Here is a 250,750-nt window from a genome sequence, read left to right as displayed (position 1 = left end):
GACTGGTCTCGAACTCCTGACCTCAGGTGATCCACCCGCCTGGGTCTCCCAAAGCGCTGGGATTACAGGCATGAGCTGTGGCGCTCAGCCCTCTACTATGTTTTCTTCTAGAACTTTTCTGGTTTTAAGTTTTACATTTAGGACTATGATAATTTTGAATTAATTTTGTATAAGGTGAGAGGTATGGATCAAAGTCCATATTTTTGCACATAGATGATTGTTTTTGCATATGGATATCTATAGTAACCAGATATCTATACACAAACAGACTATCCTTTCTCTACTGAATTGCTTTTGAAACTTTCTTCAAAGTCAGCCATCCATATACATGTACTATATATCTATTTCTGGACTCCATTCTGTTTCATGTCTCTATTTATCTCCCAAGTAGCTGGGTATTGATGCCAATACCACACTGTGTTGATTACTACAGCTTTATAGTCTTAAAATAAGTAATGTTTGTCCTCCAACTTTATTTCTATTTTTCACAGTTGTTTCAACTATTCTACGTCCTTTCCATTTCAATATGAATTTTAGAATCAGATTTTTTATTGGAATTATGTCAAACATATAGTTCAAATTCAGGAGAACTGGCATCTTAACAATATTGGATATTTCCATTTATTTAGCTTCCTTCCTCCCTCTCTCTTTCTCTCTTTCTTTCTTCTCCTCCCTCCCTCCCTCCCTTCCTTCCTTCCTTCCTTTCCTTCCTTCCTTCTTTTCTGTCTTGCCCTTGCAGTGGCACACTCTCAGCTCACTGAAACCTCTTCCTCCCAGGTTCAAGCAGTTCTCATGTTTCAGCCTCCCAAGTAGCTGGGATTACAGGCACACACCACCAAACCCGGCTAAATTTTTGTATTTTTAGTAAAGACAGTGTTTCACCATGTTGACCAGGCTGGTCCTGAACTCCTGACCTCAAGTGATGTGACTGCCTCGGCCTCCCAAAGTGCTGGGATTACAGGTGCGAGCCACTGCATCTGGCCAACCAAGCCTTTCCATTTTTATACAATGTCTAGGAACTGCATATATTTTAATTTTGACTAAGTCCAATATATAACATTTTTATATATTTATATAACATTTATATATAAATTATATATTTATAATTTATTTTATTTTAGGTCATATCTAAGACATCTTTGCCTAACCCAAGTTCACAAAAGTTTTCTCCATTATTTTGTTCTATTAGGTTTGCAGCTTTTGCTTTAAATTTAGGCCCATGATCAATTTTTAGTTATTTTTGTGTATAGCATAAGTAAGGATTGAGGTTCATTTTTTTTTCTTTGTGGGTATCTGGTTATTCAAACACTGTTTTTGAAAAGACTGCCTTATCCCCATTGAATTACCGAGACACCCTTATTGAAAACAAATTGAACATATCTATGTGCCTATTTATGGACTCTATTCATATTCAGTCTTTTCATATTGTCAGGTTACCAGAGCTTTACAACAAGCAGTATAAGACCTCCTTTGAAAATTGTTTAGCTACACAAGTCCCTTTGCTTTTCATATGTTTATATATGTATTCATATCCTTTAAAAGTATATTTTAGATGTAGCTTATCAATTTCTACAAAAATAAGCCTGCACAAATTTTGCTTGACATTGTGTTGAACTTTTAGATCACATTTGGGATATCTAAATTGGGACTTATTAGTCCTAGTATTTTTTATTTTTGGTGATTTTTTAAGATGTTATACATACACAATCATGTCTACAAATAAAGGCAGTTTTAGTTTTTTAGTTCCAATATTTATTCATTTTATTACTCTTTCTTGCCTTATTGCACTAGCTAGGACTTTGATACAAAAAAAAATTTTTTTTCTTTGAAACTGGTTGTTGCTCTATCTGTCACCTGGTCTGGAATACAGAGACACCATCATAGCTCACTGCAACCTTGAACTTCTGGGCTCAAATGATCCCCCCACCTCAGCCTCCTGAGTAGACTGGATTACAGGCATGTGCCACCATGCTGTTTTTTTGTTTTTTTTTTTTTAAGAGATGGGGTCTGGCTATGCTTTCCAGGCTGGTCTCGAATCTGGCTTCAAGTGATCCTCTTGCCTCAGGCTCCCAATGTGTGAGGATCATAGGTGTGAGCCACCATGCCCTACCTAAAAGTTATTAATCAGGCTAATATACTATTAAATAAATATATTTGTCCTTGACAAATATACTTGCATAAAGGCTAGGAAGGTGAATTTTGAATTTACAATTGAACTTCTTGGAGTTCCACACCCAAGTGCGGTAGCATGGAGACAGTGACCTTTCTTGCCATCTTTAGCTCTACAAGATCTTATAGACATTTTTGGAGACATCCCAGCCTCAGCGGCCAAACTCTATCTATAGCCCTCACAGACAGGCTCTGAAAATGGGCTTGATGAGGCTTGAGCAGATAATCCTGGGTCTGGGGTCTCCAGAGGGCAAATTAGAAGAGGGGGATTTTTCTGTGGGTTCATACCACTGATTCTCTGAGAAAGGGACATGGCTGGGCCCTCTAAAACATAGGTCGCAAGGGAGGGGCCTCTCTTGTGCAAGCAGTACTGCAGGGCAAACTGAGTCACTCTTACCCTGTTGTACTTCCATCTGCAGGCCGCTCTCATAATGATTTACCATTGCTGTTTCTTTCCTTGGGGTTATTGACCTTCATAAGGCTTCTCTATTGGCCATGAGCTGATTCTCCTGGTGGACTCTTCTCTGAGTCTTCTACATATGCCCAGGCATGGCTTAATTTTCAAAGTAAACACTGTTTAGGCTCTCAATAAGAACACTCACCACATTAAAATAGATATTAATTAGACCAGGTGCAGTGGCTCACGCCTGTAATCCCAACACTTTGGGAGACCGAGGCAGGTGGATCACCTGAGGTCAGGAGTTCGAGATTAGCCTGACCAACATGGTGAAACCCTGTCTCTACTAAAATACAAAAATTAGCTGGGTGTGGTGGCACACACCTGTAATCCCAGCTACTCGGGAGGCTGAGGCAGGAGAATTGCTTGAATTGGGAGGTGGAGATTGCAGTGAGCTGAGGAGCTGAGATCGTGCCACTGCACTCCAGCCTGGGTGAAAGAGTGAGACTCCGTCTCAAAAATAAAAAATGAAATAAAAAGATGATTTGCATGAGACTATACAAATGTTCTTTTGTGGTCAGAATGTTAAAACATTTTTCATATGAAAATGTTGTCTTACATTCTTTCTGTTTTCATGGTTTTATTTTATTTTATTTAAACTTTTTATTATGAAATACTTCAGGCACATACAAGAGTAGAAAGACTAGTATAATGAACCTCTTCCATGTACCCACTATAAAAAATCATTAGTTCGGGGCCAATCTTCTTTCATCTGTATTCTCACGCATTCCTGTACCTCCTACCATATTATTTTTAAGCCAATCCCAGAAATCATTTTACCTCATTTGTAAGTATTTCTGTATGGAGTCTCTGAAATATGAAGACTCCCTTTTTAACATAAGCACAATATTATTATTATATCTTTACAAATTAACAATCTTTTAATCTCAACGTTGCCCTCTTCCACCACTGCAATTTATTTGTGCAAGAAAGTGAGCCATTTGTCTTACAGAGTTTCCCACAGTCTAGATTTTACTCATTGCATCTCCAGAGTATTTGACCCAGTTTTTATGACTTTAATATTTCCTGAAATTCACTGTTGAACCCAGGCCTTGGATTCTGGGGCTTTGACAGATTCATGTCCACTGTTTTTGGGATGACTACTTCATGATTGGTGGTGTGTTCTTTCATCAGGAGGCATGCAATAATCTGGTCATCTCTCTTTTAATGATATTAGTGACTATTAATGATTGATATGTAGGCTGGGTGCAGTGGCTTATGCCAGTAATCCCAGCACTGTGGGAGGCTGAGGCAGGAGGATTGCTTGAGCCCAGGAGTTCTAGACTAGCCTGGGCAACATGGTGAAATCCTGTCTCTACCAAAAATACAAAAATTAACTGGGTGTGGTAGCACATGTCTGTGTCCCAGCTACTAGGCTGAGGCAGGATGATTGCTTGAGCCCAGGAGACAGAGGTTGCAGTAAGCTGGGATGGAGCCACTGCACACTAGCTTGGGCAATAGAGCCAGAAGCTGTCTCAAAAAAAAAAAAAAAAGATTGATATCTGAATCCAAATTCATTAAGAGTTACAAAATGGTGACATTATAATGACATCAGGTTTTTGTATGCATTAGCTAGAATATTTCTGTAAAGAAAAAGTTCCCTTATTACTATTTGGTTGCCCAGTGGTATTTTCATTCTTTACATATTTCAATTCAGTATAAGAACTGGAATCTTAACTAAATACTTAAAATAGCACATTGGAGCTTCAAAGGATTTTCAGTGGAATCTAATTCAACACTGTGTTTTGTGGATGAAGAAGCAGGTCCAGAAAGGTTAAATTAGTTTTCTCATTTCTAAACGCTCATTAGTAGTTATCAGAGTCTCAACAGGAAACAGGTAGGATAATTTGAAGTTGGTTTATTTACAAAAAGACTAATTACAAAGGTGTGGAAGGGTATAAGGAGGCTTCAAGGAATTGTGCATGAGCTTGGGGCTAGCAACTTTATCATTTCTAGGTGCCAATAAACAACAAAGCAAGGGACAGTTATGAGACCCTGTAAGAAAGGGAGTCCCATAGGAGCTGTCACCTTGGGAAGAGCAATAACCTTCTGTTGAAGAACACAGCCAGCCTGTAGTGACTCATACAGAGTGAGTCCAGGAGAGAAATACCCAACTCCCAATGTCCTTCCTCCTGCAGATCCCTGCCTGGACTCCCCACTGACCAAATCCAACTGATAAACAGAAAGGAAGGGAGCCCATTGACTTAATTCATAGCCTCCCAAGACAGAGACTCTGGGGGATATAAATGGAGAGTGGATCTAGAGGGGAAAAGTCAGAAACAGATGGCAAAATTTTCAGCTCACATTCTTGTTCCGATTCCACCATTCTAGCGTGCATTCAAATATTTGCTTACATTTACAGATCTTATATTTGTAGAAATGATTCATGGCCCAAGATGATGTCATCTTCCTCTGGAGTAAATTTTGTTTCTCAAATGCAGGGAACTACCTTAATACAATTTTAGGGTTTGAGACTTCTTTCTGGGTTACTCAGATGTCTGGAAGCAGGATTGCTGTCCACGTATGGGCCATCTAACCTATAGTTCACTCTTACTTGTAGGGTATATCATCTTTAATTTTGTCCTCAAAATGTTATCAAGAATTCAGTTCAGATAAACACAGGCACAAAAATCCTCAACAAAATACCAGCAAACTGAATCTAGCCTCACGTCGAAAAGTTAATTCACCCTGATCAAATAGGCTTCATTCCTAAGATCCAAGGTTGGTTCAACATATGCAAATCAATAAATGTGACTCACCACATAGACAGATTTAAAAACAAAAACTAGATGAATATCTCAGTAGGTATGGGAAAAGCTGTTGATAAAATCCAACATCCCTTCATGATAAAAAAACCCTCAACAAACTAGGCATCAAAGGAACATACCTCAAAATAATAAGAGCCATTTATGACAAACCCACAGCTAACACATACTGAACAGGCAAAAGCTAAAGACATTCCCCTTAAGAACAGGAACAAGACAAGGATGCCCATCCTCAATATTCCACATAGTACTGGAGGTCCTAGCCACAGCAATCAGGCAAGAGAAAGAAATAAAAAGCATCCAAATAAGAAAAGGAGTCAGATTATCTCTCTTCCCTGAAGATAAGAATCTTTTTTTTTTTTTTTTGAGATAGAATCTCACTCTGTTAGCCAGGCTGGAGTGCAGTGGCACGATCTTGGCTCTCTGCAACCTCCATCTCAAGTAGCTGGGACTACAGACTACATGCTCAGCTAATTTGTTTTTCAGTATTTTTAGTAGAGATGGGGCTTCACTGTGTTGGCCAGGCTGGTCTCGAACTTCTGGCCTCAAGTGATCTACCCGCCTTGGCCTTCCAAGTCCTGGGATTACAGGCATGAGCCACTGCGCCTCATCCCCTGAAGATAAGATTCTATACCTAGACTCCACCAAATGGCTCCTAGAATTGATAAACAATGTCAGTATAGTTTCAGGATACAAAATCAATGTACAAAAATCAGTAGCATTTTCATATACCAATAATGTTCAAGCTGAGAGACAAGTCAAGAACACAGTTCCATTTATAATAGCCACACACACACACACAAAATCTAAGAATACATCTAATCAAGGAAGTGAAAGATCTCTACAAGGAGAATTACAAAACACTGTTGAAGGAAATCATAGATGACACAAACAAACGGAAAAACATTCCATGCTGATGGATTGGAAGAATCAATACTGTTTAAATGGCCACACTGCCCAAAGCAATCTACAGATTCAATGGTATTCCTAAGAAACTACCAAGATCATTTTCCACAGAATTAGAAAAACTATTCTACAATTCATATGGAACCAAAAAGGAGCCTGCAGAACAGCAGGAAAAAATAAAATAAAACCCCAAAAGAGCCTGAATAGCTAAAGCCAAAGCCAGAGGCATCATATTACCCAACTTCAAACTGTACTATAAGGAAACAGTAACCCAAACAGCATGGTACTGGTACAAAAACAGACACTCAGACCGATGGAATGGAACAGACAACCCAGAAATAAAGCTGTACACCTACAGCCATCTGATCTTCAACAAAGTCAACAAAAATAAGCAATGGGGAAGGACTCCCTATTCAATAAGTGGTGCTGGCTAGCCTTATGCAGAATAAAATTGGAGGACCCCTACCCATCACCATATATAAAAATTCACTCAAAATGGGTTAAAGATTTAAATGTAAGACCTCAAACCCTAGGAATCATAGAAGAAAACCTAGGAAATACCATTCTAGACATCGGCCTTGGGAAAGAATTTTGACTAAGTCCTGAAAAGCAACTTGCAGCAAAACGAAAAACTGACAAGTGGGACCTAATCTAAACAGCTTCTGCACAACCAAAGAAACTATGAACAGAGTGTGGTGTTATGATATATATTGGTTTTCATCTGTGGTTTCTGGCTTGTAACTCCCATAACCCTTGTTATAGTCTTTTGTTACGTTGAGTGTGTTAGGCCTCAGAGGCAGGCCTCTAATTTTTTCCTGCTCTCCTTTTACCTGCTAACAACCCCCTACCTTTCTGATTGTGAGTCTTAAGACCTTCCCAGGAGAGGGTCCCATTGGATACACATGGACATAAAGATGGGAACAGACACTGCGGACGGGAGGGAAGGAGGGAGCAAGGGTTGAAAAAACAACTGTTGGGTGCTATGTCTACTACCTGAGTAACAAGAACAATCGTGCCCTAAACTTGAGCATCATGCAATACATCCATGTAACCTGCACATGTACTCCCGAGTCCAAAATAAAACTTGAAATTACTTTAAAAAAAGCACTATTTTGCATAGCTCAGTGATTTTTAGGAACTCATGTGTGCCTTCACAGTGGAAGTGACTGTGCTCCTCCCAGAGTATTTTCTTCATATACTTCTTCAAATACCTCCTACACTTCAGAAACTTCTCCAGATTTTCTTCATACCCTTCAACCAAAACAACCTGCTGCAACAGCATGAATGTAGAAGCAGAAATGAGAATCCACTGTCATCTATTAAGCCAGACATTAAAAAGATTTGCGAAAATGCACAACGGTGTCACCATTCTTTTTGTTTTGTTTTGCAAAATACTGTTATTTTTCATTAAAAAAATTCACTTCAGCCTTTCAGCTGCCTAATTCAGATCCACGAAAATCCCACAGCCAAAGGGAACCCTGACTGTAGACTCACCCTCTGGATTCCCGTCCTTTCTTCCAGAATCTTGCCAGCTAGTTCCTCATTATCTCATAACCCTATGCTATGGAACATAAATTACCTAAACCGTGCCTTTTAGGTAGATGGAGAATCTCTGGACCAGCCAGAAGCAGCATTTCAGCATTGTATTGAGGTTTGGATGCCTAACATAAAAAACATATTTAAAGTTAATAAATCAAAAAAGCCAGCAAAGTAAAACAAAAAATAAAAATTATGTATGAAAATGGCTCTGAAAGGATCTGGAAGGAAAGCACAAAGTGAGAGGGTATAAAAAGTTACGGCTTTGGAAAATAGCTTGATATATAATCTCAGATTTTGTATTTCTACAGTAAAATGCCACTTGAGCATTTAGGCATTTTAGTTTTCCACACATGACCCTCATCAGTTTCCAGAGTTTATGGTTCTTGGTGAGGATAGCAGGGAGGATTATCTTACTCCTACAAGGTTTTGGAGGTTTGACAAGTTGTTGAAAATATTAAAAGGCACGTAACTATTAGTAGCTCACCAAAATTTTGTTTCAGTATAATCACTGATTCACTACCTATTTTTACTATTGATATTAATTCCAAAAGCTAGTGTGGGTCACATAGATTCCATTTTACATGAAGAACATAAAGTTTCCTACTAGAAATTTTATTCTATTATTTTATACATCTTTAGAAAAATCTAATGTCACATTGATTCATTGAGGATACAGTTGTGTAGCGGCTAGGTGTTTTTCCTCATGACTATTTCCTTCCTTCCTTTAATTATTATTTTTTTTTAAGATGGGGGTCTCACTATGTTGTCCAGGCTGATCTTGAACTCTTGGGCTCAAGCGATCCTCCCACCTTGGAGAAAATTAAAGAACTCTTTCCTTTAATTCTTTTTCTTTTCTTTTTTTTGAGATGAAGTCTCGCTCTGTCGCCCAGTCTAGAGTGCAGTGTCGCCATCTCGGCTCACTGCAACCTCCACCTCCCGGGTGCAAACAATTCTCCTGCCTCAGCCTCCCGAGTAGCTGGGATTACAGGCGGCCGCCACCACGTCCGGCTAATTTTTGCATTTTTAGTAGAGACAGGGGTTTCACATGTTGGCCAGGCTGGTCTCGAACTCCTGACCTCAAGTGATCTGCCCGCCTCGGCCTCCCAAAGTGTTGGGATTACAGGAGTGAGCCACTGCGCCCAGCCTTTCCTTTAATTCTTTACTATTCAACTATTTTATCCTTCCTTCTTACCCAGTTTGAAATGTAATTCATGGCTGGGCTCGGTGGTTCACGCCTGTAATCCCAGCACTTTGGGAGGCCGACGCGGGCTTATCACCTGAGGTCAGGAGTTCGAGACCAGCCTGACCAACATGGTGAACCCCCCCACCCCGTCTCCGCTAGAAATACAAAATTAGCCGGGCGTGGTGGCGCATGCCCGTAATCCCAGCTATTCGAAAGGCTGAGGCAGGGGAATCGCTTGAACCCGGGAGGCGGAGGTTGCAGGGAGTCGAAATCGCGCCATTGCACTCCAGCCCGGGCAAGAAGAGTGAAACTCCGTCTCAAAAAAAAAAAAAGTAATTTACATTTTCTTCTCCCTTTTTCATAGGACTCACTAGTCTCAGTTCCTGGAGATGGGAAGTACACAACCTGTTTCTTTACTCAGTTGTAACTTGCACTGGCTTTCCTAACAATTACAGCATTCTGGGGTTCTCTGGGAACGGACACGTCTGTTCTTTGCTCCCCAAATAAGCAGGTACTTTTTTTGATTGCTCTTAAACAATCTGGGTATTTCCCTCCCGGCCTCGCGTGATGCAGTTTAAAAAATAGAATAGGTCACGTTATTCCCCTGTTTCATCTTGTTGATAATTTGTGGAGTCGGGTATAGGCTCCATCTTCTATCTTAAGTAAGTATCTGGCGCTTGTGGGGGAATTAAGATCCTAAATGAGAATGCTAAGTCCTTCGGCAGTTGGCATCAATCAATTACTCATTACTGATAACGGAATGAGCCACCGGAAATTTTAAAGCACTGGAAAAGTACATGGGAGAACCTGATGAATTTAGCCAGCCACTTCTGGAGTGCCACAGTCGCCAATGAAGCACCCTCCAGTGTAGGCCCTGGCTCCAGGGCGCTATGCGCAACCTCCTGCCCCGCGCAACGTGGGTCTCCCGGAGCCTGTCCTGCCAGCGCCGCGCACGGTCCCAGTCCACCAGGCCGCCAAGGCCCGGAGGGGGGCGCTTTCGTCGCGGGGAACACTGGAAATGCTTCAGGGGCGGACTCCGAAGACCCAGTATTGGCTGGAGGGACTTTTTGCGCCACCCCGTAATGGCTTGCGCTCCAGGTCTTCTTAGGTGGGGGCCGGGTGGGTGAGGACTGGGACCCTATGCCACGCGCGGCACTCAGAGGAGGGCTGGGGTCCGAGGGCCGCAGCGCGGTCAGTTCCGTCCGGGCTCGAGCTTCCTAGCAGCTTCCTCCCTGGGGGCGGGCCCTGACCCTCGGTGCCGCGACTAGTGGGTGGCCAGAAGCTGGTGGTGGAGAGGGAGAGCGGCTGCAAGGAACGACGAGGCTGGCGCGGGGACCACGCGGCGGAGGCGATCGAAAGAGAAACGAGGCCAGGCAAGGAGGAGGAAATCCAGCCGATGAAGGCGAGCTGCCGCCGAGGAGGGAGGAGGGTCCTTTCGGCTGCCGCTGCTGCTGTTCCGGGACGCCGCCCGGGGAGCCAGCCAGCTCGTAAGGTGCGCGCCAGGTAGCTCCGCACCCAGGGGGCGCCCTTCCTGGCCCCTCCCAGAGCGGCCGGGACGGAAGGAGCTGCGCGGCGCGGCGCGGCGGGTGGCGAGGGCGGGCTGCACCCCGAGCGCGGCGCCCTTGAGCTGCACCGCGGCGCAGGTTTGCGAACCGACTTGTCAGCCGGCCAAGAAAAGGAAGCTCCGTCCCTTCCCGCTCACCCGGCTTCCCCACCCCTTGAACTCTAAACCCTGCAGAGGGCGAGCGGCGCGGCCACGGAGGCGCCGAGGAGGAGCGAGCCGCCGCCGGGCAGCGGCGTGCCCTCGGGGGAGAGGGCGCCGGAGAGGAGGCGGCGGCGCGGCGGCGAGGGTGCGGCGCGCGATGGCAGCTGCTTAGCCCGGCGGGCGCGGAGCAGCCCCGAGCTGTGGCTGGCCAGGCGGTGCGGCTGGGCGGGGGACGCCGCCGCCGTTGCTGCCCGGCCCGGAGAGATGAGCACGGAGGCGGGCGAGGGCATCACTTTCTCCGTGCCACCCTTCGCCCCCTCGGGCTTCTGCACCATCCCCGAGGGCGGCATCTGCAGGAGGGGAGGAGCGGCGGCGGTGGGCGAGGGCGAGGAGCACCAGCTGCCACCGCCGCCGCCGGGCAGCTTCTGGAACGTGGAGAGCGCCGCTGCCCCTGGCATCGGTTGTCCGGCGGCCACCTCCGCGAGCAGTGCCACCCGAGGCCGGGGCAGCTCTGTTGGCGGGGGCAGCCGACGGACCACGGTGGCATATGTGATCAACGAAGCGAGCCAGGGGCAACTGGTGGTGGCCGAGAGCGAGGCCCTGCAGAGCTTGCGGGAGGCGTGCGAGACAGTGGGCGCCACCCTGGAAACCCTGCATTTTGGGAAACTCGACTTTGGAGAAACCACCGTGCTGGACCGCTTTTACAATGCAGGTGCGTGTGTGACCCCTTTCCCATCCCGCGCGGTCGGGACCCGCGTTTAATCTGGCCGTCTTCGGGGCATTTCATTTTTCTGGGCGGGAAGCATTTACTTCTTGCCCCACTTTGGGGGCAGCGAGCGCCGCTGCGTGACTGCTCCTGTCGCTCGCCGCTCCGGAGAGAGCGTGTGTGCTTGTGCAAGAGTCTGTGTGTATTTGTGCGAGAGACCGATGGATCCACCCACCGCCCAGCGCTGGAGCCCTGGGTCCATGGGATCGACTTGAACTGTTCTCCAGCAGTGTGAGATATTTGCCCCAGTCAGTCCTTCTCCTTTCGGTGTCTCGGTTTCGTTTCTGTGAGGTTTGGTCCCTGTTTTCTTTCTGCATATACCTGTGACTGTTTTAGATGAGGTTCTCCTTTTCTCTGTGTAGTTTTGAGAGTACGGGAACGATGACGTACCTTGCACGCAGAGTGTAACTATATTAATTTGCATGCCATGTGATGATCTTCCCAACTCACCTTACCTTCAATAAGTTTTAGTAGCTTGAATTTCCTCTCACCAACCCAGACTTTGAAGTAATTACAGTGCTTCCAAAGGCAATAACATCACAACTTACACTGAACTTGTGTGGTATCTTTGTAAGGATTTTGGTGAAAGAACCAGGGCCTGTTTTTTATTACCCCATAAACCATGGTGGGCTAGAAAGTTTATAATTTAATATTGTCTAAAATATATGCTATCCTAATAATAAGATTAGTTTGGCCATTAAAGTGATTACTAGCATAATCCGTGAAAGAAATGTATCTTTTCAACCTATCTCAAATTTCAGAAAATGTTAAGGCAGTTCTAGTAACGGAAGCAATTAGCTGTTAGCAAATGTTAGGAATAATACCATGTTATGGAAATCGACCTTTAGTCCCCTGTACGTCCAGTGTTGAGAATATATACATATTTATGTTTACATTTGTGGGCAAAACTTGGTTTAATAGTGTCAAAACAATACACTTCTTGCATTTGTGATCACATAAAAGGCTTTATTTTCCAATCTTATTTTCAATTCTGATTCTCTTCAGTGTCTTCCAAACACCTGAAGTAGGCTTATGTCAGTTTTGGAATTCAGCCAAAGCTGAATATTTTAAGAACAACAAGAACTTCATGTTAAGGAAGCCAGACCAAATAAACTAGGACTTTCTGGTTCTGGTATTTTTAAAATAGTTTTGGTCTTCATAACTGAGCATGGCTGTAATATAACTTGATTCTTTGGGTAGCTTGCTATAAAAGTTACATCAACATAACTTTTCTAAAAATTGTAGCACTCTTATTTTTGGATTATAATTTGGAAGAAGCTTCAAAGAACTAAAAGATATGAGAGGAAAATACCCAACTGAACACTTGAGCCTATTTTTATTGCACTGATTGGGCGTTTTTTTCTAGGGCTCTGGAAAAAAAAATTTTTAACTCTAAGCTAATTTGAAAGAAACTTTCCTAACAACACTTGGTTTCTGTTATTCTCCAAATACTGTCTCTGGGAAAGGGAGAGAGAATGATTAGAAGGGAGCTGAAGTTTGAGTGTATTTCATTGAATCCTCCAAACAAGCCTGTGAAGGAAGTACTTACTTACCTTCTTAGGTGAGAAAACCCTGGGATCCCTAACTGACCCTAGGATTCATAGGGAGTAAGTGGCCAGTGCAGGATTCCACTTCAGGTGGCTGACCCTAAAAGGTTGTGCTTGGGCCAGGCATGGTGGCTCACGCCTGTAATCCCAGCACTTTGGGAGGCCAACGTGGGTGGATCACCTGAGGTCAGGAGTTCCAGGCCAGCCTCCTGGCCAACATGGTGAAACCCCGTCTCTACTAAAATGACAAAAATTAGCCAGTCATGGTGGTGCACACCTGTAGTCCTAGCTACTCAGGAGGCTGAGGCAGGATAATCACTTGAACCTGGGAGAACTGGCAGAGGTTGCAGTGAGCTGAGATTGTACCACTGCACTCCAGACTGGGTGACAGAATCAGACTCTGTCTCAAAAAAAAAAAAAAAGGTCGTGCTTGGCCCTTGCTTCCTCCATTTAGGTGGGCTGAGTTACTCTCAGAATCAAGGGAAGCTCCCTATCTTGGAATCATGTGAGTGAGCTGGCAAAGATCTTACCAGGCATTTAGGTGCATATGGAATAGTGGGGAGGGCATGCTCTCGGAAGCCTCTTGTTCCTGGGCCCGCTCTGTCCCTTCCTACTGCTTCTTTCAACCTAGACAGGTCTCAGTTTAACCCCTGTCTATCGGGGTGGCATGAACTCCCAGGATGAGTGCCCTTCTCATTCAGCATGAAAGCATGAAAATGTGACAGAATGAAGGTAGTGCATCAGTTTTATCCAAACCCTTTGTTTTTATTTTATTTTATTTTATTTTATTTGTTTTAGAGACAGGGTCTCACTCTGTTGCCCAGCCTGGAGTGCAGTGGCATGATCATGGTTCACTGCTGGCTCGAACTCCTGGGCTCTAGTGATCCTCCTGCCTCAGCCTCCCGAGTAGCTGGGACGACAGGCATGAGCCACCATGCCGGGCTAATTTTATTTTATTTTACTATGTTTTTTTGGTAGAGATGGGGTCTTGCTATGTTGCCCAGACTGGTCTCAAACCTGGCTTCAAGCAGTCCTCCCGCCTTGGCCTCCCAAAGTGTTGGGATTACAGGCGTGAGCCCTGTACCCAGCCTCCCTTTGTTTTTTCTAAACTAAGGGCCGTGGAGTTTTATGGTAGTAGAACTTATTTTCTTCTGACTTCTAAGAGAGCTTGTTCTTCCCCATTAGGGGTTGACAAACTTCTGTAGAGGTCCAGATACTAAATATTTTAGACTTTGCAGTTTTTAAAAAACTTTTATTTCAGAATCAGAGGGTATTTGTGCAGGTTTGTTTAAGAGTTATATTGTGTGATGCTAAGGTTTGGGGTATGAATGAAAAAAAATTTCATTGTACCCAATAGGTAGTTTTTCAGCCCCCTCTCTTTTCTCCTTCTAGTAGTCCCCACTGTCTGTTGTTCCCATCTTTAAGCATTTTTTTTTTCTTTTTTTTGAGACGGAGTCTCGCTCTGTTGCCCAGGCTGGAATGCAGTGGCGTGACCCTGGCTCCCCATAACCTCTGCCTCCCAGGTTCAAGCGATTCTCCTGCTTCAACCTCTCGAGTAGCTGGGACTACAGCCGCACGTCACCATGCCTGGCTAATTTTTGTATTTTTAGTAGAGACAGGGTTTCACCATGTTGGCCAGGCTGGCCTCGAACTCCTGACCTCACGATCTGCCTGCCTTGGCCTCACAAAGTGCTGAGATTACAGGCGTGAGCCACCACGCCCAGCCTCCCATCTTTAAGTTTACTTGTACCCAGTGTTTAGCTCCCACTTACAAGTGAGAACATGCAATATCTGGTTTTGGTGTCTTTTTGGTAGAATAATTTATTTTCCTTTGGGTATATACCCAGTAATGGGATTGCTGGGTTGAACAGTAGTTCAGCTCTTAGTTCTTTGAGAACTCTCCAAATTACTTTCCACAGTGGCAGGACTAATTTACATTCTCACCAACAGTGTGTACGTGTTCCCTTTTCTCTGCAGCCTCGCCAACATCTGTTATTTTTTGACTTTTTAACAAAAGCCATTCTGACTGGTGTGAGATGTTATCTCATTGTGGTTTTGATTTGCATTTCTCTGATGATTAGTGATGATGAACATTTTTTTGTATGTTTGTTGGCTGCTTGTATATCTTCTGAGAAGTGTCTGTTCATATCTTTCACCTACTTTTTAATGGGGTTATTTGTTTTTTTGCTTGTTGATTTGTAGCCCTTTCTTAAATGCGTAGTTTGTGAATATTTTCTCCCATTCTGAGGTTGTCTGTTTACTCTCTTAATAGTGTCTCTTGTTGTGCAGAAGCTCTTTAGTTTAATTAGGTCCCATTTGTCATTTTTGGTTTTGTTGCAATTGCTTTTGAGGACTTAGTCATAAATTCTTTCCCAAGGCTGATGCAGAATGGTATTTCCTGGGCTTTCTTCTAGGATTCTTATGGTTTGAGGTCTTACATTTAAATCTTAATCCATCTTGAATGAATTTTTGTATATGGTGATAGATAGGGGTCCAATTTTATTCTGCATATGGCTAGCCAGCACCATTTATTGAATAGGGAGTCCTTTCTCCATTACTTATTTTTGTCGACTTTGTTGAAGATCAGATGGTTTTAGGTGTGTGGTTTCATTTCTTGAGGTCTCTTTCACAACTTCTCAACTCTGCCCTGTTACTCAAGAGCAGCCATAAACAGGACCTAAACAAATGATCGTGACTATGTTCCAACCAAACTTTATTCATGGACACTGAAATTTGAACTTCATATACTTCACAAAGTATGATTTCTTTTTTATAACCATTTTAAAATGTAAAAACCATTCTTAGCTTGCAAGCCATACTCAAAAACAGGTGGCCCGCACAATTTGGCCCCTGTGCCATGCTGACCTTTGCTCTACACCCACGACCTGCACTTGAAAGTTGAATTTTTATGAGATGGTGGGAAGAACATGGTCCCTCATATGAGATCCGAGTTTTCATCCCAGCTCTGCTGTGAACCGTGTAATTGTGAGAACGGCCCTTCATTGCCTCCAGTGGTGTTTCTTTGCCTGTAAAATTGACCAGGTTAGAAGTGAAGGGGGAATTGAACACAATTTTTAGGATTCCCTTATTTAATCCTATGAATTTACAAAGGCAAGGCAGCATGGGATACAGGCACAAAGCATTAGAACAGCATTTTCAAGGTTTGGCTTCGGGTCCTGATTCTTTTCTAACTTGGAGCAAGTCATTTAAAGCCTCAGAAAAGAGTGGAGTGTTGGAATAATTGGTATCTGAGATTCCCTCCAGCTCTCAAATTCTGTACTTTAAAATGACATTAAGATAAATGAATCATTTCAGCTCGTAGAGATTAAATGAACTGCTTGTATATATCATATTCCTGCCCCTGAAGAGCTCAGAGTTGGTGGGGAGGGCAGACCAATGCCTTTGCCGTAGCAGTGCCTCTGTGCCAGGATGCCCCGGGCTCCCAGGAAACAGCTTCAAAAATCAGATCGAGAGTGCAGTGGGTTCAAGGGTAGCTTCTTACGCTTGTTTTTTGTTTGCTTTTTTCCTTTTTGTGGAGAATGGGGTCTTGCTATATTGCCCAGGCAGGTCTCAATTTCCTGGGCTCAAGCTATCCTCCTGCCTCTGCCTCCCTAAGAGCTGGGATTACAGGCATAAGCCACCACACCTGGCAAGGGGTAGCTTCTTAAAGAAGGTGACACCTGAAGTGAAATGGCAGGGTAAGCAAGGAGAGCCTAATGAAGGTCTCAACGTTTACATGGGAAACAGTGATGTTCTAATAGCTCAACCTAATGGAGTAAGAACTTAGTCCCAGCTACTCGGGAGGCTGAGGTGGGAGGATCCCTTGAGCTTGGGAGGCTGAGGCTGCGGTGAGCTGAGATCGTGCTACTGCAGTCCAGCCTGGGTGACAGAATGAGACCCTGTTTCAAAAAAAAAAAAAAAGAGGAAGAACTTAAAGTTTGGTAACATTTTTAATAAACTTTCCCAATCTTTGTGTACTGGTGTCTTGAAAAAGAATAGGTTGCAAGTTAAAGGTTTTCACTGATTTTTTCTCGATCTGATTACTATTTAACTATATTTTAATTTCTTCTTTGGCTACACTTGTCAATTGCTTTTTCATTTTCTTTCTGAGGTGAAACTAATGCTCTGTTAATGCTTTTATGAAAATTCATCTTATTTACATACACAAGAGACTGTCACTCAGAGACAGCAAAGCCAAGCTGACAATACCCCTTCTTTGCCCTCTGCATTGTAGGCAGAAAATTCCATAAAAGCTAAGAGATGTCAATACTATCGTGTTGCCCTGTGTAGGTGGACAGATCCCAAATGGGAAGCTTTCCAAAATTTTATTTTTTGAGATGGAGTTTTGCTCTTGTCGCCCAGGCTGGAGTGCAGTGGCTTGATCTCGGCTCACTGCAACCTCTGCTTCCTGGGTTCAAGTGATTCTCCTGCCTCAGCCTCCTGAGTAGCTGGGATTACAGTCATGTGCCACCACATCCAGCTAATTTTTTTGTATTATTAGTAGAGACAGGGTTTCACCTTGTTGGCCAGACTGGTCTCGAACTCCTGACCTCAGGAGTGATCCGCCTGCCTTGGCCTCCCAAAGTGCTGGGATTACAGGCGTGAGCCACCGTGCCCAGCCCTAAATTTTTTTTAAAAGACATCAATTCTGTTATTCTCTCGTTTTGCTTATGAAAACACTGAACCGTGAAGAGGTTATATTCATTCATTCAGGTTAAATGTTTGAAGGTTCTTGCTTGGAGCACACTTTTCTTAGAACCAGTATTGCACATGGTGGTCAGATTCTGGGACTAGCCTGTAAGAAGCCTGGTTAACACAGTTTATGGAACCATTCACCATTTTAAACATTTGGGAAAATTCTGTTTCTGAAACCTAAAACCGGGACTTTTCCTGTATTAGAGCAGTGACTTTTGCTTTCATCCAGCTCTGAGTAGCATTTTGGCCAGATGTAGGAGAAGCATCAACTTGGAGTGGTGAAGGTGGTGGGGCTATGATGAGGAAGGGGACAAAGGGAAAATCAGGTGGCTGCAGGGAGAACTGGGATGCTGTGTGAAGGAGGAGGCAGTGCCAGCAGGAGATCCAGCAACACTTTCACTTCCTTTAGCCTTCTTCACCTTCTACTTCCTGCCGATGTAAGACCGAGGGATGCTGCTGTGCTCAAGGCTACCTCACTCCCTCAGTGGACACAGGGTTAGCTTGGCTGCCTGCTTCCCATTTCCTTGCCACCAGCCTTCACATCCACCCGGGCCTTTCAGCCTGTCTCACTGCAGATTGCAATCTCTTACTCAGCCTTTCACCCTGTAGCAATCATAGGTAACAGGAAGGAAGCACATGCTAGTTAAAATTGTAAGAACTTAGCTTCTCTATTCTCATCCATGGTATGTTCCCACTTTACTTGAGCTTGTGACAAAAGTCACCCATGTGTTAATATGCCATCTCGCTGGAGAGGCATCTGACCTTGCCAGGCTTTGGCTCCAACTTGCTTCCAGCAAAGCTACTTAGGAATTCTAATCTTATTTGGTAAAACAATAAAACAAAACAGAACATAACCTTGTATCCCATCTATCCCAGATGGAGAAGTTCTTGAAGATTTTCCAGCCCACTTCTGCATTTCTACTTTCAACATACCTTCCAAGTATATCGTCTCATATATTTTGAAGGAGAGGGTAAAGCCTGTATGTCCTAAATAGTGGTTCCCACGAACCAGTTAAAAAAATGTGGAGGACTGACATGTGTTTGCCAACATTTAAATTTTTCCAAGTAAGAGTATTATAAGTAGAGAAAGTGAGGAAAATAGAGAGAGAGAGAGGCAGAGAGAGAAGAAAATCAACAACCAGCCACCTTTTGCCATGATTTCTTCAAAAGGAAAGTTTTATGTTAAAAGAAATTAGGGGAGGACATAACCTTAGAATGAAGGGCAGATCTTTGCATACAGAAAATGTATGGAAAAACTCATGACTTATTATTTATTTTTCCCATTTCTCCATGGATGAGTGAAAACTTTATCACACCAGTCAACAGAGTTGTGTTTGAGAGCCTCTGATTGGAGCTGCCCTGCAGCCCCTTCCCACCTTTCAGCCACTGCTTCACATGAGAAACGAACCTTAGTAAAATTATCAAAAGAGCAAATGTAGGTAAACTCATAAGGGAAAACTCTGGTTAGGAAAGGATTTAAAAAAAAAAATCCCAGTGGTGTCCAACACATGGTTTTTCTCTGAGCTGTTCACGTTCCCTGGCACACCATTGCAGCAGCTGCCACCCACCCCACACAAACCGACAGCACTGCTGCTTCTTGCTTTCTTGGATAATGGGTCAATTAAGGCAAAACTATAATTTTTTTGAAAAGAACTTAACTAGAAAATCGGACGGAAAAAAGCAAAATCAAAAAGAAAACTCCAGAGCACAAAAATAGATTAGTTTTTAGAGTACCAATTTCTTACCCCACATTATCAACTGCATGTTGTCATGACCGGCTCTGCTTCCTGGGCTGCCAGGATCCTGGTTTCTTTCCTTAATTTGGTCACCTTTTGTCTACTTGAGACATTATCAGTTGGTAGTTTGAGCTGGTTCCATCTTTAGGTGAAGCCTGTGCATTATATAAGCACATAACACAGGCTTGTCTCACCAGTGGCCTTGGCTGGAGCCAGTCTTTTGGGAGTTCTCTGTTTATAGGGCAGTTCCCCTCTAGTGGTATAAGAACTGTGCCCTGCTTCCTGTTTCAGAGGTCTGGTTAGAGGCCCATTCAGTTCCTGTTTCTGGTTTGCAGGATAAAATTGGTTCACACTTTCTTTGTGGAGCGGTGGGAGATGGACAAGCAAAGTCCAGGAAATGTGCAAGTCTCTCCAGCATGAGGTACCAACCGTGCCTACTTTCCAAGTACTTCCTCCAAGTGGTCCCTTCAAACACCACCCCAAGCCAGGAAAGTAGAGAACCATAGGAAAATGCATTACTGGCTACTGACTCCAGGGCTGACAGTGTGCTGTGCAGTGATGGCCCCTCCCAGGAGGCCATTCGAGGGCCTTTTATCACACACTCCCCTTTCTGTCACCCATGGGACCCTCACTGTGGCTGTAGAACATGCCAGCATTTGCCCCACTCCACCTGGGGCAAGATGAGAGTGGGAAATGTGGTGGAGGCAGGCAGTGTTGCAGGAACCCACAGCTATGTGGTTATCAGAAGAAACTGGGAACCCACAGCTTTGGGAAAATATGTCTTGAAGACAGCCTCATCTTCCTGTAATTTGGATATAGGTAAGTGGGGAAACTGGCTAGATAGGAGAAAGATACCCTTATTTTCAGGGAGTAAAATTAAACTTGAAAATTTTATTAGTGGCATAAAAGGGAAATAAAGGAAATCAAGGCAAAATAATAAATTAAAAATCCATTGGTGACTCTAATATATTGGTTTCTGTAGTTGTGGGTTTTTTGTTTTTTTTTTTTTAAGAAGATCTTGCTCTGTCACCCACGCTGAAGTGCGTTGGCATGATTTCAGCTCCAACTGCAACCTCTGCCTTCTAGGCTCAAGTGATCCTCCTGCTTTGAGCACAGCCAAGCCTGGCCAATTTTTGTATTTTTATGTAGAGATGGGGTTTTACCATGTTGCCCAGGCTGGTCTCAAACTCCTGGACTCAAGCTTTCTTCCTGCGTCAGCCTCCCAAAGTGCTGGGATTACAGGCATGGGCCACTGCACCTAGCCTAGTTGTTTTAATGTATTAGTTTTTCTCTTTGGCTAAAGGTATTGACTAGAGACACTAATCGGAATATGTGCCAGGTTAGTGGAAAAGCAGGAAGGATATGAGACAAAGCTGATTTTCAAAATCTTGTCTAATTGTTCAAAAAATGTAAATAATTGATCACTTACATTTCATATGAATTTTATTTTGTAGTGTTTTTGGTTTTCCAAAGGAAAACAGAAATAACTGAAACTACATTGTGATAATTTTCTTAGGGGAGACAGGAGAGAGACTTTTAAATATTAAGGGCATTTCCTATTTAATAAAATCATAGTAGAGCAGATCTGTGTAACTTAAAAATGCCACAGAAGTTGCACAGGGTAACAGAAAACATTCCACTATAAGCAGACCTTTTCTGTTACAGTAGTTCATCAACAATGAGGAAAGCAATTGCCTTTGGTATATGATTCATACAGGAAGTAAGTTATATTCCTTTGTACAGGCAATCTCTAAAAATGGTTGAGACCAGTTATACCAGTACTTTCCAATACTTGTAGCCTCTTCTACACCCATGAACTCTTAAGAAACAGAAACATGGAGGAGAGCTGCCCTAGTCGGTATCAATCAATATCAGCTTATCTGTCCACTGACCCCAAGCCATATAAAACCAAGTCTTTGCCTAAGCCAGAGAATTCTCTCTCCTTTAAAAATGTTGATTACTTCTATTTCTTTTGTTTTTTCTTGTCTTCTTTTTTTCTTTTTTTTTTTTTTTTGAGACAGGGTGTCACTCTCTCTCCCAGGCTGGAATGCAGTGTCTCAATCATAGCTCACTGCAGCCTCTAACTCCTGGACTCAAAGGAATTTCCCACCTTAGCCTTCCAAAGTGTTGGAGTTACAGGCATGAGCCACTGTGCCTGGCCTAATTACTCCTATTTATTATTTTTAAAAAGTCATCCAAAGCTATTACATGTCAAATACCCTTTTTTTTTTTTTTTTCCCTGTAGAGACAGGGTTTTGCCTTGTTGCCCAGGCTGGTCTTGAACTGCTGGGCTCAAGCAGTTCACCTCCCCTGCCTCCTAAAATGCTAGGATTACTGGCATGAGCCACCATGCCTGGCCATGTCAAATACCTCTTAATGTCACACTCAAGTTTTGTAATATGGTCATTGTGACAAATGTCAGCTTAAAGCTGGGGCAGCCAGGACAGGAGTGCTATTTCTGCTGTCCAGGGGCCACCGCTTTGGCTTGTAGCTAGATATTTCCCAATTTATAATTTGATCACTCTGAGGTTTGGGTGATTTTATGCAGTTGGGTCAGAATGATAGTATCAATGAATCAGTTGTTCAGTGCTACTCCTCCTCCTTTGATTATCTTACTCTTCAATAAGATGATCCTATTTCTTATAAAATAGTAGGCGTGGCAGTGTAATTAACTATATCTTACAGTTGGAAAGGCTATGAGAGCGGCCAGATTAAATCAAGCGGTTGAATAGGAGGTCTTCCAACTTCCAAACAATACAGATGTTTCATTCGCTATTCTACCGTTTCCACCTGCAGTGAAAAACATTTCAAAACATTTTGAACTACATGTTCTGTTTAAGAGGATCAGTTCTAATATTTTGGTCCACGATGGCAGTTATTATTATGAGGAAAAGTCATAGTAGTCACACAACTTCTGATCCCCTCTTGCTAGCAGATTTTAGTGACATCTTAATCAGAAAACCGACTTACCTTTTTCAGTCAGTGTCAACAAGGGAGCCAACTCAATAGTGGTTGCCAGTTGCTTGGCCTTAAGTTGTAAGTTGGGCTTTCTTCAGGCAAGTCTTGGGCTGTTTTCTGGGCATGATGTTTAGATGGACTGTGATAGACCAAAACTAGCCTTTCTCTAGAATGATCCAGAGAGCCGGGTTTACATCACAGCCTGGGGACAGTTCTTTCCTTGTTTCCCTGAGATGTGCTGGCTCTGGAGTCTGATGCAGTTTCCCTTAACGTGATAGCATATTCTAGTAATTAAATTTTGTAAGCATTTATTATTAATTGCCTATAATATGCCTCTTACTGAATCAGGATGTATCGAAGAACTAAGAAGCAGAAGAAGGCATAAGTCTTCAGGAGTATAAAGATGTATAACGTGTATCTGTTTGCATGGGAAAAACTGAAGCTAAGGGAAGCAGTCAGGAGGAACGACCTAGATTCCCCATTCCTCTCTACCAGACTAATTCTTTTTAGAAAAAACGTTAAAAAAATTTATGAAACATTTTAGTCATAAAGAAAGTATATAAAATAGTTTAGTAGACACTTATGCATCTACATACTACCTACATGTAATAGCTAATAGCAGTTAAACATTTTGACATACTTCTTTTACTTCTCTTTCTTTTTTAGAAAAATAAATCATTCTGGGCAAAACTAAAACCTCCTTTCTAACTTATGAATTTCCCTTCCTGAGAAAGTGCATTCTTCATGGGAAGCGCCACGTTACAATGTTCTAAACTATAATTTACAACAATCTAAAATAACGACTCTCTACAAATATAAACATATGCCAAATATTGAATTAATTCATTATGTAATGAGAAAAACCAGAAAGATATTAGAACTGGTTGAAAGGAGAGTTCAAAGAGCAAATATTATATACACACATACAAAATCAGGAATGGTGAAATGAATTTGCTAATAGATGCAAAATTGGCTAATATTACGTAAGGCAATTCTATAATGTTGGAGTCATCGATTCTAAAGGGTAGAAATCAATTGTATCTCTACCAAACTGTATTCATTTGTATTGCTGTGGACAAAAAATATTTGCGTTACTATCAGTTTTGCATAAGGTAATATTTACCCCAATAGCATTGTAAAATAGCCAAATCACTAGGAGGACAATCAAAGGTACACACCCCTTTAAAAATCTGATAATTCCCAGAGGGAGTGCTGCCCTAAGCCCAGCCCTCCACTGAAAGGATACTCAGTACCTTTTGACCTTTTCCAAGTCTTTGACAACTCTTCCCTGCAGAAGGTTGGTCATCCTCAGCAGGCTCTATGCCTGTCTCTCCAAGTACTTTTAACTCAACCTGACTTAAAGGACCTGTTGTCTCTGCTACTCTGCCATCTGAAGCCGTTTGCCCTGAGAGGGTCCTAGAATACCTTGCTTTAACCAGCATTCCTAGTCATGGTTATTTTAGGTCAGGGAACATGTACAAATTGACAACAGGATGTCAGTCCCCTAGGTTTTGGATGTGAGACAAGATATAAGCCATGTGGCCATAACCAAGTCAGGAATATGCCAGTGGGATGCCTGCGGTGTCTGGAAACCCAACTTCATTCTTATACTAGGAGAATCTAATTGTTACTGTGGGACCCTCAGTAGTTTAGACTGTTCCAAATAAGCCTATTTTATGGAGGAAAAAGGTCCTTATTACATTTTAGAGGGCTAGCAAACTGCTGTAAGATTACATAAGCTGACAAGCTGAATATATGACACTTTGGTCTTATAAATTAAAGCAAGCCATACACAAACAGCATGCATTACTGTGTACTAGGTGTACGTGCTACTCACTCTATCACTCTATATGTGTGACCTTATTTAATCTTTTTTTTTTTTTTTTTTGAGACAGGGTCTCACTCTGTTGCCCAAGCTAAAGTTCAGTGGCATGATCATGGCTCACTGCAGTCTTGATCTCCCAGACTCAAGTGATCCTCCTGCCTCAGCCTCCCACGTAGCTGGGACTACAAGCATGCACCACCAGACTGGGCTAATTTTTTATGTTTTTATTTTTATTTATTTATTTATTTTGAGACAGGCTCACTCTGTACCCAGGCTGGAGTACAGTGGTGTGATCTTGGCTCACTGCAACCTCTGCCACCCAGGTTACCATGCCCAGCTAATTTTTTGTGTTTTTAGTAGAGACAGGGTTTTGCCATGTTGGCCAGGCTGGTCTCGAACTCCTGGCCTCAAGTGATCTGCCTGCCTTGGCCTCCCAAAGTGCTGGGATTACAGGCGTGAGCCACTGTGCCAAGCCTTATTTTTATTTTTTGTAGAGACAAGGTCTCACCATGTTACCTAGGCTGGTCTCAAACTCCTGAGGTCAAGTGATCCTCCCGCATCTGTCCCCCAAAGTGCTGGCACTGGCATTACAGGCGTGAGCCACTGCATCCGGTCTATTTAATCTTTAAAACAACTTTATGAGGCAGATAGCATCACTTGATCAGTTTTTTTGTTTGGGGAAACTGAGCCCCTGAAACTGTTACCAAGAGTGGTCTCAGTGTCACATAGCTACTGAGGGGCAGAGTCCAATTCTGAACCCAAGTCTGTCAGATTCCAGAATCTATTCACTTATAACTTATGTTCTCCTGTCTCACAGAAATACATTTTCTATTTGAAAAGATCGAAATAGCTATTAATATCATGATTACAGGCATCACATCAGCAGACATTTTTTGGCTACTTAAAATCTGCAAGATTTCTTTCTAAGGTCTATATAAAATTAGGCTAAAAAGGTGTAATTTCTGCCTTTTATGATTTTACAGTCTACTATTTGAATTCAGCAATTTAATAAATAATTGTTGGGAGCCTACAACATGCAAGATTATATAGTGAACTAAATAATGAATAAATCCAAGGGAGTATTTTAAGGACTTCATAATGTAGATCATTTCATTGAACTGTATACTTGAGAACAGTGTTTATTACTGCTATAAAAGATGTGAAAATGCATCAGAAATAAAAATCTTACACAATAGTGTAATATGCATTACACCCCCACTTATTTTTTTAATGAAATCAGTATCATAATGAAAATTACGTATATAAATTCCAAGATTTTACTAAAAACCTTTCAGATCCCTTATAAATACAGATAAAATATTATTAAATTTACTTCTAAGAGGGGTATTATGATTCTTTAATTAAGAAGAACTTGTTTATACTGACTCTGAGGGAAACAAATAAGAGTTATTGCCTGAGATTTAGAACCTTTTAAAAAATATATTATTTTCCTAGTAGTGGAATTTCAAGTCCTTTGTGTTAATCTTTTCAGTTTGTGAAAAAATCTAGGTTGTTTTAGATAATTAAAATATGCTAACAACATAATTTCAATTTAGCATTTTTCTGACCTGTGTTACATAATAAAATTGTGTTGCTTGCTTGTTGATGATGTGTAGAGTGTGTGGTTCTTGACTGACAGAAAATTGTCAACCTGAATGCCAAGCATTTGAATGGCTGGGCCAGAATAAGAATAGCAAATAAACAAACCAGGTTGCTTTAGATAATAAAGGCAGATGTAGTAGATGCGTTGTCAATGCAGAACCATATCTGTATTATGATATACATAAAACATGACTAAGAGAGAAATCTGGGCTACCTCTGAAGGTTCTAAGTAACATTAATGAATATATACTTTATATAACATTTCTTTTTTAAACATTTATGTAACATTTCTGATTGTTTTTGAGTCACATACATACAGTTGATGTGTGTTAGTTCTTCCATGACATCTCCTAGATTTTTAGGAAATTGGTGTTGGGAAACTGGCTTTGGTTGATCCAGGGAAAATTCAGGTTTCAAATCTGGACAGTAGGATTTTAATTTTTCAGGCTGCAGTGAGCTGTAATTGCACCACTGCACTTTAGCCTGGGCAAATGGAGACCCTGTCTCAAAAAATTAAACAACAAAACACCTCCTGGTCAGTTTCCCAGATACAGTGACCCAGTGTTTACTGTATACATAGAGTTTGAGTAAGAAAAAGATTTGTAGATACTCTAGAGGAGCCTGGAGTCTGGTTTTAAAAACTGATACATCTCTTAGTGTGTGTATATTATTGCAAAGCAGGGTTGGGGCACAAGTTGCTTGTCTTGACCTAGTGAAAGAGAACAATGTTGTAGCTTGCACGTGAGTTATGACAAGAATAGTTGGCTTGACTTTTCTTGCCGAGCAACTCAGTGCTACCAATATTTTATGTGCTTGAAGTACACTTGGCAGTTGGTAAATCTGAAATAAAATTGGAAAAGAAATACTATCCTAGACTGTTAACAGAGTTCCAGACTCTTCTTTCCCTTATAAAACCAGTAGTATAGAAAACTCATTTAGCCATTAAATATGACATATGAGTGGGTTACCCGAGGACCGATCCTGCTGTGATGATTAGAATGTCATTTTGCAGATCTGCGTTGTTTTGTATTCCAAAGTCTGAAAGTAAGGGCTGTCAGCATTAAGAAATCTTTGCAGTCACTTACAATTTTGACTTGATTACCATTTAACTTACAGGACCATTGTGTTAGTGCTTACCAATCCATTCAGCATATATTCAAATAAAGGGCAACAGAGGGCAGGCAAAAGGCAGACAACTCCAAGCTAAAGAATTTGTCGGTGTTGGAGGTTTGAGCTTAAGTAACCTTCCAGGAGTATTATGGTTAAATTTATAACATCCTCACCTGTGGCTCATTTGGTGCCCATTTGTGAAATCTTTAAGAAGGTTAAACCTTAATAGCAGCCAGGTGCAGTGACTCATGCCCATAATCCCAGCACTTTGGGAGGCAGAAGCTGGTGGATCACTTGAGCACAAGAGTTCAAGACCAGAATGGGCAACGTGGTGAGACCTCATCTTTACAAAAAATACAAAAATTAGCTGGTTGTGGTGGTACACACCTGTGGTCCCAGCTACTCAGGAGGCTGAGGAGGGAGGATCACTTTGAGCCAGAGAGGCAGAGGCTGCAGTGAGCCGTAATTGCACCACTGTACTCCAGCCTGGGTGACAGCAATGCCCTGTATCAAAAATAAATAAATAAACAAATAAAAAATAAAAAACAACCCCAAAACCTTAATAGCATATAAGTGACACTCTTTTACTTTAGACGAATCATGTATACACTTAGAACTAAAATTAAGATATTGATGTATCTCCTTGGTTTACCTGGAGAGACATTTTCACTGCTGGGTGAAATATACGTAAGTAATGAGAAAGTACAGCCTCACAATTTCCAAGCTTCATAGAACTCAGGACTCTCCACTTAGTGTAGGTTTAATTAAAGAAATAGGTTTTTTATCATGTTAAATAAATGATGAACATTCTTCTTCATGGATAATCTCTTGATTATTCAGGATTGGATCTTGTTATCATTACCTGTTTGCAGGCAAGTTAACTTCTAATTTGAGGTAGCCCAAGAAGGGCCAGATCTCATCTTCAAGTGATCCCAGAAGGGAACGCATTGTACGCACAAAAGCTATTGCCACCGTGTTGTGACATTGCTTGAGAATTTTCAAGCAAAATTGCACTGTGGTATTTGTATATTGCCATGCCTTAATTTTCCCAGGCCACAACTATTTAATAGGCTTGTATGTTCCTCTAAAAACATCATTAGACACGTTGGACTAAGTTTGCAGGAGTGGATGTATGAAGCAATCAGGATTTTTCTGTTTTCACACTGTATGTTCTTTGGGTTATTCTCCATGGTTTATTATCAGGGGAGTTAGGAGCATGTCACCTAAAGAGTTCTGTGCCAGAGAATATGCCACATTTAATATGAGGAGGTTTTCTGAGCGCATAGAAGATGAAAAAGGCTATGATAGGAGAATTCGAGACTCTCATCTGCTTTCAGTTTTCAGTTACCTGGTCTATGTGCTGAAAGCTTAATTTGAGACCTGGACTAGGTTACAAGCTTCTGATGACTTAATATTTAGTCTATGAGAATTATTTTTTCAAGACTTGTCATTGTCCCATTTAGCCACAGCAAAAAGTATTACCCAACTTTTGAGCCATAATCTATACCTAATATGTGGTCACCAGGTGAATTTATTACTGAATCCAGCACATTGTATAGTTGCTTATAAGCTTGACCTTAGCATTCTTTTTCTTTTAAGGTACAAATAATCATGGAACTATTTATCCTTCTATTTTTATTCTCTCTTTAAGATCTGAATTTTTTTTAAATGCATATTTCTGTTAGCAGCCCTATCTGTTCCCTCTTGAAATGATCTCTGAAGGCTGTTAAATAAATTTTGATTTGCTTTAAGGATTCAGTATTCAAATCATGCTTGATTCTTTGGGAGCTATAAAAAAAGCTATTGCTCCATAGGTCTTGCATCATATGTGATATGACTAAGGAGGAACAACGGAAAAAGTCAAGTCCAATTTACACAATAATGAAAAACCTTTTGTTAGAAACATCTGACAAACAAGGAGCAGTTTCTGGTTTTTTAAAGAATCGTTAGAATATAGTTCCATGTCTCTTTTTCTGTCTTGTTAACCCTGCACCTCTAGTACCTAATAGAGTGCTTGGCACTTGATACAGATTGATTGATTGAATGAATATCACACTTTCCCCCCAGTGGTGTTTTAGTTATCGGTTTTGATGTCTGCTTTTTCTGCTTAAGCGTGAGTTAATGACAAAGATCACATTTTATGGTTCTTGACATCCCCCAGGTCTTCTGTATCAGTGTGTGACCTGTAGATGACACTTAGTGATGTTTATAGAATACAATTCAATGATGTCATCCCTTTCCTGGAGGGGCTCACAGTCTGGTAAGGGAGACCAGCCTATGAACATATTATATATATTGTGCTAATTGTTTGTTGTTGTTGTTTTTTAAAAAATTTGAGACTGAGTCACTCTGTCACCCAGGCTGGAGTGCAGTGGTGCGATCACAGCTCACTGCAGCCGTAACCTCCTTGGGCTCAGGCGATCCTCCCACTTCAGCCTTCTGAGTAGCTGGGATCACAGGTGTGTGCCACCACGCTGGCTAATTTTTTAATTCTTTTTTTGTAGAGATGGGGTTTTGCCATGTTGCCTAGGCTGGTGCTAATTGTTATACTAGATGTTTATGTAAGGTTCTTTGAGAGCACAAATCATGGCGGATTCTTCAGGGGGAGAAGGAAGTGTGGAGGAGGTTGGCTGAGACATTGGACAGGAGGTGACATTTGAACTGGGTTTTGAAGGATAATGATGAAAGCTAACATTTATTGAGCATTTAATATGTGCCAGGCATTTTATAATAAATCATGGAAATAAATGAGTCTCTCCATAAGGAAGGGGTAGGATAAAGAGAAGGCCTATGACAGAACTAAGGAAACACTGGCATTTAAAGATGGACGGCCGGGCACGGTGGCTCATGCCTGTAATGTAATCCCAGCACTTTGGGAGGCTGAGGCAGGCAGATCACCTGATGTTTGAGACCAGTCTGGCCAACGTGGCGAAACCCCATCTTTACTAAAAATAGAAAAATTAGCTGGGTGTGGTGGCACGCGCCTGTGGTCCCAGTTACTCGGGAGGCTTAGGCATGAAAATCATTTGAACCCAGGAGGCAGAGGCTGCAGTGAGCTGAGATCGTACCACTGCACTCCAGCCTGGGTGAAACAGCCAGACTGTCTCAAAAAAACAACCAACCAACCAACAACAACAACAAAAAAAATGGGCAGAGGAAGGCATCATCTAGTGAAAAAGGGAAGATGGTAAGATGGCACAACAGATGAGAGAAAGTTCAGAGAGGGAGAGAGAGAAGGGATTAACTCTAAAAGCGATGCAAACAGGGCTTGTCCGAAGGTCAGTGAAGTTGAATGTTTCAGAGAAATAACTGGACTTGGAGATCAGAAAACCCCTGATCACTTTGCCAGAGCAGTTTCAGGAAAGCAGGTGGTGGTAGATGTCAGGTACAGTGACTTGACTGATTTCTGGAGAACAACAGAAGGCATGGAACAGGGAGTGTTATTTAAAGAAATGTGTTCACGAGGGAAGCAGAAAGAGAAGGCAGTCTCTGGAAGCAGTGCAGGCCACTCCCAAGGTAAGGCACGTGGCCTGGCTGCTGGTATTCATGCCTCAGACGGGATGAGGTCAGTAGGCCTTTGTGGGCTCAGGTGTTATTTAACAGGGTTTCCATGGGAACGTGGAAGGCAAATTCCCAACCACTTTCTTACGAGAATAACTTCTGGAGCATGACCCTTTGTAAATGTACTTGTTTTCTTGCTAATTTTAATTGGCTGAAAATAGAGTTGTTTTTCCTTCCGAGAATCTCTTAACTTAGAGAAATTCGAATTCACACCGATACAGCTTAAGTTGAGAATTCTTGAGTGGTTTGAACCCAATTTACAGAAGTGTAGGACTTCTTCAGGAAGGGAAAGTGCCCATCTCTCAGGCCAGGTAAGTCTTCCATGCATCTGCCCCCAATGGCCAGATTTCACAGGCTTTTGAAAGCTCAAGAATAGGAACTGGAACCCGAAACGCCTTTCTTGTTTTCTTAACTACTCGAAACACTTAATTGCTCATAATGCTGGCTGCATAACAGTGAACATGATTCATTTTTAAAAATGAGATTTTTTTTTTGCTCAGTTTGCCACCTTACTTTGTAAACTTACAGTGGAAACAGTTAACATTTTTTCAAAACTCTGCTTGATTTTTAGGTTTTCTTCATCTTAAGCTTCCTAACCCCTCCTCAGTGGAGGGCTGCTGTCAGTAGATTACTGAAGTAAACCCTGGATTAACCTGCATTGTCTCACTACTGTGTGTGCATTCATTCATTTTCATTGTCTGTTCATCCATTCCAAAAAGAAGCCCCCCGCCACTGCCCCCAACCACCCTTTTCTGAATAGGTACTATTATTTTACTGCACATCTTGGAATGAACTTCCTTCTGCCTTATCTGTATATAGAGAGGTGCACAGTATTGACTGCTGTTTCTGATGATATCTTCTACAGGGTCTTCTGTGCCATGCTTACCGCAGTAGGGTAGGAAGGAACACATTTGCATAGAAACATTTCATATACTTAATGTGCTAGAGAATTACTTTACTATGGACTAAGGTCTCTCTCTCTCTCTCTCTCTCTTTCTCTCTCTCAAAATAATGGAAGACCACAGGCTGGGTGTGGTGGCTTACGCCTGTAATCCCAGCACTTTGGGAGGCCGAAGGGGGCAGATCACCTGAGGTTGGGAGTTCGAGACCAGCCTGGCCAACATGGTGAAACTCCCCGTTTCTACTAAAAAATACAAAAATTAGTTGGGCATGGTGGCACACACCTGTAGTCCCAGCTACTTGGGAGGCTGAGGCAGGAGAATCACTTGAACCTGGGAAGCAGAGGTTGCAGTGAGCCACTGCACTCCAGCCTGAGTGATGGAGCAAGACTCTGTCTCAAAAAATAAAAAAAATAAAAAGGGAGACCATTATAAAGCCAAATATTTTGAAAACCTATTTTGAAAATCAGCTCTCAGGTTGGAAACATGAAGTTTCCAAAAAGAACATATTTTAAAGTATCGGGTTGTTGAGATAGAGCTGCTGTGGGGTAGACGAGACCCAAAGTGGAGCTTAGCCCATGAGGGTTCTTGGCTTTGCCCAGGAAAGAATTCAAGGGCAAGCCAGAGGTAGAAGAAAACAGCTTTATTGAAGAGGCAGTGCTACAGCTCTGTGACTGCTCCTTCAGAGCGTGGCTACCCAGTAGGCAGAGAGTAGTAGCTCAGGGTAGCTTTGCAGTCGTATTTATACCTACTTTTAATTGCATGCAGATTAAGGGGTGGTTTATGCAGAAATTTCTAGGGAAAGGGTAGTAACTTTTGGGTCACTAGGTCATTGCCATGGAAAGGGGCGGTAACTCCCTGGTATTGCTGTGGCAACAGTAAATTGACATGGCACACTGGTAGGCGTGTCATTTTGTTGTTGACAGCTGCTTCTGCTCTGGCTTTGTTTTAGCTAGTCCTCAATCTGGTCCGGTGTCCAAGCCCCACCTCTGGAGTCAAATTCTGCCTTCTACCTCAGTACAGAATGGTTTTTGATGACAGCAATAATAATGATAATAATAATAATCAGATTAGGGTAGTATGTTTTCTGTTTGCAGTAGGGGGACATCAGCTAGGTTTCATTTCTTTGGTTCATGTGAAATGAAAAAAATGCCTTTTTGATTATCAGATGATTGCCTAATATATATTTGTAGCCCAGACCTCAGAGCTGTAGGTTAAGCATCTGCTCTACTCTCCATACCTGCTGGCTGGCCCACAGGAGCCTCAAACGTATTTTCATAGAGAAATTGGTTTCCATCTCTAGTTCCTAACATCACATTAAATTACATCCAGTGTTTAAAACCAGAAATGTGCTTTAGATTCCTTTAATATAATAAGGAGTTGTATACATATTAAGAATATTAACCATTTGTTTTTAAAAATTTATTATATTTTTCCTTAGTTTTATGTTTATGATAATTTTTATGTGAATTCTTGACAGATTTTTTAATTAGTCAAAATTATCCCCTTTAAGTGCAGATTCTTGCTTCGTACATATATCTGAGAAGTATTCATTTGTATTTTATTTTATTATTTTGAGAGACAAAGTCTCGCTGTGTTGCCCAGGCTGGAGTACAGTGGTGCCTTCATAGCTCACCTGCGGCCTCGAATTCCTGGGCTCAGGCAATCCTTCTGCCTCAGCCTTCCAAAGTACTGGGATTACAGGCGTGAGCCACTGCATCTGGCCTATATTTTATTCTATAAAGTTTAATATGTTTTATTTTTACACTTGACTCTTACCTCCATCTTGAATTTATTTTGTTGTATGATATAGGAAAAGTAATATGTCTGTATTGAAATGTACTATGATTGATGAGAAGAAACGATTTTTGGGCAAAGTGAAATTTATAAACTTAACATTTCTTTAAATAATACATAGTATTTGGTCATGGCATGGTCTAAAATATATCAGTTATTTGTATGAAAAATCTTTTCCCTTGCTTTTAAGGATTATACTGAAGATAATTTAACCTTTTCTACTTTGCCCAGAATTGCTATTATAAACATTGCACTGTTCTGTATGTATTGTATTATACTGTAATATAATTTGTGAAAGGGGCTTAGCGTTCCCTTTTACCATATGCCTCAGTCCATCCATTAGGGGAGAGATGCCCCAACATGGTCTCAAAAAAATAAACATGGTCTCTGTCTCAAAAAATAAAAAAATAAAATAAAATAAAAAGGGAGACCATTATAAAGCCAAATATTTTGAAACCTATTTTGAACATAGTCTCCCCTTCCGTTGCAGGAAGAGGCAAACTTAGTAGCAGTCTTTGAGTCACTTTTAGTGTAGCATAGGACTTACTGATGTATATAGTTGCTGTCTATTTTAAACTTCACTTTTTCCTTCCTTCCTCCCTCTGTCTCTTTTTCTCTTCCTCCTTCCCTCTCTCCCTCTCCCCCTTCCCCTTATCCCTTCCCCTTCCCCTTCCCCTCCCTCCCTCCCTCCCTCCCTCCCTCCCTCCCTCCTTCCTTCCTTCCTTCCTTCCTTCCTTTCTTCCTCCCTCTGTCTCTTTTTCTCTTCCTCCTTCCCTCCCTCCCTCTCCCCCTTCCCCTTATCCCTTCCCCTTCCCCTTCCCCTCCCTCCCTCCCTCCCTCCCTCCCTCCCTCCCTCCCTCCTCCTCCCTCCCTCCTTCCTTCCTTCCTTCCTTCTTCCCTTCCTCCCTTCCTTCAGTGCACATTGGTTGGGTCAGCCTTCTGTGCCAGTGCCAGACATCAGGGATAGAAAGTGAACGTGACATGGAGCCTGCCCATTGAATACTCACTGGTGGTAGGCTTTCCTCTTCCGTCTCCTCACTATTTGTTTTTCTGTTTACTGTTACCCGTAACCCACTTCTGTATACTTCTCTCTTCTATTTTTAAATTTATTTTAAAAATTGAGAGATAACTTATAGACCATAAAAGTAACCATTTTAAAGTACTGTGTACAATTTGGTGGTTTTCAGTAGACTTACGAAGTGTGCAACCATCGCCAATATCTAATTCCAAAACATTTTTAGCACCTCAGAAATAAACCCTGTACCCATTTGCTGTTATTCCCCATATCTCCCTTCAGCCAGCCCTTGGCAACCACTAATCTGCCGTCTCCATGAATTTGCCTATTCTAGGTATTTCTTAGAAGTGGAATCATGCAATATGTGGCATTTTGTGACTGGCTTCTTTCACTTAGCATAATGCTTTCATGCTTCATCCGTGTTGTAGCAGAGATCTATACTTCATTCACTTTTCTGGCTGAATACTATCCTGTTGTATGGTGCTTGAACACCTTTTGTTTATCCATTCATCAGCTGATGGACCTTTGGATTGTTTCCACTTTTTGACTGTCATGAATAAACCATGAATATCCATGTCAAGTTTTTGGGTGGACATGATTTCAGCTTGCTTAAGTATATATCTAGGAGTGGAATTGCTGGGTCATACGGTAGTTCAATGCTTAACTTTTTGAGGAACCACCAAGCCATTTTCTTTCTTTCTTTCTTTCTTCTTTTTTTTTTTTTTTTTGACATGGAGTTTCACTGTGTCACCCAGGCTGGAGTGCAATGGCATGATCTTGGCTCACTGCAACCTCTGTCTCCCGGGTTCAAGCGATTCTCCTGCTTTAGCCTCCCAAGTAGCTGGGATTACAGGCACCTGCCACCATGCCTGGCTACTTTTGAATTTTTAGGAGAGATGGGGTTTCACCAAGTTGTTTAGGCTGGTCTCGAACCCCTGACCTCAAGTGATATACCCACCTCAGCCTCCCAAAGTGCTGGGATTACAGGCGTGAGCCACCATGCCCGGCCACCAAGCCATTTTCTAAAGTGGCTGTACCATTTTGCAGTACCAATAATGAATGAAGGTTCCAGTTTCTCCACATCTTCACCAATGCTTGTTATTATCTTGTCTTTTATTATGCCATCCTAGTGGGTATGAAGTGGTACCTTACTGTAGTTTTGATTTGCATTTACCTAATGACTAATGATGTTGACATCTGTTCATGTGTTTATTTGCCATTTGTATATCTTTGGAGAACTGTCCGTTCAGATTCTTTGCTTATTTTTAAATTGGTCATTTTATTCCTGAGCTGTAATAGTCTATCTATTCTGGATACAAGCCCCTTATCAAATATATGATTTGCAAATATTTTCTATCATCTTGTGGGTTTTCATTTCCTTGATAATGTCTTTTGAAGCACAAAATGTTTTAATTTGGATGAAGTCCATATTTATCTGTTTTTTCTTTTGTTGTTTGTGCTTTCATTGTCTTACGTAAGAAAGCATTGCCCAATTCGATGTCACAGAGATTTACACCTATGTTTTCTCCTAAGAGTTAGATATTTTTGCTCTTACGTTAGGTCATTGCTCCACTTTGAGTTAATTTTTATCTATCATGTGAGTTAGGGGGCCAGCTTCATTCTTTTGCATGTGGATATCTAATTGTCCCAGCATCATTTGTTGAAAACACCATTCTTTTGCCATTGGATTTTCTTAGCACCCTTGTAAAAAATCAATTGACCATAAATGTATGAGTTTATTCCCATACTCTCCATTTGATTTCCATTGATCTATGTTTGTCCTTATGCCAGTACCACATAGTCTCGATTACTTTTGCTTTGTATTAAGTTGTGAAATCAGGAAGTGTGAGGCCTCCAGCTTTCTTCTTTTTCAAGACTGTTTGGGCTATTTTGGTTCCCTTGTATTTCCATATGAATTTTAGGCTTGTTAATTTCTGCAAAAAAGGCAGTTAGATCTTCCTCCTATTTTTAACTGTCCCCGATATTCTTTCTTTTGTCATGACATTTTTTTTGCCTTTTTGTTTCATTTACGTTTCTTGATTTTCATGACAGCTGGACTCAAGTTTTGCTTCTTACCTAGTGACTACTGAACTGATCAGTGAATTGTAGATTGCAGTTTTCAGGTTTTCAGTGTTTTGGGATTTATTGTCATTTATCACAGCCCAGCGGTGGGTGGTTTTCCCTCCTTGCCCTCCTCTCTTCCTTCCTCCTCCTCTCACCCCTCCCCTTCTTTACTCCCCTCCCTCCTCCTTCCTCCCTTCTTTCTCCTTCCTTTCTTCTTTTCTTCTTTCCTTTCTTTCTGTTCTTTCTCCTTTATTTCTTTGCTCCTTCCCTCCTTTATGTTGTCTTCCTTCCCTCTTTCCCGTGGGTTTAGTGCTTGTGAATTATGGGTGTTAGTAGACTCTGACTTTGAAATAAATGAGAATCACTACTTACCTTATCTACCTATTACCTAAAACTTAAATATTTCAATGTGGAAAGTCAAAATATTTTTTGATAGATTTATTATAGAGATTTAACTTGTCCTTTGTGATTTAGTTTCTTATGCAAATATATATACATATATGAAATAGAACTTTAGAGGTCATATAATTTATCACTTTATCTAATGCATACATCTACCAAGTGGCTTTTAAATGTGCTTTTATTATGTTTCTATTTTGCCTTGTAAATTTGATAGTGGAAATCTAATGAAACTTCCTAATTTTTGTTAGGATACTGTGTAAAAACTCTGATTTTTTTAAGAAAAAAACTTACAAAAAATTAATTTACCTGTAATATACTTACTAGTTCATGCTCTTTCTGGAAATAATTCCTGTCTGTAAATATTTCCAGGGTGCATAGTTTAGCATCCTGTGTTTTGCAGAGTACATTTTAGCATTAAGATACAAGATGAAGAAATGGAGTTTATTATAGATTTAAATTGGTCTTATGTTGATCTAATATGCAACCTTCTCTGAAATGTTACCTTGAATTTGGAGATCACACCAACATGCTCTTTGCTGTGTAAATCCTTTAATGACCTCTGTTCCTAACTGCAAATTCTGACTTGTTCAGTTTTGTTGAGCCAGATGTCCTTGTACTCAGTACCCTAAAACCCAGTTATTGGCTGGTATGTCTGGTAATGAAGGGAAGACGTCAGAACTTCAGATAACCTACCCTTCTATTTGTGACCCTGAGTGAATTCAGATAAAGCAGATATGAATGTGTAGAACTGGCAGGGTCCACAGCCTTGACCTACTTGGCTGTGGGATCAGCGGTGCCCAGCTATTCTGGTTTTTAAGTTATGAAGTGTTTCCAGAGGTCATCCTTGTAGGCATTTCTTTACAGAGTTATTGCTTCGCCTTGTTCTGAAAGATAAACTAGAGCTGCAATTCAGAAATTTATTCCATAGAACAGTTGGTGCAGATTTGTAGGCTTAGTGTTTATACACTCAGTCTCCAACTTCTCCCCAGGGTGGGAAGTGGAAGTTGGCTTGGGTTCTGGCTTTACCTGCAGCTTCCATGGTGTTATGCTGTACCAGATAGATTCTTGCACACCTCATGACCTGTGGTGCAGCTGGGATGGCTCTTTGGGAGTTGGGACAATTTCTTGGAATATGTATAATCCAAGCAAGTCCACAAATTATGTCTTCCTAGTGCAGGAATGGAAACTGTATATTTTATGATAAAACTTAGACTGTGGATCTGGGAGACCTGTGGTGTTTAATCTTGGCTCTGCCACTTACTAGTTCTGTGTTCTTGCTTCTCTAAGCCTTAGTTTTCTCATCTATAAGGTAGAGATAAAAGCAGTTACTGCCGGGCAAAGTGGCTCACGCCTGTAATCCCAGCACTTTGGGAGGCCGAGCCGGGCAGATCACCTGAGGTCAGGAGTTCGAGACCAGCCTGGTCAACATGGTGAAACCCTGTCTCTACTAAAAATACAAAAAAAAAAAAAAAATTAGCCAGGCATGGTGGTGGGCACTTGTAATGCCAGCTACTTGGGAGGTTGAGGCAGGAGATTTGCTTGAACCCAGGAGGTGGAGGTTGCAGTGAGCCGAGATGGCACCACTGTATTCCAGCCTGGGCGACAGAGCAAGACTCTGTCTCAAAAAAAATAAAAAATAAAAAATAAATACATAAATAAGTTAAATTAGCTGCTCATGCTGTTGTGTGCCTGTAGTTCCAGTTATTCAGGAGGTGGAGGTGGGAGGATGTCCTGAGTGTAGGAGTTTGAGGTTAAAGTGAGCTGTGTTTGCACACTGCACACCAAGCAGGGTAACAGAGCAAGACCCCAAAGACCTCTAAAGAAAATAGTTTCTGCTTTATAAGTATAGGCTTATTGAGAAAGTTAAATGAGATCATACACGTAAGGAATTTTGCACAGTGCTTGGCAGGTCATAGATTGCTGGAAGAAAAAGGACTTCAGAGTTTGTATAATCCATCATCTTATCTGATGCATGAATCTACCAAGAGGCTTTTAGATGTGCTTTTGTTTCTTTATTGTCTTATACATTTGATTAGAGGGAATCTAATGATCACTTCCTAACTTTTGTTAGGCTACTGTATAAAAAGTTCTCATTTGTCTACGCATTAGTGGCTACATGGTAGAGGAACATGATCCTGAAAACACACATGGTAATACTGATCCCCAAAGCAGGTACATGTTCAGAAAGCTGAGAGTTGACCCCGCAGAGTTGCTTGTCCCAGCTTCTGAGATGCAGTGAGACAAACACATCAATTAGGGCCAGGAAGTGTGCCTTGAGTTTCAGTTCTGCCTCTTACATAATCTCTCTGCCATGAGAAAGCTGATATCTTAGCATAGTTTTGAGCATTAACTGAGAAAATATATATTAAAGGAGCAGGCCCATAGTGGGTGCTTTGCTAGCATTTATATATTCACAGTGTGGACTTGTGATTTTGAGAGGTCTGTGTTTCATTTTTCTGTTGCGGCATAACCACAAAAAAGTGTAGTGGCTTCAAACAACAACCTGTTATCTCTCACAATTGAGTGGGTTGAGTGGGTTCAACTGTGTGGCTCTTCTGTTTCACATAAACTTGGTTGGGTCTGAAGCCATCTGGGGGCTTGACAAAGCTGGAATGTCCAATAAGGTTCATTCCCATGACTGGAAGGTGGTGTGGGCTGTCGGATCTCAGTTCTTTTCCATGTGGCCTCTCCACATGACCTGGTTGGACTTCTCGCATGGTATCTGTGTTCTGAGAAGGAGCATTCTATGAGTGAGTGTTCCAAGAAGAAGGACATGGAAGCTATCAGTCTGTTAGGTTTTGATCTCGAAATTCTCAGAACATTATTTTTGTCTGCATCCTATTGGTAAAAGCAGTTACAGCACTAACTCAGACTCACGGGAAGGAGGGTAACTGAATGGGAGAGGGAGCATGTGCATGCACAGGGGTAAGGACTTGATGGGGGCCATCTTTGGAAACATCTACCATGGTCTGAACATTCTTGCATATGTCATCTGGGTGTGCACATGTACAGGTGGCTGATCAGCAGGGCAGTAGCTTAGTCCATTTTCTGTTGCTTATAACAGGATTTCTGAAACTGAGTAATTTATGAGAAATGAAATTTATTTTTTACTGTTCTGGAGGCGGAGAAGTCCAAGGTCAAGGGGGTGCATCTGGTGAGAGCTTCCTTGTTGGTGGGGACTCTCTGCAGAATCTCAAGGTGGTGCAGGGTATCACATGGCAAGGGGGCTATCTTAGGTCTCTTTTCCTCTTTAGTCACCAGTCCCACTCCTGCGATAACCTGTTAATAGATTAATCCATTCATGAGAGCAGAGCCATCATGACCCAGTCACCTCCTAGAGGCCCCACCTCTCAATATGCCCGTATTGGAGATTAAATTTCACCATGAGACTTGGAGGGGACACCTGTTCAAACCACAGCAGTAGCTCTCTGCCTGTTTTGCATCCATCAGGTAGCCAAGTCATAGAGGGAAACTGAGGCCTTGAGAACAGTCATCATATTTTGAAAAAGTAGCAATTGAAATTCAAAATAGAAGGTACCTGAATAGATTCAGCAGGAATAAGCTTTGCATGAAAACTTTTTTTTCCCTCTGTAAATTTTCAGTTTCTATAGATAGGGTGGGTAGAAAACATACTGTCAGAATACTGCACCTGAGACTTTTTGCTAACCAGTCAGAAGAGCATATGCTTGTAAACTGACCTGTTTCCCCACATCTTTGGGTATATTAAGATTGAATGGTTGAGCAGAGACAAGACAGCTAAAGATCTACCCTGCTGATGTTTGAAGTGGAGAGGGCAATGAACAACCTTGTAAAAATCCTGTTTACTCATCCAAGACTTCATCTTAGATGACTAGTTATGCAGGAAAACAGAGATGGTTACCTTTTAAAAAGATACACCAGGAGTTCGAGACCAGCCTGGGCAACATAATGACACCCCGTCTCTACAAAAAAATGCAAAAATTTGCTGGGCGTGGTGGCGTGCACCTGTGGTCCCAGCTATTCGAGCGGCTGAGGTAGGAGGACGGTTTGAGCCTGGGGGGCGGAGGTTGCAGTGATCTGTGCCACTGCACTCCAGCCTGGCTGACTGAGTGAGAGCCTGTCTCAAAATAAATGAACAAGTAAATAATATAAAATAAATAAAAGATACATAAGCTAACATGCATCCGGTGTGTATTATTTCATTGCAGCCTTGGAAATAGGCAGCATTTGCCATTTTTATTCTCTAGCTGTGAAGAGGGCAAGGCAATGAAGGGGTGGATTCACAGAGAGTATAAGGGTAGCAATGGTGCTGGAAACCTCCAGGAGACTGGGAGGAGGAAGGGGGAGAGGACTTTCCCCAGGGGCAATGCAGACATTGGCATGTGGTTTATGGACTGCTTTAATTCACCTGCAACCTGCCTGTCCCTAGAGGAGCTTGCAGCAAGCATTCTAGTTTCCAGATAAAGACAGAGGACAGGAGGTGTACTTTCCCTGGTATAATTTCCCTCGGTGCTTTACCCTGTTTAATTCCACTTGGCTTTAGAAACTCAACTAGGAGTTTATTTTTCTTTTTGTACTTTTCTAGAACTAGGCCCTCTTCCCCCCTTACCCTCACACACTCACTATCTTATTTCTGATGCTGCCCATGGCTGAACCAGTTGAGGCACATGAGCCACCCTCTCTCCCTAATCTTTGTCCATGGAACACCTGAGGGTCATGTGCAAGCATGGGCAGACAGCTCTTGGCTGTGTATCCTGTCAAAGGTACTGTCTATATTTGGAGAAAGCATGGGTTCCTCTGCTTGGTGAACAAAACGTTTACAGCTTTAGCCATACAAAGTCAGGAGCTCTGTTTTCTGTGTGCTCATTCCCATACCCTCTCCCTTCCCATTTACTTCTCTGTCTCTTCTCTATCTCTTTCTTCCAATTTTTCCCTGGCTGGGTATCAGGATAGATTTCCCTTTCTTATTTTTGTCACTTACTCCAGACTGACAGTGTTGTTCTCTGCCTAAAATTAGAAACAAAAAATATTTGCATAACTTTCTGTAGGGTCATGGATTTTAAATTTTAAAAGGCTGCAGAGTTCATTTCAAGATTATGTTGTTCCTTTTTCTAATATTTGGTTGGTGAACAGACACTCTACTCATTTTAACTTTCTGCAGGATTTCTGCCTGATTAGGAGAATGCCCAGTTCTCCCCAAATGCGTTATATCTGCCTTAAACTTTTGACCTTTTCTGGTCTCAAGTGGGCCATTCAGTGGCTTTCCCTTCTTCCCTTCCTTTTCCGTCGCTTCTCTGTGCTGTCTGAGTAGTTGCTATGAAATTACCTTCTGATCAGTGCAGTTTCCTGCTTAGAGTTCACTGGGTTCCTGACTAGCTATGGGAGGAAACTAAATTTGCTAGCACAGCAGCAAAGCCTGTCGAGGTTTGGCATCCATCTGCCTCATCGCAGCCCCTCTCATGAGGCCCCCTTTCTATGACCAGCCCCAGCTGCAGGGTTGCCAGTCTTTTCTCTAATAAAGAGGTCGGGATCTCCTCACCCTGGTGCACATCTGTCTTTCTGTGCGTATTTTCCCATTTTCCCCCTTTCAATTTCTGTAGTTTTATTGTGTTGACAGTTGCTGGAACCACTGATTTGGGATGCGAGAACGATTCCCCCAGGCTCCTGGCTTCTTCCCGGGCTGCATGGCATCCTGCAGGACAGCTCTGGGAACCTTCTCTCCTCCATGCAGCCCTGCCCAGACACCTGGGATCTACTCTTCTGTCTTCCCACAGTGCCTGCTGCATGCACTCTTGCATTTTAGTGGCCAGCCTCCTGGCTATTTTTTTTTTTTTTTTTTTTTAAGTTAGGGTCTGTTTTCTTTATTCTTGTGCCCGTAGTGCTCATATGTAATAGGTGCTCTACAAGTATTTGTCCTATTCAGTTCTGGCTGCCATAATCTCCCATAAGCGAGGTGGCATATAAACATCAGCAATGTATTTTCTCACAGTTCTGGAGGCTATAAGGTCCACGATCAAGGCACCAGCAGATTCAGTGTTTGTGAGGGCCCACTTCCTCATAAATAGCTGTCTTCTCTCTGTTATCACACGGGGCAAGAAAGGAGAGGGATCTCTCCTTTCTGGAGCTTCTCTCTGGTTTTTTGTTTTGTTTTATTTTGAGACAGAGTCTTGCTCTGTCACCCAGGCTGGAGTGCAGTGGCGCAATCTCGGCTCACTGCTACATCTGCCTCCCAGGCTCAAGCCGTTCTTCTGCCTCAGCCTCTCGAGTAGCTGGGATTACAGGCATGTGCCACCATGCCTGGTTAATTTTTGTATTTTTAGTAGAGACAGGGTTTTGACACATTGACCAGGCTGGTCTGGAACTCCTGACCTCAGATGATCCACCCACCTCAGCCTCCCAAAGTGCTGGGATTACAGGCGTGAGCCACAGTGCCTGGCCTGGAGTGTTTTATAAGGGCACTAATCCCATTCATGAGGGTTCCACCCTCCTAACCTAATCACTTCCCAAAGCCCTCACCTCCTAATATTATCACCTTGGGGGTGAGGATTTCAACATATGAATTTTAGGGAACACAAAAATGAGACCTTAGTAGTATTTATTGAATCAATAAATTAACAAATAATACCATTAATTACATTCACTGAACATATGCGAATTAAGGATTTGATCATTTTCATAAATAATACCTCATGTAAGAGCTTTATTCAGAAAATCTTTTGCCTTTTCTTCTAGTTATGGCCCAAAGAGAGAGCTAATTAATATATAAGATGGCATGTGCCTTGAGATTTATGATAGGATTTACTAGTACTAAATGACTTTATATTTGCTGTTTCTATAAGGAAAAAAATTGTAGGCTGGTGACACTTATATATATAACTGACTGCTGACTAGTCTTTACTATTTAAGCATGAAATAGCATGTTTATGCCACCTTATTGCAATTGGACTATCCTAATTGAAGAAATTAAAAAATACTCTATCACTTTCCACAAGGTGACAGAGGACAAATCAACAAATTGAATAGTGCAGTGTGCATTCTGTCCTGCTTTCTTTGGTGTCTGTAAGAACAGGATTCAAAAATTATTTTCATTTCTCTCTTAAACTAATATGGATATTTACCATGATAATAGTAGATAGAACCTATTCTTTGAAAATAGAGGGCCGGGTCCCTTGAGAATGTACTTTGTGAGATCCACCCACTGCCCCCACAACATTGCTCTTAAATCCACTGCCTATCCTAAAACCTGTAAGAACTAATGATAATCCCACCACCCTTGCTGACTCCTTTTTCGGACTCAGCCCACCTGCACCCAGGTTAAATAAACAGCCATCTTGCTCAAAAAAAAAAAAAAAAAAAAATAGAGGGCTGAGTGCAGTGGCTCACACCTATAATCCTGAGGTGGGCAGATCGCTTGAGCCCAGGAGTTTGAGACCAGCCTGGGCAATATGGCAAAAACCTCGTCTCTACAAAAAATAGAAAAAATTAGCTGGATGTGGTGGTGTGTGCCTGTAGTCCCAGCTATTCAGGAGGCTGAGGTGAGAGGATCGCTTGAGCCCAGGAGGTAGAGGTTGCAGTGAGCTGTCATTGTGCCACTACACTCCAGCCTGGGTGACAGAGTGATACTCTGTCTCAAACTTTTAACTTTTATATATATATAGTTTTAGTATAAAGGTTATTTTAGGAAGCTTTCTTCTTTGAAGATTTTCTCAGGATCATATTATTCTTAGGTTACAATGTGGGTTTTTGTTACTGACTTTTGCTTTTTTATCTTTATTGGAACGTGGTACATTCATGAATCAACTTCTTGTTCGTCTTTGCCTGTATTGTTCAGCCTATGTTCAGGCACATAATACTTAGTCAATAAATATTTTTTGAATGAATAAGTAAGGCTATATAGAGTAACATTTTACTTTCAAAAGTCTATTCTTTTACTTTATTTTTTTTTAGACAGTCTCACTGTGTTGACCGGACTGGAGTACAGTGGCACAATCTTGGCTCACTGCAACCTTCACCTCCCAGGTTCAAGTGATTCTTGTGCCTCAGCCTCCTGAGTAGGGACTACAGGTGCCTGCCACCACACCTGGCTGATTTTTTGTATTTTTGATAGAAACAGAGCTTCACCATGTTGGCCAGGCTGGTCTCAAACTTCTGGCCTCAAGTGATCTGCCTGCCTCGGCCTCCCAAAGGGCTGGGATTACAGGTGTGAGCCGCCATGCCTGGCAAAAAGTCTATATTTAATAGAGGTTTGGCACATAGTAACATAGGCAGAAACAGGATTCCTACTGTGAACATAAGATGTGCAAAAACTCAAAATACGTTTTAATTTTCTTGGATAGACTAACAGTTTTAATCAAGGCAGAATACACTGAAACCTAATAATTGATTCCATGTAAATTATTAAAGTATAAACAGAGCGTTCACTTATGAATTTGTCATTTGCTTCCTGCTAGTCTCTATTTTATTGATTTTTCTAATCCATAGGTAAAGGAGGGGTAAAGATGATTTGCTTCTGAAGTCTAAGAATCTAGATCTGGATTGACTGTCCACACTGCAAAAATGGTTTGGCATGCCACTTGAAAGTGGTTGAGGCGGTGGGCAAGGCCAATGGCTTTTTTAAAAAAATGGGAAACAAAAGATATATTTATGAATTTGAAGTCCTGGAAGAATGTCTCTGAGAGGTATAAATGCAGTGTAAATTCAGAGACTGTTTTCATTTTCATTCAGTTTTCATCATATGTAAAGTTATGAGACTAAAAATTCTATCATGGGAACATCATAAAGGATATAAATTAGTCAAAATAATACAAATGAAAAACTACAAGGCTTTGTTATGTAATGATTTTTTGTAGTGCTCTAAAATATTATATAAGAACAAATTTGCAGGGGCAAAGATTACTTTTAAAAGGCATGAAGATTGTTGAACCTTAAATTTTAGTATGACGTGATGACATTGATCTGCAGTGTATCTAAGAGAAAGTAAAATCAAAATAGCATTTGTTCCTAAATTACCAAAGTGCCTAATGTACTCTCAATATTTTAGCAAAAGTCGTGCATTGGGTGCTGGTATTAAAATAAGCTTTAATTATTTACAGAAAGGCTATTTAGTTCTAATACTTTTATATAACTCTCCTATTACCATTTTGCCACTTTAAATGGTTTTATTTTTGTGTTCCCTAAAATACATTCAGATATTTCAGGTATGAAAAGAAGTCTCTAAGATCTATTAAATGAGGCTGGGCACGGTGGCTTACGCCTGGAATCCCGCATTTTGGGAGGCCAAGGCAGGTGGATCATCTGAGATCAGGAGTTCCAGACCAGCCTGACCAACAAGGTGAAGCCCCATCTCTACTAAAAACAAAAAATAGCTGGGTGTGGTGGTGCATGCCTGTAATCCCAGCTACTTGTGAGGCTGAGGCAGGAGAATCGCTTGAACCGGGAGGTGGAGGTTGCAGTGAGCCAACATTGCACCATTGCACTCCAGCCTGGGCAGCAAGAGCGAAACTCTATCTCAAAAAAATAAATAAATAAAATAAAATAAATAAATAAATCTATAAAATGAGTTCTCTGATTAATATGCCTGTTGATCTTCTCATATTTCTAATTGGTAAACGCAGTAATAGAAAGGAATCTTGCTAATTATTATGAACATTATTTACAAATCTGTGATGCTGTCTGACTAGACAGACAGCTCATAAATTCTTGCTTCCCAACACAGAAACATCTCCCTTGAGCTTATTTCTCCAAAGACCCAGTCCTGACTCTCTTACTTCCTGTAAACTGTGTTGAAACTGAGATGCTGTTATAGTTGTATTTGGCTGGGTTGCTAAGGAATACCACAATCTTTCCCTGGAACTTATTTTCTTGAAAAGTCCTAGAGGTAAGTATGTAGTCAGAAAATAAACCAAGGCAAAGCATCTCTTGATTATTACACGGGGCTCTTGCTCCACTTCCCAGCGTAAAACTCTGGTGAGCCAGGCTGGGACCCTACGACACCTTCCCTGGGCTAGGTGACTTGAATGGTCTAGAACCAAAGCAGGCCAAAGTCTTCCTATCAGTTTCTACTGCAGCACTGAAACCTGAGTTTTCTCGGGTGTTCACCTTGATTTGCTGGAAAACCATAGAGATGCTGGAAAGCCAAAATGAGCTTTGCTTCTGGGCCTCGTGTGGTTCTGAAGAGAAAGCCTATGCACACTTGAGAAAGTGTCTCTTGGAGTCTTGGGGTCAGTCTTCCTAATGAGATAGAAGAAGAGGAAAAGGAGACCTTATCCACATGCACCGGGCCATCAGCCTCTCAGTGCTGACAATGCTCTGATAATCTAGAAAAAGTGACTCATGTTACTCACCTAAGTCTTGCAAGTGTCTTTCTCCCATCAGTTTGTGGAAACTGTCTTCTGATGAATCAGCAGGGCCTTTAAGCATCCAATAGTATGACCTTCAGGCTTAATTTTCCTTGACAGGAGGGTAAAGGGGCCGACCACTCCTTTTCTCTTGAAGAATTGTTCTCTCATTATTTAGGAGACTTATGATAAAGAGATGAGTACAACACAGGCAATACCCTTCCGGGAGGCGGAGGTTGCAGTGAGCCGAGATCGCACCACTGCACTCCAGCCTGGGCGACAGTGAGAGAGACTGTCTCAACAACAACAAAAAGGCAATACCCTTAAGGAGCTTCTAGTCTGGTTGGAAAGACATATTCAAAGAGATCATTCCATTGCACTCTGACTTAGCCGTATAGCATCCATGCCCAGCTTAATGAAAATGACCTACATTTTGTTTTTTTGAGACAGGTCTGGCTCTGTCATGCAGGCTGGAGTGCAGAGGTACCATCTCAGCTCACTGCAACGTCTGCCTCCCGGGCTCAAGTGATCCTCCCACCTCAGTCTTCCGAGTAGCTAGGACTACAGGCATGCACCACCATGCCCGGCTTATTTTTGTAGTGTTTTTTTTTGTTTTTTTGTGTTTTTTTTTGTAGAGGCGGGGTTTTGCCATGTTGCCTAGGCTTGTCTTGAACTCCTGGGCTCAAGCGATCTGCCCATTTTGGCCTCCCAAAGTGTGACAGTGACTTTCAAATACATATTTCTAGCCCATTCTTCTCTCCTTAGCTCCATTTCTACTTTTCCACCAATCTGCTGAACATATTTTTCAACTTCCAACTTTAATGTCATAGTTTTTTCCTTTTAACTCTTACACCCCTTTGCTTACCAGTGATAGTGTTTTCTCTGTAGTCACCCTGACTAGAAACCTCAGTGTCATCTTTGACTGCTTGCTTCTTATTCATCTGTTCATCTGAGTGCCTTCTGTATACAAGATACTATTCTAACCTGTATGGTTACGGTAAGCCTGGAGCAGAGGGCACTTGTCTAGGGAAATTGTCATTAAAAAGTAGCTTTTCAACTGTAACTTTTTTTTTTTTTTTTTGGAGACAGAGTCTCGCTCTGTCACCCAGGCTGGAGTGTGGTGGCAAGATCATGGCTCACTGCATCCTTGACCTCCCAGGCTCTTAGCTGTGACCACAGGCGTATGCCACCATGCCCAGCTAATTATTTTATTTTATTATATTTTTTGAAGAGTCAGAGTCTCACTATGTTGCCCAGGCTGATCTTGAACTCCTGGGCTCAGGCAATCCTCCTGCCTGGGCCTCCCACAGTGCTGGGACTACAGGCATGAGCCACTGCACCATGGCTGCTTTCCAGCTATTGAATTACAAATTATGTGCTCAAAGGGAAGTTTAGAGGTCTGGGAGAGGAGACCCTGTGTCTGAGGGCCTAGGTGAAGAGTGAGGGGCATTTCTTGGGGTGGCGGAAACAGGGAAGAGCTGAGTTGTGCATGAGGATCTAGGAGGAAGCCAGGGGGCAGAGAGGAGCTGGATGTGGCTGGAGAGGGAGGCAGGAACACAGTTAAGCAGGGCATTAGAGACTAAAGTGAAGGGTTTTCAGCCTCTTTCTAAGCCATTACAGGTTTTTTTCATGTAAGAGAATGCCATCATCAGCTTAGCATTTTTTACAAGATCAACATGAATTTTGTGTTGCAAATGGAGTGGAGTTGCATGCGTTAGGAGACCAGATGGGCCATATAGATAGAGAGGAGTAAATGGACTCAACAGGAAGTAGAATTGATGGGACTTCATGATTCAGTGGATTGAGGAGGAGACGACAGCCTCATATTTCTGGAATGCGCAACTGCGTGAATAGAATAATGGTTTCCCCAACATCCGAAGCATCGAGATCTTGTCAATGGACCCCAGGAACGTGCCTCAGCCCTGTTTCCTCTGTTCCATCTGCACTGCCATCATTCTTCCCTAGGCTGCCGAGGACCTCCCTTGAGGCATCCTCTGCAGATTTAATCCTCTCTAGTCCAGCAGGTGGGTGTCCTGTTCTTCCCGAAGCATTCTTCTGGACATCTCACTGTGCCCATGCAAAACCTTTGCTCAATCTCCCTTTTCTGCAGATTAAGCATAGGGTGGGGGAGCCCTACAATCTACCTTCAAACAGGATTTTCTTTCCTTTTTCTTTTTTTTTTTTTTGAGAGCGGTCTCTCTCTGTTGCCCAGGCTGGAGTGCAGTGGTGCATGCCATCATCACTTGCTGCAGGCCTCGACCTCCCCAGCTCAAGTGTTCCACCCGCCTCAGCCTTCCGAGTAGCTAGGACTATAGACATGTGCCACCACATCTGGCAACTTTCTTGTATTTTTAGTAGAAACAGGGTTTCACCATGTTGCTCAGGCTGGTGTCGAATTCCTGGGCTCAAGCAGTTCCCCCATGTCAGCTTCCCAAAGTGCTGGATTACAGGCGTGAGCCACTGCACCCAGCCTGGGATTTTCTTTTCTTTTTTTTTTTTTTGAGATCGAGTCTTGCTCTGTCGCCCAGGCTGGGGAGCAGTGGCATGATCTCGGCTCACTGCAACCTCTGCCTCCCAGGTTCAAGTGATTCTCCTGCCTTAGCCTCCTGAGTAGCTGGGATTACAGGCGCCTGCCACCAGGCCCAGGTAATTTTTGTATTTTTAGTAGAGATGGGGTTTCATCATGCTGCCCAGACTGGTGTTGAACTCATGGACTCAAGCGATTCTCTGTGTCAGCCTCCCAAAGTGCTGGATTACAGGCGTGAGCCACTGCACCCAGCCTCGGATTTTCTAGTACTCCTTCACTTCCACCAGACTGAACTTGCTGCTTCTCACTAGCACCTTTCAGTTTCCCGCATCTGCCTGAAATGCGCTCATCACTTCAGCAGGGCTGCGTTCTCCCTTTACTTCAAAGTCCTGTCTGACGCTGCTGTTCTCCTTGTGCTGAAGCACCATCTACCCTCAAGTGCATCCTCTTTGCCTGTCTTGTGGCATTTGGGGCTTTCAGACAGGCCTTAGCATTATTTATGAGATAAGATACCTGAGGTCTGATTCATCTTTGTATTTCACTCAGACCTAGTACAAATGCCTGAATGAGACATGATGGAATATTCGTGGAGAGTGAATAAGCATTCAGTGGATACTTTTTCACCTGACCCAAGAATAATTAATTTTCAGGTAATTTAGAGTCCATCAATTTAATACCATGCCTTTTTAAAGTATTTTAACAAGATTGTCAAAATGCTTTCTGGTCCTTTTAGATTCTGGAAAAAAAGAAATACTATCTGTGGTGATATTCCCCTGCTGCCACAGAATTTCCCTTTCTATAATTTATAACTTGGCAAGGCCAAGAGAGATTCATGCCCCATTCTTACCATTCTGCATGCTGTACCAAGAAAGGTGTTTTCATCAACACCATGGGGACCCACACTATTGCTGCCTAATGCTAGGTTCATATACTTTTGTGGTAAAAGAAAATAGGGAAATCCTGTGTTCACTTGAAAAAACGCAGTATAGGCCTATTATTGTTTTAATGGACTGACAACTCAGATGTATTTAAATACAGTCTTCCCATGTTAAAAACAAAAGTACTTGAAGTGTAGACATTCTTTTTTTATGCATCTGTGGGTCCTAAAGTGTGTGTTAGAAAAATGTCACTCAATAAACAGGCAGAGAAATGAATTAATAGTGGGTTCCTGTTGGAATAAGTACCAGGAAGGAAAGATAAAGTGTTGGAGGGCACAGAAGTAGGCTACAGCTAGGGATTATAAATTTGGGGGTGGGGCATGTGGGCAAGAACTATGGGGTGGTGGTGTTGGTAACCAGGCCTGAGTGGTGTGAAGGAGCCATGCAGAGATCTGGGAGGAGCATGTACCAGGCAGAGGGAGCAGAGTCTGCCTTCTAAAAGCTGACCTTTGCACTTGCAGCCTGACCCCTTTCTCTTTCCCCTCCAGCCATTGTCCCAGCCACGCTGAACTTCTGCCCTTTCACAGTTCTGTGCTTTTGCATAACTGCCTTTGTCTGGAGTGCCCTTCATCTTCTTCCTGGAGTGAAGTCACACTCAGAACCCAGCTAAAGGCTGGGCCCAGTGGCTCACGCCCATAATCCCAGCACTTTGGGAGGCCGAGGAGGGCGGATCACCTGAGGTCACGGGTTCAAGACCAGCCTGGCCAACATGGCAAAACCCCATCTCTACTAAAAATACAAAAATTAGCTGGGTGTGGTGGCACGCGCCTGTAATCCCAGCTACTCGGGAGGCTGAAGTAGGAGAATCGCTTGAACCCAGGAGGTGGAGGTTGCAGTGAGCCAAGATCACACCATTGCACTCCAGCCTGGAAGACAGAACGAGACTCCATCTCAAAAACAAACAAACAAACAAACAAACAAACAAAAAAACCCAGCTGAAATGGCAGATATGACCCACCTGCCCACCCACCTCCCAACCTTCCTCCTCAGGAAGAGCTGGGCTCTCTGACTGTGTTGCTTCCTCGGTGCTATCCCTGTTTCTAATACAGCCCTTATTGATTTGAATGGTAGGTGGTGTGCTTAAAAGTCTCCTCCCCCACTAGCTGTAAGTCCTTAAGAACAGGTACTATGACTTGATCATCTCTGTAGTGCCAGGGCCTAGAACCTTGCCTGGGACAGGGTAGATGCTAACTCATTGTGGAGTGCATGAATGAATGAAGGAGAGAGGGAACAGGGGAAGGAGGGATGGAAGTAGGAATGAAGGGAGGCAGAGAACGAATGTAAAAATTTTTTTTTGAACTCTGAAGCACACTGAGAAAAAGGCTCTAGAATGAAAAGTAAATTAAGATGACTTAAAAAATAATACCAGAGATGTTTCTAAAAATTTAACTAATACCCAACTGATTACTCTGGTCACTGGGATTCTGTCAAGCCATAAATCAAACTGAAAGTTCACCTATGTCTCAAGGGTGGCAACCTTCCGAAAGTAGGAGTGGCTTGGCTTCGTTCTTTTAAGTTCATGTGTTTTCGATATTTTACATGTTTGGTGGCTTCGATTACAAGAATGCAAGCCTAAATCTACTTTCTGTATAACCACATCCCTTTAGCAGCCTGCATTGGCAAATCATACTCTGGGCCAGAAAAAGAGAAGCATACCAATATGCTTTCTTCCTCTTAAGCAGTCTTCACAGTTTTTCTAGGCTGAGGTCACATCTTTAAACTTCATAAAACATTACTGCCTGATTGTTGAGTGGGATGGAAAGGGAGCGTTTAATTCAGCACCTGCAAGCTGCAACTGCCAGCAGATTTCTGCATTCAGAGGCATTTTGGTGTTTATGTATGCATAGGGTAGAAAGAAGAAATAAGCAGGCCTTTATCAGTATGTTCTTTTTTAAAGATCATTACTAGATTTGACCAAAGTTCTCATAACTATGTTTAACAGTATATCAGTGCTTTCTTGAGTGTTTCCTTAATGCTAGTAAATTCTAACTCTCACAAATTCCCATGGGCTACAGCAGTGCCATCTGGAATTTAGTTCTTTTTACTAATCTGTGATTTAAACATCAGAAAGATATTGCCGTAATCCCCAAATAAACACTTAACGTGTGTGGGAAGATTCAGGATAATGGGCCTTCTGATGACCTAATAAAAAATGAAGGTGGTAAAATCATAAGCCAAAAAAGCAGCCAGAGCCCACAGAGAAGCAGAGATTATCAGCAGATTTGTGCAGAGAAATTTGCATTAGAGCAAAAGAATGCTACTCTGGGATGAAGTGGTCAAAAAGTGGGGAAAAAACAACTCACTGGGGTTATAAGTCATGAGAAAATTTGACCTCAGAAGGGTCCCAAAAGAGAGGAACGTATTCTCTGGTTAGTCATTCTGATGAGCTGAGTTGAAAAGTTATTTCAGAAAAAATTTCTGAAGAAACTCAGAACTTTTAACATCCCGAAATACTAAGTAGGAATATTCGTGGAAAATTTTGCATTTTGTAGTTGATCCTTAGGAGCAGGAGACAATTGTGTAAACACACTGCAGGACTAGGACTCAGGATGACTTTCTTTAGAAGGAGGAAGAAGATGAGATGTGTGAGAATGACAGGATTTTCACAAGTTTAAGACCTTTCTCCATTTGAAACGAAAGATAAATTAGGGGAAAAGGCTGAACTTTTTCATCTAGATTCAGAAATACTTTCAAAAAGCAACACATTCTAAATCTATCTAAGATGCCACATGATCTTGTCGAAACGGTAATTTGACAAATTATTTTTAACAACAAAAATACTCAATTGCGACATGAACAATTCACCCCGTCATTGCTGAAGAGAACTGTTGGTTCTCAGCAATCCTGCAAAACACCTCACTGGCATGAGAAGAGGTATTTACGGTCTTTTAGAGATCTACAAGAAATGTTTTTGAACTTATCTGTATTAACTACTGAAAAACTGGAAGGACAAGGCAGGGTGCGGTGGCTCACACCTGTAATCCCAGCACTTTGGGAGGCCGAGGCGGGCAGATCACTTGAGGCCAGGAGTTTGAGACCAGCCTGGCCAAGATGGCGAAACCCTGTCTCTACTAAAAATACAAAAATTAGCCAGGCGTGCTCGTGCACACCTGTAATCCCAGCTATTCAAGAGGCTGAAGCAGGAGAATCGCTCGAACCTAGGAGGCAGAGGTTACAATGAGCCGAGATCATGCCACTGCACTCCAGCCTGGGTGACAGAATGAGACCCCATCTTAAAAAAATAACAAAACTGGAAGGACAGAAGGCCAATGGGGTGTGGAGAGAGGGTGACCACACCTTGTCTCTAATTTCTGCTTTGATGAGTACCTTGGGCAAGGGCATTTGGATAATGACTGGTTGTTTGCGGGTTTATATGTTGGAGGAGGAGGAATTTGAAAGCAGCATCAGTAGGTGGTTTACCGACATAGCTGCTCACCGTGAGCATTAAATACTGGGTGGATGAGTGTGGCAAAGCACAGCCTGCCCCAGGTTCCTCCATGTGCTTCCTTCATCCCTGGCTGTTGACATCCAGCCTTATTCATCCTGGCCCTCAGTCTTTCAGTCAACATCCATGTGGGCTTATAGACATCAGATGAATTAGACTTGCCCCCTGCCTGAAAGTTCACATTCTGTTGGACAAGACTGTTAAAAAAATGACAGATTTTAAGTTCACAGTAATTGCAAACTAGACGTGGTGCTGTGGGTGGCAGGAAATCTCGTAGGAGGCAATGTTTGAGCCCTCCCTTTTGGGAGATGAATGAGCATTCCCTAGGTGCTGATGAGCATTTCGTTTTGAAGGAGGTTATCTGGCCGTGGGTGTGACAGTGGTCCTGAGATATTGGGGTCATATTAGACAGCAAAACCGGCCAACAGAGTATCATGGAGGCATTGTATTTTCACTGGCGACCTTAATGCACCCTAATGGAGCCCTCATAATTCCTTTTTTTTTCTTTTTTTTTTTTTTGATACAGAGTTTCGCTCTGTTGCCCAGGCTGGAGTGCAGTAGCATGATCTTGGCTCACTGCAACCTCTGCCTCTCAGGTTCAAGCGATTCTTCTACCTCAGCCTCCTGAGTAGCTGGGATTACAGGCGCGTGCCACCATGCTCGGCTAATTTGTGTATTTTTAGTAGAGATGGGGTTTCACCATGTTGGCCAGGCTGGTCTCGAACTCCTGACCTCAAGTGATCTGCCAGCACCCCTGACACTTTCTTCGCCAGGTTACAAACAGCTTTGGCCTCTCAAAGTACTGGGATTATAGGCATGAGCCACTGTGCCCAGCCAGCCCTAATAGTTAAGGCAATTTGACTATAACTTTTGAGCATATTATATAATTTTCTTTCTTGTTCCAGTTTTTTTTCTTAACTAAAATCAGGAATTTATCTATAACTGTATGTGAAAGATGCTGAGTAAAACAACAGCCACTGGCTGATTTTCTTCTCCTTAATTATACAAAATAAATTGCATATGCAGGTATCCAAAAGCCTTAGTCAGTGTTAATCTAGTTAAAGCTACCTAGTTAAAGCTGTTTTAAAATATTTTACACTCATTTCTTAGAAGTTATTCTCTTACCTTTGACCACAATTTCTACAAAACATGTACTTCAACTTTTAACTTCTAAAAATTTGCCTTCAAGTTTTAATTCTTTATTTCTAAGGTATCTTATTGTACCATGCCAGGTGTTAAATTTTGTAATTTAATTGTATCTTTATTATTCAAAAACCTAACCTTATAGTCTTTTATGTATTTTCTCAGGTTTTATTTGCCCTGTGTCTTTTCTTTGCGTATGTTTTGTGAAGAACATTCCCCCATATTTTTAGAACAATTTTCTTCATTTTTTTTTCTGAACAAATACATATTTGTGTGAGCATACACATATAGATATTTTGGGAGATTTTAACCCATTTGTTACTGAGGCTGCAATTTTTTGAATTTTTGCAATCAAACCTTGGCGATGACCTTGAGCAGTAGGATATAAATAACTCCTACATGCTTGGTGTTCCAATAGTGGAACACTAGGTATAAATTAATATGAGTCATTACAAGGTTCAAATGTGGCTGTATAGTGATAAATATTGACATTTTTCCAAGTGCCTTCTTTATCTGAATACATTTGAGAGGCTTGTCAACCAAGATATCCACACCTGATTCAGAAAGGTGGGATTAAGTCAACTGCGTAAGGATGTGAAATGGATGATATTATACACTCTATGCCTACATGGACACATTCACAGCTCTACAAATGACTCGAGGAATACTGCTTTATTTAGGATTTCTCACTTTGGGTCAGAAAATGGAAATTTTGGTTTTTTTTTAGAGATCATTTTGAAATCTATCTCTTAGATCATGGTGATAAATAATGGCCTCCAAAGAACCACCATATATCTGATAGACCTGGGTTTTTAAATATAGCAATATTTGCTCTGTTGGCTAAAGTTGGCTTCATTGTATGCTGAAAGCATTCCTTTTTACCCTGTTTATGGATTTACAATATGGCCACTGCTTGGAGATCACCTGACAATAGTCTACACCTTTGCTACTCAAAATGTGGTCCCTATACAGCAGCATGGGCATCAACTGGGTGCTTAAGAGAAAGGTAATCATCACCCAGTGTCACACAGCTCAATCAGAATCTGTTTTTTTGACACAATATCCTGGTGATTCATGTACACATTAAATTTGAGAACACTAGTCTGAACTCACAATTTTTGCCTCATAACCTCCCACTTATTCTTCAATCCGTTGTTTTTAATCTGCCAATCTTGCAAAAGACACTCATGACCTGTTAATAGCTAAACATGCACAAGGTTTCTCAGCCTTTGCTGTACATTTCCAGCATATACTATTGTGGTGGGTTTTCGGTTCTGTTGGTTCCTTTTAGAGTTATACTTTGTTTTGCCCCAGAAAATTCTTTTAATGGGCATTGGCTCCCTGTACATTCTTTGGCCAGAGTGTATCTAGACAGCACCCATATTAACAGGACTAGAAGCCCTGCTGCCCTATGAAGGGACCAGAGATGTTGTAACCTGGAGAAGAAAATATCATGAATGCCAAGATTGCTGTTCTTAAGTGTCTGAAGGTTTCTGGAAGAGAAGGAATTTGGGATTTTCAGTGAAGCTTTAGGAAAGCAGAAAATAGAAGCAATGGGCCAGACGTGGCAGCTCATGCCTGTAATTCCAGCACTTTGGGAGGCAAATAAGACCAAGAGTTCAAAACCAGCCTGGGCAATGTAGCAAGACCCTGCCTCTACGAAGATTTAAAAATTAGCTAGACATGGTGGCGCATGCTTATAATCCCAGCTACTGGGGAGGCTGAGGTGGGAGGATCCCTTGAGTCCAGGAGTTTGAGGCTGCAGTGAGTTATGATCGAGAGAACAAAACCCTGTCTCTAAAAAAAACAAAAGAAAATTGAAGCCGTGAATCAGTAGAAGTTAGAGAGAGACAGATTCTGCATTTGCATAAAAAATATATTTTTAAAGAATTTGAATATTCTAACAAGAAGTGTAATTCTTCCAACTGTATGTAGCAAACTGACCATTCTTAGAGCACTGACGGTATTCAAACCAAGGCCACCAGAGGTACTGAAGAGTAGGGGTCAGAAAGAGGACTGGGGGATTTCCCCGAATCTTTCTCACTAATCCTCATTGCTTTTTTATTGCAAAAAGGAAAGAATATTGTTGTGCATACTCAAATTGGTTTTTTTCCCCTGTTAAACCATGATTATACATAGATTTTGTCTCCCTCTCTCGTGGGTATTAGAACCCTGCATCGTTTTCTCTGTGTGGTGGGGCCATAGCTTTCTTCTAGGATAGTTATTAAAATGCATACCACTTTCAATTGTGTATCCGGTATTCTTTCTGTGATGTTCAGTACCTTGCTAGTCATTTTCATTTAAAGAGACCCAAATACCTCCATAGAACAGTACATAGAAATTCCTGGGTCAATAATTAAGTTGTAACTAATAGCTCATAGTCAAATATCTTGTTATTACAGGTAAGATTATCTTCCACCTGTATCATTTTTCACAGACCTACAGACACGAACGTATTTGTATTTTCCTGCCCCCGTCAAAATTTTATGAAATTTATTTCATTTGCTTCCTTTATGTCTAGTTTTTTCATTCTGTAAACCTAGAGAATACTTATTAACTTGAACATTAAGCCGTAAACCTGCTATATTTACCATAGTTGGTATTTGTTCTATTGGGGAAGTCAAGAGTTAAGATATTTAATCATTTGAAGTATCTGACACTCTTCCAAAACTGCCACCATCCTAGTTCAAACATCATCAGCATTTCGCACCTGGTCCCATGCAGCTGCCTCCTAACTAGTCTTCCTGCTTCTTCTCTTGACCCTGTTTCCAGGCTATGCGTGCTCCTTACCAACTGACATCCCATAAGCAGATGTTACAGAATCAATCTGGGTTTAAGGGAGAAGCAATGTTAGACATTAAGCTAACATTAGGATGAGACTTTGGGACGTGACTAAGAAATCTCTGGGCTATGCTGACTCTCCTTGGAATTATCTAGATTAAATTTCTTGCTACCAAAAAAGACATAATCTATGGCTTTATTGAAAATATTGTTAAGTAGCAGATGCAGATGTGAGCTCTTTTTCATGTCCATGGGCCCTTTTTCTGTGGGTGTAGCTGGAAAGCTTTGAACAAACAAGCAGCGGAAACATGCAGAATGCCTGCAGAAAAACTGAGGCACAGGCAGCGGCACAAGGAAATTTTATTTTTAGAGTCCACCCTGTGAACAGGGTTTTGTGATGTTCATGGGCAGGATGGTAGGTGTGCTGGGAGTCACTGCATTCCTCTACTCCCAGCTCAAAGAAGGGGAGAAAGAGCCATTCAGTGGGGAGAGTTCCCAGCATCCTCCTCCCTCCCACAGCAGCCAGAGGCAGGGAGCTGGCCGGCCTTTCCTTTAACTCTTTGAGTGCCCTGGCAAAACCTCTTTTCTAGGTCACATCAGTGTTCTTGTATTTTCAAAAAGTGTATTCGTGTGTTGAGAGTTGAAAATGGAGGGAAAATTTTCTTCCCAACAATTTGTGTGTTGGTGAAATACATGATTATGATATTTATCCCATTTTTAATACTCTGATACAGGAAAGGGAAAAATGGTCATCTTCATCTGTTCAATTTAAAGGAACTTTTCTAAACAAGATACATAATAGATGCAGAAGCTCCAATTAAGTTGCTCAAAAAAAAAAACTTTAATAACTGCCAAGTGTATGCCCGCTGCTGCCCTGTCAGCATTCTGAACAGGAAACATTATGTTCCAGCCAAGAACTACTTACACTGGTCTTCATTTTAAGAGCAATTTATTTCCATTAATGTGAAAATGAATATTTGTTGCCAGAATTTCTAAGGAGCATGATAATGGATCAAAACGCTAAAATAAGCAGTCCGTGCTCTGTAGCATGGTTGATGGATGAGTGTCTTTAAATCAGCTTCCAAATCTGTGGTTCTTAGTATTATTGAAAATTAGAATCACCTGATTCCAAAAATCCTGATGGCCACCCTACACCCCAGACCAAGTAAATTAGGATCTCTGGGGTGAGGACTCAGACTTGCTGCTTTTCAAAGCCCCCAGGTGATTACAGTGTGCAGCCAAGGCTGTGAATTATTCTTTAAGTGACTAGGCTTTGCAGCTGCACTTCATTGAACCGTAATTTCTCTAACCGGAACTCCCTGGTGTAGGGGTTGATGAGGGGTGTGCAAGATGTGGATACCTGTCCATGTTGGAGTGCATGGGGGGTTGGAGGTTCTACTTTCTGCTACTGGATTGGGAGCTGCTGATTTCCAAACTGTGGTGGCATGGACTAGGTCCTCCTTCCAGCACAATCTCAAGATATCTGTGGGAGTTCTTTGGCTTCTGTCAAAGTGTCAGGAGCCTTCCTTATAACCCTGACATCATGAACAGAGACTTTTCTGGGCATGGGAGAGTCAAGGGTTCTCATATATACATATATATACACGTATATACGTATGTACACACATATACACACACACACGTGTACATATATATACATGTATATATATACATGTATATGTATATTTCAGAGCGGTTTTAGATTTACAGCAAAGCTGAGCAGAAGGTAGAGAGACTGCCCATAAACTCCTTACCCTCCCACAAACACAGCCTCCTCTGCTGTTAATATACTGATCTAGAGTGGTGCATTTGTTACAGTTGATGAACCTACATTGACACATCATTATCACCTGATGCCCATAGCTTACCTTAGGGTTCACTCTTGGTGCTGTATATTCTATGGGTTTGGACAAATGTATAATGACATGTATCCACAATTATAGTAGTATATTGTACAGCATAGTTGCACTGCCCTAAAAATCTTGGTTCTCTGCCTATTCATCCCTCCTCACAACCCTTGGCAACCACTTATCCTTTTGCTTTTTCCGTAGTTTCTCTTTTTCAGAATGTCGCAGGTTTTCATACTGGCTTCTTTCATTTACCAGTGTACATTTATGTTTCCTTCATGTCTTTTCATGGCTTGATGGCTCATTTCTTTTTAGCCCTAAATAATAATGAATTGTCTGTCTGTACCACAGTTTATTTATCCACTTACATCCTGAAAGACATCTTGGTTGCTTCCAAGTTTTAGCAATTATGAATAAAGCTGTTATACACATCTGTGTGCAAGTTTTGTGTGGACATAATAATTCACTTCATTTGGGTAGATACCAAGGAGTGCAAATGCTGGGTTGTATTGCAATAGTATGTTTAGTTTTATCATAAACCACCAGACTGTCTTCCAAAGTGGCTGTATCATTTTGCATTCCCATTATCAATGAATGAGACTTCCTGTGGTTCCACATCCTTACTGGCCTTTGATGGCGTCAATGTTTTGGATTTCAGCCATTCGAATAGGTGTGTAGTGTTATCTCAATGTTTTTTTTTTTGTTTTTGTTTGAGACAGAGTCTTGCTCTGTCACCCAGGCTGGAGTGCAGTGGTGCGATCTTGGCTCACTGCAACCTCCGCCTCCCGGGTTCACGCCATTCTCCTGCCTCAGCCTCCCGAGTAGCTGGGACTACAGGTGCCTGCCACCACGCCCAGCTAATTTTTTGTATTTTTAGTAGAGAGGGGTTTCAACGTGTTAGCCAGGATGGTCTCGATTTCCTGACCTCATGATCTGCCTGCCTCGGCCTCCCAAAGTGCTGGGATTACAGGCGTGAGCCACGGCGCCCAGCAGTATCTTAATGTTTTAATTTGCAATTCCCTGATGACAGATGATGTTGAGCATCTTTTGTTCTTTTTCTTTTTCTTTTTTTTTAGAGGCAAGGTCTCTGTCACCCAGGCTGGAGTGCCAGTGGCATAAGCATAGCTCACTGCAGCCTTCAGCTTTCTGGGCTCAGGTAGTCCTTCTACTATGACTCCTGTCCTTAAGTGATCCTCCTGCCTTGGCCTCCCAAAGTGCTGGGATTACAACAATGAGCCACTTTGCCTGGCCCCATGAACATGTTTTCATATGCTTACTTGCTGTCTGTATATCTTCTTTGATGAGATATCCATTCAGATCTTTGGCCCATTTTTTAATCTCATTGTTTGTTTTCTTATTTTTTAGTTTTAAGTATTCTTTGTATATTTTGGATAACACTCTTTAACAGATATGTCTTTTGCAAATATATTATCTCAGTCTGTGGCTTGTCTTCTCATTCTCTTCACAGTCTTGACAGTTTTTTTTGCAGAGCAGAAATTTTTAATTTTAATAAAGTCCAGCTTATAATTCTTTTATTATGCCTTTGACATTGTATCTAAAAAGTTATGGTGATACCAGTGGTCATTTAGATTTTCTTCTATGTTATTTTCGAGGAGTTTTATAGTTTTTCATTTTACATTTAGAACTATGATCCATTTGAGTTAATTTCTGCAGAGGGTGTAAGGTCTGTATGTTTGTTTTTTGTTGTTGTTGTTGTTGTTGTTTGTTTGTTTTGTTTTGCATGTAGAGGTTCAGTTGTTCCAGCACCATTTGTTGAAAAGATTATCCTTGTTTCATTATATTGCCTCTGCTTCTTTGTCAAACATCAGTTGACTGTGTTTATATGGATCTATTTCTGGGCCTTCTATTCTGTTCCGATGATCTATTTCTGTAGTCTTTCACCTTTACCACACTGTCTTGTTATAGAGCTTTAGAGTAAGTTTGGAAATCAGGTAATGTCAGTTTGTTCTTCTTCAATATTGTGTTGGCTCTTCTGGTCTTTTCCCTCTCCACATAAACTTAAGAATCAATTTGTCAATATCCACCAAATAACTTGCTGGGATTTTGCTTGAGATTGCATTGAATATATAGGTCAAATTTTGAAGAACTGACATCTTGACAACATTGAGTCTTCCTATCTATCAACATGGAATATCTCTCTATTTAGTTCTTTTTTGATTTCTTTTATTAGGGTTTTATAGATTTCCTCATACAGTTTTTATCCATATTTTGTGAGATTTATACCTAAGTACTTCATTTTTGGGGGTGCTAATGTAAATGGCATTGTGTTTTTAATTTCAGATTCCACTTGTTTATTGCAGGCATATAGAAAAGCAATTTACTTTTGCATATTAATCTTGAATCCTGAAACCCTGCTATAATTGCTTATTAATTCTAGGAGGGTTTTTGTTATTGTTAATTCTTTTGGGTTTTCTACATAGATGATCCTGCCATCTGTGAACAAAGACAAGTTTTATTTCTTGTCTCCATCAGTATACTTTTTATTTTTTTCTCATTTTATTTCATTAGCTGGGATTTCCAGTATGATGTTGAAAAGGAGTGGTGACAGGGGACAACTTTGCCCTTTTCTTCACCTTAGTGGGAAAGCTAGTTTCTCACCATTAAGTATGATGTTAGCTATAGGGTTTTTTTTTTTGTAGGTGTTTGAACACTTTTATTATTTTGATTTGACTGAAAATTATCAACATCTTATTCAGGCTTCTCCAGCTGTGAAGTTAGCAGTTAGAAGTGGTTGTGATTGAAACATTATCTATAATTCAATTTTGAATTGATAGTATATAAATCAGTAATTTGAATTTTGCTCCCATACCAAATGGGCATGTGTATTTTTATTTGTTTGCATAATAAATTGTATAGGGAAATGCTTAGAGTGAAATACCAAAATGGTTAGTATCTCCATGTGCTAACTAATAACAGGTCATTTTAATATGTATATTTCTTTGCTACTAAGGACTAAATATATTATATTTTTGAGGGTTGTCAACCATTAAATTGTTTATCATTTGCCTGGATATAGTTTCATTATTTCTTACATTTAGTTAAGAGGCTCACATTGCTAGTGTCATGGTCTATATCAACAACCAAGACAGTCTGATTGATGGAAAAGCAAGTGCATATATTATAATGAAATGTGGTGAGAACTATTGGGAATTCAACATGAAGAAGTACATAGTCTCTCCAGGAGTGAAAAAAATTCACCATCTTAATGTAACCCTCATTTTCAAAACAAGTAAAAAATCTAGCTCTCGTACAGAGCAGTAGGATCCAATTAAATGGCAGAAAATTGCCCCTTTGTTATTTAGCACTCAAGCTCCTTCTCAGAAGTCTGGTTTATTTATGATGACAGGCACAAAGGGAAGATTCAGAGCAGTTTAAGAAAATAACTTGTGTAGCACTTTTTCTAAAAGTAAGCTAACATAAAAACTCACTCGAGAATCCAAGGAAAAATGTCATTTGGTTAATGGTGGGATTATGGATGGTGGAATTTCAGGTAACATTTCTTCTTTTTTTAAATCTTTCTTTTTTTTATTGTCTCAATCTTGCTCTTAAATAAATCACACGGAGGTAGAAAGAGCTGGGGAGAAGTCTTTCAGATATGACCACCTGGTTTAAACCAGTTTCCAAAGAGTATTTGGGACTTTTAGTCCAGGTCTCAGGGGACACGTGGTCTGCATTATAAAACCAGCTCTGGCTTGTTGATATCTAAAAGAAACTTGATGTGACATGAATATTTTCAGTAAGAAATCATAAGTAAACAGCAGAAATTCAAGAAGACAAAGATCAGCCCTTGGAGGAAGATGTAGATTCCAAAAAAGGAAAACCAAGATTAAAGGTGAAAGAGGGGGAAGGTAAAAAGAAGGGAAAAACACCTCACCTCCTCTGTCCCCAGCCCCACTATGCACACTCCCACACAAACAAAAAAAAATGACCAAAGAAAAGATGAAAAATCGCAGCAAGATGAAATGCAATTTACTGCGAAGAGCAGGGGCTGGAGTTTAAAAGCTGTCTGATTCTACTCCATGCCATTTGTAAAATTTCTGTCATTACCTTGGCTGGGAGATTTGGAAAAAGCAGCTTGTGTCTGAGAATAATTTGAAGAACATGCAGGGCTGAGGTCTTTATCCTGTGAAAGCCCCGGGGCCAAGCCACCTAGAGTAGCAGCTGTAAAGAGGGGCTCCTGCTGAGTTTCTTGGCTGCTGCAGGCCCCTGCTGCCACTGTCCATGGAAGGGACAGCTAATGGTGTGGGAACTGCCCCTTGCTTAGGGCCCAACCAGGCCACTTGAGAATGAAAGGGGGAATCTACTAGAAATGACAATGAGATCATACACGTCATGGGATAACAGACATCTAAGACTGTTTGAAGCAAACTGGAATATGTATTCAGCTCGAAAATTTCTGCACCTTCTATGGGGCTTGCCATTAGCTGCCCTGGTCTGCCCCCTTTAGACCCCGAAAATAGTGACTGCAAATATTGGTTTTCTCCATATGGTCTAGGACCTCTCTTGAAGATGCTCTTTACAGACTTTTTTAAGGCACTAAAGTGTCTACTGAAAAGAATGAAACTAATTTTACTGATTCCATACCTCCTGTTTATTGAATAGGAAAAGTACAAGAAATAAGTACAGGAAATAGGAAAAATGTCTGTAAGTGATTGACAGTACCCTGGGGTGGGAGTGAGGGGTGAAGGTCCCCCCTGACCCATGGCCCACTCTGTAGTCATGGCTGATGTTCATTGACACCTCTTTGTTGTTAAGCCCTTTCTGTGACAGGGACTATTGTTATTGTTGGTTGACAGGTGAGGAAATGGGCTCAGGGTGTTGAGGGCTGCACAGAGCAAGTGTGGATTTGGGCATTCTGACATCAACCAGCTACACGCCAGGCATAGCAGGCAGGAGCGACACCAAGATCATTTGTAATGCCTGGTCAGCACTGACTACTAATAGGCCACATTTACTTCTACATCCCTTTATTTCTATATCTCCTTCAGACACCGTTACTTTGTCAGAGGAGCACCACCGATGAGTCAGTTCTGTCTGTTGTACTGTTCAAAATGCCCTGTGTCATGTCGTCAACACACTTACCACAGTGTGCATTTGTTTTTGTACGTTTATTTGATTGTCTCTTCTCTCGCTAGATCATCAGCTTTCTGAGGGCAGAAACCTAGTGTGCATGGGTGTGTGTGTGTGAGTGTGTGCATGTGCACGCGCATGTGTGTGTTTGGATGACTTTTGTATCCCTTGGACCTTAGCACTTAGTATCCCTTGGCACTTAGTAGGGATTTCATGAACATTGGCTGCACTGATGACTGAACCGGTCCCTACTTTGGAGCTGACGTGGCTACAGGTTCCTCAGGCCGTCAGCCGTCTGTTCCCAGTAGAGCTAGCTGTATGTGGTACCCTGACTGTTCTCACCAGCACTTCGGCTCATTAGCTCTTTCTGTTTCTGATGGCTAATATACATATAGAAGCAAATGCTACAAATTCAGGAGCTTATGTAGTCTCCTTGAAATGAATTAATTTTGCTAATGCCTTTGTCAGATCTGCATTTTGTGCTCCTCATTGCCTCCAAATACTGTCTGTTGCTGTGGTGATGATCTGTGGACTCTTGGGCTGAGTGCCAGTTGGAAGACTTTATTATTCAGCAGCCTTTTCCACAGGTTGTCTTCTGTTTGTTTGTCTCTCATTTTAGCAATGTGAATTAGAAGGTGTCTCCTTACCATCAAATGCCTCCTCTGCCGGGTATTTCTATTAAAACAGTCAGGTCCCTTGGAGGACACAGACAAGCAGGTCTGCAGCTATAAGGTCTCAAATAGAGAAAGCTTTGCCAGGAAGAGGTACCAAAACTCCCCTTGGACCAGGGAAGTAGGGGATCCAAGTGATACGTTACAGGAGAGGATGCATTTAGTTGGGCATGGTAGAATGCATAAAGACACAAGTAAAAGGAAATTTCTCTCTCCCTAATAAGAAAAATTTTTACTGAAAAGTATTCCCAAAAAATGATTGTGCAATTTATTTCTCTCTGTAAACTTCCTGTGGAAAGACCAGCTGGGCAGAGTGATAAGCCATTTCTCATTCGGTGGGTGGTGGTGTGTACATGTCCATTCTTAGGTAGTGGAGCAATTTTTTCTGGTAAAAAGAAACTCCTATATTAGGCAATTGCAAAGCAGCCAGGAATGTCCCTTCTTCCCAGGCCCTGCGTCCTGAAATTCTACCACTTCTCAAGGCTTACTGTGAAGCTGTTGCCCTGAATGGCCTTCTCTGTTACTCCTGTAAGAACCAGCCACTCCTTGTCCTCTGCTCCCAAAGAACATTTACATCTATTTCATTTGACTTTGCACTTCTGCTGCTCACATGTCCAGCCATTGCACTTGAAGATTATCAGCCCGTGAAGGGCTGGTGCTGATTTCTTTGACCCCTTCTCGGTACTTTGCACAGAATAGACAATCAAGTGTGTTAAAATCAACATGTGGGAGAGCAGAGTAAAGGGAGTTCTTACTTCCATGGTGCTGTGATGGATGGAAGCTGAGGCGAAGAAACCGGAGCCTCCTGGGCAGCGTGATAAGAAGCCGTCAAAGGGCTCCTTGGAGGGATTTAGTGTGTGATACATGGCGGGGGCTGCTCTCTCCTTTCCTTTCTGGTCTGTTGTCTCTATTCAGCAGGCTTATCTCATTTTCCCCATTGCGGGGCTGGTGAGGGTCTTTGGTTCCCTGTCTTCATCTCTGTGTGGCTGGCCTTTTTTTCAACTTTTATTTTAGTTTCAGAGGATGCATGTGCAGATTTGTTACGGGGTGAATTGAGTGTCACTGAGGTTTGGTGTACGAAGGATCCCATCACCCAGGTGTAGTGAGCATAATATCCGATAGGTAGTTCTTCAACCTTCAACCGCTTCCCACCCTCCCGTCTCTAGTATCCCCAGTGTCTATTCCTATTTTTATGTCCATGTGTACTTAATGTTTAGCTCTCATTTACAAGTGAGAACATGCAGAATTTGGTTTTCTGTACTTGCAGTAATTTGCTTAGGATATTGGCCTCTGTTGATAGCCTTCTTTTAAAGAGACATTTATATAATCACATTTAAGTTTATGCATAGATATATGTGTGTAAAATTAATTTGTCACATTAAAAAAATAACAACAGGGCTGGACACAGTGGCTTACATCCGTACCTGTAATCCCAACACTTTGGGAGGCTGAGGTGGGAGGATCACTTGAGTCCAGGGGTTTGAGACCAGCCTGGGCCAATTAGCAAGACACTGTCTCTAGAAAAAATGTGTAAAACATTAACCGGAAGTGGTGCTGCATGCCTGTAGTCTCAGCTACTTGGGAGGCTGAGGTGGGAGGATCAGTTGAGCCCAATGAGCTATGACCATACCATTGCACTCCAGCCTGGGTGACAGAGTGAGACTCTGTCTCTAAAACAACAATAACATTAGTTTTCCTAGAGAGTATGCAAATTCCTTTACTGATAGATTTAATCAATTGGAAGAAAGAAAGAAAGAAAAAAAGAACCAGACTATTTCATTATAGTCAGCGAAGTCCAGCCACCTGTCTGTCAGCAGTTAAAAGATCAGTTAACAATGAATAGTTTTAATCCTATTCATTTCCTCTAATTATTCTCAAGAAAGAAGTCTCAAACCCCCTTAAATGGATTGTTGGACTTAAATGGAATGTCAACACGTATGCTAGGAATGAAATTATTTACTGGCAGAATCATTTATATATCTGTCATGTCAACAGAATTACAGATACTATTAGAAGAAGTAAATTTGAACAAAAACTATTGCACATTTTGACTAGATGAAATTATTTATTAGGTGTCGAAAGTGAGTTTAACGGAGTAGAAAGAAAGGGTATGGCATCTTTTAGAGATGTTGAATCCTGACTGTGAGAGGTTTCCATTTGTTGACACATTAAGGATCTTGGAGCACTGTGGAGCTCCCAGGCGCTCACCCACACTTCTTAGATCCAATTGGATTTAAGACCACAAGAAATGACAGCCATAATTACAAGAGGAAAACCCTCCAAACTAGCTTGCTTACCAGGATGAGCAACAATTTCTGCCCATAAGTAGTATGCAACTGGATTTCATTTAATTTAGTTTCTACAGGAGTAGAAAGAAAAAAAAATACTGATTTTCCTTCTACAACGATAATGGTATAGTGTTTATTGCTTACGATTATATTTCTATGGCATGCAAGATAATGCTTTTTTTTGATAAGGAATGCATATATCATGTGGTGCCAGACATTAGCATTCTGTATTTTTTAACATAGGATGAAATTATCATGCTTTTTTTGTTTGTTTTTTTTAGAGATAGGTTCATGCTCTGTCACCCGGATTGGAGTAGAGTGGCACGATCATAGCTCACTGTAACCTCGAACTCCTGGGCCCAAGCCATCCTCCTGCCTCAGCTCCTGAGTAGCTGGGACTGCAGGCAGGCATCACCACACCCAGCTATTTTTAACACTTTTTATAGAGATGGGGTCTGACTATGTTGCTCAGGCTGGTCTCAAACTCCCGAACTCAAGCGATCCTCTTGCCTCAGCCTCGCAAAGTGCTGGGAATTACAGGCTTGAGCCACCTCACCTGGCCTATCGTACTACATTTTTCTTCTCTAAAAGATAAGGACTCCTACCACAGTACCTTATCATACTTAAAATAATTCATTTCTTGATATCATCAAATATCCTGTCAGTTTTCAAAGTTTTTATTATCTCATAAATGCCATGATTTTTTAAAGTTTGCTTTTGTAGAATCCAACCAAGGTCCACACATTACAGTTGACTATGTTCCTTAAGTCTCTTTTAATATCTAATTTCTACTTCCATCTCTTCTTCTCCCCTGTGATGTTTTTGTTAAGGAATTCAGATCATTTTTCCTGTAGAATTTTCTAGAGTCTAAGTTTTCCTGTATCACCATGTTACACTGCTTTAATAACTATTAATGTTTATGTAAAAATAATTCATGTAAATGACAGTTGTTTCTCTAGCCAGTGAGAAATACCTCCTCTTAATCAGAACAACCTCAAGCATGAGTTAAACTACCACAGCCATTTTTGCTACTGAACATCTTCACAGGGAGAATGTGAAGTTCTCCCTGTCCTCTTTCTGTTTTCCATGTGAAGAGGTTGTAAAGGTATAGGACGATTAGGTAAGAGTATGTCACTCAGCATCCACATCTGTGAGGAACAGTTGGATTTTCTTCAAAAATTATCACAGATCAACTCCTATAACCTCATGTAACTTAAACAAGTGCCAATTAAATGAGGCAGATTATTGGTTTGGGTTGTGAGGGAGGATGGTCCCATAAGAATCTTACAGTTACAAAGGGCTACTCTGTGTGCCTGAGGAACTTCACTGAAGCATAAATGAATGAAGCTTTGATGGTTTAATTAAAACTAAATATGAGAGACCAAAAAAACAAATGACATAGACCTTAACCACAATAAAACTGTAATAAGCTTCACAAAAGCCTGTTCATATATTCATGAGCAGCCAAATAGATTGATTACTTAAGGACTGAAATGTATTATACAAAATGAGTTTATAGAGATCCAAATTTATGCATATAGACTCAAACCCAGCACACCTTCATGAAATATAACCATTTCAAGGAGAAAAATAGTTTGCCATGGCGATACAGAAATTTTTACCAACAAAGCAGCCTCCTATCCCATTTCTTTTTTTTTTTTTTGAGACAGAGTCTCACTTTGTTGGCTAGGCTGGAGTGCAGTAGCATGATCTCTGCTCACTGTAACCTCCATCTCTCGAGCTCAAGCAATTCTCCTGCCTCAGCCTCCCAAGTAGCTGGGATTACAGGTGTGTGTCACTGCACCTGGCTAATTTTTTATATTGTTAGTAGAGACAGGGTTTCACCATGTTGGCCAGGCTGCTCTCGAACTCCTGACCTCAGGTAATCCGCCTGCCTCAGCCTCCCAGAGTGCTGGGATTACAGGCCTGAGCCACCGCGCCCAGCCCCCATTTCTGTTTATAATGTATAGCATGTCCCTGTCACATAAGAAACCTTACGGTTGATTTTGACTTATGCATTTCTTATATACTCTTTATAGGTCATTGACCTGTTGTATTGCTGTTACCATGACATTAAAACATAAATTTTTAAGTGGATAGGCAAAGCCTAGAGGATTTTTAGGGCAGGGGATTTTTAGGGTGTTATGGTCTCATACTCCGTATGATACTATAATTATGATACTATAGTGGTAGATACATATCATGATAAATTTATCCAAACCCAAGGAATGTACAGCACCAAGAGTGAACCCTAATGTAAACTATGGACTTTGTGTGACTATGATGTGTCAATGTAGGCTCATCAGTTGTAAAAAATGTACCACTCTGGTGGGGGATGTTGACAATGGGGGAGGCTGTGTGTGTGTGAGGGCATCAGGTATATCGGATATCTTTGTACCTTCCTCTCAATTTTGCCGTGAACCTAAAACAGCTCTAAAAAAAAGGTTTTTTTTTGTTTGTTTTTTGTTTTTTTAACTTAAAGACCAAAAAAAAAGTTAAGGCGTAAATCAGGCTCTGTTTTAACTTGGAAGGAGAATAACACTTTTTTGGGTAGGACCTATTTGTACTTTTCTAATAAGCAAAATTATGTAGGGGACTGCTATGCTCATATCAGGAAAATATCTCTTCATAAAGTACTTGGTATGCACCAGAAGATATAAATTGTGATTTACCCACTTTTTTGTGTGAAGTGATATGAGGGATTCACTTGAAGACAACCCAGTGACAGTACTTGCAGGGCTCCCTCAATAACACTTACTAAACCATCATCAAAATGCTGTGTGCTTGAAGTTGGGCATGGTGGCTTATGCCTGTAATCCCAGTACTTTAGGAGGCCAAGAAAGGAAGACTGGTTGAGACCAGGAATTCAAGACCAGTGGAACACTGTCTCTACAAAAAATAAATAAAATTAGCTGGGCATAGTGGTGCATGCCTATAGTCCTAGGTACTTGAGAGCTGAGGTGGGAGCATCGCTTGAGCCCAGGAGGTCGAGGATGCAGTGAGCCGTGATTATGCCACTGTACTTCAGCCTGGGTAACAGAGCAAGACCCTGTCTCAAAAAAGAAAAAGTACTATGTGCATGAAACTGGATTTTTTGTTAGTCCAGTCCATTTTGTGACCAAGAACATTCATTTGTAAGATTGGGATTTTAATGTCTATTTAAGGCTTTTGCCTGTGGCCACTAAGCAGAATAAAGTTCAAATCTAGTCTAGATCTTCCCTCTTTTCATATTTTCCTTTACCTCTATTATGGGCAGATAAGAGTTCAAAAAACGGTGTTTTTGATACTTATGAGGCTTACATCTTGCTTCTGTTGCTGTGGTTGTAAGCGTTGTTACTATCACAAGTAAAAGGAATGCTAAAATGAATTCCTTTCAGTGAAAAAGAAGATGAATTGGGGTCAGGACATGCAGAAGCTCAGGTGGTGCTACTTGCAGGCACATTTCCAGTGATGTCACTCAGGCATGTTTCAGCTGTCCCTGGAGAGGACTTTCCTTTCTGTTGGCTACCGGCTATCAGTGAGTCACTACCTGAAGTGAAGGAGGAGATTGGTGTTCTTCCTTTCACCTCATCACTTCCTTGTCTTTGCCATTAATTACTTCCTTCCTTTTTTTTTTTTTTTTTTTGTTTGTTTTGTTTTGTTTGAGATGGAGCCTCGCTCTGTCACCCAGGCTGGAGTGCAGTGCTATGATCTCAGCTCACTGCAACTTCTACTTCCCGGGTTCAAGTGATTCTCCAGCCTCAGCCTCCCTAGTGACTGGGACTACAAGCGCCCGCCACTGTGCCTGGCTAATTTTTGTATTTTTGATAGAGACGGGATTTCACCATGTTGGTCAGGCTGGTCTCGAACTCCTGACCTCGAGTGATTTGCCCGCCTCAGCCTCCCAAAGTGCTGGGATTACAGACGTGAGCCACTGCGCCTGGTACTTCCCTCCTTCTTACCTTTAAAGTATCCCTTTTCCCCCATGGTTGACTTTTCTCCTCTGTCATAGAACCCAACCCATCTGTCTCATCTGAAAATATAGAGATAGCCTCCATTAATTAGCACTCCCTTTAAAATCTTTCTCTTTTTTTCTTCTTTCAGCTTGACTTCAAAAATGCATACAATCTCCACTTGTTCTAATAATGTTCAAGTACACCATTATAACACTAAAAACCTTTAGATCTTTCTGTCCCATTAAAGTATTGTCTGATCTCTTGCTTTCCTTACTGATTGTAAAGGTGCCTACCATGGACCTTGGAAAACGTTGATCACCTTTTGTTCTTCGCCAGTCGTTGGAGAATCCTTTGGGCTCATTCCCTCCATTTCCTCATCTTGTATTCAGCACCTTTTGTTCTGTTGTACTTACCTTCGTTATCATGCAGCTTCTTTATAATCCTTGTGGTAAGCTAAAATTTGTCCCTCACCTCCCCTGCCACCCTAATATCTATGTCAAAACTGGAACGTGTGCATGGTACCTTATTTGGAAAACGGGTCTTTGCAGATATGATGAAGTGAAGGATCTTGAGGTAAGATAATCCTGGATCATCTGGGTGTGTCCTAAATGCCATCACAAGTGTCCTTATAAAAGAGGCAGAGGGCGATTTGACACCATATGCATACACATCACAAGCCAAGGAGTGCCGAAAACTTAGAATCTTGAAGCGGCAAGGAACTGATTATCTTCTAGAGCCCCTGGAGGAAGCATGGCTCTGGCCCTGCCTACACCTTGATTTTGGACTTCTGGCCTCTAGAACTGTGAAATAAGACATTTCTGCTGTTTTAAGGCATCAAGCTTGTAATAATTGGTTACAATGGCACAGGAAACTAATGCAATCCTCTTTTAACATTCTGGGCAAAATGATCGATTAGAAATGAGTTAATTTTCACAAGGCAAACATGCAGGAGTAACCGGCACCTAGATCAAGAAGTAGAACTTTACCAGCACCCCAGAAGACCCCTTCAAGCACCCTTTAGCCATGGCCCATCCTCTCCAAGGTGTGCGCCATTGTGACTTTTAATATTGCAGAATCACACAGTGCCTAGTCCTTTGTATCTGGATTCCTCCTCCCAACAATGCATTTGTGAGATTCATCCATGTAGTCACGTGTGGTTGTAGATTTTTCATGCTCATTACTGTATAGTATCCATTGTTTCTACATAGCATGCTTTTTAATTTCTTCTGCTATTAATGGTTTACAAATAGTATGGCTATGAACATTCATTACATGAGCACATATCTGTGTTTCTATAGGGTATATAATGAGGAGGAGAATTCCTGAGTCCAGGAAGCCTCATTTCTTTCTGTACTCTAAGTTGACAACCTCACTACATTCACTGTTTCAGTGGTCACTCATTGCTGTGACTGTTTTTTTATTTTTATTTTTTTGAGGCGGAGTCTCACTCTGTTGCCCAGGCTGGAGTACAGTGGCGCCATCTTGGCTCACTGCAAGCTCGGCCTCCTGGGTTCACGCCATTCTCCTGCCTCAGCCTCCTGAGTAGCTGGGACTAGAGGCACCCGCCACCACACCTGGCTGATTTTTTGTATTTTTAGTGGAGACGGGGTTTCACTGTGTTAGCCAGGATGGTCTCGATCTCCTGACCTCGTGATCCACCTGCCTCGGCCTGCCACAGTGCTGGGATTACAGGCATGAGTCACCATGCCCGGCCTGCTGTTATTCTTAGATCTTTCTGTTTTTGATCTTTCTGCTGAGATTCAAAAGGACTGCTATCAGTAATATATTCACCCCCACCCCCCAATTTAGTGTGTTCCAATTTGAACTCAAGCTCCTATCAAAAAAAAAAAAGTTTGGCCAGGTGTGGTGGCTCACACCTGTTATCCCAGCACTTGGGAGGCCTAGGCGGGTGGATCACTTGAGCCCAGGAGTTCGAGACCAGCCTGGTCAACATAGTGAGACCTTGTTTCTACAAAACAAACAAACAAACAAACAAAAAAACAGGTATGGTGGCATGTACTTGTAGTCTCAGTTACTCAGGAGGCTGAGGTAGGAGGATTGCTTCAGCCTAGTAGTTGGAGGCTGCAGTGAGCCGTGATTGCATCACTGCACTCCAGCCTGGGTGACAGAGTGAGACCCTGTCTCAGAAAAATACCACAAAACCTCCCTTGTGTCCCTTACTATGTTAATGGCAAATCATTATCCTTAATTATCCATGTTCAAAGCAGAAACATCTTTAATTCTTTCTTTGCCTGTAGCCACCAAGTCCCTGAAGCCTGTTGAGTTTCCCCACATGTTGTCTGTGTTAGTTGAGGGACACGCTCTCTCGGATGACTCCCACACAATCTCCCAGCCCCCAGTCTGTGTAGTCTATCATCCATCTACAAATTCTAGCTTTATCTTTCCAAAGCGAAGCTTAGATCCTGACATACCTCTTCTCAAACCTCATGGACATGGATGGATCCATCCATTGATTATAGGATCAAGTCAAAATTCTTTATGTTGGCTTTCTATGTTTTCATAAGTTTGCCTTCAACATCATTTCTATGAGAAATTACTCATGTAAGGCTTTATCAGGAGGTGTTGAGTTGTATAATAGCATTATCTTCCATCACATTTTAATGATACATTGCTCAAAGGGTCTCCTCTGGGCATTTCTTGTCCTGGCTCTGTGTGATTACCATTCATGGTGAGTTTACTGTGCCTAGCACACATGTAATCCTTACAACAGTTTTGTGCAGTAAATACCTATGTTGTTATTCCCAATTTATAGTTGAAGAAACCACAGCTCAGAGAGTTCGAGGTATTGTCTGACGTCATCCACCCAGAAACGCAACTGGGATTCAAACACTGGAAGTGAAAGAACAGCTTGTCTGTTATTTACATGCTCATTACTCTTCTGGAGATGAGAGTGTTTCCTTTCCAGCTCTTCAGCTCCGTGGAGTGCTTTACTGAGGCTGCGTGTCCTCCTGGCATTGAGCTGTGGCTCTAGGTCCTGACCTTCTGGTCTGGTCACCTCTGAAGGATGTGTGCTTTCTCTGCCTTCACATTCTCTAAAGCTGAGCTCTTGCAGCTATTGCCTGGGTAAGGGGTCTTTAGTTACTGTAACACCCATCTTAGTTTTGCACCCTCCTCTGTCTCTGTTTCACTCCTTCCTCTCCCTCTTCCCTTTTTCTCTTCTGTCCCTCCCTCCACACTAGGTTTCTCCCTTTTCCTCTCTTCCCTTTCCTTTTGTAAGTGTAGTGGCTCTCAACTCTTTTTAAGGCCAACCTCTGGAAGTGCAAAATATCCCTCTGATTGCCTCCCTACCAGGCCTCACTTAGCAGATTAACAACAACAACAAAAAGCCAGCAGAACACTTCAGTGTAATACAATGTCACCAAATAAGAAAATTAGGGCTGGGTTGGGGAGGTTAGGTATAATTTGCTTTAGCAATGTAAGAATGATTCATGTTTGAATCACCATGCATACATTTATTAGAGTTTAGTTATGAGGAAATTATGGACCAGAATATACTGTTGATATAAATTTGCATCATTTTACATGGTATAATTAGCCAAATAACACACAAGAAATTAAAGGGAGGCTGATGAAGCTAAAAGAGTGGTCATTTATAGCAGGGATTGCCTAACTGTGACCAATTCAAGACTATGATGATAGATGATTCTTATGTCCTTCTTGAAAATTTCAACAATCCTAGCTGTATAACAGGACTTTTGCAGTTTCCCGATGTTATCTACTTGCCAAACTTTAGAAAACTGACTTGGAGTCTTTAGGAGACTCTAACAGGACATGACTTTTAGGTCAAATTTCAGCAAATACCAATTAACATCTTCCCTCAACTCTTCTCTTCACAAGCAGCAGCAACTCATGTGAGATATTTAACTAACAGATACCTTATTATGAAGGGAAAATTCAATTTAAAAACCCCACAGACCACCAGCCACTGCCATTCGATGACCAAAATGCAATTAAGCTTAATAGTTTAATGTTATTACCCTAAAAATTGTATTATGCTTTAATAAACCCCTGGTAAGCCTCATGTTATCCTCCACTTAACATTAACTCAATCAGAACAAGGAAACAAATTACACCTTAAGTAAAAATGTAGGAGATTTTTGTGTCTTTGTCTATACTTTTAAATGACTAACTTTCTTAAATTTCTTTTTTTTTTTTTTTTGAGGCGGAGTCTCGTTCTGTCACCCAGGCTGGAGTGCAGTGGTGCTATCTCGGCTCACCGCAAGCTCCACCTCCCAGGTTCACGCCATTCTCCTGCCTCAGCCTCCCAAGTAGCTGGGACTACAGGCACCTGCCACCTCGCCCAGCTAATTTTTTTTTGTATTTTTAATAGAGACGGGGTTTCACCGTGTTAGCCAGGATAGTCTCGATCTCCTGACCTCGTGATCCGCCCGCCTCTGCCTCCCAAAGTGCTGGGATTACAGGCATGAGCCACCGCGCCTGGCCCTAACTTTCTTAAATTTCTAAATGTGGCAGTTTTACTCACAGTATTATTACAACAACTCAATTAGATAATTATTAAGTGCATTTACTCATGAAATATACAATAAGACTGGTATTATTTCATCCCCAAATCTATTTTCACATCTCACTTGTGTTCTAAACTTGTGAATTTCTGTCTCCTGTAAGTTTAGGGTGTGAGTCAGTGAAGAATTAAAAGAGCTTGGACTCTAGAGCTGGATTGCTTGGGTTTGAATTCCGGTGGCAATACTTTCTAGCTGATCTGTGGCAGGTACATTCTCTGCTTCAGTGTCCTGAAATAATACTACCAATCACAAAGGGGTATTAGGAAGATTGAGTTAATATTTGAAAAGCATATACTGTCTGACACATAGTAAGTACTGAATATATGTTTATAAAATGAAATGGATAAACTGTTCCTCCTATAAATGGGGCTCAGGAATTCTTGAGTATCAAGTGTTTGTTTAATTTATTATAATTACATCTTCATTTGTATTTTTAATATATCTTAGGATCATTTCACAAGGAAGATAATTTTCACCTGTTTATTTTACTACTTTTGAGAAGGTACCCAGCAGAGTCAGAAAGTAGCCACGGATAATATTTTCTTTAGTTAGGTAATGAAATATTACTGTTTAAACAGTGCTGTGTTACTGGAAGTCCTAGTGAGTATAACAAGGCAAAAACAAACAAAAAACAAAAGGCATACAAATTGGAAAGGAAAAAACAAAATCACTTCTAGTTGCAGATTATGTGACTGTCCATGTAAAATAATATATATGAAAAAAGCTTCTAGAACTTATAACTGAGTTCAGTTAAATTTCAGGATACAAGATCAATCTACAAAAATTATTGTATTTTTATATGCTAGCAATGAGCAATTGTGATTTGAAATTTTTAAAAACAGGCCGGGCACGGTGGCTCAAGCCTGTAATCCTAGCACTTTGGGAGGCCAAGGTGGGTGGATCACGAGGTCAGGAGTTCGAGACCATCCTGGCCAACATAGTGAAACCCTGTCTCTACTAAAAATACAAAAAAATTAGCAGGGCATGGTGGCAGGCGCCTGTAATCACAGCTACTTGGGAGGCTGAGGCAGGAGAATGGCGTGAACCTGGGAGGCGGAGCTTGCAGTGAGCCGAGATAGCACCACTGCACTCCAGCCTGGGAGACAGAGCCAGACTCTGTCTCAAAAAAAAAAAAAAAAAAAAGCAATTTTTTAAAAACACTACCATCTATAATAGCACCAAAAAGAGGAATCATTTAGGTATAAATTTAACAAACTATGTGCAGGATCTACATGTTGAAAATTATGAAATACTAGTAAAAAAACAACAACAGCCTAAGTAAGTAGAGAGATATTCCATATTCTTTTTCTTTTTTTTTTTTTTAGGGAGAGTCTTGCTCTGTCACCCAGGCTGGAGTGCAGTCATGTGATCTTGGCTCACTGCAGCCTCTGCCTCCAAGGTTCAAGTGATGCTTGTGCCTCAGCCTCCCAAGTAGCTGGGATTATAGGCATGTGCCACCATACCTGGCTAATTTTTGTATATTTAGTAGAGACAGGGTTTTTACCATGTTGGCCAGGGTGGTCTGGAACTCCTGGCCTCAAGTGAGCCGCCTGCTTCGGCCTCCCAAAGTGTTGAGATTACAGGTGAGATATTCCATATTCATGGATTGAAAGACTCAATATTGTTAAGATGTCAGTTCTTTCTAAAGTGATTTTTTAGATGCAACACAATTCCAATCAAAATCCCAGGATTTTTTTGTAGCTATGAATTGATAGATATCAACAGCCAGCTGATTCTCAAATTTACATAGGAAAGCAAAGAGAACAACTAAAGCAGCCAAAACCAATTTGAAAACAGAATAGAGTTGAAAAACAGAATAGAGTTGACCTACCTGATTTTAGTAGCTACCGTAAAGCTCCAGCAGTCCAAACAGTGTTGTGTTGACAAAGGATAAACACATAAATTAATGAAATAAAACAGAGAATCCAGAAAAAAACCCACCAAAGTGTAGCCAGTTAACGTTTGATGAAAATGCAGAGGCAATTCAATGGAGAAAGGACAGTCTTTACAACAAATATGAACCTTGACCCATGCCTCACACCATATACAAAAATCAACCCTAAATGGTTCATAGACTTAAATTTAACATAAACCTATAAAACTTCTAGAAGAAACCATAAAAGAAAACTTTTGTGACCTTGGGTTACGCAAAGATTTTTTTCAATACCACACCTGAAGCACAATCCATTAAAGAAAAAGTTGATGAACTGGACTTAATTAAATTTAAATACACTTCTCTTGTAAAGACACACTTAAGAGAATGAAAAGACAAGTCATAATCTGACAGTATCTGCAAATTGCGTATCTGACAGAAGAACAATATTCAGAAAATATAAAAAACATTCAAACCTCAACAATAAGAAAACAAACTCAACAATAATTTTTAAATGGGCAAAAGCATTGAGTACTTAACTAAATAAGATATACAGATAGCAAATAAGCACATGAAAAGATGCTCAACCTCATTAGTCATTAGGTAAATACAAATTAAAACCACAACCAATGAGGTACCACTACATACCTATTAGACTGGCTTTAGAAGAAAAACGGACAATACCAAGTGCTGCCAAAGATGTTGGACAGCTGAGATGCTCCTCATACCTTGCTGGCAGGAATGCAAAATGTTTGAGTCACTTTGGGAGAGCTTGGCATTTTCTTATTAAGGTAAACATACCCTTACCTATGACCCAGTAATCCTACTCCTAGGTCTTTAGTCAAGACAAATGAAAGCATGTGTCTATATAAAGACTTGTACATGAATAGCAACTTTATTCAAAATTGCTCAACCTAGAGACAACCCAAATGCCCTCAAACCTGTGAATGGACATCCATGGATGAATCTCACATGCATTTTGCTAAGTCAAAGAAGCCAAACCCAACAGGCTACATACTGTATGATTCCATTTATATGACATTCTGGGAAAGGTAAAACTTTAGGGACAGTAAATAAATCAGTGGTTGCCAGGGACTGGGATTTGGGGTGTGGGGAAGACTAACCTCAAAAGGACAGCATGAAGGAGATTTTTGGAGTGAATGATCTATTTTGTATCACGACTATGGTGGTATGTACGCATTTTTCAAAACCCATTAGACTGTACATCAGAGACAAAGAGAATGAATTTTGCTCTATGACAATTAAAAAGTAAATTTAGAAGAGAACAGAAATGTCTTAGAACAAGTCACTTATTTGAATTTGGAATAGAAAAAAGCCAACCTTTTTCTGAGTTACCATAATGTATTACTGTATTTTAAAATTATACCAATAAGCACCTTTCAGTGTTCTTTATAGCATCCAGAAATGGATCTGTTCCTGTTTAGACATTCAGAGGCAATAAATATACCTTACTTTGCTTGCACCATTTATTTTAAATGTCTAAGCTGGGCATAGTGGCTCATGCTTGCTATCCCAGCACTTTGGGAGGCTGAGGCGGGCAGATTACCTGAGGTCAGGAGTTCTAGACCAGCCTGGGCAACATGGCGAAACCCTGTCTCTACTAAAAATACAAAAATTAGCTGGATGTGGTGGTGCACACCTGTAACCCCAGCTACTTGGGAGGCTGAGGTAGGAGAATCACTTGAACCTGGGAGGTGGAGGTTGCAGTGAGCTGAGATCATGCCCCTGCACTCCAGTCTGGGAGACAGAGTAAGACTCTATCTCAAAAAAAAAAAATCTAGTTTCTCTCTTAATCTGAAAACTTTCTGCAGTGTTTTTATTTTATTTTAGCATCCAATTCCACATGTCAGTTCTCTGGAAAAATTTATCCACTTCTTTCATTACTTTAACTTAGCTAGTATTTTTCTTTGCATGTCTCTTATTTTTCATCAGTAAGTGTTTTATTTGGTTTCTTCCAGCCCCACATTACACAGCTTCTTGATTTTAAAGCAATGTGATTGACTGCTGAGTGGCTGGCACCTGTGGGAGGAGGAAGCTGTGTGGGTGCAGGAGGCAGCTGGGCTGTGTGGGTAGGATGCAATGACTCACTTTTGTCATGTGTTGATTTTTGATGCAGAAATGTTAAGGACCCCAAAAGAAAACTCTTTATTTGTATTAAAGAGTCTTTAGTCATTTTTAGCCTTGAGGGGGGAAAAAAAACTTCTGAAGCTCCCTTGACCTGTCTTCCTGTTTCATAAACTTCTGTGTCTTTTACCTCTATTTCATCTGATTGATTTCTCATTCACCAAAGTTTAATGCTAATTTCATGCTCATTAGACAAGGTGGACTCTGCACCAAACAGCTTCTCAAGGATCTGCGGTATTTTTATGTGCTGCACTTTGGTTTTATATTCCGTCACACAAGTCTTGAATGTTGTTCATTTTACATTTTGATAGGTTCCTAAATTGCGAAAGTAATCAATGTTCGTAATAGAAATTATGGGAAATATAGAAAGTATAAAATAGAAAAATAAAATAATCCATAATCCCTATAACACAGCTATTACCAACAAAAGTTGGTGTACAACTTTTCAGGTATTTTTTATGCGCATGGATATACACATAGAATGTAGACATCATAATGCACTCATTATAATGTATACATTATATTTTTAATGTATATGCTATACATGGCAGTATGTATATTATATTTTACTTTTTATTTTTACTTAATATAGTTTGAATTTATCCCCTGTTGCTAAGTATTCTTCTACTTTTTTCTTTTTCTTTGGTTACATGATATCCCATTATTTGAAATTATTATATACATGTATATATCATTATTACATATACACATACACACATGTATATAAACATTTTCTTACTAATAGGTATTTAGACATTTTCCATTATTTTATTATAAAAAATATTTTTTTCAATGGACAGGTAAATTTATTCACATTTATAATAATTTTCTCAGAGTAAATTCCAAGGAATGGAATTACTGGGCCAGAGTGTACATAATTTTTAGGATTTAAGCCTTCTAGAAAGTTTACACTTGGCTGGGATGTGGTGGCTCATGCCTGTAATCCCAGCACTTTAGGTGGCTGAAGCAGAAGGATTGCTTGAGGTCAGGAGTCTGAGACCAGCCTGTGCAGCATAGTGACACCTGTGTTTACAGAAAATTTTAAAAAATTAGCCAGGCATGGTGGCACACGCCTTAGTCCCAGCTACTCAGGAGGCTGAGGCTGAAGGATCACTTGAGCCCACGATTTTGAGGCTGTGCATATATAGTGAGCTATGATTTTGTCACTACACTCTAGTATGGTCAACAAACTGCGAACTGTCTACCTTAAGAAAAAAAAAAGGAAAAAAAAGAAAGAAGAAAGTTTACACTTCCCACAGCATAAGAGTGTCATTTCTCTGCATTTTCATTGACTCCTTTACTTTGCCCACTTCTTAGGCAAAACAATTGGCATTTTATAGTTGGTTTAATGTGCATTTATTAGAAGCAAGATAGAGAGTAATTTCTCATATGTTTATTTACCATTTTAAATTTCTGTGAATTTGCTTGTTGATGTCTGTAACCTGATTGTCTAATGTAATGTTTTTATCATTGCTGAGTTATTTTAAGTTGATCATAAGAGATGATTTATAAAGATATTAACCTTTCATCTCTCACATATTGCATATATTTTTAAGAAATTATCTTCTTTTAAATTTGTTATATATTAACATTTTCATTGTAATTATGAATGGCTTCTGTTTTATATTTCCTAAATGTTTATTGCAATTACAAAGGAAGCTCTGTTTTCATAATAGTTTTGCATCTTGACGCCTTACTAAATTGTATTATTACTTCTAATAGCTATTCAGCTAAGTCTGTTGGGGTATTTGGTTGACATCCACAACATCTGCAAATAGAGATAATTATCTATTCTATTTTCTAGAATTATATCTTCTTACTTTCTAGAAATCTTATTGCAGTGGCTGGGATTTTCAGAAAGCCATTATATAGTAAGTAGTGGGAATAGTTGACAGCTTTTATTTCTGATTTTCATGGGAATACCTAAATGCACAAAGTTGGAAGTTGTTATGAAATGTGTATTATTCTCTATGTTAAGGAAATGCCCTTATATTTTTAATTTGCAGTTATTATTTTTTAATTTAAAATTTTTATTCTTCTTAGAGCTAGGGGTCTTGCTGTGTTGCCTAGGCTGGCCTCAAACTCCTGGCCTCAGGTGATACTCTCAACTCAGCCTCCTGAGTAGCTGAGATTACAGGTGTGTGCCACTATGCCCAGCTCAGCAATTATTTTTAATGAGAAATGGATTGAGAATTTTAATTAATGCACTTGGAGCATATTCGAGATGCTGATGAGTTTTTTCCATTGAGCTATCCTTGCATTCCGCAAATAAATTTTAAACTCACTATTTAGGTCTTATAACACTTGGTACATTTTGTTAGTTTTTCTTTCATATTTTTGTTTATAGCCATAAAGGAGTTTTAGACTAATCTAAATTGCATTTTTGTGACATTGTCAAATTTTGATATCAAATTTCTACTACCTTGTTACTGGTCATCTTTAAGCCTTGGATGGATTTGCGTCTGTGGTTATATTACCCTTCATTATCTTTTCTATACCTTTTTTCTCTCTTTTGTTTTTGATTATACTTACCAGGGACTTACTAGATATCAACTATTTAACTCTAAAACCCAGTCCTGGATTAACTAATAAGCTTACCTATTTATTTTTTTAAAATCTCATTTTGTATGTGTTACTGCTATTTTTTAATGAATCTGCTTTTTTTTTTTTTAAATTTCCTTATTTGGAACCTTAGTTAATGTGTTTTAGTGTTGAAATTTATGAGAGAGCATTAGCCCCTACTTCCCACCATTGCAAATTCTCCTCGGTTTCCAGTAATCACGTGATCTCCTTCTTCTTTAAAAAAATGCAGGTTTGGGCCAGGCATGGTGGCTCACACCTGTAATCCCAGCATTTTGGAAAGCCGAGACAGGAGGATTATTTGAGGCCAGGAGTTTGAGTTCAACCTGGGAAACATAGGAAGACCCTGTCTCTAAAAAAATTTTTTTAATTAGCTGGGTGTGATGCCACATGCCTGTAGTCCCAGTTACTAGGGGGACTGAGGTAGGAGGATCATTTGAGCCTAGGAGTTCAAGGCTGCAGTCAGCCATGATCATGCCACTGCACTCCAGTCTGAGTGACAGAGCAAGACCTTGTCTCTTAAAAACAGAAAAAGGAGGTTTGTTACATTTTATAAAACCACTTCCAGGTAGAGCTGCAAATTCAAAATTCAGTAATAAATGAAGAGAGAAAATCCCTGTCATTTCCTTATTTCCTCTTTTGAATACTAAGTAAGATAATTCAAACCAAAATGTGCTGATTGGGCATTATTTGGGTGTCATCCTTTGGGGGACTTTGTTTTCTGTTTGCAGATATTGCGGTGGTGGAGATGAGCGATGCCTTCCGGCAGCCGTCCTTGTTTTACCACCTTGGGGTGAGAGAAAGTTTCAGCATGGCCAACAACATCATCCTCTACTGTGATACTAACTCGGACTCTCTGCAGTCACTGAAGGTACCTCCCTTGTTTACTGAATGTTTCATTTTAGCATCAGCATTTCAGGGATACTGGTTTGTCATCCAAACATTTTAAGTAGCTTTTATTTGTGAAAGACGTTTATATGTGTGGTTAGTATGCACCAATTACTAGTCAAGTTGGGAGGTTTATCTAGAATTCAGTGTAGAAATTTGATGACACGAGTAGGAAAAAAGTTCACATTGAGTTCTGAGTTTCAGTTATGGTTGTAGCGGAGGAGACTGTGTTAATAGGAAGTCATTAGCACAGACGTGGAGAAGGGAGATTGCATAAAGTATGGTCAAGCCTTCATGCTTTGTCACTTTGGGGAGCTTCATGGTGCCCACTGGTCTCCCAACTAAAAGTACACTTCCTACTTGAAAGTGCTCTGAGAAATTCTCTCTGAGTATACCAAAATAGTTGCCATCCTCTTTCACTAGGGTATGATTTAAACTAAGGTGGGAGAAAAGGAAGAGAAAGTTACTATGTTTGTCTACAAAATTCAACCTGTCTCAATGTCATTCTCTCCCGTAATAGGAACTTATTGCTATAAACGCATTTCCTCCATCCAAAGAAGTTTGCCTAAAATGCTTTTTGCAAGGCCAAGTGATTTTACACTGTGTGATTCTTTGAAAAGCATCTCACAGTTCAGTGAATCGCATGCTGAGCTTGCCATCATCCATTTCCTTTGTGAAACTTCCAGCTAGCTTCATGTGGCTTTTTCTCAGCTCTGTCTTCCAGTTCTCAAATCTGAGCCAACCTTGGGACATTGAGCTCTAGAATCCTGAACCATATTACTAATGACTTAGCAATTGTTGTATGAGTATCTCTAACCCATATTTCATGCAAAAAAGTCAGTAGTATTTTGCATTCTGAGTATTTAAAGCATGTGTGGCTTTCTTTGAGAAATCTGCAGAACTTCATTGAGCAAACGTACCTACTACATGCCAGGCATTGTGCTGGTGATTGACAGGTATATCCCTTTGCAGAATACTCTGAAACAGTTCTAAGAGATTTGCTCCTACTTGTCCTGTTTTTTTATCCTACAGCAATCCTTTACCTGGAGCAATCCTTAAGCCCCTCCTTAATTTTCCTCCAGATTTACCCCTTTAATTAGTACATCATAAAATGTTGAAACTCATTTTTAATTAGACATTTTGATTTGCTGCTATTTGCAACCCATATTAGCATTTGATGAAGGAATTAGATTATTTTATTTAGCGCTTTTCATTTTTCTTTGGGTTAAGTTTATGTATTTATTTATTTAGACAGGATCTCGCTCTGTCACCCAGGCTGGAATGCAGTGTTGTGATCACAGCTCACTGCAGCCATGACCTCCTGCATTCAAGTGATCCTCCCTCCTCAGCCTCCTGAGTAGCTGGGACTACAGATGCATGCTACCTCACTGAGCTAATTTTTCTCTTTTTTGTAGAGATGGGGTTTTGCCATGTTGCCCAGGCTGGTCTTGAACTCCTGGGTTCAAGCGATTCTCCCACCTTGGCCTCCCAAAGGGTTGAGATTATAGGTGTGAGCCGCCACACCTAGATCACCTAGATAGATTAAGTTTATTTAAGCAGGCACTATTATGTTGGAGATTTTTTACTCTCTACATTTTTTTGCCCTTGCTCCTACTAGTATCTGGTGATTTAATTTTGTGCCCATTCTTTCCTAGGGAAGTATTTTTAAATGAAATAAAGTTACATTGGAGAGAAAGAGATAAAGCTAATCTTATCACACATATGTCTGGGACAAATAAACTGGCTTATTGTTTTAAGCTAGCCTTTGTCTAGGAGTGTTATTGGCATTTGATTGAAGTAGTTCCTTAAAAAGGCTAATGATGTCTAAACTGTGCTCATTTATCTTGTACATATTATCTGCGTCTTATTGAGTACTTACTATACAGTAGGTACCAAATGCTTTATCTGCATACATTTTCAGATTCTTTTTTTTTTTTTTTTTTGACACGGAGTCTCGCTCTGTCACCCAGGCTGGAGTGCAGTGGCGCAGTCTGGGCTCACTGCAAGCTCCGCCTCCCGGGTTCACGCCATTCTCCTGCCTCAGCCTCTCCGAGTAGCTGGGACTACAGGCGCCCGCCACCACGCCCGGCTAATTTTTTTGTATTTTTAGTAGAGACGGGGTTTCACCGTGGTCTCGATCTCCTGACCTCGTGATCCGCCCGCCTCGGCCTCCCAAAGTGCTGGGATTACAAGCGTGAGCCACCGCGCCCGGCCCACATTTTCAGATTCTTAAAGGAGAGGCTGGGTATGGTAATCCCAGCACTTTGCAGAGCTGAGGCAGTTGGATCACTTGAAGCCAGGAGTTCAAGACCAGCCTGGCCAACATGGTGAAACATTGTCTCTACTAAATACAAAAATTAGCCAGGTGTGGCAGCACATGCCTGTAATCCTAGCTACTTGGGAGGCATGAGAATCTCTTGAACCCAGGAGGCAGAGGTTGCAGTAAGCTGAGATCACACCACTGCACTCCAGTCTGGGCGACACAGCAAGACCTTGTCTCAAAAAAATCACAAAACAAAGAATAATAATAATAATAATTCTTAAAAGAGCTCTGTAAGATGTATTTTCTATTAGCATTTTTTTAGTATCACAAACCGAAGCTCAAAGAAATTCAGTCATTTGCCTAAGGTGATATAGCTAGGAAAATTTGGGATTAGGACTGCCTGACTCCAAAGTCTGTTGCCCTTGACCGCTAAGCATTATTGTTAGTTACTTCTAGTTAAAATTATGTCATATATTCCTGCTGAGTGTGTTCATTTAGAAAAGCCTATCAGCTATGCCTCCTGAGTTTTCCTAGGTAACATCCGTCTTTTTTTCTTTTCCCTTCCCCCTTCTATTAACTTAAACTTTTGCTGTTTTCTTATTTATACTATTCCTAGCCTGGTAGGTCATGTGTCTGGTTGCAGAGGACAGAAATATCTGGGATAGGAAGCATATTTGGCAGTCTAGCAATTTCCTCTGAGTCCTGAAAGTTCCTCAGGTCCTACGCTACCGAAAAGAGTTGGGGTGTTTATGTATTTTTAGTTTTATTCATTTCTGGGCAATTAGTTAAAGATGTAACCCTTATTCCTGCCATTGACCAACAGATAGGAAAACTGCAATGAAAGAAGCAGAACAAGAGATATTTAAAATAATATATCATGTAAGGATTAGCCAAGTGAAATACAAACAAAGCATCTCTCTGTTTTCACAGGGCAAAGACAGTTTTAGAATGCTATTCTTGTCATATGTTTAGTTTCACTTAGGTTGATTCTTTGGCCATCTAGAAAGTACAGCTGCACAAGTTTTATTTTAATCTGCTGGTCTTTGTTGAAGACTGCAGTTTCTCTTTGGTGGCAAATTCTCAGGAAGAAATTGTAGAAAAAAAATTTTTTTTTTTTTTTTTAATTTAAGCTCCTGGAAAAGTAATGGGAGTTATAAAAGTACTTTAAAAATCTATGTCTCAAGTATCATTTGAAAGGATATTTAGAATCTAGTCATAGCATTTAATTGTAGTAAGATTTATATCCATTGTTTTAAATCACAAGTACTATTTTATTGTACTAAGAATGAAAAATTTTAGTATTTTCTTCAAGAAAAGATGATCATTACACTTTGAGAGAAGGAAGTTTTTTTCTTCTTTTTTTTTTTTTTAATGCAATGGAGCAATCTTGGCTCACTGCAACCTCTGCCTCCAGAGCTGGGATTATAGGCACGTGCCACTATGCCTGGCTAATTTTTATATTTCTGGTAGAGATGGGGTTTCACCATGTTGGCTAGGCTGGTCTCGAACTCCTGACCTCAAGTAATCTGCCCACCTCAGCCCCCCGAAAGTGCTGGGATCACAGGCGTGAGCCACTGCACCCAGTCAATTCTTTTTCTTTAACATCGTAACAACACTTTTATTTTTTACAATTTTCTTTAAATAAATCTCATGAGAATTTCTCACGTGCCTACTAATGTTTATTGAGAGAATATCTATGCCAATATTACATTGGTTTAAAATAAGAAATGCTAGTAACAATTATTTTCTGATTTATTTCATGCATTATGAAATGATCATACTTCCACTTGGGGTCTCTCAGTAAGTGGTGAGTAAGTCTGGACACTCCTGGTCAATGAGCTGTGGTGCAGATGCATTAAACACCTCTGATGACTTAGGAGAAATGAACCTGTTTTGTGTAGAGTGAGGAAGTTGTTTTAATGAACCATCTCTTATCACTTGAAATTCCTTTATAACAGCAGCTCTCAGCTTATCTTCTTGTGATCCTTTCCTCCACTCCCTTCCTCAGCTCCTTCTCTATGTTCTGGGCCACTCCCCACTCACTTTAAACAATGCTACCTATAAAACAAAGCAAAACAAAACGATGAAACATGACTGCACATGCCAGATAGTCAAGAATTAAAAGCTCTTATACTACAGATGGCCAGATTGCAGAGAGTGGCAAACCTACACACTGCTGGTGGGAGAGATACTACCTCTGAAGCGCAATTTGGGAATATTTAATAATATCAAACGAGCATATCACCAAGACTTAGTCATTCCAACCCTAAATGTATACTGTAAAAAAAGTCTCTTGCATGCATAAGGAGATATAATCAAGAATGTTCATGTTAACATGTTTATAATAGCTCCTCCTCCCAAGGAAATGGAGAATTAATAGGTACCTTCAGCTGTAATCTTTTTTTTTTTTTTTTGAGACGCTCTTGCTCTGTCACCCGGGCTGGAGTGCAGTGGTGCTATCTCGGCTGACTGCAACCTCCACCTCCTGGGTTCAAGCAATTCTCCTGCCTCAGCCTCCCTCGTAGCTGGGATGACAGGCTCCCACCACCGTGCCCAGCTGATTTTTGTATTTTAGTAGAGACAGGGTTTCACCATGTTGGCCAGGCTGGTCTCGAACTCCTGATCTCAAGCAATCCACCCACCTTGGCCTCCCAAAGTGCTGGGATTACAGGTGTGAACCACCATGCCCAGACAGCTCTAATCATTTAATGGAATATTATAGAGCACTTAAAACAAATCAACTAGTGCTTTAGACATCAATATCAATATATCTCAAAGCAACAGTGTTGGGGTAAAACAATTACTTGTATACAATATCATACCATCTATATAAAATATCATCATGTGCAAGAGGATGCTTTTATACACACTTGTGTTATAAAAGGATAGACATGCATGGGAATTATAAACAACATTCAGAATAGTTACCTCTTAGGGGATAGGAATGGAATAAAATTTGGAAGGGAAGATGAGAGTCTTCAACTATATCTGTAATGTTATAGTTCTAAATCTAGGTAGTAGATCATGAGTGCTAATTTTTATACTTTTTATATACTTGAAGTATTTAATAATTAACCATTTTTTTAAAAAAGAATAGGTTGCTATATTCTTTTATTTTTTGTATCCATCAGGATAACGTATATGCATTTTGGACACTGGAATCCCAAAATGTTTTTACTGTCTTTTTTCTGTGTTCTGGCTGCGGTTAGAAAGCTTCAGATATTTGGATATTTCCTTTCTGCACTCAAACAGACTTTATTCTCATTTTATCCATTACAGAAGTAATGTTTCTTGATAGATTGGTAGGCACATCAGTTAGTGGTGATGCTGTTTGTGTTGAAGCATAGTGATTATGTTAGATTATTTCTTGTTCAAAAAATTTAGTTGTATTCTTTAACCATTGGCTGAAAAGTTACTTTATGGATGGGATTTTCATTAATAGACTATTCTCTGTAGCAACCTGTCTACATGCTTACTCCTTCACTATCTCACTGAATAGAGAACACACATATGTGATGCTTGAAACCCTTACTTTGCCTCAGTGCATCTATTATTTTCTAGATTGGGATCTGGCTAGCATGAAATCTTATGTGCACAAACCAAAATTTGTAACACTTCACTAAATTAGCCCTTAAAAATCAGCAAATTTTAATAATACGGCAGCTCCCCAAAACATTAAAAATAAAATTACCACATGATCCAGCAATTCCACTTCTGGATATATACCCAAAAGAATTGAAAGTGGGATCTTGAAGAGGTATTTATATACCTATGTTCGTAGTAGCATTATTCTTAGTAGCCAAAAGGTGGAAGCAACCCACATGTTTATCAACAGATCATTGGCTAAACAACATGTGGTATATACATATAATGGAATGTTGTTCAATCTTAAAAAGGAAGGAAATTTTGACACATGGTACAACATAAATGAACGTTGAAAACTACTGCTCATTCAAGCAGTTCCGTGATACCTAGACCCATGATCTTTTATCTGTAGGCACTGAGGGACCCAATCTCCTTTAGAACTTAAACATGGAGTCTTGTCTTTCTGGCACTCATTCATATCCATTTGAAGCAAATGGTTATAGTTTTGAAAATAGCAGTGATGTCCATGTGTAAATTTTGATGATTATACCAGTTCGTAAATTGGCGAGGACATCTGGTAATTTGTTACAAATACCTCACACTTAAATTGAATTCTTACTTGTATTTGGAGAATCTACTCGGATTCCAGAGTGCTCTTAAACCCATAAAAACATTTATCTCTTTTTTTGTTTTTACAAACAAAAAACAGTACTTCCTTTTGTTAAAGTTTTGCCTCCTTTATCAAAGTAAATAAGGTGAATTTGGTTTTAGCTTGAATTGTGCATGGAATTAAAATTTTTATTTTTCAAAGGTTTAGGATTCTTTTAGTTTAACAAAGAATTTTTGCTGGGTTCTTTTCAGCATTTTACAAATTATCAACTTGTTAATGGTACAAAGTACACACTCAGTAAATGTTTTTTAAAAACATCCTTGGAAAATATGATCCTATAAAGTGGTCTCACAATTTGTGAACCGGAAACATTGGCCCTACCCCTTTTGAATAGTGCTGCCTCTGGACATCTCTGAAAGTCTCTGGCTTACTTTATAACCAGCTGTTGATTTAAAAACCCTGGGACTCTGTACTCTTCCTGGTTCAACGTTGCCATCCCATACACTTCTTTTCATTTGGTAGAAACAATCTTGTTCCTTTATTTTATTTATTCAGAAATGATCTAACTTTCATCTAAGCTATAATCATTCCATCTCAAATTGGGGAAAGAAAGAGGTAATTTGTGGGGAGGAGCAAATAAGCAATTCATGTACTGCTTTATGAAGGTTTTCTCTGAAGATCTTGAATTGACAAGCTGGATGAATGATTTATTTAGCAGGAGTTGACTTCCCAATTGTAGAATCCCTGAGGTTATTGAAAGGACTCAAGACTGGAGAATTCAGCTTTCTTGGATGTCAATTAGCAATAGTATACCTTCTAAGGAATTATGTGTAGACTGGATAAAATATGCCCTTGCTTTCTCCTTCCTGATACCTCTTTAACCACCCTCACCCCTTGCCCACTGTTTTGAATCTCTTATTACCATTTTGTCTAAGAGGCGATGCACAATGCCATTATATGACTGTGGGCACCAGCTATTTTCCTCATTTGTAGTGACTCTGGTCATAGGCCTATGATTTTGAATACCCTTAAAGAGCAAGAAGGACTACCTCTGCACACAGAGGAAGGAGTGGGGCAAGCCTTGCTGAATTATCTTTCTTTTCATTTATTCTAAATAAATGACTCTTTCTGTGGAAGTTGATCTTTTTGGCATTGTAACCCATCACCCTCTTTGGGCCTTTTTAGAATATAGCTTTGAAACTATTACTGAAATATGTGTGTATATTAGTTCATTTTCACACTGCTGATAAAGACATACCTGAGATTGGGTAATTTTTAAAGAAAAAGAGGTTTAATGGACTCACAGTTCTATGTGGCTGGGGAGGCCTCACAATCATGGCAGAAGGTGAAAGCCACGTCTTACATGGCAGCAGACAAGATAGAATGAGAGCCAAGTGGAAGGGGAAACCCCTTATAAAATCATCAGACCTTGTGAGACTTATTCACTACCACGAGAACAGTATGGGGGAACCACTCCCGTAATTCATTTATCTCCCACCAGGTCCCTCCCACAACATGTGGGAATCATGGGAGCTACAATTCGAGATGAGATTTGGGTGGGGACACAGCCAAACCATATCAGTCTGTAAAGTGTGATTTACTGTAGAAAACTTCATTATACCTCCAACTTTAACAATACAGTTTAAAAAAAGTAATACATGCTCTTGAATAATATGGCCCAATTAGGTGTTGCTGAAAGAAACAGCTGGTTAAAAAGAAGAAGTTAATTATAATAGCAACACAGTATAAAGTGAAGTTTGTGTTAAGAAGCTCCGTTAGGCTGGGCACAGTTGGCTCATGCCTGTAATCCCAGCACTTTGGGAGGCTGAGGCAGGTGGATCACCTAAGCCCAGGAGTTCAAGACCAGCCTGGTCAGCATAGTGAGACCCAGTTTCTACAAAAATTACAAAAATTAGCTGGTCATGGTGGTGCATGCCTGTAGTCCCAGCTACTTGGGAGGCTGAGGTAGGAGAATTGCCTGAGCCTGGGGAGGTTTAGGTTGCAGTGAGCTGAGATCACGTCACTGCACTCCGGCCTGGGTGATAGAGTGACAGAAAAAAAAAAAGCTCTATTAAATGCTTTATGTATAAAATGTCATTCATCAGCATTCCAGCCAGTTTAGAGACAGATATCTACTTACAGCAGAGTTCTTCCACCAAGATATACTTATTTAAATATGAAAATAATAGGGAAAGAAGAGAGGCTAGAATTCCTTTTAGGATTACTTTCCAGCTTTGGTATAATTTAACCTGATTTTTGGTACAGGTTGTTTTAATTCATAGGTGTTCATATTCAAGAGAAGGATGTGTTCTTAGCCCCTGTCATGAATAACATAGGCGTAAAAGGTCTCTAGACCTGGCATTGCAGGAATTGAGTTGGAGTTGTTTGCTTTGGTTTATTAATACCTCCTCCTATAAATGGCATTAAAGTACTGCAAGTAGTTTCGTTAACTTACTCCATTGGGCCTTTACATAGAACCCAATGAGACAGATAAGTTAGATATTATTTGGATTGGAGAGATAGAAGGTATTTTCTTTCTTTCTTTCTTTCTTTCTTTTCTTTCTTTTTTTTTTTTTTTTTTTTTTTTTTTTTTGAGAGAAGGTCTGACTTTGTCACCTAGCCTGGGGTGCAGTGGTGCCATTTTGGCTCAGTGCAACCTCCACCTCCCAGGTTCAAGCACTCCTCCCATCTCGACCTCCTGAGTAGCTGGGTGTATAGGCATGTGCTGCTACACCTGGCTAATTTTTGTATTTTTTTGTGGAGATGGGGTTTTGCCATGTTTCCCAGGCTGGTCTCAAACTCTTGGGCTCCAGTGATCTGCCTGCCTCTGTCTCCCAAAGTGCTGTGATTACAGGCATGAGCCAACGCTCCTGGCCAGAAGATATTTTCTTTACAGAAGAGAAATGAGACATGTGACAACTTGTTTGGGGAACACACACAGCTAGTGTCAGGGCAAGGATAAGCCCCATATTCTTTGACTTGTCATCTGGTACTTTTCTCTCACAGTCTGTCCACAGATTTCATATGTTCTGCAAAAAGATGATTTTCTAGGTTTTTTTTTAAGATTATTGAGATTTTTTTCTTTTAAAGCTTGAGCTTTTATGTAGGCATAACATGTAAACACAAAAGTACTTTGTTTCCTATCTATCTTTAAAGACTCTGTGTCACAGCTCTATGACACTTGTGTTGGATTACTCTCCCCAGGTCTGCTCAGCTTGTTTTAGCAGTGTGCAGAAAGGGTAAAGGGGGTGTTTCTCCTCAGCAAGGCCTAGAAGGCCCAGACAGCCCATCTGATAGTTCCTTGTTTTGCTTTTTTGACACATTGAAGTGAGTTAAGAAGATGGAGCTGAGGAGTATAGGGATTATTCTTCTTTTCCCCAACTTTAATGGAAAACTTGCCAAGTTCCACTAGGACAGAAAGATGGTTCAGAATGGAAGGCCCAGAAAGTCACCAGCCAGGGCCAGGTTCTTTCCCTGGGCAAGAACTCCAAGCCTGCTCCTTTCTCTTCTTTCAGGAAGCTGAAATCCTGGTTCCTATTTCTGCTTCTCCCACCCCAAATCTGATTTGACTTGGCCACCCCATGCCTGCTTTTCCCACTTCTTCCCCTGGCTGCAGTTACCTAAATTTTAGGCACAAAAACTTTCTAGTGGTGGAAATACTCCATTTAGTCATCCCTGAGGTGTCCCAGAGAGCTATTGAAAGTTAGTCATTGCCTTCAAATGAGCCCTGGACTAGACTTTCTTTGTCTTGCTTCCCTTAGTTGGTTATCAACCAATACTGGAAAATCAGGAAAAAAGTTTTTTTGAATGTTTCTGGTATAGCCAGGGCTATGCTGACCAAAAGGCCCCTTAAGACCTCAGACAAGTAGGAGTTGTAGTGGGGTAATGCATCTTCAGAAATGTGCCCCTGGTAAGGAACTGGAGTTTATGTTGATTTTATCTTCTTATTCATAGGTACTTGAGATGAAAATTTCCATGAGCTGTTGTGAAATAGAGCAGTTATGTCTTAAATTTATTCCGTTTCCTTCCCACCCCTCTTTAGTGGATTTAATACAAATTAAGCATTCTCTGCTCTAGATACCTTTCAAGGTCTTATTTGTTATTTATTTGGATTGAGTTAAATGCACAAACAGTACTTTTGCTCCATTAAAGTTGATGCCTCCTTTAAGGTTACATGACAAACTGTGAATAAACTCTGTCTTCTTCAGGAGAACAGGATTTGTAGCCCTTTAGCTTCTACAAAGCATAAGCAATAGCTAACAAGAATTCGGAAGTTACACGAATGATTTTTCTTTCTCTTTTTAAGAGATGGGACTCTCGTCACCCAGGCTGGAGTGCAGTGGTGCAATCATAGCTCACTGTGGCCTCGAACTCCTGGCCTCAAGCAACCCTCCTGGCTCTGCCTCTTGAGTAGCTGGGATTACAGGTGCACACCATCATCTGGCTCAGGAATGATTTTAATAGAGTTTTATAATTTGCAGGCACAATCTGCAAGCATAATCTGAAATGCATGCATTATAAGGTATGCATAATCTGAAATGCATGCATTATAAGGTATGCATAATCTGAAATGAAGATGGAGGAGACGTGTAAGAGGGTTATTATTCCAGTGAGCAATTCATAAGGAAGACATAGCATATTGGCACTAAGCCAGTAGCGGCCATTTGCTTTTCTATAGAGCCTTCTGCTCACTGAGTACTCACCACTGCTCCCTTCCCTGCCACTTCCATTTCTGTGCCTGGTGCATCAAAAACAGAGTCAAGGGTAGCATATCTTGTATGCTAGGGGAGCATGAGGGCGTCTCTCCTTCTAGCAGCACAAGGACAAGACTGACTATGAGAGCCCTTTAGGCAAAAGCAAATGATGAACACAGCGCTGGAAGAGACTAGCAATCACTTAGTCAACTCTCTTAGTGTCACATTAGAGAGAAGTGAAATGGCTAGCTGGGAGCAGAGCCATATCTTACACATATCTACCCCTAATTCATAGTCCAATATTTTATACATTCATTAATTTATTCATTCATGCTCTTGTAGTACCTGCTGTATGTCATGACATTTGCTAGACAGTCAGGATACAAATATGAATAAAATACATGTTCTTTGCACCCCAGGAAGTCATGATGTAGGGTGAGAGAATCATAGGAACAAAAATGTGCAATGTAGAAAATGAAGTGCTATCAAGGAACTCTGTATGAGGATTAATGACAACACAGATAAAGACATAATCTACTTCTGTTGGGGGTGTCGCAGAACACAGTGAAGGCCAGCTTCACACAGGACAGGTTTCTTATACATTGCACAGAGGATGCTGCACAGAGAGGACGGAGAGGACATTTCCTCATTACTCCGAGGGGAAGAGAGAAGGATATTCTATCAAGTGAGAGCCATATTTGCAAGTGTATGGTTTGCTATTCTGGAGAGATGCTCCATAAATCAAGTTTGAAAAATTCTGCATACCGTGTTCCTGGCTTTGTGATTATCCAACATTTTTCAACTTCCTTGTTCATGAGCCATTTCTGTGTGTGTGCAATAGTAACTATTTGAAACACCTGCAGGAAAAGCCACTTTCAACCTTCCTCTACAATGCCACTCATCTGTCCCTTGATTTCCATTCCTGGGGCACCCCCATTGACTAAGCACTTATTATGATGTCTCTGGACTTTTTCAGTAGCCACCTAAATGCTTTTCCCCATCAAATACTAAGTACTGGCCAGGCATGGTGGCTCACACCTGTAATCCTAGCGCTTTGGGAGGCTGAGGCAGGCGGATTGCTTGAGCCCAGGAGTTAGAAACCAGCCTGGGAAACATGGTGAAACCCCATCTCTACTAAAAATACAAAAATTAGCCAGGCGTGGTGGCACACACCTGTGGTCCCAGCTACTTGGGAGGCTGAGGTGGGAGGATTGCTGGAGCCTGGGAAGTTGAGGCTGCAGTGAGCCGTGATCACGCCACTGTACTCCAGCCTGGGTAACAGAGTGAGATCCTGTCTCAAAAAATTAAAAAAATAATAATTAATACTAAGTACCACCATCAAATTAGTCTGTGTAAAACTTTAACAAGGTTTACCTTTTATTTATTTGTCCTTCTAAGGTAATAAATTCACTTGCTACAAACATTTAAAAGTACAAAATGATATACAGTGAAAATTTATTATTTTACCTTTATCCTCTAGTCAGCCAACTGACTCCATTGGCAACCACTGTTATTAGTTTCTTATACATCCTTCCAGAGAGATTTTATGAATTTACAAATTAGAATTTCATTTTTCTCTCTTTTATATATAAATAGGAGCATAGGATAAAAAACTGTTCTCTACTTTGCTTTTTTTACTTAGCAGATCTGGGAGATCCTTCTCTATCACTTCACTGTTTGTTTGGTTCTTCATTGTTTGGGTGTAATGTATTCCAGTGTATGGAGGTACTAGTGTTTATTCAACTAGTTTTTAAATGATGGCCATTTATGTTGTTCTCAGCCTTTACTATTACAAACGGTGCCCCAATATGTGCTGATACTTCTTTGAACATATCACTCACTGAAAAAACACGTTGACTGCCAGGTGCTCACAGAGCAGAGTACTTGATTGTAGCATTCAAAGCCTTCTTCAATAAGGCTCCAAATAGCTTTCTAATCTTACTTTTTGTATGTGTCAGAATGAACTTTCTGCTTTAGCCAAATGACTACGTTCAAGGATTTTTCCCCCCCAAGTACCTCTTTAATTCACTCTTCCATAGGTCCCCAAATGAGCTGTCTTCTTTAGCTCCCTGTGATAACATTTATTGTTCCTCAAATGGGCCTTTGCTTTACCTAGCTCTCCGGCCTGGATCCCCACCTTCGGGCTTTGCGTTTGGAGGTCGCGTCTGTCCTTCACAGCTCAGCTTGAGTTCCACCTTCTCTCCTGAGCTTCCCAGGCTTTCTCAATCTACAGGAACATCTTTCCCTGATAAAGCATAGCCCTTGCTGTCTGTGTCATTCTTTTTACTTTTAGCAAGTGTGCGTATACACACATTTCCATCCAGACTTACATAAATATTAAATGTGTACATGTCCTTTTTTTATCAGCAAGCTTGTGAGGTATTAAAGAATATCTTTTAGTCATTGTTTTTTTTTTTTTTTTTTTTTTTTTTTTTTTTTTTTTTTTTTTGTGAGTCAGGATCTTGCTCTGTTGCCCAAGCTGGAGTGCAGTGGCACAGTCATAGCTCACTGCAGCCTCGATCTTCAGGGCTCAAGTGATCCTCCTGCCTCAGCCTCCCAAGTAGCTTGGTCTATAGATGTGAGGTGTGTGCCACTACACCCAGCTAATTTTTAAATGTTTTCTAGAGACAGAGTCTCATCATGTTGCCTAGGCTGGCCTCAAACTCCTAGTCTCAAGTGATCTTCTGGCCTCAGCCTCCCAAAGCACTGAGATTTACAGGTGTGAGCCACAGCACCAGGCATTTTTAGTATTTTGCATACATCTTCATGGCCCTCAGAACTACCCAGTGCAATTCTTTCCTCTGTCAGTTTTTGTTTTCTCATCTGCTATCCTTAAACATTCAAAAATCTTACATGCTCTTTTGCATGAAAGCCCTCGTTGGTTCTTCTTTGCCCCATGTGGATTCAGCATCCTGGTCCTGGGCTGAAGATGATGGCCACTCAACCAGGCCTCGCCTGGCCACACTCTTCCCTCCCAGATCTGGCTCCTTGCCTCAGCCAGATGGACTCGCCCTTGAGGCTCCACAAATGCCTTACTATTTCTGTTTCCATGGCAACATTCATGCCATCCTTTCCAATATGCTGTTCCCTTTTTCCTTTTCTAAATCATGATTCCCCAACCTCAGTGAAGCCTTGATACAACAGGCTTTTCTAGATCGTCTCTCCAGTGTCTATAGTTATGGTGAGGTATAGGAATAACAATACTGATAATTAGCTTATATTGAGAGCTTTTATGTGTCAGGCACTGTATAGCTATATTATTTGTATGATCTCACTCACTCTTCACAACCTAGAAGACAGGCACACTGCCCGCACTGTATACTTATCCCATTCTTTTTTTTTTTTTTTTTTTTTGAGGAGTCTCACTCTATCACCCAGGTTGGAGTGCAGTGGCGCGATCTCGGCTCACTGCAGCCTCCGCCTCTCAGATTCAAGGGATTCTCCTGCCTCAGCCTCCTGAGTAGCTGGGATTACAGTCATGCAGTCATGTGCCACCATGCCTAGCTAATTTTTATATTTTTAGTAGAGATGGGGTTTCACCATGTTGGCCAGGCTGGTCTCAAGCTCATGACCTCAGGTGATCCACCTGCCTCCGCCTCCCAAAGTGCTGGGATTACAGTCATGAGCCACTGCACCCGGCCACTTATCCCATTATATTTCTTAATGAAAAACACACAAATTATGACTATATTTTGTCAGATGTCTTGATTATCTGTGTGTGGATTTGCCAGTGGCCAGTACCCTTTATTTCTAGCTGCTCAGGATGGAACACACTGTTTTTTCCCCTCCCAGAGCGTGAGAGACATTGTGCTTAGGGAAAGCAAACTCGTTTTAACCTCCTCCCAAAGAGATGGTGGCTGATCAAGTAATCTGCAGAAATTATTGTTAGGTTATTCAGTTTGGGGATTTTATATATTTTACATATTTACATGGTTTTTTGTTTTGTTTTTTATTTTTTTATTTTATTTTAAACACAAAATAATATAATTTATTTACAAAAGATTTTTGATTTTGTTAATCTCTTTGTATTAAAATATAAGTGAGTCAAACACAGCTTTAAAGTTTGTAATTGTCTTCTCAAGAAAAAAAAGACACCCACAATCCTCATTGACATTAGTTAGTTAATACCCTCAATAAGAGCGTATCATATTATTATTATCCCCTGGTGTAAATGAGGACAGGCACTCTTACAGTCTTTTTAATTGATTGTTTTACATTATAACCAGGACAACCATAACTATATAAATCTCATCACCAATTTTTTGTGGCTCAAATAATTTTAGTTGACTGATTTTTCACATTGAAGAAGTGTTATTGGTTACATCAAACAAATTATCAAGAGCTAGCACTTAAAAAAAGTACCAATCAAAATTTTAAAGTGGAGCTCCATTCTTGTGAGATTTCAAGAGTTTCTGTGTCAGTCTTTGCGTAACGCATGAAGAATTTGAATTCCTTAGTATTCATGCCTGAATGGGGGAATATATAAGAAAGTCATGATTTATATTTATTGTAGTAAAAAGTTCAGCTTTTATCAGTTCAGTACCCTTTAGATGGGTGAGACTGAATCAAATCTCTCGTTTTTTAAACTTATTTTTTAAATTTTACCTTTTTAAAAAAATATTATTATTATACTTAAGCTTTAGGGTACATGTGCACAATGTGCAGGTTTATTACGTATGTATACATGTGCCATGTTGGTGTGCTGCACCCATTAACTCGTCATTTAGCATTAGGTATATCTCCTAATGCTATCCCTCCCCGCTCCCCTCATCCCACAGCAGTCCCCGGAGTGTGATGTTCCCCTTCCTGTGTTTTGTTTTTTAAACCGCGGACAATACTTTTGTATTCTCCTGTCTCCTCCACAGATTGTAAACTTTTTGGGCTGAGCATGGTAGCTCATACCTGTAATCCCAGCATTTTGGGAGGCCAGAGTGGGAAAATTGCTTGAGGCCAGGAGTTTGAGACCAGCCTGAGCAACATAGTGAGATCTTGTCTCTACAAAAACAATTACTAAAATTAGCTGGATGTGGTGGCATGCACCTGTAGGCCTGTAGTCCTAGCTACTTGGGAGGCTGAGGTGGGAGGATCACTTGAGCCCAGGAGCTTGTGGCTGTTATGATTGTGCCATTGTACTCCAGCCTGGGCAACAGAGGCAGACCCTTTCTCTGAAATAAGTAGATAGATAGATAGAAAACTTTTCAGATGCAGGAACTGAATCTACACTTCCTAAAATTTCTAATTGCTAATATCATTGTTAATACAGATTTTCCCACATAGTTCAATAAATGTTGTTGAATTATTCAGTTTTGTATTAACTTGTGGTATATTTTTTTCTTGTTTTTCAGGAAATCATTTGCCAGAAGAATACTGTGAGTACTTTATTTAACCTTCCAGAGTTTTAAAAATATTTTCTTTTCCATTAACTAATCTTTGGTATTTTTAAAATCTCCACAAATTATTAATTCTATCTCTGTTATTCCTCTTTAGATTTTCTGATGTATCAATATAAATATGGTTATCTAAGTACTTCATTGTAGTGAAACTTTATTTTTCATAATGAGAGATGGCACTGATACCTGTCTTTTTCTGCATATAATTATGTTTTGGAAGAAAATGTTTCATAGTATATTCAGGCCAGGTATGATGGCTCACGCCTGTAAGCCCAGCATTTTGGGAGGCAGAGGCAGGCAGATCACCTGAGGTCAGGAGTTCAAGAACAGCCTGGCCATCATGGTGAAACCCCATCTCTACTAAAAATACAAAAATTAGCCAGGCATGGTGGCGTGCTCCTGTAATCCCAGCTACTCCGGAGGCTGAGGCAGGAGAATCGCTTGAATCTGGGAGGCGGAGGTTGCAATGAGCCAAGATCATACCACGGCATTCCAGTCTGGGTGACAGAGTGAGACTACGTCTCAAAAAATAAATAAATAAAAAGAAAATCTTTTATAGTGTATTCAATGTTGTGGAATTATGAGTGGCACTAAAGCAGCCTATATCCCCACAGAGATACACACACATATGTGTGTATGTATATGTGTCTGTAGTATGTTTCCATGGCAGCATTCATGCCATCCTTTCCAATATGCTGTTCCCTTTTCCCTTTTCTAAATCATGATTCCCCAACCTCAGTGAAGCCTTGATACAACAAGCTTTTCAAGATCATCTCTCCAGTGTCTGTAATCATGGTAAGGTATAGGAATAACAATACTGGTAGCTAGCTTATATTGAGAGCTAGCTAGCTCAATATAATATAATTACATATACACTGATATATAGATATCTTCATCTATCTTCTACTTGAAGAGATTGATTTAAGTTCCTAAGTATTGTATTCTGCCTCTGAGACCACACTACAGAATTCCTACCCTCCACACAGAATTAAACAAATGTGAAAACATGAGAAAAGTAAATTTTAAACTTTAAAAATGCTGCGTGAAGAAGAATTATAATATAAAGTGGAAACAGCCTTGTTAGGCCAATGGTTGTGGCCAGTGGTTGTACATTTATTTCAGAAAGTAAGCCAGTGTTTAAAAACCTTAAAGAATGTACCTCTGCAACTCGGAGTGAAGATAATATACAATATATTATAAAAGCCTGCACAAGATTTGATTTAAGACGACAAAATTAACAATACAATTAGTAATTTCTCCTTAAATCAGAAATTTTAAGTCTTTTTTTATAGTAGTGATTATACAACTCTGAAGTAATTTTGAAACTTATGCTTAAGATTTAACCAGGGCAGAGGCATATTTCAGCATAAATAATGTTGCCATTATAAACTCTTATCCTTCCTATCTCAACAGGAAATGAGCAATTATTGCTTCATGCTTCAATGCACTGTTTTTAAATACTGTTTAATTTGTTAAAGGTGTGAAACTGTTTAATTTATCTCACACATTTTTTTAAACAAATATTGACTGGACATGTACTGCACGCCAGGCTTTGGGCTTGGTGCCTCAGGGTTCTCACGGGGGAGGCTGGAAGTGGAAACAAGCACATGTGTAACTGTTGTGTAGAAAGTCTAATTGGTAGAAAATCAGCGAACAAAGAAGCAGACAAATTAGAAAATGAACGTAAGGTGATGTGTTAAAGAGAGGGTAGCCATTATGTCAGTGTCCTTCAGAGAAGGTAGCACTCCCTGAGACGGGAATGGCAGAAAGAAGTCCTTCCTGCCTAGCCCAGCTTGGACTTGTGAAGAAGCAGGCTGATAAAAGAACCAAATATTGTACATTTTGAAGAAGTTTCCCGCTGACTTGAGAGAGAGGTGTTGCATTTCAGGTGCTGAATGTCTTTATAAAAAGTTGAATATTTCGAGCATCTGTATCAATACATTTTAATGCTGAGAGCTTTTCCTTCCAGAAGCCCATTTCATTTTCAACACACACTTCTGTTTACCTTTATGTAGTTTCTAAAAATTGAAAACCAGAATTGGAGGGTTTTTTTTAAAAAAAAAAACAAAAAAAAAAAACGGTGAAAATAATTAATTAGGGGCCAGGGCAGTGGCTCATGCCTGTAATCCCAGCGGGAGGCTGAGGCAGGAGGATCATTTGAGGCCAGGAGTTTGAGACCAGTCTGGCCAACATGGTGAAACCCTGTCTCTACTAAAAATACAACAATTAGCCAAGTGTGGTGGCGCATGCCTGTAATCCCAGTTACTTGGGAGGCTGAGGCACGAGAATCACTTGCACCCAGGAGGCAGAGGCTGCAGTGAGCCGAGATCATGTTACTGTGCTCTGGTCTAGGCAACAGAGCGAGATTCTGTCTTAAAAACAACAACAACAACAAAATGAATTAGAATAAGACTAGATTTTGAGCTGCGGGATTTTATAGCACGTGTTGTTATTTTATGACCATGCCTCAGTGTTTTGAAATTTAAGGAAACAAGGTCTTTGAAGCAAGTTTAAATATTTTAGAATGAGTACTTTATTAATAAAAGGCAATTGTTCCACTTAAGGTGTCTGTTCTTGATCACATAGGGGTTGTTTTTATTTACTTTGGATTATCAGCTATTTCAAACTATGGGTTTGGTGGCAATCTGCACACAGAAAATACAGAAATAACATTTCTAAGTTATATGTGAGCCAACTTGGGAAATAAATGTTCCCATGCTATTAGTTTTCATTATTTTGCAAAAGTGCTTTTCTGGGCAGTTGTATCTTTTTGAAAAACACAACTTTTCCTCCACTGCATACTCACTGGGCTGTCTCTTAGCTCAGGCCCAGTTGTATCCATGTGGCTTCTGCAGCTTATCACCCCCCTTTTTTCCTGACATTGGCAATGGGAAATCGAAAAAAATAAAAAAAAATAAAAGACTGCCTTAGAAACACAAGAAAGAAACTCCAAAGAATGCACTGAAGCCTAGAACTTGGGAAAACCCTTAGCATGCTTAGGTATTTTCAGCAAAGATTCTGAAGCCTTATACCATGGGGTTTGTTTCAGGAACTGCTTTTCTCTGCTGTTTGTGTACTCATTATTACCCCTTTACCTCTCCTCTGCCTAACACACACCCAGACATCTGATAGTCATTCTCTCCCAGAATTAGTTTTACACAGGTGCAGTATTCCCCATTGCCCCGTATTTCAATAATAGTGTCTGATAAACTAATATATGTAGTATCAAGGTTTCTGAGGATACATAATTTTATCCAGCAGCTAAAACTCTGATACCACTTTTCTGCTTTATTGGCTTTTTGGCTCTTTGTTCTCATTTTGTGACTTGGAGGATTCAGATAATTTTCGTTTGTAATTTTGAGTTATGGTGCTTATCTACAATAGTGTTTAATTCTGTTGTTCTTTTAGAACCATTCTCATAGTTGAAGCTTTAGATGCTTTGGAAAGCAGCCTCTTTGGTATCCTTGCCTTTCTCTTCTGCTTTGGCAGTAGCTTGGGTAAAAGGATTAAATTGGGTGGATGTGCTGTGGGATCTTGGTAACATTTTAGAAGCAGGACATGTTCACTTTCCCTTTTCCAATTATTGTTTCCTCTTCTAATTATTGTTTCTAGGAGGAGAACTTGAGACAGGAACAATTTAGCATACTTGATTTTCAAATCAAATCTCACTCTCTGGAAGTTCTTCTTGTGCTTTAACTGGAAGTGAGGTTTGGTTTCTGCTTCATTACCTGACATACAAGAGGCAGCCTTAAAGGGTGACATAGTCATAAATAATTAAGTCCGGTCATAAGGGCATTTGGCATTTCTTGCCTGTTTTCTGTGAACAGTCATTTGGCTCATACAGGGTTCCCGTAGAAAGTGACAGAAGGTTAGAGAGCAGGTGTGTCTGCTTTAAAGGCCACTCAGGAGGGTGTATAGCCCCCTAGTGGGAAGGACATGCCATCTAGAGAAAGAGTCCCTGGGCTGGAGTGCCAAACATGTCATAGACCAACTGTAGGATCTCTCTAAGCCTTACCTGTCTCCTCACCTTTAAAATGAAGGCCACAGCAGCTTCTTTGTAGGTTGTGACCCCCTGACTTATGACTGTTCATACCCTGGCACACATGCACATGGGGAATACATGTTTGTACTTATTACTTAAGTGCTAAGGGTAAGAGAAATGCTGTATTATTCTCTGTATGCTAATATGGCTAGGAATGGATAACCTGGACTTTTTTTGTTCCCCATAATGGCAGTAGTTGGGTGTCCCACATATCTCTTTCTAGTTCTCAGCCTCTGCCTTTTTCTATGGTTTTTCTCATAGAGATTTCTCCCACTTCTTTTGATTCTACCATATCCAATAATTCTCAGGTCTGTATTTTGGCTTGAAACTATTTTATGTTTCAATCACATATTTCTAGCTCTCTTTTGGACATTTTCACATTAGGTATTGTGCCCCACCTCAATCCCAACCTCTTTAAAAGTGACTGTTTCACCCCATCCCACCAAATTCAAATCTCAACCTTTTGAAGTTCTTCTCATATTTTAACTAAAATTCAGATTCTTTGATTAGTTATCTGATATACAAGTGTCTTGAAGAGTCATGTGTTCATAAATAACTTAGTCTGGTTCTGCTTTCTGAATTCTTGCTTTCTGTTAATGATACCACTCTGTATAGGTAGTCGCCCTTAGAATTGCAGAGTTGCCTTTGATGCCTTACCCTTTCTCAGGTTATTATCAGTTACCAGATCCAGCTGATTCCTTCTTCTTCAGTCAAGCATGTGTCTGTTTCTCTATCACCACCTCTGCAGACCTTGTCATGCCACAGCATGACTCATCTCCTCAAACCTCATATCTTTTCCCTTTAGTGCATCTTGTTACCTGCCCAGGCTGCCAAAATGCAGTTTTGATTGTGTATTTTGATTTGTGCATTTTGATTGTGCATTGTAAAAATGCACAGTTGTCCCCCCCTCCCTCCCTCCTTCTTCCCTTCCTCCTTCCTTCTTTCTCTCTCTCTCTTTCTCCTTCTTTCATTTGTTCGTTCGTTCTTCTTGACAGAGTCTTGCTCTGTCACCCAGGCTGGAGTGCAATGGTGCAATCTCGGCTCACTACAAGTGATTCTCACACCTCAGCCTCCTGAGTAGCTGGGATTACAGGCATGCACCACCACACCTGGATAATTTTTGTATTTTTAGTAGAGACAGGGTTTCACCATATTGGCCAGGCTGATCTTGAACTCCTGGCTTCAAGCAATCTGCCTGCCTTGGTTTCCCAAAGTGCTGGGATTACAGGTGTGAGCCATCACACTCAGCTGATTGTGTTTTCTTTCCCACTGTGGATCCTTCTATGATTCTGCATTGTCCAGAATGTACAGTCTAACATCCTTAACTTTGCATTTAGTTCCCTTCCCTGAGCTCTGAGCTCCAGTCATATTTGCTTACTCAGGGTATCCAACTCACTTTCCACTTTCATCCCTGCTCTGCTTTTGTTTGCAACAGTTTATCCTCGCTTGGGCATCATCCAGGAACCAAGAGAAGGTCAGTGAGCCCAGGTTGTAGCGGGCGAGGGGAGCGTGGCAGGGCTGAGGTTAGAGAGGGGCAGGATCTGCATAGTCAGGCCCTTGTACATTGCACTGCAATTTCTTCTTCCTCCCAAGAGCAAGAGATGGGGCTTTAAGCAGCTGTGGGAAGTGATCCGAGGGAGGGTGTTGAAAGATCACTCTGATGGCTGAGTGGAGAGTAAATTAGAGGACAAGAGTGGAAGCAGGGGGACCAGTTAAAGCTGATGACAGTGGCTCGGGCCAGGTCCATTGGCACATGGACTGAAGTGTTGGCCGAGAAGATGGAGGGAAATGGACAAATATGACATTATATTTTGGAGGCAGGACAGATGGGACTTCGATAGGATGTGGAAGGGGAAGGGAATGGAAGCATCAAGGATAACTTCTGGGCTTGTAGTTTTAGTAGTGAGGAGGCAGAGGGAGAGCAGCCTCCCAGGGGGTGGATTTGAGTGGGATCCACTTGCAGCATCACCTTACGTGTAGGAAGCCCTTCAAATGTGAGCTTGTAGCATTTTCATATGTGTATGCTGCGCCCTGTGACTCAATTATAAGTTCCTTGAAGGCTGAAGGCCATGCTTTAAACTACTTTTTCCAACAGCAATAACGCAGTGCCCTAGCCTTGAAAGATGGTGAATAAATATTTAATTGATGGATAGAAACTGTTCCACTCTTTTTTTGGTATCATCTGTAAGTCCTAATTATTTGAAGTAAGCAGTGAGAGGAATTGGGGAAATTTTCATTGTTGTAGGTCATAAATAAATAATGAGGCTTTTCTATTTCCCTTTGCATTTGGAATTATTTAAAATGAGTAAGACATGGGATTCCGTCTGTGCCGTGTCTCCAGGCCAGCTCCCCACTTGCTGGTGCCTCCTCTCTCCACAGATGTGCACTGGGAACTACACCTTTGTTCCTTACATGATAACTCCACATAACAAAGTCTACTGCTGTGACAGCAGCTTCATGAAGGGGTTGACAGAGCTCATGCAACCAAACTTCGAGCTGCTTCTTGGACCCATCTGCTTACCTCTTGTGGATCGTTTTATTCAACTTTTGAAGGTGGCACAAGCAAGTTCTAGGTAAAGTTTAATTAATAATGCCATTTGGTGATGATAATGAAGTGTTATTCTACTTCTTTATTTGTGCATGATATCAGGTGCTCCTGAGATATCAGTATACAGCTAAGAACTAGGGGGAAAATGTTTATTATCCTCCAAGTAGATAAAATAGATGCCACATAATACATTTTATTCACAGAACAGCAACAGAACAACAACTTGAAATCAGCAAAAAATTAAAAAGTCTACTAACTGCTTTATAGTGATGGTAGAACTAAAAATATATGCAAAGCAAGTACAGAAACAATACCAGGATAAATGTCCAGAGACTTTTAGTGTAAGGGCAAGAACACTTCAACTTTAATTAACTCTTAACTCTAATTGTTCTTTCAGTGAAGAACAATTATTTATGTTAATAAATGATAGGCTGGGTCAGAAAGTTAAGGTTATATTATGTTCAAATCATAGGTACATCACAGCCGGTGCTGTGGCTCATGCCTGTAATCTCAGCATTTTGGGAGGCCAAGGTGGACAGATCACTTGAGATCAGGAGTTCGAGACCAGCCTGGCCAACATGCCGAAACCCTGTCTCTACCAAAAATACAAAAATTAGCCAGGTGTGGTGGCGCACACCTGTAATCCCAGCTACTCACGAGGCTGAGGCAAGAGAATTGCTTGAACCCAGGAGATGGAGGTTGCAGTGAGCCAAGATCATGCCAGTATACTCTAGTCTGGGCAACAGAGTGAGACTCTGTCTCAAAAACAAAAACAAAAAACAAACAAACAAAAAATCATAGGTACATCTAATTTATTTAGAACAATTTGTACTGGAAACAGTAAAATGGAAAACAAAGTTTGGCAATTTAAGTGTTTTGCAGGAAAATTTATTAATATGGAGTACCTTTACCTTTAATTCTTTCTGAAGGTAGCGTAATAAAAGAAATACATTGGCTTCTGAATTTCTTAATAATGCCAGATATGTAAGATATTTATTTAGGCATCTGAATGAATTGAAAGCTACAAATGCTTTATAGCTAATGCTGCAATATCATTCATTTCTTTATTAAAATTATTGCTTTTCGTTGAAATCGTTTCTAATGTCAAACTCTTTGAAATGTGTGTGTTTTTACCAGCCAGTATTTCCGGGAATCTATACTCAATGACATCAGGAAAGCTCGTAATTTATACACTGGTAGAGAATTGGCAGCTGAGTTGGCAAGAATTCGGCAGCGAGTAGATAATATCGAAGTCTTGACAGCAGATATTGTCATAAATCTGTTACTTTCCTACAGAGATATCCAGGTGAGAAGATGTTTAAAGTGAAATCTTTGTCATGTAGCATGTTGGAGGGATGAGGGAGTATTAACCTCAAATTTCAGTTTGCTGGTAAGCAGTTCATGTTACTACACGTAATTTTTTTATTGACTCTCTTAAGCTTTCCATCCTATAATTTTATGATGAATGAAAAAGACTCATGTGAGTTAACCATCAGTGATTGTGAAAGACTTGTATGGTAAAGGCCTGACTTTTTCCTCCAAAAGAACAAAAAGAAAAATCTGCTGGCACAGCGAACCTGTGGACACAGTCTATTCTACTGTTAGCCTCAGGCACACCTGTCAGTGAAAGCTTTGTTTTGGCAAATAGCAGATATTTTTAGAGCTTTCTGGACATACCTTTTATCCCTTGAAATTGTATTGCTTGAAATTGATAGTGCTGAATCTAACTCGCCCGAAGGAAAAAATATGTAATTGATTACTTACAGAAATAACTTTAAAAATATGTAATGTAAAACACACTAACAGGTTATATCATTTTGATTGACATGTCTTAAAATTTTAAAAATAGGGTAAGTAGAATAAAATCCTCTCCCAGTTAGGGATTTGCTCTTAGGTTTTAATAGTAAAATTTAAGTGACATCTGGTTTCTTCTTTCCATTCCTAGCCTTTCGGGTCTGTGTAAAGGCTTCGTGTGGTCGAGACAGACTCACCTCCATGGAGGGCTGTGGCACATAGGATCCTGTGGCTAGAGTGCTTACTCATGTGACATGAAACTGTGTTGCTACTTGTAACAGAAGTTCAACCAATTGCCTCATGTCCTTGACATTTTTATTTCCCTGAAATTGTTAGAACGCTGCATACCGGGAATCTGGCTCTATGGAGAAATAAACCACCCATATTTAGACAGTAGAGCATATCATGCTTGGTGTTTTTGTTTCTTTTGCTTTTTTAGTTTTTGTTCAACATGGTAACTCTATGTTTCTAATGTTTTTATATATGTGATGTAAACCTTTTAGAAGAAAAACAACAAAAACTGTTTATCCTAGGTTCTTCAAAGTGTTGTGTGGATTCTAATGTCTTTTTAATGTGTTTCTTGAATTCAGATATCTGGTTGTCAAAAGACATGTTATTGTAAGAATTTTCTCCTAATGGTTTAATTCTGTGCTATTCTCATCTCATTTGAAAGGACTATGATTCTATTGTGAAGCTGGTAGAGACTTTAGAAAAACTGCCAACCTTTGATTTGGCCTCCCATCACCATGTGAAGTTTCATTATGCATTTGCACTGAATAGGTAAGAAGAAAAAGTTCCCTTCCAGAATGCGTTAACATATTATTGTGTAACCTGCAATTCTTTGCAGGGAATGTGTTTACTGCAGCATTGCAAGAAGTCCCTATTAAAATGTAATATTAGTATATCTGCTTCAACCCCGTGAAATATAGGAAGCATGCATTCTCATTTTTTTCTGATTTATTTTTCAGTAAAAAAAGTCTCACACTGTTGGCATATTTAAATTCTTACAGTTTTTCTGCTCTGTCAAAGTTTGTATTTGCTATTCATATTTTTTAGAATTGTAAAAGTTACATGAATATGATGTTATCTTTAAGCAAATACACTCAACACCAGATGGTCATTCACACAAAAGTTTTCACTAGAGTAAGGATGATTATGTCTAGGTGAACATAGTGTTAGATATTTAGTACAAAGGATAAAAAGGAATTTCATGGACAGAAGATTTGAAGTAGTAATTGAGAATAGAAATGATACTTTTTTTTAATAGCTTTATTGAAATATATTTCACAGGCTGGGCGTGGTGGCTCACACCTGCAATCCTAGCACTTTGAGAGGCCACGGTGGTTGGATTGCCTGAGCTCAGGAGTTCAAGACCAGCCTGGGCAACACCATGAAACCCTGTCTCTACTAAAATACAAAAAAATTAGCCAGGTGTGGCAGTGTACGCCTGTAGTTCTGGCTACTCGGGAGGCTGAGGCAGGAGAATCGCTTGAACCTGGGAGGCAGAAGTTGCAGTGAGCCAAGATCATGCCACCACCCTCCAGCCTGGGCAACAGAGCAAGACTCTGTCTCCAAACAAACAAAAAGAAATATATTTCATCAAAACAATAAATTTTAAAACATTTTCATTACTCCACAAGGAAACCCTGTACCCATTAGCAGCCCCCCTTCCATTTCTCTCCCAAATCCCCAAACTCTAGGCAACCACGAATCTACTTTCAGTCTTTACAGATTTGCCTATTCTGGACATTTCATATAAATGGAATCACACAGTATGTGGTCCCTTGTGACTGACCTCTTTCACTTAGCATAATATTTTCAAGGTCCAAGAAATGATAACTCTTATAGAATTTTTATCTGGTTTTGTGAACTGTCTATACATACTATTTTAAAACATGCTACATAAAGCAACTTCCTTAGATAATCAGTTAGTCACATGTAAATATCAAGCAGTTCTTGGGTTTGATTTGATTTTTGGTATCATCTGTGAATGAGTTTGCTAAGTTTTGGAGCAAAAGCCATTGAAACCTAAGGTCAGAGTTTTGTCCCTACTTGGATTAATTTACTCTACCCTATTCAAAAACACAGACTACAACTCTAATCTCGGTTCACCAGCTTGAACCTGCGTATAGGCTACAGGGAAATTGGAAGGATTGTGGATGAGTAAGTACAAATCCATCTCCATTACTAACATAGAAACTCAAAAGAAATCCTTGTTAGACCTAGTAGACATACAATGGGATAAAACAAAAAATTAGGCTTAGGACAGAGGTTTACAGAGGACTCTCAAAATCTAATTGTTTCTATCCTGGCAAATTTCTCTAATATGAATCAACATGTTAAATAGGGGTTTTTAAAAAGAAATGACCTATATTGCTTCTGTAATGTATATTGAAACAATAATGTTTTCTGCCTTAGGAGAAATCTCCCTGGTGACAGAGCAAAAGCTCTTGATATTATGATTCCCATGGTGCAAAGTGAAGGACAAGTTGCTTCAGATATGTATTGCCTAGTTGGTCGAATCTACAAAGATATGTTTTTGGACTCTAATTTCACGGACACTGAAAGCAGAGACCATGGAGCTTCTTGGTAAGTATACAGTATTTAAATGAGCTACTTACTTGGTAAATCCATGGCATAAAAAAGTATTTGCAAATGAGAGTGTTAAAGTATTATTATAATCCACAAGATTGTGTATTATGAACTAAACCTTAGATTTTATTTTATTTTATTTTTGAGATGGAGTCTTGTTCTGTTGCCCAGGCTGGAGTGCAGTGGTGTGATTTTGGCTCACTGCAACCACTGCCTCCCAGGTTCAAGCGATTCTCCTGCCTCAGCCTCTCAAGTAACTGGGATTACAGGTGCCTGCCACCACACCTGGCTAATTTTTGTATTTTTAGTAGAAACGGGTTTTGCCCTGTTGGCCAGGCTGGTCTTGAATTCCTGACCTCAGGTGATCCACCTGCCTCTGCCTCCTAAAGTGCTGGGATTACAGGCGTGAGCCACTGTGACCAGCCAATCTTAGAGTTTATAACTTTAGTAAACAATTTGGTGAAATTCATTTAACATGGTAGAGTAAATTGGGATAAATGGATGAAAAGATAATTTAAGAAATATAATTTTAAAAAGATATTTTAAATAAGTAATATAAATAATAAAATATAACTTTGTAGAAAAATTTATATAAAGACATTTTAAAAGACCCGAATGAAAGGAAAAATATACCGAGTTTGTAGATAAGAAGACCTGATATTTTAAAGATTTTAATTCCCCCCAGCAGGGGTTTTCATGTGATTTGACAAACCAATTCCAAAATTTATTTGAAAGAATAAAGGACTGAGAATAGGCAAAGCAATTCTGGAAAAGAACAAGGCGGAAGGACTTGCTCCACCAGTTAACAAGACTCATTATAAAGCTGTAATGATTAAGATATTGCAGTATGGCTATAGGCATAGACAAACAAAGCACTGGAATAGAAGAGACAGCCTGGAACAGACTAAGATATACATGAGTCTAGATTTGTGGCAGAATCAGCTTCATGAGCAGTAAAGGAGAGGATGGACTCTGTAGTAATGATACTGGGAAAATTTCTTTATCTGCTTGGAAAAATAAAATAAAGTTCTATCCCCATTTTAAGCCGTGCACAAAAAAATGAAATCTAAGTGAATTAAATACCAAAATATGAAAAAATACTTTAGAAAAATGTTTTTAGAATAAAATGTACAAATTATGTATGACTATTGGATAAGCAAAGATTTCTTTCTTGGTTTTTTTTGAGACAAGGTCTTGCTCCGTCACTCAGGCTGTAGTGTAGTGGTGCAATCTTGGCCCACTGCCACCTCTACCTCCTGAGCTCAAGTGATCTTCTCACCTCAGCCTCCTGAGTAGCTGGGACCACAGGTGTATGCCACCACACCTGGCTAATTGTTTCTATTTTCGGTAGAGAGAGGGTTTCACCATGTTGCCCTGGCTGGGGCAAAGATTTCTTAAACAAGGCTTAAAAATGCCATATACCATAAACAATAAGACTGGGGAAATGGTCTGCATGAAAATTGGCTTCTGCTCATCAAAGTAGTAGCTTTTTTGGAAACAGCAGAGTAGATTCTATTGTGCTGATCTTCCTATTGATAACAATTAGAAATGTTGGAAAAAAGTTGGAAAGCACTGAAGAGTGATTAAAAGTAGCCAGAAACTGGAAAGGTTTTCATCCTTGGATGAAGGGCACCGCGGAGGATAAACTCCACATTTAAATGGCTTTTCCATCCCAATACTGGGTATATACCCAAAGGACTATAAATCATGCTGCTATAAAGACACATGCACACGTATGTTTATTGCGGCACTATTCACAATAGCAAAGAGTTGGAACCAACCCAAATGTCCAACAACGATAGACTGGATTAAGAAAATGTGGCACATATACACCATGGAATACTATGCAGCCATAAAAAATGATGAGTTCGTGTCCTTTGTAGGGACATGGATGAAACTGGAAAACATCATTCTCAGTAAACTATCGCAAGGACAAAAAACCAAACACCGCATGTTCTCTCTCATAGGTGGGAATTGAACAATGAGAACTCATGGACACAGGAAGGGGAACATCACACTCCGGGGACTGTTGTGGGGTGGGGGGAGGGGGAGGGACAGCATTAGGAGATACACCTAATGCTAAATGACGAGTTAATGGGTGCAGGAAATCAACATGGCACATGGATACATATGTAACAAACCTGCACATTGTGCACATGTACCCTAAAACCCTAAAGTATAATAAAAAATAAATAAATAAATAAAAAAAAAAAAAAATAAATAAATGCTTTCCCTCGGGGCATTTCCTGGTCTGCAGGGAGCAGGACAGATAGAACTCTAGCAGGAAATCACAGTCTTACTGGCCTGAGAGTGAGTTTGAGGCTGCCAGAGGACCTGGACATTGAGCGGGATAAGCCATTGTGTGAACAAGGTGAACCACCAATAATTTATTTACCTTTTATTAAAAAACTACATACTCTTAAGAGGAGGATAACAAATCCAAACTCCCTACAGCTTATCATACAAAATGTCTAATACGCCATAAAAATTACTAAGCAACCTGGATGTGGTGGCATGTTCCCATTGTTCCAGCTACTCAGGAGGCTGAGGTGGGAAGATGGCTTGAGCCCAGGAGTTCAAGACCTGCCTGGACAATATAAAAATACTTTGTCTTATTAAAAAAAAAGAAAGAAAGAAAGAAAGAAAAACTCTCAACTACTAAAGAGGTGAAGAAAGAGGAAAGTGTGATTCATAATTAAGAAAAAATTATTCATAGAAATAAACCCATAGATAAAACAGAGTTTAGAATTACCAGACAAGGACATAAAAATAACAATGATAAATATATCAAAGAATCTACTTGAAAAGATGAATATAATGGGTAAAAATATGAGGAATTATAGGAGATATTTGGAAACTGGAAATAACCAAACGGGAGTTCTAGAACTGAAAAGTACAATATCTAAAGTTGAAATGTCATCAAATCAGATTAACAGCAGATAGGACACAATACGATAAAAGAGCAATAAACTTCAAAAAAGTTTATTAGAAATCACTAAAATTGAAGTAGAGGAAAGAAAAAGATTAAGTCATTAATAATTCCAATGATCTGTGGCATTTAGTGGTCTAAATACTTTTTTTTTTTTTTGAGACGAGTCTTGCTCTGTCACCGAGGCTGGAGTTCAGTGGCGCAATCTCACCTCACTACAACCTCGCCTCCTGGGTTCAAGCGATTCTCTGGCCTCAGCCTCCCAAGTAGCTGGGATTACAGGCATGCCCCACCATGCCCAGCTACTTTTTGTATTTTTAGTAGAGTCTGGGTTTCCCCATGTTGTCCAGGCTGGTGTCAAACTCCTGACCTCAAGTGATCCACCTGCCTCGGCCTCCTGAAGTGCTGGGATTACAGGTGTGAGCCACCATGCCCAGCCTTGAGTGGTCCATATACTTTTAATTGGAGTCCCAGAAGGAGAGGAGAGATATACTGTTGCAGGGATAATATTTAAAGAATTAGTGGTCAAATATCCAAATCTGTTCAAACAAACAAACAAATAAAAAACAGCTCACAGATCTAGGAAGCTCAGCAAAACCCAAGAAGCGTAAATATCAAAGAAAATTATCTCTTGGCACATCATAGTAAAATTGGTGAAAAACAGAAATACAAGAAAAGGTCATAAATGCAGCCTAAGAAAGAAGATACATCAGGGGAAAGAGTGAGTGCTGAAGGAAGCCAAAAGATAATGGAATAACATTAAAGTGCTGAAAGAAAAAAAACCCAATCAACCAAGAACTCTATGTCCACTGATAATGTCTTTAAAATATGGGGGTGAAGTAAAGACAATTCTAGATAAATCAAAACTGAGATAATTTGTTGCCAGCAGAACTTCAAGAAACGTTAAAGTCTTTAGGCTGAAGGGAAATAAAACCAAATGGATCTATAGGAAAAAGCATATAGCACTGGAAATGATAAATATATGAATAAATATAAAAGATACCATCAACAAAGAAATCACAGGGAACAATGCATGTAACCAATATAGGATATATATTCAGTATATATAAATAACTCCTCAAAGTATCTTTAAGAAAAAGAGATTAAAAAATGCATAGGATATGAACAGGTTATTCACAAAAATGGAATCACAAATGGCCAATAAACATATTTTTGAAACATATAAAAAGATTATTTTTATACTACTTTACACTATTCAGATTAACCAAAATGTATAAATCTGACAATATCAATTGTTAGCCAGGATGTTAGAGAAATGTGAGTCCTAATGCCTGCTGGTTGTGCCATAAATTTCTATACACACTTAAAAGATTTTGGCATTATTGAGGAAAGTTGAGAACTTGCCTCCCCTAGGTCCAGCAGATTTATATACCCTAGAGTAAATCTTAGACATTTCTCTACATAAAAGTTTCAACATTAAAAAAAACTTTTTTAAAGTTGAGCAAAGTAAGCAAGTGGCAGAAGGATACAGAATACAGTATCATTTATAGAATGTTTAAAAACAGTCATAGAGATTTAGTATAAGTATAGATGCACGGATGGGCATCATGAACTCCAAATTCAGTATAATGGTTACCAGTGGGGAGGAAGAAGTAGAAAGAGATCCTGGAGTGATTCACATGCAATTTCAAGTATATTAAAAATATTTTATTTCTTAAGCTGAGTAGGAAGTATATCGGGGTGTTGCTTATATTATTCTTTTGTACTTAGTATTCCTACCACATTCCCAAAATAGTCCTTGATTTAAAAAAAAAATTAAAGGAGGCCAACTTAGTTTAGGAGTTCCTGTATGGTAGCCATAATTTTTTTTAAGTTTTGAAACAGAAATCTTAGCTTTTAGAAATCTTAGATCATTTTCACACTTTAGAGGGACTGTTTAGTTCTTTTATGTGCTGCCAAAACAGAATACAAGAGACTGGGTAATTTACAATGAATACACATGTACTTCTCATAGTCCTGGAGGCTGGGAAGTCCAAGAGCAAGGAGCCAGCATCTGTCAAGGGCCTTCTTGTTACATCAGCTCATGGCAGAAGGGGAAAGACAGAGTGGGCAAATGGGGCTGAAAACCTTCTTTTAAAAGGAGCCCACTCCTTCTATACAGAACCGACTTCTGATATAACAGCATTAATCCCTTCATGGGGTCAGAGCCCTCGTGGCCTTTCACCTTTCATTAGGCTTCATCTCCTAACACTATTGCACTGGGGATTAAGCTTCCAAGACATGCTTTTGGGGAGAAACATTCAAACCATAGCAAGAACTGAAAGTAGGGTAATGGGGAGAAGGAGAAACACTTGGGGACAGTAATTTCCTAGATCCTTTAGGGAAGCTTTGGTTTGGACTTTTAAATTTGTACTATAAATTTTTATTACACCGCTAAGAGTTTCACAGTTTATCTTTAACCAAATTTATTTTTAAAACTTTTGTTTTTTAGAAATAGTGTCTTGCTCTATTGTCTAGGCTGGAGTACAGTGACACAATCATAACTCACTGCAGTCTCGAACTCCTGGCCTCAGGCAGTCCTCGTGCCTCAGTCTCCTGAGTAGCTGGGACTAGAGTGCACGCTATAACACTTGGCTAATTTTTAAATTTTTTGCAGAGATGCGGTCTTGCTGTGTTGGCCAGGTTGGTCTTGAACTCCTGGCCTCAAGTGATCCTCCTGCCTCTGCCTCCCAGAATGGTGGGATTATAGGCATGAGCCCCTGTACTTGGCCTTAACCAAGTTTTTTTTTTTTTTTTTTCTGCTGTTACATAAGAGGAGTGTAATTGTGCAGCCCTTTTATTACCCTGATGTTTACACTTTAGGAAAATTCTTAATTGTAGGAGATTTAGAATCGGATATTTGAGAAGCATTATGCCCAGTATAAACGCTTTGGTATGTGACAATGAAATGCATAGGTAATCCAAAAAGGGCTGGTTTTCAAGGTCAATGAATCAAGATAGAAAACATCTCCTGTGAAGTTAGAGTGCATTGTGTACAAGGATAAAATAGAAGTGTTTTTCCATTTGAAAACAAAATAATTTAGAAGACTGAGAGCTTTCAAGGTCGCATAAAGTTCAGTTAAGGAGCAGAGTTTTTTCTGGTTTTATTTTTGTTTCAATTTTCTGTACTTACAAATTCTGGCTCTTTTATTTTAATAATTCCCATTTAGCCTAGGAACATTAACTGCCTCTCAAAAGAGCTTTGTGTTCAAGGTCTTCAGGTCAAATTGAAGATGTCAGGATTTTTATGATTTCATTTTAAGCTATCCATTTATTTTCCGGTAAGAACAGAAAATGCTGTTAGAGCCCAAAGATTTCTAGATTTTTTTTTTAATTATACGTTAAGTTCTGGGATACATGTCCAGAATGTGCAGGTTTGTTACATAGGTATATATATGCCATGGTGGTTTGCTGCACCCATCAACCCATCATCTACATTAGGTATTTCTCCTAATGCTATGCCTCCCCTAGTCCCCCACCCACCAACAGGTCCCAGTGTGTGATGTTCCCCTCCCTATGTCCGTGTGTTCTCATTGTTCAACACCCACTTATGAGTGAGAACATGCAGTGTTTGGTTTTCCATTCCTGTGTTAGTTTGCTGAGAATGATGGTTTCCAGCTTCATCCATGTCCCTGCAAAGGACATGAACTCACCCTTTTTATGGCTGCATACTATTCCATCGTGTATATGTGCCACATTTTCTTTATCCAGTTTATCATTGATGGGCATTTGGGTTGGGTCCAAGTCTTTGCTCTTGTGAACAGTGCTGCAATAAACACGTGTGTGCATATGTCTTTATAGTAGAATGATTTATAATCCTTCGGGTATATACAAATAATGGGATTGCTGGGTCAAATGATATTTCTGGTTCTAGATCCTTGAGGAATCGCCACACTGTCTTCCACAATAGTTGGACTAATTTACACTCCCACTGACAGTGTAAAAACGTTGTTATTTCTCCACACCTTCTCCAGCATCTGTTGTTTCTTGACTTTTTAATGATCACCGTTCTAACTGGTGTGAGATGGTATCTCATTTTGGTTTTGATTTGCATTTCTCTAATGACCAGTGATAATGAGCTTTTTTTCATATGTTTGTTGGCCGCATAAATGTCTTCTTTTGAGAAGTGTCTGTTCGTATCCTTCACCCACTTTTTCATGGGATTGTTTGTTTTTTTCTTGTAAATTTGTTTAAGTTCCTTGTAGATTCTGGATATTAGCCCTTTGTCAAATGGATAGATAGCAAAAATTTTCCCCCATTCTGTAGGTTGCCTGTTCACGCTGATGGTAGTTTCTTTTGCTGTGCAGAAGCTCTTTAGTTTAATTAGAACCCATTTGTCTATTTTGGCTTTTGTTGCCATTGCTTTTGGTGTTTTAGTCATGAAGTCTTTGCTCATACCTATTTCCTGCATGGTATTGCCTAGGTTTTCTTCTAGGATTTTTATGGCTTTAGGTCTAACATTTAAGTCTTTAATCCATCTCGAGTTAATTTTTGTATAAGGCGTAAGGAAGGGGTCCAGTTTCAGCTTTCTGCATATGGCTAGCCGGTTTATCCAACATCATTTATTAAATAGGGAATTCTTTCCCCGTTGCTTGTTTTTGTCAGGTTTGTCAAAGATCAGATGGTTGTAGTTGTGTGGTGGTATTTCTGAGGCCTCTGTTCTGTTCCATTGGTCTATGTATCTGTTTTGGTACCAGTACCATGCTGTTTTCATTACTGAAGCCTTGTAGTATAGTTTGAAGTCAGGTAGCATGATGCCTCCAGCTTTGTTCTTTTTGCTTAAGATTGTCTTGGCTATGTGGGCTCTTTTTTGGTTCCATCTGAAGTTTAAAGTAGTTTTTTTCTAATTCTTTGAAGAATGTCAATGGTAGCTTGATGGGGATAACATTGAATGTATAAATTACTTTGGACAGTATGGCCATTTTCATGATATTGATCCTTCCTATCCATGAGCATGGAATGTTTTTCCATTTGTTTGTGTCCTCTCTGATTTCCTTGAGCAGTGGTTTGTAGTTCTTGAAGAGGTCCTTCACATCCCTTGTAAGTTGGATTCTTAGGTATTTTATTCTCTTTGTGGCAGTTGTGAATAGGAGTTCACTCATGATTTGGCTCTCTGTTTGTCTATTATTGGTGTATAGGAATGCTTGTGATTTTTGCACATTGATTTTGTATCCTGAGACTGCTGAAAGTGCTTATCAGCTTAAGGAGATTTTGGGCTGAGACGATGGGGTTTTCTAAATATACAATCATGTCATCTGCAAACAGAGACAATTTGACTTCCTCTCTTCCTATTTGAATATCCTTTCTTTCTCTTACCTGATTGCCCTGGCCATAACTTCCAATACTATGTTGAATAGGAGTGGTGAGAGAGGGCATCCTTGTCTTGTGCCGGTTTTCAAAGGGAATGCTTCCAGCTTTTGCCCATTCAGTATGATATTGCTTGTAGGTTTGTCATATATAGCTCTTATTATTTTGAGATATGTTCCATCAATACCTAGTTTATGAGCTCAAAGATTTCTAATGGGACAGTCTTCAGGAGTTGATCTTGCACATGACACTTAATGATTTATTTAGTAATGTAAGAATGCCACTTTTACTGTAGAGGACCTATCTGTAACCTGCCATTATTGTCATTATATCCATTTGTCCTATTAACACTAAAAGGGATCCCCCACTCCCCAATCTTGAAATGGATGCCTTTTCATGCTCTTGCTTATAAAGCTATTTTGGTATTTCTTAGTGCTTTGTCCAGCTTCCGCTGTAGTGCAAACATACTCTTATTTGTGTTGGCATTGTCCCCAACCTCCCTTTCTGTTAGAGCTGAGAAGGAAAACTGCCCTGTCAAGGTGCTCACAGGGAGGAGGGCTGCCGAGGTTGTCGGGCATCTGGCCACATGTACCCAGGATTATGCCCCTCTTTAGTCATGGGTCCCAAAGGGATGTTTCAACTGACCTTTTTTTTTTTTTCTTTTGAGTTGTAATCCTCTGGGTTTTCATTTCCTAAATGCTGTTGCTGGCATAAGGAGTGAGGTGTTAGGGCAGGTAGTCAGTCCCTCGGGCTTCTTTCCATGGACTGAATCATTTTCTGTTGACTTGAATAAACAGTAAGCCACTGACCATGGAAAGTTTAAGGATAAGAGTTCCAACTCAATGGAAAGAGTACCCAAGCAGTTGTGATTACAATGGCTCGTCAAACTCTTTCTGCAATTCTCCTTTTTAATAATATTAATGAATGTTCCTGACCCACAGTAGAGGGAGGAAGTTTTACTCTCCTGGACATATTATCTGATTCAAGTACTAAATGGCAGCGTGTTAGTGCTACAGAGAGTCTCTAATGTGATCTATTTTCTGATAGCTTTAGTTCTGAGTTCAGAATGTGAAAACAGAAAATAGGGGAAAAAATGGCTTAGATTATTATTATTATTATTATTATTATTATTATTATTTTTAGAACAGGATCTTGCTCTGTCATCCAGGCTCAAGTGCAGGGGTATAATCTTGGCTCACTGCAGCCTTGAACTCCTGGGTTCAAGCTATCCTCCTGTCTCAGCCTACTGAGTAGCTGGGACTATAGGCGCATGCCACCATGCCCAGCTAATTTTTGTATTTTTTGCAGTGACAAGGTTTCCCCATGTTGCCCAGGCTGATCCTGAACTCCTGGGCTCCAGATCCACCTGCCTCACCTCCCAAAGTGCTGGGATTACAGGCATGAGCCACCGCGCCTGGCTGGTTTAGATTTTTCTAAGTGTGCTGAATTACAGTATATTGTTGGAACAAACTGTGATTCTTGACTCTTATGTGAGACAGAGAGCGAATGGTTTGAATGAATACATCCTAATTTAAGCATTAAAAAAATAGTTCTCTAACATTTGATGTTTTGCGTTGTCATTTCCTTAGTTATTTTTGTTCATCCCAGCTCTTGAGAATGGCTGAAATAATGCAATTTGTATTTAAAAGGTTGTGGCATTTTTCTCATAGCTTTTCAATATAAAGATTTAAATTAGTTAAAGGCAGCAGTGGTGCCCGTCACATGCTAGTTAGAGGACAACTTGGGCTGCAGGAGAAGGAGCAAGATGACAGCAGAGAGGATGAGAAGCTGGGAGGAGAGCCAGCTTTCAAAGGGTGAGAATTTGTGACTAAAGAGCTGAGACTTACATCCTAAAAAACAGCCATCAAGTTTCTGAAGTGGCATAGTTAACCCCTGGAGATGATCCAAGGTAGTGTTAGGGACAAATCACCATGCCTTAGAGGACCGCGGAAGTTCTCATTGCCAGATTATCTCCACATTTTCTTTTTTAAGCAAATCTAAAAAGAAATAACCACGAAATGGTTATGCTGAATTCCTATGCAGTATGACTTATTTAGAAAATTTTGTTATATGCAGTATTTGCTCACATAGGTAGAAATATTAATAATAATTGAGCCCTTAACCCTTAGAGTTCACACAACGTTTCTGTGCATGTTACTAATGAGGGAGGCTTACAGGAACCTTGTAAAGTAGGCAAGGCTGACATTTTTCTTCCTTTTCTTAAAAAAAAAAAATTGAGGTAGGGTCTCATTCCATCGCCCAGTGCAGATCACAGCTTGCTGCAGCCCTGAACTCCTGGGCTCAAGTGATCCTCCCACCTCAGCCTCCGACGTAGCTGGGACCACAGGCGTATGCCGCCATGCCTGGCTCATTTTTTATTTTTTGTAGAGATGGGATCTCGCTATGTGGCCCAGGCTAGTCTCAAATACCTGGAGCAAAGTGATACTAACGCCCCAGCTTCCCAAAGTGCTGGGATTACAGATGGGAGCCACCACACCTGGTCACTTCTTCCCATTTTGCAACTGATAAAATTAAAAATCAAAGAACTCCAGTGAATTTCCTGTTGCCCTGTGATTAATAAAATTTCAGATCTTATTTTTTCAGATCCAGTGTTGTTTTTACTGTATCCTAGGCCCTCCTTCCTGAAGTTTCCAGGAATAGACATTTCCAGCAATGTCTAGATTTCAGTTTTGTTGAAGAAGTATGAACTAATGGGAGACTCACAAGGGATCGGTGTTGACACAATACTTGGAAACAGTGTGATCTTGGGCAAATTACCCTTAGAATATTCTATTTTATTACTTAAAAAAAAATTAACACTTGCTTAGATGGGTTAGAATGCTCTTGGCATATTGCAAGTAGCAGAACACCTTACTCCAATGGGTTTAATCATAAGAAAGTGTATCTCTTAAAACATGAAGTTCAGAAGTAGGACTGGCTCAAGTGCAGGTTGAACCAGCAGCTGAAAGACATCAGTCAGGTCCTTTTTCTTGCTATGGCCATGGGTGGCTTTGACCTTGGGCTGCCCTACTCAGGATTGCAAGATGGCTATGGCCATTCCAAGATCAATCCAGATCAGCTGTACCAGTGTCGAGGGGAACTGATGCAATCTTTTCCTGTATCTTTCTCTTAGGACTGAGAAAACATGTTCGTAAAAACTTACTCCAGACTTTCTTTACGCCTTCATGCTTCTAGTATTTCATCAGCCCCAAACTACACAAATCACCAGCAAAGAGGATGGGATTATTACAACCGGTTTAGACTAATCTCTTTGGGATGAGTGCTTTGTTGTGAGGATTATATGAAACAACATATGTTAAAGTCCTGAAATTTAGTAAGCCTTTAGTGCTATATCGTTGGCGTTAATACATCTTTAGTGAATAATTTTGTATTTTTTTCTGCCCCCCCCATTTTGTATTTCTTTACATATTTGGTATATTTATCCATGTTCAAAATGGACATTGACTATATTAAATTTCCCTTGTTCTAAAATATTCCTAAAAGTCTTTTTTTTCTTTCTGGATGTAGCTAAACATTTTAGCTAATGAGAGAAAATGTATAGAGTCTGCATAATTTTTACACAGGCCCTGTCTGAATTTCATATATCAGGGCTATTGTGGCACCATGCAGGATAGGCAGTACTTGCCTGAAATCACATTTGGTTTTGGAGAAAACGGTGTTCTCATTCTTAAGGGAAGATATGAAGTCATTTTTAGAACTCTGAAAGGAAATTAGGTGCTTGTACTGTATTAGCATAATCATGTCTTTCTTGTTATAATGCCAAAAAAGATCCATGGCCAGGAAATTAAAAGCATTAAGTCTGTTTTTTGCATTAATATGTTCATTTTTCCATAGTAACTTCGGGAAGAACAGCGAGCCTGGCCTTATCAACCAGTTTTCTTTTACGTCAGTGACAGTGCTATTCAAACAGTAATGTGTGCCTAATAAAGATTTAGTTTTTACAGTATTAATGGGGTTGGCTCTCCTTTGGAAGAGTTATATAACAAACTAATCAACAGACAAATAAAGACCAATGTCGATTTTCCATTTGCCAGATTAGCCTTGTTTCCTTTGTCTTGGCTTCGAGTTATGTTTCTCAGTGTTCTCTTCATTTTTACCACCCTCCTTCCCCCTCTCTCCCCACCTCCAGAGTTTTATCTCACTGTTGTTGCATTAACATTATTTTTGCTTCGTCCTTTATTGTGTCTATTATATGAGTCCCCAAATTTTGGATGATTTTTATTTTTAGAACACAAGGCCTGAAAAGTTTTTAGTAACTCAGCATGACACCAGCTCATTGGTGACCAGATGTACAGGATTCCTAAGGGATCGCTAGTTCCAGGATGACCTAGGAACTTGGGTAAAACACACAGTGTGTCCACAGTTGCTTTGTAAAAAAGTGCCCTGGAACATTGGTCTCATGCTTTGACCTTGATTTAATACCACATTCTGCAGATGATGGATTGGATGAAGCTGTGTTATGGCATGACCAAGTTGAGGTTTTTTTTTTAAGACATAGTCTTGCTCTGTTGCCCAGGCTGGAGTGCAATGGCGCCATCTTGGCTCACTGCAAGCTCTGCCTCCCAGGTTCACCCCATTCTCCTGCCTCAGCCTCCCAAGTAGCTGGGACCACCGGCACCCACCACCACGCCCGGCTAATTTTTGTTTTTATTTTTAGTAGAGACGGAGTTTCACCGTGTTAGCCAGAATGGCCATGATCTCCTGACCTCATGATCTGCCCACCTCAGCATCCCAAAGTGCTGGGATTACAGGCGTTTTGTTTTGTTTTGTTTTGTTTTTTGAGACAAGTTCTCACTCTGTCACCTAGGCTGGAGTGCAGTGGTGTGATCATGGCTCACTGCAGCCTCAGCCTCCTGGGTTCAAACTGTCCTCCTGCCTCAGCCTCTGAAGTATCCATGACTACTGATGTGCACCACCACTCAGCTAATTTTTCAAATTTTTTCTAGAGATGGGGGTCTCACTGTGTTGCCCAGGCTGATCTTGAACACCTGGGCTCAAGTGATCCTCCTTCCTCAGCCTTCCAGAGTGCTGGGATTACAGGCGTGAACCATTGCACATGGCCAGAATAAGAGTATTTACTATGTCTCTGTAGAGGTCTCCTAATTGACTAACGAAGATGGAGCACCTAAGGAGAGAAACTAAGGCTTGCTTTATGTAATTCAGTTATTAGAGAAATGAGTGAGAGAGCTAGATATTTGCCAGGCATTATACTGAAAAGGAAGGAGAATATGGAAGAATAGGAGTGATTTCACTTAGTGAACCAAAGCGATTGTTTGCAAATCTGGCTGAGAACAGAATTGCTCGGGGAATTTTTTAGCAATGTGAAATTCTTTGCCCCTGAAGATTCTGCTTTAGTGGTTCCATCTGACAGCATAGATTAATCATAATTGGTTAATGTGACTATTCCCCTTGCATGAAATATTTAGATTTTCCCCATATTTGCTGTCACTCCCTTCCTCCTAAATCTTTACTGTTCTTCATAGCCTCCGAGATTAAATCTACACCCCAGCCCCACCCCTGCCTCCCCTGCAGAGCTCTTCCAAGGGTGTCTCTTCCTATCTTTCCAGCCTTCTCAGAATATGGTTTTGCATTGTTGTTTAAAGAATTGGGGCAGTTATTGCAAGAGGAAGTGTACATATGAAAACTACTCACCCTTAAGAGTAATCAAATTTGAGCTGTTCTTTTTTGTTGTAATCAATTGGCAAAGATGAGAAGAGATGAGAATAATTTATATTTGCATGGGAGCACTGTAAAAGTCACTCTCCTACACTGCTCTTGAGAATGTGAATTGGTAAAGACCTTTCTGGAAAGCAGTTTGGCATTGTGCATCAAGAGCTTTGAAATAATTCATGTTCTTTGATCCAGTTCTGTCACTGGGAAACTATCCTAAAGAAATGGTAGATATGGAAACAAAGATCTGCAATGGTGTTCATGACACTGAACTTTATGGTAACAAAAAATTGGAAGAAATCTAAATATCCAAAAATAGATAAGTTGTTAAGCAAAGGATCACATTGCCAAAGGATAGAATATCATTTATTCAAAATTTGGTGGTAAAATATATATAACATAAAATTTACCCTTTTAACCATTTTAAGTGTACAGCTCAGTGGCATTAAGTACATTCATATTGTTATGCAACCATCATCACCATCCATCCACAGAAAATTTTTTCATCTTGCACAACTAAAAATCTGTATCTGCTGGACAACAATTTCCCATTCTCTCCTTCCCCCGGCCCTGGGCACCACCATTACTTTCTGTCTTTCTATAAATCTGTCTGAATTTGACTACTCTAGGTACCTCATGTAAGTGGTATTATATCTGGTTTGAGTTTTGTGTATGTGTGTGGCTAGCTTATTTTGCTAAGCATAAGGCCCTCAAATCTTCCTCTGCGTTGTAGCATGTGTCTGAATTTCCTTCCTTTGTAAGGTTGAATAATAATTGTGTTGTATGTATATACCACATTTTGTTTATCCATTCATCTCTTGATGGACATTTAAATCGTTTCCAACTTTTCTGGCTATTGTAAATGATGCTACTTTAAACATTGGTGTATAAATATCTCTTTAAGGTTCTACTTTTAATTATTTTAAGTATATACCCAGAAGAAAATTGTGGTTTTGAAAAATGTTTAATAGTAACATGCATCATGATATTTTATCAATTAAACAGCAGATCATAAAAATAGGGTGATTCTCTTTTTTTTGGAAAAAAAATATGTGCGTGGTAAAAGGACTGGAAAAACACAGTTAGAACTTGGGGTTCTTTTATTTTTGTTCCTGAGTTTTCTATTATAACAAGATATGTACACAAATAAGTAGTTTGAATTGGAGGGTTATACCCCCACCAGCAGATCACAGCCGCAGGGTGATTCAGCGTTAGTTTCTTCACATGCTGTCCTGCTTTGTTTCTGAGTTATTTTATGAGTGTTAATTTCAGAAATATCCCTAGAGATAAAACACACCATGAAATTCTAATTTAATTACCTTTGTGTCTCATAGAAAGAATCACAACTGTTATATCACAAACAAGGAAAAATAGCAAGAACTTGACTTGAGCACAGTGTCTTCTTTGTTGGAAAGTACATATTCAAGCTAGAAATAATCAGTTCAAGAATATTTCCTTTATTTTTGATTTCTGTTGAACATCTCAGTGTGGATGCAAAAAGTGAAGTCTTTTTTTGTGAAGACTTCATCACTCACTCTATATCAAAGACTTAACTGCTTTTAAGCTAGTTTGCAATCAGGTAACAAATACAGTACTAATCATAAGGCAATTCTTGAACAAAAACCTATTGCTTTGAAAGCTTGAAAGAGAAGTTTGCATCTTTTAAATGAAATAATGAATTAAATAGTGGCAAATTATTTGCCCCCTTTTGGCTGGGTGCAGTGGCTCATGCTTGTAATCCCAGCACTTTGGGAGGCCGAGGAGTGTGGATCACCTGAGGTCAGGAATTCGAGACCAGTCTGGCCAACATGGTGAAACCCCATCTCTACTAAAAATACAAAAATTACCTGGGTGTGGTGGCACATGGCTGTAGTCCCAGCTACTTGGGAGGCTGAGGCAGGAGAATCGCTTGAACCTGGGAGGCGGCGGTTACAGTGAGCCAAGATTGCACCATTGTACTCTAGCCTGGATGACAGAGCGAGACTCCATTTCAATTAAAAGAAAAAATATTTGCCCCCTTTCAACAAATATTTAGTGCTAAAATAAAAAAAAAATCAACAGGAGTGGAAATAACTTTGTATGGTTACTCAAATATAGCCACTAAATTTCTCTTAAGATGTAAATGTATAGTTCGCTAAGATTTATTTCCTTCTTAAAGTCTTATCCAATTTAGCTTCATCATTTTATTTCTCTATCTTTATAGATAGTTTTGCACTTTTAATCATTGTTTAGATTTCTTTATGTATAGATTTACATATTGTTCATATTTGTATATCTTTTTGCTAAACTATGACATTCTCAGCATTATAAAACTCTTGTTTGGTGTGTTTTTATGGGTGCATTTCAGCAGTATTGCCATGTGAGTCTTTTTGAAATATTAGTCTTTTGTTTTATGAGACTGATCAAATATATTGTGAAAAACTCCATTTTTTTCTTAGAATATATCAGTATCTGTTTCTGTTGTATATAGAATACAAGCTTTATCCTTAATATAAAAGCAATACAAGCTTTATCCTTAATATAAAAGCAATTTGTATTTTTCCTGTTTCATTCAACTCCCTTTTATTAAAAACAAAAACAAAAAGACCCAGAAAATAATGAAAAAGAACTACAAAAATTGTTAGTGCAAACCAAAGGGTAGGCAGAGCCATACAAAGAAAAGGGCCTAGGCTTATGGAATCCAGCAGAACTGGGTAGAGTTCCTGCTTGACCACTTCCACACTGCATAACTTAATATTCCTGTGCTTCAATTTCCTTGTTGGTAAGGAATTCCCCCTACTTTAAAGAGTTGTCAGAATTAGAAGTATTATGCCTGAAAAGTCTCATTCAATGCCTTGTACCTGGTAGGTTCTCAGTAATCAGAGGCAGGTACTATTGATTCTTTTACCACTTGATGTTAATCACAGCTTTCTTTGATAGAGACTATCATCTATGCTGTTGTATTATTGTTAGAAATACACTGTCCTCATTTGTAGGAAGATTAAATATTCCCACCCATGACACCAGACTTGGTTGTGTCTCTTGATTGATGTGCTTTCTAAGCAGAAGCTTTGAGAACAATTTCGTGATTGTACCACATGTACTTTTTCCTTGGCCATTTCCATGAGAAGGCTGCTCCTTCAGGCTGGATCCCAGATGGAAGACAATGTGGAGCAGAGCTGAACCATGACATAGAGTTCATGACACAGGCATGTGGCATGAACAGGAGTTGCAAGCCACTGGGATTTGCAAGTTGTTTGATACTGTGACACTCTTACACTAAAATGTCTGAGATAGCATCTTCAGTTGAAATGGATATTGCCAGGTGCGGTGGCTCATGCCTGTAATCCCAGCACTTTGGGAGGCCGAAGCAGGCGGATCACGAGGTCAGGAGATCGAGACCATCCTGGTTAACATGGTGAAACCCTGTCTCTACTAAAAATAAAAAAAAATTAGCCAGGCGTGGTGGTGGGCGCCCGTAGTCCCAGCTACTTGGGAGGCTGAGGCAGGAGAATGGCATGAACCTGGGAGGCGGAGCTTGCAGTGAGCCGAGATTGTGCCACTGCACTCCAGCCAGGGCGACAGAGCAAGAATCTGCTTCAAAAAAAAAAAAAAAAAAAAAATGGATATCATCATTATTTTAACATCTACATTTGTAAAATCAAGTTTGAGTCTTCTTAGAAAAACCAATAAAATGAACTGGGCGCAGTGGCTCATGCCTGTAATCCCAGCACTTTGGGAGGCCGAGGCGGGCGGTTCACAAGGTCAGGAGTTCAAGACCAGCCTGACCAACATGGTGAAAGCCCGTCTCTACTAAAAATAGAAAAATTAGCCGGGCATGGTGGTGCGTGCCTGTAATCCCAGCTACTCAGGAGGATGAGGCAGGAGAATCGCTTGAACCTGGGAGGCAGAGGTTGCAGTGAGCTGAGATCACACCACTGAACTCCAGCCTGGATGATAGAGCAAGACTCCATCACAAAAAAAAAAAAAGAAAAATTAACAAAATGATAAAATATGTATGAAAATTAACAAAGAAACTAGAGAATGTAAATATGGCAATAATAAGGATCAACATGCTTGCTATGACTAAGCTTCCAGCCAATATGCTTTTTAGTAATAGAATGAAAAAAACAATCATATACCAATTCTTCAGAGGAAGCTAAATTCTCCCTAGCAGTAAATTAAAGGAATTTCTCATGACAGACTCTGTGTAAATAAAATCTACATAAACAACAATCAATAAAAGATATATAAACAACATTATCAATATTTTTATTGATGTCGTGAACTCCAGTAACATTAAGATGTAACACAGTGAATAATGTAACACAGTGAAAGTGATACGCAATTCACTTGTTTAAGGTGGTCCAAGGATGTAGTTTCTAGTAATATACTTTCATCAAGATCAGAGTTTAGATCACTAAAGGAAGTTAAAAGATTATTTGTATCTTGTATGAACTGACATATTTACCAGTTATCTCAGCCTGGTTCTTGGTAGGAAGTGGATGCATTCTTTCTTCATTTCACAAGTATTTCATAATCACCTGCAGCGTGTCAGGTATTCTGATGATTCAAGTACCAGATATTCATTGGTCAGCAAGGTTGATAAGGTTCCTGCTCTTACAGAGCTTACATTCTCTTGGAGCAGATAGGCAATAAAAAGAAGAATTTCAGATTATAATAAATTCTGTTAACAGATACGGAGCAATTCAGAGTTTCCATTTTTTTCTTGTGTCATGCTTACATGTGATTTTAAGAAATTTTTTCATTTTACCCATGTTGTTATATTTATTGGCATAAAGTTGTTCCAAATGTCTTTTACTTTGCTTTTAATGCTCATATCATCTGTATGGATGCCCCTCTTTTTGTTTATGAGGGCTTAGCAGTAATTTTTATTTCTCTCTCTTTCATGAGAAGTCTGCCTAGGAGTTTATCAATTTTATTAATTTTTGTAAAGAACCACATTTTGACACTATTTTCTTTATTGCATGTTTGCTTTTTATTTCACTGATTTCAGCTCTTTTCTTTATTATACCCTTCCTTTTACTTTGAAGATGATATGCTGTTCGTTTACTAGATGGAAGCTTGGAGCATTGATTTTCAACCTTGCTCCTTTTCCAATATATACATTTAAAGGTATAATTTGTTCTACATCCCAGACATTTTATCTATTAGACTTTCATTACCTTATATATAACAACATATATATATTGTTCAGTTTAAATACCTTCTAATTTTCAGTATGATTTCTTCTTTGACCTTTGGGTTATGAACTGAGTTGCCCAATTTCCAAATATATCTTTCTTTGTTGTTCTGTGGTTTAATTCTATTGTGGTGAGAGAACACATTTTTAATCATTTCAGTCCTTTGAAATTTGTTGAGAAGTACTTTACGGCCCAGAATATGGTACACAGTTGTTAGGTGTAGTGTTCCACATGAGTCAGTTAGATTAACTTGGCTAATAATGTTATTCAAATCTATATCCTCACTGATAATTTTTGTCTGTTTGTTTGATCATCACTGGGAAAGTGTTTTAAGATCTCTACCTATGATTGTAGATTTGTATATCTGCTTTTTTAGTTCTGTCCATTTTTTCTGTATATGTTTTGAAGCCATGCTATTAGGTACATTTGGGAGTATTATATTTTCCTATTGAATTTACCTCTTTATCATTATGAAACATTCCTTTTTTCTCATAATGATTTTTATCTTAAAGTCAATTTTGTCTGATATTAATATATAATGATAACATTTATTTAATATTTGGATAATACATCTTTATGCATCATTTCACTTTCAACTACCTGTGTCCTAATACTTGTTAAGTATCTTTTCTGTATAAAATGCTTGGGACCAGAAGTGTTTTGGATTTTTTTATATTTTTGAATTTGGGAATATTTGCATTATAATTGCCAGCTGAGCATCCCTAATCTGAAAATTGGAAATCAGAAATGCTCCAATGAACATTGCCTTTGAGCATCACTTTGGCACTCAGAAAGTGTTGGATTTTGGAGCATTTTAGATTTCAAATTTTTTTATTAGGGTTACTCAACTTGTATTTACAGTGTGCCTTTTTAAAATGAATATAATTGCATTTTTTGCTGTTATTGTTCAGTCTAATTTGAAAAATCTCTCATTAGGAATGATTAGATCATTTACATTTAATGTGGTAACTGATAGTTGGGGCTATATCAATAATATTGACTATTTGTCTTATTTATTTTTTATTTGTCTTACATGTTTTTTGTTCCTTTAGTCCTCCATTCTTGCTTTATTTTTATTAACTTAGTATTACATTTTCTCCTACATTAGCACTTTAGTAATAGTTTTCATATTATTCTTTGAGTATTCCCTAGAGATTACAACCTGCATCCTTGACTTTTATAGTCTACCTTCCATTTTGTATTTTACTGCCTCCTGAACAAGGAAAGAAACTTGGAGCAGTTTAAATAATCCATAGATTTTAAATGATTTTTATATTTTAGATCTAGTCACATATTTACTCTTTCTGATGCTCTTTCTTTCTGAAGTTCAGTGCTTCCAAATGAAATCACTTTCCTTTAGTCTGAAGCACTTTTAGTATTTTTTTATAGTTCAGATCTGTTGGCAACTAGTTCCAGTTTTTGTCTGAAAATATCTTTTTTAGACTTTTTTTTTTCTTTTATTACTCTAAAGATGTCACTACGTTGTATTCTGGCTTCCATAGTTTGTATGGCAAAGTCTACTGTCAATTTTATTGCTTCTTTAAAAGTAATGTATCTTTTTTCTCTGGCTGATTTTAAAAGATTTTCCACTGTGTTTTCGGATTTTGGTAACATGTTTTGGCATTTAGACTATAATTATCTTATTTTATCCTGCTTGAGTTTTGCGGAGCTTCTTGAATCTGTAGGTTGATGTTTTCATCCGTTTTGAAATGTTTTTATCCATTATATCTCACATATTTCTTGTGCTCCATATTCTCTTTCTTCTTTTTCTGGGGCTACAGTAATACATAGGTTAGACGGTTTAACTGTGTCTCCTCTGTTTCTTATGCTTTGTTGTTGTATGTGTGTGTGTTTTCTTTCTTTCTTTTTTTCTATATCTCTGCTTCAGTTTAGATACCTTCTATTGACATGCATTTTAGTTCACCAAAACTGTTTTTCCACTTTGTTGAATTAACTTGTAAGGCTATACATTGAATTATTGTTTTCAGGTATTATATGATTTGGTGCTAGATTATGTGATTTCTTTGATTCTGATTCTCTTTTGAAGTTGTTTATATCTTTTATCCATTTTATCTTTTTCTCTATATTCTTTACCATATTTGTCGTAATTATCTTAAAGTCCTTGTCTATAAACTCTAGTATCCGAATTATCTGTAGGTCAGCTTTTCTTGTCTGTGTTTGCTCTTGTTTATTGGTCACAACTTCCTGGCTCTTTGCATGTCTTCTGTTTCTCTACTGTATCCCAGACATTTGTATTAAAAAATTATTGAGACTTGGAGATGATTTTATTTTCGCTCACAGAGATTCTCCCTTTCCTCTGTTAGCCAGATAGAGTAAGAAGCTGATTACCTCAACAAATGCAGTTGAGTCGGGTTGGGTCTGTTTCTATTTTGTCTCTGCTTCTTAGCTGTGACCCTCTTGAACTTCTAATTGATAGGCAGGCAGATTTCTATCTTCTTATCCTTTAAATACCGTTGGAGATTTCATATCTTTCCTTAGGAGTTTTGTGTTGACCTCTTTATTCTCCAAAATTTGGTAGATTTATTTTTTTCTGTTTCTTTTTTTTTTTTTTTTGAGACAGAGTCTTTCTCTGTTGCCCAGGCAGGAGGGCAGTGGTGTGATTTTGGCTCACTGCAACCTCCACCTCCAGGGTTCAAGTGATTCTCCTACCTCAGCCTCCCGAGTAGCTGGGACTATGGGCACACACCACCCTGCCTGGCTAATTTTTATATTTTTAGTAGAAATAGGATTTCATCATGTTGGCCAGGCTGGTCTTGAACTACTGACCTCAAGTGATCCGCCTATCTTGGCCTCCCAGAGGGCTGGGAGCCAGCGCGCCAAGCCCAAAATGTGGTAAATTTCTTAAAGGGAAGACTTTTTTCCTATGATTGTTGTGGACTCCTTTCCCTAGTGGGACTTTCCTCCTAAACACTCAGGAGATTTCACTCTGTCATCCCAGCTCTACTCCACGCCTTAGCCTCCTATACAACTCAGCATTCAACGAATGTCCTGTGAAGAAAAAAGCCACACATTTGGGGCTCCTTCAGGTTTCATTCTGTCATGCCAAACCACGCAATTATCAAGAAATCCACTAGTTTCTCTTTTTCTTGGTAAAGTTTAAAATAGACAGAGTTTCTCTGCCGATGCCAAGCCCAAGCCTAATCTTAGGGTCAGAATTAGCAAATGCCCCATGAAAGACAACAGCAGTTCAGCTCATCTTGGAAGCCCACTTCCCTCTTTGGAGTTTATTTCAGTGATTTTTTTGTTGCTTCCATAGATCTCCAGTGTCCGTAAAAATGTGTTTTTGATATGTATTCTTATTTCCCCCTAGTTACTGAAGCAGGAGTGATGGCTCCCAAGTAGACCACTGCATCTTACTTGGAAACACAGTTTTCCCCCTCACATTTAATATTTGTCCACAATATAAATGGCTATGTACGTTCCCAGCATTTGTATAATATTTTATTCCATGTTATACTTTATAGTATTATTGGAAATTTAATTTTTCATCTTGTAACAAATGCCCTTGTAAATGAAACTTCTGATTACATGTTTAATGTTTTTTTCTTGGTATAAATTTGTAAATGTGTAATTGTTTTGTTAAGAAGTATACAGTTTTAAAAAATTTCTATAGTTGGCCAGGTGCAGTGGCTCACACCTGTAATCCCAGCACTTTGGGAGGCCGAGGTGGGCAGATCACCTGAGGTCTGGAGTTCGAGACCAGCCTGACTCACATGACAAAACCCCATCTCTACTAAAAAAAAAAAAAAAATACAAAAAAAATTAGCCGGGCATGGTGGTGCATGCCTGTAATCCAAGCTACTCGGGAGGCTGAGGCAGGAGGATCGCTTGACCCCTGGAGGCAGAGGTTCCAGTGAGCTGAGATCGTGTCACTGCGCTCCAGCCTGGGCAATGAGAGCGAAACTCCATCTCAAAGAAACAAACAAACAAAAATTCTATAATTTTGATATTGGCAAATTCCTGCCAAGAATACTGTACTTCTTTGCTTTTACAGTATGGGAGAATTCCCACTTCCTGCAGAGGTATGCTAATGATATATGACAGGATTTTATTTCTTTTGTAATATACCTACATGCTCTTTTAATCTCCAGAAAACATTAAGACTTTTTCCTCAATACAGTACTCAGTTTAGTCTCATGGATTGAGGGGAGCTCGAGAAAAATGTGAATTATTAATTTTATTGGTATTTATATTTTCATTTAAAACACAAAAATATATATTGTTTGTGGTAACAGAAAAACAGATATTAGCCCAAATATTCGTTTGGGTTGGTTTTGGCACGTAGGAGGTATTCAGCCAATATTTATTGATTCATTTCCATATGTCTTCATTGTTGCATCTTCCTTTTCATATCTTTAAGAGACATTTCATGTTCTTCAGTTTCAGGGAAAATGCCATAATGTATTTAATGAAAAATATTACGTATCTTGATATGAATTGGTAGAAAGGGAAGTGTCTACTTCTTTCTTCTCCTAAATCTTTTTTTGTTGGGACATTATACTTGCCTCTGAACAAAGACAAAGAACTTTGAGACTTATGTTAGTCTAAGACCTGTATGTTGTGACTTGCCTTGATATAGTTTCGAATATCTGTAGTCTAGGTGTATATACTTTTTTCATTTTAGAATGGAAACATGTATACTTCTGGAAACATTAAAAAATGCTTTTTAATCACCTATAGTGATGCAGTGGTACCTTTTTTTCATATTCCATAGTTACATAACTATCAGAGCCAACTAGTTAAGATTCAAAGTTATTTTTGCTTCCATTCGGAGATGCTTGTTCTACTTAAAGAGCAAGATGTTTAAAAAAGAGATGTGGTCCTCAATATTCAGAAAAATATATTTTTTGTTTTCATTTGATGTTTAATTTATTTTAAATTATGGAAAATTTTGAGTATATATAAAAGCCAAGAATATACACGTATTGTGCCTACAGTATACACTATTGTGCCTATCACTATGTTTACTATTCCTGTCTTTTATTTACACAGTTATGACTTAGGTGAGAATGCTTTTATCTTGGAATTGTAATGTATTTCTTCCCACATAACCTTTTTTTGGTATCATCAAATGGTCATTTGTTAGATATTTAGTTCTTATGTTTTCTTCAGCATGATTTTTTTAAAAATTAAAGTTTCATTTTTCATGCATTGGCCTCAGGCAGTTCCTCTTAGTCACTAGGGCATGTATTTTATTTTTCTCGTTTTACATACCCCAAGTGAAATTATATTGAATATCATTGCCCGTTTCATGATGCATGTGAGGAAACCCTTAAATGTATCCTAGGAAGTATTACCTTGAAAATAAAGTAAATATTCAAACACTGAGGTCCTTTTAAATATTGAAGTATTTTCAAAGGTTGATACTAGGTTTTATGCATATTCAGAAAAGTCTTTTTATAACTCTCTGAGCCAAAATTAGGATGTAGAGACACAATCTCTGCTTTTTTAAATTTCATCCTATAATTGACAGTCTATTTCATTTTTATATCATTCTTATGGAATTGATCATTTCAGTATGTTACCTCCTCAGTGCTCTGTATATTTTTAAGAGTTTTTAAAAACTACTTTGAAAAATATGTGCTGGGTTCTCATTTTTAAATGTTCATTGCACACACACACACACACACACACACACACCCTGAATAATGGCTTCCAAGTAGATGACTACATTTTACTTGGAAACACTAGTTTTCTTCTGACTTTTGACATGCTTCTACAACATAAATGACTACATAGCTTTCTAACATTTGGAATGTATGTTATTCCATATTATACTGTATAATATTATTGGATATTTAGAGTAATTTTTCATCTTGTAACAAATGCCCTTGTAACTAAATTTTCACATTCATGTATTTCTGGTAGATGATTGAAGAGAGGATTTTTTTAAAGACTAGGGTTACTAGGTAGGTTGAGGGTGAGCTAAGTCGGGGAAAGCAACAGAGCTGTGGACAAAGATAAGCAGTTTCTGAAGCGTTAAGTCTGAATAGCACACCAGATTCTGGGGTGAAGGCCAGTGCAATATTTTTACTTGCTCAGACATTGGAGTTATACAAACAAAAGCTATTACACACCCAGGGTTTCATGATTGAGAAAGTTAACTTGTGCATTTGTGGTTTTTTATAGGTTCAAAAAGGCATTTGAATCTGAGCCAACACTACAGTCAGGAATTAATTATGCGGTCCTCCTCCTGGCAGCTGGGCACCAGTTTGAATCTTCCTTTGAGCTCCGGAAAGTTGGTAATTACAACTTGATATTTTACATGGAAATCAAGAAACTGGACCTAACTTTGTGCAAAGGAAAAGAATCATGAATAGATAAATCTTTTGCTTTCTGTCTTTTCATACTTCCCAAAGAGAAAAAAAAAACTTATTATATCTCCTTGTTTGGAGTTTCATACTATTGTACAGAATCCTGATATTAGGACATAATTCAGTTTTTAATTTATCTTACCTGCTTCTAAAAGTCCCCCTGGTTAATATTCCAGCTCAAACTAATATTGAGGATATGAGTCCTGCATTCAGCCCCCAACTCCCAAATAAGGTTACTGTTTTGTGAGACATCAGGAATATTTCCTATTTTAGATTGCGCTTTTGTGGTGCGTTTTTTCAAAAACCTCTGCTATTTCCTTTGTCTGTTTCTCAAGCACACCTGTCCCTATGATTTCACTGGTGTTGGGGGAAGAGCCTCCCAAAGCCCCAGGAGCAACAGGTTAGGCAAATGGTGGTCTTGGTAGGAAGTAGGCTCCTCAGACCATCTTTGAATCATAGCCATCGACAGAATGTGCTTTTGTCCCTTTTTTCTGTAGACATTATCTCATCTGCTGCGTTTCCCTGAGAATTTAAAGAAGTTAGGGCATCTTAGTGAACACATTTCAAGTGATTTTTTTGGTTTTGGCTTTGATCACGTTTTTTAAAGAATCTAGATACTGGAATCCTGTCTATGGGAATCATATTTTGCTCCATTGGGTGTCTAATGACCCCCTTTCAGAGAACCTTTCCAACTCTTTTAGGAGCTACTACAGACATAGAAATATTCAGCCTTGTTTTTCATAGGGAAAAAATAACACGTTCATCTTAGTGAAGCTATGAATTGTAGAAGAAATTTTTTCTTCAAAATTAAAAAAAAATTTTTTTAGAGACCAGGTTTCCCTCTGTCACCCAGGCAAGAGTGCAGTGATGCAATCATAGCTCACTGCAGCCTGGAATTCTTAAGCTCAAGCGATCCTCCTACTTTGGCCTCCTAAGAAGCTGGGACTGTAGGCGTGCACCACCACACCTGACTAATTAAAAAAATTTTTTTTCATAGAGACGTGGCCACACTGTGTTGCCCAGGCTGGTCTTGAACTCCTGGCTTCAAGCTGTTCTGCCACAGCCTCCCAAAGTACTGGTATTACAGGTGTGAGCCACTGCACCTGGCCCACTTTAACTGGAGAATTTCTTTTTACTTTTCTTAAAGAGAAATGAATCCTAGACTTTAAAAAAAAAACATTATTTTGGAAGAGCTTATATCTTTATGTAATGTTCTAGAGAAACTTTAAAGCTAAGTAAAGTCAGAATATTAATTTGTCTATTTAAATGCCCAGACTAAAAGAATGATAAAGTATTTATTACTGTGGGATAGCAGGGACATTAAAGGTATAAAGGTCTGTTTGAAATAATTTTTTTTTCTTGTGAGACAGGGTCTCACTCTGCTGCTCAGGGCACAATGGCACAATCACAGCTCACTGCAGCCTCGACCCCTGAGACTTAGGTGATCCTCCCACCTCAGCCTCCCCGGTAGCTGAGACTACAGGCATGTACCACCACACCCGGATAATTTTTTTGTATTTTTTGTAAAGATGAGGTTTTGCCATGTTGCCCAGGCTGGTTTAGATTGTGCTTTCTTAGTGCTTTTTTCAAAAACCTCTGCTATTTTATTTATTTATTTATTTTTAAGGTTGGGTCTCACTCTGTCACCCAGGCTGGAGTGCACTGGCACAATCATGGCTCACTGCAACCTCAACCTCCTGAGCTCAGGAGATCCTTCCACCTGGGCCTCCCAAGGTGCTAGGTTTGCAGATGTGAGCCACCTTGCCCAGCCTGAAATAACTCTTTTGATTGGTTCAATGAAATCAGAGAAGGTACATTGCAATTTGTGCTGTTCAGAAATTATGATTATAATAAAATTTTGTGTCTAAGACTAAATTAAAAACTCTATACTAGCCACTAGCCAAAATCCCTGTATCAGTATTCTAAAAATCTTTTTATTGCTCCTCTGTTGCTTTTTTTCATTGTTTTTATTGATATACAATAGATATATATTTTTTCAGTATATGTGTTCTATTTTGATACAGTCATATATTTATTGTTCTGTTCTTAACTCAAGGTGAGGTTTTGTTGAAGCCTCTAAATTATTGCAGGAATTGACAGTGATTTGCATATGTAGGCAAAGCAGTGACAATGGTTTGAAAATGTACTTATTCTAAATCTCATTTTGAAGGTAAATACTTATTAAGATGGTCAGAACTCTGAGGTTTGAGGAAATGTGATTAATATGTAAAAGAAACATGTTAATTTTTTTCAGGAAGAACTCACTCGTAATACATGTTAAACAAACATTTAAAAACATATAAAGTTAGTTAAAAATTTTAGAAATTACATAACATATACAGACTTAAAATATGGCTTATCAGTGAATTTTTAGCTATCATGAGAACTGTTTTAGGCTTCTAAAATACTGTGATATGCATTCTAAATTGTATTGTCCTTCAATAATAAAAACATTATTAAAACTCACTAACTTAAGTTCTATTCAATTGTAAATTATGCTAATCAACATAGATTGATCTAAAGTTAATTTTTATATGGTAAGGGGATTAAAAGGATTTTCAAGGAAAGACAGGTTGGCTAAATAAATTAATAGTTTAATATAATCATGATGTAAATGAGGCAATATACTTGGCATATTTTAAAGATACACATAGTTTCATTCTTTCTTTAAATGCTCCAATCAGCTTTTCCAGTAATTTATATCTCCCATTCCTCCTGTTGGCCTCTGCAAACATAAATTATTCCGAATTACTGAGTTCTTATAATCATCAGACTTTTACTTATGAAATCCCTTCTTTAGATGCTTTTTGAAATTTTGATTTATAAAGGGTAAACAATTAAAAATTAAGATGAGCACTCAATCTGAAGTTCCCTAAATGTATTATTTTAAGATCTCAAATGTAAGAAATGATTCTTAACTGTCATACTGTGTTGCCCAAAGACTCTTAATTCTAGTTGTGTGTTTGTTTGCTGTTATGACTAATTGCTTCATGGATCTGTGTTTTACTTTTCCAGTTTTTGAAGAATCATTGATGCTTAGGCTATTTAGAGCTAGGATTTAAAAACACAGAGCCATATCCTACATCTTCTTCCTGTTTTCACCTTTGCAAGCCTTAAAAATAATATTCAAACTTTAGCTAAATACAAGATGATGCTTCCATCCTCTGGAATTTTCCAATTGTGAAACATTTTATGGGTGAGAGTTATACTTAGAGGTTTGAGTCTCCAACAGTGATGATATAGTGAAAGAACACTATGTTTGGAATTCAGACAACCACTATTTAAATATCATTTTCAGTGAACATTAAAAAATATTGAATATAAAACATATATTACTGTACACAAAAATCCATGAGTCAATAGAGATAATCAAGGAAAAGTAATCAGAACAAAATCTATCACCAACCACTGAAAAACTCCTTTGTCACCTATGGAAGTGACCAACTTTTCAGAAAATTAGAAGTTATAAGGAAAGAAGTAAGTACTTTTCCTTCCTCTTTCAGAGATACTGTAGTTCATCCCATTGATGAAATATAGCACTTCTTAGGCTGGGCGTGGTGGCTCATGCCTGTAATCCCAGCACTTTGGGAGGCCAAGGCGGGTGGATCACCTGAGGTCAGGAGTTCAAGACCAGCCTGATCAACATGGTGAATCCCTGTCTCTACTAAAATTACAAAATTAGCCCGGTGTGGTGGCATGCTTCTGTAATTCCAGCTACTTGGGAGACTGAGGCAAAAGAATCGCTTGAACCCGGGAGATGGAAGTTGCAGTGAGCCAAGATTGCGCCACTGCACTCCAGCCTGGGTGACAAGAGCAAAACTCCATCTCAAAAAAAAAAAAAAAAATACAGCTCTTCTTGAGGTATGCTACATAGTAAATGTATTATTCTTCCAGAGAATGTATTCTTCAAAAGTACACTATTATAGTTAATAAAGTAATAATAAAGCTGATAATGAGAGTGATGTTGAAATAATTGATTCTGGCAAGGGTCATCAATTAGAACTAAAAGTATTAAATTGAAATGCTTTTTTTTTAAAAAAAATTACATTTTACCCCTTTTACATGATACCAAAGCTAACTTATAGATAACTTGTTAGTCACAAAGGAACAAATGTACCTGTAGAATGGAGGAACCCAGCTGTCAGTGATCCATCCTTATATCACTAATAATAGGGTGGCCAGACATGTGCCCTTAGGACTTTATTATGATAACTATGAAGTGTACAGCAGCTCTCCTTTTTGATTTTTTAACTTTAATTTTTTGAGATAGTGTTTCACTCTGTCACCCAGGCTGGAGTGCAGTCGTGCGATCTTGGCTCACTGCAACCTCCACCTCCCAGGTTCAAGAGATTCTCATGCTGCAGCCTCCTAAGTAGCTGGGATTACAGGTGCATGCCACCATGCCCAACTAATTTTTGTATTTTTAGTAGAGACAGGGTTTTGCCATGTTGGCCAAGCTGGTCTTGAACTCCTGGCCTCAAGTGATCCGCCCACTTCGACCTCCCAAAGTGCTGGAATGACAGGTGTGACTGGCCGAGTGTACAGCAACTCTTGTGAAATATTCTCGCCAAAAATGTTTAACTTGAATCTTAAGATCTAAAGTTCGCTTAATAGGAATCACAAGCTCTAGAGAAATAAGTTAAATAATCCCAAGAAGTTACATCAGACAGATCAGAAAGTGAGAACACTATAGCAGCACTCCCCAACCTTTTTAGCAATAGGGACTGGTTTTGTGGAAGACAATTTTTCCATGGACCAGGGGTAGGGAGTGGTTCAGGGATGATTCAGGCACATTACATTTATTGTGCACTTTATTTCTATTATTGCATTGTAATATATAATGAAATAATTATACAACTCTCCATAGTGTAGAATCAGTGGGAGCCCTGAGCTTGTTTCCCTGCAACTAGATGGTCCCATCTGGGAGCGATGGGAGACAGTGACAGATCATCAGGCATTAGGTTCTCGTAAGGAGCGCACAACCTACATCCCTGTCATGCACAGTTCACGATAGTGTTCACGCTCCTATGAGAATCTAATGCTGTCGCTGATCTGACAGGAGGCGGAGCTCAGGCAGTAATAAGAGCAATGGGGAATGGCTGTAAATACAGATGAAGAAGCTTTTTGCTCACTTTCCTGCTACTCACCTCCTGGGATTGAGGACCCTGGGACTGAGGCCCTGGGATTGAGGACCCTGCACTATAGCACTCCTTGTCTTTTCGAAAAGTCAGGGTCATAAAAAAAAAATGTGTAGAGGGATTGAGGCCGGATGCAGTGGCTCATGCCTGTAATCCCAGCACTTTGGGAGGCCAAGGTGGGCCTCACTTGAGGTCAGGAGTTAGAGATCAGCCTGCCCAACATGATGAAACCTCATCTCTACTAAAAAAATACAAAGATTAGCCAGGTGTGGTGGTTCACACCTGTAATTCCAGCTACCTGGGAGACTGAGACAGGAGAATCGCTTGAACCTGGGAGGTGGAGGTTGCAGTGAGCAGAGATCACGCCACTGCACTCCAGCCTGGGCAATAGAGTGACATTCTTTCTCAAAAAAAAAAAGAAAAAAAAAAGTGAAAAATTTAGAGATGTAAAAACTAAATGCAATTAATGTTCCTTGATTAGATTCTGGTTTGGAAAAAAAAAACTGTAAGAGACATTTGGGAGTCAATCTGAATCAGGACTAGATGATAGATAATATCAGTGAATTGTTTTTGTTAGGTGCAATAATGGAATAGAATACGTAGGAAGATTTTTAGGTATATGCTGTAATATTTCAGAGTGGAATGTCATGATGTCTGCAATTTAATTTGAAATGGTTCAGCAAAAATATTCAGGGAGATGAAGCAATAGCAAAATGTTAACGATTGTTGAAAATATGGTCATTCCTTGTTGTTTTATTTTGATGTATGTTTGAGATTCTTCATGATGGAAAATTAAAAAGGATCTAATCTCCACCACTTATGAGGTATATGGCTTTAGACATGTTGCTAAACCTCTCTGGGTTTTCTTTTTCCTTACTACAAAAGGGAGATAATCTCTAACTCATTGTGGCGGTGTATGGATTGAGAGAGTTAATATTTTCAGTACACACAGTGCTAGGCATCTGAGTATTCAGTAAAGTCTGCCATTTTCCACTAAAACAGCCTTGAACATAATAACAGCTGCAAGGTGATAAGACTATGATAAAAACTAAACTATTAAAAAATCCTCAGTGTAAATCAACCAATTTCTTTTTTTTTTTTTTATTATACTTTAGGTTTTAGGGTACATGTGCACAATGTGCAGGTTTGTTACATATGTATCCATGTGCCATGTTGATTTCCTGCACCCATTAACTCGTCATTTAGCATTAGGTATATCTCCTAATGCTGTCCCTCCCCACTCCGCCAACCCCACAACAGTCCCCGGAGTGTGATGTTCCCCTTCCTGTGTCCATGAGTTCTCATTGTTCAATTCCCACCTATGAGTGAGAACATGCGGTGTTTGGTTTTTTGTCCTTGTGATAGTTTACTGAGAATGATGTTTTCCAGTTTCATCCATGTCCCTACAAAGGACATGAACTCATCATTTTTTATGGCTGCATAGTATTCCATGGTGTATATGTGCCACATTTTCTTAATCCAGTCTATCGTTGTTGGACATTTGGGTTGGTTCCAACTCTTTGCTATTGTGAATAGTGCCGCAATAAACATACGTGTGCATGTGTCTTTATAGCAGCATGATTTATAGTCCTTTGGGTATATACCCAGTAATGGGATGGCTGGGTCAAATGGTATTTCTAGTTCGAGATCCCTGAGGAATCGCCACACTGACTTCCACAATGGTTGAACTAGTTTACAGTCCCACCAACAGTGTAAAAGTGTCCCTATTTCTCCACATCCTCTCCAGCACCTGTTGTTTCCTGACTTTTTAATGATGGCCATTCTAACTGGTGTGAGATGGTATCTCACTGTGGTTTTGATTTGCATTTCTCTGATGGCCAGTGATGATGAGCATTTCTTCATGTGTTTTTTGGCTGCATAAATGTCTTCTTTTGAGAAGTGTCTGTTCATGTCCTTTGCCCACTTTTTGATGGGGTTGTTTTTTTCTTGTAAATTTGTTTGAGTTCATTGTAGATTCTGCATATTAGCCCTTTGTCAGATAAGTAGGTTGCAAAAATTTTCTCCCATTCTGTAGGTTGCCTGTTCACTCTGATGGTAGTTTCTTATGCTGTGCAGAAGCTCTTTAGTTTAATTAGATCCCATTTGTCAATTTTGGCTTTTGTTGCCATTGCTTTTGGTGTTTTAGACATGAAGTCCTTGCCCATGCCTATGTCCTGAATGGTATTGCCTAGGTTTTCTTGTAGGATTTTAATGGTTTTAGGTCTAACATTTAAGTCTTTAATCCATCTTGAATTAATTTTTGTATAAGGTGTAAGGAAGGGATCCAGTTTCAGCTTTCTACATATGGCTAGCCAGTTTTCCCAGCACCATTTATTAAATAGGGAATCCTTTCCCCATTTTTTGTTTTTGTCAGGTTTGTCAAAGATCAGATAGTTGTAGTTGTGCGGCATTATTTCTGAGGGCTCTGTTCTGTTCCATTGATCTATGTCTCTGTTGTGGTACCAGTACCATGCTGTTTTGGTTACTGTAGCCTTGTGACAGCATTGTCAGCATTTAAATTGCATAAATATGCAACTGAATCAAATAAATGGTGAACTGGTTGTTAACATAGCAATGACATACTGCTCATTGCTCACAAATTCAACCAAAATGTTTTTAAATAGAGAAAAATATTGATCTGGAAGGACTTGGTTTAAAAGGTACAATTGAACATCATGAATTGGGCTTTATCAATTTTTCCCTATGGATGATGAGCCTAAAAATATTGTAGTCTGGAACCAAGTATAACAGTAATCCTGAAATTCTATCCTATAGAAAAAATCCTAAATACAAAACAAATTTTATGCACTAAGATGTTTATTTCTATATTCTGTGTGGGTGTGAGAGAGGAAGAGAGAGAGAGAAAGGAAGAGAGAGAGGGAGAGAAAGAAAGGAAGAGAGAGAGAGAACGGACTTCTAAATATAAAAAATTAGAGCCATGTTCTTAACTCCATACTTAAAAGATTACTGTCTTCATGTAGAAACAAGTTTGTGCAAAGAGCATAAACGCTCATTCACAAAAGAAATACAAACATGAAAAGAGAGCCAATCTCAGTGGTTAAAAAAAACAATGTTCCTTTTTTTCCTCTGTCATATTGGTAAAGATGAATGCACGTGATAGTCCCCCTCACTGGGAAGGGTGTGGGTAAGAGCTTATTGTCAGATGCCTCCAGTGAAAGTATAAATTGGTACAGCATTTTCTAAGGGCAATTTGGCAAAAATGCATCAACACTAAAAATGGGCATGTCTTCTGTCCCTAACAAATCCACGTTTAGAACTTTATTATAAAGAAATAATTGAGCAAATACACAAAGCTGTGTGTACAAGAATGTTTAGAGTAATAAAAATGGCCACCCATCTGCATTTGGGTGAATAAATTGTGATACATCCATATGCTAAAATACTAATTGACATCAAAAATACACATTTTATCCAAATGCTTGTTGGGTGTCACGATCATGTGATAAATGTATGGCAAGGCCAAAACCAAATATCACCACCACAAAATGAACTTCTGAGGTTCAAGAGTGCATCTGAAATTTTATTTTAAAACTATTACTGGTTCAGGTATGGTGGTTCATGCCTGTAATCCCAGAACTTTGGGAGGCCAAGGCGAGAGGATTGCTTGAGCCCAGGAGTTGGAGATGAGCCTGGCCCACAGAGTGAGACCCTGTCTCTACAAAAAAATAAAAAGTAAAAACTACAAAGAAATTTAATTAGCCAGTTGTGGTAGCATCTGTTATCTCAGCTGGCAGGTCTAAGCAGGAGGATCACTTGAGCCCAGGAGTTCGGCTGGGCAACATGGCGAAAACTTGTTTTTCCAGGAAAAAAAACCCAAAATTAGCTAGGCATGGTGGCTCATGCCTGTACTCCCAGCTACCTGGGAGGCTGAGGTGGAAGGATCACTTGAGCCCAGAAATTCAAGGCTGCAGTAAGCAGTGATCGTGCCACTGCACTCCAGCCTGGGTGACAGAGTGAGACCTTGTCTCAAAAACAACAACAAAAAAATTATGTCCAGATAGAAGACCGTGGGTGTTGTCCTATGCATGTATAATTTTTTTTTTCATCTCGTGAAATAGCAGTGGCAAAGCTGTTCCCTCTTTACCCTCACAAAATGTGAAGAATTCCCAAATGGACATTTTCCTGAAATACTTGTGGTTTGAGTGGAATTATATGATAAAAAGTAACATGAAAAATTTTAAAGGTTATTTTATTTCATTCACAGATAATTTTCAAAAAGGTAAAATCATGACTCTCATCAAATATAAAATGGACACATATAAAATCATGACCCTCAGCAAATATGAAATAGACACATATAAAATATTTTATTTAACTCAACTAATATGGAAACTAGTAAGATGGAATGTACAGTTCAAAAAACATTTCTATTCATAGACAACAAAGAAATGTTAAGATAAGATATCTGAGTTTGATTACGGAAAAAAAAAAGCTGTTTTATGTCCATAGGCCATAAATCTTAGGGATTTATTCATTCCACTCTACAGAAATTTGCATCTCTACTGGACAAAAGTCTGCAAGTTAACAAGTAAACTTCTGTATGTCTGGAGCCTTTAATAAGTGGTACATAATGAGATGAACTAGCGTCACTTTCCTGAGACAGTCCTTGAGTGGCCTTATCCTCTCGTATGATATTGAAATGATATGTCCTACCTTTTTGCCTTATTCCTAAATCTCAGATAATTTTCCCAACAATTTAATGTGGTGGATGTTAGTGGCACCAAAAAATGCTACAAGGATATATTCTTTTTAAGCAAACAAATACTAATAAAATGCAAAAATAATACAAGACACAGTAGAATTGAAAATATCTAATGAAACCTTAAGAACATAGAAGTGCCAAAACAGTGTTGAAAAAGAACAAAGTTGGAGTATCTACATTACCAGATTTCAGGACTTTTAAGACAGTGACATAACAAGACAGTATTATCTGTCAGTCTAGTTCCTTTTTTTTCTGTTTTTTCTTTTTTTTCGATTTTTAAATTTTTTTCATGAGACAGAATCTTGCTATGTTGCCCAGGCCGGTCTAGTACTTCTGAGCTCAAGCAGTCCTCCCACCTTGGCCCTCCAAAGTGCTGGGGTTACAGGTGTGAGCCACCACGTCAGGCATATTTCCTTATTTCTTTAATGTTTTAAGTGTATAACTTTTTGTGTCTAAAATTATTATTATAGCATTTTACTCTTGCAAAATATATATACTGTATACATTTATACTTCAACTGATAGAATTTCAGCGTAAAAAAGGTGAGATTTTCCTTTTAAGTTATTTAAGAATCTATGTTATAAAAAGACAAAGAAGAAGGTTACATAACAATGTTTGTATTGTGACCTTTTAATTTATGCATATACTGTCATATATAAAAATTCTAGATTTATGTACATTAAAGTGACCATAGCAGTTATCCTTGGGTTTTTAAATTAAAGATTAATTTTCACTTTCTTCTGTGTGCCTTTCTGGTTAGTCTGACTTACTATTTTTTTTTACCAAAGTTTTTATTGTGATAAAATGTACATAACAAAAATTTCCATTTGAAGTGTTGCTTCAGTGGCATTAAGAACATTCACACTGTTACGCAGCCAACACCACTATTCACCTCCCGAACTTTTTTATCTTTTCAAATTAAAGCTCTGTACACATTAAACTATCGCTTCTCATTCCCTTCTTCCCCCAGTCCCTAGTAACCTCTATCCTGCTTTCCACGTTTAGGAATTTGACTGTTATCGGTACCTCTTGTAAGTGGAATCACTCAACCTTTGTCTTTTTGGGTCTGGCTTATTTAATTTAGCATGTTTTCCAAGTTCATCTATGGTATGTATCAGTGTTCCATTCCTTTTTATGACTTATTTTTACAGTGAACTGAAACCACCTTAATAATCAGAAACTTAACAAAGCTGTTTTAATCTGAAAAGAGGAATGAAAGCTTAATTTTACTTTTTAGTGAAAACCTGGTTCTACCTGTCTGGGGTGCATTTTTAACATTCTACTTCCTGTTTGTATTCCAGGGGTGAAGCTAAGTAGTCTTCTTGGTAAAAAGGGAAACTTGGAAAAACTCCAGAGCTACTGGGAAGTTGGATTTTTTCTGGGAGCCAGTGTCCTAGCCAATGACCATATGAGAGTCATTCAAGCATCTGAAAAGCTTTTTAAACTGAAGACACCAGCATGGTAATAATTAGCTATTATATGTTGATACAATTATTTTTAATAAACAGCTCCATATTGTTCCCATATTATATTTATTGAACTGACAATTAGATGATTTTATTTGCTTATAAAATAAAATGCAGAATATAGAGGAAAATTGTGATATTCATAAAATGTGTTACACATAAATTCTGATGACTTTGGACATAGCTGATGTCAGCAGTTTCCTGACTTAGCCTGTCCTGCACATTGACCAACCCACTGGCCCAGGTTGGCCAGTGTCACCCATGTCAATCATGCAGAGGCCACGCATTTTGCACCTGCAAATATAACTTATGTTTGGGGCGTGAGACCACATTTCTATTGCAGCTGTTAGACCTCTACTCCAAACATACACCCTTTGTTTCCTCTGTAATCTAATCTCAGTTTTGGAATTCTCATTCTTGATTTTCTTTTCTTCTTAGGATTTGACTGACACATTTGAGTGTTTCCTATATATGTGTGTTTTTCTAATTTCATATTGTTCTTGGAGTGCACCCAAATCTCATCATTATTTATGTGGTAATTGGAAAGGTGGAAACAAAATTCCATCTGCATTAAGGACCATATTGAAAAACAACGTTGGCCGGGTGCGCGGTGTCTCACCCCTGTAATCCCAGCACTTGGAAGGCTGAGGTGGACAGATCACTTGAGGTCAGGAGTTTGAGACCAGCCTGGACAACTGGGTGAAACCCCATCTCTACTAAAAATACAAAAATTAGCTGGGCATGATCACGGGTGCCTGTAATCCCAGCTTCTTGGGAGGCTGAGGCAGGAGAATCACTTGAACCCAGGAGGCAGAGGTTGCAGTGAGCCAAGATCATGCCACTGCATTTCAACCTGGGCGACAGGACAAGACTCTGTCCAAAAAAAAAAAAGAAAGAAAAAAGAAAGAGAAAGAAGGAAAGAGAAAGAAAGAGAAAGAAAGAAAGACAGAAAGAAAGAAAGAAAGAAAAAAGAAAAGAAAAAGAAAAAAGAAAAAGAATTTTTATTAGCATCACATGTAGCGATTAACCATTATCTATAAAGACTTTAAAAGGCTAACCATGATATAGTGAAAGCCTCTTTCCAGAGCTGCTCAGAGCCCAGGCCACCGACTCAGCTGTTTTCATCACAGAAACCATGTGAGGAAGAGACCACCATGTTAGGCCCTCATGGCTTTTTAAAGAATTTTCCTCATGTTCAGGTCTCCTTTAGCCAATCCTCCCCAGGGATCTTTCTAAAGATCACAGTGATCTTTCAAAAATGCACACCTGACACTTCCCCTGCACTGAAATCCTTAAATCAATATAGTTGAATTGTTCCTCACAGCCTAAGGGATAAAGTCCATTATTTTGTCGTAGCAAACAAGATTTGCCTTTAGCCATTTCAGCCTCAGCTCTTGTCACACCCCTGGGTTTACACTGCTGTCTCTTCATACCACACTGCCGGTTTCATGCATGAGTGTCTGAGCACGTGCTGAGCATGCTTCTCACAATGCACACATTCTCCGGGGAACACTCATCCATCACACCTGCTCATAAAGCCGACCTTGACCTAGAGCCCTTCCTCACACCCAAGTCCCTTCTTTAGTGTTTCTGTCATTCTTTAGTTATGCCTCTCTTGATACTGACGGTATAGCTTTTTAAGTTGTCTCTCTCTTTAATCATATCTCCATGGATATTTATTCTTGGTGTTATAACACCTTTTGATATTTACCCCCACAGCACTGTGTGTAGCAGTAGGCATTCAGCAAATGATATGAAATAAAGGAACCAATAGATGCACACATGATATTGAGTCACATTTGCTATTTCTTTACAGTGACCATTCTGATGGCAGTATTTTAGGCATCCTGGTTCTGTTAATAAGAAAACAGGCACTATTCTATGCCATGGTACTCGCAGCCGTAAAACAGTGCCTTAAGGTTCCACTAACTTAATTTTTATGGAATGTTAACTTCCATGCTTATAGTCCGTAAAGTGCCTGCATAGCTATTATCACCTATAATTATCTCACTCCTCATTTTTCCTAACTTTTTCTTTTGAGGCACCATCTGTCTTATTAGGTTTGAGGGTATTTGTATAATATGTAAGCTGAGTTGCTTCAGAGCTAAATAATGATCTCTTATGAAGTGCCTATTTAGGAAAGCTTCCTCAAAGAAGCATAATTAAAAACAAATGCATTAACTGCTTCCTTGAATAGAATATAGGCATTTTAAAGTTCATGTTTTAACTAGATGTGTGGTCCTAGTCCAAGTTACCAATCCCTCTAAGCCTGTTTCCTCATCTATAAAATAGGGATAAAATAACCAACGTTATTGAGTTTTTGTGAGATTGAAATGAGATAATGTGTGAAAGCACGGCTGGGCGTGGTGGCTCACACTTATAATCCCAGCACGTTGGGAGGCCGAGGCAGGCGGATCACTTGAGGTCAGGGGTTCGAGACCAGCCTGGCCAACATGGTGAAACTCCATCTCTACTAAAAATGCAAAACGTAGCCAGGCGTGGTGGTGCATGCTTGTGATCCCAGCTACTCAGGAGGCTGAGGCAGGAGAATGGCGTGAACCCGGGAGGCGGAGCTTGCAGTGAGCCAAGAATGCGCCACTGCACTCCAGCCTGCGCAACAGAGCGAGACTCCGTCTCAACATAAAAAAAAAAAAAAAAAAAAGTGTGAAAGCACATGATGTGTAACAAATAACGAATAACGTTTGGTGAATCTGAATGCATAACTATTAATGTCATATATAAATTACATTTACAGAATTAGACTGGGATACATGGGAACAGGTGGTTCTAAATTTGTCTGTTACATGTTTTGTATCTTTTCCTTCTCAGGTACCTCAAGTCTATTGTAGAGACAATTTTGATATATAAGCATTTTGTGAAACTGACCACAGAACAGCCTGTGGCCAAGCAAGAACTTGTGGACTTTTGGATGGATTTCCTGGTCGAGGCCACAAAGACAGACGTTACTGTGGTTAGGTTTCCAGTGAGTACTCTTCCTTTAAATCTAAGTACGTTTCTTTATTTAAAGAACATCTTGTACTGTGATTGTATCAGTGCTTGGGGGCTGATTTTTATGCCCTGAAACTGCAGTCATCTGGTTAATACCTTTATTTCCTGCACGTGGGTTTGCGTTAGCTTACTTTTAAAAATAACTTCTCAAAATCAGAGAAATGAGATCTATTTTTATGTTTTTGCCATGGAATTTGGGTGGTTCCTTTTCATAAGTGGTGAAGTGCACTTCCGAAGCAATGCAAAGATTGTCTCTTGGCTTAGCTTCAGGCCAGCCCAATGTATGCTTTTCCTTAATACTGCAGTTGTATTGACATGGTCTTCAGTATTATCTCCTGTATTGTGGTGAAAAGTATCAGGCTTACCTGCATTGTTATCCCATCCCCACTACCCATTACCCAGGTGGGTCAGAGTTAGATGTAATATCCCCAATCACTATTTACAACATTTTAGACCGTGGGAAATAATGACTTGCAGTTTCTGGTCTGCAACTCATTTTGGCTGGTCTCTAGTGGACTTCAGATATATAGATTTAAATGTATAACACACACAGACACACACACACACACACACACTTTAAAAAAATCTATTGCTCTTCTCAGATGGTGCCATGCCCCTCCTGATAGTTCTTAATATTGTCCAGCATCCAATGCAAGAATTACTGGCAACTCCCTGTATGTACAAATTTCTTTCCACATCAAAGTGATGCCATAAATCTCTCTGAGCTCTCTAATCTCTATCTTCCATACTCAGAGGTGGTGACAGTTCTCAATTCTTTTTGTGAAATCATGTTTTCTAGTTCTTGTTGATAGGATCATCTACTTCACTTAATTAAATCCATTGCTGACATGAGCATGCTTTACTCTTGCTTCCAGATGGAGCCTTGAGCTCAGCAGGGTCCTTAAGCGAAAGCCTTTCTAACTGAAACACTTCACTTTATTTTCTAGCCTAGATAATGTGTAGCCTAGGAAAATACTTACCTTAGAATGAGCTGGCAGCTTGCCTGTAGCTGGTGCTGTCAGTAGCAGTAAATGTAGTGAAAGAAGAGAACATAGAATTCAGGTATTTAATTGACTGTTGACTTGATCGACTAGAAAACTGGCTATGAAAGGAAACCATTCAAATTAGTCACTTTGAGCCCATTTAGATTAGTATCGTATGAATTTGTCTGTCATAATATAAGTGAACATAAAAAATATTTGTCTGACAGAATTTGTCATAATATAAATATAAATAAGTGAATATAAAAAATAAACCAGAAAATATTAAGTGAGAAGTTAGGAGAATATAGGTATAAACACCAGTTCAGAGAGGCATCCTTAAGCAAGAAAGGGACTTTTAAGTCCTAAAGGAAAATATTCACCAATTTGATTTCACTAAAAAATGGATATTTTTGTTTGATTAAAAAAAAACACCGTGAACATGCCAAATAGGAACTGCTAGGCAGGGAGAAAATGTTTTATAAAACTGTGCAAAATGGTCAATTTGCCAAATATGCAAAAAAATCCTATAAAGTGATAAGCAAAATAAGAAGAGACTGGGCGTGGTGACTTATGCCTGTAATCCCAGCACTTTGGGAGACCAAGGTGGGTGGATCACCTGAGGTTGGGAGTTTGAGACTAGCCTGACCAATATGGAGAAACCCTGCCTCTACTAAAAATACAAAATTAGCCAGGTGTGGTGGCGCATACCTGTAATCCCAGCTACTTGGGAGGCTGAGGCAGGAGAATCGCTTGAACCTGCGAGGCAGAGGTTGCAGTGAGTCGAGACCATGCCATTGCACTCCAGCCTGGGCAACAAGAGCAAAACTCCATCTCAAAATAAATAAATGGATAAAATAAAATAAAAATAAAAAGAATAAAAAATTTATATGAAGAGATAATTAACTTCTGGTTAGTCAAGAAAATGCAAATCAAATGAGACACTATTTTTTTGCCCATCGGACTCAAAGAATTAAAACATTTTACAACGGTTGACACCATTATGGAGACAAGAGCGTTTTTAGAGCCTGCTGGTGGGCATGGGAATTGCTGAATATTCTGGGATTCTGTCTGGGAAGGGGATGATAGGATTGTGTAAGGGATCCTGAAGACCTCAACTTTATTTGCAACATTTCATTTCTTTAGAAAACATTTCGAAGCAAATATGACAGCATGTTAACACTTAGTTATCTGCAAGTGGTAGGCACATAGGTGTTATCTTGCCAACATATTTATGGCATATTTGATTTTTCTCAGTAATCCATTTCCTTCTTGAAACTTTGTGGCTTATTTGGGGTCTGTCTTTTTGTGACAAGACTCTAAAGTACAGTGTTTTCCCCCTCATCTCTAAATACTACTTCTACATCAGAATTCATAACTCGGGTACTCAAAACTTCTTTTCTGTAGTTTGTTGTTACACAGAGGACAAAATTGTACAATTTTGTAGTTCTTCTTGAGTTTTCCTACAACGACTTCACCTGTGTGAGTTCCAGAAAATGCCAGTCTACCAAGAAGCTCCAAATTTAATGGAAATTGCTTTAGGATTAACCGCTTGATTGTTTTCTTATATTTACATGTATGATGAAGCACAGCAGAAACTGTAAAGATATTGCTTTAAAAAATAATGAAAGCCATATAGATGATTTTTAAATCTCAATATCCATGATAGCATAGCAGAAAAACAGGACCAATATTTGGGTAATAAGTTGTAACCACTTCTGGAATTTGCCACCCGTGCTCTCCCTCATAGAGAAAGGCAGCCTGTTAGTACCTGTGGGGCGATCTTGGTCACTGCGACTTGTTATGTCCTTAGCATAGCATCTTCCGTGACTCACACTACAAAGGTTGCAGTAGGTATTGATTAGGATGATAACATTATCCTTCTTTTGAAATGTATCTAAATAAAATCCAGGATGGCCTATTTTAGAAAATATTATTTGATTGTTTTTATTTATCTCAATACTGTATTCATTCTCATTTCTCCAAGAATTAACTGTGACTCTAGGCAAAAGAAAATTGAAGGTTTATTTGGGAAATGATTTGAATTGTACCATCATTTATCACTTCAATTTATTCTTTTTTCTTACCTCTCCGCTTGGTATATTTCCTTTCCTTCTTACAGTGAAAAGTTTGGAGACCATCAACTCATTATCTAATGTCAGGAGAGAGGAAGGAGAGAAGTATGGTACTTCAAAGACTCTGTAGAAATTTAAACATCTGGTTAATATCTGTTCTTTATAGGCCTTGCAGTCTTCCTTTTTGATTCAGATACATGAAATTAGCAGTTAATTATAATATTAACCTAAAAACAAGAAACTAAAAGCAAGAATATATAAACTCATAAGTGAGGTGTATCTAGCTTTAAGGCTTTGTCAAATTGCCTCCATTCCCTGGTCTGTTTCCCAGCCTTTCTGTGACCTCTGTAATGTGTGCTATGCATTTCTCACATTTTGTCATTTCAAGGATAGAGCAAAGAGCTCAACAAATATTAGACAGTGATAGTTACAACCTTGTTTTTATTTCCTGTCTCAAGTTAGGGACACATAGTTCAGATTTTATCTGTTAGAAATATTGAGATGACAATAAAGACATAATTTAACAAGAGAGGAGTTAGTGCTTTTCTTTTCTTCTGTTGAATATAATAGTGTGCCCACATAATTTGGGAATGGGGTATATTCTCACTTGTCAATGAAGAGAGTTGGATGATGTTTTGGGAAACCCACCTTTTATTCTCTATTATTTTGATTTCATATACATTGTGATACTCAGATATGAGAGCACCGTTTCTGCAAAGTTTAGATGGGAAAATGATTTTCATTATTCATCATTACTGCTTATGTCTCTGTTGATTGGAATTAAGATTTTGATTCACTGGATGAGTTTGTTCCTGAGTCGGAATATGTTCACTTATGGACTCTCACTGTGTGTTTATTTGTGGCATAGCCCATCTTATTTTCACAGCTAGAGACTGACTGAGAATTCTTGGAGCCCTTAACATTTTTAATATTCAAAGAGTAAAGAAAAATTGGTTTTTCTACCTCCCTTTCTCTAGTTCCCTGTACCTTAAGTAAATGCACTGTTAAGGTAAGTTTAGAGTAAAACAAATATGCCCAGATTCTTGTGTCGTCTTTCTAAGGGTGCATTTCATGTTTTACTGTATTATGAATCTGTAATTCCTTATGGGTGGAGCCTTCTGAAGGAGTTTTCCTCCACTTTTATTTGGAAAACTTGCTTGATTCAAGATTAGTTCTAAAGATAATTTTCTTGAGTGTTAAGCAGTAGAGTAGAAAGACTATTCCAAAATTGGACCAATTTGGAATTCAGTAAAATCTTGTTTCCAACATGTCTCTAAAAAAAAAAAAAAAAGAAAGAAAGACTATTCCAGTTTCTCTAATAGTTAAGTATTGACTTTTCTTTTTTTAAACATTCCTAGTGAAGTCTGCCTAGGAAATTTGGGCCCGGAAGATGCCTTTAAGCATCTATACAAGTAGATAATGAATTGTAGTACCTTTGAAGTCAGAGCATGTGTATTATTTTAGTATTATTCACTCCAAATGCGAGATATTAGTAATAATATAATACTTCATGCTGTCCTTTGATGAGATTCTCAACTCATTTATCACATACTCCTCATAGAGCTTCAAAATAGGAACAAATTTTATTTCTCTTTTTCTCTTACAAGGCTAAATGTATCATTATTGAAGATGCCAGTTTCATCTGGAAGGCAGTGCAAAAACGTGTTTATTATTTCATATAGCTAAGTTTGTTTTTTTGGTTTATATATAAAACTCAGGAATAACCAAAACCATTTCTAAATTTATTTACATGGGTATGAAAACCATACTACTACATCTGTATGATAAAGTGTGATAGCAGAAAAACTAAAATAAGGATGTGACATTCTATGTATGGACCTTTTCTGTCTTTCTTTGACACATTTATATTTATAGAAATAGCTTATGTAGTACGTGATAAAATAGAAGATTTTTTAAAGTTATCACTAGTAGATACCCTGAGGATAGCTGAGCCCATATATGGACTTCAAAAATTTATTTCTAAGCTTATTAGCAATACAAGGTGATGCATTATTGAACCTTATGATAATTGATAAACACTGTAAAATGCCTGGAGGATTCATAGGGATAATAGCAATCAGAAGTTGAAATGGTTTACTGCAGGAACCGATTCAGAAGCTCATCCAATAATCCTCTACGGTGGTGCTGGGGTGTTACAGAAGCTCTAAGTGGTTTCAATCTTAAGTCACTGATATTAGTTTCTTTGCCGTATCTTTTCAAGGTATTAATATTAGAACCAACCAAAATCTATCAACCTTCTTACTTGTCTATCAACAATGAAGTTGAGGAAAAGACAATCTCTATTTGGCACGTGCTTCCTGATGACAAGGTAAATTGTGCAATTATTAACACAAGAGCATTAGTAACAAAGGACTTTACACCCTTCTAGCATTTACATACTCCAGCAAATGTCTGTGTTAGTTAAGAAGAAATAGCTCAGCTATGTGTCTGTCTTGGCATAAATGCATTCTGTATTATAAAACTTGTTAAATTTGAATTATGAATTTTTATCAATATTAATAAAATGAACTATTTGGATTTTTATTATAGATGGCATAACCATCCAAAGCATACTCAGAATTGGAATATTTCTCTTTTGTAAATTCATGCCGTAAGTTATGCACCAAAGAACTAATACTTAAAATACATGACATAAAATATGCATATGTTAATTTTAGGAAGCCTGTCAGAATGATGCCACTTTTAATCTTACACTGGTACCATTATAGTTATCATTACACCTAGCTGTTTTGTTATCTAAGTAGTTGCCAAATCTCAGATTAGCCACTGACTCAGTGTGCTGTGCACAAAGTGAGGTGGGCTGTGCGACCACCTATTTTGAGAAAGATCTTAAGACAGTCTCACTTCCGCTCATAGCAGTCATGTGGATAAGCCTTTCCACTTCTGTATTCATCAGTTTTAATGTATGTACAAATCATCCTACTATTTTTTAAAAACAGACATTTTCAGGACCTGGCTTCAGTTCACAGGATAAACCAACAGAAATGAGAGAAGTCTTGTGGAAAAATAGTTCATTTATTTTCTTTCTCGTAACTGTTTCCCAGAATGCCCTTATAATTTTATTTAACCATCATTCATCAGCTTACTCATTTAATAAATGTTTATTGAGCACTTACTCTGGACCAGGCACTACCAGACACGGTGTTAGACCCTAGAGAAACAGCTGTGTCCAAAATGAGTGAAATTCCTGCCTCTGTGGTGCTTGCTTTCCACTCAGATAGGGCAATAAACCAATAAATAAATGTATAGGTATATTCAATAGTGAGAAGGGAAAAATAAAGCAGGAAGTGGAAGCAGGAAGTAAATTTGGGAGTATGGGCTTGCAGTTTTTTACATGTGGACTTGAGTCAATAGACCTGCATTCAAATCCCACCACTGCCCTTGGGCAACTTGGCTTTTTCAAGCTATGGTGTCCTCATCTGTAGAATGAGGTAATAATGTCCACCTCAAAAGGTTGTTGTGAAGGTTAAATGAAATAATGTGGTAGAGTGCATTTCACAGAGCCTGGCATATAATAAATGTTCAATATATCTTAACTACAGTAACAACAAAAGCAATTATAAATCACTGCAGTGTGCATATTATGTGGACTAAACCCTAACTTTGAAATCCCAGAGTTTAACCCTGCTTTGCCCTTTAAATGGCATGGGAATAATCATTTGGGAGGTTGTTGGTGTTGAACTGGGGCACAAACCTGGCTCTGCGTCAGAATTATCTGCAGTACCCTGGATCCCAGGAGACCGACTGAGTTGGAATCCTTTATACTTAGAGTGAAGCTTGGACACACGCATTTTTATGAAGATTTATCCATGATTCTGATGTGCAGCCATGGTTGATAACAACTTTAACAGGGATGTAAACATAGTAATTACTCAATTGTAGTAGCTCAAGAATTATTACATCCTTGACTTTATGGCTAAGCTGGTTCCTGGGGATGGTGCTTTTCAAGATGTGTTTCCCTGGAACACCAGCATTAGAGTCACCCAGGGAGCTGGTTTAATTAAATGGCAGATTCCAGCTGGGCACAGTGGCTCACGCCTATAATCACAGCACTTTGGGAGGCCGAGGTGGGTGGATCACTTGAGGTCAGGAGTTCGAGATCAGCCTGGCCAACATGGTGAAACCCCATCTCTACTAAAAATACAAAAATTAGCCGGGCATGGTGGCACTTGCCTGTAATCCCCACTACTCAGGAGACTGAGGCAGGAGAATTGCTGGAACCCGGGAGGCAGAGGTTGCAGTGAGCCAAAATTGTGCCACTGCACTCCAGCCTGGGTGACAGAGCAAGACTCCATCTCAAAAAATAAATAAATAAAATAAAATAAATTGCAGATTCCTAATCTGCACGTCAGACCTACTGAGGACAATTCTATGAGGTAGACTGTCAGACCTCACATATGTGAACCACTACCTTAGGAAGTTCAACAGGAAAACAACACAGCGTGTCCATAATCTAGCAAGAAGAATGTCCCATGCTTTGATGTGTCCAAATCAGCTGGGACAGATCCCTCCTGGATGTCAATCATGGCCAGGCCCTGTGACCTCTATCAGAGTGGCAAGAAATCACCAGTCCCAGTGCTATAGTTTCTAGGAAGGGCAGTATCTTGTGTTTAAAATGAATAGATACTAAGCAGCACCCAGAAGGCATGTTATTTATATTTTAATTTGTTCTACGTTTAGATAAAGTTGGTCATGTTAAGTCTTGTAACTTAGTATTTTAGCAGGCACACTAAATGTTGGCCACATGAAATTACATAATAAGCGTGGAGAAAACCATCCATTCTCACACTCTCAACACCAAGTCCATTCTAGTAGCACTGAGGAATACCAAGCAGCATCTTTCAGAACTGTGGTCTTTCTCCAATCCCAGTTTGTGAAACACTGTCCTAGCTGACACTTTTACGAGTCAGTTTGGGACTGGCTGCATCCAAATTTTAGAGACACTCTACCAATAGGTTGTGGTAACTTAAGGATCTTCACCCAACAGGCCCCAAATTACACATGCCAATATTTGCCACTATGTGCAGAGTCAGAAGCTTGATTCTTTTTCATTATTAGGAGTGCCAATTGTATGGAGAAACACTTGAAAAAGTTACTTGTGATACTAATTTATTCATAACAGAAAACTTCCTTGACAAAGGACTTTGAAGACAGGCTTTCAGCTAAGACATAGCTTTCCATGAGACTCACTTCCATGAGTGAAGTAAATAGAGGGAAGACTTTGAAAGAAGTCATTGCCCCAACAACCCCATCAGCAACATTTCTAACATGTCATTTTAATTATGTTGAAATGCATCATGCTACACCCGAGGAAAGCACTGTTGAGATGATAGTAGAGCAAATCAATCTACCAGCATTCTTTTGAGTTCTGTGGACTTTGGGACTGTGCTGGTTCCTCAGGAGGACACTATGGGTTCTTGGTCTGTGGCATTCAGTGAGGAGGAAGATCAGTGAGGCATGGAGTCCTTCGAGAAGGCTTGCTAAAGGAAGTGGAACCTGGACTTTGGCTGTGGGTAGAACTAGAAGAGATAAATTAACACAGGAAGACAAACTAGATTAGAAGAATAAGGCAGAATTCCAACCAAGGCACCAAAGCGAAAGCAAGCATGGGGCGTTCAGGGGCCTGCAGAGTCTGACTCATTCCACAAGGGGAAACGTGTTGAGGGAGGTGGGAGATATCATTGGTTGGGCAGGATGACATAAAACTCTAGAGTGCCATGTAAGCTAGGAAGAAGAATTTTAAACGTGTCGGTAGGAAACAGGACGTCACTGACGTTTCTGAAAATCTGAGAGCTGGCAGGAAGGCAGAACAGGATATGAATTATGAACCCAGGGTCAGCATCAAAGTGCATGGGTGTGAAGGTTGATGTTAGCTCTTGCATGCCTTGTGGCCTAGGCATCAGCTTCAACTCCTCATGCTTTAGTTGCCATATATGTAAAATGAGAATAACAGTACTTCATAGAATTGTTGTGAAGATTAAGTGAGAGGATGAATGGAAATCATTTAGCACAGTGCTAAGTGGCTTGGAACAAGTGCTCCATAATGGTTGCTAGTGTAGCTATAAGACTGATCTGGTCTTGACATTTGATTTCTGAAGTCTGAGGCTCTGGAGGGTCACAGAGAAGACTGTTAGAGGAACTAGCTAGATATGAGGCAGGTAGAGATCCTAGAGTGGAATAATACAATTGTGACTGCAAAGGGACAGATGATTTAGAAAGAAAAGTATACGACTTAATCACAAATTAGGAAGAAGGATTAAAAAGAGGGAATAAGTGTAAGGTGACTCAAGTTTTGATTGCATTGATAAAAGTGGTAGGATTTATAGAAGGAAAACCTGAGTTGTAGAGGAATCATGAGGAATTTCATTTCGGACGTGTTTAGTTGAAACTAATGGCAAGACTCCAAGTGGAATCATCCAGTGGCAAAATTGGGAATAATCAATGTAACTGTCTATATACATGTTAGTGATATTGCTTTAAAGTGCAGTGCAATATTTATATTGTTTTGCATGTGTGCAAGTATATACATACATGGTTCTCACAAGCTGAGATACACTAATCATCCAGTGGAAACTACAAAAACTAAGAGAAGTTAGGAGACATGAACATTATGGAGACGAGAGCAGGACTGGAGGAAGAGATTTTCAAAGGCTTGATTGAAAAGAGCAAGGTTATCCAAGGACACTTGGAAACAGAGTGAGGCTAAAGGAATTAGCGATTAGCAAGGCCTAGAGAATGAGTAGAGAGCCAGAAGAATTTGGAAGACAGAAAAAGAATAGAAAGTAAGCCGAGATTTTTGGAAAATGAGTACTATTTCCAGCAGTTTGTTATTGTTTTCTCCTTCCTGGAGGTTCTTTGCTCAGTAAAGTGAGCCTCGTTTTAATTCTCTTATGTTTTGTGACAATTATAGAGATAATTTTTATATTATGCTAAGAAATATTAGGATACATATTAGGATATAAACAAGCACATTAAATAGGGTTACAAATTTAAGTTATGTGCTGTCCATTTTCCATTTTCACCATCTTTCGATCAGGAGGAATTATATTTATGTTGTCCTTATTTCCTATAACTTTTAGTGCTAAAAATTCTCCTTGTTCAAAAATTGAAGCTTTCTTCTATCAGTTTCCATTCTGAATTCATGTCAATTTCTTTGCAAACCCTGATTCTATCCATAATGTATTCATTATCACTACCATTTTCTCAATTTTTTAAAATAAAAGTGGTAAAATTGGAAGGAGGACAAGCAATAAAAACAAAAAAAACTTTATTATTACCATGTTACTTTAAAACAACTATAAATAACAGAGAAGCAACCAGTTTAATAGGTCTTATGTTAAACTAAAAATGGGTTGTTTTTATCATAGAATGTTTAAAAATTTTTCCTAAAATTAGAATAGAGAATGTAGCTTTTCATTTATCATGTTTATTTCTTTAGTCACTCGTCTCACTATTTTTATTCTAACATATGGAATAAATAGCTCTGTGAGCTAGTATATACTTTATACTGCAACTTTCAAAACTTTAAGCACATTATATACCAATTCCCAATTCCCAAGGACTCTTAGAGAGAGCTACTCTACATTCAGGGGTAAAATTAATTGAAATCCCGATCTTTTAACAGTTCTCTCTTTGTTGAATGAATGGTTGCTGCTAAAAAGTAAGTTAGTCCTTGAAGAAAGTCTGCATGTGTACAATGAAAGAAAAACTTAGACTGAGGAAGAGAGAAGTTATTTGCAGGGCGTTTTAAATGGTTATTTAGAATTTCCCCCCCTTTTGGGGGTTGAAGTTTGGGCACCCTTGGCCTATCTCATGAATTATCAAACAAGGCAGGGGCCTAGTGGAGGACTAAGTGCTGACTCTCCTCCCTCACTTCAGCTCTGGCCAGTGGCCACTCACAGAAGGCCCAGGAAATTGATGAGGGAAACATGCTTACCCCTGATTCTAGATTAAGATGATTTGATGCTCTCATCCACCAAGGATGCTTTCTGCTACAAACTCCCTGCTAAAAGCAACTTAAATAAAGAAATGGTATTTCATATTACAAGAAATTACAGGCCGAGCATGGTGACTCACACCTGTAATCCCAGCAATTTGGGAGGCCAGAGCAGGAGGATTGCTTGAGGCCAGGAGTTCAAGACCAGCCTGAGCAACGTAGCAAGACCCCCGTCTCTACAAAAAAATTTAAAAAAATTAACTAGGTTTGGTGATATGTGCCTGTAGTCCCAGCTGCTGGGGAGGCTGAGGCAGGAGGATTGCTTGAGCCTAGGAGATCCAGTCTGTAGTGAGCTCTGATTATACCACTACACTCCAGCCTGGATGGAAAAAAATAAATTTTGAGGTGGGGTGATTCTGAGGGTAGTTTCAGCATCAGAATTCTGAATTATGGCTTCTCTGCATACTCTTGGTGTTAGTCTCATGTTCTTAAGTAGCTAGCTATTCCAAGAATCACCTCACACAGGCGGCATCCCAGGGAGGAGGGCCAAGCCCTCTCCTTTATACCATAAGTTGTATCACATGACCATGCTTACACCCATCCCCAGCAAGGCAAATGGACTTACCGTGGCCAATTTAGACTAATCAATTTCACCATTCATAAACATTGCCACCTGAACCTGGGCAAAATTTATTTTTTTGTCAGCAGAGGAGAAGGAGGGAATGACAGTTGCTGAGGGAGCCGACAGTGCCTAGTACAGTATAACTCCTGCCACCTTCAGTCAATACAGTATTAACTTCCAGCTCCTATTCTAGCCCTAACTGGGGCCTGGGATCTGAGGCTAACCCGTTCCTAGAAAATGGTGCTTGTGCTGATTAAATTAGGTTGAGTGTTGGTTTGAGGCCTGTTGGGGCTAATTATCGCTAGCGCTGCCTTTGGCCTTGCTGTTTTCCCTGATTCCCAGACAGATCCCAGGAGCCTTTAAACTACCTGTTGGCTTTATAGCTCATCAGCGCCTCCTTGTGGTGTGTCCTACAGGCAGGTGGGGAAGGAGGCCTCCTTCCACCTTCCATCTCAGGGCTTGGGCTTTATTTACATCACTGAAATGGAACGTTCCCTGGCAGCACTGGCAACCTTTCAGGAACCAAGCATTCTGGAAATGCTCCACTCCTTTCCTACAAAACCAGTCCAAATTTTTACTTAGCTGTTCCCAGAAAAGGATTGATAGAAGATGGGTTTTACCAGTGCTGTCTTGTTAGTATTTGCCAGTTGCTGTGTTCAGGGGCGGGTTTGCATACTGCCTCAGCTCTGCACTTGCCTCCCACCTCCTGCTCCTGGACATGGTCTTGGAAAGCAGCTCAGCTGCAGGCTCTGAGGATAAGGCTGCATTGTACGCAACTAGGGTACAGGTAACAGCTGCAGCTCCTGGGTCATATTTATATATTTAGAAGTTCACCTGAGGCCAACAGGATTTAGAAGCAACTTTCCAAATTACCAGCTGAGGCTGCAGTCTGCTATTTTAATTTCACTCCCTCTGTACTCTGGTTAAGAGAGCCACCGCATACCTTTTTATGGTATCTTCCCTCCTGGACTTCATGCAACAAAATTTGCTCTGCGTTCATTCAGGTCACATCCCCGTGACCTGACTGATACGCACTGAAACTAGCTTTTTAGTAAATTCACATCTGACTTGAGAGGATCTATTTTTAAGTTGCATGGACCTAGCAAAGAATTATGGGCTGTAGATATAAATTGTGGCTTTTGAGTTGCTTTAGCCAAAAGGAGTGTTCTCGGCCACCTCAGAGCCACAAGGCTTTGTCACCCATTTCATTAGCCCAGGCAAGACCTCAGCCTCCTGGCAGTGGGTGGGTAAGAACTCCTTTTCCTGGTTGTTTTAACTTTACAGAATTGAATTTCAGTGTCAGTTTATTGCTGTACTGTACTTGCTCAACTTAGACACATGGATAAACTACTTTATTTCTGTAAAAATATTTATGCTATTTTATACTGTTGACATATTTTTAAAGGGATATGACCCATTTTGTAATTTATTTTAGGGACATATGAATTTGATAATAATTTTATCTTAGCTTTAGTAATAAACTCAAGAAATAAATTCCCACATTTTTCTTTACCTTGGCTCTGCAAATCACCCATGTTTAGATTATGACAATCGAATTTTTTATGTTCAAACTTTATTAGCATATGGAATTTTGCATAAATTAGGTAGCAATACCTTGTAGTTATGATGGGCACTGTACACATGTGTGTTCACGTACATTCTTGTTCTACTAGTTTCTGAAGAAATAGAACCGCCTATTTAGTTGGAAATCCTAAGATAATTCAGAAATAGTTATCTTTAAAACCTTGCCGAGATGTTATTCAAATTAATGTTTATCTTTCTCAGAAAAGAAGTATTTCTCAACTGTAATCATAGAATTACCTTGATCATTGAGGTTTTTTACTTAAAAATTAACACACAACAGTTATTACTAGATATCAAGTTTTAGAATTTAATGAGACTAATTCTCCTAGGCTCTTTTGGAAGCTGTTTTATTGAAGTACAGGAATTATTAAGTAGAGTAATCATTACCCTTGTGACTTGAGAATAAATAGTGCTTTCCATCCAGATAATTCTTTCATGAAAAATAGTGTACCAGGAAAAATGGCTGTGTATATCACTTTAAAAATAATTAAACAAAATTATTGTTGTTATGTTATTTTCCATTTGGATGACTCAGTATATTTTCTTGTTGTTGTTCTAGAAAGGTATACATGAGTGGAATTTTAGTGCCTCTTCTGTCAGGGGAGTGAGGTAAGTTTCCTTGGTACTTTTTGTTTACTTATAAGACATTTTTCTCCACTATTCATGGGCTGGATAGAACTTTTAATCATGATTTTAAAATACAAGGAATGTCAAGAATCGTTCAATTGGTGGAAATGCCCAACCTTCTTCAGTGTCACTATCTCCTTTAGGAAAAGATTTGCAACAAAATGTTCACTGCTGGTTGAACTGACTCTGTGCTCCTGACCTACTTAAAATGTAACTGTGGGGTCAATGTGAACTATGGACCAGAATCAAAATGTAGATTACACTCAGCCATGTGGAGGTCCTCTTTAGCTGAGCTGTTGGTTTATGTAATAGGATGATTTCTGTCCTTTTGGTATACCAGGAACTCATCTCCCTTTGCGTGGATCCAAAGCACACATGCCATCTACTAGATTGTGTCCTGCCACTTAGTTTAGTTTGTTATGTTATGTTATGTTATGTTATGTTATGTTATGTTATGTTGTGTTATTTTGTGAGACAGAATTTTGCTGTTGTCGCCCAGGCTGGAGTGCAGTGGCATGATCTCAGTTCACTGCAACCTCCGCCTCCCAGGTCCAAAAGATTCTCCTGCCTCAGCCTCCCAAGTAGCTGGGATTATGGGCGCATGCCACCATGCCCAGCTAATTTTTGTAATTTTAGTAGAGACAGGGTTTCACCGTGTTGGCCGGGCTGGTCTGAAACTCCTGACCTCAGTGATCCACCCGCTTAGGGCTCCCAAAGTGCTGGGATTACAGGTGTGAGCCACCCCGCCCGGCCCCTGCCACTAATATTAATGACTTCAGATGATAAGGAGTCCATTAAAAAAAAAAAAACTTTCTGTAAGGTCACTTTCCTGAATTGATCTTGAGATTACAGTGTTGAACTTCAGTTTGGTTCAGTTCTGACTGCTGTCACAGTGCCAGTAGCTTAGAAAATGCCATTTCTTGGGATTTAGAAATAAGATTTTTTTTTTTTTTTAAGAATCAAGAGTCAGTGGTTAAGTCTTAAAATAATTGTTCTATTGAAGCTCACGCTAAATCAACTCTTGCAAATTTCAAACCAAATTAGATGTGCTTACTACTGTTTACCCCCACGTCATAGCAATGAGAGACAACAGATTTTTGCAGCCTGGTTATGCAATATCCTGTTGCTTTTGGAATAATAATAATTGGTTTTATTAGAGCATAAATTGGTAGAGCGGTCTGAGTCACTAATAATTGGAGTTCTCTTGGTAAAGTTACCTGTTACCTCATGAATGATCTGAACAGAAACAAGCAAGATGATGGACTGACTCATTATATATCTTTCAGTCGATACTTTCTCAAATAAAACTGTACTCTTAATATTTAATTTTTAAAGCCAGTCATTAGCAAGGCATTCACTATTTATTGCTGCATTTTTAAGCAATCCACTTAAGAAAGTATGGTAAATGTAAATTTCACTTTATCATATCTGTTTTCCAATGAATAAATTTTCTTTAATTAGGTATGGTAGCCCTATGTAACAGTTGTTGTGATTTATGACTTATACATAGCCTGCTACTATCTTACTATTGCTGGCTTATATGCTGAGAAACTTGAGTTGTAGTCTGTGACTTCAAAGAGAGCTCATTCTTCCTGGCCTCCTCCTCCATAAAGAAGAGATGACAAACTATGGAAGAAAATCCAACTAGGTCAGCAGCTTGCCTTGCGTCACCTCAGAACTTGCACAGCTCGAGTTAGTGGGCATTAACTGAGCACGAGCTGTGTGTCAAATGTTGAGTCCTGTTCTGCCAAAGATGCAAAAATGACTAAGACATCAACTCCTCTCTTGAAGAATTCACAGCCCAGCAGGGAGAGGAACAGACATTTAACAACTCATGACAATACAGTGTGAGAAGAGCAATGAAAGAAGTATACTCAGAGGACACAGGTATAAGAGGAAGTCTTTCTGTTTAGGGCAGAAGTAGGGCAGGGAGAGAAGGTAAGGTCTAAGCTGGGCCTTAAATCATGAATAGAGTTTCTTTTAAAAGTAAAAAACGACATGCATTCCAAATGGAAGGAACAGCAGGCACAAAGGCACAAAATAAGGGTTGACAAACTATGCCCCATGGACTACATCTGGTCCCTCGCCTGTCTTGTAAATAAAGTTTTATTGGAACACAGCCATGTTCATTCATTTATGCATCCTCTTAGGCAGCTGTCATGCTTCAGCAGCAGAATTACATAGTTTGGCCTGAAAAACCTAAAGTATTTTACTATCTGGCCTGTTACAGAAAATGGTTGCCAAGCCCTGGCATAAAACAGCATGGCCTAGTGGGTTGACTCAAAACTGTTTCATATTGCCATAAAGTCAGCCACTCACTGAGTCCTAACCGAGCGCACTTGCGCATTGCTTCACTCCTCTAAAATCTCTATAACGAATGAGGTGCTTTTACTGCCTCCACAAATTGCCTGCCTAGCTTTGGAAACATTTCATTGTTCTACAGATTGCATAGCACCAGAATCACCAAGGTCAGCCAGCCAGTTGGTATTTATGCTTTTCCTCCCAGCACACAGAATAGTGTAGTAGGCAGGACACCTTTCCCTGCTCTGTTGAAAGGATGTGTAGTTTACGTGTGCTTGCCACACCCTAGAGCAGCCCTGCTCCGCAGAGACGAGGAGGAGGACACCTCTCAGAAGAGTAAATAATTTTAGTAGTGTGGTGCAGGAAGTATCACTTTTTAAAGTGCTATTTATAACTTCTTGTTATAAACAACATTGATAGAAATGGGATTGAATTTAAAACTTATTTCTTTTTCATCATAGGACTGTAGAAGAATTGATAGTTCTCTGAATAATGCCTTTTTGTTTGTTGGTTTCAGTATTTCTAAATTTGAAGAAAGATGCTGCTTTCTTTATGTGCTCCACAATTCTGATGATTTCCAAATCTATTTCTGTACAGAACTTCATTGTAAAAAGTACGTATTAGTCATTGTGTGTGAAAAAGATTCTTCTTACCTAATCATTATTTTCAACTAATGAGTGAACATGTACCTCCTGTGAAGAATTCATGGCTATGTGGTTGTATAAATATTTTATTTGGGCTAATATTTTATAATTATGTCACAAATTTCACAGATTTTGGGGGGTTTCTTTAATAAGTCAAACTTTATCTTAGTCATAACTTATTTTCCCACAGATAAAACATTAACTAAGACTTATTGGTTAATTGTTAAATATTATAATTCATATTTTAAGTGCTCACTTACTGTATGTGATTACCAGAATTTTCATTCTCAAATTCTTTTAAATCATCTCACTATTGGCCGGGCGCGGTGGCTCACGCCTGTAATCCCAGCACTTTGGGAGGCCGAGGCGGGTGGATCATAAGGTCAGGAGATGGAGACCATCCTGGCTAACACAGTGAAACCCCGTCTCTACTAAAAAGTACAAAAAATTAGCCGGGCGTGGTGGCGGGCGCCTGTAGTCCCAGCTACGGGGGAGGCTGAGGCAGGAGAATGGCATGAACCCGGGAGGCGGAGCTTGCAGTGAGCCAAGATCGCGCCACTGCACTCCAGCCTGGGCGACCGAGCGAGACTCCGTCTCAAAAAAAAAAAGAAACAAAAACAAAAAAAAATCATCTCACTATTATCTACAATAGTACCTCTTTACCTTGGCTCACATTAGTTAGATTCACCTGGTAGGATTTAAAAAAACATACATGGCCCCCACCTCAGACTAATTATATTGGACGTTCTGGTGGGGGTGAAGCCTGTGTTAAAAGCCACTGATCTGATCTGTACCAATAAAAGAGATCATCCAAAAATCCATGGACTGCATTGTACGTGTTTTTCTCCATTGTATGTTTCTCTTGGGCTAATAATTGAATTCTTCTTACTTCTTTAGAACACTATGATTGACTGTGGGAAACTAGAGAAGTGAGTGATAATTTAAAAGCCAAAGTATAGGTGAAAGTTAGTTTGGACTCAGAATTTTGCTGGGGATTGTTCTTATTTAAATAATTACTATTTGACTTCATTGTAAGTGATATGCTAGCTACAATATACAGTCATTCATTTTTATCTTGGTGTGAAAAAGAAAAGTGTTTGTTGAATCCACAATTCTTGGCTCAAGCTTTATCTTTATTATCATAAAACATATGGTAGGGGGAAAAAAACACTTGGAAATAAGAAAATTCCCAGCTCTCGTATGGACTAATTCTCTACTTACACTTAAATTCTCAAGTCTGTTGACTTGTTTCTATGATAATTATAGCTAAGATTTATGAAGTGTGTGCCCCAGAACTAATATTTGTTTCAGTCTTCAAAGAAACTGTATTAGATGGGTAGTATTAATATCTTTATTGAAAAGAATAAAAAAAGTAGTCTTGGAGAGTATAGCCTAAAATCATGTAGTCAATAAGCATAAAAATCTGGGGTTTGAACCAGGCACAGGAGACTTCAGAATGCAAGCTTCTAAAAATTACACTAGTGCTCCCATCCCACTGTCGAGTGTTATATTCTGCCTAGAGATGTTCATATTGAAAATTTTTGCATGAGTGGCTGATGCAAATCCTTAACCCAGATCTTAAATCATGTCTGTAACACCAGATTTTTTTTTGATCTTTCACTTTATTCTTCCTTTTGGTTGAACTAGCTTTTCTCTCTCACTCATTGTGCTGTTTAATAGCGCATACTGTTATTCCAATCAGGCTTGGAAATTTTTTTCTTGTCATGGGCCTCCAAGAAATGTGTATAGAGACAGGAAGAGTGAGGAAGTTGATACCACATATGAACTCCATCAATGGGGTCCAAATTCCAAGATAGACTTTGTTGATCATCATGCTCTCAATGGCCAGAACAGTTCTTTATCCTAGTAGACACTCAGTGAGTATTTGTTGAATGAATGGATGGATGGGTGGGTAAGAAAGGTTCTGAGTTGTGTTAGGGAAACTTTTCTTGTCACACCATAACCTGCTCTTCCCTTAGGCTGGCATCGCATAGCATGACCTGCCTGTGGGATCATCAGCCCTTGTTCACAGTGCTTCCTGGCTTTATGTCTGTGGACCATCAGCCTCCTCTCCGAATGGCCTAGCCACAGCGAGCAGGATGCCAATCTGTTTCTCACTGTAATCACTTTGCTTGTCTCTGAAATGGTCTCCAGAAAAAAAAAAAAAAAAAAACTTTACAAGAAGGGTTCCTGAAGAAAAATGTATTTGAAGTGAGGCATTAGGTTAGAAATTTCTAGAAAATCCTACCAACCTATATTTTCTTTTTGAAAAATTATATTTTTCACGTGATCTTGATAGTGTGATATTGCCTGGTTCTAGAGACTCTCTTAGCTCTCAGTTTGGGTTCTGAAGTCACTTTGAGATGTACTTGCTTATATTTACTATTGTTTGTGTTATGAATGCTCATGTGCTAACTTGTATTGTAGGTTTTTTGAGATGGTGAACACCATTACCGAAGAGAAGGGGAGAAGCACAGAGGAAGGAGACTGTGAAAGTGACTCGCTGGAGGTAATGACTTAGGTGTCCATTTACATTTAGAGTTCATTTTAAAACAAACTATTTGAAGCTTTACTGAGGCAGGAGGCAGGGTGTATGAGGGGTAGGAGACTGTCTGTAAGCTTTCCTTTAATGTTAAAAGCAACTTCTGGAATTCCTTTGCTAAAAAAGGGCTAAAAAGTAAACATCGGAGAATTCTTATTCCACAGCACCAAGCGTTAGCATTTTACTTATCTGATAGCGAGTAACTATGCTTTATCTATGACAGTGTCAATGCATGGGCCACGGGTGTCCTTACGCATTTTCTATTCTCCTCTGAGATATGTGCAGTTCAGACAAAGAAGATTCAGTGAAGATTCTGGTTGATAGCACCCTTGTGGCAGGCATTAATATGCTACACAGAGAACCTGAAACCATGGAAGATTAATGGAATTAATGGAGGAGGGAATAACAATGACTTCAAATGTTGTTCCTCTCAACTGGAATCCTTTCACTAACATCTAATGGACACAGAGCACTATGGATACCTACTTTTGTCTGGTTTTTATTTTTATTTTCGTAGAGACTTGGTCTTGTTATGTTGCCCAGACTGGTCTTGAATTCGTGGGCTCGAGCAATCCTCCCACCTTAGCCTCCTAAAGCACTAGAATTACAGGCATGAGCCACCGCACCTGACTGCTGGATACCTACTTTTAGTTTGTATCCGTTTTCTCTGCCATGTCTGCTGTGTGAAGAGGAGCCTTCCTCCACTGTAAGGACCAATGCTGGAGTGTGTCAACAATGCTGACACCAGCATCTTCGATGTCTGAAGGATGACACTGCTCCAGGCTTGACACATGGCCACCATTTTCTCCAAGCCCTTCCCAGTGTTTGACTTGGGAGAGAACTCTGAATCCAAGTATCTTAGTCCATTGGGCTGCTATAACAAAATACTGTAAACAATGTGGCTTATAAACAGTAGACATTTATTTTCTTATAGTTCTGGAGGCTGGGAAGTCCAAGATCAAGGTGCTGGTAGATTCAGTGTCTGGTGAGGGCCTGTTCCTCATAGAAGGTGCCCTCTTGCTGTGTCCTTACATGGTAGAAGAAGCTGGCTAGCTCTCTGTGGTCTCTCTTATAAGGCCACTAATGTTACCCTGCTCTGCCTTCAAGACCTAATCACCTCCCAAAGTCCTCACCTCCTAATAACCAGCATCTTGGGGTATGATTTCAACATAGGAATTTGGGGAGGACATAAATATTCAGTCCATAGCACCAAGCCATACTGAAAATTACATTTTTAATGTTAAAGTGAAATTGAAGAAACTATAGCTCACCAATCTAATTGACATACTTATTTATTAGATCACTTTGATGTCATCTCATAAACTAAAATTTTTATAAAAACACTGAATTAGTAAGATAATAGTTGAGAAAAAAATGTCATATAATCAATTGTTTGTTTTTTGAGACCAGCTCTTGCTCTGTTACCCGGGCTGGAGTTGGAGTGCAGTGGCACAATCACGGCTCATTGTAGCCTCTTGACCTCCTGGGCTCAAGCAATCCTCCCACTTCAACCAGAGCATGCCACCACACCTGGCTAACTTTTTTTTTTTTTTTTTTTTTTTGGTGGAGACGGGATCTCACTTTGTTGCCCAGGTTGGTCTTGAACTCCTGGACTCAAGCAGTTCTCCCTCTTCGGCCTCCCAAAGTGCTGGGATTATAGGGATAAGCACCATGCCTGGCCTATAATAGCTAGTTGTTAACTCTGCCCGTAGTTAAGTTCTATGATTATCTAGCAATTGTATAGCTTTGATATTTGTAGTTAAGCCTGAGCCTCTTTCATTAAAGTTGTAAAAAGATGACAGACCTAATTTGGAAAAAAAAAAATTTCCTGTGCATTAGCTTGCTGTCTATAGAAGTAATAGATACTACTTCTTATTTATGTATGTTTTATATTTTACAATTTTTTTATTTCTTATTCAAGTGATTGTTAGGAATTAGCTTTCTTGACTCCTACTTCAGGGCTCGTTTGATTATACCTTGTTATCTTTGTTTCTGTGTTAAATTTTGCATCACTTCATACATAGCAATTTGCCAAGGTAAAACTTAAAGAAATTGAAAATGAAACAATTCTATCAATAATATAGAATTATGAAGGGGATGACTGGAAAATTCATAAAGTATTCTGCAATGTTACAAATTTCTGGCTTTTTTTTTTTTTTTTTTTTTAAACCAGAGATAGCTATCCTTCGTTTCATACCCTCCTTTCAGGAACTAACTGCATCTTACCAAAAATATGCATAGCCTAGCCAGGCTGTGGCGGCGGGTGCCTGTCATCTCAGCTACTCAGGAGGCTGAGGCAGGAGAATTGCTTGAACCTGGGAGGCAGAGGTTGCAGTGAGCCAAGGTTGTGCCACTGCACTCCAGCCTGGGTGACAAGAGCAAAACTCCATCTCAAAAAAAAAAAAAAAAAAAAAAAGAGAAGAAAATATTCTGAAGTCAGGCGTGGTGGCTCATGCCTGTCATCTCAGCACTTTGGGATGCTGAGGTGGGTGGATCACTTGAGGCCAGGAGTTCGAGACCAGCCTGGCCAACATGGTGAAACCCTGTCTCTACTTAGCTGAGCATGGTGGCATGCACCTGTAGTCCCAGCTACTCAGGAGGCTGAGGCAAGAGAATTGCTTGAACCTGGGAGTTGGAGGTTGCAGTGAGCCAAGATTGCACCACTGCACTCCAGCCTGGGCTACAGAGTGAGACTTGGTCTCAAAAAAAAAAAAAAAAAAAAGAAAACATTCTTACATTTCTATCCTTTGCATTTCATTAGAATAATGTAAAATTTCTGACACAGAATGGCTTCTACAGTATTCCCAATGGGCTTTAGAGCCTGTAGGAAGAATTCAAGCAGACTGGCTTCAAGAGTCTTGGCTTAGTTTGCCATTGTGCCAGCTGGTGATATTGCTGATGTTTTTCGTGGGTGTTCTGTTAGCAAAATGTGAATGAATGTATGTTTACAGGGATGCTCTGGACTGGAGGATGGTGAAATCCATCGTGGTTGTCCCTCTCCCTGAATGTCCTTTCGTAGCCAGGGCATCTTTCCAATATGAATTATTAAGCCTTAACTTACATTTTTGCATAACTTATAACTCTCCATTATGTATTTGGTTACATTTCTTAGATGTTTTCAACATTCTTTATTAAAGTTATCTTATCAGCATCCTGCATATTTGATTAAAATGAATTCTTTAATTTCATTACCACAAATTGAACTCAAACTTCAGCCCATGAATAACAAGCTAAAAATAATTCCTCCACTTCCCATTCTTTACAGTGGAAACAAGAAGAATTACTTTAGAGATCATCTTAACACAGTGATTAAGATTTGTATGCAGAATAATTATTTTCTGATGTTTACCTCAATTGAAGGTAGAATTAACATTGTTTCAATACACGCGTCAATTATTCCTGAAGCCTTTGGCTACCTTGGCCCAGAACAAAATAAAAATGTTGGCCAGGAAATGCTACTTAATGTTTTTAACTTCATTTAGGGTGTTGTCAGCAGTCAGCAAACAGTAACTGTTAATGTGGTTCTATAAACTACAAATGTGAAACTAATTCCCAGAATTTGAAAGAATTCTTAGAAGCCCAAGGCAAGAACTCCTTTTCTTTCTGATTGGAACAATAAGGTTTATTTGAAGCAGTACAACTGTGGGTTGGATTCGGCTTCTTTCAGGTCACCAGCCCCTTCTTCCTTCTGATTCAAGCTGGATCTACTAAGAACTCCAGGCTGGGGTCAGGAGCCTTGGGCCCTGGTTCTGACTTTGCCAACAGTCAGTTTCATAACCCCAGACAAAGTTCATACTCCTGCTGGGCTAAGATGACTTCATTCCTTAAGTTAGAGTTGAAAAGAATATATATATATATTTTTGTTGTTGTTGTTTTTTTTCAGACAGAGTCTCGCTCTGTCACCCAGGCTGGAGTGCAGTGGCATGATCTTGGCTCACTGCAACCTCCACCCCCGGGTTCAAGCAGTGCTCCCACCGCAGCCTCCTGAGTAGCTGGGATTACAGACGCCCACCATCACGCCCAGCTAATTTTTGTATTTTTAGTAGAGACAGGGTTTCACCATGTTGGCCAGGCTGGTCTTGAACTTCTGACCTCAGGTGATCTACCCGCCTCCACCTCCCAAAGTGCTGGGATTACAGGCGTGAGCCACTGCGCCCAGCCAAGAGCAAGAAGCTTTTTAATGTCCTTTCCTACCTCTAATTTTTTAAATAATATTCAAGATTGGTATAAATTGTACAAGGCTATTTCAAATATAATGCAATACCACTTCTCAGAGAGGGACTTTTCTGTCTTTTAACAGAAAGAAAATCAATTTCTTTTGATTCAAGGCTATGTTTTTTGACTCAAGGATGTATTTTGACATGGAAGGGTAATGAACTCATATCTTAAGTAATTTAATATGTTATTATTATAATACATTTATATTGAAATCATCAAACAGTTGATCAGAGTTAACCAGCCTTGGTGTGCACTGTTCTTCTTCCTGCTTTCCATGTCTTCATTAAGAGTAAAGGCATCCAGCAACCCAAGCCAGATTCCTGAGAAACCCCTCCCAAACCCCTCTTAATCCCTCATGCCAGTTCTTTCCTGCAGCCCCTTCATTTCATCTTCTCGGTCACTTCCCTGATCTCAGTTCTTCATCCTCTATCATAGCCTAACATGTTTCACGCTTTGTCTCTGTTATCATCAGAGAAAGCTCTCATACAGATTTAATCCTGTGACTCCCCAAATTGAAAACCTTTGATGCTCCTTTTTGTTTTTCGATACAGAGTCTCACTCTGTCGCCCAGGCGGGAGAGCAGTGGCACAATCTCGGCTCACTGCAACCTCTGCCTCCTGGGTTCAAGCAATTCTCCTGCCTCAGCCTCCTAGGTAGCTGGGACTACAGGCATGCACCACCATGCCCAGCTAATTTTTGTATTTTTAGTATGGAGTTTCACCATGTTGGCCAGGCTGGCTTTGAACTCCTGACCTCAAGTGATCCACCTGCCTTGGCCTCCCAAAGTGCTGGGATTACAGACGTGAGCCACCGTGCCCAGCTGATGCTCCTTTTTGTAGAAGGAAGTATTTGCAGCATGCAATGTTCTCACCCGCTCTGGCTGTAGCTTCCCTTTTCCTTTCCACTCTGTGGTCCAGCGGTGCCAACTTCCTTTCCACTTTCCAGGTGGCCCTGCTTCTCCGGCCTCTGGGCTTGACATGCAGATGCCCAACCTCACAAGCTTTTCTGCTCAGTCCTACTTAGTGACCAAAGCCTTAATTTTTCAGATCGAGGTCCTGTGTCCTTTTCTCTTTGAATCATTTCTCAACTCCTCTTCTTGCTTTTCTCTGTTCTCATAGCATTTTGGCCTTCTCAATGCATTGTAATCTGGTAGCCTGCACTGGACTGGACTGTTAATGTCCCATGGCAGGATGGTGGCTTTATGCCCTTTTTAATCACATGAGCTCACATGGTGCCAGGTGTCCAAGTAGAAGAGATTCAATCTGAAGGGTTTGAAGCTAGGCAGTGACAAAATCAGAATTGTTTTAATTTTAGGTTGTAGCAATAATGGCAAAAACCACAATTACTTTTGCACCAACCTAATATCTCAAACTGGGAGGAGAGAGATATGGATGGGAGAAGGCCTCCAATCCATATGGACCTCTCAGCTTGAGCCCAAGAGGTCAAGGCTGCAGTGAGCTAGGATTGCACCACTGCACTCCAGCCTTGGTGACAGAGCCAGACCCTGTCTAAAAAAAAAAGACAAAAAAGTGACATTATTTTCATTTGACTCAAATATCTGCAGGATGATGGAAGACCTTACTGGTTTCTTTTCTGATGATTGGCCTCATATACTTTAGTAATTATGGTTTGGAATTTATTTCAGTCAGTTTGGAATCATCATGTAGCAAACTCTTTTTTAACATCCTATTTCTATTTTTGTACAGATATGAAGCTAAATACCCACAGTTACTTCCCTGCCTGAGAAAATACATCACTTATAGTGTTGCATGATATGATTATCAATTTGTTATTCATTCATTCATTCTGTTGGGAACGGGGAAAAGCCTTTTTCTTCTACCAGCTTATGTTCAATGGTCAGGGGCCTGCAAATTAACTGACAAAAGACAAGTTAACAGGAGAACAGACAAACTTTATTCTTTTGTTTTGTTTTGTTTTTGAAACAGAATCTCCCTCTGTCCCCCAGGCTGGAGTGCAGTGGTGTGATCTCGGCTCATTGCAGCCTCTATCTCTTGGGCTCAAGCGATCCTCCCACCTCAGCCTTCTGAGTAGCTGGGACTAAGGTGTGCACCACCACGCCTGACTAATTTTTATACTTTTTATAGAGACAGGGTTTCACTATGTTGCCTAAGCTGCCTGCCTTGGCCTCCCAAAATGCAGAGATTACAGACGTGAGCCACCGTGCCTAGCCAAAATTTATTCATGTAGTCAATGCTAGGTCAATGAAAGAGACTTACACAAAGAATTGGCTCCATAAACAGCTAGAGTTGAGTGTTTATATATCATCTTAGTAAGAAAGAGGGTTAAAACTTTAAGAAAGTGTATGGTGGGAGACTAATGAGAAACAAGTGTGAGGAACAGAAAGTTTTGATAAGGTTTTGTTTATGCAACATCTCCTCTAGGTGAAAGTGGTCCATCTCCTCTTTGGTCATTAACCTCCTGGAGAGGAAATAAATGGCAGATGTATTTTAGGAGGCATTGCTTATGTCCACAAAAGAAGTTTAGATCAGGTTTTTTTCTGCTGCTGCTGTTTTTCTGATGTTTTCAGGCTAAAATCATCTTCATCCACATCAGTGGGTCCAAATGGATCTCACTAATGCACTCACATATTTTTTGGACAGCTATTGAATGGTAAGCATCATTCCATGTGCTGGAGAGATGGCAGAGAACAAAACGGAGAGAAATTCCTGCTCTCACTGAGAGCTTACATGCTCTCATCTAAGTCCTAATTGGTCCCAACTCTGCTTAGCTTCTGAGATCAGAAGAGATTGGACGCATTCAGGGTGGTATGGCTGTAGACTCAGCTTACTTTCTAATGAGAGACGGACAATAAACACAAATAAGTAAAATACCGTCTATAGTATGTTAGATGGTGATCAGGGTTAAGGAGAATAATAAACCAGGGAAGGGTTTAGGAAGTTACCGTGTAGCAGGGACATGCAATTTTAGACAGGAAGGCCTGGGAAGCCCATTAAGAAGGTAAGATTTAGGCCGGGTGTGGTGGCTCATGCCTGTAATCCCAGCACTTTGGGAGGCCGAGGCAGGTGGATCGTTTGAGGTCAGGAGTTCAAGACCAACCAAGCTAACATGGCGAAACCCCATCTCTACTGAAAATACAAAAATTAGCCAGGCATGGTGGCAAGCGCCTGTAATCCCAGCTACTCGGGAGGCTGAAGCAGGAGAATCACTTGAACCTAGGCATTCCAGCCTGGGCGACAGAGTGAGACTCTAAATAAATAAATAAATAAAAGAAGGTGAGATGTGGCCGGGCTCCGTGGCTCACGCCTGTAATCCCAGCACTTTGGGAGGCCAAGGCGGGTGGATCACGAGGTCAGGAGATTGAGACCATCCTGGCTAACAAGGTGAAACCCCGTCTCTACTAAAAATACAAAAAATTAGTCAGGCTTGGTGGCAGGCGCCTGCAGTCCCAGCTGCTCGGGAGGCTGAGGCAGGAGAATGGCGTGAACCTGGGAAGCGGAGCTTGCAGTGAGCCGAGATTGCGCCACTGCACTCCAGCCTGGGCGACAAAGCGAGACTCCATCTCAAAAAAAAAAGGTGAGATGTGAGTAAAGATCTAAGGGAGGAGAGATCCATCACACTATATATTTGTACCTGCAGTGTTTTTGGCATTCTATTAATGTTAGTAGTAGTTATTAATGTTTTGGCATTTACATTTTAAGAAGGTCATACGGACTGAACATTAACAAAGCTGCCATTTGGGTCTGCGAGGTGATTACTCACCTAACGTGGTTAAGCCCCCGCCGAAAGTGCATGGCTTTTTCTAAAGTGGCTGTTTCCTTCGAGAGTGCGAGGACTCAGTGAGTCACCACCTCGTTGTTTGGCCTTGTCAATGTTGTCTTCCTACACTGATTCTCTTCCTGCTACCCGTTTAGATTGTTCTGGGCAGACAGCAATAAAGAGATGATTCTAGAAAAATTCTCATGATTGCCTCAGAATGAAATTCTTGTTTCCCTTAGCAACAACCTGATTTGCTAACCTATTACCATAGAAATAGAATGCAAAATATATAAGCAATGTAATGTTAACTTTTATTTTTTAAAGCCCTCCCTTTCCTCCGCCCCCCACACTGTTTTTTTCTTACTTGTCATTAACAGACCTTGCCTTTCTTGGCTTGTGGTCCAGGCTCTCTTCTACTATTCCTGGCCATTTCATAGATGATTCTATGTCCTTCTAGGCTGAACCAGTCTCTTGTTTCTTTTCAGCTTTCTTTCAAAACTGCCATTTCAATTTCTATCTTTCTCTCATAAGAATAGAAAGGGGAGATAGAAAAACAAAGCAGCAATTACCCACAGAGATGGTTTTACTTAAATAACACTGGCCTGTTTACAAGTCCTTTTCGTTTTTACTATCACCATTTTGCTTAACAGGAGTCAGCTTCTATATCTAATACATAATCTTTTAAAAAAATAGTGTTCTGATGCCTTAGATTCCTAGGGGAAATGAAAACTTTAGCAGCCTCATCAAGGTTTACATATTCTTTACTCTTCTATATAAGCATACCTGTTGTAGAGCAGGACCTGGTGGTGTGCACCTGAGTCTCAGCTATTTGGGAGGATCACTTGAGCCCAGGACTTTGAGTCCAGCCTGGGTAACATAGCAAGACTCCATCTTTTAAGAAAAAAAAAATGCTGAGTATGATGGCTCCCACCTGTACTCCCAGTGCTTGGGAGGCCGAGGCAGGAGGATCAGTTGAGGCCAGGAGTTCAAGGCCAGCCTGGGCAACATAGCAAGACCCCATCTCTACAAAAAATAGAAAAAATTAGCTGGACATAGTGCTGTACACCTGAAGTCCCAGCTGTTGAGGAGGCTGAAGTGGGAGGATTTCTTGAACCTAGGAGTTCAAGGCTGCAGTGAGCTATGATGGCACCACTGCACTCCGGCCTAGGTGACAGAGCAAAATACTCTTTAAAAAAAAAAAAAGATTGTAAATATATCTATTGGAAAAATGCTTTCACCCAAGAATAAACCAATAATGACTCTAAATGTTTTGTTTTGGGATCTAGCTCTTTTCTAAAAAAGTTCTCATCACATTTTTCTATAACTTGATTAATTAATTAAGCAAATAATTACCGAGCATCTACTACAAGCTACATGCTAAAACTGGGGATGGAGTAATTAAGGATGAAGTCCCAAGTCTTGAAGAACTCAAGTGTCCAGACGAGGATGACAGAGGCAGCTGTAAGATCTTGAAGGGCCTTGTCTTGGTCCGTCCAGGCCACTATAACAAAATGCCTTAGACTGGGTAATTTATGCCCAATAGAAATGCTTTGCTCACAGTTCCGGAGACTGAGAAATCCAAGATCAAGGCACCAGCAGATTCAGTGTCTGGTGAGGGCCTACTTCCTCTAGATGGTACCTTCTGTGGGTGCTCACATGGCTGAAGGCTCAACCAGGCCCCCTCAAGCCTCTTTCATAAGGGGACTAATCCCATTCATAAGGGCTCTAGCCTCATGACCTAATCACCTTCTAAAGGGCCTAACTCTTAATACATTGTGATTTGGTTTCAACATACAGATTTTGAGCGTGCTGAAGAGGGGGGTACGCAAACATTCAGACCATAGCAGGCATTTATGCTGTGCTGAGGAGTTTGGATTTCATCTGGAAAGTAACAAGCTGCCAGTAAAATAGATGCAGTGGCACTGACATGGAAAGCTCATGTGGAACCTTGGACTTTGGAAAGTTCACTGTCAATTTAGTGGAGAATAAATTGAAGATTGGAGCAACAAGAGGGGAGAAAAGCCTCCGAACTTTTTTTGGGGGAGAAGTGCTTTTCTTCTGTGCTACTTCTACAGAGATTCTGAGGCAATTGTGGTGAGAATAAGGAGGTAAAATGGATTTGTGAGATTTTAAGAAGAAAAATCTGAGAACTGTTGGCAATAAATTTGAAATACAGAGTAAGAGAAGGAAAAAAACAAAATTCTAAGAGGACAGTGGCTACCAGATATCTGCTAAAAAAAAGCAAATGGATGTTCAATGGATATTAACAATATACTGTAATATCTTTATAACACCGGTATTTGGAAACAATTAATAATCACCCTGTAAGCTCTTATTCTATGATAGGGGTTCCCTAATACATAGGTAGTGGAAAGGTTACAAAATCTGGAATCTTACAAGCTGGTTTCAAACCACAACTCTGATATATTTTCACTGGAAAAAAAAATTTCTGATCATTTGTAAATTGAAAGTAATCAGAAAACTATGACACAGGCTTATGATGATAGTCAAGTGAGGTGGGTTATTGAAAGTTGTTTTTTTTTTTCCTCTAAAATTATAAAGCATTGTAGTGTAAAAGGGTGGTGGTACTAGTTTGAGTGTATAGGTTTCTAATCCTTTGAGAGGGCACATCGGCAAAGTTGAGCTTCTTTACCTGCTGCTGGCTGGGTCCCACTGGTGGAATTCCAGCGTGGCAGGCACAGCATTGCAGAAGTCTAGACCACAGGAATTGGGTGTGGAGACTTGGGCTCCTGCAGGTGGCATTGTTTGGATTATGCTTCCTGCCTCCTTGCAGGAGCCCAGTTTTAACTCTGAGTTAGGGCATGTTGCTAAATGATCCCTGCTGCCTGTTCCTTCACTCTGACCACCTATCACCTGGTCACTCTGATCATCTGCCCTGGACCAAGACAGTCTTCAGGTTTACGTTAGGCAGCCAGAACAGGGCTATTCTCTAATGTGCCACTGGATACTTGGCAATGGGTAAGTAGTCATCTCCCTTCCAGAGCTTGGCCTCTGTCCTGAGCCCGAGAAGGATTCATGCTAAGGAGGCCAGTGCTCACTCCAGCCCTAGCATTGTATTAGGCATAATTTTCCCCAGAAGACACCACCTGACTGCCTTCTATAAGGGCTTGGAAACCTGTTGGAAACAAATAACCTGGAGCTGGTAGGGACATGCTCCGCCCCAGCCCCATCCTCTCGAGTCATGCATGTGTATCCAAGAGTTTGCAGAGTGATCTGATGAGCTACCTTTTTAGGTAATTTGCCCTTTTATTATCTTTCTGTCTTTCATATTTTGTAGTTTCCCTATATCATATCTGACTGAGTTTGTTTTTATTTTTCCAATTTAGGGCTGAATTTCTGGAAGTTGTATTCAATTCTCTTTCAAGTCTGGCCTTTTTTAGAATATCTTATCTTCTCATTTTTAAATATTTTATATCTATGTTAAATGTACATATTTTATAATTATATTCTATCATTTCTGATTTAATGAAGTCTTGAGGATTGAGATTTGTCATATTTGTTTTCACTGATGCTGAACTGTTTCCTTACATAGTTTATATTTTTTGGATTGTGAGTTTAACTTTAGTGGTGCATTATCAGTAAGAATTCTGCATAGCAAACTTCAAGGGGTCTGCCATTAAAATGTTTTTGCTTTGTTTCTGCCAGGCACTCCGGGGATATACCAGGCTCAAGAGCAATTATGAGTATTATAATAAGTGTTAATTTGAAGTTCAAACAGCGCCAGGATCAGCTATGGTTGAAAGTGTTTAGAGAAGACCTATTTTTGCTCCTCCAGAGCTCAGTCTTGAGACAAACCAGCCTTATTTTTATTTCACAGTGTAGTGGGCTGACTTTTCTAATCTACCCTTTCACCAAGGGCCTGGTTTTGTGTGTTTCTGCTCTTTGCCTGGCGTAGGCACTAGGCCATACTTCCTATCCCCTCCTGGGCATTAAGACCCAAGCTGGGCATTAAGACCCAAGCCCCACATGAGAGGTCAGCAAACTATAGCCCCGGGATCAAATCCAGCTCACTGTTAATCTTGGTAAATAAAGCCTTATTGGAACATAAGCACGCCCATTTGTTTATATATCAGCTGGGCTGCTTTCACCTCACAATGGCAGAATTGACTAGTTGCTACAAAGACTAGATGGCCCTCAAAGCTAAAACATTCACTATCTGACCTTTTATCAAAAAAAAAAAAAAAAAAAAAAGCAGACAAACTCCTGCCCTAGATTAATGAAACTGCAAATCCTGCCTTCATCCCCACCCTTTGGGCTGCAGGAGTTCTTGTGATTACCTGCTAGTATTCCTTTCCTCTTCATTTCTAGCTTCTGCAATCACTTTTACTCTTTAGTAAGCCCAGCTGGACATTTAAAAGTATGTCCATTTTATTTTACCTATGTGTTTTTAGCAGGAAGGTTCTCAGGTATCTGGTCTACCATCTTGCCAAATCCAGAGCCTCTCTTCTACTGTCTTGGTAGCGATATGTTATTCTTTTTCTGTTTCCGTGACTTGACCATTAAACTTATTCATGTTAAATTTTTATTTTCTAATGGATTTTTTTAAGATCATGAAATTTTTCATCTACCTAACTCCATATCTATGGAATTTGATAAATAATGCTTTTCTTCTCATTTAAAAAATTATTGTGTAATTCCCATGGTCATTTCCTTTTTCACCCATTGGTTATTTTAAAGTAAAGTAAAATATACTTTTGGCTGTCTTATTTTTAGTATTCTGTGCTCAGAGATCATGGTCTTTATGATATCAGTTCTTTGGAATTTGTTGAAATTTTTCTTTGTTGTCTAATATGTGATCAATTATAATATATTTTTCATATATGCATGAAAGGAATCTGTATCTGGGTACAGAGCTCTCTCTGTAGATGTTATATCAAACTTGTCCATTGTGCCATTAGATTCTCTATTTTAAAATCTGTGTGCCAGATATATTCCTTTCTAAAAGAGTTCTGTTAAAATCTATTGTGGTTGATATTTGTGTATTTTTCTTTGAAATTTTATCAACTCTGCTTTATATATTTCAAGGCTATGTTGTTAAAGAGCATAAAAACTCATGATCATTGCCCTCTTCATAGATTACTCATCAGTATTAACGTTAAGTTTGTGGACTTATACATGTTAGAAACCATTTTTTTTTTCTTTGAGATGGAGTCTCGCTCTGTTGCTCACCTGGAGTGCAGTGTCGCCATCTCAGCTCACTGCAACCTCCGTCTCCCAGGTTCAACCAATTCTCCTGCCTCAGCCTCTTGAGTAGTTGGGATTACAGGCGTGCACCACCACACCCGGCTAATTTTTGTGTTTTCAGTAGAGATGGGGTTTTGCCATGTTGGCTAGGCTGGTCTCAAGCTCCTGACCTCAAGTGATGTGCCTGCCTCAGCCTCCCCAAGTGCTAGAATTACAGGCATGAGCCACCACACCTGGCCAGAAATAATTTTTTTAAATGGCCAACTCAGACCCTGCTGTGAGATGAATCTAACTATGGACTGCCAGTTTTAAACTCCAGCAAAATGTAGACTATATGAAAAGCTAGTTCTAATATTCTCTCCCCGGGGTCTGTAATTTTATGCTAGGTTTCTACAGGGACATGCCTTGATCATGTGATGGCCCTGAATCATTTAGTTCCAGTCCAACACAAAGGATGTCACTTTGGAGTGATGCTTCCAGATCTGAGGAGGTTTCTACTGAATCCTTTCTGTAGATCCAGTTTTCCATATTTTGCTGACACACTGACAGTTTGAAGTTTAGAACTATAGATATTTCCTTTCTACATCAGAGATCAAAATTTCCCTCTATTTTTCATTAAAAAAATGTTTTTGGGTCTTGGGGGAAGCGGGCGGGGGGTGGGCGGTGGTGATGAAGTAAAATAATCCTGACTTTATCATCGGCACCTAGTAAGATGTCACAATTTTCTTCTTATCCAAAGCCTTTCAGTGGTTTTATTCTCCTGGCAGTGTGAAATGCTTTAACAGCATCAAAAGCTGAATAACAAAAGGAAGATTTATTAGATGTGATAGACATTGACAGATGTTGATGCTAGTTATACACTGTTTCATTGATCTCCAGAATCAATGAAAAACAGGACTGAGTGGATAAAATAATCCACATGGCTTTTGGAGAAGCGCTTCTATGAAGTTAATTATGTAATCCCCACTGTATTTGTAACAGTTGTGAAAACATAAACACAGTATCTGCTTTATGTTGGGAGCATTTATTTGTGCATCCTTGAAGCTGCTTCTTAGAACTTCAGCCTGTTAATGCCGTCTGATAAGATAAGGAATAATGCTCTTGGAAAAAAATTTGATGTTTGAAATGTAGAATGAACTAATGTTTCGATCTTTTCTCCCCGTTTTTCCTTTTGTAGTATGACTATGAATATGATGAAAATGGTGACAGAGTCGTTTTAGGAAAAGGCACTTACGGGATAGTCTACGCAGGTCGGGACTTGAGCAACCAAGTCAGAATTGCTATTAAGGAAATCCCAGAGAGAGACAGCAGGTACAGTAATTGTAGCTACTAAAAGCTGTTCTATAGTACTTTGGGTTGTTCATAGTATTTTAGAAAATACTTGATGATATTCTAATGAATGAAACTGAAAACTTCATTGTGTGAATTAGCTCCTTCTGAGGTTTTGCTGCTGCATCATTCAGTGTTTGAAGTGCCAGACTGGTGGGGAAGAACGGGGCTTTCAAAGACTAGAAAAGAGAATGGCCCTGTGTGTGTTGGGCTCAGGTTGTCTTGGATAAAGGTGGATGTATTATGTGAATAGATGAGGAATAAGCACTATCAGAAATGGTTTAGGTTGGAACCAGTTCTAGGTTCCAATTGGGCATGTGAGGAGCTTCTAAGTTATCATTCCATCTTAACAAGTGGAAAGCTGAACAGACTGAAATCAATGGCTCTTCTTGAATTCATCAGTGAAGTTTCAAGGGAGGCAGCTGCCCCTGAAGTTGGAGAGACTCATAACTTACTGAGCAGAAATCCATGATCTGCTCACCTCTGTGGGAACCAGTGCTGGGGTAGGAAAACTGAACTGTAACTGACAAATCTCTAGGGGCCCACTGTGAAATCTGAGTTAAAAACTCCAGTGGGACCCAGTCACTCCGGGCTAGGGGTGAGGGTCATACTTTCATGAGTTTTGGAGCTTTACCAGGTCCTCACAGAGACTTGAAATGAGAGAAATCCCATTGTGCTTCTGGCAGCAAGAAAGGAAAAGTCATCATTTTTTTTTTTTTTTTGAGATGGAGTCTTGCTCTGTCACCCAGGCTGGAGTTCAGTGGCATGATCTCGGCTCACTGCAAGCTCCACCTCCAGGGTCCACGCCATTCTCCTGCCTTGGCCTCCTGAGTAGCTGGGACTACAGGTGCCCGCCACCATGCCCGGCTAATTTTTTGTTAGTAGAGACGGGGTTTCACCGTGTTAAACAGGACGGTCTCGTGATCCGCCCGCCTCGGCCTCCCAAAGTGCCGGGATTACAGGCATGAGCCACCACGCCCGGCAAAGTCACCGTTTTTAAATACGCTGGAGCATTCTGTTCTTAACAAGGTCTGTCCACAAGAGACTGTATTTTACCGGAGCCTAACCAAACTGGGGGAAGTGGAGTACCAAATTTAGCCCAACTCTAGCTGTCCTGTCTCACCTATGGGGGCTAAAGCTAAGGAGCACTTGTAAAATTTACAGCCCAGGGGCAAAGGCTCACTAAAAGACTGAGACCTAATCACAGACCGGTCGAACTCTTCCCCTCCCTGACTGCTTCCCACCACATTACTAAAGGCCTATTTACTGCAGTGCTTTCACCTAGGACATCATGTCCACCTTTCTGTAGAAAACTATAAGGCATACTGAAAGACAAAAAACACAGTTTAAGCAACACAGCAAGTGTCAGAACCTGAACCAGATATGGCGGGGATATTAGAGTTATCAGATTGTGAATCGTATTCACATGCTTAGGGCTCTCATGGAAAAGTAGAGATTATGCAGGTGCAGATGGTAATGTAAGCTCAGAGACAGAAGTCCTAGGAATAATTTTTAAAAATTCTGGAGATCAAAAACAGTAATAGAAGTGAAGAATGGCTTTGATGGCTTATTAATAGACTGGACACAGTTAAAGAATCTCCGAGTTTGGGAATATATCAGTAGAAACTTTCAAAATTAAAAAAGCAAAGAGAAAAAAAGACTGAAAATAAAAACTGGGACAATATCCAAGAACTGTGTGACAACACAAAATGTATAATATATACATTTTTGCCATCAAAAGTAATTAATGGCAAAAACCGCAATTACTTTTGCACTAACCTATACTTGAAGAAATGAGTTGAACCTCACATAGTGAGGCCTTGTGAAAGGTGGAATCCTTTTTAGGAACAAAAATGTTGTTCAGGAAACTGAAGCGCTCTGGTGATAGGATTATCTGTTGCTCACTGCTCTTGTGCTCTGCCTTATGGTTTATTTCTCCAACTAATAATTCTGTCTTCTCTCAACCTCATGATTTCTGCTGCCTTAGGGCTTCCCTTACATCTCTCTGTAAGGCAGTGCTCCTATAATTAGTGAAACACAGTTGTAGTGTATGATACACAGTTGTGTGTGTTGTGTATTCAAAGTCTGAAAGAAAGAGGATTGGATTATTTAATAGATGGTTATTATTATCCATATTTGGCCAGGCTTTAATGCTGCGCTACATCATGGGCTGATTCTGGCTGCCCTTGAGTCCACGTTCTGTGGCCGTGGCCATAGGCCACGTGACCAGCCTTCCTTAGGAAGGACCCACCCCTGAGTTCCCCAGGTTACCTGTCTACCCCACATCTCCAGTTGTAGATCTCAAAGGCATCTCAAGGTTAACATGACCAAAACTGAACCTGGAGTTTTTTCCTTTTTTAACTTTTATTTTAGAACCGGGGGTACACGCGCAGGTTTGTTACAAAAGAATATTGTGTGTTGCTTAGGTTTGGAGTACAAAGGAATCCGTCAAATATACCTACGTAGTGAGTATATTACCCAGTAGCAAACCCGGATTTTATTTTTATTTCCTTATTTTTTTAAGACAGAGCCTCACTCTGTCATTCAGGCTGGAGTGCAGTGGCCCCATCTCAGCTCATTGCAACCTCCACCTCCCGAGTTCAAGCAATTCTCATGCTTCAGCCTCCCGAGTAGCTGGGATTACAGGCCTGTGTCATCATGCCCGGCTAATTTTTGTGTTTTTAGTAGAGACAGAGTTTCGCCATGTTGGCCAGGCTGGTCTCGAACTCCTGCCCTCAAGTGATCTGCCCACCTCAGCCTCCCAAAGTGCTGAGATTACAGGCGTGAGCCACCACGCCAGGCCGTGAACCCGATTTTTATTCCCAAATGTACTCTCCCTAAAGTACTCCTTGTGTCATCAGTTACTGTCTCCCCATGCATCCAGCTGCTCAGGCTAACCTCCAGGATTCATTTGATTCCTGTCTTTCTTTTGCACTCCACATCTACTCCATCAGTAGGTCGTACTGTTTGTTGTATCAGCCTCTGCAATATATTCTGAATCTGTCTACTCTTTCTGATCACCACAGCTGCACCTCTAATCTAAGCCTTCAGGCCTGTCACCCGGACTCCCTTCTAGTCTCTGCAATTACCTCCTAATTGGTCTCTGCTTTCACTCTTTCCTCCACTCCTTCTTTGAGGAGTCACAGAGGTCTTTCTGATGTTAAAATCAAATCATGTAGTGATAATGATGTGTCAGTGAAGGTCCATCAGTTGTAACAAATGGACTACTCTGGTGGGGAATGTTGATAATGGGGGAGGTTGTGCATGTGTGGGAACCAGGAGTGTGTGGGAAATCTCTGTACCTCCCTCTCAATTTTTCTGTGAACTTACGAACTGCTCTAAAAAATAACATCTATTTTTAAAAATCACATCACGTCACTACTGCCTAAAACCCTTCAGTGGATTCTTATTGCAACCAGCATGAAACCCAGAACCCTTACTTTGAATCACAAGGCCACAGGCGATCTGCTTCCTCTCTGGTCTCACTTCCACTCCAGCCACACTGGTGTCTCTCTATCGGGCATACCAAGATCAACCCAGACCTTGGCAGGATTGCCTCATTTTCATCATTTGAGCTTTAATTCAAATGTCAAGCCCTCAGAGAGGTCTTCTTTGACTGCCCCAAACTGAAAAAGACACCTCCTCCCATGCAAGCACTGTGTCCGGTCCCAGCTCTTTATCCTTAGTGCGTGACTTTCAGGCTGCCTCCAGGCTCCGTATGTCAGTCCAGAAGGAAAAGGAAAACAGAGCTTCCCAGAACTGCCCAGTATACTTTCTCCTCTGTTGCACTCGCCCAAAATGCCTACCCCTACCTACAAGGAACTAGGAACTCCGGCTTTTTAGCCAGCCATTTGTTTCTCCAAACAAAATCATAGAAAGAGGGAAGAATAGATATTAGGTAAGCAAACAGCTGTTGCTGCCTGCCGCATGTGTAGTTTCATTCAATTTCATATTTGTTTGGTGTCGTTCCAGAGTTTCCTCTTAGTTAATTCATGAGACATGATTATGGATTCTTATGAAACAGTAATAGAAATTACTCATTAAATACCTAGGTAATGTATATAAAGTTGTCATCTTAAAATTTTTCTTTTAGTCCTATGCGTTCTTAAGGAGCATATGTATAGATAGTGTAGATTTTGAAACAATATGAAATTTAACGAGGTCATCACTGTCAAACTGCTGCAGCCAAATTCACTAACCTTTAGCCACAGCTCCTCTCTTCTCTCCTCCTGATGGATTTAGGTGAACACTTGGAAGAAACTCACTTTTAAAATCACCCTGTAGTTTAAGTTTATTCAAATGCTACTATACACACACAAAGCACACCAATACCAACAAGATGTTTCAGTTCCTGTTCCGTAACAATGCAGTTGGTATATGTGATTTGCACATGACAAGTCTTTAGCTTGAACAGCTGGTGCAGGTCGTCTTCTTGTTGACAATATAAAGAGATTGCAGACAAGTCTATTATTGTGAAAATACAGCAAACAAAGTTGTTTCTATCCATGTAACCTGGAGGGGTGTGGACGTTCTGTTGAAAAAGATAGCAGTTACAGTTACAAAGCATAATTACAAAAGTAGTGTGATGTGAATAATGCATGATACAACCTGAGTGTACACTAAACTACCATCTGTAAAGAAGGATCAGAGCAATGGAAACAATTTCTCCTCTGTTTCTTTCATGTTCTAAAACCACTTTGTTAGAGAATCAAAGTGGTTGTAAGAGAGAAGAGGTAGATTTAGTATGCTCTCATCATCTACCCCCAACTAGTTGTTAATCTCAGGTTGGCTTTCTCTTCTGATATTCTACATATCCTGAACTGGTTATTTTTATTTTATTTTTGAGATGGAGTTTCATTCTGTCGCCCAGGCTGGAGTGCAGTGGTGCGATCTCGGCTCACTGCAACCTCCGCCTCCTGGGTTCGAGTGATTCTCCTGCCTCAGCCTCCCAAGTAGCTGAGATTACAGGCACCTGCCACCACACCCAGCTAATTTTTATATTTTTAGTAGAGACGGGGTTTCACCATGTGGCCAGGCTGGTCTTGAACTCCTGACCTCAAGTGATCTGCCCACCTTGGCCTCCCAAAGTGCTGGGATTACAGGAGTGAACCACTGCACCCAGCCATGGACTGTTTATTTCTATGTCATTTTCACCCAGCTGTATATGAAAGACAACAGGGGAGCTTTTAAAGATACTAATGCTCAAGCTCTACTTCCAAAAATCCTGGGGTGGTCCTGGACAATTAGAAGCCCTCTAGGGGATGTAAATGTTCAGTCAAGGTTGGCAACCACTTGGTCTAGATGGTTAGCAGTAGGGATTTGACTCAGAGGGGATGTCTGGAGATATCTTTGGATTAATAGTTTTGTCAAAACCAAAATATGTAAGTATCTCTGATAATCTAGGCCATTTCTTCTTTCCCTTGTTTCAGGTAATTGAGAAGAAATATGATTTTCTTATAACTCTCATAGACAAGAATAATTTGTTGATGTGAACAAATTATAATTCCATCCTTGTTTAATGCTTGGCACTTACACTTAGTGAAAATGCTGGGTGTTTGTAATATTTTTTATATTGGAGAAGAGTACTTGTCCTTAGCTAGGTTGGATTCTGACTACTATTGCAAATTTTGAGCTATCTCCTTAGTTTAAGTAATGAGGTAAAGATATTGCTTCTCCAGGATCTTAAGTTTAAGCATTGATGTTTTGATTTTCAGTAGAGAATCAGGAGGTGGGAGCCTTTTGATTAGTAATTAACTGAGGGCCCGGTATGGTGGTGCATGCCTGTAATCTCAGCACTTTGGGAGGCTGAGGCTGGCGGATCACTTGAAGTCAGGAGTTTGAGACTAGCCTGGGCAACATGGTAAAACAAAAAATACAAAAATTAGCTGGGCATGGTGGTGCACTCCTGTAGTCACAGCTACTCGGGAGGCTGAAATGGAAGCATTGCTTGAGCCTGGGAGGCTGAGGCTGCAGTGAGCTGTAATCGTGCCACTGCATTCCAGCCTGGGTGACAGAGAGAGACCCTGTCTCAAATCATCATCATCATCATCTGAGTTAGTTGGTTGTTTCAGATTTTTCTTTATCTCTTAACTCTGTAGAATATAGAGGCACAGTATTTGCCACTAATCCATATCAAGAGCAGTTATAAGCCAGGTTTGTTGGCTCACGCCTGTAATCCCAGCCCTTTGGGAGGCTGAGGTGGGCAGATCACCTGTGGTCAGGAGTTTGAGACTAGCCTGGCCAACATGGTGAAACTCCATTCTCTACTAAAAATGCAAAAATTAGCCAGGCGTGGTGGCAGATGCCTGTAATCCCAGCTACTTGGGAGGCTGAGGCAGGAGAATCACTTGAACTCGGGAGGCAGAGGTTGCAGTGAGCCAAGATCGTGCCATTGCACCCCAGCCTGGGCGACAAGAGTGAAACTCCATCTCAAAAAAAAAAAAAAAGCAGGTATGAACCAATATAAAAGTGTTTTAACCCTCATGGAAGAAGCAACTTGTAAATACCCTTATAGTTGAGAGTCATTACCTAAGTATCTTATTGGTAACTCTGTATGTTGATATTTCTGGTGTTATCTCACTCAAGCAATTATCAAAATGTTGTTGCTATCTCTAACTGGTATACTATTAAAGTGCTCATTTTAATACCTGCCCTTCATAGTTCCTAAAGCAGTTCTAAAGAAAAAAAGAATAATCGATCTAAAATACAAGTCTTTTGTTATTGTTATTGCTGTTGGCTGCTTTCTGGAAATATTACACAGACAATAAAAATTAAATTAAATGAATTTAAATGTTTATAAACTAATTGCTTTAGCTAAAGCACTTACTACTCTAAAAAGCTTATTGAAAATAACATTATTCAATATTAACCAATGGATTTGTCAGTGTAAGATCTAAGGATTTCCTACATGTAGGACTGAAGCAAGTGTGAGACACCAGGTTTGCACTAATGTGAATTATTAGTGTATTTCACACCTGTAGCCTCCATTATAGAAGATATATATGTATTCAATTTAGATTATATATAGATCTAGATCTCGAGGAATTGCTTTGAGTCTGTATTTATTGCTACATAAATTTGCTACAATATTGCTACAATATTTAGCTTCTTAAGTAAAATTTGAGGCTACTGATTTGGACTGAGCTCCTGCACTAGGCTCCAACAGAGCAGCCTGTGGAACCATGCTAGGGTTCCACATCACCAAACCAAAACTAAGCAGTTTACTTGTAAGATCTGACCTTCTGAAAAATCAGGAGAGAGATGATAGCCAAATTCTCAAACAGGCCAGTTTTCAAAAAACAAAAATAAAACAGAGTCACGGGGACTGATCAAAAGGCACCCAGCCAACCTGAGCTGGCATGAAAAGAAGTCCCCTCTGCTTTAACCCCTGCAAGGGAAGTAACCTGAACTAAGCTAATGTTAACCACTTGGTTTTTGCTCTGTGTTGTTTTTGTTCCTGCTCAAGCTACCTTAGGAAAGAAAACCCACTGTTTTGCGACGCCCAGCGGACCTCCTATTTTGATTGGATACTGCCTGGCTCATGAATCATGAATAAAAGCCAATTTGATTTTTAAAACTCAATTTGCTGAAATTATGTTCTTTGGCAAGCAGTACAATAATTACATTAGGGCTACATTAAATTCAGGTTGGTTAAGAGTCTATAAAGCTTTACAGTACTTCCAATAATCATCAAAAGTGTTGTTCTGCTCCAGAAATATAAAATAACTTTCATAATTTGAATCAGCAACATATATCAAGTACATAAATTTGAAGTCACACTTTCATTGTGGAGGCTTCATGAGGATTAGGTAAAAATCATGATATAATAGAATTAGTGGATACAGTAAGGTGAAGATTTTGACGCAAGGGGCTCAAAGAGATTTGACATATGAGTGGTTTTATGTTTGCTATTGAAGAATTGACGGGCCTTTCAGGAAGTTCTGGAATGTACATTATGCAAGTTTTGTCTTCCTGGGCAAGAGTCTCCTGATTAATAGTAAATTGTAATAGTAAAGTTTTATAGTCAATAATAAAGTTGTGTTGATGAGGCCAGTGGAATAGAAAGTCATGTTAATATGTTAATATGGAGAGTAAACTGTGTGGACGATTTCCATTCAACTGGGTTTGAATCTTAGCTCTGTCACTTACTAGCTTTGGGATCTTGAGCAAGTCAGTCATCCTCTCTGTGAATCAGTTTCCTTATCTGTAAAATGGGCATACCAATACTACCTTCTCATGGAAATGAATTAATGTATACAACTGGCTTAGTACCTGACACATTTCCCCTCAGATCCTACCACACCTTCAACCTCATAGAATTTACCTTAGGAGAAATAAAGTCCTTAAATCATTGTTTTGGTTTTACATATGGACATATATTTGACTGACATTTTCCATTTGTATTGTTTAAATTTATACAGTAAAGTCTGGCTACATAATTAACTCATTGACAATTGCATGTCTTTTAGATACTCTCAGCCCCTGCATGAAGAAATAGCATTGCATAAGCACCTGAAGCACAAAAATATTGTCCAGTATCTGGGCTCTTTCAGTGAGAATGGTTTCATTAAAATCTTCATGGAGCAGGTCCCTGGAGGTAAGAGATATTTCTTTCTTTAAAAAGTGTGAATTTTTAGAGCCTCAAAGGGGAGTAAAATTGAATGGGATTTACCAGAGTACAGGTCTTAATCTGTCTAAACTGAAAGAAAAATTGGACATGTGACATTACCTCCAGTTTGTTAGGAGATGTCAACCATAAATGATGAGAGTTAGAAAATATCCTAATGTATAGAGTTTATTCCAGTGCAAAGCTTGAGGATAGCCACCCAGGAAACACAGACTCCAAAAGAATGGGCCAGTGTTCCAAAGTGAGGAAGTCCATGTTTCACTTATATAGGCTGGAGACTAACAGGGTGGCAACATCTTCTACACAAAGTCATTACATTTAAGTGGTTACAGCTTGCTGTATTCCAAGGCAGATTATTTCAGTGTTCCATAAGGAGGGGTAACGGTCTCAAGGGATCTTTTCTTTGGCACCATTTAGTCTTCCCCAATCATTTACAGGACAAAAATGCAGAAGAGATTTAGCCTATAATGGCAGAATCAGAAGTTACAACTGAATGCTACATGACTCAGGCCACAAAGTCACATTCCTTAAATAATTTAAAGTTCTAGAAACTTTACATTTGAATTATGTAATTTCACAGAGACAGTACATAAATATGGGAACCATTTCAGTATCTATCATCATGACTTGAATTAAAGTTAGCAATTGACATTGGCCTTTTACTTAGACATATTTGATTACAAGCATCTTTAGAGTAGGGATATTTGCAAATTCATGTTTGAGCCCAATATCCAGTATAGCTCCTGGGCCACTGTGAAGAACCAATGACTGTTAGCTTAAATTACTGTTACATGGCCAGGCACAGTGGCTCACGCCTGTAATCCCAGCACTTTGGGAGGCTGAGGCAGGCGGATCACGAGGTCAGGAGATAGAGACCATCCTGGCTAACACGGTGAAACCCCGTCTCTACTAAAAATACAAAAAAATTAGCCGGGCGTCGTGGCGGGCACCTGTAGTCCCAGCTACTTGGGAGGCTGAGGCAGGAGAATGGCGTGAACCCAGGAGGCAGAGCTTGCAGTGAGCCGAGATCGCGCCACTGTGCTCCAGCCTGGGCAACAGAGTGAGACTTCGTCTAAAGAAAAAAAAAAATTACTGTTACATTATTAATACACTTTAAAGAGCTCATTTGAATGAGGATTTATTTACTATTTATCCCTACTTTACAGGAAGTCTTTCTGCTCTCCTTCGTTCCAAATGGGGTCCATTAAAAGACAATGAGCAAACAATTGGCTTTTATACAAAGCAAATACTGGAAGGATTAAAATATCTCCATGACAATCAGATAGTTCACCGCGACATAAAGGTAAGGTACACCAGCATTCATTTTCATGAGTTCTTTCTTTGCTGGGTTATGATTTTACTTGCAAAAGTCATATTGTGTTATGAGTATTAATTTAGAATGGTGAATAAGTAAATCTTAGAAACAGCAGAAATACAAAATATCATTCACTCCTGAATCAGTTATTTATGTTCATGTCTTAACGCTTCTGCTCAAGGAACAAACTGCTCAACTGCGTTCAGCCAACAAGATTGTGCTCCCCACTACACAATGTTTCCTAGGAGCTCTGTGGTGTGGGATGCAGCTGTCTAAACAGGAGATGGCCCCTGGTCCTGAGGAGCTTATAGGCTGGTTAATCTTTGTATCCTTGCCCATAGTAGCTACTCAGTAAATACTTACTGAATCAATGGATGAATGGTTAGAAGAAAAAAAATTTCTCTTTTCTCACACGTATCACATATTCATTGATTTAACTATAATTATAAGGTATAGATTCTCTAAAATAAGCTAAAATAATAACTTTACATTCTCTTTTTAAAAAGAAAATTCAGAACTAATACATTTTTTACAAAGTCTGGACTATTGAAAATAAGTTAATATTACTACCCTAAAATCAACCAAAAAGCCCATTTATCTGTCATGTCCCTACATATTCCACGAAAAGAAGAAACATAGAAAAGAAAGTAAAGTAACTGGAAAGTTATGACAATCATAATTTAATTATACATACATCATTATATATCTGTAAATAGCAACAAGCTCTAACCAATTAGGAATCATATTTGATCTTGTGATCTGAGTAGATTATGAAGAACTTATAACCACCCAATGAATTCATGTTGCCCACTGACCAGATAGAGCTGATTGCTCAAGATAAGAATTGCAACTGAGAAAGAGTTTAATACACATAAAGATGGCCAAACAAGATACTGGATTTTATAATTATTCAAATCAGCTTCTCCAAAAATTTAGAGGCTAGGGTTTTTCAAAGATAGTTTGGTGAGCAGGGGGCTAGGGTCTGGGTGGTTGGGGATGCAATTATAGGGGTGTGGAAGATGGTTCTTGTGTGTTGAGTCCACTTCTGGGTGGGGGCCACAGGACTGGTTGAGTCCAGAGTCACAGGTCTGGGTGATGCCATCTGATAGTCAGAGATGGAGAAGCCTGTAAAGACATCTCAAAAGGCCGGTCTTCGGTTCTACAATAGTGATGTCAATTATAGGAACAATTGGGGAAGTTGCAAATCTTATGAACCCCAGAAAATGGGCTGATAATCATTTGACTGTGCCTACATCTTAGCGGACTTTAGGCCCCTCTCATCCTCCTAACCTGGTGGCCTTTCATTAGTTTTACAAAGATGGTTTAGTTTTGGGGAAGGGCTATTATCAACTAAACTATAAATTAAATTTCTCCAAGTGAGCTTGGTCTACACCCTGGAATGACCAAGGGCAGTTTGGAAATTTAAGGCAAGATGGTTGTGGTTAGATCAGGTCTCTTTTACTGTCATAATTTTCTCACTGTTATAATTTTTGCAAAGGTGGTTGGTTTCAAACTGATAATATGTAAACAAAAAATAGTGTCAAGAATGCACTATTGAGATAAACTATTAATGAAGAATACAGAATTAATGTCGTTGGTAGCTGTAAGGACACCTTTTTTTTTTTTTTGAATTGGACTTACCAAGTCAACAGACAGTATCTGAAGAAAGATAACATTCGTGATTAAAGTCCTCTGTTCTCTAGGGTGACAATGTGTTGATTAATACCTACAGTGGTGTTCTCAAGATCTCTGACTTCGGGACATCAAAGAGGCTTGCTGGCATAAACCCCTGTACTGAAACTTTTACTGGTATGTTTTTGCAATGATGATACAGATCTTATGTAATTAAAGAAATAATTGCTGAGTTTGAGCACAATGTGAGAGAGAAATTCAGTTGGTGTTCTCACACACAGTAATGTTGGTATCTTTTCTCTTTTCTTTCTTTTCTTTCTTTCTTTCTTTCTTTCTTTCTTTCTTTCTTTCTTTCTTTCTTTCTTTCTTTCTTTCTTTTTTATTTTTGAGTTAGGGTCTTGCCCTATCACCTAGGCTGGAATGCAGTGGTGTGATCACCTATCACTGCAGCCTCAAACTCCCAGGCTCAAGCAATCCTCCCACCTCAGCCTCTTGAGTAGCTGGGACTACAGGCATGCACCACCACGCCCAGCTAATTTTTTTGTATTTTTGATGGAGACAAGGTTTCACCATGTTGCCCAGGCTGGTCTCAAACTCCTGGGCTCAAGCGATATATCTGTGCCCTCCAAAAGTGTTGGGATTACAGGCATGAGACACTGCGCCTGGCCAATGTTGGTATCTTTTGATGCTCACTGAAAAATACGTTACAGAATTTGATTTGGCCCTTTTCTCTTCCTGTGTTTATATGACTTGCTTAGTCTCCTGCTTAATGCCACTGAAGATTTTTTTTTTTTTTAATTCTCAACTTGTTACTTGTTTTTCTTTTAATGTAATTACTTCTTTCCTGGTTGGCCTACAATAACTCTAGCAAAATTTTTTTTTTTTATTAAACATTTCCTTGGCCCAACCTCTCTGTGATTCTTACTCATACCCTAATCACTTCCCATTTGGATGATGAATTCCCTCTTTTACTGTTTACTCTCTGTGGTTGACTCCCATACTCCACAATATAAATAACCATAGGATTTCAATTCAGAGGAGGAAGTGACTCACGGACTCAGAAGAAGGGAGGGAGAGAGCTTTCCTGAGAAATTAGGCAATGCGGCCACTGAGCTGCCTCTGGTGCAAAGTACTGGGAGGGTGGAGACCAAGTGATTTCCAAAAAGGTAACAGTAGCCAAGAGGAAGCTCAGACTCAAGAGATTCATGACTGCCCAACAGTTATAGGGAGGGTGTGTGAGATTTCAAACCTGATCTCCACTTAGTTCTTAATCACTCCATCATGCTGACTCTCATGAAGTGTTAAGTTCTTCTTACAGAGAGAAATGTAGCAGGAAAAAAAAGGGTAGGGGGAAGGGAAGAGAAAAAGATCATGCATAATCTTTGGTCTAATATGAAGCAACATGGCCCCATCTCAATTCTGTGAGGTAGGTGGGAGTACCTCCATTTTGTAGATGAGGAAATTACCTGGGAGAGAAGTGACATTGGAGTCAGAAGTCACAGCAGTGTGTACCTCATAGAACGCAGATTGGTTTTTTGTTTTTGTTTTTGTTTTTTTTTTTTGAGACTGGGTCTTGCTATGTTGCCCAGGCTGGTCTTGAACTCCTGGGTTTAAGCAGTCCACCCACCCCACTCTCCTAAGTATCTAGGATGTCATGCCTGGCAAAACTCAGTTTTTTTGTTTTTGTTTTTTCTTTTGAGATGGGGTCTCGCTCTGTAACCCAGGCTGAAGTACAGTGGTGTAATCTCTGCTCACTGTGACCTCCCCCACCCTGGGCTCAAGTGATTCTCCTCCCTCAGCCTCCCTAGTAGCTGGGACCATAGGCACGCACCTCCATGCCTGGCTAATTTTTTGTATTTTTGGTAGAGACAGGGTTTCACCATGTTGCCCAGGCTGGTCTCAAACTCCTGACCTCAAGTGATCCACCTGCCTTGGACTCCCAAAGTGCTGGGATTACATGTGTGAACCCCCACACCTAACCAGAACTCAGATTTTGTATCTACTGTTTGCTCTTTGCTTTTACCTTCTGGCTCTAGTCCATCTTTCTCTCTGCCTTCCTGCAGGAGAGAGAGACATTCTGTGTAAGTTTTTTCCCTAGAGCATTCAGTCAGCAATACCCCTGGCCCAGCTCCCACCTCAAGGCAATGGATATTTTAGGGTACAGAATTAAACACATTTAGAATATATTTGTTTGAAAAAACTAAATTCTGACCTACTAATAACTTCAAATGTCTTTACATTTCTTTCCTCATACTCTTAACTTGGCAAGCGGCAGTTTCAGTGCTGTCAAGACTCAGTAACTTCTCAGAGGAAAATCCCTCGTTTCACACACTTTGTGGGACAGGATGTTAACGCAATACCTTCTGCTACTAATCTGGGGAACATCTTTTTTGTAAAATCTCCAAAGGAATTGTAGGAAAGCAGTCCTCACAGAACCCTTTGCTTGGACCTCTTCCACTGGTGTCACGTAAGAGTGACGTGCGTCACTAACATGCATAGATCTGTCCCCAGCACTGGTCCCGAGGGCCGTGTACATCGTAGGCTTCAAACATGAACTTGGTGGTCACCAAGTCCCAGGTGCTTAGTCCCAGGTGCTCAGTCAATAAATTGGTCTCTATCACCTCTTGGTGATTTTGATGAGGGAAAAGGCAGCAGTGATCACCATTTATGGAGTGCTTACTGTATTACCTAGCTCTGCACTAAGTGCTTTACATATGTTGTTTTATTGAAATTCATACATCAGCCTTAATCATTAGGTATCATTATCCCAGTTTGTGGTGAGAAAATGAAGGTTCAAAGAGGTTGAATAACTTGCCCAAGGTCACAAAGCTAGTTGGTAATAGAGCTGAGACTCAAGCAAGACTTAACAGGCCAAAGGGAATTAATTATCTTCTCCCAAACCTGTCCCCGGCACACTCTTCTGTCTCAGTTGGCAGCCACTCCCGACATAGTGTTATCCAGGGCGCTTCTCTTTTCTCACACTCCAACCCAGTCCATCCACGAAGGCTTCAAAACGTGTCCAACATTGGGCCGGTTCTCACCGCCTCTGCTGCTGCCACTCTCATCGCTCACCTGCATTTTCAGTGGCTTCCCCAACTGTGCTCCTGCTTCACTTTTGCCCCCTACTGTCTACTCTCAGCACTGCAGCCAGAGTGATCCCTCTGAAACATAAACCAAGTCCTATTGCTCAGAGCCCTCAGTGGCTTTCTTTTTTTTTTGTTCAGAGTAAACAAATGTCAAAACCCTTATAGTGGGGGACAAGGTTCTGACCTGATTCGGAGTCTGTTCCCTTTCAGACCCCATTTCCTACTCCTCTTCTGTTGTTTACTCAGAGCCAGAAACGTGGGCCTTCCTGCATTTCCTCCATGACAACAGACAGGGTCCCATCGCAGGGCCTTTGCACGGGCTTTTCCTCCTGCCGCTACCCCAGCTGTCTGCGTGGGTAATTTTCTTACCTTCTTCCAGTCTCAACGCAGATGTCACCTCTGCAGTGAGACCACCCATGAACACCCTATTTACCATGGCAGCCTTCCTGCTGATCCTCTTCACTTGGGTCTATATTTTTTTGGTCATAACATGTCACTTTCTAACATGCTGTATAATTTACTTACTATGCTGATAATTTATCATCTGGCTTCTACTGCAAAAACATAAGCCCCGGTGTTTCTGTCTGTTTTCTCCTCTGCTGTATTCTAACTGCCTAGAACAGTGCCTGGCCCATAGTAGGCACTCAATGTGGATCTGTTAAATGAATGAATGAAATGTGACATTAGAGTTTAATTAACCACTAAGCTGTACCACCTCCCCGGGTAGTTGCAGCAGCAAAGAAATTCTACAATAGATATTTCAAAGCAAATTGTTAAAAAAACTTTAGAATGCAGATACGTGAGGTATGAGTTTTAAAGCAAATACCCTCATTGGTTTTTCTTAAGCCAATGTTCAGGTTGGCTCTCATCTTCATTATCCAGCTTCATAAATTGCTTTGTTTAAAATATTATGTGTCATGTGTTTGTAGAGTAAAAAGAGGAGCAGATAAGAACACATGACTCAACCTGTTTTTCTGGCACTTGCTCAGTGGGGGATAATTAAACACAATTGGCAGATTGTTATCTGACAAATCAAATATTGCATAATTTGTTGTTGACATTACTTGAATTGTCCAATTTACGATGTTTAAAAATTAAAAATTTCCAAATTTTGATCCGCTATAATTCCTACTTAGCTATTAGTGCAACTTAAATTCTCTCATTAATTCTATTCTAGGCCCTGAGACAACAAAAGGGGGTGGTAGGCTTCAACGCATTTTCGAAAAGACCATTTGAGCTTATTTAAGTCATACAAAATTATCACTTGGGGAAAAGCTACAAATGAAAAGAAATCATACCAATTTTGTAGTAAGGGTGGGCGAGCGTCTTTGGGGAGCGTGGTTGCCTTGTCTTTGGCCAGGTGAAAGGCTTTCTGAGAGCAGACGTGCAGTTGTATGTGAGCGTGAACTACTGCTATGCAGTGATAAGATCTGCAGGATAAACCTAGAAAGACGGCAATACGTAACAAAAATGATCACTTTTATTTTGGTAAACAATAGTCCATTTCTCACCTATGATAGTGGTTTTCAGAGGAACAGTTTGCAGGAATTTTACACAATTGTTTTCACCTAAAACCATGCATGAGGCATTCCTAAAAGGTATCATCTGTGTTTATCAAAATGTCTGTCACTTTGGTTATGAATCAGAAAATCTGAAACAGTGCTTTTGGCAAACACCTCATGATTTGAAGTAATTCAACATGGCATCTTGGATGAGTTCTTGTTTGCTGACTATATTATTTGTATATCAGAAGCAGGGTATGTGGTGATATGTTTCTATTCATGCTCCTGACTCAATGCTAAACTTTAGGAAACCACTTTATGGGGTATTCGAGGTTCAAATCCAGCCTCTCATTTGGGTTAATGAGGTAATTGTACTTGAGTGTTTACTTGGGGTATACTAGGCCAGAAGCAGACTAAGGGCTCATGGCCCCCTCCACTTAATTCTTTCCATTATACCACACTCTCCACCTCTCTGATTCCATGCAGGCTTCAAGCTCTTCCCTTTTTCATTTTATTCTTTTTTTTTTTTGAGACAGAGTCTCACTCTGTTGCCCAGGCTGGAGTGCAGTGGCATGATCTCGGCTCACTGCAACCTCCGCCTCCTGGGTTCAAGTGATTCTTCTGCCTCAGCCTCCTGAGTAGCTGGGATTATAGGCGCCTGCCACCATGCCCGGCTAATTTTTGTATTTTTAGTAGAGACAGGGTTTCACCATGTTTGCCAGGCTGGTCTCAAACTCCTGACCTCGTGATCCGTCCACCTTGGCCTCCCAAAGTGCTGGGATTACAGGCGTGAGCCACCACACCCAGCCTTCATTTTATTCTTAGTCACTGTGTCTGATTATCTGTCTGTATGGATGGCTCATGGCCTGTCTTTGATCTCTTAAACCTGTTAGTCCATGGACCACAGACAGCAGCAGGAGTCATGTGTATTTGGATTACAGAATAGGGCACACCAGAAATTTATTTGCATTAATTTTCACAATGGCTTTCAGAATCTTTACGCTGTCATGATTAAGAAATAAGAATGAAAACAGAAGAGTTAAAGCATTCAATTTAGGAACTGAAAAATAGAGATAGAGCTAAGGAAATGGATGAATGAACTATATTCTCTTCTGGAAAAGATTAGAAGTATACATGATAACAGTCTTCATGCATTTCAAGAAATGTGTGCCGATGTTACTGTTCTCAAAAGACTAATTGTTAGAAGTTTCTAAGAGGCCCAATGAAATGATGCCTCACTTATAGTCCACTGTCTAGGGAATGAGAGCATACCTATTCATAACCAGATAATATGGGTAAAGTATCTTTATGTCACTGATGAAATCCATTATAAAAACTGCTATTTCCACTTTTATTAATAGCAGTGAAAACTGGAACTCACAAATGATATTAGGACTTGAATCATGTTTTTACAGTTGTCTCATTTCTGTTGAAAAATTCTGTTGAAAAACTGTCATTAGATACCCTTCTGTTGTATCTTTTTAAAATGGAAATGTATTTGAATTGTTTCCAGGCACCCTCCAGTATATGGCACCAGAAATAATAGATAAAGGACCGAGAGGCTACGGAAAAGCAGCAGACATCTGGTCTCTGGGCTGTACAATCATCGAAATGGCCACAGGAAAACCCCCATTTTATGAACTGGGAGAACCACAAGCAGCTATGTTCAAGGTCATACTTCATTTCTCTTAAAAACAAATGGATAAAGCTTTTTATAGCTATTGGATGTTCTGTGTGTGTGTGTGTGATATTCTTTTTAGATAAAGGGAGCTAAGTAAACTCGAACTGAGGACACATTAAAGGTCAAGAAGATTCTCTCTCGGTTAGAGCCAGTGCTGGTGCCTCACACAGTGGACCTCTGTGAGCCTTAGTTTTCTCAGCTATAAAGTGAGATTCAATGTAACTTCCATTGACCACCTTTTAACAACGCAGTATAAATAACACATGACTATATTGAAGATGATTTAAGCCCTTTGGGAAACAGTCTGAAAATTTGCCATGGAGGAAGATAGAAGAACTTTTTTTTTTTACCCATTTAGGAATTAAATCAAAGTTAATAATTTCCTTTACTTCTCTACCATAATAGTTTGAAGGCTTCATTTTTTGAAAAAAGAGCATAATTACCATTTTAAGTAAATCAATCTTATTCTCATATACCTACTCCTCTAGCTTGTTAATTTGCCCATCAGTAGCTCCTATGGGAGGAGGAAGAAGCCCCACCTTTTGCAGTAGGAGGTATCTGATAATAGAAATAGGCTTATGAGAGCACAAGTGCCAGCATTTTGAGATCTGGGGACTGAGCATGGCTATGATCTGCCTCTTGAATCCCTGCAGTCCTCCCCTGCCAGACTGCCAGGCCAACAGGAAGTTTGAAATGGAAACATGCTTCCCAAGTAGTAAAACTCACACATCTGCTACTTTCTAAGGCAGAGGACTTAAAAAAAAAATTATTTATTTATTTATTTATTTATTTTTTGTGCTCCCCTGTGGGATCCAAGGCAGAGGAGTTTTTCTTTTCTTTTTTTTTTTTTTTTTTTTTTTTTTTTTTTTTTTTTTTTTTTTTTTTTGTGTGGAGACAGAGTCTCGATCTATCACCCAGGCTGGAGTGCAGTGGCACGATCTCGGCTCACTGCAACCTCCGTCTCCTGAGTTCAAGCAATTCTCATGCCTCAGCCTCCTGAGTAGCTGGGATTGCAGGCACACACCACCACACCCAGCTAATTTTTTTTTTTTTTTTTTGAGATGGAGTCTTGCTCTGTCGCCCAGGCTGGAATGCAGTGGTGCAATCTCGGCTCACTGCAAGCTCCGCCTCCCAGGTTCACGCCATTCTCCTGCCTCAGCCTCCCTAGTAGCTGGGACTACAGGCACCTGCCACCACGCCCGGCTAATTTTTTGTATTTTTTAGTAGAGATGGGGTTTCATCGTATTAGCCAGGATGGTCTTGATCTCCTGACCTCGTGATCTGCCGCCCTCAGCCTCCCAAAGTTAATTTTTTATATTTTAGTACAGATGGGGTTTCACCATGTTGCCCAGGCTGGTCTCAAACTCCTGAGCTCAGGCCCTCCACCTGCCTTGGCCTCCCAAAGTGTTAGGATTACAGGAATGAGCCACGCGTTCGGCCCGAGAGGACTTTTGATGGTAATTATTATTCCTCTCCCTGCTGCAGACCATGTTTCTAGCCCTTATTCCATCTGTGCATAGCCTCTTATGAGGGGCCATGTGTTGTTACAGACCTGCTTTTGTGCAAAGCTTGGCTTTATGCTTGAAGACAATCTGATAGGACACTGCTGGTATAAAAATGAGTAGTGTGACCAAACCTCAAAGATCAATGACAGGTGCCAAGAGAGGTGCCTTTCTTGCCATGAGTGGATGTCTTTCTCTTCTTGGCCAGTCTTTCAGGTTTTCTCCAGTGTCTAAGACTTATCTGAAATGCTGCTTTATAATTCACAAATGCAATGATTATTATACCATGTGTTTTTTGTCACATTAGGCCAATCTAAGCTGTGCCCAGGAAGTTGCTATCTTAGAGAGATGACATGACACAGACTGTGGCACCAGTTTATGATGTTTGAATCCAGGCTCCAACATGGTCAAGATATTTGAGACTTTGAGCAAATGATTTAATCTGCTTGTGCCTCAGTTTTCTCATCTATAAAATAAAGATAAAAATAGTACCTGTCGGCCAAGCGTGGTGGCTCAAACCTGTAATCCCAGCACTTTGGGAGGCCGAGGCAGGCAGATCAAGACCAGCCAGGAGTTCAAGACCAGCCTGGCCAACATGGTGAAACCTCATCTCTACTAAAAAAAAAAAAAAAAAAAAAATTAGGGGGGCACAGGGGCAGGCACCTGTAATCCCAGCTACTTGGGAGGCTGAGGCAGGAGAATCACTTGAACTGGGGAGGTGGAGGTTGCATTGAGTCTAGATAGCACCACTGCACTCCAACCTGGGCAACAAAATGAGACTCCATCTTCAAAAAAAAAAAAAAAAAACCTGTATAATAAGAGCTTTTTGAGAAGTGTATGAGGTAAAATGTACCAAGCACTTAGAAATGTATCTGACACATAGTATAGGCCATATAATTCCTACAAATAATTATATATTGTTTATATTCCAATGAATTTACATAAGCTATATAAGAACAAAAGGATTTCCTTTGAAAATTTGCTCTGTACTAAAAAATGAAAATACCATTAATTTTTTTTAGAATAGTGGTAATAAGTAAATTCTAATTGTTATAAAAATATTGTTTGTTTAATTTTAAAGTACTTCTAAATATCTCTTTTAATGTAGGTGATTTGAGACAGGGAAGATATTCACAAATCATGTAATAGGCAAAAGAACATAGGCTTTAATCCAAACAATTCAGGTTCAAATCCCAGATCTCCCTTTTCTTAGCCGTGTTACCTCATCCTTTCTAAGCTTTATTTTCCTCATTGGTGTAACAAGGAAAATATTTAATCCACTAGGTTGTTGGCAGGATTTGATGAGATTCATAAGTGGAAAAACCCCAGCACGATGCCCAGCACTTAGCTATCGTGAGCTCCTCAGTGTTCTCAGCTCAGTGGCTGAGCATGGTGGCTCATGGCTGTAATCCCAGCACTCTGGGAGGCCGAGGTGGGTGGATTGCTTGAGCCCAGGAGTTTGGACCAGCCTGTGCAACATGGCAAAACCCCGTCTCTACAAAAAGTACAAAAAATTAGCCACGCGTGGTGGCATAAGCCTGTAGTCCGAGCTACCTCAGGAGGCTGAGGTGAAAGGATCACTTGAGCCTGCGAGGTCGAGACTGCAGTGAGCTGAGACTGCACCATTCTGCACTCCAGCCTGGGCGACAGAGTGAGATCCTGTATCAAAAAAAAAAAAAAAGAAAGAAAAATAAAGATCCTTTTTGTGTGCCAGTGTACCAATATGTTCTAAAGCTTTGAAGGACCAAATTATTACTCCGTAGTGCTGTCTACTGTCTTCAACTAATTATTCTGCCTGTGCCATTGGTAAAGGTACCAAGGCACTCTGTCAATCTTCTATAACCTGCAGCAAACACATCTTACCTCCGTTTGAGAAAAGCCATAAGTTTGTGTTGTATGATAAAGGATTTTGTTGCATTGGGGGATCAAGTTATGGAAGCTGGCGTTCAGGTGCTGAGGTGTTCACGCAGGAGACACATTGCACTTTTTATATTTATGTCTTAGGTGGGAATGTTTAAAGTCCACCCTGAGATCCCAGAGTCCATGTCTGCAGAGGCCAAGGCATTCATACTGAAATGTTTTGAACCAGACCCTGACAAGAGAGCCTGTGCTAACGACTTGCTTGTTGATGAGTTTTTAAAAGTTTCAAGCAAAAAGAAAAAGACACAACCTAAGCTTTCAGGTATGTGGTTGCATTGAAGAGGATGTAGTGTGAGTCCTTCAATCCTAAGCTTTTAAGAAGGAAGAATTTTCCAGAAGTAAACTAACCTGTTTACAGATATCACTGGAAATTGGTATAAATATTAGCACAGTGTTCTCAGGCATTTGGTTCCAGTATCAGGGAGCTGTGTTCCATCAATTTCACAAATGCTGGGACCTCATACATAATAGTCTTCAATCGCATAGTTAGTAGGTAGTAAATATGTCAGCATCTATATCACTCTAACATTGTGGATACTAAGGTTCAAGTGTAAGAGGGGTTAAATTTAGCCTTTTAGAGCTGAAACCCCAGATTACCACAAACAGGCCTACAGAGCCATTATAGAGCTGTTGAATTTCCAAGCCCTGTAGGTAATAGGTTCTTTTAAGGCAGTAGAAAATACCTATTGCCTCTTAGGGTATATACTTCTGAATAATTACACCCAAAAAAAGGAAAGAAGGAAAAAGAAAGAGAGCAAAGATTGCCAGCTATAAATAAAACAGCAGTGTAAAAATATAAGTACATTCTATTTTTGCAATAATTGTCTATAACTCAGAAAAAAAAAAGTAAAAGTTCCAATTGTTCTTGGCAGTTTTTGGTGTTTATATTGGATGAGGACGGGCAGATCGAATGTTTGGAAAGGACATTGACCCCATTTCAGGCATTCACTTTTTGTTGATTTCTCAGTTTAACAACAAACCCAGCACGTGCTTATTCATAGCTGTTTGCTTTTCTTTCCACAGCTCTTTCAGCTGGATCAAATGGTGAGTTTGTTTTTACTTTGCCCATTGAGCCGAGACCTGGTGTCTCCTGTGATAAACTCCAGACTTCCCATCAAGTAGCCTTATCCTCTGCTCCCGGCTTACATGGGGGCAGGGGTACTATAAGGATGTGTGCAGCTGCAAGCCTGGCTAGGCTTATTCCTTTGGAAACCCCCATCTTTCTCTTTCATGAGTGGGGATGGCTTAAATTTTTTCTCTCTAAAAGCAAGAAGGTGACTGTGTTTTTGACAGCTTCAATTTGAGTGAAGTAAATGCTTCCTTATCTAGGAGCCAGTTACCTCCCTAATGTATTTCTTGTGGAAAATGTCAATGCCAGATACCTTCCTCTATCATCTTTAGGGTGATACATTCTATTTTTAGTGGCCAGGAGTTATTGTGCCTTTGTTTTCTAATGTCGGCTTTCTCGGATCATAACTAGGAAGGTAGAGAAAGTAGATTTGCTCTAGGAAGATCCATTAAAGCATTTCAAAGAATAGTAAAGAAATGAACATGAGGCTGGGCGCGGTGGTTCATGCCTGTAATCTCAGCACTTTGGGAGGCTGAGGTGGGTGGATTGCTTGAGCTCAGGAATTTGATACCAGCCTGGGCAATGTGGTGAGACCCCATCTCTACTAAAAATACAGAAAAATAGCTGGGTGTGGTGGTGCATGCCTATGGTCCCAGCTACTCGGGAGGCTGAGGTGGGAGGATTGCTTGAGCCTGGGGTGGTGGAGGTTGCAGTGAGCCATGATTACACCACTGCACTCCAGCCTGGGTGACAGAGTGAGACCCTGTCTCAAAAAAAAAAAAAAAAAAATGAACAGCATGGTGTTGGATTTTCCTAAGTTGGATGAGTGGTTGATCAAACAGTTCAGGGGGCTTAATGTTCATTGGGCATGGGTTCTGCAGGCCAAGGGCAGGTTTTTGCAGGTTCCTCTGATGCCCCAAAGCCAGTCAGCCCAGAGTAGAGGCCTGTTAATTGGGGTTTCCTGGGTATAGCCTCTCTACTTTTTCTCCTTCCATTTCTTCCATTCTAAGAATCTGGGGAAACTCAGAAGAGGAAAGGCACACCCTTGTACCTCTTTTCTCCACAGACAGCCTGGGCTCTGGAAGGCAGCCTTGCATTGTCACAAAGTCGGCCCTGCAGTGCTTGGCAACCTTCTGACCAGCCTGCTTCTGGTGCCCTAAAATGGGCACTGACTTCAGAATTACCCAGAAGTGGGTTCTGATCCCACTGACCCACTTTCTAAATATGGGACATGCATATTTCTTCTGTCATTCTGTGCTGGTGACATTATCTACTTCACAGATTTGGTTCTGAGAATAAAATAAAATAATATCCTAAAAGAGCCTTGGAGCTGTGCCTGGAAGTTTAATCCATGATTGTTTTATCCCTTCCACATGGCTTGGTTTTTGTTCGCAGGAAATAGTTTCCCATCACACACATGCATTTAACTTCTGTGAACTGAACTATACACACTTGGCAAGAGTGTGCATGTACGAGAGACACAGAGATCATTTAAGTGGACAGTTCTGCGTCTTCTCAGTGACTGTGTACCTTGGAGTGAGCATGAGATGGAAGGTGTAAACCTGCTGAACTCTAATCAGTCAGGTTCCCACTGCCCTTTCGCCCTTCTTGCTCACACATGGACTTGGGCTTAGAAAAAAGGGCAGTCCCCAATTCCCTGCATGATTAAACTGTTCAGACTCTCAGCTAAAACAATATCATTACATGGATGATGAGCCTCCTCCCTCTCCTTCCTAGGAGAGCAGGACAGATGTGCTAACCAAATTAGGAGCTAAAATCCATCCCCCCCTTTTTTTTTTGAGACGGAGTCCCAGGCTGGAGTGCAGTGGTACAATCTCAGCTCACTGCAGCCTCTGCCTCCCAGGCTTAAGCGATCCTCCCACCTCACCCTCCTGTGTAGCTGGGACTGTAGGTGCCCACTACCACACCCAGCTAATTTTTGTATTTTTAGTAAAGACGGGGTTTCGCCATGTTGGCCAGGCTGATCTGGAACTCCTGGCCTCAAGTGATCTACCACCTCGGCCTCCCAAAGTGCTGGGATTACATGTGCCACCATGCCTTGCCTAAAATCCCATTTGATTGTTCCCAGGTATTATAGGAAATGGCATGCCTCATGTTAATTGAAACAATGATCTATTAGCTGGTCTTACTCTCCTTCTAGGTGAGTAGAAGATACAGGCCTCTTCCTTTCCCAGGTACTTTCTGTAGGCCATATATGTGTTTCTGTCCAGAGCACAGGCCCCCCTCTCAAGGTTCTCCACCTCCCATAACTGCACTTGGCTTCCCCTCAAGAGGGGAGTAAGAGGGTGGTGATGATGAGACCCCCTTCCCCTTTAGAGAGAGACATGACTTGTCTCATCCTGACTCCTCTCCCATGGCCACACACAGACCCAGAGATTTAAGTAATTCATGTTAGCTTAAATATTAATTGTGCAGTTATGGTGTGCACAGGAAATGTGCTAGGCCCTGAATGTATAAGGATGATAAAGACAGAGTTCCTGATTTTAAAGAGCCATTGACCTTATAGGAGAAAAACACTGGAAAAAATCATCTCCATCATAGTATAGTTTAGTCTGTGCAGAGGAGTCAAAAGGGAGAGACAGTGACTGAAGTCAGTCTGAGAATGCCGTTTCAAGGCAGACTCTCCAGTGAGGTGCACCTGATGAGTAAGGACAAATATGAACTTAACTGGTGGATGGGGAGTGGAGATCCAGGTGAGGCGACTCCTCGCATGAGTTAATGCCAGGATGTGTGAAACTTTACTGTATGTTAAGGGAGGCTTGCTGGCTCAGCAGCACTGGTGCTTAAAGTAAAAGGGAAGGGATGATGCTGGAGTGGGGAGCAGGCTCAGATTCCAAAGGGTTCCTTATGAAATGCTAAGGAATCAGCAAGGAGGGTTGGGGAGCCGGAGAAAATTTTTTATCTGAAATAATATTATAGACCAGCACCGGACCTATGATTCTTCAGTAAGAGAAACGTCATGTATCTGCCCTGTCCAATACATTAGCCACTAGTCATATGTGGCTATTAGACACTAAACATGGCTACCGTGGCTGAGGCACTGAATTTTTATTATTTAAATGTTGATATTAATAACCATATGAGGGTAGTAGCGACCATATTGGACAGTGAAGCTATTGATGGATCATTCCGATAGCTGTGTGAGGATGGTTTATTTAATAAGTTTTATTCCATAACATTTTTAACCCTCTGCTTTGCACTTGGCACTAGAATGTAGGCACGAGGCAGTAGGAATATAGCTGTGCCTCAGTTGGTCCCAGATCCTGCCTGCATGGATCTCTTGCGGATCATCAAGGATGATCCACCAGGATGCCTGGCCCTTCTCAGAATCTGGAGGTGCAAGCTGGAATTCTGTACTTTTAAGTAAACCCAGATGATTTTTGTCATCACTGCAGTGTGAGAACCACTATTCTATGTTTGGCCAGTTGGAGACTGGAGGCAGGATGCCCAGTTGGGAGACTCTGTGTTATGGCCAGACTTTGTTCCTAAACTGTCTAGGAGAAGGAGGACCGTAAAGATCCCTCTAGTGATCATGAATAGCTGTTAGGATCTGAGACCACCCTCACAGCAATGGAAGGGATTTAGAAAATCCCCATTTTCCCAAAGCAGGAATGTATCTAATTCCTTAAAGGTCGCACTGTCTCCCTTCCGTAGATGGGAGCTCCCAGCAATCTGGAGTCCATAGAGTGGCCAGTCACCCCTCCCGACTCCAGCCTACTCCTGGCCTCTTGGTAAAGCTGTCTCTTAGGGGATATGGTGCTCACACCCCTTCCCGTCAGCCCCTGAAATAGGGCAATGAGAATCATCTCCTTAGAGACACACCTTTGACATGTCCCATCCTCAGAGAGGTTCATTCATCCTCTTTTAGACTCTTCATGGTCAGCCCCATAGAGGAGGGCTTCTTAATACCTGGCAAGATAGCAGCAGTAAGGCTACCCATGACTGGAAATCCTGCCAGGCTCCTCTCTTGCAACCTGGGGTCCCAATCACTCACATGTATGAGCTGATGTTCAAGGAACTTGTAACCTCTGTGATATCTGGAAACTGTCAACATGCTCCCCTGGAAATAGTTATACTTGAGCTTCTTCGCATTTACAGTGACACAGAAAGGCACTATGCATTCTCACTTGCCTGGAAATCTTCATAACTTAAGAAGGTATAAATCTCAGGCGTGGATTTGATCATATTTCCACCACAAACGTATAAAGCAACCTGTCTCAGCACCACCGGTCTCGCTCTTTCCACCCCTTACAATAGAGAAAATATCCATTTTCCTACAGAAGGCCAATCCCCCACAGTTGAGTTATGGCTCCTGTGGAGCCCCCATGACTCCACCAGCTTCTGCCTCTCCCGATGAGTTCCATATACACATGCTGTAGTGTCTTCTGTCCTAAACCCGTCCTTCCCCTGATCTACAAATGGCCTCATTGGCTGACACCACCACCATTTTTTTGCCCCCCATCACAGCTTCCCATCTTGAAGTACAGTATCTCCAGATCTCCACCTCTTCCTTCCTACCCATGTAGCATCTCCCCTTCCACGTGATCACTGGGCCTGCTCTGGCCAAGGTCTAATGAGATCTCTTTAGCCAAATCCAACAAGTGCTTTTCTCACCCTACTCAACTTCTCAATGGCTCTCGGCCTGGATGAGTGTTCTCTCTTACTTTTGCCCTCTCCAGTGTGGGCTTCCATGACACCCCATTTTCTCTGTTTTCCTCCAACCTCATGGCTGCTCCTTGTCATTCTCCTTGGCTGCCTGTTCATCCCCTTCTTTTCCTCTAAATATTGGCATTCTTAAGGGCCGGGTCTATGCTGTCTTTTTATCTTTCCCCAAATTATGTCATCTTTTACTTTAAATACCATCTCCAGCCAGTAGGCTGCTGAGGTTCTATCTAGCCCAGTCTTCTGAGCTCCAGACTCATATCCAATTGCTTTTTTTTTTTTTAGATGGAGTCTTGCTGGCGGCTGGAGTGCAGTGGCATGATCTTGGCTCACTGCAACTTCCGCCTCCTGGGTTCAAGCAATTCTCCTGCCTCAGCCTCCTGAGCCTCAGCCATCACTACAGGCACACACCACCATGTCAGGCTAATTTTTGTATTTTTAGTAGAGGCGGGGTTTCACCAGTTGTCTTGAACCCCCAACATCAGATGATCCGCCTGCCTCAGCCTCCCAAAGTGCTGGGATTACAGGTGTGAGCCACCGTGCCCGGCCCCCCACTTGCCTTCTTCATTTTTCAAACTGAACTGTCAACGCCCCTTATCCACTAAAAAGAACTTTCCTTTTTGGCCTGTATTATTTCTCATCTTAGTATATAAGTACTGTATGCATCCATTATGTTTCTTAGGCCAGAATTCTACTTTGGGGTCATTTTTGATTCTTCCTTTTCACACCCTTCACTCCAGTCCATCAGCAACTCCTGCTGGCTACCTGACAAATAGTAGATGATCTACAACCGTATGCTGGATGAATGAATGCATGTGCCTAACAGGGAAGGGGACTCAATCTAGAATCAGGTTCACGCATTTAAAATCAAGCAGGCCGGGTGAGGTGGCTCACACCTGTAATCCCAGCACTTTGGGAGGCTGAAGCGGGTGGATTACTTGATGTCAGGAGTTTGAGACAAGCCTGGCCAACATGGCGAAACCCTATCTCTACGAAAAATACAAAAATTAGCCAGGCATGGTGGCACACGCCTGTAATCCCAGCTACTCGGGAAGCTAAGGCAGGAAAATCACTTGAACCCAGGAGACGGAGGTTGTAGTGAGCCGAGATCGCGCCACTGCACTCCAGCCTGAGCAAAAGAGTGTGACTGTGTCTCAAAAATAAAAATAAAATCAAGCCAAGGAGGGAATCAGGGCTCTGCACATAGAACATGCAGAATATCTGTAAGTCCCTTTATTTCCTTAATGAGCCATAGTGACAGGCACTGGGTTCCATCCTTAAGCATATACAGTTTTACCTCATTAGGCCTCCTTTTAGGCAGTTGGTAGTCACAGCAATGTTAAAATTCACAGGTGTGACACAAATCCTCTCATTACTGGATAATCAAACCACATGATATGACCAAAAAGCCAAAATACAGAATAATTCAAGTCCTTACTCCCTCTCTTCTTTAGATACACATACATTTACTAACACACACACACACACACACACACATGCACACACACACACACAGACACACACAAACATGGAAACACATGATAGGAATCCTTCATCTTCTACTGTTCTAATCTAGTCTGTACTAGTCTCTTTACTCCCAAGAAACAACAATTTTGTCTTTGAAATATGAGTGATGAACACCTCCGTTTCTGAGTGTGGCGTGCATCTTATAAAAATGGGCTGGTGAAGAAACTCACCAAGTCTCAAGGATCAGCAGTGAGTTCCACTGCAGGGCTTGTATCCCTTCTTATAGAGAGATCGGCTACTCAGTCAAGCCAAGAGATCTTCTTCAGCTGTATTCTTCCATCAGCAACATTTAACTTTAGGGGCTTGACATCTCATAGTAGTGAAACTCTTTCTCCCAAGCAGCTATTTTTTTCTGTTCTGAAGTCTGTTCCCCCCAAATAGCGATGATGTTGACTCTAAAGTGAAACAAGGCACACTGTAGACCTTGACCTTCCCCAGGAATGACTCAAAAGCAGTTTGGTGTTTGGGCCCCCCTTCAAACCTTTCTTCTCTCAGACAACCTTACTATTACCAGCAAGGAAGAGGTCACCCATTTCCTTTCTGCTGTAGCATTACTGCCTGAAATATGGTCCATGAAATGCTAGGCCCATGAGCTGCTCCAGAATATGTGGAAACAGTACATGCCAGGCATTTCCCCTGCCATATATCATTTGCATACTGGTACTTAATTGGTCAGTTCAGCAACTCTTTGTGGCTTCCTCTTGCTTCCTGCCTTCCAGTGATTCAGCTACAGAACTATTTAAATAACAGCAGATAAGTCAACCAATTCATCCTGGGGAGACTTTCCAGTTACTGACAAGTAAGGTGGTTTCCCCCGAGGTCAGCTGTTCCTGAAAGCTGTATATACTTCCGTCTTTCTCCCTACAGCTGAAACCAATGTCATGAGTCCCCTGCTATCCTTGAGATCAGGGCAGTTGATTCAGTTCAGCCCACGAGGAATTAAGTAAGAAGGAGATTCCAGGCAACAGTGGATTTCCTTTTCTATAATTTTATACCTTCATTCTTTATTAAAATACTTTTGTAGCATTAGGATGTTGTTTGTTAAAGATGTTTCTAGCAAAAACTACTTTCTTTAAAACCAATGATTGAGGAAATATAGGCAACTCCACCGTCTTATTCTCCATCCAAATAAAGAAGCAGCTCATGTCACTAGAGAATCATAGTATCTGAGAACCAGGACAGACCTAAGAGATCATCTAGTCCATCTGTTTCCAAAATTTGTTTTCAGTGATGAATCCTTTTTTATATGAATCCTTAAGCAGAACTATGATATATGACAGTCATCATATTTGCTCTGGTTTCAGGTATAACAGGATTAGAACCTGTGGTCCAGACTTACAGCATCCCACTCACTCATCCCAACCAAGGCAGCCCCAAGATGCTAACGGAGACCCTTAAGCCCCTGAAGAACAGGCTTAAAGATTATCAGTCTGACCCTGAATTTTATAAATATGAAAACTGAGACCTATAAATAGAAATAACTAGTAGTCAGTAAAAATGAGGGGATCAGACCCTCAGTAGACCCGCTGAACCTGGTGCTTCCTTGACTGTTTTGGTACCCCAGAGATATCCCTCCCAGGGCCTGGGAGGCCCTTTCCTGCCTACCCTGCCGTATGGGTTATGCTGAGCAAGGGAGGCAGTCATAACACATGACCGTCCCCTTACATAGCATAATTATGCTGCTCACTGCAACAAGATATTTGACAAAGAATATGGCTCTCTTTCAATGGGTGTTTCAGTATGTGTACATTTTTTAAAGCGTCAATTATCTTTTCCCTCCTCTCATCACAAGCAGAATATCTCAGGAGTATATCCTTGCCGGTACCTGTGCTGGTGGAGGACACCAGCAGCAGCAGTGAATACGGCTCAGTTTCACCCGACACGGAGTTGAAAGCGGACCCCTTCTCTTTCAAAACAAGAGCCAAGTCCTGTGGAGAAAGAGATGTCAAGGGAATTCGGACACTCTTTTTGGGGTAAAGACCTGACTTATTTGGGGTGAGAGAAGTGTGTTGTTAAGTGTGTCATTTTATAAAGGGAACTGTGATTTATGCTGCATAAATTTTCTCAGCATTCCAGATGAGAATTTTGAAGATCACAGTGCTCCTCCTTCCCCTGAAGAAAAAGATTCTGGATTCTTCATGCTGAGGAAGGACAGTGAGAGGCGAGCTACCCTTCACAGGATCCTGACGGAAGACCAAGACAAAATTGTGAGAAACCTAATGGAATCTTTAGCTCAGGTAAATCCTCTCCCAGGTGCTTCATTTCCCAAAGGTTACATATTTTACCTGTGTCCTAACCGCCTGCAGCTGTCACAGATGATGTGACAGGCAGGAGGAACCTGTAGTGCTCATCATGATAAACAAACCTACCCCACAGGAAAAAAGAAGGCAAACCCTACAGTAGGGAATATATTAATATGAAAATAGGGAAACTTTTTTTTCACTGCATTTTTGAATATAAGCTATTTTAAGTCAGAAACAAATTTTTCACATTGGTGACATTCCAACTAGGCCCTACAAGCCTCTTTTACTCTTCCTTCCTTTGTTTATTCATTCCATCAATAAACACGCATTAAGCCGCGTGAGTTGCTAATTCTGACATTAGCGTGAGGCTACCTGCCAGTCGCTCCTCTCAGCATTTGGGAAACATCAGCAAATACAACAGAACCCCTGAGCTTGTGAGGTTACATTTAGATGGAGGGTGAAGCGCAAAGGGAAGTAAATTGTAGTGAGTCTGCACTTAATGTAGTTGATAGGTCCTTGTAAACTGTGACTAAAGCAAAATTACATATAACCAAACCACTTTTGCCATAGACTAATTGACATAAACAAGAGTTAAGTTCCTATGGCGTATTTCTGGTCACAAAAACATGACCAAACTCCTAAATAAAGACTAAAACACTTCTAATATTCTACATTGAAATAAATGTGAACTCTATATACATTTAAGAAAGGTGAATAAAAACAAGATAACTGTCTACCCAGTTCAAGGCCATGGGTGGCCAGAGCCTATTCTGGCAGCTCAGTACCAGGCGGGCACCTGCCCTAGACAGGACACTATTCCACTGTAGGGTACATCCACACACACACCCACACTCACTCACACTGAGACCACGTAGACACACAAATGAACCTAACGTGCACATCCTTGGGATGCAGAGGAAACTATATGTATTAGTCTGTTCTCACGCTACTAATGAAGACATACCTGAGACTGGGTAATTTCTAAAGGAAAGAAGTTTAACTGATTCACAGTTAGTTCCACATAGCTGGGGAGGCCTCACAATCATGGTGGAAAGTGAATGAGGAGCAAAGTCACATCTTACATGGCGGCAGGCAAGAGAGCTTGTGCAGGGGAATTCCCATTTATAAAACCATCAGATCTCATGAGACTTATTCACTGTCATGAGAACATCACAGGAAAGACCCAACCCCGTGATTCAGTTACCTCCCACTGGGTCCCTCCCATGACACATGGGGATTATGGGAGCTACAATTCAAGGTGAGATTTGGGTGGGGACACAGCTAAACCATATCACCAGAGTACCCAGGGAAAGCCACACAGACATTGAGAAAATGTGCAAATTTGCTAGGCGTGGTGGCTCACGCCTGTAATCCCAGCACTTTGGGAAGCTGAGGCGGGTGGATCACGAGGTCAGGAGATCGAGACCATCCTGGCTAACACGGTGAAACCCCGTCTCTACTAAAAATACAAAAAATTAGCCAGGCATGATGGCGGGCGCCTGTAGTCCCAGCTACCCAGCTGAGGCAGGAGCATGACGTGAACCTGGGAGGCGGAGCTTGCAGTGAGCCGAGATCGCACCACTGCACTCCAGCCTGGGTGACAGAAGGAGACTACGTCTCAAAAAAAAAAAAAAAAAGAAAAAGAAAAGAAAATGTACAAACTCCACACATCCACACAGACAGTGGCCCCTACCAGGAATCAATTCTTTTTTTTCTCATCAAGGTTATAAGGAAACAACATTGGGCAAAACAGTGTTATTTGAGGATCTGCTGTATATAATAGTTTAGAAGGCCATATGTACTCTGAAGAAAACAAAAGCTTGTCAGTGAAACTATCATTCCTTGGTGTACTAGTTTGCCAGGGCTGTGTCTTAGTCCATTTTCTGTTGCTATAATAGAATACGTGAGACTCAGTAATTTATAAAGAAAAGAGGTTTATTTGGGCTCATGGTTCTGGAGGCTAGGAAGTCCAAGATCTAGTGGGCCATCTGCATCTGGTGAGGGCCTCATGCTGCTTCAACTCGTGGTAGAAAGTAGAAAGACAGTGGGGCTTGAGTGGAGAAAAGAGAGGGACAAGGAGAGCCAACTGGCTTTATGACATCTTGCTTTCCTGAGAACTAACCCAATCTGTTGAGAACTGCATTAACTGCATTAATCCCTTCATAAGCCTCATGACCCAAATGCCTCTTTAAAGACTCTGCCACCTCTCAGTATCATTACATTGGCTATTAAATTTCAACATGAATTTTGGCAGGACAAATCACATCCAAACCAGAGCAAGCAACCATAACAAACTGTCACACACTGGGTGGCTTAAACAACAGAAATGTATTTTCTCACAGTTCTGGAGGCTGAAAGTCCAGGATCAAGGGGTTGGCATGTTTGGTTTCTCCTGAGGCCTATCTGCTTAGCTTGCAGATGGCCACCTTCTTATCATGTGCTCAAATGGCCTTTTCTGGTGCACTTGCTGCCCTGGTGTCTCTTCCTCTTCTGATATGGACACCAGAAACATCAGTTCAATTGGATTAGGGCCCCACCCTTACGACCTCACTTAGTCCTAATTATCCCTTTTGAGGATATATTTGTCTCCAAATATATCCCATTGAGTGTTAGGGCTTCAACATATGAATTTGGAGGACACAGAACCGTAATACCTGGGAAAATGTGTTCCGTGGAATTCTATGTACAAATACAAGGAAGAATCCCCTTCCCAAATATGCACCAGGAGAAAAATGGGTTTCCCTCAGCCCCAAGCTTCTTGTGGATACAACCTCCCACAGACACACTCGGTCCCTGGTATGACACTTCTCATCCTCTTTTAGTTCAGTGGGTACTGGGAACTCATCTACCTGCCTCCCTTGCCGCGGCCTCCACCTGTCCTTCACGATCACTGTGGCCTACTGCACATAGCTTCTTCCCTCCCTGTGTCCTGAGGAAATAGCTGCAAAAAAAGGTTGGGGCTAGAGGAGTCCAGCCAAGTTTTTAAAGTCTCTCAGTACAACAGTTTACCCATTCTCATCTTTTATTGAGATGTAAATGGAGCAAAGCTCCCTCTTGGCTCTTACTAAACAATCTCAGCCTGTCTCTGTCTTGAGAACCTCACTGTGCTTCTTTGCTGAACATTTTATCGCCTTAGGAATTCCCTAACGTCCACCTCTTTAGATCTCATGGAAGGAGCTGAAAGGCCATATATGTGCCAGTAGGGCCTCAGTACAAGGAGGACTGAAATGAGTGTTTTCTACAGACTCTCAAAAACCCTGACTTGGGTCCTAAAGGAAAGCTGTCTCAGGCAGTTACTCTGAGGCCCAGGAAGAAGGTGCTCTAGAGTGAGGGGTAGCTGGCCTCTGAGTCCAGGGAGGATGAGTGTCATGCATGCTTCGTGGCGGTGGAGAGTGGAGTGGTCTCGAGCCATCAGCTTTCTCTCTGGCCTTTCCTTTGACTCACTGTGATCATTCAAGGACTGAGAACAGGACTGGGTTGACCCAAGAAGAGGAACCAAGCTGGATGAAGAGAGCAGCTGGGCAGCACTTGGAGTTCTTTCATTTATTCATTCAACAAATACTTATTGAGCATCAGTCAAAGGCCAGGCACTGTACTATGTGCTGGTGATACCCTGGCGAACCGAACAAAAATATCTGCATCCCCTTGAAGTTGACATTCTAGCGGAAGAAGGAAAACTATATATATATATATAACATATAGTAATAACAGCTAACATTTTCTTTAGGCCAGGTACTATTCTTAGTATTCCATGTATATTTGCTCATTTAATCTTCATGACAGTAGTACTATACCAATAGTTCTATTAGCATCCTCATTTTACATATGAGGAAACAGGCACAGAGGACTTGAATAGTTTGCCAAAGTCATGCAGTTCTAAGTGATGGAGTTAGGATTTTGACCCAGGCAGTTTGGCTCCGAAGTTTTTGCTTTAACCACCGCATTCCTCTGCCTCACTGGTAGGCCCGATGGTGACAAGTGCTAGGAAAAACATAAAGTGGGGTAGGGGGTAGGTGTTGGAGGTGAAGAAGGAAAGTAAATCATCATTAGCCACTGCAGAGTGAAGGCCTCTTCTGTGGACCTTTAAGATGCTTGATTTTAGGTCAAAAACACATAAAACCCAGGAATTGCCTAAATCTCTAATTACCCCCCAAAGAATGTGCTTTTCCAGTACAGGAAATGCCAGCTTGTTGGGGTCTATTCTTTGCCTCCCTGCTGGACCATGCGCCATCAGGGATAGGACTGCCTTGGTCGTCACTTCTATGACTGTGCTGAAATACTTAAATGTGGGAGTGGTTAGTCATATTCAATTGTTTGGTACCTCCTGGTTTTAAAGTGCATTTGAATGTTCTCTGTAAAAGGAGAAATGAAAGAAAACCTTAAAAGCAACCATCAGAGGGCGTGCCTTAGGGGACCAGCATGAAGCTACCAGTGAGTACCCGAAACTGATCAGAATCACGTGCTGAATCCATAATGGCCACATGATGGTGGGGGCCCTTCTGACTGCTGTTAAGGATGTTGGGAATCCTTTGCTGTGACATCAAATGGTGATTCAGTGGTAGAACAGGTCCTGACCCAGGTTGACAGCTGCCATTGCAGGTCATTGGGGCAGTAGAATATAATGGTTAGGAGCTCGGGTTTAGCTTGCTGTTTGAGGCCTGGTCCCATCACTTAAAGGCTGTGCAATTTGGGCAACCGATTTAACTTCTCAGAGCCTGAACTTCCTCATCTATGATGGAGGAGTCTACTTTATAAGGTTGCTATCAGGAGTAACTGAGATTGTGAGTGATTTAAATCATAACAGAAAATATTCCACAATTGTTAACTGTTATTGTTATCATTATCAAGCAGGCTAATAATAGTTATCTAATATCTTTAATTTTTTTCTATGATCAATCAGAAGTAATTATTGCCATTGTATTATTTCTAGACACATATTTATATCTGTATTTAAGCCTACACTTTATAACAAAACCAAATCTAGATATTGGTCAGGTCCTCAAACCCTTAAACCATGAAGAGCCTTTTAATCTGTAACATCCTTCTGAAATCCATTCCTGGTTTTTGAGGAAGTTTAAAGGATAAAGACTGGAGAGCATCTTTGCAGAAGACCCTGTGTGTTAGAGTTCTCTAGAAGGACAGAACTAATGGAATACATATATATATAAAGGGGAGTTTATTAAGTATTAACTCACATAATCACAAGGTCCCACAATAGGCTGTCTGCAGGCTGAGGAGCAAGGAGAGCCAGTCTGAGTCCCAAACTGAAGAACTTGGAGTCTAATATTCGAGGGCAGGAAGCATCTAGCACAAGAGAAAGATGTAGGCTGGGAAGCTAGGTCACTCTTTTCACATTTTTCTGCCTGCGTATATTCTAGCCACACTGGCAGCTGATTAAATTTTGACCACCCAGATTAAGGGTGGGTCTGCCTTTCCCAGCCCACAGACTCAAATGTTAATCTCCTTTGGCAACACCCTCACAGACACACCCAGGATCAATACTTTGTATCCTTCGATCCAATCAAGTAGACACTCAGTATTAACCATCACACCCTGGTACTAGGAGTTCAGGAAACACATACTGTTAAATCTATGCTAATGCTGAGTCAGGCTCACCAGATACTAGCCAAGATGCTTGTTTTTGAAGGCACATGAATGAATTAACATGGAGAGACAGGAGTCAGAACAGAAATAAATGATGACGTAAGTAGATGAAATAGCCTGAACAGAAAACATTTCCCACAGTAGAGCATGTTCCTTTGTAGGACAGTAACACACACATCAAAAAACCAGAAGCAACATGTTTTTCTGTTGTAAAAACAAAGTTAATGTCGAAAAAAAAGTTTGCCATTTGAAGTTTGCTGTTGGCAAACATGTTGCAACTGAGTTTTTACTAAGAGAAGCTTCTAATTTCTGCATAACCCACATTTTTCTTCTTGAACATACTTTCATGGTGTTATGATTTTGCCTGTGAATCTTTACCTTGGGTGCAATTTAGTTTGTGGTAAGGAAAAAACCAACAAAGTTTATAATGGTTCCCATTGTGATTTTAAAATATTTCTTTAATAACAGCTTTCAAGCTTTTCAATATAATCTTATCTCATGAAAACATAAACATGAGACCGAGCTTCCAAATGAAAATATATTAAGAGAAAGAACTCGATGGTGCATTTCTTTTTTATTTTAATAGACTCCTAGAAATTATAATTTTCACAGCCCAGTGGAGGAATTTTAATTTTAATGATACAGTAAGAAAATGTACAGTATAAAATAAAAATGATATAATAGTTTCTTAAAGTTTCTTATATTTTCTTAAAGTTAAATGGGAACAAATAACATCCTACTATGCTTCCTTAAAGAAGCAGTGTGGGCCACGCATGGTGGCTCATGCCTATAGTCCCAGTACTTTGGGATTACAGCACTCGGGAGGCGGAGGCAGGTGGATCACTTGAGGTCACAAGTTCAAGACCAGCGTGGCCAACATGGTGAAACCTCAGCTCTACTAAAAATACAAAAGTTAGCCAGGCATGACAAGTGCCTGTAATCCCAGCTACTTGGGAAGCTGAGGCAGGAGAATCACTTGAAGTTGGGAGGCAGAGGTTGTAGTGAGCTGAAATGGAGCCACTGCACTCCAACCTGGGTGACAAAGCAAGACTTTGTCAAAAAAAAAAAAAAAAAAAAAAAGCAGTATGCCTTGCTCAAAGGAGGAAAGTTCCATTTGAGGTTGGGGAAAGTGGTTCACATCTATAATCCCAGCACTTTGGGAGGCTGAGGTGGGAGGATCACTTGAGCCCAGGAGTTTGAGACCAGCCTGGGCAACTTAGCAAAAGCCAGTCTCTACAAAAAGTTTTTTAAAAAATTATCTGGGTGTAGTGGCACATGCCTGTAGTCCCTAGCTACTCAGGAGGCTGAGGTGGGAAGAGAGCTAGAACCCTGGAGTTAGGGGCTACAGTGAGCTATGACTGTGCCGCTGCACTCCAGCCTGGATGACAAAGAGAGGCCCTGTCTCTTAAAAAAAAAAAACAAAAAGAAAAATTCATTTTGAGAAAGAGCATTTGTTTGAACATTGTAATATATTTTAGTGTAATAAAATAGTCCATCGGTGCATTCTTAGAAGCAATTGCCCCATTGACAGGTAAGGAGTAGTTTCAAGAATGAAGTTTGAGATCAGCCCCTCTTAGTTGCAAGGAACTGACATGCTGTAAGGACAACTGAAGTACCAAGGACATGTTATAGGTAGACACGAATAGCAATAAGGGAAGTAGACTCTTAAGGAATTCCAACCATAGTGCCTACCTAGCCAAGTCTCACAGACACTGAAAACAGAATATGAGCCTAAGGAACTTCAAGTCCCTGGAGTTTGCACATCTTTTCTCTGGCTTGGTTTCTGTTGACCCTCTTGGTGTGCATTTCTGTTTTTGCCCACTTCTCCTCTCCCTCCCTTATACGGTTTGGCTGTGCCCCCACCCAAATCTCATCTTGAATTGTAACTCCTACAATTCCCATGTGTCGTGGGAGGAACGCGGTGGGAGGTGATTGAATTATGGGGGCAGGTCTTTCCTGCACTGTTCTTGTGATAATGAATGAGTCTCACAAGATTTGATGGTTTTAAAAAATGGGAGTTTCCCCGCACAAGCTCTCTCTTTTTGCCTGCTGCCATCCACGTGAGATGTGACTTGCTCCTCCTTAACTTCTACCATGAATGTGAGGCCTCCCCAGCCACGTGGAACTGTAAGTCCAATTAAACCTCTTTCTTTTGTAAATTGCCCAGTCTCGGGTATGTGTTCTCAGCAGTGTGAAAACGAACTAATACACTCCCTATTGTCTTTCTCAATTCCATTTCTTCTGCTATGGTTGGACATATTCATGACCCTATTTTATAGCTCCTCTTTCCAGGCAGACATTCAGGTTGAGATCCTATGGCTTATTGCTCAAATCTCTTTTTAGTTCCCCATTAAAATGTCTGAAAGAATCTTATCACCTTAGTCTTTTTGGGCAAAGCTTTGTTATCTGACTATATCATGGCTACTGACCAGCGTGTGAGGCAGGTACCTTTTCTCTCTGATTATTTCTTGGTGTTGGCAGGAGGACTGAAAAGGAGCCATATAGTTCAAAATATGGTCTTTCCTTTGGAGACATTTGGAAGTCCAGTTCTTCTCAGAAAGGGGTGTGGGAATTGGATAGGTGTGGTGGCTCACGCCTGGAATCCCAACACTTTGGGAAGTAGTGATGGGAGGCTTGCTTGAGCCCAGGAGGTCAAGACCAGCCTGGGCAATATAGTGAGACCTTGTCTCTACCAAAAGAAAAAAAAAAGCGGGGGCAGGGGGTATGGAGATAGGATTCCCATGGCAGGTATATCCAGCATATGTTGACTGAAGGATTGTTGGTTTTTATTCACAGGGGGCTGAAGAACCGAAACTAAAATGGGAACACATCACAACCCTCATTGCAAGCCTCAGAGAATTCGTGAGATCCACTGACCGAAAAATCATAGCCACCACACTGTCAAAGCTGAAACTGGAGCTGGACTTCGACAGCCACGGCATTAGCCAAGTCCAGGTGGTACTCTTTGGTTTTCAAGATGCTGTAAGTATGATATTTTGCCAGTGTTTTCCCACACACTAAAATTAGTTAGAAAAATAAGATAAAACATAAGTTCTGTTATTTTTCTTTAAAAATTCCAATGAACTCTATTCTTTTTGGATGAAAAATGTGAGATATTCACCTCTCAGTGTGCTTCTAAGTATCTGATTTGTTGTTTTGTGTGTTTGCACTCCCCAAATTAAAAAACACATAAAACCAAATCACCATGGAAAATAACAAAATATTTCCCATGGCTGAACTTTGTTCTTAAGAAATTATGTTCGGTCATTGTTTATTTTGACGACTTTAGCAACCTAACACACTTTAGTCATACATTTTCTAATGCTATATGGGAAATGCCATCTAGTGGCCATTGAGAAAAATTTAACAGTACAGATTGAAATGGTCACTGCTGAGTAAAACCAGTAATTTTTTTCCAGTTTTTCTCTAGTTTTCATACAGAACATTTTTAACATGTTTGTTTCATAAATACCTGCTCTGTTCTAGCCAGAAATATACTTTCAGAGTACAGAGCATCACTGATTAAAAAGTAAAGCACATGATCTAATGAGAGATTTCTGAGAAGTCTTCTCTCCAAAATTGGGTTGCTATGCAACACAAACTAAAGCCAGTCTTCTGTAATGCATTCAGAACCCTCTGTGTTATTCTTGGGTGAGACTTATCTGTGGAGCTCAGTGCCAAAAAAGCCTCAAGCCACCTCCTGAAGACCCTTAACAAGATGTGGGAGACTGAAATAAGAAGGTTCTTGATGGTGCTTACGGTATAAATATGGAAGTATAATTTTATTTAAATTCCAAAATTAATTCAGCCCTAATGTGTGTATTGCTTCTATGTAGAAAGTGTGTTGACAATTTTATTCGCAACATCAAATGATCCCCAATTTAAAGCCAAATTAGAATCCTTCAATAACTACTAGCATTCTCTGAGACACTGTGTAAGCCACTTGGTCTTTATACTATATTGTGGGCAGGGACAAGAGTCCTGACTTGATTGAGGTCATAAGAAATTAAAGCAACTGGCAAAGCCTATCACTAATATTAAATGCTAAAAGCATGCTTATGCTGCAACTAGGGAAACCCAACTGCCTGCAAGTAGAGTGAAATAATTTAGCTAATTTGCACTTGCCCACACATTTGGCTTCTAGCCTAGAGGTTGGAAAGCAAGTTTGCTATAGAATTCAGACTGAGAGTTATTGGGTTGTACTCCTGGGCCTTGGGCCAGGTCAGACACACACACACACACACACACACACACGTGTACACACACACACACATACACACACACGTGTACACACACACACATACACACACACATGTGTATACACACAACGCCTGCTCTTGTTCATTCACTGTCCAGGATGAGAATGAACCCAAAGTATGGGCCCTATGATGTAATTTGCTATGTAATAAAGAGCTGAGAGGAGCAGGTCATGGTTATAACAGATCCGTCTTCCACCTAATAAGAATGTAAATTCTTTTTTTTTTTTTTTTGAGATGGAGTCTCCCTCTGTTGGCTAGGCTGGAGTGCAGTGGCATGATCTCAGCTCACTGCAACCTCTGTCTCCCGGGTTCAAGCAATTCTTGTGCCTCAGCCTCCCGAGTAGCTGGAACTACAGGCACCTGCCATCATGCCCAGCTAATTTTTGTATTTTTAGTAGAGATTGGATTTTGCCATGATGGCCAGGCTGGTCTTGAACTCCTGGCTTCAGGTGATCTGCCCGCCTCGGACTCCCAAAGTGCTGGGATTACAGGGCGTGAGCCACCGTGTCCAGCCAGCATGTAAATTCTTTAAAGAAATGAAGGTACTAGGACAAACTCAGCCTGGATGGATTTTCTAGAACAAGTGGGAACCTAGCAAGGGTTCATTTCTTGTGCAACTACTATGATGAAGTCCTCAAACTGACTCTCTTCCAAACTAAATGTCATTCTCTCTCCAGGTCAATAAAGTTCTTCGGAATCATAACATCAAGCCGCACTGGATGTTTGCCTTAGACAGTATCATACGGAAGGCGGTACAGACAGCCATTACCATCCTGGTTCCAGGTCAGAGATATTTAATTACTCTGCACATATTTAGTGCTTGGATATTTTAGATTACTGTTCATCTGTTATTTCTGATATCACCTTAGTACTTTAAAAACCATAATACCCTTTTTTAAGGAAATATTTTCAATATCACCAAATAGTACATATAGTCTGGATAATGGTACACCAAGCAAAATGTTTACTAAGAATGAGGAAGACTAGCTTCCCCTGTCTTTAAGGAATGTGTTTGGATGTGAAGAGAAAAAGTATACAGGTGACTCAGATAAATATGCATTTCAAAATATAGATATCTGGACTACAAAACACATTCCTACATCTTTTACCCAGTGGTTCCCAAATCTTCCAATGTATTGAGCAATTTAAGGAGGCATTGCATAGCTCGTTGGATTGAGCAATTTAATTGTCTTTAAAATTACAGCTTTCAAAGCCCCATCTGAAGCCAAATAAGAATCTGCCAGGAATAAAGCCCAGGAATCTGATTTTTTTAAAAAAGACTAGTCTTTTAGAGCAGTTTAAGATTCACAGCAAAATTGAGCAGAAGGTACAGAGATTTTGCACATACCCCTTAGCCTCACACATGCATAGCCTCCTCCACTATCAAGGTCCCCCACAGAATGGTATATTGGTTACAATCAGTGAATCTACATTGACACGTTATCATCACCAAGAGTCCATAGTTTACATTAGGGTTCAGTCTTGGTGTTGTACATTCTCTAGGAATTCTACATATATAATAACATGTATCCACCATTATAGTATCATAAAGAATATTTTCACAGCCCTGGACATCCTCCTTGTCCCATCTGGAAGAACTTGATTTTAATACAACTCTCAGGTCATGTTGATGAATAGCCAAGTTTGGAAATCACTGGTCTAGACACAGCCCCAGCTATGTTGGCAGTGAGATACAAAAGGGGTAGTGTTGATGAAACAAGGGTTTTTGGCATAAGTCAGGAGTGTATTCATACTCTAAGGCAAAACCTCCAACGTGTTTTGATAGTCTACCCATTAATAAAAAGTTGTAGGCAAAGCTCTTCCACCCTGTGTGTGTGTTGGGGTGGTGGGTGGATGCATGGATGAGTATGTAGGTAGGTAGAAAGAAAGAGCAGTTGACCAATTGATAGATGGATAGATACAGATTTATATATATTTATATAAACAAATTAGAAACATGTTCCGTTGTACTAATTTGTACCTATATTATAAAGCATTCTGAAATATAAATTTAAAAGGATAAGATCAATATGAAATATTTTCATTTTAGTTTTCTTTCTTTTTTTTTTTGTAAGTAGAGACGAAGTCTCACTCTGTTGCCCAGGCTAGTCTCAAACCCCTGGGCTCAAGCTGTCCTCCCGCCTCGGCCTCCCAAAGTGCTGTGATTATAGGCGTGAGCCGCTGCACCTGGCCCTGAAATATTTTTAAATTAAAATTATTTATAAATGGTACTACAAACTTTTAAGTTCAGGCCAACCCTTCTGAGTTGTGGAATTCCCCCTCTTCTCACAGATCACGTGAATGTTTGACATGAGAGTGAGAGCATCCGTGTCAATCTTTATGTTAAACATTGGTCAAGATTAAGTTATTTCTTATGTAAGAAAGAAACAGAAGTTCTGCTATCCCTGAGCATGTTACTTCTACCTGGAACACACCTCCACCCCATGTCTCTCCTGTCCTGTGGCTTGCATCTTTGCATTCTTCAGGCCACCGAGAGTCTGAACCTATCACCAAATCTAAAGTAGGTTCCCTCTGTTATTCTCTCTCCTTGGAAATGGTTTTCACCTATTTGTGACGCCACAATCTGAAACTCCTTTTGTTTCTAGTTTAATGGCTGTTACCCTCACCAGAGGGTAACTGTTCGTGGTTTATTTTATTCTGAGCCTAGCATACTGTCCAGCACAGTGTCTGGAAAACAGTGGATCCCTGATTCATATTTGGTTGAAACAATAAGTAAATGAGTTTCACCTGATTATAACAAATTAGGGTGGAAAATTTGTATGGTGTAGAAACTTAGAAAAAAATTCTAGAGAGGCTTTGAAGCACATGATTAGTAGTTGGATGTGAACCTAAGAAATTCATGCTCTAAGGAAGTCAAACAATACTTATATTCAGATGCTTTATCATTAGGATAAGGCTGGTTGTAGGGAATGTACTACAGAGGGGTTAGATATTCAAAAGATCTATGGGATGAAGGGGGAATAGTGTATATCACTGAAAGGGAGAGATATGGGCCATGAGTTAAACACAGTAGCAACCTAAATTAAGGACACCTAAGTGAAGAAAGGAAAAAGAGTATATTTTGAAACAACTTAAATAGCATATAAATGATCCGTTCACTTAATTAAAAAAAGCAAACTTCCTTTTAGTAATGATTACCTAATGTAATGTGGTATCCAGAATAGAAGATGAACATCAGTGAAAAACTGAGAATCTGAGTGAAGTCTGCAGTTTAGTTAATAGTTTGTACCAATGTTAATTTAATCATTCTGAAAAACATGCCATAGTTATGTAAGATATATTAGGAAGAGCTGTGTGGATGGTATACAGGAATTCTTTGTACTATCTTTGCAATGTTTCCATGAATCTAAAATTCTTCCAGAAATAGAAAGTTTAAAAAGCAAAAGTAACTGTAGGTAAAACTCTGTTAGGTTTAGGGAGAACAGCAGGGAGGTTGCAGAGAGGGAGCTGTCCTTGAGCGAGTGTCCCAGGGATGGACACTGCTGTGATCAACCATGTGTGGAACAAGGCACATTGTTTATTAAAAGTGTTTGCTAAAGAAAGGACTTTGTCCTTCCACCATGAAATTGGTTTCTTTGAGGCCACTAGGAGTTTCTGATTTCAATTGAAGTTACTGTTTGAAAACATTTTCCCAAAGTGGAAATTTTAGAGGAGAATTACATGGAGACAGTACTTTTTGTATTTCCCTCAGGATAAGATAAGTCCATATACACTGTGTACCAATATACAAATGATGAAATATGTGGACAAGATGAAGTGATGTCAGTCATTCAACAACTCCATCAAATTTCCAGATGTCCTGAAAGATTTTGTTATTAAGATACAAAGAAATTACATGAAAAACAGACGGTCTTCAAATGCCCCTGATAAAAATTCCTTTTAGATATAAGATACTACAGTTAACCTGCCATTTCAGAAGACACGCGAAAGGAGACCACAAATTTTAAAAAGTATACCATCGCTAGTACAATCATGCATTGCTTAACGACAGGGCTGTGTTCTGAGACATGCGTCCTTAGGCAATTTTTTCCTTCTGCAAACATCCTAGAGTGGACTTACACAAACCTAGATGGCAGAGCCTACTAGATGCCCAGGCCATATGGTATGACCTGTTGCTCCCGGGCTACAAATTTGTATGGTGTGTTACTATACTGAATATTGTAGGCAATTTTAACACAGTGGTAAGTGTTTGTGTGTCTAAACATACAAAAGGTATTGTAAAATACAGTATTACAATCTTATGGGACCACTGTAGTATATGCGATCCATCCTTGACTGAAATGTTATTATACCGTACACGATCGTACATTCATTTCCTAGATCTGTCTGCTGAGAAGACCCAAATCTTGGTTTCTAAATGCCATTCTTCAATAAAAGGAATCAGTTTCCTTGGAGAAGTGGTTGATTCTGGGCTGGGGGCAGGGGAAATAAAAGATTGTAGCTGGGCATGGTGTCTCACCCCTGTAATCCTAAGGCTTTGTGAGGCCAAGGCAGGAGGATTGCTTGAGGCCAGGAGTTTGAGACCAGCCTGGCCAAAATATCAAGACCCTGTCTCTAAAAAAATAAAAATAAATAGCCAGACATAGTGGTGCGTGCCCATAGCTACTTGGGAGGCTGAGGTGGGAGGATCACTTGAGCCCAGGAGATAGAGGCTACAGTGAGCTATGATTGCACTACTGTACTCCAGCCTGGGTGACAGAGCGAGACCCCAAGTCATAAATAAATAAATAAATACCTGGAACACCTTGTGATGCCAGAAATAAGAAAGTGTCAAAAAGGATGGAGATTTATTGAAAGGACACTAGAGCCAACCTGAAAATGTTCCAAACAGTCCAAGCCAGAACAATCTGAACAATTAAATAATGATCATATTGGATTATAGATTATAGAATAAGCATCCATGAGTTCATATTAATATAAATAATTGAATAAATATATGGATGAGAAAGGTCAGCTTTTTGTTATGGTAGAATTGCGATTGATAAATAAAAATGAATGAGGAAAACAGAAAATCAGTAGTAGGCAAACACCACAGTAATAATTATTGCGGGCAAGGACCATCAATGACTGCTAAATTAGGCAAAAGAATGAGGAGAAACAGGATATGTGGATGGTTTTCAAAGTGTCTCCCCACAAGATATTTACTAACTACAAAGAGAAAACAGTAATTTTACCGTGAAGGAATGTGGCAGACACCCCCTCAACCAAATGATCAAGGTAAGCATCACTAGTAAGAAGACACATCAGCGTCATGTACCTCCTGATAGGATGCCCTGAGAAGAACACAGCGTCACACTGTGGTGTTCTTGCCAAAAATGCACAGCCCTCAACCTAATCACAGCAAGACATCAGTGAACCTCAAATAAAAGACATTTTACAAAAACCTGACCAATACTCCTCAAAAGGGTGAAAGTCGTGAGAAATAAAGAAATACTAGCTACATATTGGAAGAGACTAAGGCGACATGACAACTAATTATAATGAGGGTTCCTTGATCAGAAAAAGGACATTGGTAGGAAAACTGGTGAAACTCAAATAGTGTCCATAGATTAATTAATAATATTGTATCAAAGCCAGGTGTGGTGACTCACATCTATAATCCCAGCACTTTGGGAGGCTAAGGTGGGAGGATTGCTTGAGCCTAGGAGTTTGAGATCACCCCAGGCAGTGTGGCAAAACCCCATCTCTACATAAAAAATACAAAAATAAGTCAGGCATGGCAGCATGTGCCTGTGGTCCTGGCTACTAGGGAGGCTGAGGTGGAAGGATCCACTGAGCCCAGGAGGTCAAGGCCACAGTGAGCAGAGATTGCCCCACTGCACTCTGGCCTGGGGGACAGAGTGAGACCCTATCTCAAAAAAAAAAATAGTATTGTATCAATGTTAATTTCCTGGTTTTGATAATAGTGCCAAAGGTATATAAACTGTTAAGGTGAGGGCAAGTGGCTGAAGGCTGTACAGAAACTCTCTGCACTATTTTTGCAACTTCTCTGTTATCCTAAAATTATTTCAAAATAAAAAGTTAAAAAAAAAAGTGTTTAATCTTTTTTCCAAAAGGAGCACACAGAACAGAGAGTACAGTACAAGTCCCTTAAGAATTTGTTTTTTTCTCAGACAATTTTCTCAGTTGTCATCAAGAATCAGCCTTTAGATTATTGGCAGCATTAGTCCTCTAGTAGTCTGCCTGTGGGTGACCAGATGAAGTAATGCTGAGTGCAGAGACCATGATGGCAGTGCTAAGTTAAGAGTATTGATAATGTAAGCATACTTCCTATATCAACAATAATCGTTAAAAGCTGCTTCAAGCACTTGATATTACCACCAGTTGTTAACTGAATCAAGCACGTGCTCCAAGTTCACATTAATGTGAATTGAACAGCATTGCGTACGTACGAGGAGCTTCGTGCAGTGTGATACCCTGCACTCACAAGTATTATGATCTTACTAAGCATTAGAAATACCCTGTGTTAAAGAAGCTTGGCCTAGGCCAAGCATGGTGGCTCATGCCTATAATCTCAGCACTTTGAGAGGCCAAGGCCTCTCAAAATGAGGCCAGGAATTTGAGACCAGCTTGGCCAACATGGTGAAACCCCGTCTCTACTAAAAATACAAATATTAGCCAGGTGTGATGATGCACACCTATGATCCCAGCTACTCAGGAGGCTGAGGCAGGAGAATTACTTGAACCTGGGAGGCGGAGCTTGCTGTGAGCCGAGATCATCCCACTGCACTCCAGCCTGGGCGACAGAGTGAGACTCCATCTCAAAAAAAAAAAAAAAAGAAAGAAAGAAAAGAAAAAGAAACTTGGTCTAGTTATTTTCCTTCCTCTGGGGAAGTAACCATTTGGGTGGGAATAGTTTTGTTGTTGATCCCATCTTGCTGGTTTGGAAACAATGCACTGGCTCCACTTTTCCACTTATGGGCTTTAAGGCCCCCTTGAGTCCCAACCTTTCTCCTGACACATGGCTCTCTCCTGACAGTCCCCTCTGCTTTACATTGTTCCCAGAGGGTCCTGGGCCACTGTTTGAGCTTCATTCTCTCAAATACATTTCCCTCTTTCTCTATCAAGCCAAGGCTCCCCTCCTTCCGAACTCTGCATAGGCCCTTCAGCCTCCATGAATCCCTCAGTGAGTGAGTAAACTACCACTGGATTTAGTCACTGCAAATGTACTTTATTTACTCCTTAGCACTCTTACTACATGTATGTGTTAGGGTCCTTCAAAGAAACAGAACCAATAGGATACATAGAGATATATAAGAGAAGATTTATTATGGGAATCGGCTCATGTGATTATGGAGGCTGAGAAGTTCTACCATATAACGTCAGTAAACTGGAGAACCAAGAAAGCTGGTGGTATGTATAATCAGTCTGACTCCAAAGGCCTGAGAACCAGGGGAGCTGACTGAAATTGAAGGCCTGAGAACCAAGAGCTCTGATATCCAAGAGTGGGAGAAGGTGGATGTCCCAGCTCAAGAAGAGAGAAAGAGAATTCACCCTTTCTCCATCTTTTTGTTCTATTCAGGTCCTCAGTGGATTGGATGATGCCTGCCCACATTGGAGAGGGCTATCTTCTTTACTAAGTGCATTGATTCAAATGCTAATCTCTCCTGAAAACACCCTCACCCCTCACAGACACATCCAAAATAATGTTTTACCAGCTATCTGGCCATCCTTAGCCCAGTCAAGTTGACATATACAATTAACTATCTCAATGTACATGTGAATTATATATATAACTGGGTCTATACCTGAGATAATCTGAGATATTTGTAGCTGCATTAATTTATACTTATAATTTCATGTTATATTTGCATGTGCTCTCAGCACTCTTCCGTATATTTGCCCTAGTTCTCCTTTAGATCGTCATCTCTTTGAGAAAAAGGACCAGATGTTCTATGTCATTTGCATATTTTACAATGTCTAATCTGATGACATGCACTCAGGGAGCCACCACGAAAGACCAAAATAACAAAGCACTGCATGAACTTACAAGTTTCTACTTTCTTTAAATTATTTCAGAGAACTTTTTATGTCATATATACATACATAAAATGATAATTTAAAGTTTACAGAATTGAGAGGATATTTAAATATAATAGGATTATAAATTTTCCTTCCCTAAAAGTGAGATTATAGTCAACAGGACTACAAACCTTTTAACATTATTTAAAAATTTTTTAATTAAAAAAAGTGAATTGTAATCATAGAAGTTTGCAGTTCATAAGCCAGGCCAATGTAGACTACATTTAAAATATAGGTGCCTTCTGTGATTGTGAAAGTGCTGCAGGGAATAAACCTCTTCTAATTAAAAAAAAAAAAAAAAAAAAAAAAATTTCAGTTTAGGGCCAGGCACGGCAGCTCATGCCTGTAATCCCAGCACTTTGGGAGGCCGAGGCGGGCAGATCACCTGAGGTCAGGAGTTCGAGACCAGCCTGACCAATATGGAGAAACCCCATCTCTACAAAAATACAAAATTAGCCAGGCTTGGTGGCACATGCCTGTAATCCCAGCTACTCAGAAGGCTGAGGCAGGAGAATCACTTGAACCCAGGAGGTGGAGGTTGCAGTGAGCCAAGATCGCACCATTGCACTCCAGCCTGGGCAACAAGAGCAAAACCCCGTCTTAAAAAAAAAAAATCAGTTTAGAAATCATAAAATAAATTTAAGAATAATTATAGAAAGTTGTAAAAGGTCTAACCTTGTCCTCTAATTTAATCTAGAATCATACTTTCTTAAATTATTTTTAAATTATTTTATTGCTTTATAAATACAAATAACCCTAGTAGGAATACTCTTCCATTCTGCCAACAATTTTTGAAGACCTAATATGTTTACCCCCTGCAATCAGTGCTGGGTTTACAAAACTAAAACACATGATTTTGACTTACTCCTACTATACTATCGATAAATTAAGAAATGGGATTTTGGAATAAGAGATGAGATAGAGTAGAAGTGAAGTTTGGTTAGCCTTAAGACGTAAAGCGTGAGGACATGGAGAAATTGGAATCCTTGTACACTGTTGTTGGGAATGTAAAATGGTACAGCTACTATGGAAAACAGTATGATGGCTCCTCAGAAATTAAAGATAGAAGCAAGCACCCTTGTGAACCAGCAATTTCTCTTCTGGATATATATTCAAAAAAACTAAAAGAAGGATTTCAAAGAGACATTTGCACATTCATATTCATAGCAGTACTATTTACAATTGCCAAGAGGTGGAAGCAACCCAAGTATCTAGCAACAGATGAATGGATAAACAAAATGTGGTGTATACATATAATGGAACATTATTCAGCCCTAGAAAGGAAGGAAATTCTGACCCATGCTACAACATGGATGAACTTTAAGGGCATTATGCTAAGTAAAATAAGCCAGTCACAAAAAGACAAATAGTATATGATTCCATAATTTTATGGCTTTTTCACTCCTGTAATTCAGCAAGTGGGATGGAGTGGCACCCAGTGGCTTCTTCTCTCCCATTGTTCGGCAAGTGGGAGGGAGTGTTACAGCTCTATTACTCCTGCTGCCAACAGCTTGGCGAGCAGGAGTGCTACATCCCTTTCATTCCCACAGTTCAGTGAGTTCTGGGTTCTTGTCCCGTGACCAAGAGGAATCAAGGTACATGGACATTGGAGAGTGAGTGAAGCAGAGTAGAATCTAATTGAGTGACAGAAAGAAAGTTCTCAGCATTGAGAGGGGACTTGAAATTGGGTAGCCATCTGTGATGCTGAGTCTGGGGTTTTTATGGGCTTAGAATAGGGGGGTGCATGCTGATTGGTCCATGGATGGTCTTGGAAAAAGCACCATTTGATTCGTTAAAAGAGGTCATTCAGAAGGAACCAACTGAGAGAGAGTAAGATGGGGATAGAAGTTCTGACTCTGGTTGTGGACTCTCTCCAGATTTGGCAGCTTGCTTCTCAGGCTTTAAACTGTCCTTGGCTTGAAGATCAGGTCACTGGAGATCGATCCCTGTCTGCCCAGGAATTTATCTGTCTCCTATAACTATAAACGTGAGGTATCTATAGTAGTCAAATTCATAGAAACAGAAAGTAGAATGGTAGTTTCCAGAAACTGAGAAGAGGGAGTAATGGGGAGTTGATGGGCAGAGTTTGAGTTTTGCAAAATGAAAATGTTTTGAAGATTGGTAGCATAGCACTGTTAATATACTTAACACTGCTGAACTGTGTACTCAGAAATGGTTAAGATGCTACATTTTCTGTCATGCACTTTTTAAAACCACTATACAGAATTTTAAAAGAGGGATAAAGAAAGCCAGGTCTGTGTAAACCGGGCCTTGAAAAAGGACACTCTGGTTTTTGTTATGATCAAAAGATGATGAGTTCTCTTTAGATTGTTGAATTTAAGGTGCCTACCAAACAGTAATGTCCAGGATGTTCTAGATGTAACAGGACTGGGGCTAGAAGTGTAGAGTTTGTCATCCACACATCAGAAGTACTTAACCTTCATGGAGTTGAATGAGCTCATCTATGGAGCAAAAGTAGAAACATAAAAAAATTGAAGGATAGAATCCCAGGTTCCAGCTTAAAAAGTGGGCAGGTAGTAGATAAGAAGGCTCTGAAGAAGAGAAATAGCAGCCAGAGATTTAGAGGAAAATACTGTCCACAGATCAAGTAGGGTAAAGATAAAAAGTTACCTAGAGGATTTGGCTGGCAGGCCTTTGGTGACCTTGCCAAAGTGCCCATATAAGAATGGTGGGATGGGGTCCTCCATTTCTCCCACTGGACTCCCCTCCTCTACACACAGGCTCTTAACCTGTGGTTCATGGGCTTGGGAGAGGCTTCAGGGAGTCTGTGCAAATATAGCAAAATCTAGGTAAAACCAGGAAATCTAGGCAAAATGTTGCATGAATGTGTTTTTCTTCTGGGAAGAGTTTTTATGACTTTCATCAGATTTTTAGTAGGTTCCGTGATCTGATAAATGTTCTATGTGCCAGAGCATATGGAGTGAAAATTCAGTATTTCTGCTACCTTGATTTCACTTAAATTATGACTGTAATTCCTTTTTGTGGACCAAGTTTAAGGATTTAATTACAATTTATAGTATTTTTTCTTATGGGAAGATATTGTTGACAAAAAATAGCCAAACTCTGTAAAATATTTAGAAGTTTATTCTGAGCCAAATATGAGTGACTGTGGCTTGTGACAGAGCTTCTGGAGGTCCTGAAAACATGTGCCCAGGGCAGTTGGGTTATAGCTTGGTTGTATACATTCTAGGGAGACAGAAGTTACAGGCAAAGACATAAAGCAATATATGTAAGGTAGACATTCAGCCCAGCAAGGCAGGACATCTGGCAGGGACTGGGAGGTAGGGAGGTGGTTGGGGTCCCAGGTCATAGGTAGATTCAAAGATTGGCAATTGGATGAAAGAGTTAAGCTTTGCCTGAAGAGTTGAAGTCAGCGTAGAGAAATGCTTGAGTTGAGTTAAGGGCTATTGTGGAAGCTAAGGTTCTTATTATGTAGATGAAGCCCCTAAGTAACAAGCTACAGAGAGAATAGATGGTAAAATCTCTTATTGGACTTTAAAAAGTGTCAGACTCTTAGTTGAATCTGTCCTGGATCAGGAAAAGACCTGGAAAGGGAAGGGGATTCTCTACAGAATGCAGATTTCTCCCACAAGTGATGACTTTGCAGGACCATTCCAAAATATGTCAAAGAAATATATTTTGGGGCAAAATACTTTGACTTCCTTTATGGCCTGTTGTTTGTCATGGGATGCTATACTAGAGTCAGGTTGGAATTTGTTATCTTATTGCTACAAAGAGTCTGTTTTGTCAGCCTTATGATCTTTATTTTAATGGTAATGCTGGTCAGTTGTGCCTAAACTCCAAAAGGAGGAGGTATAACAAGGAGTATCTGACCTTTTCTTCCCATCATGGCCTGAACTAATTTTTTCAGGCTTTCTTGGGGATCCTCTTGGCCTGGGGGTAGGTGGTTCTTCAGTCAGTTGCAGGGCTTAGAATTTTATTTTTGGTTTACAATATCATCCAAGTTTTTTTTTTTTTTTTTTTTTTTTTTTTGAGATGGAGTCTCGCTCTGTTGCCAGGCTGGAGTACAGTGGCATGATCTTGGCTCACCACAACCTCTGCCTCCTGGGTTCAAGTGATTCTCCTACCTCAGCCTCCCAAGTAGCATGCCACCACGTCCGGCTAATTTTTGTATTTTTAGTAAAGACAGGGTTTCACTGTGTTGGCCAGGCTGGTCTCGAACTCCTGACCTCATGATCTGCCTGCCTTGGCCTCCCAAAGTGCTGGGACTACAGGCATGAGCCACTGTGCCCAGCCACAATATCATCCAAGTTCTAAATTGACATGCAGATGATCTCATGTTATATAGTATGTGTAAGTTGGAAACTTGTGACTTCTATAGTTTAAATTTCAATGGTTAGTCAACAGGTTAGAGGAGAACACACACTAGAAATCAGCCCAATAGTCAAAGAGAGATAGTCTTACTAATGTATCAGCCTGCGTGTGGCATTTTCAGCACCTGCCCTGCATCCGCTTATATTTTGGCTGTTACAGGCAGAAAGCATTCTGCATATTCATATGTGTTTATATAATCTCTGTATAGCTCAGTTTCCTTACCTGTAAGCAAGTTAATAGTTGTCAGACATTATGTAATCTGAAAATGAACTTTACTTGTATAAACACTTTTAAATATTCTTAAAAGGTTTTTACATCTTTACCTTTCTTTCAGATTTCTAGCATTTTCCCCACGTGTGCAATGTGAATATGTATTGATCATTCAATACATATATATTGATCATTCTTGAATTAAATCATTCTGTTTGAATTAGATCATTCTTTCCTTCTGTTTGAATTAGATCATATCTTGTGAATTTTGCAAGTTCAATAGAAGAACAAATCTGAGTGCACAGAAATCCATCCTCACTTTTGGAAAAGCAGTTTGGAATATATATCTCATTGATGGTGGGGCAGGAGGGTAGCATTCCTATCTTAAGAAATTAAGGCAATGAGTCATATTTTATAAACTCTACCACTGATATTATGCCAAACAGAACTAAGGCCACATTTCAGCCTTGCATCTGAGAGTGATACTGCTGATCAAGAAGACTTGGATGTAGAAGATGACCATGAAGAACAGCCTTCAAATCAAACTGTCCGAAGACCTCAGGCTGTCTTTGAAGATGCCGTGGCTACCTCAGGCGTGAGCACGCTCAGTTCTACTGTGTCTCATGATTCCCAGAGTGCTCACCGGTCACTGAATGTACAGCTTGGAAGGATGAAAATAGAAACCAACAGGTAAGTCCTACACTGACGTGGGTTAGTTTCTTTTCTTTTACTTTTACTAAAGAGCATGTGTTTTTGGTCTACAGAATATGATGCCCTTATCCCATTCATGGAAACTTGATTGAATGCCTTTCTTTATAAAACAAGAGAGGTTTAGTTTAGCCTCTTTTGTCAAATACCACTTTCTGCCTCTACCAATTTAAGCCTTTTTCAGCAGCATTTGATTACTTCTTCATCTCCAGGTGCCCTAAGAGTTTTCCAATAGCTTCGTTGTAGCCTCATAGACTGTCTAAGAAACAGGCTCAGAGCAGCATGTACTTCCCACTAGATAGCTGAAAGAACAGAAAGCTCATGTTTTTCAAAGCCGTTCTTATAGGAGAGGAAGATCACTGAGGTCGAGGGAACAAAACTAATTAATGTTGCTAAAGATTTGTATTTTAGAACCTAAAAAGGAAGATAATTGACCACATTTATGATTCTATTTTATTTTTGATATGCTGTAACATATCTGGAGTATAATTTGCCTTTGATAATTTGGTAGCATAGAACCCACAGGATCAGATTATTAACAGCAAATGTTTCCTGTTCTTCGCAGATGTTGTTGGTACAGTTCAAGGTCTGAATTTTTATGATTTATAGCTTCCTGTGCTGCCTACAGTTGACATGTGGGAAACTGACTTTATGACTCTGGGTTTGCATTAAAAACTTTTTTTTTAAGCGAATCAATAAAAGTTGTTCAAATATTTAGAAACCTTAATTGAAAATTCTAGTTGTTCACCAGGGAGATTAAAAATATCTTATTTCCAGTCATAAAGTTTAGGTTTTTTAAAGGCAAGCTTGTATACCAAAATGAGTACGAGTGGTAAAAGCTCATCCTATATTCAGAAACATGAAATTTGGTTGCATGGTTAAGTAAATCCATATAGACACATCTTCTACGATGTGCATAGAGCAGTCTTATTTTAATAAAGGGAGATTGCCTCTCTGACTTTCATATCCCAGTTTTGTCCTCTGAAACCCAGCTCTTGCCATCTCTACTATTTAGTGAGAAAGAACTTGGGTCTTTTCTCTTCTGAGACTTCATGGAAATCTTGGTTTGCCTCATTCCTCCTCTTCTCAAGCACGAGTCCAAGGATAACACCCCATCGTTATGGAAGGTGTCCGTGTTAGTCACTTATCTCTAGGTTTCCCTTTGTTGCCCAGTCCTGAGTGGTGGTGTTTTTTGGACTCCTGCTGTGATCTCTGGAGGAAGAAAGTTCACTCATTACTGTTTTGGTTGACCTCCTCCCACCCATGACTTCTGGTTAGAATTACACAGATAGTAAAGCTACTTTGTTTACCAAAGAGCTGGTATATCTGCTTTTCTGGCCCTGAAACCTCCTGTCTACACACCTGGCTATGTCAATAGGACCTGCCTCTCCTAATGCAGCCTAGACACAACTCCTTTCTGTTCTCTCCTTGGCCTATTTGGTTAGCGTTGTGTTCACCACCCTGGCACCACTGTCTACGATGCTTGGGCCATCTGCAGTCCCTGAGGGCTTCCGGCCACTTTCTTCACAGCTTCCCCTTTCTCTTCTGAGGGTCTCTTGGTTCTAGCTGAGGGCCTGCTTCTCACATCTGCCCATCTCTGTTGAAAAGACTAGCATTTACCCACATTTCTTTATTACATTAGTATGTAACTGCAGTTTTCACAACAACCCACACATTTACGCTTTTTCCTCTATATATTTACATTTGAACCTGTGAAATCTACAGATAATCAGCCTCGTTTTTCCTTTTTCAGTAATATCTCCCACGGCTCTCCATCACCTGCAGAAAAGTGAGATGAGGGACGATGTTTGCTTCACGCATGATTTGAAGAAAGGACAGCTGCTTTAGTACAAAAACCAAGTAATTGAAATAAGGGACCAGTCCTGTCCATATTGGTCCTTCTAATTTTCAGTTGAATACTACCTGAAATATAAAGGCATACCTATCACAAAACGAATCTAGAGGAAATGTTAGTGTGTTTTTAGGAAAGGTTGTAGCTCTCATATTAAAAATTGTAAGCTTAGAATATTTAGGATGATCACTGATGAAGGGAAATCAGGTTTATCCTGCTTGGAGGATCACCTGAGCCCAAGAGGTTGAGGCTGCAGTGAGCCATGATTGCACCATTGCACTCCAGCCTGGGTGACAGAGCAAGACCCTATCTCAAAAACAAAAACAAAAACCTGTCTCAAGAGGAGCTGCCTGTTTATCTAATTTCCCCATCCTACAGTTCTGGAATTACCCACCAATCCACCTCACCACTTCTGCCCATCCAAGGTTAAAAATTGACCTCATGGCAGATCCTGCCATACTTTTTTGGAACAGAAAGGCAGACAGTTGCCTTGATTTCAAAATATTGCCCTACTAAATAAACACAAAGTAAAAATAAAATTGATGTACTGGATTATTCTTAAGATAAATACTTCTAAGAGCTGGATTTGGAGCAAATGAGGTAGGCTGTCAATACTCTGCTTCCAGTGTTGAAGTTCTGGTGTTTAAGGTGTTAAAAGAAAGCTTCAGACAAATTAAATTTAATGGAGTTTAATTGAAAAAGAAAAAAAAAGTTTGTGAATCAGGTGGCCTCTAGAATCACAGCAGATTCAGAGAGACTCCAGGGATGCCTCGTGGCCAGAACAAATTTATAGAAAATAAAAGTAAAGTGACGTACAGAAATCAGAAGTGTACAGAAAAAGCTGGATTTGTTATGGGTTGGTGTTCACCTTATTTGAACACTCAGCAGTGTATGAGTGATTAAAGTATGGCTCCTGGGATTAGCCAAGACTCAGCTATTGTTACAGACGCATACTCCTAAGTTAGGTTTCAATCTTGCCTACCTGTTAAGTTATAGTTTGTCCATGAGGACTCAAATATGCAAGTATGGAGTCCTTCTCAGGCCGTATTTCATTTACTTTAACAAAAGATAAAAAGAAATTACATAGTCTAGACAAACATAGGTTAAACTCTAGAAAACGTCACTGTGTTCCTTGAGAAAACAGTAAGAAGATACCATCACTATCCTATACGTATAAATTAGCAAGTAGGACAAAAATACATACCAGATCAAAAAACTGCCAACTTAAACATTCACACAGAGCTTCCTGCCCATTTCTTTGGATATCATTTGTTTTGGAAGAGATAAGAAGCCTCCCTCCAAGACCCTCTGCTCCCTCTTCTAGCTTTCAATTCATGCTGCTTCATCCACCTCATTGTGCACCACACTTACCCTGCAGCTGTCTTTGTTAACTTATTTTCCTCCACCCACCTTCTCTGTCTACCTCTCATTGTGTTTTACTTTTTTCCCACCTCTGCTACCTCTCTGCTATGATCCCTTCTCTCTGAGGATCTCATCTTTATGTCCTGTGGGAATGGGGTCGAGCCTGGGGGTCTAGGAAGGTTTCCTTCCCACTGAGTCCTGGAAAGGCTCTTTTCCAGGGACTGAGGCAGCAAGGAACAGAACAGCCCTTATTAAAGACCAGACACTGACTTGGCACTGTACCTATGCTGTCTCATTTAATGCTCACAATAATCTTTTCTGGAAGCTTTAGTTTTCTTTTTTACAAATGATTTGAAAACTGAAGCCTGGAGGCATTAGGTAATTTATCTAAGGTTAACACAGGAAGTGCAGGCTGAACCCAGATCTGTCAGTTGCACGATGCTGCCTTCAGAGTATGTCAAGTGAAGCAGAAACAAACTTTTCGATGGAACATGGTCTTGAGTTAAATCTATCAATACTCAGAAAATGAAACAAATAGAGTTGGTTAAGAGCTGTAGGTTATGCAATGATTTATCTTGATAATCTTAATAATGATATGTTTTAAATTATTTCTGAATCCAACTTACATTAAGATACTTTTCTAAAAAATTAGGGCACCTCTTTTCATAACTTGGAATGTTTTCTTTGAGGAATTCTAATGGAAATGGTGAGTAGGTTACCAGTTGGCTCTCAGTTGCATAGCGAACCTTCTGTGGGTAAGAACTTTGGTATGAATATCACAGTTTCTCCTTGTTTCTTTGGAGACTGCATCAGATGCCAACTAGGAACTGAATGTACCAGGAACACAGCTATCCTTTTACCCACTTCACCCCCGCCCCCTTAGAAGGGAGAGGAATAATAGCAACAATCACAATTGTAGCCACAACCATGAACATTTATCGAGAATTTGTTATGTGCCAGATATTCTAGGCGACCTCACGTATGACTGTTTCTCAAATTTTCATAGTTTACAAAAAGTGATTACCTTTCTGATTTGCATTGATTATGACATTATGCACATTTGCCAACTTTTTTAAATGGGGGTCCATACCTATAAAATATAGGTCTGTTAATATCTGTATGCCATATTTATATCTTTGACATTTATGGTCATAAAAAGAAATATCAGAACACATTTCTGAAGATTTTGGCAAACAGTCTGTGGTGGAGGTTTTGAATTCTTGTTGGCAAGCACAGTCTTCCAAAGCTTTGCTTCTGGACATGAGGGTCTGTGAACCTGCAACATCAGTGTCACCTGGGAGCTCATTATAAATACAGTCTCAGAACTCACCCCAGGGGGGACAAGAATCTTTATTTCAATAAAATCAGGGGTGTCTGTGCTTATTATAGCTCATGTCTAGAAGGTTACCCTAGGCCTGGCACAGTGGCGTGTGCACACACCTATAATCCCAGAGCTTTGGGAGGCTGAGGTGGAAAGACCATTTGAGGCCAGGAGTTCAGAGACCAGCTTGGACAACATAGCAAAACTCTGTCTCTACAAAAAAAAAACTAAATTAGCCAGGCATGGTGGTGCATGCCTGTGTTCCCAGCTGCTTGGAAAACTGAGATGGGAGGATCGCTTGAGTCCAAGAGTTTAAGGATGCAGTGAGCTATAATTGGGCCACTACACTCAGCCTAGGCAACAGAGAGAGACCTTGTATCTAAAAAATAAAAATAAAAATAGAAGGTCACCCTGTGTCACCTCCTGTCAAACAATATATTTTTCTTCTGCAGATTACTGGAAGAATTGGTTCGGAAAGAGAAAGAATTACAAGCACTCCTTCATCGAGCTATTGAAGAAAAAGATCAAGAAATTAAACACCTGAAGCTTAAGTCCCAACCCATAGGTGAATAGCAGAAAGTTTTGTAGTAATACTGTTCAGCCAGGCTGCCGCAAAGGGCCAAGAAAGCCAACAGGAAGTTTTATTTGTGGCTAAGTCAGCATTTCTCACTTCTACCATGACTGCAAGCAGGAATTCCTTTTAAAAAAAAAATCCAATTTTTAACTGTAGCAAACTCATTTCTTACAAGTGCAGTAAAAATAGATTATTCATAATCATCTTTTCCTGAGATTATGTATTACTGAGGTAAATAGGGCTCTCTGTCTTTAGTCTTTATTTTTAAAGATTTCACAATGAGATTACTAGAATAAATAATACTTTTTTGTCATATTGTATTTATATTCTGTGTATTCTAGCTTTTTTTCCTTATAATTTGAAGAGGCTTAAATAGAATAAAGATGTATTAGTAAAAAGGCATAGGTGGGGAGAATGTTATTTAGCCCATTTAGAGGAAAACAGAATTCATAGTTATTTGTTTAGATATGTGGCTCTTTCATAGTGGAAAAAGAGATTATGATAATTATATAGTTTTCTGCTAATTGTGTTCATCTTTATTGCATGAAAAACACAAAGTCTAATTTTGGTGCACAGAGTTTATTCTAAGAAACCATAAACTTGATATGAAAGTGTAACATAGGAGTATCATTTCATTATTGCTTTTGCTCCTTGTTTACTAGTAAATTCACTTGTCTGAGTTTTATTCATATTATCATTTATACTGCCAATCTCAATTGTTTCTATGAACTGTTCTCTGATAGAGCAAAATCTTTTGAAGTATCAATAAATGTCTGTTGATTGTGAGGGTCTCAGATGACCTCTGTTAGGTGAAACTAAGAATATCTTCCCAAAATTCTGTTCTAGAAATTCCTGAATTGCCTGTATTTCATCTAAATTCTTCTGGCACAAATACTGAAGATTCTGAACTTACTGACTGGCTGAGAGTGAATGGAGCTGATGAAGACACTATAAGCCGGGTAAAGAAAACTGTCTGTGGGACAAGTATTCTTTCACTTCGTTTCATAATGTTGGGTGCCTGCTATGTGATGGGCACAGGGGATACACTGGTGAGCAAATCAGACCCAGCCCTGCCCTCCTGAGGCTTACAGACCAGGGTAGGCACGTGATAATCAGCTAACTCCACAGATACAAATGTGATTCTACACTGGTAAATTCTATGAAGAAAAAGGTATCAGGTGTTATTAGACAGGGAGAGAGAGGTTGGGGAAGGTTGTTGGAGAAGGGGATGAAAGAGCTGAAGGCTAACGGAATATGAGGGAATAAATAGGCGAATTGTATGTATGTTCAGGAGGGGTGTGGGAGGGAGACCGGGGAAGAACCTTGTGCAGTGGGGCTGCAGTGTGCACAAGACAACGAGGCAGGCAAAAGCTCTGTGGTCCTGAGCCGCTTAGGAATTTTGTATGTTTGAAATGAAAACCAGAAAGAGTGGGAAAAAAATACAGAATTAAAAGAAAAAATTTCTTGTTTCTAATTCTTTGTATGTTTATTTTTATTTTATTTTATTTCATTTTTTTGGAGACAAGGTCTTGCTCTGTTACCCTGGCTGGAGTGCAGTGATCATAGCTCCCTGCAGCCTTGACCTGCTGGGCTCAAGTGATCCTCCCACCTTAGCCTCCTGAATAGTTGGGACTACAGACATGAACCATCATACCCGGCTAATTAAGAAAAAAAACTTAGAGGTAGACTCTCACCATGTTGCCTAGGCTGGTCTTAAACTCCTGGCCCCAAGTGATTCTCTCACCTCAGCCTCTCAGAGTACTGGGGTTACAGGCATGAACCACCACGCCAGGCCTGTTTGTTAAATTTTTAATTCTTTTTCAACATTATTAGATTCTACTGTGCAGCAGCTATTTTATTGCTACTTAATAAAATGAATCCAGTCAACTTATTTCAGAAATATTTTCTATACAAACCATATTTTACCTGTAATAATCTAATTCCTCTCTGCTCTGTATAGACTTTTTTAAATTTTGTTTTTTGAGACAGAATCTCACTCTGTCACCCAGGCTGCAATGCTGTGGTGCGACCTCAACTCACTGCAATCTTTGCCTGCCAGGCTCAAGAAATTCTCCTGCCTCAACCTCTCAAGTAGCTGGGATCACAGGCATAATGCCACCAAGCCTGGCTAATTTTTGTACTTTTAGTAGAAACCGAGTTTCACCATATTGGCCAGGGTGGTCTCGAACTCCTGGCCTCAAGTGATCCACACACCTCAGCCTCCCAAAGTGCTGAGATTACAAGTGAGAGTCACTGCACCCAGCCCCTATAGACTTTTGTAATGAGCGTGAATAGCATTTGTTTATGTTCATTATATGAACACACAGGCATACATTAAAAGATTGTAATATTTGATAGAAAGGCCCTCTTAATACAATATTGTTTTAATTTGTTTTATATTTAAAATTTTAAAATAAATAAGAATAAAGATATCTCTTCTTTTGACTTGATAATTTATTAACTAAGTAGAATTTCGGGCCGCCTTAGAAATCTACATTTAACAAGTTATAGCTGAATACATTTAAACAACTCCAGAATATACATTCCTCTAACTTAGGCTCAAATCCCAATTAAGGAACAGTAATTGATAATCTACTAAATAATTGCCCTTTTTATTTGGTTTAATAGTAAAAGCTTGAGGCCAGGTGCAGTGGCTCCTGCCTGTAATCCCAATACTTTGGGAGGCATAGGCAGATTGCTTGGGGCCACGTGTTGGAGATTAGGCTGGTCAATATAGTGAGACTTTGTCTCTCTATATAAAAAAATTAATAAAATTTAAAAATATAAAGGTGCAGTTTAAATTAAGACTCTGCTTTTATGGTGAATTACAGTCAAGTGCCTTTGCTTAACCATGAAAAAATAAGGTCAGAAATTAAGCATAGGAAATACCTTTCCAGGAACACTTTTTATCCACTTGAGAAAAAACAAAGCTATGTAGCATTGAACTTCTAAATACAAGATTTGCTTTTGAACAGCAGATGTGATTACAAGTGAGTCTCATCTGTTCATTAGAAGACCGTTCAGAAGTTCTGTGTCACTTGTAATCTTTTTGCATTTGGAAGTTAATATGGATGCATTTCTATTTTTTTTTTTTTTTTTTTTTGAGACGGAGTCTCACTCTGTCGCCCAGGCTGGAGTGCAATGGGTCAATCTCAGCTCACTGCAACCTCTGCCTCCCGGGTTCAAGCAATTCTCCTGCCTCAGCCTCCCATGTCGCTGGGATTACAGGCACACGCCACCACGCCCAGCTAATTTTTTGTATTTTTAGTAGAGATGGGGTTTCACCACTTTGGTCAGGCTGGTCTCAAATTCCTGACCTCAGATGATCCGCCTGCCTCAGCCTCCTAAAGTGCTGGGGTTACAGGCGTGAGCCACTGTGCCCGGCCTGGATGCATTTCTTTGTATTTATTGAGTAATAGGGAGGCCTTTCCCCCTAATAATCCTGGAAGATTGTGTTTTTAGTAGATTCCATTATTAGATTCATTTTTAATTATAGTCAAGGTTTACATTATGAATAGAGTTTGTGCTTTATTAAAGTTATATAAAACATCTTTTGTGCACATTCTACTTTCTCTACAGTTTTTGGCTGAAGATTATACACTATTGGATGTTCTCTACTATGTTACACGTGATGACTTAAAATGCTTGCGACTAAGGTACCACTTTTCTTTCTGTTGTCACTGTGGAAAGAGCACCAGGCTAATATCAAAAAGTCTGAGTATCTGCCCAGGCTGAGTCAAAGGCTACAAAATTAGCTTTGTAGTTCTGGACAGAGCTCTCTAGCTCTTAGCTGCTCTGAGTAAACTGAGTTAGTTGGACAATGCTATTTTCGAGGGCTCTAATCACCAATATTTCTGTATTAGTAAGTGAAAATCAACTGGAAGAATTTTTTTGAATTTTTTTGAATAAGATGCAGACTAAATCCATGCAGATATTCTGAAGCCGCCTTAAACAAGTGCTTTAATTGAGTTCATGATGGTGTTATACTCAATAAATATTTGGAGGAGGTGCTGACTTGCCCTCCAAAAACCTAGTATAATCTGAGATAATTTCTTATTAATTAAGGCCAAGCATATAACTTTTTTTTTTTTTTCGAGATGGAGTCTCACTCTGTCACCCAGGCTGGAGTGCAGTGGCGTGATCTCAGCTCACTGCAAGCTCCGCCTCCCGGGTTCACACCATTCTTCTGCCTCAGCCTCCCAAGTAGCTGGGACTACAGGCGCCCACCACCACGCCCAGCTAATTTTTTTGTGTTTTTAGTAGAGACGGGGTTTCACCGTGTTAGCCAGGATGGTCTCGATCTCCTGACCTCGTGATCTGCCTGCCTCGGCCTTCCAAAGTGCTGGGATTATAGGCGTGAGCCACCGCGCCCAGCCCAAGCATAAAACTATTATACCCACCGTTACAAAGACAAGTTTCAAAAATGCTGAAACTCTAAAATGATGTTTTGGGACATAGCAGTTTGTGGGGGTGAAAAGGGAAGGAATGGAGGGAAGATGAGAAAATATATACAAAAATAATACATAATAACTGATCAGACTTTGGGATCTTCTTCTGACCAGAGCAGATGAAAGCTAAGAAGTCACTTTTCTATTTCAAGGGCAATGTTTCAAATGAAATGTTCGTTTCACCATGTTCTTGTGTCTTTAAACAGGGGAGGGATGCTGTGCACACTGTGGAAGGCTATCATTGACTTTCGAAACAAACAGACTTGACTGTCGTTCAATTTAATCTTCGATGGAAATTCTAAAAATTAATACAGAGCTGATCTTCTTGGGTGTGGGAAAATCGAACGGAGAGGAGAAAGGAGCTGCACTTTAAATCCAGTATTTGTTTACTCATGTTAAAAAAAAAAACAGACAAAACACACTGAAATTTCCTAACTACATCTATTTCTATAATTTTTAAGGACTCTTCATAAGGACTCTTAAAATAATCCTGAACATTAGAACCCTAATGTTCAGGAAGATTTTAATCTAAGCATTTTTATGGAAATATTTTTAATGCAGCAGCTATTGCACTTCAGCCAAATGTTTATTTCACACAAAACAGATGTAACATTTCATGTGATTGTGCACCACTGGAACAAAACCAAAATGTGACCATAACTGTTTAGGCTTCTGTGTGTTTGTAATATGCTCTAGTAATCTGAGTAGAAATACATAATTTCAATTACTGTATAAAGTTTATGTTTTTTTAAGTGTGCAGAATCTGAGAGCAATGGTTTTTACTTCTCTGTGTTAATTATAATATTGACTCTATTTTGTAACTTAAGTTTCTGACCTGTCGTACATTTGTTTGAGTCGTTTATGTACTACTGAACTGTACCAGTTGCACATGCTTGAACCGTAGTAATGTTAGCTTGTTCTAAAGCTATCCATTGTGTCATATTTACTTTAAAAATTAAAGAGACTCTCAACATACTGTTTTGATAAATTCTAAAGAATTCTTATTTTGTGTTGACAAACTAGATAATCTGCTGTTAAATTTCCAGTCATTTCTCCAGCTGTAACATTAAGTAAAATCTGTCTTCTATTCAAGCAGTCAGACAACTGACATCCAGGTTGTTCCTCAGAGGAACAGAGGTTTAAGAAAGAGGGTAAGCCTGGGCAACAAAGTGAGACCCCATCTCTACAAAAACTCAAAAATTCAGCTAGGTGTGGTGGTGCACACCTGTGGTCCTAGCTACATGGGAGGCTGAGGCAAGAGGATCACTTGAGCCCAGGAGGTCAAGATTGCAGTGAGCCATGATTGTACCATTGCACTCCAGCTTGGGCAACAGAGTAAGACCCTGTCCCACCAAAAAAAAAAAAAAAAAGAGGATGAAGAAAAAGAATAAAGGAAAGTCAGTATATTTTTCTCAAGGCCCCAAGTTATCTTGGATGACTATTGTATATCTTAAGGGGTCTGCAAAGACCATCTTAATGGAGAATACTGCTTTACTGCTTGCTTTTTTTTTTTTTTTTTTGACAGAGTCTTGCTCTGTTGCTCCAGCTCAGGCTGGAGTGCAGTGGCACCATCTCAGCTTACTGCATTCTCCACCTCCCGGGTTCAAGCGATTCTTGTACCTCAGCCTCCTGAGTAGCTGGGATTATAGGCGTGTACCACCACACCCAGCTAATTTGTATTTGTAGTAGAGATGGGGTTTCGCCATGTTGGGCAGGCTGGTCTCGAACTCCTGCCCTCAAGTGATCTGTCAACCTTAGCCTCCTAAAGTGCTGGGATTACAGGGGTGAGCTACTATGCCTGGCCAAGAATACTGTATTTTTCTATCTCCTTAATTTTCTTATATTTGGATAAATATTTTTATTTATTTTAAGCTGAATAATATATTTTTATGAGCCTGCCCGTATTGATCAGAGGAAGTCTGATGCTCCTAGATGGATAAATGAAATACATTTTCTTAAATACAGAGGAACCTGTTTATTAGGCAGGATAGAAATAACATAGAGCTGTTTATATATCATGATTTCACTCATAAATAACAGTCTTTGACAAAGCAGAAGACATCTTTATTTTGAAAACATTCTCACTAATGTTTTCTGATTGATTGATTGAGACAGGGTCTCACTCTGTTGCCTAGACTGGAATGCAGTGGTGCGATCACAGCTCACTGCAGCCCTGACCCCTTAGGCTCAAGCAATCCTCTCATGTCAGCCTACAGAGTAGCTTGGGACTGCAGAGGCACACCACCACAACCAGCTAATTTTTAAATTTTTAGTAGAGGTGGGATCTCACTGTGTTATCCAGGCTAGTCTTGAACCCCTGGCCTCAAGTGATCCTCCTGCCTTGGCCTCCCAAAGTGCTGGGATTATAGGTGTGAACCACTGCTTCTGGCCTC

The 250,750-nt window shown here is 40.1% G+C and overlaps 1 protein-coding gene and 1 long non-coding RNA gene across 3 annotated transcripts; one reads left to right on the top strand and one right to left on the bottom strand.

Annotated features, from left to right (window-relative positions):
* Positions 1 to 10,066: 10,066 nt before the first annotated feature.
* MAP3K5 (mitogen-activated protein kinase kinase kinase 5) lies at positions 10,067 to 249,333 on the top strand. Of its 2 annotated transcripts, none has more exons than XM_030809750.1 (30): positions 10,067 to 11,436; positions 83,557 to 83,696; positions 100,211 to 100,234; positions 106,677 to 106,870; positions 107,983 to 108,151; positions 109,313 to 109,419; positions 111,058 to 111,228; positions 136,492 to 136,604; positions 147,839 to 147,998; positions 150,833 to 150,986; positions 156,289 to 156,396; positions 164,790 to 164,839; positions 167,676 to 167,771; positions 170,230 to 170,311; positions 184,683 to 184,816; positions 193,303 to 193,430; positions 194,627 to 194,763; positions 196,479 to 196,584; positions 202,509 to 202,666; positions 206,183 to 206,360; positions 207,122 to 207,142; positions 215,173 to 215,350; positions 215,446 to 215,614; positions 224,021 to 224,206; positions 226,161 to 226,266; positions 238,539 to 238,782; positions 243,788 to 243,900; positions 244,756 to 244,868; positions 247,489 to 247,565; positions 248,564 to 248,765. In XM_030809750.1, the coding sequence occupies exons 1-30, from the start codon at positions 10,989 to 10,991 to the stop codon at positions 248,622 to 248,624; spliced, it is 4,125 nt and encodes a 1,374-aa protein (XP_030665610.1). In that variant the 5' UTR covers positions 10,067 to 10,988; the 3' UTR covers positions 248,625 to 248,765. The 2 variants fall into 2 exon arrangements, with proteins under 2 accessions (XP_030665610.1, XP_030665611.1); XM_030809751.1 differs by lacking the exon at positions 10,067 to 11,436 and adding an exon at positions 34,166 to 34,232 and having other exon boundaries at positions 248,564 to 249,333.
* LOC105739600 lies at positions 17,729 to 19,705 on the bottom strand. Its single transcript, XR_001115547.2, has 2 exons — positions 19,478 to 19,705; positions 17,729 to 18,335 (listed from the first exon to the last, which is right to left on the bottom strand). It is a non-coding gene; the product is annotated as an uncharacterized LOC105739600 (long non-coding RNA).
* Positions 249,334 to 250,750: the final 1,417 nt, after the last annotated feature.

Source organism: Nomascus leucogenys, chromosome 3 (assembly GCF_006542625.1).
Source record: "Nomascus leucogenys isolate Asia chromosome 3, Asia_NLE_v1, whole genome shotgun sequence".
Classification (NCBI taxonomy): Eukaryota; Metazoa; Chordata; class Mammalia; order Primates; family Hylobatidae; genus Nomascus; species Nomascus leucogenys.
The sequence above is the reverse complement of the archived record's forward strand: the minus strand, read 5'-3'. Positions and strand labels throughout refer to the sequence as shown.

Excerpts from the sequence above, each read along its gene's own strand:
- MAP3K5 (XM_030809750.1), top strand. The coding sequence starts at position 10,989 with ATGAGCACGGAGGCGGGCGAGGGCATCACTTTCTCCGTGCCACCCTTC. Across the intron at positions 156,397-164,789 it reads ACGTGCTTCCTGATGACAAG|AAAGGTATACATGAGTGGAA; the intron begins GTAAATTGTGCA and ends TTGTTGTTCTAG. Across the intron at positions 184,817-193,302 it reads ATCCCAGAGAGAGACAGCAG|ATACTCTCAGCCCCTGCATG; the intron begins GTACAGTAATTG and ends CATGTCTTTTAG.